Here is a 288,358-nt window from a genome sequence, read left to right as displayed (position 1 = left end):
CTGCCTTCTGTCGCCTCAAAAGGTCCACCATCAAGAAAAATAGGTCCACTGTCCATGCCCACCACCCTTTTCTGGAGAATACAATTTGGTAAAAAGATTATAAAATATTGCATGTGTGATCAAGTGAAGTGACTCCATTAAGAGGGCCACAGAGAGAAAGCTGTGTTTCCTGTGTGAACAGCAAGAGGCACCCATCTGTAAACTTAGATGCCATTTGTGAAGCCACGTGTCCAAGCCTAGAGCTTCGTAAGGCTTCGATGCAACTGGATTTTACAAAGTACAAAGCTTCATTTAGACTGAACATGTGCCATTTATGCCACTATTGTAGAATGTACATTTTCTATTATTATTCTCATGGAGGTGATGAATTAAAGTTGAGCTACAGGTGGACTTTTTCAGTCCCCCTTGGGATAGGCACTTTACAAAGATCTGTTTGCATAGTCTGGGGTAGAATCTGTGGCTATGGATTTCTTTTCCTCAACGGAAGCTGGTTTAAACAGGACTAGATTATGATGTTTAGAAATCCTAAGCATGGACACATTATGGTGCCCTTCCTTCTGTAATTAAAAACAAAACAATGTTTAGCTGAGAATACTAAATACTAAATTTGCTTGCATGCAGAAATCAGAGTAACTTCACTTGGGCTTTCTAAATGGCCAAATGCTGAATACAGTCAGTTAATTTGAATTCTTCTCTCCTCTCCCTCCCCACACCTCTCTTTTCATGTCCTTGCTTTGTCAGTGGAACTGTAAGTACATGCCTATTTTATCTTTCAAATAATCCAGACACAGGTCTAGAAGGGAATCAGATAGCTATCTTTGCCTAGGAAGGTTAGCTATTCTAACGTGCTGAGTGAACTTTTCCTGGCAAAAACAAAAACAAAAACAAACAAAAACAGGTAGAAGCCTTAGGGAAGCTTACTTAGATCTAGCAAAAGCAGTGTTAAGGTCACCAAAAGAATCCAGCCTCCCAGACACAGAACACTCCTTCTGCTGGTGTGGTGATCTCACGGAGAGAGAGGTACTTTTCTCTGACCAGGAGATATTAGAATTACTCAAGAGTCCATGTCCTTCACCCCACTGATGGATAGCTCTCTTATTCTGTGCTCTGTCCAAATCCAATCCTCACTCTTGTGGCACTTGACCCAATCCCTTTTAGCTACTCAAAAACAATGCTTCAGCAATTCTTCCCTTCCCACGTCCTTCGAACTTTCTCCTTTATACTGGATCGTTTCCATCAGCCAATGAATGTGCCATTATTTGTCTTACATTTGATAAAATTAATAACCTCCAAATCCCCCAAAGCCATACCCCATTTCTCTGCTCTCTTTGGCAAGAAAACTTCTAAGAACAGTGTTTCTTCTTGGAGACTAATTCCTCCGCTCCCACGAGGTCCTAAATCCAGTCCAGTGGATTTTCTCTGCTCCCTGACCCCACTGAAAGAGCTCTCTTCACAGTAACCAGTGACTTCCAATCACTAAAGCCAATGGCCAATCTTCAGTTCTGGCATTGGTTCATGGGACACCACTCTCTCTTGGTTTACTTCCTACTGCCCCAGGCTCTCCTCTTCAGATTCCTTTGCTTGTCCCTCACCTCTGAAAAGTCAGAATACCCTAGGGACTCCCTTCTGCTCCTTTTATGCTCCCTCCCTTGGTGATCTCATTCATCTCCTGACTTTAATCTTATGTTAACAACTCCAAGAATTCTATCTCTTTCTAAGGTAATTACTTACTTTCAGTGCCTATTGTTTATTGTCAGTCTCTGAGGAACCTATAGAATATAAGCCCTGGTCAGGGGCCAGAGGGGTGTGAAGTGTCTGTTTTATCCACTTTATTTCCCAGGTGCCTAGTACTTACTAGGTCCTTGATAAATTGTAATTGATTTCTATTCTATAATCAACTGTTTTCAGTTTATGCATAGTGACCATTTTCTGTGATTAATACTTTCTTTTATTAAGTTTTTTATTTAAATTCATGGTAGTCAACATACAGTGTAATAATATTAGTTTCAGGTATATGATATAGTGATTCAGCACTTCTATACATCACCCATTGTTCATCAAAACAACTACACTCCTTAATCCCCATCACCTATTTCACCTGTGTCCCCCTCAACCACCTCCCCTCTGGTTACCCTTATTCTGTAGTTAAGAATCTGTTTCTTGCTTTGTGTCTCTCTCTCTCTCTTTTTTTTAATTTGCTTGTTTTGTTTCTAAAATTCCACATAGGAGTGAAATCATATGCTATTTGTCTTTCTCTGGTTGATTTATTTCACTTAGTATAATACCCTCTAGCTCCATCCATGCTGTTGCAAATGGCAAGATTTCATTTTTTATGGCTGAGTAATATTCCATTGTATGTATGTGTATATATATGTATATATACATATATATGTGTGTGTGTGTATATATATATGTCACATTTTCTCACCCATTCATCTACTGATGGGTACTTAGACTGCTTCCATAATGTGGCTATTATAAATAATCTGCAATAAACATAGGGGTGCATGTATCCTTTCAAATTAGTGGGGTCTTTTAAGTTTTTATTTAAATTTCAGTAGTTAACATACCATGTTATATTAGTTTCAGGTGTACCATTTAGTGATTCAATAATTTCCTACATCATCTGGTGTTCATTACAAGTGTACTCCTTTTTCTTTTAAAGATTATATTTATTTAAAGAGAGAGAGAGCAGGGGGAGAAGCAGAGGAAGAAGGACAGCAGACTGCATTGAGCACAGAGCCTGACACAGAGCTCTATCTCACCACCCTGAGATCATGACCTGAGCCGAAATCAAGTCTGGCACTTAACCAGCTGAACCAGCCAGATACCCCAACAAGTGCACTCCTTAATCTAATTCACCTAGTTAGCGTTTTTTGTATTCTTTGGGTAAATATCCACTAGTATGATTACTAGATCCTAGGATGGATCTATTTTTTTAAATTTTTTATTTCTTTTCAGCGTAACAGTATTCATTGTTTTTGCACCACACCAAGTGCTCCATGCAATCTGTGCCCTCCCTAATACACACCACCTGGTTCCCCCAACCTCCAACCCCCCACCCCCCACCCCTTCAAAACCCTCAGATTGTTTTTCAGAGTCCATAGTCTCTCATGGTTCACCTCCCCTTCCAATTTTCTTCAACTCCCTTCTCCTCTCCTCTCCTCTCCTTCTCCTCTCCTCTCCATCTCCCCTTGTCCTCCATGTTATTTGTTATGCTCCACAATAACATATGCTCCACAAATAAGTGAAACCATATGATAATTGACTCTCTCTGCTTGACTTATTTCACTCAGCATAATCTCTTCCAGTCCTGTCCATGTTGCTACAAAAGTTGGGTATTCATCCTTTCTGATGGAGGAATAATACTCCATAGTGTATATGGACCACATCTTCCTTATCCATTCGTCCATTGAAGGGCATCTTGGTTCTTTCCACAGTTAGGCGACCGTGGCCATTTCTGCTATAAACATTGGAGTACAAATGGCCCTTCTTTTCACTACATCTGTATCTTTGGGGTAAATACCCAGTAGTGCAATTGCAGGGTCATAGGGAAGCTCTATTTTTAATTTCTTGAGGAATCTCCACACTGTTCTCCAAAGTGGCTGCACCAACTAGCATTCCCACCAACAGTGTAAGAGGGTTCCCCTTTCTTCACAACCTCTCCAACACATGTTGTTTCCTGTCTTGCTCAAGATATGTCTCCAAAGGCAAAGGAAACAAAAGCGAAAATGAACTTTTGGGACTTCATCAAGATCAAAAGCTTCTGCACAGCAAAGGAAACAGTCAACAAAACAAAGAGGCAACCCACGGAATGGGAGAAGATATTTGCAAATGACAGTACAGACAAAAGTTTGATATCCAGGATCTATAAAGAACGCCTCAAACTCAATACACACAAAACAGACAATCATATAAAAAAATGGGCAGAAGATATGAACAGACACTTCTCCAATGAAGACATACAAATGGCTATCAGACACATGAAAAAATGTTCATCATCACTAGCCATCAGAGAGATTCAAATTAAAACCACGTTGAGATACCACCTTACACCAGTTAGAATGGCCAAAATTAGCAAGACAGGATGGATCTATTTTTAAGGGAACCTCCATGAGGTTTTCCTGAGTGGCTGCTCCAGTTTGCATTCCCACCAACAGTGCATGAGCGTTCCTTTTTCTCCACATCCTCACCAAACGCTTGCCGTTTCTTGTGCTCTTCATTTTAGCCATTCTGACAGGTGTGAGATGGTATCTCATTGTGGTTTTGACTTGCATTTTCCTGATGATGAGTGATGTTGAGCAGATGGAGGAATATCTGTTCGTGTCTTCTACCTATTTTTTAACTGGATTATTTGGTTTTAGGGTGTTGAGTTGTGTAAGTTCTTTATATATTTTGGATAGTAACACTTTATTGGATATGTCATTTGCAACTCACTTCTCCCAGTCAGTAGGTGGCCTTTTAGTTTTATTGATTGTTTCCTTCACTGTACAGGAGATTTTTATTCTAATGTCGTCCCAATAGTTTATTTTTGCTTTTCTTTCCCTTGCCTCAGGAGACCTATCTAGAAAAATGTTGCTACGGCTGATGTCAGAGAAATTACTGCCTGTGTTCTTTTCTAGGATTTTAATGGCTTCCTGTCTCACATTTAGGTCTTTAATCCATTCTGAGTTTATTTCTGTGTATGGTGTAAGAAAGTGATCCAATTTCATTCTTTTGCATGTAGCTGTCCAGTTTTCCAACACCATTTGTTGAAGAGACTGGCTTTTTCCCATTGCATATTCTTGCATCTTTTATTGAAGATTAATCGACCATACAATCGTGGGTTTATTTCTGGGCTTTCTATCTTATTCCATTGATCTATGAGTCTGTTTTTGTGCCAGTACCATACTGTTTTGATTAGTATAGCTTTGCAGTAAAACTAGAAGTCTGGAATTGTTCTGCCTCTAGCTTTGTTTTCCTTTTACAAGATTGGTTTGACTATTCAGGGTTTCTTATGGATCCACACAAACTTTAGGGGTTTTTTTGTTGTTGTTGTTCTAGCTCTGTGAAAAATGCTGTTGCTAATTTGATAGGGATTGCATTAAATGTACAGATGGCTTTGGGTAGTATGGACATTTTAACAATATTTTTTCCTTCAATCCATGAACGTGGAATATCTTCCCATTTGTTTGTGTCCTCTTTAAATTCTTGCATCATTGTTTTGTATTTGTCAGAGTACAGGTCTTTCACTTTCTTGGTTAAGTTTATTCCTCAGTATTTTGTTATTTTTAGTACAATTGTAAATGGGGCTGTTTTCTTAATTTCTCTTTCTGTTGCTTCATTATTAGTGTGAAAAGCAACAAATTTCTGTACATTGATTTTATATCTTGTGACTTTACTGAATTGATTTACCAGCTCTGGTAGTTTTTTGGTGGAGTCTTTAGGGTTTTCTACATATAATATCTTGTCTTCTGCAAATAGTGAAAGTTTTACTTCTTCCTTACCAAGTTAGATAATTTTATTCCTTTCAGTTGCCTGATGGCTATGGCTTGGACTTCCAGTACTACATTGAATAAAAGTAGTGAAAGGGAAAATCCTAGTCTTATTCCTGATTTTAGGGAGAAAGCTTTCAGTTTTCCAGTGTTGAGTATGACATCAGTTGTGGGTTTTTCATATATGGCCATTATTATGTTGTGGTATGTTCCCTCTAAACTTACTTTGTTGAGGGTTTATATCATGAGTAGATATTGTATTTGTCAAATGCTTTTTCTGTGTCTATTAAAATGAGGATATCATTTTTATCCTTTTTCTCAGTAATATGATATATGATATTGATGGATTTATGAATATTGGACACTTCTAGCATTCCAGGAATAAATCCCACTTGATTGTGGTGAATCATTTTTTTAAATGTTTTGTTGGATTAGGTTTGCTAATATTTTGTTGAGGATTTTTACATCTATGTTCATCAGAGATATTGGCCTATAGTTCCCTCTCTCTCTCTCTTTTTTTTTTTTTTTTGTAATGTCTTTATCTGATTTTGGCATCAGGGTAATGCAGTCTCATAGAATGAATTTGGAAGCTTCCCTTGCTCCTCCATTTTTTGAAAGAGCTTGAGAAGAATAGGTATTAACTCTTCTTTATCTATTTATTTTTCTTTCAAGCTTTTATTTAACTTCAAGTTAGTTAACATATAGTGTAGTATTGATATCTGGAGTTGAATTTAGTGATTCATCACTTACATACAACAGCCAGTGCCTATCCCAACAAGTGTCTTCCTTAATGTCCATCACCCATCTAGCCCATCCCCCCACCCACAGCCCCTCCAGCAACCATCAGTTTGTTCTCTATATGTATGAGTCTCTTGTGGTTTGCCTCCCTTTCTGTTTTTTCCTACTTTATTTTTCCTTCCCTTCCCCTGTGTTCATCTGTTTCGTTTCTTAAATTCCACTTATACGTGAAATCATACTGTATTTGTGTTTCTCTGTCTTTATTTTGCTTAGCATAATACCTTTCATTCTAATCATGTTGTTACAAATGACAAGATTTCATTCTTTAATGGCTGAGTAATATTACATTATAATGTAATATTACAACCATATATAATGTAATATTACTATAATATTACATTATAACCACATATAATGTAATATTACTATATATATATTATAAATATATCTTCTTTATCTATTCATTAGTCAGTGGACATTTGCATTCTTTCCATAATTTGGCTATAGTGGACATAAGTGCTATAAACATTCAGGTGCACATTCCCCTTCAAATCAGTGTCGTCTTTTGAATAAATACCTAGTAGTACAATTGCTGGGTCATAGAGTAGTTCTATTTTTAACTTTTTGAGGAAACTTCATACCGTTTTCCAGAGTGTTTGCACCAGTCTGCATTCCCACCAACGGTATAAGAGGGTTCCCCTTTCCCTGCATTCTTGCCAACATCTGTCATTTCCTGAGTTGGTATCAACTCTTCTTTAAATGTTGTGTAAAATTCTGTGAAGCCATCTGCTCCTGGACTTTGGTTTGTTGGGAGTTTTTTGATTACTGATTCAATTTTATTGCTGGTAATCAGTCTCTTCAAATTTTCTGTTTGTTCTTGGTATATGATTAATCCTTTTATATTGATTCTGTATTCCATCCTACGTGTATAAGTGACATACATAAGACCCTAATCCCATGACTTTGTCACTGTTGGGTGAGTAAAAATATTCAGATTTCCTCTTTAAATGGAAAGGACTTTCAAGCCTCCATCTCTCCAGACCCATCCTGAAACCTCGCTTCTGTACTGGAATACCACAAGGAATTTAGCAAGAGATAATGAAAATCTGAACTAAAATAGCAATCTGTTGTCTGTCCAAATTGCAGAATGTGTAGTTCAAACACTTCAGCAGTGGCCTAGTGGTTAAGAACACAAGCTTTGGGGTCAGATTGCCTGATTTCTTTTCATGGGCCTAGGATTTACTAGGCATCCTGTTTGTTGATTGTAACAGATATTGTTCTTTTCATTACTGTTGTTCCCAAAGTAATTGAATGAAGGTGTGGTAGGCAGTATGATGGCTCCCAAAACATGTCCATATCTCCTCATCCTGGAAACTATGACTGTATTACTTTCCACAACAAACAGAAATATTGCAGATGGAATTAAGCCCTAGAGATTCTCTTAAATTATCTAAGTGGGTCCGGTGGTCTCACTATAGGCCCAAAAAAGCAGAAGATGAGGAAGAAGAATCAATTAGAAGAAGCAGGAAGAACATGAGGCATGGGAAAGGCTCAACCCACTGTTGCTGGCTTGAGAAATGAAGGGGCAATGAGCCAAGGAATACAGGCCACCTATGGAAGCTGGGGAAAAACCCCAGCCAGAAACCAGCCAGGAAAAAAGACCCCAACCCTATTGCTATGTGGACATGAACTCTGCCAAGCACCTGAATGAGTCTGAATGTGGATTTTCCCCCATATACATCCCATATATACTATACCACTTATTATATGCCATATACTGCTGCAGAACAACTTTCAAGTGGGATGGTGTGACTAGAAATGGATGTGCTTGCCCCGTGTTAGACACCATGCTAGAATCTTCTCATGTGTCATCTCATTTAAAAACAGTGACTGGAGCATGTATATAGCAAGACCTTTACAATCAGGGTAGAAGGTCAAGAGTTGGACAACGAAAGGGAAAAACTTGGACCAGAAATCATGGCTGAGTTTACTCGATTTCACAATTAGAGTAATCTTCATGAAAATATATTATTTTTATTATAAAAAGTTCAAAGATGTAGGACAAAGAATAATAAGACAAAAATCAATTTACCCTTCACCCAGATTTAGCAAATAATGCCATATTTGACTCAGATCTTTTATAATGAAAACAAAAATGTCCCCAATATGCTGTTGTCCCCATTGTGCCTGGCCTACTTTTGCCCCCTCCTTACTTCCCTGAGGTCACCACCTTCTTGAAGTGATGGGAATGCTCTGTCCAGATTTCCATACTTTTACTACCTATGCATGTACCCACATAACATTATCTGTTGTTCTGTCAGCCTTACGCAGATGGTGCTGTGCATTCTGTCACTTGCCTTTTCAACCCCAAATTGTTCTCAGTGTTTATCTACATTGATATCAGCAGGTTGAAGTTATTTGTTTTAATTGCTTGAAGAACATTCTATGGAATGAATTACCCACAGTTTACTTACTTGTTTCCATATTGATAGACATTTAGCCTGTTTGCACATTTTTGCCATTATGGGACCCGCTGTCATGAGCTCCCTTGTACACGTGTTGCTGCGCACGTGTGAAGACTCTCTCTAGTTTGCGTACCTGCAACTCACATCTGGGAGAGGGCTCCTGCCACAGAGGCCATCACATCTGTGCAGCTTCACCTTCTCTTGGCACTGAGAGTTGTTCTCAAAAATACTTGTCTCGATTGACACACCCACCAGCAGCATAGCAGAATTTCTCCACATCTTCGCAGCAATAGTTATTATCAGACTTTTAAAACATTCCCCTGGGACGCCTGAGTGGCTCAGTTGGTTAATCACCTTATTCTTGGTTTCAGCTCAGGTCATGACCTCAGGGTCATGAGATCGAGCCCCACATTGGACTCTGTGCTGAGCATGGGATGTGCCTGGGATTCTCTCTTTCCCTCTCCCTCTGCTCCTCCCACTCCCTACCTGCCCTCTCTAATAAAAAAATAAATATAATCTAAAAAACAAATAAACCATTTCCCTGATACTTGTGAAATTGTTCTTTTAATTACAACTTCCTAATTTCTAGTGCAATTGACCATCTTTCCATATCTTTTTTTTTTTTTTTTTTTTTAAGATTTCATTTATTCATTTGACAGACAGAGATCACAAGTGGGCAGAGAAGCAGGCAGAGAGAGAGAGGAGGAAGCAGGCTCCCCGCTGAGCAGAGAGCCCGATGCGGGGCTCGATCCCAGGACCCTGAGATCATGACCTGAGCCGAAGGCAGCGGCTCAACCCGCTGAGCCACCCAGGCGCCCCCATCTTTCCATATCTTAACTGGACAGTTTCTCTCTTCTAGAAATTGCTTATTTATATCTCTTGTCCATTTTTTTAATTGGAAGGTTTGTCTTTTTCTGGTTCCTTTGTTACTCATTATATAATCCCAAACACATTCCTTGCTCATTTAAGAATTAAAAATATCTTCTTCTTATCAATTTCTTACTCACTTTATTTTATTTTGGGTGCCTTTTTCTAAAATACAGAAACTAACTTGATATAGTCCTATGTATTGATCCTTTCCTTTGTGCTGTATGCTTTCTGGATCTTGATTGTGGAATCTTCTCTACCCCAAGAGAGATCTTAGAAGTTGACTTTGAGACCACCAAGAAAGGAGGGAGGTGAGAAGGGGCCAGATTCGTGAGCCATTCTGTCTTTGCTGCACTCAGAATAGTACTTCATATGTCTGTTTTATATTTGGACACCTGCATAGATTAGCACTGAAGATGTCTTGTTATTAAAAAAAAAAAAAACAGAACTTCGAATATGGTTGCATTTACTCAGAGTTTCCTGTCCACCAAGACAAAAACAGAAAGATGGTGAGCGACATGAACTCCTAAGAGAAAACAAAGAAAAAATATAATGTGCCATGTAAGTTTTGTGCACTGGGAAAAGGAGGACTGCCAATTTGCTTAGAGAGGGAAACTCTGAGCACTAAGTCTCAGGGGGATGTGCCTGTGGAGCCTGGTGTGAAGGAGGAACATAGAAATAGCATAGATACTAGTTTTCAGAAGGTTCAGAGAGAGTCTCATATGGCCTTGGTTATGGAACTAGCAGGAGACAAGGAGTTCATCTCAGAATACAGAATACAGGGTCCTTTCAGGGCTTTATTGAAACAAGATATTCTGGCCGTGGCCCAAGTCACAGAACAGCTATGAGCTTCACATAAGAGCACACATTGGTGCCTTTGCATCTGGTGAATCAAAGGGTCTGCCTGAGAGAGCAATTCTTCCCTCACCAGGCATCCACCCTGGTTTTCAGCCTCTGCTCTCCTCTCTCTCCTCTCTGGTAGGAGGGAGAGGGCTTACTAGTTAATGAACTCCAATCCTTTGTGTTTTGATTGATTTGTGTGTTCAGCAGTTACAGAGGTGAACTCAGCAAGCACGAATCACTGCAACCTTCCAGTTTGTAAAACTTTGCCCACCCCCAACTCTACAGTTGTGAATTTTGTTCCTGTGACCACATGGAGAAATCAAGTTCATTCTTTATTGTCGGTGATAATTGGAGAAGCTGGCGTAACTTATTTTCAAACATACGTGTCTTTAGAGATGTGTTTCTATCCCTGACAAAAGAATAAAACATTTTACTTTATTATTAACCTGGCTTCTTCTTTAACTCTCTTGCTCCTCTCCATGTATTTATATTTTTTCCTATTTTTTTTCTTTTTTCGGTTTATATTATGCTCTCATTTTACATTCTTTGTTCTACGGCTCTTTGATTATGCTTCACTTCATTGTTTTTTTGTTTGTTTGGGTTTTTTTTGTTTTTGTTTTTGTTTTTATGTAACCTGCTTAGGTTTAAAACGGTCTGTTTCCTCAAACAGAGTTAGCACACATGATAATATGTTTCCTGGCATTCTGCCACTGCCCCGTCACCCCACTCTGTGGATTTAAGGCTTGCTTCCTCAGGAATGTGCAGAACTGTTCTGGATAAAGATAAAGTAAAGAATTCAAAACTCTTCTCCCAGGAAAGGCACGTAGAGTGATTTTTCATACCTGTACAGTAAAGAGGTTGAGTCAAGCATTTCCTTTAAGCTGTCAGAACATTAGTATTAAGCAATACTCATCCAGATTTTTCTACCCTCTCCCTAAATATGTATCAGAGAAACTTGCAATGTGTGTTAATCTGTGGGCATTTCCCCCAAGAAATCTTTGTTCCATGGGTCTGGAAATTGAACCAAGTAAAAAGGACACAAAGATTTCTTGCCAGACTGTGAAAGACCTGAAGGCCCAGCTCTGAACAACTTTAAAACCCACACACACGCAGACTCCCATGTTTACTCGCCAAACACTATGGATCTCAACTTATACACGTTTCCAAGTGCAGAGGAACTGGATTCACTGGCTATTGTTAGGGTCTGGGCAGGCAGGAAATAGAATTCCATTCACAGGGTTTCATCAAAGTGTCTTTAATAAAGGAATTAGTTAGAGGGTAAATGGATCCAACAAAGGATGTTGAAGCTTCAGGGACTGCCAGTGAACAGCAAGGAGACATTTCCAGCCATAAAGCTGAAAAGGAAGGGAAGACAAGTGTGTTCTAGAGCTCAGTGAGAACTGGAGATAGGAGAAATAGAGCTGTCTCATAGGCACTGGGGTCACAGACCAGTGTGGCAATGGCAGCGAGGAGACAAAGAAGGAGCCGGTGCAGCATAGCCCTTCTCCCATTCTGCCTCTCCTCTCCTGGCCAAACCCGATCAGCAAAGCTGACATGCCAGAGACCCAGGATAGGAGGTCCATGGATCAGCCTCCTGGGACAGAAAAGGGTGGAGGAATGGCTGGCAGAAAAGGGACGGTTGGAAGTGGGCAGATGGAAAATAACCATCACTAGGGTTAAGAGTGAGAAGGTTTGAAATTTGCTCAAGACAGTCTTTTAAAGGACAATCTGACTTAGCTCATGAGACTTGGGATTGCAGATGGCTTAATTTATTGTGAAGAAGCACTCCAGTCTTCCAAATGACCTGGCCTTGGTAAGACACAGGAGCCAAGAACAGGCCATGAGAATTCTCCTGACCTGCCAGAGTGATATAGTGTTTGAGCTAGAAGGGTCCTTAGAGAAAGCCTCTAACTCAACCACTGATCTTTAGAAATAGGAAAAATGAAGTTTTTAATGTTCCTCCCTCATTTCTCCCTTCCTTCTTAATAAAACAAATATTTATTTGATTGCCTACTGGGTACCAGGTACTGTTCTTGTGATGAGAATTCAACAGTGAACAGAACAAAATCCCATTGTCCTGGAGCTTATGTTCTAACAGAGGGAGAGAGACAATAAACAACAATAATAAAAAATAAGTAGGATAGGTCAAAAGGGGATATGTGCTGTGAAGAAAAATCAGGCAAGATAAAGGGTGGGAGAGCCAAGAAGGACAAGAGATGGGGTTTCTCCTTTATGCCATAGATATGGAAGACCTCTGTGGTTGACATTTGAGCTGGGATCAGAAAAAGGTAGAGGCTGAACCACGTGGACTTCCAGGGCAAGAGCATGCCAGGCAGGCAGGAGGACTAGGAAGTGTCAGGACCCTGAGCTACGGTAGCACGCTTGGCACAGAGTTCAGTGAGAGAGGGAGAGGTGATAGGAGATGGAACTGGTGAGCCTGTGCCATGAGCCAGGGCTGAGGAGCCTTGCAGGCTGTGTGGAACTTGGTGTCATTCCCAGGGTGATGGGAAGCCATTGGAGGGTATCAAGCAGAGCAGTGACATGGCTTCTGTTTTAGTAAGCTCCCTCTGAATTTGAGAGGCAGGACAGGGAGTTTTGGGGGGTAGGGGAGGAAAAAAAGAAACAAGCTGGGATTGGGAGGGAGACAAACCATAAGAGACTCTTAATCTCACAAAACAAACTGAGGGTTGCTAGGGAGTGAGAGGTAGGGAGAGGGTGCTGGGGTATGGACGTTGGGGAGGGTATGTGCTATGGTGAGTACTGTGGAATATGTAAGCCTGATGACTCACACACCTGTATCCCCGGGGCAAATAATACCTTATATGTTAATAAAAAAATAAATAAATTTAAAAAAAAAAAGCTCCTTCTGGCCACGTGGAGAGTGATCCGAAGGGGGCAAGGACAGAAGCAGGGGCCAAGGCCAGTGAGGAGGCTGTAGCAGTCCTCTGGGGAAGAGGGAAGGATGGCAAGGAGCAGAGTAGACGTGGGTGGAGGTGGTGACAAGTGGTCGGATTCCAGATGTGTTGGAGCAGAGAGCCAATAGGATTTGCTGCTGGATAACCAGCAGGGTATGGAACACTGGAAGCAAGGATGACTCCAAGCATTCTGGCTTAAACATCAGGAAAGGTGGTGCTGACATTGCTGAGCTGGGAGAGGAGAAGGTTTAGTGGAGCCAGGGTAGAGATAGGAGTCAGGTGAGAGGCATGGAAGCCTTCAAAATGTTGTTTAGATGTCTATGCAAAGAAACCCATACACATGTATACTCATATAGTTGTGTATACGTGTGAGTGTGACTCTGACGCTCAGGACAGGGGTACGGCTTGCATAAATTTGGAGTCATGAGCAATTGAGGTCATCTACAGAGTAAGTGTAGCTATAAAATAGAATAAAACTTAGCACTGAAACTGGAACATGCTAAGAATATTAATATTTATTATTGTTGTTGTTGTTATCATTGCTAATGGTCACCACGAGGTGCCAGGCATGGTGTTCAACATTCCACATTATTTTATTTAATGCTCCTACAGACTCTGTAAGAAATTTACTCTCATCCCCATTTTCCCTAAAACTAAAGCGAGGCACTAGGAATCCATCAGTCCTCTGAAGTCACATGGCTAGAATGTGGCAAGGCTGGGAAGGGAGCCCAGACAGTCTGACTCCAGTGGAAGCCGCCAGCCCCAGCGTACAGAGCAAGTCTGCGGCAGACGATGTCTGATAAGCTTCTCTCTGTGCTACGCTGCCTCTGCTGACGAAGTTCTTTCGTTTCCATGCAGTTACTCACAATGCAGAATCACACTCGAGCCTCACAGCAGCCAGATGTCAATCATACTCCATGCCCAGCCCCAGTTTGCAGACTTGATGCCGTGTCTCCCTGAGGCATCATGTAGAGGTTTGACTCCGGTGACTTGGAATCACATACCTTTTGTGTCCCACTGGTGCTCAGCTCAGGACCTTACCCACAGCAGCTGCTCTGTCACTGCAAACCCACTGACCACGGGTGCGCTGTGACTTGTCTTGGTGATGAGGCAGAGAGGGCAAGAGGAAGTGCTAGCCTCATGGCTGGGAGTGTAAACTAGGGCCAAGAAGAAACTCACCTTTTGGGAGTCACACAAGACAGATGGCTTGTCTAGGAGAGTGAATCCCAGCTGAGGACATGAACTGGCAAGTGGTAAGCACCCTGGCCAGAGGCTCTGTTTGGTATCAGCCTTCCCTGGGGCGTGGCTCTCCTGGCCCCAGTCAGGGCTCCTCTCAAAGAAAGCTGTTTTACCATTTTCGGCAGCTAAGGGGGTAGTACAGAGAAGAACATCACTTTGATTCCCTACCACTAGCCTTCAGAAATGTAGTGGAACTGTAATTGGCACCTTTTAAAGAGATATTTGCGTGAATAGACTATCAGTTCTTGGTTGTAAATAAACTGCTGTGAACCATCTGAAAAAGACAAAATGATCAGCAGCGTAACAAAATACAAAGAGACACGGACCTCAAAATGCCACTCTGGTCGACCCCAACTGCATCATCTGTCACTTCCTCAACCTCCATTTCTGAAAGTTATCAGGAGCATGGGGTAAGGGGAAGAGCTCAGGCTTCAGAACCTGGCAGGCCTGGGCCTGAATCTAGCCCTGATGTTCCCTGGTGGAGACTTGGGGCTAGGTGTTTAATTCCTGGGCACCTTGTCATTCTCCCTCACAATGTAGGGCAAAAGGGAGAATAGTTCTTAGTGCTTAGAGTTGCTGTGAGAATATAGCAGAATAGACATGGAAAGCACCAATGGAGGAACGGGGCCATCATGGCGCTTAGTATATCATGGCTCTAGGGATGCTGAGGAGGAGGAGAATGGTGATATAGTCATGGTGATGATGGTGGTGATGGCAACAGTGGTGGTAGCAATTGTCATCATTGAGCATGAGAGGCCTGGATGGACCCACAACTCTGTGGGATATAGCCTGGAAGCCTGAGAGGGAATGTCTGCTTTAAAGAAGAATGTTTGGGGGCACCTGGGTGGCTCAGTGGGTTAAGCCTCTGCCTTTGGCTCAGGTCTGGTCTCAGGGTCCTGGGATCGAGCCCCGAATTGGGCTCCCTGCTCAGCGGGGAGCCTGCTTCCGCCCCTCTCTCTCTGCCTGTCTCTCTGCCTATGTGTGATATCTCTCTCTCTCTCTGTCAAATAAATAAATAAAATCTTAAAAAAAAAAAAGAAGGATGTTTAATGAGGTTTCACTAAAATGCTTGAAAACCCACCACTCAGTAAACTACTATTTATTATTAACAATGAGAATATGTCACATCTGTTCAATGTTCACTTATGGGCCAGTCATGGCCCCAAGTAGTTTATATGTATTTCATTTGCTGCTCTTGATAGCCCTTTGAAGAACAAAATATAATCAGCTCCATGTCAGAATAGAAATCCAAGGCTCCTAAATGTTAAGTGTCAGATCCAAGGTCACACAGAAGAGCTGAAAGTCTGGGGAGAGCTAAAGCAGGAAGTCAAGCCTAGGGCTATTGGATTCCAGAGCCACTGACCATATTGTACCATAACCCCTGTACCATATTGCCTGGGTTCTGAACAGATCTACCACAGCCATTCTAAGAGTTCAGGGCTCTCTGAGATAGTACAGGGTACATAGGGATGTTGCTGAGGTCTCTTATGAAAAGTTCACACACATCAATAGAAGTGTGTTTGAGAGACACATGAGGGTTTAACCTAGAGACTGCAAATAAGCAAATCAGAGAGATACCTTATTGGCCCTGCCTAGTATTTCTGCATTTAAGAGCAGGATGTTTCCCTTTGAAAATCCAGATATTTTGCTTTTCTTTGAAAGTGGGATGGTCTAGAAAAACTGGATCATATTCCAGAATGCCTTCAGTTAACTGGAGGGCTCCCACCTTTAGCTCAGGTGTATTTTCTTCAGTTGGCCCAGTGCCTAGAACTCCTTCTTTCTTTTGGCTGCCAAGTTTGTTTGTCCCTCTGGCCTGACCCTGTAGCTATTTGCAGAGCACCCTGTTGTTGAAGCTCACATGGGGACCAAAATACAGTTCAGGCTACAGTTAACAGAGCAGAGGTCCTTGCCCAGTAAATGCCAACCCTGAAGGAAGTGGTGAAGACCCAGACTTCCTGTGGATCACCTCCGTCAGGAAGCCATCTCCACTGGAGGAAGATCAGTCTGTTGCTGTGGCAATAGGAGTTTGCTCTGATCAGTCCTACCATCAGCCAAGGTCCCCCAGTGCCTGGTTTGCCTGCACTCTTTCCTGGCTGTTGACTATCACTTACTTTCTGTCCCTTTCACAATATTCTGGCTACTCTTTGTTTGTCCTGTGGGCTTCCTCCTAAAACTACTTGGGAAGGGCATTGTTTTCTTGTTTAAAAATATCTTGCTTTCAGTTTACCACAGTAAGTTTCCATGTTCATGAGTGAGCAGGACCCTAGCAAGCCAGTGAGATAATACAAAACCTCCTTTTGAATCTTTTGCTGAAAAGAGGCAGGTGTAAATAGAAGTAGAAATAAGAAACCATCTTGTCTATATTGCACTTTATGATTTTCAAGACACAGGGACATCTCCTCTCTTGTTTGATCCTCAGAATAGTCAAGTGGGTGAATAGAATGGGAGTAACATGTCCATTTTTCAGAGACTACAGCTCAGAAGAGACATGTTCTGAAAGGCTCAGTGGTCAGTAGGAGAGAGAATGTGGACTGGTGCCCAGGCCTGACCTGGAATGAATCTCCATGGCATAACTCAACTCTTGCCTCACCAATTAGTTGACCATCTTATCATGAACCTTTGCTCTGAGGGAACTGAGCTAAAATGCAAAGGCCAAGGACCTACTCATTCTACTGGACTTCCTCCTATCTTTCCTTCTCCTCCTTCCACAGATGGCTCTGGAGCACCCACTCTGTGCCAGGCCCTGTGCTCATCCAAGGCTGTGCAACTAAGTCCGTATGAATAATGGCAAGAGAAAATGGGCTCCACTGCTTAAGAACGCCCCTTTGTGGGGTTTTGGCTTTTTTTTTTTTTTTTTTTTTTTTGACAGAGAGATCACAAGCAGGCAGAGGCAGGCAGAGAGAGAGGAGGAAGCAGGCTCCCCGAGAGAGCAGAGAGCCGGATGCGGGGCTCGATCCCAGGACTCCGAGATCATGACCTGAGCCGAAGGCAGCGGCTTAACCCACTGAGCCACCCAGGCACCCGGGTTTTTGGCTTTTTAAAATTTTTTTATTTTTAAACCGTTGTGCAGCAACCCTATGTGCTGAGTGTGCCTATTTTGCAGATGGGATTTCGGCTCTGAAAAGCCACGTGACATACAGCTAGTGGAAGAGCAGAAACACGTACTCTGGCCTTGATACTTTGGGCTCAATGCTCTTTCCACGACTGATACTACTAACATTTAATAGTGCCTGGCACACAGTAGGTGTTTAAGCAATATTTGCAAACCATAAATTAACATCACAATACCTCTCAAAATGACTAAGAACTTCTAACGTTAATGTTTCTCCTTCAAGGCCAAGAAAACAAGGCCTCTCAGAAATCTTACAAACCTATTCCTTAGAAGAAGCCAACAATGCCTGAAATTAATCACCATTATTTTCACCTAAAGCAATGTATGAAGCTAAAGGGATAGGAAAACAAACACCTCAGCTGTGACAGATAACTGCAGATAAAGCTTTTTCTTAGGTTTGTTGACATTCTTCTTTGCCCAAGGACAATCTGTTAAGAAGAAAATATTTTTCCCTATCTACTTCAAACTACATTCCAGACTCGAAGTCCAATATTGGATAGTAAGTACTAAAGCAAATTGCTTAAACTTCTCAGGCTCCTTTTCCCTAGGTGACTTTCCTGATCTACCATGGGGAGGCTCCCAAGAATCTCCTCACTGGGTTTTATTCTCTTTTGCAACATGGTGGGAGATACCTAGGGAGCAGTTTGATAGGAAAGCTTAGGCTTGGATTGGTTCATACATCGGTACAGAAGCGTTAAGTAAGTTCAAGACCATTTCTGTGGTATGAACCTTTCCTCTTGGAGGCCTGGCTGTCCACACCCTTCACCTTGGGATGATCCCAGTGGCTCTATTGCCTGGCACCACTCTCTAAACTGGCCCACCCTTCCTTGCAGAAGGTGGGGCCAGAGTCAGTTTTCCTCTGAAAAGGACAGCCTAGATGCAGGCAGGTAACAGAGCTGCTGTCTCATTCCCCAAGCTAACAGCCTCCTCTCCCTCCTCCATCACTTGGACCATCTTACTCTTCTCCCCTTCAGCCCTCTCTCTACCACTCCCAGAATTAATAGCTACCACATTGGACCGGCCATGGAAATGATTGACAGCAAGAGTGTGGACCCTGGAAAATGAAGGATATGGAACTGTAGGGAATAAAACTCTTTTTTTTTAACATTGATATTTATTTATTTTTTTATTATGTTCAGTTAGCCACTGTATAGTACATCACTGGTTTTTGATGTAGTGTTCAATGATTCATTAATTGCATATAACACCCAGGGCTTATCACATGTGCCCTCCTTAATACCTATCGCCCAGCGAACCCATCCCTCCACCCCCTTCCCTCTGAAACCCTCAGATTGTTTACTGGAGTCCATAGTCTCTCATGGTTCATCTCCTCTGATTTCTCCCCCTACAGTTTTCCTCCCTTCCCCCATGGTTCTCTGTGCTATTCCTTATGTTCCACATATGAATGAAACAATATGATAACTGTCTTTCTCTGCTTGTCTTATTTCACTTAACATAATTCCCTCCAGTTCCATCCATGTTGATGCAAATGCTGGGTATTCATCTTTTCTGATAGCTGAGTAATATTCCATTGTATATATGAACCACATCTTCTTTATCCATTCATCTTTTGAAGGGCATTACTTATTTTATATTTAACCCTCTGGCCTAGTGTCTTTTCCATTCTCATATAAATCAGCCTGTGTTTCTCAAAGTGAAATCACTAGACCAGAGGCAGCAACATCACCTGTGGATTTGTCAGAAATGCAAATTCTCAGCCCCTCCCCCAGACCCCCTGAATCTCTCTGGGTGGGGCTTAGCAATTTATATTTTAGCCAGCCGTGCAGGTGAGTCTGAAGCACACTCAAGCCAGAGAACCACTGGTTTAAATCACTTCTTCTTCCCACTGAGTATCATCCTCCCACATGGTATCATTTCACCCTCAAAGCTTTGTCTTCTAATATTTATATAGATGAACAGAGATTTTGTGATCACACTAACTGATATGGTGTCTTCAGACAATAACCTTTGAGATGATTTCAGAAGAAATGTCAACCTCTGAAAACCCAGCTAAAAGTAGTCAGTAAGTTGTGGTGGAAAGAGCATGGACCATGATATCAGACAGCTGTAGGTTCAAGTCCACCAGATGTTCAAAGGCATCTGCTAGTCCTGGGGTTTTAGTGTAATTTTTCACACCTTCTATACATTATCCATAAAATGTGGATAATAGACTACAGTTATAGGATCATTTGGAAGAATAAGCACAGGTGAAGTGACTATAATACACACCAACCACTCTGGAAACATTCCTTTCTTCCTCTCCCTCCACTTCCAGTATAACCACCGTAGAAATGCACACACTTGCTCCTCGGTGTCCCTCCTTGCCTCTCCCAGAACTCTATCAGGAGGTCAAGGTATCTCCTAAGGCCAGGCAAAAACCAAAGTATGCCCCAGTCTGGCATCTAATTGAGATGCCAAGCCTATTTCCTTAGAGTTAGCCTATTTCATTTTCCAATAGAAAAGAGGTTATAACCTAGTCCTTTTATTTGATCTAATCATATGATTGCTGTCAGAGGAGAGTGGAAGTAAGGCATGAAATCTAGAGAAGGGAGATTCAGTGTTTAAGAATTTATCAGTATTGGGGCATCTTGGTGGCTCAGTTGGTTAAGTGTCTGACTCTTGATTTTGGCTCAGGTCATGATGTCAGGATTGTAAGACTGAGTCTGGCATTAGGCTCCCCACTCAGTGGGGAGTCTACTGGGATTTTCTCTCTCTCCCTTTGCCCTTTCTCCGCCAAAAAAAGAAGAAAAAGAAGAATTTATTGATATTAATCCAAAAGTACCCAATGAAAAGAAAGTGACAGATACTTTATCAGAGGAACCCTAATGATTTGGGCTCCTACCAAGGAGGAGGGGCTGTTCAAAACTCTTCCACAGTCTGGACAAAATGGTCCTTAAAAATATCCTTTTCTCTTTGTGCTGAGTCTGCAATAATTCATTGTGTATTGACTTTTTTCTATGTGACCAATCTTAAGCTATTAAATGATGCATGTGCATTGAACCCTCAGAAGTAATTACTCTAACTTCCCGCACCCCAGGTATCCAGATGAGAAAACAGATTTAGAAGCTAAACCCAGCTTTTCTGATATCACCAAGACCGGTATTCAAACTTGGGATTCTACCCCAGAATCTGAACTCTTAACCACTAAGCCTCCCAATTCCTAAAACACTTTTCCAGGTAGCTCAATATGAAGGAGTGAATCTGCCAAGTAAGAGAAAACAGCATTCTACCCACTGGAAAGTTTTGCACTCCCACTATGAATCAGTCAGCTGGCATTCTCATTTATAAATCTGTCTCTAGTTAGTATCCTCCTGAGTCAGTGCCTGGAAGCTTGATAAACTCAGGGACAGCTGATTGAATAAGGTTTCTAAAAATATGAAGGTGAGGGTTAGGGCCTGTCCTGAGATTACCTCTCCAAGGAACTGCCTACCTGAGCAGACGTGCCGGAGGTGGTGAGCAAGACAGCCAGTTATCTTCTTTCATCCCACCTTAAATGCAATGCAACTCAAACATAGCTATTTAATATTAGACAATTTAGAGAAAAATTTAGGATGATTATGTTGGAAGGAGTAAGTTTCTAGGAGCTTTAAGGATATAGGAGAATTAAATGTTGCCAGAGATTCTAAAGATGGCAAAAAGCTTTTATTTCAAGTAACAGAGCCAGTCAACTGGTGGTAGTAATTGCCTGGAACCCTGCATCAAGAAGGATTCTCAGACCCCTTCTGGACTAAATAGTGGAGAAGGTCATGATTGATTAGCAATGTCTGCCATGATCACAGATGATTGATGTGGGAGGCCATGTGTCTTATATTTTATCTTCCATTCCCTAAGTACTAGTATCTCAATAGATATTGACAATTATATTGAATTCAGTGTCCAATTATATTTAGGTAGAAAATAATATATCTTGATAAATATTTAAATTGTTGGAAATCATACAGGAGTACTTGCTGGTATAGATGCAGACTTGAATTAATTTTTCAGTACTTTTTTTTCTTTAAAGATTTTATTTATTTATTTGACAGAGAGATCACAAGTAGGCAGAGAGGCAGGCAGAGATAGGGGGAAGCAGGCTCCCTGCTGAACAGAGAGCCCAATGCGGGGCTTGATCCCAGGACCCTCGGATCACGACCTGAGCCGAAGGCAGAGGCTTTAACCCACTGAGCCACCCAGGTGCCCCAACTTTTCAGTACTTTTGTCCACAGAGATTACTTTCTACCTTAGCATGGTAAAATACAAAAGGAAAACTTTGTTTCCCTGTAAGAAATGTGGGGGTTCATTTGGGTGCTGAATTTTCTTGTGGACAGAAGTAGATGTTGTTTTTGAGGCATGAGTTTGTTTATCCCACACAATCACAAAAACGTAAGTTAAACATTTTAAGGGTATTAAAAAAAAACACAGTTAATGTTTTATTTTAAATGCTGTGATTGGAAATGTGTCTGTTCTGTAATTTGGAAATATAAGTAATTTAACTCCCCCCAAAATGCACTTCAGCTGTCATTATTTGCAGTTGATAAGATTGTGTACACAGAATTTTTTTAAATTTACAGATTCAAACTAATAATTTATAGATTTACAGATTCAAATTCAAATTAATAATTGAATTTAGCAAAATTGGTGAATATAGAGTCAAAAAAAATCATTTGTACTTCTATATATATGCCAGCAATGACTAGGAAAGGAAATTTTTAAAACAGCATATATAATAGCATCAAACAAGTATTATGTAAGTTAGGACAAATCTAGTGAAGATGTATAAGACTTCTATACTGAAAACAACACATTACTGAAACAAATTAAAGAAAACCTAAGTAAATGAAGGGCTCTTCCATATTCATTGATTAAAATATTCAATATTTTTATCCCCAAATTTGTTTATAGATTTAATGCAATCTGAATCAAAATCACAGATTTGTCTCTCAGTATGAGTGTGTGTGTGTGTGGTGCATGTACATGCAAAAAAAAAAAAAAATCCCCATGTTGTTTTAAGCTTTAAGAAGAAGAAAACAGGAAGACTTATATATATTACCAGATCTTAAGATTTAGTATAAAGCAAAATAATTAAGAAAGTGCAATAATAACATAAGAGCAGACAAATCAATGAAATAAAATCCAGAGACGATGTCTACCTATATAGTTACCAGATAACTGACAATAGTGTCTTTACACCACATTGAGGAAAGGATGGCCTTTAAAACATACGATGCTGAGTCACTTGAATTTCCATATTGGGGGGGGGGTGTGTGGTAAGTGAAAATGACCCCTTCTCACACTATTCAGAAAAATTACCTTCAGATGTAAAAGGAAAAACAATCATCTCCTAGAAGGTAACATAGGAAAATATTTTATCACATTAGGATGAGCAATGATTTTTTTGATTTTTTTTTTTTTTTTTTTTTTTTTTTTTTTTGAGAGAGAGAAGAGAGAACACAAGTACTGGGGAAGGAGCAGAGGAAGAGGGAGGGAGAAAATCTTAAGCAGACTCCACACCCAGCCTGTTGGACGATTAACTGACTGAGCCACCCAGGCATCCCAAGCATTGATTTCTTAAATAGGACATGAAAAGCATCAACTATGAGAAAATAATTGATAAATTGGACTAATGTAAATTTAAAACCTCTGCTCATCAAAAGACGTTGTCAAGAACATGAAAAGGTAAGCAGCACGGTGGGAACAGATATTTGTATAATTAACAAAAGACGTGTGTTTATGTTATTTTGTAAGCTCTCATACATCAGTAAGAAAAAGATAGGTAATACAATAGAAAAATGGATAAAAAGATTTAAGTAGGTATTTCACAAAAGAGGATAGGAAAACGGCCAATGTAAGAACTCCACATCTTATTTTTCAGGGAAGTGCAAATTACAATCTTAATGAGATAATACTATATACCTTCTTTTAGACAGCGCTAAAAGGAATGGTGTGGCCTACATTGCTGCTCCTCCTGAATCGCTAAATAAAAAAGAAAAAAAAAATCAAACAAACTTGTAATTACAAGTGTTGGTAAGAATGGAGAGCAACCAGAGCTTTCCTGTATTGCTGGCATGTAAATTGGTACAACATTGAAAATTGCTTGGCATTGTCTACTAAAAACACATTAGCACCCTACAATGTTGCCAATTTCCTTCTTACATATATGAAAAATAAAAATGTGTATATAAGAGCACTGAAAAACACGTACAAGAGTGTTCACAGCAGCATTATTTGTAACAGCAAAAAACTGGGACCCACACAAATATTCATCAACATAAAATGGACAAATATATTGTGGAATATTCCTTTAGTGCAATACTATATAACAATGAGAAGAAATGAACCTCTGCTTATGCAGCACCATGGACAAAACTCACAAGGAAACATACTGTTGAGCAAAAGAAACCAGACAGAGAATAGCACATACTGTTCTGTATACATTATACATGATCTGTATAAATCCATCCATATAAAACCAAAACAAAATTTATTGGAATAGAAATCAAAACAGTCGTTCTCTTTGGGTAGGATGGGGATCCATTTGGCTTGCTGAAAATGTTCTGTATTTTTATCTGGGTGGTGCTTAGGACAATGATTTCACTTTAAAAACTAATCTCTAGTGGCAGAAGTCAGAAGAGTGGGAATAGTGACTTTGAAGGGGCACACGGAAGATTCCGGGAGCTAGTGATGATATAAGAAGCTACGTATTTTGATAGGTGGTGCTTACATGGAACTTCATTTTGCAAACACACATCAAGCTAATCATGGTTTCTGCCTTTTGCATTATGGATTTTTTACCTCAGTAAATCTTACCTTTAAAAAAAAAGTTATGTATTATGTATTTGCGGGGGAGAGGACAGTAAAAGCCCTAAATGATATGGACTGACCATCCTCCTTGGTGGTAACAATAAGAGAAAACATTTAGGGGCACCTGGGTGGCTCAGGCAGTTAAGCATTTGCCTTCAGCTCAGGTCATGATCCCAGGGTCCTGGGGTTGAGCCTGGCATTGGGCTCCCTGCTCAGCCCATATTTGTTTTAAATAAATAAATTCTTTAAAAAAGAGAGAGAGAGAGAGAGAGAAAACATTTACTGAGCAGGTAATACACGCCAGGCCCTGTGCTCAGTACTTTGCGGACACTTGCTTTTTCTTCTCACAGGTCCCATGAGGATTGGTTCTGTTAGTATCCTCACCATTTTACAGATGAAGAATCTGAGGGTTAGCAAGATCATGGGACTTGTCCGAGGTCTTACAGTTAGTAAGCTGCAGCAGAGCTGGGATTCCAGCCCTGGTAGTCTGCAAATGGAAAAACAGAATTCAAATAATATTTCTTAAAAAAGAAAAGCAAAAAAGACAAGGTTGTTGTCACAGATACCCAGTCGTATGTGCCCTCAGGAAGCTGCCCACTGTCCACCTGCACAGTGAATTTACCCTCTGCTCTCAGGCCCAACAGAAGGATGTTGTGAATTGGCTTTTCCTTCACACATCGTCAGTCTCCAGGGCTGAGGAGAGGCGGTGTATTTGAGTTGGATCTCAGGGAACTGCTGTGGCAGGCACTTGCGGGATTTCCTGGAACGGCAGGAGTGATGTAATGGTTATGGACCAGGCTGGAAAACAGGCCTTACCATGAGCAGTGTGTAAACCACCCTGTGTCATGCCTGGCCTCAGGCCGTCAGCCCACCCTACCGTCCATCTCCGGCACACATACCCTTCACACCTCCTCTCCTAGCCCCCTCTCTGTCTTCTCAATGCACTATGACTGAAAATACTAACGTGTAGGCCATTCCCAAGCCCTGCCTTTCACGAGAACTTGGAGTTGTTCATCATCTACAAGGTTTCCCTGGTCTGCGTTAGAAGGTTAAGATGGGGTACTGCGCTTGGAGAAATTCTGTAGAAGTTTTCCACAGACCAAGGGGTGAGTGACCAATTTCTGTCATTTCTTCAAGACTATGAAGAAGCCCAAGGAGCAGGAGACAATGAGGTGCCTGGGGTTTGGAGAGGGTTCTAGAGTTTGCAGATCAGAAGCCAGACTCAGGTATGGAGAACTTCAGCTCCCCTCAGAGCCATGAGTGTGATGTTTGAGCCACAGGAGGTCCCAATATCCACTCGAGGTTACCATCCTGGCTGAACAATTCTCTCTTCCTCCCACTGTGTTCCAGGGTGATTCCATGAGATTTTACTTTTCCCAAGAAAGCTTTAAGTGCCTAATATAAGTTTTATCAATATTTCTAGAAAAATCACCAGTATCCAAAGGTTCTCCTAGCCAGTAATTCATTCACCCTGACTCATTCTGAGTTTATCCACCCATATTTCTTCTAATGTTTCAATTCATTGCAATTCTTTTTATTTTTTTATATGTGAGTATAGTTGACACACAATGTTGCATTATTATTTTTGAGTGTATCCACTCATATATTTTTTTATTAACTGATTAACTGGCTTAATCCATCATTCATTTAACAAATGTTTATTGACTACCTACTATGTGCTCTGGAGTATCAGCTATAAGGAACATTGTCCTTCTCTTTCCCAAGTTATATAGTTACACATTCCCAATTCAATTTTATATGTCATTATACATCTAAATAGCATTTAATGAGCACCTACTATGTGCTAGGCACTCTTCTAACTATTTTTACATTTATGATCTCACTCATCCTCACAGTACCCCAGGAGAAATTTCTCTTCTGTAGATGGGGAAACTGAGACAGAAGAGCTAAAAGTAATTGCGCTGAAGCCCCATGCTAATAACAGACACAGCTGGGGTGTAAGCCGGGCTGTCTTAGGCCATAATCTATGCACTTACCCACTGAATATGTATATAGAGATGAATAGAGAACAAATCTGGAGGGCTACAACCAAATGTCAGTCAAAGTCATTTGTTCTTTGGAGAGAGGGAGAGGGTACAATGGTGATTTGTATTTTATTCTCGCTCTATTATTCTCTGTTATCTTGTGTGCGCGTGCTTGCTCTTGCTCTTTCTTGCTCTCTTTCTCTCTCTCCTGATTCTCTTTTACTTGTACAATGAGAAACATCCAATAAGGGTAGAAAAGCATCTGAAAGCAGGTCTGTAGGAGTGAAGCGGTAGAATAGGCAAAACAGGGCAGGAGCTTGCCTTGGGGTCAAGGTCCAGCTCATGAAGATGCCCTTCTCTCCCGCAGTGGCACGCAAGAAGGAGATGCGTGTTCCCTTCGGATTCTTTCGGCTCCCCTGCCTAGGCTGTAAGCTTTTTTTAGTGACATTGCCTGGGATTTGCAAATAGGAATATTTTGAAGTAGGTAGGATTTTTAGTGGCCATGCCAGCCACTTGAGAACAATGTGTACTCAGGGTACAAACATGTTGCATCATCATTGGCCCAGAGAAGGTTAACTGCACAAAAATACCTGTTCCAGAGTAAGGCTTGGTGTCAGCTCAGTCACTGTGACAAGACAATGGTGACCCAGGCTGCAGATGCTCCTTGCCCCAGCCACTCCCCTGCTGGAAGTAAACAATGACATCATCCTTATTTCAGAGACATTCCCTTATCCCCTATCAGTTTGTCTATTTGCCACAGCAAAGGGTGAGTGCTGCTTCCTTTGCTCATGGGCAGAAAGACAGACTGCAGTGTTCATGCGCTGACAGGTATTTTCCCCTTGAGGTCACTTGATCTCCTTGCAAATTTATAGAGTAGAAAATTGAACATCCCCATTTGATAGATGAGGAAACTGAAATTTGGAGAAGCTAAATGCTTATCATATAGCAGTTTTCCTGGAGATGATCTGATCATCAAAGGAAGACCAATCTTTAAAAAAAGAAAAAGAAGAAGAAACCTAAGAAAAATGTTGGTACAAAACAAAAGGCACTGTCAGCTCATTCACATGGATGTTGAAAATGAATAGATTGGAGAGGAGAACCATTCTTCTGAGACTTCATTTGCTTTTTGTAAAGTAGACCTGAAACCCTATTTGCTCCCTTAATGATATATTCAGACCAAAATGCTATCTTTTGTGGCTTAACATAGTCAGGTTATGTTGGGAATTTCCGTTTTATTCTAAGTGCCACAGAAAACCACAGAAAGGCTTTTGTGAGGGAACTGACCTGGTCTGATTTGTGTTTATAGATAGGCTGGCTGCCGAGGGGATAATGGCCTGAATATCTGTCTTCCCAACTGGACAGGAAGCACTATTCTTACATGCTTTTTATTCACTTAGACCTGTCTGTGTCCACTCGAGAGTCAGCTCCATGAAGAGAAGAGACCGTGTCTTTTTTTTCACTACTATGTCACTAGTGGCTGGAACAGTATCTGATCCAGATTAGGCTCCTGATGAATAAATGCTGGTTGAATGAGTGAATGAATTTATACAAAAATAAGAAAATGAATCAAGTGCCACAGGAATGAACGTAAAGTATGTTGAGCCCTACGAAAGAAAGGATAGGGTGGCAGGAAAGCATATAAAAGGGGAATTAGGAAGGTGATGAGATAGCCCTTGACTCAATTAGCTTGGAGACAAAAATGAAGAGAAGCAGATTCAAGGCATATTGGTGACATAAAATGAATAGGACTTACTTGATATGGAGGCTGGGGGAACACCCTAGGTATGAAGATGAGCGTCATTTGCTCAGCCCTCCAAACTGGACATCCAGTTCAATTTGAGTGAGTATTTTTTAAGTTGTTTATTAGCTATTTGTACAGAAAAGCTGCAGACTTACAAGCCTGATTTTCCCAATAGTGAGAGTCTGTCACTGAAAATAGGATGATAAGAGTGGTTATTTTTATAGTATTTACAGGAATCAGTTGGTAGCAGTCTCTCTATGATGCTTTCTTCAATACTCCCTCCCTTAATCTCCTGATATTTCTATAAGGTTTCCATGGCTAGGTTTCCATGACACCACAACAGTCATTTTCATCCATTCTGTCAAAAATAAATAAATAAATAAATAACCAGTCAAGATAAAAAAGGAAAAAAAGCTTTTTCCTGCACCTGAATGAAAGTACCTTCTCTCCAACCCACAAAGCACATCATACACACACACACACACACACACACACACACACACACACACACACACACACACACACAAACACACACCAGTGTTCCTAGCACAGAGCTAGGTACACAGATATTTACAACAATAATTGCCTTGCCTACTTGGGTTAAAACAGCCTTCGTATCTTAAAGACTTTTGTAAACCATCTGATTAATATTTATAAAGAGTGATTTCCAAGTTAAGTGTTCTTCCACTCTGGACTCTGAAAGTGATTCTCTTGAGATTAGTTGTTAAAGGCAGATGCTATTGTTTTACAAATTACAAATGAAATTCCTCTCATCTTATCATCCTCAAAGACTTGCTATTATTTTATTATCTTGATTTCAAAAGCTAGTAGCAGAGGAGATGATTTTCACAGATGATTTTCATAGATTTTCATAGCATAGATTTTCCTTTTCCCCTCAACTTTCTTATTCAGAATTTGTTGGCTGGACAGCCCTGTGCTGTGATGGGTTTTATCTGAAATTTCCATTAAAATAAAATGTTAACCTTTGACTCCCTTCACCCATTTCTCGCAACCCCCTATCTCCACCCCTCCCACCACCCTTGGCAACCTACCAGTCTTTTCTCTGTACCTCTGAGCCTGTTTTTGTTTTAGAGTTCACAAAGAAATACGGTACTTGACTTATTTCGCTTAGCATAATGCCCTTTAGATTGATCTGTGTTGTCACAAATGGCAAAATTTCCTTCTTTTATGACTGAATAATATTCCACTGTGGGTGTGTGTGTTTGTGTGTGTGTGTGTGTGTGTGTGTGTATGTGTGTGTGTGTGTGTGCATATATCCAGCAATTTCTTTATCCATTCATCCATTGGTCTATTTCTCTGACATGAATATTTTGGCTGAGCTTACAGAGAGTTCATTCACGAGTTTCAGATCTACTCTCCAGATCCAAGGTGTGTCCTTCTATAACACAGTGGGTTTTTGAATCCCTGCCATGGTGAGTGTGGATATTTCCAAGTCACCAATCTTGGATGACTAAACAGCCTATGGACTCAATCACTTCCTCCTTCCTCCTTTGACTATAGCATGTTAGTTTTTCTTGGGTGGGTTGCACCTGTAGATGGTGCACAATTCTTTTGAAAACAGCTGGGAGGCTGTGCTATCTTCTCAGGCTAAATGCTCTGCAAGGCAGTAGCCACATAAACCACCTATGAGCCATCTCACTTCTGGGGGATTTAAATAACAGAGCAAGAGTACAGCAGTCTCTCTGACACCAAAGGTGTTGTTCAGAAGTCTCAGAAATACCACACTCATTGTCATTGTTCTCAGTTTGCAGCAGAGCCAATTTCTATTGATTTTCTCTTTTGTTTTCTTAAGTGTAAAGTCCTATTTACTCTGTAAACACAATGAAAGCCCAAACCAGGCACTTCACTAGGAGAGCCTTATGGGCCCAGCCGGGAATTTTGTACCTTCTTGATGTCTGCAGAGTGGCTATATACTGTGACTTGTCTCAGCTTCATAACGGGCTCGATGGAGGAGCTCTGTGATGGACAGATCACAGAAGTAAATGAACGTGTCATTTTAAAATCTCTCTGGGAGTTGTTCTGCCTTGGTTCTGCTCAGATCCCTGAACAAGAATTTGAGACAATTTCCATAGACAGGTGTGTACAATGTAGCATAATGCCGTGGTGGCTTTTGGATATAGGTTTCCTCTTTGTTTTTCTTGTGTCTAATGTGTATTGGGTAAAGGGAGCATATTTGATCTTGCTTAGAATCTTCAAAATTTGCCCATTGCATCTTTCTCTTGCCACAGCTTATAAGGCCGTGTATATTATGGGCCCTGCTTTTTCTCATTTCAGGCTCAATTATTTGACCCTGTTTCTCTGTGGTTCAGAGAACCTGTCATCTTTACATCTTCCTCAATACCTTTGTCCACCCTGCCCCTCTCTGCCCAGAGCCTTTATACATTCAGTTCCAGTGCTGGACAACTCACCCCACAAACACAGGCACACACACACACACACAGACGCTCACCAATAACCCTCACTCATCCACCACACACCCTCTTCTACCCAGTTAACACCTAGTCATCCTTCCTATCTTAATTCAAGCAGCACTTTTGCAGGAAAGTCTACCCTGCCCTCCCAGGTTAGATTAAGTTCTTATCTTATATATTGTCATAGAACCATTTTTTTTCCTTCAGAGCACTTGACTCAGCTGGCAATTATATAACCATTTGGGTACTTCATTATCAATGGCATTCTCCACCCTCGATTTTGTAAATCCTGCGCAAACAAAGCGTGGATCTATTTTTGGTTCACCTTTGTATCCTCAGCCTTGTGCACTGAGCCTGGCATAGAGTTGAATTACAGTGAATGTCGGACAGATGGATGGATGGATGGATGGATGGACGGACGGACATGTGTGAGTGCATGTGTGTATCTGTTAGGTAATGAGGCTATTGCTATAGTAACTTACCAGGTATATTTTCAGTTTTCTTTAATTTAAACTGTTCTGATAAACAGAAACTAGAAGTGACACTATTCTTCATGTGAATCGACTTCTTCGCTAATTCTACTTACAAAATGAGCGTTGATTCAGTCACATAAACACCATGAATGATTTTTTTTAAGATTTTCATTCATTTATTTGACAGACAGAGATCACAAGTAGGCAGAAAGGCAGGCAGAGAAAGAAGGAGAGAAAGCAGGCTCCCTGCTGAGCAGAGAGCCTAATGCAGGGCTCGATCTTAGGACCCTGAGACCATGACCTGAGCCAAAGGAAGAGGCTTAACCCACTGAGCCACCCAGGTGCCTCACCATGAATGATTCTTGAGGCAAGCATTCAAGGAAGAAAAATTTATTTGTAGGACTTATGAAAATCCTAGGGATACCATGTCTTGTTAACCATGCACCTTTGTTCATTTCAACTTAATCACAAAATAGAAATCGCTCCTCTTTAACACCATTAACAAATCGTAATGTGCCAGAGATAAATTACTCAATAAACACATGTTTAAGTACGTTAGCAGTGACCAACTGAGTGTTCTGTTACACACACTGAACACTCAGCAGCAGCCGCCTTCCCTACTACACCTCCCTGGTGGAACAGCCTATGGAATTTGGGACAGTTCCAAACAGATAGGATGAAGAGTACGAATAAGTATGCTGATGCTTACGGAGAAATGATATGGGAAGGTCCCATCACCCACTACTGACTGGTACAATACAGCTGGGAATGCATTTTTGATTGTGTACCAGATAATTCAAATAGTTGGAGAATGGAGAAAGGTTGATAAAAAGCACACAGGGAATCAGAGAGCTTAAAATAGTCAAGATTGCATACCAAGGCCGGGTTGAATTCTGGCTACTAACTGCTGGTGCCCATCCAAAAGCTGGCTTAGGGAGAAATGGTCATGGTAGCATTCTGCTGGTAAAATTACATTTAAATATAGAAACTAAGGCATTTTAGAGTACCTTGTACTTTGGTTTCCAAGTATGCCGTCTAGTCTTGCCTCAAGGCCGCAGCAATCAGTGGAATCATGAAAAATTCGCTCTGTGCTTCATGAAAAATGCCCTCTATAGGACCTATTCTGTGAAGACTGTAGTGGTGAACTCTAGAGCAACAGGCATCAAGTGCCCATAATGCAAGTCTGAGTTATAGTTTCCATTTCTTTTAAAAATTTCAAACTTAGAAAAACTAATATTTTAAAGCTCAAAGTCATCGACATGGATTTGCCATCATAGAAATGATTCACCTAAATGTATTGTTTTGGGTGTTTTTAAAAATAAAAGCTATACATGCTCATTGAAATATGTTTCTATTTTTATATACAGATATAGGGACATCTAAAGGGATATATAGATATAGGTATCTGCATTAAGTAGTACAGATAGTCACAAATTAAAAAGTGCATTTCATTCACTCCTTTTCCTGCTGCATCTCATGACCTGTTCCCCAGTGAAACCTGTGCTTACAATCTGACACATTTACTTTTATTTTTACACAAATAGGACCCTACCCTGTGTGCGATTCTACAACATACTTTGTTTACCTTCAGGATGTATTTTAATGTCCTATTGAAGGAAGACAAAGGAAAGGTACACAAGACTTTTCGTGCCCATTGTACTATTTTTGTAACTTCTTTCTTGCAAGTCCATTAATATGTCAGAATCAAATGGTTTTTTAAAAAGTAGAAACCTTTCATTTTTTTCCCATTTTATTTTCAGTGTTCCAGAATTCATTGTTTATGCACCACACCCAGTGCTCTATGCAATACGTGCCCTCCTTAATACCTACCACCAGGCTCACCCAACCCCCCTCCCCTCCAAAATCCTCAGTCTGTTTCTCAGTCCACAGTCTCTCATGGTTTGTCTCCCCTTCCGATTTCCCCCAAATCACTTCTCCTCTCCATCTCCCCATGTCCTCCATTTTTTTTAAAGATTTTATTTATTTATTTGACAGACAGAGATCACAAGTAGGCAGAGAGGCAAGCAGAGAGAGAGAGAGAGAGGAGGAAGCAGGCTCCCCGCTGAGCAGAGAGCCCGATGCGGGGCTCGATCCCAGGACCCTGGGATCATGACCTGAGCCGAAGGCAGAGGCCTTAACCCGCTGAGCCACCCAGGCGCCCCCCCATGTCCTCCATTTTATTCCTTATGCTCCACAAGAAACCTTTCATTTTTTAAAAAATGTGTCTTAGTTATGGTGTCACCTTGGTACATTATAAATACCTCACTCTGTTCACTGGGCTACTAATATTTTATTGTTTGGATATATAATAATTCTTTTAATTAGTCTCCTCTTGATGGGTATTCGTGTTGTTTTTCAGTCCTCTGGTGTTACACTAACAGTGCAGTGGACAACCTTGTACTTCTACCTCTAGGGGTCATACACTTTCACCGGCGAGCACCTCACATCTTTCAACTGTTCTGTATAAGGCATGTATCTAAACTTTATGGTCTGGGGTAATTGCGTCTAGGAAGGTTTGGTACTAGCAGATTCACATTTTTATAAGAAACGTCTTGGCAGAGCAGACATAATTACTGAAAGATTTGTGTCTGCTACCCGGAAATCGGCTTTGTTTTCCAGCCGGGGTTTCTCCTGAAGGGGGGCATGTGCACACCAGATCTTTCCCGAGTGTCCGGAGGACAGTCTGTAGGAGGCCTGCGTGACTGAGCAGACTTCAACCTTGACACAACCAAACAAACAAAGCCATCTGCAAGTTCAACAGAGAAGTGAGAAGGAGTTTCCCCAAGTTGGTTGAAAACACAGGCAAAGAAATAATGAACTTCTCAAAACCAGCAGCTTAAAACTGTGCATTTGTCAGGTCTTCTAAACTTGGAACCAGTTCCTGTTTGCCAACCAATGACAGACTTCATCACAATTCAATACTTCATCCCTAGCATGAAGTCAGTCTTGTTTTGAATGTTAATATTTGCCACCATAACATGGACTCCAATTTTGTAGGTATTAATGCAAACAAATTTAGGAACCTGTCCTATTGCTGGGCACTGTAACACAGGAATTGGAATACAAAAGATAACTAAGGAGACCTCTGCACCTCCCAAAAAAGCACTCTATCCAGACCAGCAGTTCTTAACCATTTTTGTGGCCGTGGTCCCCTTTGAAGACCTGATAAAACCATGGAGACAGTGTGCATGCACATATATACCTAGAAGTCTAGAGATGATCTCAGCTAGTACTCCAAGCTGAGGAGCTAACCATTAATGCAGGGACCTAAGTTAAGCTCTCTTGGTCTACTGGAAGTACAAGATGGGCAACTAGGAAAATTAGAAATCATCCAGCTGGAAAAGTCCTGTAGTGAAGAATATAGTCACCACCACATCATACTTGTCATTTGCAAAGTGCTTTCCCCTGTCAGTGTTCTCCTGTAGAAAGTGGACTCCATTCCCATCAAATAAGGCAGTATGCTCAGAGAAATTATGTGACTAACCCCAAGGGCGCTCAGCTATAAGCTGCCAGAACTCCAACCAGAAGCCAGGTCTACAACATACACCCTGTTTTGCCAAATGGAATAGATTACTAATATAAAACACTGTGAGAGTAATTTTAAAAAAAGAATCCTAGTGTCAATCATAACAAGTTGACAAGTTCCCATTAGTCATCAGGATTACCTGCACGTATGGGCATTATTAATTTTATTATTAATTTTCTTAATAAAATTAATTAAATTAATTAATAAAATTATATACTATATAAATAAAATTAATAAAATTTATTATTAAATCATTAAATTTTATAAATTATATGTGATTTTATATATAACATAAATATATATTATTTATATTATATATAATATAATATTTTATTTATAATATACATTTATATATAGTTATATATAAATTTTATAAATTTAATAATATAAATCATTGAATTTATTAAATTCTGAATAATATTTCTCCCACATACCCTCAATCTCTCTCAATCTCTTTCTCTTTCTCACTTAGTGCTTCTTTGTTCTACTATTAGTTCCCCCTATTAAGTTATGTGTTCCTTGAAGACAGGGGCTATAGTTGGTTTGTTTCCATTTCCTCAGTGCCTTGCGAAGTACCTGGCATAGTCAGGACTCATTGTTGAGTTAAGGAAAGTTCATTACACAGAGATTAAAGAGACTAGATTCTGCCAAGTGTGTCCCTCAGTTCATGTCGCGCCTTCAAAGATTATCTCTAGGAAATGAAATTTGTCATCAGTTCGTTGACACATTACACTGTTTTTCTAGCATTTTTTGTTCTCCTTCCTCCCCCATACCTTATTAGCTATCTGTGATATTTGATAAGTGGAACCAAGGTGGGTTGAGTCTAATTTAAACATTCAACACTAAGCGGTCTTTCAGTTGACATAATCAAAATTTTTTTTTCCATTTTCTATGCCAAAATACAAGAAACCTTAAGCAATAATTTAATTATTTAAATTAGTTGCAGGACTTGGATATTTTTTCACTGAGAGCTTATTGGAAAGAAAAAAAAAAGGAAAAAGCCAACTGTGACTTACAACCCATCCCAAGCCAAATGACAACTTTGGAAGCACTGTGGTTGCTGGAACAGTAAGTGAATGGTTTAACCCCTCTTGGGTCTTAGAAACTATAGCCAGCCTTGCCAAGAAGGAGGGAGAGATAAGTCTATGTGATTTAATCACACTGAACTCCTTGAGGGCAGAATCTATTTTTGACCCATCTTTGTGTTATTAAAAAAAAAATTGTCTGGCACATAGGAAGCACTCAGTAATTTTTTCGCTAAATTGAATTTTTGCAAAATCTATACATATCTGTAATACATGTTTATATGTGTCTCCACATTGTGTAAATATCCTATGTGGCTGGATATCCTAAAAAGGCAGGCTATGCCCCATACCTTCCCATACACAAATATATATACATACACAAATATATATACATACACAAATATATATACATACACAAATATATATACATACACATATCCCATACACAAATATATAAAGCCCATAAAACTATATAAAGCCTTCTGGCCCATAAAGCCACTTATCTGTATGATCACAGCTGAAGTCAGTTTCGTTATAGAATTCTACATAGTATGCACATACTCTGGTTAAAACCACCCTGTATAGAACCAACTCTTTATAATAATGTCTCTGAAACATTTTCCTAAGTAGATAAGATGAAATGACCCTTTACAGTCTATAGTTCATGTATTCTTTTAAACACAAGCCAAGAATGGAGATAGTACAGCCCCGCCTCAGCCACTAAGGTACGCTTTACCCCACAGACCTTGCACTCACACAGGAGGCTCCACTGCACCATCTTGAGCTGATTGTGGGTCAACAGAGTGGGTTGTTACCCTGCAAGACTGGCCTCTTTCTGCTGTTCATTTTAGCTTCGCTGGACATTCCTGATCCACAGTGGCTGGAAAAGGGCGGCTGGTGGTGGAGCTGGACTCACAGCCAAGAAGCTAAGGAAGGATTTTTTTTAAATGATGCAAAAATGGCAGTTTTATGAAGCCTCAATGCATTTTTTTAGGAAATAGTTGACAAAATCTGACTAAAATCAACAGGTAACTGGGGATATGTGAAGTTATGCAATAGTATCAAGAGTCTGGGAAACACACCACTGTAGATGATGAGAGTCACCCACAGCCTGAAGCAAGTAGGGCCTTGGTTAAGTCAGGACTCAGAGGAATTGAAGGAACCAGGAAAGCAATTGTTAAAGCACCGTCCCAGGAACACACTGAGACAAGTCCCCTTTTCAGAAATGCATCGTGCTCATGCCATAACATTCTGGAGTTTCCTGCTTCTTAGAAGCACCTACACATTCCAGGAACAACAAGGTGGCCCAGGAGAAGGTTCCAACCTACTTTCCTGTCCAAGTGACTTTCGCAATAAGAAATGCCGAACTGGGGGGAGACATTTGGGGTTACTAACACTCAACACACAATAATTCCAGTTTCTCTACAACTACCTCTCCCCATCCAGGGAGTGAAACCGAGGGCTCTGAGGAAGGGGGCCAGGCCAACTCCACACCTCTCTTCCTTGCGCTCTCTGGACCCACACTGGCCGGACTGAAATGTGGTCACTCTCTACCGTCACCTAATTTAACACCCTGGCACTTAATGAATATTTAACACTATCAAATGTGCTTGCAGGAAACAACTTGGAAATGAATTACCTTGTTTTTAAGCGCTGCCTGGGAATTGTGTGTTTTACAAAAACTGAATTGACTTGTTAATAAAAACAAATGAATCCATGTGTTACATGATTTTTTTTTTTTTTTAGTGTTACTTTCCAAGCCACATGTCCCAGAAAATAGCTCCCTTACTAAGAAGGAATGACTCAATTTTTTTATTAAAATGATGGTGTTATTCATCTGTTCATTCAGCAAATATTTGCGCACCTATTATGTGTTCAGTTCTATTCTAGACCCTGAGAATGCTATGGTGAACAAGGCAGACAAGCTTTCAGGGTGATTACATTCTAAAAAGCAAAAGTAAATACACAAACAGATAGCTACATGATGTCATGTACTGTGAGGAAAAAGAAAGTAGGGAAAGGGAATAAAGAGTGATAAGAGATGCCATTTTACAGAATAGAAGGCATCTCAGAAGAGGGGACACTCAAGGAGGAGACCAAAATGGAATGAGAGTACAAGGCATATGAATATCTGGAGAGAGTTTCAGGGAGATGGAAGAACAAAGGCAAAGGCCACATGCTAAGGATGTCCTTGGCAATACTCAAGGAACAGTAAGAAAGCTAGGGTGGGGACACCTGGGTGGCTCAGTGGGTTAAGAGTCTGCCTTTGGCTCAGGTCATGATCTCAGGGTCCTGGGATTGAGTCCCACATCGAGCTCCCTGCTCAGCAGGGAATGAGTCCGCTTCTCCCTTTGCCCTCCCCCTGTTTATTCTCTCTCTTTCTCTCTCTGACAAATGAATAAATAAAATCTAAAAAAAAAAAGAAAAAAAGAAAGCCAGAATGTTTGGATGAGTGAGGAGGAAATAGAAGATGAAGAGGTAGCAGGAAGTCACATTTTGCCAGGGTTTCCAGGCCATGCTGAGGACTCCAGCTATCATTCCAAGTGTGATAGAAAGTCACTGGAAGCCTTTGAGCAAGGTGTAATCAGATGGAACTCTAGATAAACATCCCAAACAAATTTCAGACCATCCAAGTGAAAGCTTCTGTTTCCAGTCGAAGATGGACTGCATGTTTATGGAAGGCCTCCTGTAATAGCCCATCACAAAGTGATGGATGTACACTCCAAATGTACGTTAAGCTGCCCTACATGGAAAGCAATTCCTTGGAAGACAAAAATATAACTGAAGAAGGTTAAGTAAGCACCAGAGTTGGCATTGCCACGGGCTTATCGGCTAATCCCTGGTGACTTAAAATCTGTATTTTAAAAGGCTTTTCATCTAGAGAGTGAAAGCAAATCCTGAGAGACAAGCAGGGCAGTATACTAGATCATGAGACTCATAGTTGACACCTCAGTGGTTAAAAAAAAAAGAAGAACCATTCTACAGTAGGAGATGGTGGTGATAGATGTCTGTCTGAGTTAAGGTCTTAGGTAGTGGCATGTTAAAAAAAAAATTAAATGCCACTGAAAATTCCTAAATATAATACTCTAGTCATGTATATTTGGGAGCATAATTTATAAAACTTCTGTGGCAAAAAAAAAAAAAGAAAAGAAAAGAGAGAGAGGATAAAAAGAGGAAAGAAAAAGGAAAAGAGAAAGAAAAAGAAAATTAAATTGATATGAGGTTAGGAGTTTCCCCAGAAACCTGCTTCTACCAACACAAATCCTTTTGGGAATAAGACACACCTCACAGATAAAGTTTGCAAAAAAATACAAGATCACTATAAAAAATTTTAAAAAAAGCATGAGGAACTAAGCCGTGATGAGTGAGAGATGATAGAACTATAAAGCACAGAATCAGACAAACCAAAAAGTCTGGTTATATACAAAATATCAGCTACAGAACATAAGAAAGTTTGAATAAATGTCTAAATGGTACTGAAGTTGTAACAAAGAAATAAGACACTATCAAATTGACCAGGCAGATATGAAAAAAAACCTACATAACTCCCAGAAATGAAAATATAAAAATTAAAAATAAAAATTCAGTGGAGTGGGGCACCTGGGTGCCCCACCTCTTCATATCAGCTCTCATTCCGCAATCAGTGGGGAGTCTGTTTGAAGATTCTCTCCCTGTGACCCTCCCCCTCAGTTGTGCAAGTATGTAGGTACACTCTCTCTCTCAAGTAAATAACTAAATCTTAAAAAAAAAAAATTCAGTGGAGTGATTAAAAGCAAATTAGACATAACTAAGGAGAAAATTAATTAAAAATTAATGGGGAGATAGAAGAAAATCTCTAGAAAAAAACACAAAAAGAAAAATAGATCAAAAAAATTAAAAAGGAAAAAAATAAGAGAACATGAGTGACAAAAAAATAGTGAGAAAGTCTAGATATAAATTCTTTACAGTTATGGAAGAAAATCATGGGATAGAAATATTTTAAGAGGAAAGTGACTTAGAATTTTCCAGAATTGATGAAGTAAATATTCAAGTTTAAAGATCCCAAGCATGTTTTAGAAAGAGGAAGAGGAAGGTGGTGGGGGAGGAGAAAACAATGAACAAAGGAAAGAACACATGCTTAGATATATAATGGATACCACCACATAACTGAAAGTGAAGGGAAAAGTCTGATTGTGTAGTTTTTAAAAGTCAGGATGAAACTAAAATCTTTTATACTAATAATGAAAGTGCTGCCACTTCTAAAGCAACAGTTGAAGGGAAATCTAATGCATATATTAGAAAATATGGAAGGCTATAAGTTAGTTCAGTCATTATCTACTTTGAGTGCTAGGGAAGTTTTTTAAAGGATAGTAGAAGGAAATAAATAATAAAATATAGAGTAGAAGTTAATAAAAATACATTCACTAGAAATGATCAGCAAAATGAAAAGTTTGCTCTTTGAAAGGACTAATAAAATTTGCAATACAATCAGTAATTGACAAGATTGATTAAGGTAATAATGAAAGAAAACACAAATAATTTTATAAATGCAAACCAGAACATAAATAACGTATGGCATAGACATTAAAAAGGTAAGAGAATCTGACAAAGAATTTGTATCTGAAATACATAAAAAACTCTTACAATTCAATAATAAAAAAAACACATACAGCCCAATAAAAACTAAAATGGAAATATGCATAAAATATAGAAAAATGATTCTAAAAACACTTTGCCAAAGAACAAATATAGGAAATTATATCCAGCGTCATTCGTCATGAAAACCACGGTAAGACACACATGTACCAGAATGGCTAAGATTCTTTAAATTGGGAATGGAAGGAAGGAAAGAAGAGACAAAGGAAGAAAGAAAGGAAGAAAAAAGAAATCTGATGTTATCAAGTGAGACAAGTATGTGTAGCAACTGGAATTTCATATATCACTAATGGGGATACAAATGGTACAGCTTCTTTGAAGAACACTTTAGTGATTTCTCAACACAGTTAAGCATATATTTCCTATGTGACCTAGGAGTTTCACTCCTCACTATCTACCCAAGAAAAATGAAAACATATGTTCACGTGAAGATTTGTATACAGTGTTCAGAATAGCCATGGTGCAAAATAACCAAAAAGTGGAAATAATCCAAATGTGGCTCAGCAAGAAAATGATTTTAACACAATGTGGTATAGACATGCCATGGAATATTACTCAACAATAAAGAGAAAGAAAGTACTAACAAATAGCATGAATTAATTTCAAAAATATCAAGCCAAATAAAGCAGTGTACAAGAGACTAAATACCACATGATTCCATTTATATTAAATTCTGGAAAAGGTAAAACCATAGAGGCAGGAAAAAAAATATATCATTGCCTAGGGGTAAGAATTGAACAAAAAGGGGCATAAGAATTATTTTTGAGGCGACCAATGTATTCTAAAGCACACTTAGTTTTATTTGCATGACTGAACACACTTATCAAAACTCAATGGAATATATACTTAAAATGGATGAATTTATGGCATTTCAATTACACAAAAAAACTGGAAAAATACTAAAAATAAAACAAGATGAGAGAATATTAGAAACAACACTATGTCAACAAATTTGAAAACACCTATTAAATGGACAGTGAAAATTGCTAAAAACTAGAAAACAAAAAGAATACTTACCTGGTACTATGACCTTTAATAAAAATCAAACAGCAGTTACAAATATTCTTTGAATATTACATAGGCTCCAGACAGTTTTACAGATTGAGTTTTATCAAATAATCAAGAAACAGATCATTTTAATATTAAACTATCCAGAAAACAGGAAAAAAAAAAGGTGGGAGGGGAAACACTTTCTAGTTACTTTTAAAAACATGTGTAACCTTGATAGAGAAACTGACAAGAAAAACTGGAGAAAGTTGAATTACCCTCCAATCTCATTTATGACTATAGATACAAAAAAATCCTAAGCAATATGTTAGCAAAACAAATTAAGCAATGTATAAAAAACATAACTCATAACTTAGGCTTTGAGCTTATTCTCAAAACACAAATGTAATCAAATTTACAAAAACCTATTATGTAGCTCACCATATCATCCAGTGAAAGGGGAAAAAAACGTGATCATTACAATAGATCAGAAAACAGAATCAATAAAAAAAAAATTTAAGATTTATTTATTTGACAGAGAGAGAGAGAGAGAGAGAGACAGGGAGAGAGGGAACACAAGCAGGGGGAGTGAGAAGAGGGAGAAGGAGAAGAGGGAGAGGGAGAAGCAGGCTTCCTACCAAGCAGGGAGCCCGATGTGGGGCTCAGTCCCAGGACCCTGGGATCATGACCCAAGCCTAAGGCAGACACTTAACGACTGAGCCACCCAGGCACCTGGGAATCAATAAAAATTAACAACCATCATGACAAAACCTCTCAGCAAACTAGGAATGGGAAGAAACAGTCTTAACCTGATAAATGGTATCTCCAGAGGATTTGGAGTCACCCTAATATTCAGTGGAAAAATATTGCAAGCATCCCTATTAAAATCAACATTAAGAAAATAATGCCCTCCCATCACCACTTGTATTCGATGATGTATTGGAGATCCTAGGGAGAATAGCAAGCAGAGAAAAAAGAAATATATAAGCCTTGAAAAAGAAATAAAACTCACTATTGTCATAATTATCTGCATAGCCCCAAAATATCTACAGACAGGGGTGCCTGAGTGGCTTAGTCAGATGAGCATCCAACTCTTGATTTCGACTCAGATCACAATCCCAGGGTCATGGGGTGAAGCCCCATGTCAGGCTCCATGCTCACCCAGGAGTCTGAGATTCTCTCTCTCCCTCTGCCTCTGTTCCTCCCCCCACTCTCTCTCTTTCTCTCTCAGATAAATAAAACCTTTTAAAAAAAACTACAGACAAATTCTTAAAATTAACAAGCAGTTTTAGCAATATTACTGGATATAAGATCAACATGTCAGAATCGGTTGCAAATCTAGTTACCAGCCATAAGCAGGTAGAAAATTTATATTTTTAAAAAGGTACCACTATAATAGCTACCAAAATACAAGGTATTGAAGAACAAATCCTCCAAACAGATGTGTAAAGCTTTCTGTAGGGGATTATAAGCCTATTTAAAAAGATCTTTATTAAGTCCTGGCAGTGTGCCAGGCACTCTGCTAGCTAGTAGAAATGCAAAGTAAGATGTATGGTCCCCACTCTCCAGTGCCAACAGGCTGGACAGAGAAACTGTGCCTGAGCAAATGGATACCACGCCTAGGATCAAACACAATGGATGTGTGTTTGGATATGATAACAGGGATGTGTCATGTTAAAGAGGGTGAGAAAAGGGGCATTCAAAGTCGGACACACTTAGGCTTACTCTTGCAGATGAGTGGGGATTTTCCAGGAGAGCAAGGGGAGAAAAGGAGTAAGCAGTGCTTGTAAAGCAGAGGAAACAGGATGGGAACAGGAAAAGGTCGGGGACAATATTTCTCCAAAGCCATACCCAGCTCAACAGGGATTCGCTGAAAATGTCACCCGTTGCCCCACCTCTGACCTCTCAGACTGTCGTATCCACCCCATCCTCCTGTCTCTTCCCTCCATCTCTGTCTCTTAAACCATTTCCTGGGCCCAAAGACCCGATTCATATCGCTTTCCCTACTCTCTCACCCCACCCCAATGTGAGCCATCTCCTCCTCTGTTCTGATAGTATCTTGTACCTCCAGTTTTAATGGGAATGCCAGCTGCATTCTTCTGTTTACCAAAAAACAACTGAAGTAATTCTACTACCTTTGCAAAATATCAAGGGGATAATTGAATGGGCACTCAACATGCATGTTTCAAATGGACCGTCATTGCTCCCTTCTATAGAATTGCTCTTTGCAGAAGTTTGTGATCTGAAAGAGATCTTTGTTGGTGGTGGTTTTCTTTTATTGCATGACATCACAGTGAATGAACTTTGTCTAACCCCCAGGGAGTCCAAAAGACAAAATATGAAACAGTTGGCCTCTCAGATAAACTTCACCTCTGTCCTTTAAAACGGTATGGATTTGAGAGAGAATGAGAGCGAGCGAGCAAGAGAGAAGACACCAATTACCGATATCGAGAATGAAAAATAGAGATCTCAGGGAAGATCCTATATGTATGTATTAATGGATAATAAAGTCTTTATGAATAAAAAATAAAAGTATGGATTTCCTACCTTCTCACTGCTCTCTCCTCTCTCACCAAAATCCCCTGTGTGAGAATGCAGACAAGTTATTGACTATTGAGCTGCATTCTGCTGGTTAAAATGGTAATTTGCTTATTAGCTTGCTCATACCTGTGCAAGCTCATGTAGACATGCACAGAAGTCATTTGCTATTTCCTGCTGCTGTACAGTCACTACATCATCTTTTAAATTCATAATTTTTCACAATTCAGTGCAAGTGATGCTGTCCCTTTTTAGGTTCCAAGGATGTAGGGAAGTATGGAAAAGTAGGAAGAGCATTGGATTTGCAGCTCCAGGAAAACACTGCTGTGAACTTGGGGAAGTCTCTTAAAATCTCTTAATCTCTTAAATCTTAAATCTCTTAAATTTTTAGGGCTTCAGTGTCTTCATCGTCAAAGAGGTGATAATGTCATTCCCTGACCTACCTCATCTGGCCACTGCAAGGATCAAAGGGGCCAGGCAACTGGACTGGCAGTTTGAGAGGTGTAAAACTCCTTCCCAATATCATGAGTTAGCACTATTTTGAAGAGTAACCAGCACAAGCTGATAAACATTTCCCTTCTCATGAACTTAAATCCTTTGAAGCTAGTGTTATTACTTGAGAAGAATCAACTCTGATGAGGCATGCCCAGAAAGTTCATTGGGGACATCGTCATTTTTAAGATTGCTAAAATTAATACACAATGAGTGAAATTTATCATCGCGCTCAGCATCTTTCAGCATCTTTTTTCAAAATTGAAATATAACAGCATATAATGTCATATAAGTTTGGGTATAACATATTGATTTGATATTTATCTTGCAACATGATTAACACAGTAGGATTAGCTAATACCTGCATCACTTCGCATAGTTATCATTTCTTTTTTGAAATGGAAACATTTAATATCGAGTCTCTTAGCAACTTTGAAGTATATAATACAGGATTGTAAACTAGAATCACAATGTTGTGCATTATACCTTCAGAACTTATTCATCTTCTGTGAGTTTATACCCTTTGACTGACATTTCCCAATTCCCCCACCCCTGAGTCTCTGGTAACCACCCTCCTTCTGCTCTGTCATTGTGACTTCAGCTTTTTTAGATTCCAAATATAAGTGATACCATACAGTATTTGTCTTTCTCTGTCTGACTTCTCTCACTTAGCATAATGCTCTCAAGTTCCCTCTATGTCGTTATAAGTGGCAGGATTTCCTTCTTTCTTGTGATTGAATAATATTCCACCGTGTGTGTGTGTGTGTGTGTGTGTGTCTACATATACACCACATCTTCTTTGTCCATTTATCCACTGATGCACATTTGGGTAGTTTTTACATCTTAGCTACTATGAATAATGCTGCACTAGACAATAGGAGTGCAGGTATCTTTTCCATACCCTATTTTCATTTCATTTGAATGTATAGTCAGAATTGGAATTGCTGGATCATATGGTAATTCTATTTTTTTAATTTGTTGAGGCATCTCCATACTATTTTCCATAGTAGCTACATCAGCTTACATTCCCTCCAACAGTATACAAGTGTTCCCCTTTCTCTACACCTTCACCAGCACTTGTCATCTCTTGTCTTTCTGATGACAGTCATTCTAACAGGTATGAGGTGATATCTCATTGTGGTTTTGATTTTCATTTCCCTGGGGATGAGTGATGTTGAGCACTTTTTCATGTACCTATTGGCCATCTATATATCTTCTCTGGAACAGTCTTTTCAGATACTCTGCCAGTTTTTTTAATCAAGTTGTTCATTTTTCTGTTACTGAATTGTGTGAGCTCTTTCTATATTTTGCATATTAATCCTTCATCAGATAAATGTTTTGTGAGCATTTTCTTCCATCCCATAGGTTGCCTATTCATTTTGCTGATTGTTTCTTTTGCTGTGCAGTAGCTTTTTAGTTTGATGTAGTCCCTCTTGTTGATTTTTACTTTTGTTGCCTGTGCTTTCTGTATCATAAGCAAAAAAATCATTGCCAAAATCAATGTCAAGGAGCTTTTACCCTATGTTGACTTCAAGGAATTTTTACAGCTTCTAGTCTTATGTTTAAGACTTTAATCCATTTTAAGTTAATTTTTGTGAGTGAGTAGGATTTTGCATGTAATTATCCAGTTTCCTATCATCATTTATTGAAAAGACTATCCTTTCCCCATTGAGTATTCTTGGCTTCACAGTAGACCACATATGTAAGGATTTATTTCTGGGCTCTCTGTTCTGTTCTTTTGGTCTGTACATCTATTTTTCTGCCAGTGCCATACTGTTTTGATTACTACAGATTTGTAGCATGGTTTGATATCAGGAAGTGTGATGCATCCAGCTCTGTTCTCTTCCACAAATTTGGCATAGGAGGAACACATCTCAACATCACAAAGGCTTTATATCACAAACCCATAGTTAACATGATACTCAATGATGAAAGTTGAAAGCTTTTCCTCTAACATCAGGAATGAGATGAGGGTACCTACTGTCACCACTCTTATTCAACATATTACTGGAAGTCCTGCTAGAGTAATAAGTCAAGAAAAAAGAAATAAAAAGCACTCAAACCAGAAAAGAAGTAAATGTGTCTTTATTTGCAGATGATATGATCTTAAACATAGAAAATTCTAAAGACTCAACCAAAAAAAAAAAAAAAAGAGCTGTTGTAACTATAAACAAATTCAGTAAAGTTGTGGGACATAAAACCAACATACGGAAATCAGTTGCATTGTTGTGCACAAACAATGAAATACCTGAAAAAGAAATAAAGAGAATAATACCACTCACAGTAGCATCAAAATCAATAAAAGACTTAGGAATAAATTTAACTAAGGAAGTGAAAGACTGTACAATGAAAACTATAAGATTTTAATGAAAGCAGTTGAAGAAGACAGAGACAAATGGAAAAATATTCCATGTACATGTATCAGAAGAACTAATATTGTTAAAATGCCCATACTACCCAAAGTCATTTATAGATTCAATGCAATCCCTACCTAAATTCCAATAACATTTTCCATGGAAAGAGAAAAAAACAATCCTAAAACTGGAACCATAAAAGACCCCCAAATGGCCAACCAATCCCGAGAAAGAAGAAATAAAATCTATTTTTTAAAAGATAATCATTGCCTTAAATTTTTAAAAAATTCTATTACTATTAGTTTCATTATCTGGTGGCACTGTTTCCAGTGTAACAAACCACCACAATTACATCATCTTCATATTTCCAGGGTTCAGTTAGACTGAAAGAATACATGATAGCTCTAGGTTCCCTATCTGCTAATTGTTGTCAAAAATCCCTCAGTTGACACATCTCTCACATGTGGAATCTTTCTTTCATTGCCTGTTATATATCTAGCATTTGGAGCTAGAAGCCATCCCTCCTCTCCCTACTATTACATTCCTCCATCACGCATTCAGAGAGTGAAATACTATGAAGCTTTTTAAAATGAGATTTAAGATTATATTTACTTCACTGAGGAGATACGTTATATGGTTAAATAGTAAATGGGGGAAAATAGCATGTTATGAAGCAAGCAGCCTTATAGTATGATCACATTCCTGTAACAGAAGATGTGAACTTATATTATCACATACCTAAAGATGTGGATGTAAGCAAACTCAGGTAATGATTAAGTACTTGGACTTGAGAATCAGATCAACAAGAGTTCAAATCCATTCTCTGCTTGACTGGATGACCTTGGGCAGGTTGTTTTAGTTTTCTCAGTCTCCTTTTCTTTTTTCCTTCTTTAAACAAAATGCAATGAAATTTGCTTCCTGAGCTTATTAGGAAGACTAAGTGCATGATGTGTGCAAAACATTTCCCACAGTGTCTACCCCACAGTAAGTAGTCTATGAATGATAACCATGATGGTAATGATAGGTGAAAAGATACAAAAATGTCAACAGCTGTTATCTCTGGATATAGACTTGAGAATGGTTTTTACATACTTCTGTAGGCCCCGTCCTTACTTTAGTCAGCCATCCTACTGTGTTAACATATACCTTTTGTATATGCATATTACAAAATAGGGATTATTTTGTAATGTGATTTTTAATTCTGTGAAGCTACCATCATCTTATTGATAGTATTTTGTCACTACGCACTATGTCTTTAAGATGCATCCATGCTACTCCAACTACCTCTAATCCATTCCTTCTCAATGCTATTTAGTACTTCAGAGCAGGTTCCCCAACATTTTACCCAACAGCTCTCTCAGCAGTTGGTCTCAGTTTGCTTCTGACACTCCCCTGCTACAAATAACATTGCAATAAATCTCCTCGAGCACAGCCTCTTAAGGATCCATGCAAGATCTCCTTTTACATACATGCTAGGGGTAGAATTGCAGGGTTTGGCGTATGCATATTCTTAATTCAATGGAATGGTCCCAGAGATGCTGCAGTAGTCTTTCCGTAACGATGACCTTCCTTGTATCCCCACTTCCCCGTCAACACTCGGCCTTATCCGTCTTTATAACTCTTACCAGTCTAATAAATATAAGGAGTTAACTCATTGTTTTAATTTATTTTTCTCAGATTACTAATGATTTGAGGCTTTATTTCTCTTTATATGCTTCATTTGTCACTGAGGTTTGCTCTCTTGTAAAGTGCCTATTTGTATCCTTCACCTGTTTCTCCATTGGTGTCACTCCCTTTCTCTTGTCAACTTATAGAAATTACTTGTGTGATTCATTTAGTGAGGTCTGGACATTTTAAATATTCTTCCAATAATGCCCTCTGTGTAATGAATGGGTGCAGGGCGTCATAGAACAGAAAGGTGTAACGTTGACAGACTCATAATCATCAGTATTTTGCTTTATGATCTGTGGTTTTGAAATCTTGTTTGAAAAGGTTTTCCTTGCCCTTAGGTCACCAAGTTATTTTCTTGCATTATGCTCTATTAACTTTATGGTGGCACCTTTCCCCCTTAGGCCTCTAATCTATGTGGAGTCCACATTTGTGGGGTATGTGAGGCAAGGATCCGGTTTCATTTGTCTCTATAGTGAGTCAGTTTTCCCAGTGTAAGCTGCTAGGTAGTGACTGCGGGTATCATTTGCATCATATTTAAATTTCCACATATACATATGGGTTAGTGCCTGAGCTCTCTGTCCTATTTTATTGGCCTATTCATCTGCTTTTTGTACCAGTGCACCACCATTTCTGTTGCCATGGCTTTGTTGTGTGTTTTCATAGAGATATCAAGCTCCCTCTCTAGTCATGCTTTGAAAGCTTGACTTAGCCATTCACAAACTTTGTGAACTTGTCTTTGTCAGTCTGTTAATACAGTAACAGATTTATCCAAATAAATTTTAAAGTAAGATGTTACCATGTTCCTCAAAAACATCTAAGTAGAGTTTTTGTTGGGGTTGTACTGAATATATAAAGTAAATAAAAGAATTGATGCCTTTATAGTATAATATTGTGTCATGAAAAGCATAAGATTTTCTTCATTTATTCAGATCATCTGTTTTATCCCTTATTGATATCTTAAAGTTTTCTGTTCTCCCTGTAGATATATTATTTTATTACTATAATTAACCTAGATATATAATACATTTCTTGGGGACACCTGGGTGGCTCAGTTGGTTGAGATATATAATACATTTCTTGAGAGTGGGAATGATGTAGTATTATTTATTCTATTTTCTGATTGGCTGTTGCTAATGCTAAAAAAAAAAAAAGATCGACCTCACATTCAGTGATCTTAGTTCTCTCTCACTGGTTCTAATAGTCTGTCTCTGGAATCTGTTGTCTTTTCTAGATAAAAGATTATATCATATGTAAATAAATACAGTGTTATCTCTTTCCATCTCTGTTAGTCAGTTCTCACTCAGTTATGCTGCAATAACAAACAATCCCCAAATCCCAGTGATTTAAAACAACAAAAATTTATTTCTCATTCATGTAACATACCAAATAAGTGCTGACTACAGCTCTACTCTGTATGATTTCTTATTCTGGGATCCAAGCTGAAGAAGCAGCTCTCTTTAGGACCATATCATTCTTGTAGCAGAGGAAAAGCTCAAGGGTGTCAGCTAATCCACAAAACGTTGTGAAGCATATGCTTGGAACCGGCACGTTGTCAAATCCGTTCATATTCACTGGACAAAACAAATCCCATGGTCAAACCTGATGAAAATAGAATTAAAAGTTTCCTTCTCCCAGAAGAGAGCCCTATAAATGACACAGGATTGGGCAGCAAGTGTAGGGAAGGGGATAGTGAATAACTGTGGCCAAGAATATAATCTACCACCCTGCCAACTCTCATTCTCATTATTTCTTTGTCTTTTCTTTAGCTTCAGCCAAGACCTCTAGTGGTAATAGTGAGCATCCTTGTCTTACTTTCACCTTGAAGAGAAAGAATTTTAAGTTTCTCCATCAAGAGTAATACTTAATATAAGGAATCTTTGTCAAGTTAAGGAAATTTCCTGCTATTCCTCATGCTAGGAGTTTTGATAATAAATTTGTGCTGAATCTTATCAAATGTATTTTTATCTTGATTGATTTCATCACACATTTTTTTCCTCATGAGTTTGTTAATACACTAGCATATGTAATAAATTCTCTGTTGAGCCATCCTCTAGGTGAGATAAGCTCTAAATCTTGATGTATTATTTTTAAATCTACAGTTAAGTTAGCTAATGTATTATTTATAACTTCTGAATCCATGTGAATAAGCAAAAATAGTCAATTATTTTCTTTAATGTGTTGTCCTCACCTACCTTTGAATAAGGTGATGCTAGCCTTACAAATGATATGTATAGATTTTGCCCTTTTTCTATTTTCAAAAAAAAAAAAAAATCATGTAGGGTAGAGATTAATTATTCCTTAAAACTTTTGTAGAACTTTCCAAAAAATCACCAGGGTCTGGAACTTTTTGAGAAACATAGATTTTTATCACTTCAGGTTATTTAATACACACTGACAGTCAAATTCTATATTTTTTCTCTGTATCAGGGTGGCATTTCACCTTTTTTTCCCTAGGAATTTATCCATTTTAACTAAGTCTTCAAATTTATTGGCTATAGCTGATCATAAAACTCTCTGTTATGATAGAAATATGCCAAAATGTTAGAAATTATCACCAAGAGTAAGATTAAAGACAGTTTCTATGTTTTAATATGTTCTATGTTCTTTTTGTTAGAGTCTGAATGGTTTACACTGAGATTTTGCTTTTCTGTAATCAGAACTCAGGTTGTTTCTCTTTTGAGTTTGAAATTAATCCATAAAACTTACCTAATTTTAGGAGTTATTTTTCAAATACCCGTACCCCATCACAAGGAGGTATTTGATGAATCCTTGGGCAGACTTGATTTCTCAGGCACTGAATTCATCTCTAAACAAGGAGAAAGGATTTCCAGGTGGAAATCATAACCTGTACATGGCCCTGAATCTCCCTGTACACATCCAACGTTTTCTAAGTAATAAAAATTAAGAGGCACTATCTGGCCCTCTTGGGTTTATACCAATTTGCTTCATATAAAAGGACATTTTAACATAGCCAGCCACGGGTACAGTTTTTTCCTGTTTGCAATTGACCTCTTGGAACATCAGTTGTTTGTTCTGCTTGCCTTTTTACTGCCTTTACTCTCCACTAAAGTATGGGTTTTATTAGGCAGTGTATATTTCACTTAAGGCCTCGAAAATGTACTTTTTGAGGAAAAAGCTTTTCTTGGTATTTTGCGGTGAGTGATGACTTATTTCTGTTTGGTCTTTAATATGCATTGTGTGTGGGTCCTGAGGATTCAATGAAGCTATTTTCTTTTGAAAAGCTGTCAGAAAACACAAATTAAATCCAGTAATTGAACAGATACAGCCAAACAGGTTCGGCTAGTTCACATACATTTTAAAATAAATGAAAAAGAGGTAGAGAGAGTACGTGTAGGGAGGGATTTTTACTGTCCTCCCCTTTCAATTAAATGTCTTCAGTTCTCTAGGGAAATTTCTGCAGTTTATACGTACATCCCAGAGCAATGGATTCTTCACCCCATCTTTGTCTTTCGGTCATACTGAAATAATTCTAGGAGTGTCTGTATGTTTTCTTGACAACAATAAGGGAGACCACAGGATCCTGCAGTGAATTAGTTTGGGAGGGACTAGAAATCACAAAAAAATAAAATAAAATTTCTCATTCACACAATTCTCTGCCTTCATCTTCAAAAAGAGGAGAACATGGTTTGAGAACATGGCACATGGCAGATATGTCCTCCCTGTCATTAGATGGATGGACAAGAGTATTAAGGGAGAAAGAGACTGAAGGCATAGGCCCTGGCTCTGCCAACTTCAAGCTGGGTGACCTTGGGCAAGATGCTCAACCTCTGCAGCTTGGGTTTCCTAATATAAAAAAAAATGGGGCCGATAATGGCACTTAATACTTGTGTGGGCCATAAGGATTAAGGGAGATAACAAAGTAAACCATAAATTTTAAATAGTTATGTACATAACTTTTGTTTGTTTCCCCAATAAGCTGTTTGCTTCATCCGGGCAAGGAGTTTTGTTGGCTTTGTTTACAATACTATTCCAGCAGCTAAAATAGTGCCAAAACTATAGCAGATCCTCAACAAAAGCTACATTTGTCGATTGGGTGTTGAATAAAAAGAAAAAGCATTTATTTTAGCAATTCAAGCTAGATATGTTCTAGTTATGTTCTAGTAGGTGTTTAACGGATAGTACTATGATGATGGTAATTATGGCCAGTAGAAAAGGCAGTGGTGATGTGGCTGGTAGAGGTGATGATAGAAGACTGTAGTGGTTAATTCCAGAGGCTCTGGGAAACAGGCTGCATGCATTTACTTCTGGAGCATTAGTATGGACTCTGGCCCGGATCTCACTTCCCTCATCTGTAAGATGGGTACAATAATAGTATCTATTCTGTAGGGCTCTTGGAGGATGAAATTTGTTAGTATTTTAATATATTAGAACATATTTATTTAATATATTTAGAACAGTGCTAGCTATTACTCTCATATCGACTGTTTGCGTGATTAGTCAGTAACTGCTGTTAGGGACTTAATTTAAGGGAAGGCATTTAGGGAAACTGTCTCATCAGTAAGGTACTATATGAAGCAAAGAAAAATCATCAAAAGAATAGAAGATACACTTTTAAATAGCCAGTAAGTAAATATAAGAAATTATCTATCTGACAAGTAAACAAAGAATGGTGGTAAAAAAAATAATGAAAAACACATTTGACCCATTAGATTGGCAAAGATGAACACACCAATAACACCCAATGTTACCAAGGCATTGAAGCAACAGGCACTTTTGTACATAACTAATAAGAGTAGAAATTGGGACATTCATGGGGTCAATTTAACAATATAGGTCAGTATTCTTAAAAGCCCCTTATGCAAGAAATACCAGTTTCAATAATTTAGACAACAGGAATAATCAGACTAGTGTTTTATAATACATGTACTTGAATTATAATCATATGTTGTATGTACTATTAAGCGTTAGAATTTGCATCATAATGGCAACAATGTAAATGTAATAGTTTTTCATCCATGCGCTGGAGGATTCTTGCAATCTTCACAAATGAGTCGTGTTTGTTGGCATGGAAAGATGATTGTGTTGTGTTGCTATGTGAAAAGAAATCCTATTATAGGACAATGCGTGATTACATTTTATTTTAAAAGTGTGTGTGTGTACACATTGATCAAAGCCTCTGAAGATATATCTCAAAAGTTTAACACTTTTATCAGCGGTTTCCTCGAGATTATAGAATTACAGATGACTTTCATTTTCTTCTTTATATTGTATCTTCTGAAATTTTTACAGTAAACATCTATTACTTCTATAATGGGAGGGAGAAGGCGGTCAAAAGCCTGAATCCACAAGGAAGAAAAAAGAAACTGATAAAGTGTCTGATTAATTTGATCACTGAAGTCAACCATATTTAAATATTCTAACTCCAGAGTCAGTTCTATGATCTAGAACAGTAGCAGCTAACAACTGGTTAGCACTTAGTTACATTTTGTGACCATTAGTCTTTACTTGGACCCAGATGGGGGGTGGTGGAATGTCCCAGTTCATTAGGTGCCAGGACTCACCTAACATAATGGTGGACCCAGGCACAGTCAGAGATCGGACTGAGCCAAAATGATCTGAGCATCTTCAGAGAGGGCCAAAAAAATCAAATACATTCTTCTAAGGGGATAAACTAGCAAAAAGGTGCACTGTCTTTTCTTCATGCTCCACCTTCATTAACATCTCATCTCCCTTGGAAAGTTTGCTTATTTATTTAATCCCATGGTTTCCAAACTTGGGTGCATCAGATCACCTGGAAGACTTGCTAAAACACAGATGGCTGGGCCCTCCCTGAAGTTTCTGATAGATCTGGGGTGAATTTGCATTTCTAACAAGTTTCCAGTTGATGCTGGTGGTCCAGAGACCACTCGAGAACAATGGGAATGACCAGCCTGCATATCACTCATACAGACATATGGATTATTCCCTTTTATTTATTTATTTATTTATTTATTTATTTATTTATTTATTAACAAAGAGAGGCACAGCCAGAGAGGGAACACAAGCAGGGGGAATGGGAGAGGGAGAAGCAGGTTTCCCACTGAACAGGGAGCCCAATGTGGGGCTCGAACCCAGGACCCTGGGACCATGACCTGAGCCGAAGGCAGACGCTTAACAACTGAGCCACCCAGGCACCCCTGGATTATTTCCTTTTAAAAATCACTTTATTGCTAGAAGATAACTAAAATCATAAATGAAATTCAAGGTTTTTATTGCCCAGAGTGCCCAGAGTCTCATTTCCTCTCAAGTCAAAGTGTTCATTTTTTTTTCCATTCCATTCTAAACTTTGTCCATCTTCACATTCATTTTTTGTATTGCAGTAATAATAGATAAATGTATGGAAAATCATAAACTTTTCCCATATTACTGGAGGATATGTTCTTCTTATCTCCTCCAGCTAACCACTGAGAACCAGGTTCTAATATAAATCTTTCCATAGTTCTCTCTGTGCTTATACAACCATATATGAGAAGTTGTCAAGAGCTCTGGCCATGATCCAGATTAAAATTGTGGCTCAACTCTTAGCAACTCAGTGTCCCCATGCATCTCCAGGTCTAAGAATTTTTCTTCTGTAGGATCAGAATAATAACACCTCCACTCTAGTTATGTGAGATTCAAATTAGTTCACCTAGGAGAAACACTGAGCACGGTTCCTGGCATATAATCACTAACAAACGTAAGCCACAATTGGGCACATACTGACTTTATTTTTACATGCATTTCTCTGGACCTTGTTGTCTTCACATTCACATTCATTCTGACCTGAATTCCTCCAGGTCAGATAGAGCTCTAGCTCTCTAAAAGTTGGGTAATTTTTATGACAGCGTGGAAGCATCCCTACTTAGTGAGCCATTCCCCTTAGTGATGGGCATTCTGGTTGGTTCCAGAGTTTTACAACTACAAATGCTGTAGCAACAGCAAGGACAAGCACTTCCTCTCCCCATCAGCACTTCAGAGCATCCTGTTCTGCTCTTCCCCTTTGTGCAGAAACTGCCTCTTGCCCCTGATCCCTCCTCAGACAGGGATTTCCTCCATGGGCCACCTCCACTGTCTACTCTCTGCCCCAGTTCTTCCCTTGTCAGTCTGGCCAAGCTGGAGTAGAAGCCCCTCGGAAACCCAAAGAGGACTGGCCAGACGCTGAGATGCTGAAGCCAGAGCACCTGAGGCGCCGATGTCCCAAAGTCCTGCTGCAGCCATGATTCCCATGGTGGGAATTAAGACAAGACCAGCAGAAGCATGCCAGGAAGCCATTTGGACTGTGAGGTAGGAACAAAGACCCCCCCAGGCCGTTAGTTTGTGGATATAGGCTAGATGGTTTAATGCATGGCCTTAAGGATAATTCTGGCCGCCACAGGTTTAACCTGTGCTAGGAATTAGCCACCAATAATGACACCTTACATTGGCAGAGGAACTTAAACATTCTCAGAATGTTTGGCTTTGTGATGTCGTTAAGGGCGTTTCTGCTGAGTTAAGTGTCCCCCAGGGCTCAGATCAGCTTGGCTGTGATTTAGCTTTGCTATTGATGTTTGCTGAAATACTAGATCCAGCCACCTGTGAGCCAGGTGTTTTGTGTTGTGAGGCAGTTTAAAATGCTCTCTTGTAATACAGGTGAGCTCATCCAGTAGCGCCCCCCCCCCAGCCCCACCCACGGAAACTAACAGCTCTCCAGCCTATATGCGCCTGGCACTGTCCAAATGTTATCCAACACTCAGTCCTCCCTGGAGCCCAGGAGCGGTTATCCCCATTTTGCAGATAAGGCCAACAAGACTCAGAGAGGTAGAGCATGTTGCCTGATCACTTACCTGGTCAGTACAGCCGGACTTCAAGTCCGAGTCCATATCCACACACGCAACGAAACCGTTTACTAAGGCCCAATCTTACCAAAAAACAAAAAAAAAAATCTATTTCTGAAACTTAATAAGGAAAAAGCCACTTTCCCATAGTTGACGAGGATCGAATAGACTTGAGTATAAAACCTATTTAACTGTCCTCTCAGATCAGAAGCCAAATCTTGTTTTACACTCCCGTCAAGCAGTTAGTTGTCAGTGAGACCATGACACAAGGGTGTTGGCGGTGCTGGTGAGGTCTTTGATTTGTTGAGTGCTCAGCGTGCGCCCAGCACTCGGTATGCTCAGCACGCCACATTCTCAAGCTCACTTTTCCTGTCCTTACAAGCCAGATGTGCTATGTTTTAAGGCACGAAAGTATCTGGCCCGGTGTATACAGCTAGGATGCAGCAGACCTGAGATTTGGCCTTGGGCCCCCGACTCTGGGCCCTGTGCTTGCAATCACGTCCCTGCACTTTGTCTAATATGGGGCACGGGTACAAGAAAACAGACCCTGCCAATACTCCGCAAGCCTCCCCCGCGCTGATGGCCATTCTTAGATTTGCGTGTGCTGTTCTGCGAGGCTCAGACGTATTTAGACACTGTAAGTTAATCATTACCTGTCACCATTTATCTGGGCTGTTCATTGTCAGCAAGCACCTGCAGACGTCAGGACCCATCGCCCTCTGCTCTACACCACTTTTTCTTCTTTACGGCCATAATGTTAATAGATGAGCTCTCTTGCCAGCCGAAGGCCATTTCTGTGGACTCGAAGATAATATAGGCAGGTGCTCGACCTAAATTAACGGGATAATTGCCTCAAGTCTTTTTAGTCATTTGTCATCACGGGCTTCCACACAATTCAGACAAAAGTCAGTCGTGGCTAAGATGACACTGTGTCCTCCAAGAAATTGAAACAGAGCAGAACTGAACGCTGCCCAAGGCTCACAGATTCCCAGAATCTGAAGTGTAGATGCCCGCCCCCTGCAGCACCTCCCTGTGATCCGAGCAGAGCTGTCCCCTTGGTTCCCCGACTCCTCACCTCACTCTCAAAGGTTGTCTTCATAGCGATGTGTGCCTGCCGCACGCCAGCCAAGTTGGCGGTGGCCGTACATACCAACGGCATGGTATTTCTGCTTGACTTGACAGCAGGCTTTTATGCAAGTGGATTGGGAGCTCTTATTAGCAAAGTTACACACAGGCTCAACTCTTGTCCTGCTAGAATCAGTGTGAGCGCCAGCTATCGAGTCTTGTAAAGCATCACTTTCATTTGGCAGTTTTTGAACCATAATTTCACCAACGTGAGATAGTTCTTCCTAATTCTGCCTTTTACCAACCTGTGCTCTGGAGGTGCTGTCTGTGCCAGGGGTAGGCAAGGTGAGGGGAGAAAAAAGTCAAGTACATGTGGAAACTCACTGCATTTGCTCCACCCCTCTTGGAGAGTCATGGTGGGGATTAGCGTTATTAAAGGCTCTGATGAGTCCTGCTATATAGGCACAGATGGACTTCCTTTTACCCAGTGCTTCCTAGTGTATTTGAGTACTCACTTCTTTGAGGATGGGAGTTCATATGGCTATAAAACCACATTCTCCCAAGTGGCTGTGGCCCCTGGATTCTGGGGCAATGAAAATGAAGAAGAGAGCAGGCAGAGACCAGTGGAATCATAGGAATTCCATTGAGTTCATGGCGCCTCACCCCTTGTTGAGAGTCATAGGACATCCTGACCTTGAAAAGTTTTCACAAAGCTCGAAAATGAAAACTTCCCCAAATCTCTTCCACCAGTTCCAACCTATTGCTAACATACACCATGGCTTCCTACATCATGATAAAGTTGGGAAGAAGGAAGAAGAGCTTATCAAGAAAAAACGGCAACTGCTGGCCTTTTAGGTCTCAGCTCTTTTGTTAACATTGCACGTGGGCCTGGTGAGACTCCTTTGGATCTTCACTAGCTTTCAGAATCCTGGATTTACATAGAGATGGAAGCATACATTCTTTACCTCCCTCACTCTTACAGGAACCTAAAACAAAGTCCTCAAGTCTAAAGACATATATGTGTGACAGAACTAGTCTAACACAACTAAAAGAGAAGAAACAGATGGGACCATTCACAGCCATCTTGGCAGGGATTAAAGATGGGAAGAAAGGCTCAGAGTTGTCTGCTTCTTCTGAGTTCACTACTACTATTCTTTCTCCATCTCTGTCCTCTGTATGATTAATAACATTAGAACTCAACAAATATCCATTGACACCTGACAGAGCACTAGAGTTCCACAAAACCCAGTTTGGGGAATGTCATCTTACCTTATCCAGGCCTTCTTTAGAGACAGAATGCTAAGAAGTCTTTCCACTTTGAAACTTATTTTTAGTTTCACAAGTAATACATGTGACTTGATTCTTCTCTTAGAAAATTAAGACATTGGAAATAAAGCTAAGGTCCCCTTCAACCATTATCCTCAATTCCAGTCTCTTCTCCTTGTTCTCAGAGGTAATGAGAGTGTTTTGCCCCCTATTTGTATATATAACACACCTCTGCACATGTGTAAGCACACACATATTCATAATTTATATAAAATATATAATATGGGTTTTTTTTTATAATAATGGTATACTGTTTACAAATAGTTGTTTTTTTTTTTTTTTTCATTGCAAAATGTGTTTGGGAAATCTACCATATTGATATATATCTAGTCAGTTCTTTCAAGAGCTGTATGGCATCTCATCTTATGATTCCACCATAATTTAATTATTTCCATTCTGTTGGACCTACGGAGGTCATTTCCACTGTGGGGTTATTCTAAACCATACCATGCTAAACATCGCTGTCAATGGTCCCTTGAGCACAAGCAAGGGATCTCTATGGTTGATACCTAGTGATGTTACTGCTGCTTCCCAGGGCTCGTTTTCATTTTCAAAAGTGCTGCCAGTCCATGACCAAAGAACACTCATCCACAAGAGAGTGTAGGGAGAGTATCTCCACAATGATTCAATCAAATCAAAAAGGAGAGGAAGAAGGTGAATGCATTAACTGCTTTTGAAAAACCTCCAATATTTGTGTACATGCTAACAGCCCCCAAATCCCATCCACTGTCAAGATTAAAGCTATGGTGACTTTTTCTCAATCCAAAGGCTGCCTTCTGCCTTCCTGAGCTTTCTTTTTCTCTTCTACACTGTCCTTGGTATTCTGCTTAAGCTAGTATTCTGATCTTAACTGCCCTAGAGTGTGAGTGTACATACACATGTGGGTGAGGAATACAGACATATCATCATTGAATGTTTACCATTGAATGTTTTATCACTGAGTTCTCTTTAATAGGAAAACTAAAGAACACTTTTATTTAATGAGGAAGACGTAGGTAAATGACAGCCAGATCGTATACTGTAAAATAGAATATACACATCAAAATGATGAATTTTCCCAGAAGATGATAGATTTGCACTTAAGAGCAATAGGATATTTATAAGCAAGACAAAGACTGATTTGCATCCAATTTGTATTTCAAAAGCTCAAGAACATTTGAAAACCCGGATTTAAATGTAGACATAAAAATTGTAAGCACACTACTTTAGATGCGTGTTTCCTTCAAAATCTAGGCTCAGGGGTTTTGTGATGGTGTGTTACATGGTGAAACTTTAAAGAATGGGGAGGTAAAAGATAAACCCCTACAAGTGTTGAAGACCCAAGTAGACCCAAAAAGACTGTCTTCATGAATAATATGGTGTTTTCAGTCCACCCCATACAGCCCTTAATGCTTCCAACATCCACATGTCTCTGATATCAAACTAAAATGAGACAGTAGAATAGAGGGGTAAAAGTCCACCACTGAAATTAGAAGGGGACTTTTGCAGTTGCGCCCAGGAGTATAATTTCCTTGAGGGTGGAAACTTTTAAGATTTGGTAATAGCAGTCAAAGAGACAGGAACAATGCTTTATGACTCACACCCAGCCAACAAGGATGGCAAACATTATAATTTGAGGGGCACCAAAGAGCCTAAAATATGACAACATATCAGCTCCTGAAATGCCCACCATTAGCTTCACTACCTTAGGGCCTCATAGACACACTCATGATGTTTTCAGTATTACTCTTTAATTTTAAAATTAATGCATGCACAAGATTTTAAAGAAAACTGAAATTACAGAAAGCATACAATGAAAATTAAATTCTTTCCACTTCCTTGAGCCTAGAATTCCATACTTCAAAAACTACTATTAAGGTTTCATAAGCTGTATATCATTTCAGAAATTGAGTAATGTATATTAGATAGATAGATAGACGGACAGACAGATATGTTTAGATGATTGTGCATAGTTCTTCAAACAAATAAATCATCTTATTCATACTTCTTTACCTTACATTTTTACTTAATACATTTTGGGTATCTTTCTAAATTAGCATTTTTTTATCTTCTAAATTCCTCTAAATAGCTGTATGGTATTTCAAAGGTCTCACCTCCTCTAAATGTGCTATAGTTTATAAATATGGTCCCTAAATGATGAGCATCAGAAAATTTTAAATTTTTGCTGTTATAAATAATACAGAATTCAACATCCTCATACATCTCATTGCATATAGGAGTAAGTATTTCCATAAGATTGTTTTCAAACAGTGGAATTGCTAAAGCAAAGAAAATAAACATTGTAAATTCTGAAAGCATTGCCAAATTACTACTGAAAAAGTTTATGCCGATGGTGTACAAGAACACCACTAATCTCCTACATCCTCATCAGCACTGAATTTTATCAAACTTGTAGCAATTTCATTTAAAAATGGTTTATTTTTATAGTATTTTTGTCATTTTTAATAACATATCACTTTGCTTTGTGTTCCTTGTATTATGACGTAATTGAACATCTTTTCATGATTATTAGTCACTTGTATTTTTTTCCATGAGCCTCCTCTTCATAATCTTTGCTTATTTCTTTATTTTTCTCTTTTGTGCAGTGAATGGTGCAGCCTCTAAAGATAGCCTTCGTCACATATACAGCATATATTTTTTCCCAGTTTATCATTTATCCTTTTACTTTGCCTGTGGCATTGCTTACAATATAGAAGTATTTTATATATGTAGATAAATGTACAATGATTAATAGCTGCTGGAATATATTCACTCTAGTTTGATGTTTGATGATCTCTTCTTTTTCTGACGTCTGGAACATCTATAGTTCTTACCATATATTTGACACTTAACTTTTACTGAGTCATTTGTTAGCTAATGTGTGCGTGGGGTGTGTGTGTATGTTTAGTAATCCCTCCAACTAGATTAAAAGCATCTTGAAAGCCTGGAGGAATGAAAGGTTCTTTTTCATTCCCCAGCCCACAGTATCCAGTATCTAGAAAGGAGAAATTTAGACCTGGGGGGAGGGGAATTTCACATTAGAGCACCGCTAAGAAGCATACTATAAGAAGTTAGAGAGATGGAGGGCCAACTTGACACAATGACCCAAAGAAGGAGTAACAGACTTCCCAAAGAAGGTATGAATGAGTTCCAAAACCAACCCAGTCTTCTTCCACCCTCTGCCTGGAATGGTTCTTAGTTTTTAGTGAGGAGGGGTCTTAGTTTTTCATGATCTTGGCTCCACCCATCTTCCCATATTTATCTTGCACCACTCTCCTCCCTGTTCTCTGTACCCTGCACACTGGCTTTCTTTCTGTGATTTAAATATGTGCCAAGTTAGCTTCTATCTAGGGTCTTTGCCTGGAATGTTCTTCCCCTTGATATTCACATTCCAAACTTCTCTTGTCATTCAGACCTATGGCAGACTGGATTTTCCAAAGTTGGCTGCATCAATATATATCCTACAATATGAGATTGGTTCTCTGTTGAAACTAGGCAAGTCTTTGTAATTTCTTAATCAACAGAATACAGCAGAAATGACACTATGTGACTTTGAAGGCTAGGTCCCTTAAAAATAATACTGCTTCCACTTGGCTCATTCTTACTTAGAACACCTGCCCTGAGAACCCAACCACCACACTGTGAGACCAAGATACCTGGAGAGACCCCAAGTAGGTATGCTTGGAGGAGTTCCACTTAAGTACTCATCTGACCATGAGCATCAACTACCAGACTTGTGCTTGAACAAACCCCAAAATTCTTCCAAGCCCACCTTCTGGATCTTCCAGCTAAGCTCCACTCCAGACATTGTGACGCAGGGACAAGCTGTCTCCACTATGCCTTCTCAGAATTCCCAACCCAGAGAATCCCAGGAGCATAATAAATTGTTGTTTTAAGCCACTGAGTTCATGGGTGATTCATTATGCGGCCATAGTAACTGGAATAAGACATAAGCTTTAATGACCTCAAAGAGGTCTTCCCTAACCTTCCAACCTAAAGCTGTGATCTGCTAATTGCATCACCTTTTTTAATTTTAGTCCTCCATACAGCACCCCATGCTGGTTTCCTTATTTGCTTGGTTGGTTTGCTTAGTGTCTGCCTTCCCTCACTCAAAGTAAGCTCCATGTGCACAAAGGCCTTAACTCTCCTGTCTACCTTAAAGTCTTCAGCACCTACAACAGTGCCTGGCACAGACTAGGTGATCAACAATATTTGCTAAACTAATAAATAAAATAACCAAGGGTTCCTGGTCAGATTCTTTCATTAGACCTTATATTTGCTATACAATTTAACAAACTCTTACTGAGAACTTCCTCTATTCTTAGAGCATGTGTTGTAGTTTCTTTTCCTGTGGCTTTATGTGTATTTCAAAGAGTGGTTTAAGGCAAACAAAAATAAAAGTAAGTAATAACCATGAGATACATATACAACATTTTTTTTTTTTAAAGATTTTATTTATTTATTTTACAGAGAGAGATCACAAGCAGGCAGAGAGGCAGGCAGAGAGACAGGAGGAAGCAGGCTCCCTGCTGAGCAGAGAGCCCGATGCGGGCCTCAATCCCAGGACTCCGAGATCATGACCTGAGCCAAAGGCAGCGGCTTAACCCACTGAGCCACCCAGGCGCCCCCATATACAACATTTTTTAATTGGTCTTATAAAAGACAGAGAGGGAAAAAATAAAATAAAGGGAAGTACGGCAAACTCTTTGAAAATTAAAATAGAAAAAGGAAGAAAAAGAGCTTGCCAAAGAAAGTGATGGTTATCAGCCACATACACAACTGAATTCTACCATGTGATATAGTGGTAATTTCTTAATAACTGTATAATCCTCTTTGTGTACTCAAAGAATACCAGCATGTGGGTCAGAGAATACATTAGATGATGTGAGAAAATTCAGCTCTCTGAAATCTGATTTTTTTGTGGCTGGATAGAATGTTAAACCAAAAACCTTTCCCTTTCCCCTACTTATTTACCACTCTTTTACCCAAAAGGGGTAGAAATCAGTGACCAAACTGATGGAAGTATGGAAGAACCCATAGTCTTTAAATAGAATTCAGGCTTTTTTAAAAGCTTGAGTCTAATTGCTCTTAGCAATTGTTCATGAAGTCAGTCTTGTTTAGCCAGTTACTTGGAAAGTTTCTTCCTGAGACAGTGAGTTCTATGGCATCTAAAAATGTCTTGTTTCCTCCCCTGTACAGCACATTTATACTTTTATTTTCAAAATCAAAACCACCCTTGCTATTTTATAAAATGCTAGAGCCAATTTAACAGTTCCATTGGCCCTTAAAGAAAGTATTGGAATCTCAGAAAGGAGCACAGAACTGGAATATTATAAAGAGTTGCTAGGGTGATATGTATTTTTTATGACATCCTTGGGAAAATGAACACCTTAACAGCCATGAACTTGCAACTTGCTTGTGCCTATTATAACTTACAGCTTACAGTAATGACTTCTTGCCACTAAAAAATGTTCAAAGTTTCTTGGCTAAAAAAAAAAGCATAGGAGATGAGGTATGGCCTGTTTGAAGCTAACTATTCCTCTGGAATAATAATATAATATATAATAAATAAGTCTTTCCAGAGGATGCAGAATTAAAATGAAAGATGTTAAATCCTCTCCTCTTCCCTGCCATCCAATACTTAAATATTACTCCATGGCCCTTCCTTATGTACCCACTTAAAATACCCAAATTGTTATTATTTGCAACTGCCTACACCTTTCCTTCTTATTTGGCAACTATTCTGTAATTTTTATTATGAATCTCAATTTAGCTGAGATTCTTCATGGCCCTCTCCTTAAATATAGGTTGAAAGAAGTGAATTCAAAGATTACAAAATAAAATTACTTACACCTCTCAAACATCACCTATTGAGTCGAAAGACAGCTGGGACACTGATCTGAAAACAGGACTCGACCGATCATTAGAGCATGTCTTAATAAGACCCAAATAGTAGATTCAAGTCTACCCATAAGTTAATCTTACTTAACTAAGAAGGATGCTTCAGAATACTCCTCTAGCCTTTCTTAATGCCCTTGATGGGAAGACAATTAGATGAGGAGAATATGAAAATTAGTAAAAAAAAAAAAAAAAAAAAAAGCAATATCCATTACATAGCCATTGGGAAGTTCTGCTCTGACCTGCATTTATTATGTTAGGTTCGGCCATGTCTCCATGTCATCTTGTGAGTTGGATGTCAAACAGATGGCCGCTGGGTAGGAGCTACCAAACCAACTGTTTGTTTCCCAGCCCTGGAACTTGTCTCTACAAGGAGACAACGTGGGAGCTAATTAGATGTCTTTTACTAGAAAGTCTGGTCACAAACTAATTTTTCTGCCTTCAAAGTTAATGTTCTTTAAATGTTCCAGTGCTTTTAGCCCAAGTATCCCTGATTATGTTCTAACTTTCCCTTCCAGTTCTTGGCCTGCTCTATTTTTATACAACAATCATTAGGAAAAAGTTTGTTCCAGGAACAATCAGAAAATAACCCAAACCCAATCAGCCAAATAACCACAATCATCATCATCATCATTATCATTATCATCATCATCATCTTTATAAAAGGGTGGCAAAGGCCGGCCCGGTTTTAAAAGAACAGATTCCAACAAGCTTAAGATTCTTGAGAGTCCTCTCTGTGTTAAATTGAGACTAAAAAATGCACACTCTCCTTATTCCTTCTACCAAATTCCATATCCTAACTCAAGAAAATAAGCTTTCAGGAGCTTTTTGGAACAACTTAAATGGCAAGTTGAAAATTAAATAGTTTTGACACAACAGTGACCTTGACCTTCTTCATGAAGTGCATCTGGGTGTGTTTAAGGGTAGAGCACTTGGGACAAAACACATTTCAAAAACCCACATTTTCAAAAACCCATAAATTTGCAAAATTCATTTGATGTACTTTTTTAAAAAACTGATTCCAAATCTGGCCTATTTCAAAGGCAAAGAGTTCCTGGTCTTTCTAAACCCCTTCCCTCTTTGTTTCTATATAAACATATTCCTTCCTATTCTCAGAGGGAGAAAATGTCCAAGTCCAAAAACCAGGACTGTGTCCACACTCTCAACTCTACAAGCAAAGCAGCAGGCTAGAAAAAAGAGATGCTGACATTCGGTCCCAGTGAAGTGGCTAATGACAGGCTCCCCTGTTCAACTCTAGCAGCCCATCATTGCCCTAGGATGTTCTGTAGCCACACCATCTTGTGATGCATGTGGAGACTAGGGTCCGGCCTTCTTTCATGGACTGCCATTAAGCCAAGTTTGCCAAGTCCCAAAATGTAACCCATCACTGAATTCTGAATTTAAGTGCAAGAGTATATAGTTATCTTCATGAGCCTTCATCTTTTGACTTTAATTTATGCTTTAGTATTTTAAGATTATTCTGAACCCTAACTCAGTCAAACACTCCAATGGAATTACATTATATGAGGGGATTTGGGTCTAACGTCAGTGGATTCAGTGTTTAGTCTGCTATCAGTGGTATTCTAGATAAGGCTCAGAATCCTTCTCAAATAGTGTTCCAACTCCTGCTACCAATCAATCTAGTTGGCATTTGAGATTAAATCTATTCACTGTGCCTGCTTTAGATGTTCCCTTTTCTCTTCATTAGAATTATTCACAGTGGGCAGTCAGAATTACAGTCTTTAATATCTACATGTCTCTTGAGCCAAATCTATTTTAGAATTTCTGCCTATGAGAAACCTACCCAAGTCATTTGAAAGCTATTTCTCAAACCCTGGGACACACACTCACTTACATGAGTGCCTAGAATCTCCTTGCTTAATGGCAGGGTCACCTTTGCCAGGTTCTCATCCTTTCCACAACACCACTCAGTGGCCTGTTGCTCATTAAAAAAAACAAAAAACCAAAACAAAACAAAAAAAAACACCACAATGGTAGCCTCTTGTGGTCTTTTTTCCATATTTTGACTTGAAAAATAAATCAATAATTTATCAAGATATATGGGGGGGGTGGGAATAGAACAGTAACTATGGTTGATCTTGATACCAAACCAAATGGAAAATGTGGAAAACACTTTCCTAATGACAGATTACATAGACCAAAGTCAAGAGAGTACTCCTTCTACTGTTTTGCATTCTAGCTAAGAGTCTTATCTAACCATGTGTCAATAATACCTGTGAAATGGTTCAGGCTTTTTTGTGTTCGGACATCAAACTGATTTCATTCATCACCTCTAAGTATTTGTATATGGATCCTAAATTTAGCAAAGCCAGGGTTTTTGACTTATTCACCTCTGTAACCCTAGTGCTGAGCATGGTACCTGGCATATAGTAGATACTCAATAAGTATTTGAAGAACACATGAATCTGAGATTTAAACAATTATTCCCTATTGTTTGCTGCTGAAAAGTAGTAAGTTCTTCCTCTATCATAGTTTTTACATGAGAGCAATTTGAGTAAGAATGAACAAGTTGCTGTATTTATTAGACTTAATTTTCTGAATTTGATAAATCAAAAGAGTTGACTTTGAAAGCAAAAGTAGGAGTTACTGATTTCCTATCTCCCTCACATCTCTCCCTAGTCTTAATCTTAAAACACAGTACACACACACACACACGTGTGCACACAGACACAGGAATAACAGATGCAGTATAGAGAACATAACAGCACATTTTCTTCAGTAATAGAAGTGGATTTGTATCCCTTGTATCCAAGAATACTGTCTGCTAACTGGCTCATGTTGTTAGGTCTGCCAGTCAGCTCTGGAATCAAAGAGGAGCAAAGTGGCTCCCATAAAAACACAATCATCAGATTAATCTTGCTTGGCTGGGTACCAGTTGAGCAACCATCCATTGACAATCTCATAACCTTCTGCATTCATCCAAAACAAACAAAACAGTGCCTGATTCTGAAAGGAAGAAGAGGGGAAAATGAAATATGCCTGTCCCATTTACTTTTCAAACAAAAGACAAAATGTAAGCGACGGTGTAATATGAAAAGCATGGGTTTGGTAAGATCACAGTAGCTAAGTCACTTTGGGTACAAAGTGTATATTTTTGAGTGTACCTGGTGCTTTCAAATCAGGACATCATAATAACTGAAAATTATAGGGCAGTGATGGAGCTTTGCGGCTAAGAGCACAGCCTTTGAAGTTATGCAGACCTGAGTTTCACTTCCTGTTTGGTCACTTTCTTTCTGTGTGCCTTGAACACATTATTTAAACTCTCTGTGCCTCAATTTCCTCAGCCACAAAGGGGATGCTCACAGTTTCAATTTCACGGGGTTGCTGTAAAAATGAAATGAGATAACCCACGCAAGGCACTCACAAAGTGCCTGGCACAGAGGAACACTTAATAAATGTATATTATTATAGCCATGATTCTTACATTAATCCAAGAGGAATTCATTTGGCAGGAAGGTTGATGGATGGGATAGCAATAGCACAGAAGTGTCTTATCATGAGAACATAGCCTTTCTGAGAAATAAGCTACCCAGCAGGCCCAGTTACTAATTACAATTCATTTGGGATGAAATGGAGACAAATATGCCATTGTAAGAACCAGGATAGAGAACTGCTAATGAAGACTGAGACAGTGGTTTGGGGAAGAGAAAAGGCAAAATCAGTCTAGTGTGCTGTGGACAGAGCCTCTGGCCGGTGCTCCCAGACAAGAACATACTGTGAAAATCTTCACCACTCCACCCAAAAGCTGAATCAAAGTCCTGAGAAGGCATATCAGTCCTAGCATACACGTGCCTGCCCTTTGGTAGCCAACAATGTGGCGCGAGGGGAGGCAGACATTTTACTTGCCAACTGACTAAAACCCTTTCCTGGACATGCTGTGAGGGAGGGTCATGAGGTATGCTGTACTAGGGGTTCTCCATGGTGCCTGAGGTCCCGTGTCCACACTGGAGGTGCTGGTCGTGGGAGCTCACGCCACATACAAGTCTACGTTTCATTGATGTCTTTCACTTGAGATCCTCCAGAGAGCAGGTAGCCAGGTCCGGAGCTCCTGGAGCTCACAGCTTAGTGAGAGAGTGACCGGCCTGCGTGACAGGACGGGGTGATGGGTGCCCTGGCAGGGAAACATGCAGGGTATTTGTAGAGCTCGAGAAAGAAACAAGTAATTAGCCTCGGGCTGAAGAGTCTGCTTAGAGAAAATATCTAGAATGGGGAGTGAAGAAAATAGGGTTAGAAAGGCAGTAGGAGCCAGGGTGGGAGAGGAGGAAAGGAGGGGCAAGCATGGGCAGAGGTCCCGTGGAAGAGCGAGAACGTGGCATAGTTGAAGGATGAAAAAATGGTCTGTGCAGCTGCAGGCAGGGAGCATGGAGCACATTCATTTTTGTGATGGATATCCAACATTAATTTGCACTTACTCTGTGCCAGGCCCTGTGACAAGCGGACCCATTATGAGTATTAGCTCATTAAATCTGCCCAGCAACCCTATGAGCTAGGGACTGTGGTTCATCTCATTGTACTAATGGGGTAATTGCAAATGAGAGAGGTTAGGACTCAGATATTAAGACCTGAGTCCAAGGCCTCACATCCTGTAAGTGAGCTGGGTGTTCTCCCCGGCTTGAGCATTCCCAGGCTTCTGCCACTCCTTCCCTGGGCACGAGGTCCTGCCACTGCTGGGCAGCCCATCACATAGGTTTTAAGACATGGCAGATTGAGAGTGCTTTTGTGTAGAAGTGTGTGTTCTGCCTCAAGTTAAATCAAAATAACGTGTTTCCCCCTGCAAAAAACAAAAAACAAAACCCAGAAAACTCCAAATACATTTCTCAGTGACAGAAAGTATGACCTAGGTTTTTACTTCTACATGACTTTCAACAGGTTTGACTCTACAGACTCTCAGTTCTTGCAGTCTCTTCTAGAATTCCTTGGGTAGGAAAGCGGCCTCACCTAAGAAGGCTGGTCAGTCTGGGACTTGGGCAAATTTTCTGAGTGTACCTGAGGCTGGATCCTATCCAAATACAAGGACAATCTCCAAGGTAATCTTTTGAGAAAGAATAAAAGTCACTGTAACTTTTCTACACACAACAGCCAAATGGAATATTGGTCTCTGTCAAAGTCCAACAGCATCTAGCCTAAAGCCTTACACGTGGTCAATGGCTGGAGAAATATTGGGTATTAGTTAATAGATAAGAGCATGGATAAACAAACAAAAGAAGTTGCTGTCGCTTATGGGTTTCTTGGCCTTCTCCTTAACATGGGGTGTGATAGTGTAAAGAGAAATATTTCTGACTAGTGCCAGAATGTGTAAGAACAGATAAACTCTAGGACCACAGAAGTAATAGCATCTCAAAGAGATTTTTGCACACCCACATCCACAGAAGCGTAACTCACAATGATCGAAAGTGGAAGCCTCCCAAATGTCCATCCACATGTAAATGTAAAAGCAAGATGTGGTGTGTACATAAAATAAGATACTGTATGTAAAAAGGAAGGAAGTTCTGACTCCTGCTACAACATGGATGAAGTTTGAGGACATGATGCTGAATGACATGTGCAGTCACCAAAAGACAAATACTCCAGGACTCCATTTATAGGAGGTACCTGCCGTAGAAACATTCATAAACACAGGAAGTACAATGGTGATTGCCAAGCATTGGGGAAAGGAGAGAATGTGGAGTTATTGTGTAAAGGATACAGAGTTTGGGGGCACCTGGGTGGCTTAGTCAGTTAAGGGAATGACTCTTGGTTTTGGTTCAGGTCATAATCTCGGGGTCGTGAGATCGAGCCCTGCCTTGGGCTATGCACAGAGTCTGCTTGAGATTCTCTCTTTCCCTCTCCCGTTGTCTCTCCCCTGCTCGTGTGAGCATGCTCTCTCTCCCGCTCTCTCTCTCTGTCAAATAAATAAATCTTTAAAATAAATTTTTTAAATAAAAATTTAAAATGAAATATACAGAGTTTCAGTTTTGTAAGAGGAAAAGGGTCACGGAGGTGGATGGCACAATGTGAATGTACTCAGCACCACTGAACTGTACCCTTAGAAATGGCGATAATGCTAAATTTTATGCTGTGTGCATCTTACCACAGTTCTTAAATGAAATTTCAAAGACAAAATAAAGGCATTTCAGACAAAAAAATAATGCAAACTATTACAGCATAATTACCAGCTTTAGCATATGGTATTAATTATTATATGACATATTTCATATAATATATAATGGCATTATAATACAGTAATTATCATAGCTGCTGCCTCCTTTACACACCGTATTGTAATGTAATGATAACTGAAGTTATAATAATTGCTATTATAACTAATATCTATTGAACACTTACCATGTGCCAAACTTTGTTTTAACTATTCTTTGCCTTGTATGCTCACTATAATTCAATGAGGAAGCTGCTATTATTTTCCTCTTCTTATAGATTAGGAAACTGAGGTCCACAGATGGTAAGTAATTCTTCAAAGGCACACAGCTGATAAACGCTGCTGTATTATTCCAGAGGAGTAGAGGATGGGAGGGAGTTGCTTTGACACTTTATGGCTGGTCAAAGATTCTTGATGCACGTGACCAACTGTTTGGATTAACCAGGCCAGAGGTTCCCCTAACTCACAACCTTGCCCCAAAATTCTTCAGCTGCAGGTGGTTAATAATACTAATTATAACATGAAAGTTGCTCCCAGATGCCTGGTACCCAAGTGAAGAGTCTGGATGTATTATGTTGGGCGGTCTTCCCAGCAACCATAGGAGGCAGGTGTCACTATTATGCCCATTTCACAGAAGAGTAAACTGTGGCCCATAGAAGTTAGGAAGCTTTCCCAAGTTCATATGACTAATAAGCGGTAGAGCCAAGATGCGAACACATGCAGGTCATGCTGGATTCTGTCCGTTGGCCATAACATCAAATGAAATGTCAGTTTTCTGGCTTAAGAAACAATGTCAGTTTCTTGAACTGTGATCTGTGATTTAATTTCTTGGTATTATTCATCACAAGTATAAGAGGAGTTCATCTTAACTGAGCACTCACCATTAACTGGGTCAAATGCTTCCCATGTGTGACCTCCTAGGTATTCCAAAAGGACTCTCTGAAGAAGGTCCTCTTACTGGCCCTGTTTCATAGGAAAAGAGAACAGCCTAGGTCTACCTACTAGCAAGGGGTGGAACAAGGATTCAAATTCAGGTGGTCTGATCCCAATTGCCCTCAGAGACTCTACCCCTCTACCCTGCTCCTCAAAGTGGCAACCTCCAGACTGGCCTGGAGACAGTTAAACATGCAGACTGTTGGACCGGCTCCAGAGTAGACATTTTAACAAGCTCAGGTGACTGGTGTGCATGTTGAAGCATGAGAGATGCTGGACCAAGTTCACCCCTTTTCTGGAAGGCAGACCACAAAGATACAGCAGTAAGCAATATAGACAGGTCTTGCCTTCCAACAGCCTCCACACTGCTGAGGGGAGACCAACCGGACCACAAAAAGGAAAGGGTCACAGAAGTGCTCAACTTGAGGGGCTTGGCCAGGAGGCAGTTTCTTGGTCTCCCCTTGGATGTACTGAGTCTGAGGCTCGGGGGGAAGGTCTTAGAAATGTGTATCTAAGAAGACAGTTCATATGCTCTCTGTAGTTTAAGGGCCACTGTTTTCTCTGGTGAGGCTCGGGGCTGGAATCAGAAAAGGCAACACCAGCATCTGTCCTGCTTTTCCTATCACCCTAGTCCTTTGGGTCAAAGAGGCAGACTGCAAAAAACCTTTCCAGTAGGCTGCACAACTGGCTGAGAGGAATTGAATTTGCCCTTCCCTGTGCATTAATTTAGAACATTGACCCTCAGAGAACCACGTGATGCTAGTTAATGTGGTGCACAAAGCTGCAGCACTGGCAATTGACCCTGGGGTTATTGACCGTCCCTATGGAAACACTTCTTGCTTCTGAGCCTGCCTTTGCCTGTCTGCAGCTCAGTGAAGACCATTGCTGCAGCGCCCTTGGGACAATTCTAACATGACGGGGGGCAGCCAGGCCCTTGGCAGACACTAACCAATGCCATGAGCACATCCCAACTGGGGACTGATTACCATCCAAGATGCTCTCCCAATGCCTGGCTTCTAAGGAGTTCATACACAAATCATTTACTAGCAATTCGCTGCCATTACGGAAAGCTGCTAGCCACCCCTCATTGGAAAGACCTAGGGGAAGAAATACAGGCAAGTTGTTCCCAAGACATGGAGTTTGAAAAACAAAACCAGAAGAATCAAGAGGAAAGGAATGAGATAGGTAACTTGCTTTTTTTTTTTTTTCAAATAGTGATGAGAATCCTAAGTCATATGTAGAGATGTTTTTATATGCTGCACTAAGGAATATGCTGTATTCCCCCGACAGCCCTGTGAGGTCTATGTCGTTTCAGTTATCATCATTTGACACTGAGAGTAATGCTTTCACTTCATGGGAAGTAAGAGAGAGGAGGAAGAAAAAGGGGGAAGAGAAGGAAGGAGGGAAAGACAAGGTCAGCAGGCAGAGCTTTTAGCTTCCTTCTGGGATAGAAAGAAAACTGACTGTGGAAGGCCTAATGCCCAAGAAGTTTCTCTGAGGATCACAAATAGTATAAATGGAAACTGACTTTTTATCTTAATCTGGAACAATTGAAATCCTCCAGAGATTGACTTGTTTCATGTTCAGTAAACTCAGACAAAAATAAGTTGGCTGAATTTAATCACCCCAAGTAACACACACACACACACACACACACACACAGAGTATTTGTTTTCCTAATTATGACTTCTTGGGAATGAATGGAAAATTTGGCAATCCGATTAACTATAGCTTACAATAAAATAGCACTAAATGGGTGTTTTATATGCTGTTTGTTTCTCATTCTCCTTGGAAGATTGTCAAGAGTTTAATGAAACTAATACTTTGGGATTTAGATCTCTCATAACCCGAAACTAGAGCCTTTCCAACACTAACAACTGGAAGGAACTCAAGTTCTATGAATCTGTGGGTCCAGGCACAGAGCTAAGGACACTGTCCTACTGAATCCACTCAACAACTCTACAATCAAGATATGATTAATGATTCCATTTTACAGATAAGGTAACTGAGGTTCAGTGGGGTTGTATAATTTGCCTAAATGCTAAGTGTAGGAGTTAGAGTGGGTACCCAGGCAATTGGACTCTAGAGCCTTCCTTCCTAAGAAATGTGTTGAATACTAAGCTACAATAATGTTGGCACACACACACACGCACACAAAATCTTTCTTCAGATTAGCCAAATTGGTTGCTTGGTGTTCTGTGGAAATACAAAAATATAGTTTGTCTAATTGTTTTTAATGGTTCTACAGACAATGCCTCTGAAAGACATCACACCTTTCTTTTTATTATTGTTTTTTTTTTTTATTTCTTTTCAGCGTAACAGTATTCATTGTTTTTGCACCACACCCAGTGCTCCATGCAATACGTGCCCCCCCCAACACCCACCTTTCTTATCAGAGTGCTTTGACCTCTACCCAGGACACTGAGGGAATGTGTGATATTCCAGAGTATTACTAAGGAGTCATTGTGCCACTCAGTCATTCAGCCTTCTCTCCTCAGTCTCCATGAGAAGTGCCCATTTCCCACCTGGGTCCATTGGGTATGGCAGATTGCCCCACAGGGCCGATAGAGTCCTTGATTCAAATAGATTCCAAGCAACTGACTGCCAATGTGCCAAGCACCATGCTGGGGGCTCCATGAGCGATTAATTAATTCTCCCAAAGGCCCTGTGAGGTAGATGCCATTATTATTCCTATTTTATAGGTGGGGAAATAAAGATTCATAGTGTTTAACTACAGCTGGGCTTCTCACCATGTCTGTCTGTTGACTCTGGAGCTTGTTCTCTCAAGCTCCATATAATAAGGAGCATGAAAAGATAGACACAGTACCCACCCTGAATAAGCTGTTACAACAGTAGAGGAGATTTACATGAAGGCACTAATTACCCAAGTAATTATTTCATCACCAGTATGGAAAGTACTACACAGTTGGAAGTAGAGGGCCCTGTGCTTGTGTTGAACAGGAGCAACTGACCTGGAGAATCAGGAAATATTCCCTGAGAAAATGATGGTTCCTTTTAGAACTGAAGTGAGTAGTTGCTAACTAGAAAAGGAGAAAAGGGAAAAGCATTTCAGATAGAGTGGAATAGCATATTTGAAGACCCTGATTTATTAAGAAATCTTAGCAAGAATCTAGTCCTTTGAAGTCTTTGTCCTTTCTCTCATACCACCCTATGTCATTCTCTCTACCAAAAGAGGAACTAGCCTCAGGTTAAATCCACCCACTATCAAATTCTGGTGTTGCCCAACAGACATTCAACAGGTGATTGATAAATGAATAAAACAGGTGGACCAATGCATGAAAACTGGTCTAAAATCAAATAATGTACTAGGGAGGAAAAAAACTGATAAAACCAATTTTTCTTACCAGATATAATGTGTATAGATAGATTTTATAGCTGATTTTTCTAATATTTAGCTATAATTTTTTAAAGTGTATGACCTAATGAGAAAAGACTAGTCCTTTCAACAAATGATGCTAGAAAAACTGCATACCCACATGCAAAAGGATGAAGTTGGGCCCCTCCTTTGCGTTATATGTAAAATTAACTCAAAATGGATCCTAGACTTAAAAATACATTATATGTTAATAAAAAATTTAAAAAAAAAAATGGATCCTAGACTTAAATGTAAGAGCTAAAACCATAAAACTCTTAGAAGAAAACCTAAGTGTAAGTCTTTGTGACATTAGAATAGACAACAGTTTCTTACAATTGGCACCTAAAGCACAAGCAATCAAGAAAATAAACAAATGAAACTTCATTAAATTTAAAAATGATTATTAAAGGGGCGCCTGGGTGGCTCGGTGGGTTAAAACCTCTATCTTCAGCTCAGGTCATGATCCCAGAGTCCTGGGATCGAGCCCCGCATTGGGGGTGGGGGAGGTCTCTGCTCAGCGGGGAGCCTGCTTCCTCCTCTCTCTCTCTGCCAGCTTCTCTGCCTACTTGTGTTCTCTATCTGTCAAATAAATAAATAAAATCTTAAAAAAAGTTCTCTTTCCAAAAAAAAAAGATTATTAAAAACAGTTTATTAAAAATGCTTTGAGTTATCTCAAAGGATACTTTTGAGAAATTGAAAAACCAACCCTCAGAATGGAAGAAAATATTGACAAATCATATATATCTGACAAGGGATATCCAGAATATAAAAAGAGTTCTAACAACTCAGTGATAAACAAGCAGCCCAGTTTTTAAATGGGAAAAGATTTTTTTTAACTCTTATTTTTTTAAGATTTATTTATTTTGGAGAGAGAGAGCATGAGCGGGAGAAGTAGAGGGAGAGGGAGAGAGAATCTCAAGCAGACACCCTGCTGAGCATGGAGTCTGACTTGGGGCTCAATTTCAAGACCCTGAGATCACGGCCTAAGCCAAGACCAAAAGTCAGACGCTTAACCAACTGGGCCACCCAGGTGCCCTGGGAAAAGGATTTAAATAGACATATCTCCAAAGAAGACACACAAATGGCCAATAAGCACAAGAAAAAATGCTCGTCAACATCATTAGTCACTAGGGACAAGAAAATAAAAAACTCCATGAGATACCACTTCCCTCTCACTGGTGGCCATTAATAAAAAAGATACAGTAACAAATGCTGGGCAAAGATGTGGAGATTGAAACACACATTGGTGGTGGGAATGCAAAATTGTGCAGGCACTTTGAAAAATGGTTTGGCAGCTCCTCAAAATGGCAAACAAAGAGCTACCATGTGACCCAGCAATTCAGCTGGGTGTAGATTCTAAGGTATCTACCTAAGAGAAATAAAAACATATGTCTACATAAAAACTCATAAACAAATGTTCATATAAGCATTATCTGTAATAGCCAAGGAATGGAAACCTAAATGTTCATCAACTAATGAACTGATCAACAAAATGTTTTATATCTATATAAAGGCATATTATACATCAGCAGAAGAAGTGAAGTACCAGCATATCCTTTAACATTTGTGACTCCTAAAAACATTATGCTAAATGAAAGAGGCAGATCACTAACGACCACATTTTGTATGATTCTATTTATGTGAACAGTCCAGAAGAGGCAAAACTAGAGAGATAGAAAGTGGATTAGTGGTTGCCTAAGCTTGGGACAGGGATGGAGTACAGGGATGGGAAATGGCTGCTAAAGAGTATGGGGTTTCTATCTGGAGTGATGAAAATGTTCTAAAATTGACTGTGGTGAATATTGTGTGAATATATTAAAAACCATTGAATTGTATACTTTAAATGGGTGAATTTATAGTATGTAAGTTTTATTTCATATATATTTTTAAAAATTCAGGGGTGCCTGGGTGGCTCAGTTGGATAAGCATCAGTCTCTTGATTTCAGCTCAGGTCATGATATCAGGGCCCTGGGATCCAGCCCCGCAGGTGGGTTCTGCGCTTAGCCGGAAGTCTGCTTAGGATTTGCTCTCTCCCTCTGCCCCTCCCCCGCATCTCTCTACCCTCTCTTAAAAAAAAAAATCATGTAAACCAAAAGTAGTGTCACAATCTTCAGGATTACTGTAACAGCATTTTTTCTTTTTCTGTTTTACTCTCCTTTCCAGAGGAAAGGCTTTGGATAATCGTCTTTCCACCCCTCCCCCTTCCATAAAAAGCACTACTTCCAAAATGACGGCGGAATCCGAATGATGGTTGTCAGGTCTTCTCAACTCTCTGTGTCTACGGGCCTGCCCCATGGTAATCATCTTCCTTCCAAGGAGGTCTGAAGCCCTGTACGGTCCAGCATTCTACAAAGACGGTTAAGATATCTTCCCCTCTACTGTTTTTCCAAGGCTTCCTCCCACCCCCCAGAAGTCTGTAAACAGAGAGCTTGAAATAAATTTTCTTTGTAGGCCAAGCTAAGCAAAACAGCAAAAACAGCAACAATAAACCCAACCCATTCTGAAGAATTCTAGTTATGTGGCGGGTTTTTTCCTATAGTCGCAACAACTTTTAGGCAGACTTCGGCCTGCCCGTGTGAGGAATTCAGGTTACACAAAAGTCATTTTCTTAGAAGCATTTCTGAACAATGGGCTATTGAGCAAACCTATCAATTCTCCATCTATAGCCATCCTTTGTTTGTTTGTTTCTCTGAAGATTGCTGTCTGTGAACTCCAGGCTACCATAGGGTTGGTTTGTCTTTCCGTGAAGAAAGCGGGAGAACGGGATTTCTGATAATCCCCCTTCATCCCCTATCACCTGCATTTAATGGTTTCCCTTCAACTCTCTCAGGGTCTCGATCCGTCCTCTGTTTTACTGTTGTTCATATTTAGCTTAATAACTACCTTATTCCATGCATCATCTCTCTGAAATTTTCGGGGAATAACCATGTAAGAGAAATGCGCTTTTTGAATTTAGAACAGTACATTATGTGTATACTTTTATATTATGTTCCATTTGTGCTGATCCAATGGCATTGGCCGAACTCAGTGGTAAAATGGAATGACTGATGTTTTCCATTTGGAAAGGATGGCTTATTTAGCAAATACATAATAGCATTTATTTTCTTTACCATTAAACATAGTTTGGTGTCTGCCTCCCAGACCACTTCTAGGCTTCAGCCTTCCAAGTTTGAGCTGTTTGTCATGGCCAAGAAGATTATAACCTCGGTGCTTTTGTTTTATTTAAAAAAAAAAAAAAAAAGGAAAAAGAAAAACAAAAGCCTCTTCTTGACCCTGAAGAACTGATGAGCTCATCAGAAAAGCTCTGTCTTTAAGTTTTAGGGGATGATTATTTTTAATATCAATACAGTCTCTAGCAGAGAGTAACAATAGCAGGTAATGTTTATTGAACCCTTGCAATGGCCCAGCTACCACTTAAAGATATAGAGATAGATACAGAGAAAATTAATTTATTTAACCCCAATAGTGACTCTATGAGACAAGTACTATTATTATTCCTCTGCTGAGATGAGGGAATTGAGAGACAGAGAAGTTCAAACTTTGCCCTAGATCACACACCCAGTCAGTGGCAAAACTGGGATTTAAACCCAGGAGTCTGGCTCCCTAACCCCTATGCCTGGTAGCAGGAGCTTAATAAACCTCTTTGAGCCAACAAATGAAGGATATAGAGCAACAAAAGCGATCTCTGACAGCAAAGTTCCATCAACTCACTCCACCCATCTTTTCCAGGCATATGCCCTCCAGGAAGCCTCCCCAGATTACTAGAATAGAAAGGACATTGTTCTATCCTCCCTCCTCCCTGCTCTTTCACCTCCTCCTTATTCACAGAGAGACCTTTACAGGAGATGTGTTTATAGAGAGAAAAGCGTGCTTGCAAAGCAACCCAGTTCCCAGGAACCCAGACATCAGTGTGTGATGCACAAAGTAAATCTGTTCTTTGATTCATTATGACCATAAGAATAAAACAGAAGGATTCTGGTGAAGCAGATGTGGAAAGCAAAAATTCTGTAGGAACCCAGAGTTCTGATACTGGATTTTAATTTTATCTGTTCCTAACATTTGCAGGAGACTAACATTGCATGACTAAAATTAGTCTTTATTAACTCATGTGAAACCCTCTCTTTGGTGCCTTGCTAATGAATTGGACACACAAACAAGGCTGCTCTTTCTCAGTTTCATAAACATTCAGCACCTGTAAAACCTGTGGTAGTGGTGGCATTTGCTTTTCTGAACAAATGTTGGTCATTTTAGGGAAAGTGTCAGTAGACATAGGAGAGCTGATGGTCTGAAATTCTGCACGAATACTTGCAAAAAAAAAAAAAAGAAGAAGAAGAAGGGGAGTTAAACTGAGGTAACTAAGATCACATGAGTGGAACGAAAGCCCTGCAACCTTGCCTCACCCATTGGGAAATTTCCACAGAGCCTGGTTTTGAGCCACGCACTGACAGGCTGAGTATGCTGCTTTACATACAAGAGCTCATTTCTTCTCCCCTGCAGTCCTACAAGATGAGGTTCTGTCCACCTGAAGAAAAGTAGAGCCAAGATTTGAACCCATGGCTTTTGCATTCTAAACCCTTGTTTTAACCATTCCACCTCTGTTACCTTGGCATACATCTAAGTATGAAGACATAACCTTTGCAACAAATATCTTTCTGGAACTACCTTAATGCAGTAGGATGTTACAGGCAGTGGATTCAAACAGATTTCTCTCAGGGGTCTGATTTTCCCCAGTCTGTTCCCTGGGAATAAGGTATTATTTCTAGAATACCCCAGTTAATGTAGACGGGGATAATAAATTGTAGAGGGTAACAAAGTTCACAATAGGGAGTGATAAATTATTGTATATGATTGTTGTAATGTTTTAACTCTTTAGCCATATTATACTGGGTAATGAAATTTGGTTTTTGATATTCCAAAGTCACATAGTATTTCAGGCTTCCAAAATCTTTTCAGCAACATGATTTCATTTGATCACTGTAACAACCTTATGAGATAGGTAGATGGGAGACTCATTCCATTTCTACAAAATGAAAAGTGAGGCTTTGTATTCCCATGCAGCCCAGCTGCTAACCAGGTGAGTGGGTAGTGGACTCCACCTCAGTTTGACTCTCGTATCAGTGTTCTTGTCACTATTCCACATGGCTTCCCAGAGTTCCATTGATAGACATTTCACACAAACACAAACTGGGTTATCCTGTGACCTGTGTCTTTGTATGGCTTTCGGAGACGAAGTACAGGTCAGTTTCAACAGGTGAAAAACAAAAAGCTCCATTGTATTGGATACCACAGTGTTATCTAAGAGAAGAAAAACACTGCAAGTAAAAGGACATTTGTGGCATTTTGTAATTTAGAAAATACTCCACCAACAGGTAAACAGATTAATAGGATAGTCGTGCAATGGAAGAGTACACAACAGTGAAAATAAATGACCTCTAGCCAAACATGAGGGTAGGAATGAATCCCAAGAAGTTTAAAAAAAAAAAACATGCCATTTCCAGAAGGATATATAGACCATGACCCCTAAAGTACAAAAATGCAAAATAATGTAAGTTTGTATATGTGTCTAGGGAAAGTATTAAGAAATGTATGGAAATAGTAGTCACTAAATTCACATTACATGTTGCCTATAGAGAGCAGAGTATGCTCAGGGAGTAGTAAGCGGGTTCTTCAACTTGTATCTGTAGTCAATACCTGGGCATCGTGATATATTCTTTATGCATTGATGCAGGTCTTAAATATCTTATAATATCTTTTTCAAAATGAAAATGAAGAAAGCGACCACTCACCCTGCAAGCCTTGAGTGAGGGCAGGTGGCCTGCCAGGCGTCGTGCTCGAGGCTGGAATACAGTGGGGACAGGGTGCACACCAGACCTGCCCTCAGACCCTCCCATTCTGCGGAGGAGACTGAAGCGTGTTCAGTGCTGGGAGACACAGCTGCTATGGGAGCTCCAATGAAGATAGTTCAGATGACCTCAGAAGGCTTCCCAGAGAAAACAGAGCTTAATCTGAAAATGAAGAATAAAAAGTTTAGGGTATTAGGGAAGGGATAAACAGCTCAGATTAATTCTACTCACAGTGTCCGTCCATGTCTAAAGCTAAGCGTCAGATCAAGCAAAGGAGAAAGAGGCACGAGCTAAGGCTGAACAATGAGCCAGACCAGACAGGACCTCACCTTCACTCCTTGCTAACGTTTTCTTCTTATTATTATTTTATTACGTGCTAAATATCTTATGAATTCAGGAGTCTTTTATAGTGCTGCCCAAGAAGGTTTTTTTTAAATGTAGTTGACACACAGTGACACACCATGACACACATACATTAGTTGCAGACATACAACATCGTGATTCAACAACTCCAGATTATGCTGTGCTCACCTCCAGCATAGGTCCCATCTGTCACCATACAATGCTATTACACTACCAATGACCGTATTCCCTACACTGTGCCTTTTATTCCTGTGACTTATTCATTCTAACTGGAAGCCTGTATCTCCCACTCCCCTTCACCCATTTTGCCCAACCCCCCACCCTCCTGTCTGGCAACCATCAGTTTGTTTTCTGTATATATAGGTCGGTCCTTGTTAACATTGTCACTTGTTGGAGGAGTCCCAGCGATGTGCCTGGTATGGGGCTACATGTAAGCAAGTACAAAGTGGGGGTGGGGAAGAGAGGACAGGGAAGCAGGGCATTCTAAAATGTTTCAGTGACTTCACTCTGGCTAGATCCAGAACTCTTCCCATAGTCTAGCCTAAAATACAGAAGCAATATCAGCAAGTGAGGACCAGGAGCAAGAGACATAGAGGCAGCAAGTTCCCCGTGACCTGGCTAGGGCTTCCCCTCCCCTTCTTACAGAGGAATTGTTCTGGCAGATTTCCACATTGTAGGTATGTTACCGTTTTGTCATAGGCAAGTTACACAACTTGGTTAGTGATTAAATGACCAGCAGAGCTGCTATTTGAGTAAGGGAGGTTCAAGGTTGCTTCTTGCTCCTGTGCTTTGCTTCAAAAGGAATTGAATTAATTCTTTCTTAATCTCCTTAGTTAGAAGAAGGAACCATAAAAATCAGGTCCAGTCTGCAGTAGAAAGTACAAAAAGCAGTACCCAAGCTCATTCATCAACCAGTAGGGTCTCTGTGTCTAACCTTGGTCCCATGTTTAGATTTATAAAGTGTGAGATCATTGTCAGTTTCATTTATCTCTCTTATTAAATTTACTGGGCCTCCTTTAAATGACACTATATCTTCTTATCTAATTCAAATAAATGTCTTACTCATGGCTAGAATGCAGATGGTGAAATCTCATTGTTAACTCAGTATTTGAGATAATCTCATTGTTTTGCTTTCCTAATGGAATCTTGAATTCATTGCTCATGCCTGGGATTCCACTCATTTTCACCGATCTTTTCTTAAAACGGCTGCTCTTAAGCATTCTCTGTGTCTCTATGTTTCTACAAGGAAGGAACGTTCCTGCTCTCTTCTCTAGCATTTATCTTGATCTGTTTACCTTACAGAAAATAGTCACTCAATTTGACATTTGTGTTTGTTTTCATTAATTATGATTATATATGCTGGTTACAGTATAGCACCGGCTTTAGGATAAATCCTAGGTTTGAATCCATAGCTCTGTGACTTTATGGCAGTTCAACCTTGGTTTCCTCATCTGTAAAATGGGGATAATAATAGCTGTCTCCTAAGAGTGTTGTGGAAATTAGATGAGATTATTTTCATTGCATTACCTAGACTGTGTGGCTTATAGTAACCATTTAGATTTTAGCCAAACAGAATATGAAAGATACTGTACTCTGCATTTACCACAACTAGAAATGCAGTTTATCATTTAAAGGTTTGAACCAAACTTCTGAATTCTGACTTATGAAAGGAATTTTCTTTCTGCTTTATACCACCCTGCATGTAGAGCATTTGTATCTGAATTATTGGGGTTTGCTGTATCATGTATACAACCACTATCTAAGCTCATTTTTTTTATCTGATTCCATTTTCCTGGTGAATTCTTCAGCTGCCACAGGTGGGCCTCTCCATGTGGAGGAGGCAGCAGACTGCCCTAGTGTGACTATCTCAAAATAGAGCATCTGAAGTTCCCACCACAGCTGCCTGGGCTGCATGGTAACCAAGAGCAACAGCCTAAGGGGTTGGGGACTGCCAAGCCATGGACTGGGATTACCTCCCACAATCCACCTGAAACAACCACCGCTGCCATCCCACGCCCCATGCACTGTCTTACACTCGAGGCTTTACACATACTCTCACCTCTGCCTGGAACAATCTTCCCTATACCCTTCCTTCATCAAACTAACTCCTGTTGATTTATCAAGTCTCAGCTTGCACAGCACCTTCTTCAGGAAACCTCTGATTCCATAGACTGGGTGGGAATCTCTGTGATGTTCTCTTGTTCTCTCTATGGTGTGTGGGCAGTCCTTATTTTGCATAGTTCCGGGAAACGTGAACTTTGCTTACCACGATTCAGTTAGATAACATCAGCCCTCCAACGACATGGTTCCAACTTTAGTTACCACAGTAGGTAAACTGTAATTGCATAAGGTATACATTTCATTGCTTGCTTTTGGTCTATCCAATCACTTTGTAAAAATCAGATTTCATATCATGACCAGTGACATTTTTTGTCACTCCTTCCAAGTGGAGTGGTGCCAGGTCACTGCATGTTTGCTACTCAGTTCGCACACAGACAGCAAAGGCTATAGTTGTGTTGCCTCCTTGTCCCCCCATGATGAACTCGTGTGACATTTTATTTTTTTTTTTTAAGATTTTATTTATTTATTTGACAGAGAGATCACAAGCAGGCAGAGAGGCAGGCAGAGAGAGAGGAGGAAGCAGGCTTCCTGCTGAGCAGAGAGCCCGATGCGGGGCTCGATCCCAGGACCCTGAGATCATGACCTGAGCCGAAGGCAGCGGCTTAACCCACTGAGCCACCCAGGCGCCCCTCGTGTGACATTTTACAAGTATGGACTATCAAAAGGGAGAATTAGCTGGAAAAGATGAAAGTGCAGCAAAGAACAGAAAAGTGGTTACATGGAAGGTCAAATTCAAATCAAATATCAACAGAGTTACAGGAGAAATAGCTGGCCATGGAATGTTAACAGTCATTCCCATTGGATATAACCTACAGATGCAACCAGAGGAACTTAGTGAAGGCAAATTTTGCACATAAATGAGCACAGTGGTGATGACCAAAAAGAGGCCGATGTACCAGAAGAAGTGGTACTGGCAGACCAATTCACCTGAAAGGAACTTTCTGCAATACTTCTCATTGAATTACAAAGAACAAAGGATAAAATGGTAGAAACTGAGCCAAATTTACAAAGGAGTTTGATACTTTGCCCCCAGACACAGAAAAGACGGCTGCTCTTTATTGTTACATGATGAGAAGGCAAGCCCTTGACTCTTGATAAGTTTTTTGCATTAATTCTCAATGTTTCTACTGTTTTACATTTCAATGTACAAGATCAATAACAGCTTTACTGTCTTTTTCATTTCCCTGTATGTTTATAACTGACAGAGATTTCTTAAAGGTCATGGAACAACCATAATTTTTCCCCTCAGTAATGATGATCACTTTGCACCCTTTTAGCTCACATGATAATTTTCGTGGCCCTGTGATACTGTGCCAAGTGAGAAGTGCTACATGGCAGTGAGTTACCACACATACTCACACAGAAACAGTTTTGACTTGGGATGAATGAGTGAGTGAATGAGTCAATGAATGAATGAATGAATGAATTCTAATTGGGCTTCACTTATATCAAACACCACCATGAAAGAGGATATTCCTTTCCTCCCTGGCCAGTGTGACTTGCCATCGCTTCTCCCCCATCTGAATGCTTGGCCCATATTCCAAGGAATAGATTTTCTTTCTGTGCTCAAATTAATTCTGTAGCCCTAATAATATCCCTGAAGCTTAGGGTAAGCTCCCCAAAGAGCAGGTCAGTGAAGCAACTTGCAACTGACTCCACCAGATCCAGGCCTAATCCCAGCCAATCACAGCTACAACCACCACTGAGTCAATCTGGAGTTCAGCTTTCCGATTCAGATACTCTATGATTGTGGGGCAAAGGGATATCTTAAATAAATGAAATTTACTGTTCTAATATAAACCTCAGTCTGGCCAATAACTTTTTTTTTATTGAGGTAAAATTGGTATGTAACATTGGCCAATAATTTTTACAACCTCTCCTCCCACATCTTTATTAGAACGGTTAATAAATATCCAGATTTTATATTCTTTTTATTTCTCATGCTGAGAAGTAGCAAAGTGGCCAAGATGTCAACATTAGCCATGACAGTCCTTTCAAAGCCATAAATGTAATTTCAAGATGATTGGAAACCAGACTCTTCTGATATTTTAGTACTTCTGTCATTATAATCCTGTTGGGAATGCAACTGGGAAGAGACAGCGTATGAAGGATGCAGCATTCCCACAGCTCTTGGATGTCAGATGGACACTCTCATTAAGACTTTTCCAGGAAATTCCACAAACCAACTTATTTATGTTTCTTTTCCCCTGGGATTCTTCTACAGGAATGTTTTAAAACTTGAATTAACCTCTCTCCAAAGACTTTTAATAATTCTTTGCTCCATAGATATATTGAAATTTTCTTCCAAATCTGTTGCCCATGGGGTGGCTGGGCATTTCAGTCCTTCCTTCATTTCTGGCAAACATTCATTGAACACCTACTCTGTTCTCAGTTCTGTTCTTGGCCCTGGAACCAATGCTTGAACGGTCAGACATGCCCTTCTGGAATTTACAGACTGATGGCAGAAGCAGGCACCAAACAGATGAACAAATCACAAGAGCTGGAATTAAACTCACATCATGCATATGAAGGGAACAAATGGAGTGAAGGGGGATACTGGAAAAGACCTTCCTCAGCCAAGGTGGTCAGGGAAAAGCTCTGGGGAGGTGAAGCCTAAAATAGGGGTTGAGGGAAGAAATTTCCTTACAGGGGAACCAATAGGTCATGAATTCTGACACAGGAAGCTTTGGAGGTGTGCTCGAGGAAATGTAAGAGAGGAACTGGAAATGATGTACAAAGCTTTATATGATGGAAGCCATTTCAGGCCAGAGTAACTAGTGTCATACTGAGCCAGCCTGGCGCCCCTTCTGCAGCCTGGTCCTCTCAAGCTGAAAAGGGGTGCACAAGGGAGATTTCTTTAGGGAGCCTTAGCTTCATCCTTCTGTTTCCTATTTGTGGCAGGGCTGTCCTGTTATAAGAGTCCCACTCAACTCAAGGCTCTGTCCACCCCCTCTCTGAAACTTGCTGACCTTAACTTGGGGATCCCACTCAGCTTCTTTGTATCAAGCCCATCTTCCCCCAAATTTCTCTCTCTTAACTTGGACAAAGGCGTTTTCCTCATCATCACCCACTGCCCAAAGCAGGAGACGAGGGCAAGGGAACCTTCCAGAAGGAGTCTTCCTTAGGTTGTAGGAAAGGAGAATGGCCTTGGGCCAACTCCACTGGGGAAGGAAACTTCTTGGTAGGGGCCCAGGAAGTCAGGAAATCTATTTTCCCCATCCTTTCTCCTCAGCATTTCAAAATAAGCATGGCCTTACATTTTTAAAGCTCATTATAGAACATAATTGAGAAAGTCTGTGATTCGAACAAAGCCAGGAAAGTACTTACCACATGTCATCATGTCATACAATAAAAGTGTATGTACAGTGACTTTTTAAATAATCCATTACAGAAGTGTTTGGGCTGTTTAGTGCAGCTATTCACAGGGACTTCACAATATTTATACCTCTTATTAACAAAGTTTTGGGGCATGGGGGTAACAGAGAAGGTGATAAATCCAACAAGTCCCTTCTCTCTGACACTCTTAGCTTCTTTTTTAATGAAAAGGAGATAAATACCACTGTAGACCTCACAGGACTGTTGTAAGGACTGACGCCGATGTGTGTCAGCCTCATGGCCCAGGCTAAGTCACAGTTAGAACTTATCAACAGTGACTATTATCATTATTTTATGATGAAAGACCATTTCTCTTAAAAAAAAAAAAAATCTGTACCTAACTTTTTACCACTAAGACGAGTTCTTCCATCGATTAGGACCAGACAAGGGTTTATCCTTTCTGCTAGGGTAATTATTTTTGTGAATTTTCCTTAGATTTCTCAGTTTTGTTCATAATTGACAGATTACAGTTGGGTCCTGACTCCATGGATGGCACAGTTCAGTCCCACAGAGGGCAAGTATGAAGTCACATGGAGTCTGGCAAGTTTCTGGTAAAAATAACCCATAACAGTAGTCTTGGCTTCATTAGAACTCTTGACATATGGTCTACACTGTTTATTCCACTTCCTAAGCAAGATACACTTTGATGCTTAGTATTGTATGGAATAGTTACAATCTAGATATAAAAGGCCTAATTTTAAACATTGTGATTTTTGACAGTAGCAAAATAATAATAGTAATAAATCTGTATTTCCTGAGTCCTTGAAATTTTTTAAATTCCAGTATAATTAGCATACAATGTTATATTAGTTTCAGGTGTACAAGAGAGTGAGTCAACAATTCTATATATGACTCAATGTTCATCTCCTAATTCTTAATGTATTTCTTGAGTGCTAACCATGTGCTCAGTATGAATTGCCTCATCTACTCCACCATCTGTAAGTGAGAACACAGAGATTTGGAGTGACCAAGTATGGTGCCTGGGGTCACTTACCTAGTTAGTGGCAGACACAGGACACAAACCGTGATCACTGCCATCTTGACTGTGCTCTCTGTGGTAGGAATTTCAACATCCTCTTCAAGCTAACTGTGAGAGATAAAAGCACAGACTCCTAGGGAAGTCACATCACCCCTTTGTGCCTCAGCTTTTTCTTTGGTCAAATAAAAACAATGCTCCTGCTTACCTTAGACAGCTACTATGAGGTTTAAATGAGATGATGCATGAAAAGCACTTAACCAGGAACAATGGGCCTGACCCTCTAAGAACCCCACCAAACCCTCTGTACTATCACAGTTTACTTGATCGGAAAAACTTTTCCCAAATGGTCTGGCCTCATAGCATTGTTCCTTACTGGGGTCACGTTCCTAACAAACTCCATCCCCCTATTTTGGCTTGTGCAGATGAAAGGTTCATTTTTCACAGTTATTGCAACTTTCTTAATCAGTACCAGTTGACTCCCAGTCTAAGAAATATACATATTCGCATGATTATGTTGATTTCTGGGCGAAAAGCTTTAACTCCAGGGGCACCTGGGTGGCTCAGTAGGGTAAGCCTCTGCCTTCCGCTCAGGTCATGGTCTCAGGGTCCTGGGATGGAGCCCCGCTTCAGGAATCTCTGCTCAGCGGGAAGCCTGCTTCCCCCTCCCCCCCTCTGCCTGCCTTTCTGCCTACTTGTGATCGCTCTCTCTCTCTCTCTCTTTCTCTCTCTCTCTCTCTCTGTTAAATAAATAAATAAAATCTTTAAAAAATAAAATAAAATAAAAGCTTTAACTCCAAAGGTTCTCCAGAATGACATGCTTCTCGGTTCCCAGTCTTCCTCTTCATAGAAATGAAATCTTAAAGAAATCCTTCAGGCCAGCTTTGAGGATTCTTTGAGGATGTGCCTTGCAGGAGGAATGACTGGCATTGTATTTCTGCTGTAGCCAAGCTATGTCAATCCACTGAAGGCCACATACCACACAAATCCTCTCTCTCTCTCCTTCGCTCCCTCTCTCTCCATTGTCTATCCACCTACCTACATATCTACCCGTCTTTTCATCATCAGTTCTCATTCACCCTGTGGAAGTCCCTTAGGAAAAAGTGTTTAAAACACGGGCTCTACAGCCAAACTTCCCGGGAATAAAACCTGGCCCCACGACTTACTAGCTGTGTGACCTTGAGCAAAGTATGTAACCTCTCTGTGCCTCGTTTCCTCATCTCTAAAAGAGATACACGAATAGTATCTGCGTTTTAAGATTGTTTGAAAAGTAAATGAGTCTAGTGCTTAAAACACTACTTGGTGCATAGGTGCTTTAATATGTCACCATTTATTGTTCATTTCACAGGTGGCAAACTCTGGTTTTGAAAGGTTAAGTAACTCACCCAAGGTCACCCAAGCTCTAAGCTGCAGAGCTGTGATTGGCTAATTGCAGAGCTGGTGCTCCAGCCCTGATGCTATACTGTCTCTCCTTTCACTCCTACCACGTGCTCATTATGCCGTGAGCATGGCTGGGCACTGTGGGATACACCAAAGGGACAAAACACCCTTTGACAATAGTATCACTTCTAAGACCTTGGCCAAAATAGAAGGATGTTCTTTGCAGCATTATTCGTGATGGCATAAGACCAAGACAATGTTTTAGTGAAAAAAAAAAAAATATATATATATATGTGTGTGTGTGTGTGTGTGTGTGTGTGTGTGTAAAGACTGTGACATTTGATGGGAAATAAGTAAATGAGTGTTTCTCCATATATGATCTTTTGAGCACAGATTTGCACGGAAAATGTCAAATAGACTTTTGAAGTATTGTTGGGGAACAAGCAGGCTGTGGGGAAAGTGGCAGGCTGGGGGAGGCAGAATTGGGTCTCCTGTATTCTGTGGCGCTCACTTTCTCGAATTCTGTGCCTCTCTCTGGAAAGCTTTCCAACTCAAATCACAGAAATTTCACTCTGGTCAGGGTCCACCAGATCTCGAAACTCAACACTGTTTCCAAAAGGACAGAGTTTTTCATTCCTAGGCTCGGGCTGCAAAGTCTCAGGGCCACGTGGTCCCTGGCCCCATGAGGGAAGGTGGGGTGATGAATGTGGAGCCCGGTAGCATGCCCATGACTTAGGGAAGTAATCGCTGCACTTCAGGCTCTCACCCCAATTTGAATCCACCAAATGGAAAACAAGTCCCTGGATAGTCAGGCAATGGTTTAGCCCCTTTTTTTTTCTTTAATTAAAAAAAAAATTGTTGTACTTCTTAAATTAACACAGCGCACTGTGCACTTCCCTTCACATGTATGGACAAAACCTTTTTTAATCTGTATTAAAAAATAGAATTGGCAGTGGCTTTTGCTCCCACTCGAGCTTGCCAAAGAGGTTGGAAATGAACATGCTTCTTCCTGCCTCTCTTGGCTGGGCTCCCTTTCAGAGACGGGATCCTTCTCTTCCTCGACTTTCCCTTGAGCAGTGAGTAGACTAAGGGGTGGGGTCCAGGCAAAGGGCCCCCTGCCTTTCACAATCAAGGAGGAGGTGATATAAAAATATCAGATGCTGGCAACAGGATTTTGGAGCTTCTGATCGAGTTCCCATGTTGTTATTTAATCCTTAATCATCCCTCTTGGCATACTTCCCATTGCTACTGCTTGCATAAAATTGGAAAGGACTAATTGCCTCAATCTGTATTTTCTATAAAGCTATGCTTCATGCAGATCCCACAGGGACTCCCTGTATGATCATTTTGACCTAATAGGCTGTTTTATTTGCTTCCAAGTAGTCTCTTGTATCTTCCCCTCACATTCTAAAATTTTCTTAGTCCCAAGCAACATTCAGCAGTATGGTAGATATTTAAACATGTCCTGCCGAGAAACAAGACGTTAGTTGAATTTCATACCCATCTCTCTGAATGGGTTCAGTTACCAATGGGGTTTGCTACCCTGAACAGGGGTCTTTATGGAAATTACCTTAACTATTTTGTTCTTCCTGAAGACTATTCTTCAGGAGTAATCATTATTCTTCAAAGCTTCTACCTTGAAAGAAAAAAGAAAAAAAAATGAAGCGAGGATGGAAGGAGGGAAGAACGGAAAGAAGGAAGGAAGGGTTGAAGGAAGAAAGTGGGGGAGGAAAAAACAGATTGTTTCACCTAATTGAAGTTGAACTTTGAGGGTTCTTGGGATCTAAAACACATCACTCAACTGTAGATTTTCTCAGAAGAAAAGGCTCACCGTACTCTTCGGGAATAAAATACAAGATCCACCCAAGTTATTGCATAAACCAAAAATGCTCAAGGACAATCCATCCTATGCACATGAAGAAGGCCAACCCTGGGTGCTGTTCTTTGATGCTAAAGAGGCCCTCACACGAAAACCACTTTCCTTCTAATGTTAGAATTTTGCCTTTCATGACAATGGCCTTAAAACCCTCAATAACCACAGGAGGAAAAATAGCATCCATTCCTAATAGCTTGTAGTCTATTTGTTCATTAAATCTTTCTCTATCTTGGAATGAACAGTGTTTTCTTTCTGTTGCTTTCTTTTTGTAGATCTTACTATAGATAGATACCTAGACAGAATGAATGTACATTACTATAAGAAAATGTTCACTTCTCAGTCCATGACAAGAGATGAGATAGCACATAATTCTTTCAAGGGAAGAAGGAAGAAGAACATTACAGGAAGAAGGAAGAAGAAGGTTACACAAGGAGAGAGAAACAAGGGTCTAAGTACCTAACCCACAATAGTGGTGGGCCAGGATGCCAGTGCTTACCAGGGCTGAGTCATGGAAGGTGTGAGCACAGTGTCAGGGGGCACACCAATCTCTGCAGGAGGCATTTCCCACCCCCTTGTCTCTGATAACCTGTGCATGCCCACTCTGTCAGATGAACAGTTTCCTAAAATAACATTTGGGCTTTGAGTCCCTCATCCCATGGCACTGAAGTCAGAAATGAGAGCAATTTCCAATCTGGGAAATATCCCAAAGAGGTAGTTCAGTTGGTGCAACTTCAAGCAGGTATCTACCTGCTTGGACCAAGAATGCGAGTTTGCATGCATGGGGATCTACTGGAGCAGGCTGAAGAGAAGTTCTCAGAGGAAGGAAGAATCAAGGGAATTCTGGGGTTGTGTGGCCTTGGGGAAAATAACTGGGCCTCTGTAAGCCTCTGCTCATGAGTGAAATGAATTCTACCTTCTACTGTAAGGATCGCTGCTCTGTAAACCTTAAACTACTAGTTAAGGATGCTGGACCTGTGTAACTAGAAGGTTAGGATGAATCTCCAGGGTTATAAAGCTACCAAAAAGTGTGTACTTGATCTTGGATCATAATAACATAAACATATGCATTAAAATGAGACAGTTGACAGCCTTTCTTTATTGGAAAAAAGATGTCACTCCCTTGGAGGATAGACTTCAGTTTGAGGTGCCTCACTAAAAGACATATTAGGAAAGTGGAACAGGATATGGTAGGACTTAATAATGCTTCTTCATAGCATGCCATCATAACAATTAGAAGGATTTAAAACACACCAGTCTACAGGGGTTTTTATTTTATTTTATTTTTTCACTGTTCCAAGATTCATTGTTTATGTACCACACCCATGCTCCATGAAATCTGTGCCCTCCTTAATACCCACCACCAGGCTCACCCAACCCCGCACCCCTTCCTCCTCCAAAACCCTCAGCTTGTTTCTCAGAGTCCGCAGTCTCTCGTGGTTCATCTCCCCCTCCAATTTCCCCCAACTCACTTCTCTACTTCTCCCTATGTTCTCCGTGTTATTTACTTATGCTCCACAAGTAAGTGAAACCATATGATAACTGAATCTCTCTGCTTGACTTATTTCACTCAGCATAATTTCTTCCAGTCCCAACCTTATTGATACAAAAGTTGGGTATTTATCCTTTCTGATGGAGGCACAATATTCCACTGTGTATATGGACCATACCTTCTTTATCCATTTGTCTATTGAAGGGCATCTTGGTTCTTTCCACAGTTTAGCGACTGTGACCATTGCTGCTATGAACAATGGGGTAGAGATGGCCCTTCTTTTCACTGCATCTGTATCTTTGGGGTAAATGACCAGTAGTGCAATTGCAGGGTCATAGGGTAGCTCTATTTTTAATTTCTTAAGGAATCTCCACACTGTTTTCCAAAGTGGCTACACCAACTTGCATTCCCACCAACAGTGTAAGAGGGTTCCCCTTTCTCCACATCCTCTCCAATACTTGTAGTCTACAGGGTTTTAAACAGTCTTTGTTGGTTTATTGGTTTGTTTTTACATAGCAAGTTGCCTAGAGACCTTGGCATTGTGTTAGTGGTTCACTGATGTTAATCCTAATGTCTCTGTGGTTCTCTTGACCTTTCCTCATGGTTGCAAGATGGTATCTATCACTCCCACACGTATTTTCAACATATATGATTATTTTTATAATACTGCTTCATATGTTTTAAAATTTTGTGCAGGGGCACCTGGCTGGCTCTGTTGGTTGAGCGTCAGACTCTTGATTTCATCTCAAGGCATGATTTCAGGGTCATGAGATGGAGCCTTGCATCGGGGCGGGGGGGGTCTGTGCTCAGCAGGGAATCTGCTTATGATTCTCTCTCTGCCTCTGTCTATCCTGCTCATGCTCTCTCTCTTTCTCTCTCTCTCTCTCTCCCTTAAATAAATAAATAAATAAATTTTAAAAATTTAGAAAATAAAAATAAATAAAATAAAATAAATATATATTATATATAAGTAGATATAAATAATATAAACATATATAATATAGATAAAATAAAAATAAATGTAATAAAATAAAACTTTGTGCAAATACAGTAACTAAGCCCTCTTCAACTTGCTTTTTTAGCTGATTGCAATACTTGAAAATTATTCATGTTTATACATGCAATCTAGTTTGTTCACATTTTCTGCTATCTGGTAAGTAGTGCTTTGGTAGATATAGAACAATCTGTTTATCCATTCTGTCTCTGATGGACGTTTAGTTGATTTATAGTTCTCTGCTACTACAACAAGGCTACAATGAACTTCTTACGCATACCTCCTTCTGATTACATGAAATCATTTCTCTAAGCATATGCCCAGAGATGAAATTTCTAGCTCAAAATTCTGTACTTTTAACTTTACAAACTAGTCCCAACTGGCTCTACAAGCTGGTTTATAAATTACACAGCCAGTGTAAGGTATTATTGTCCTAATTGCTATGCATTCTCACCAACACTTGGTGTTGTCAGACTTTTCAGTTTGTGCCAATCTCATGTGTATTAAATGGTATCTTGTCACTTCAATTTACATTTCCCTGATTACTAGTGAGATTATTATGTCAGGTGATTATTGGCCATGTGGCTTTCATCTCCCATCCATTTCCTGTTGAAATCATTTGCCCATCTTCTCATGGATTTATTGTTTTTCCCTTCCTCATCCATGTCTGTGACTGTGAGCAGTTCAAACTAGGCTGTGAACAACTCTAGTTAAGAATTACAGCGTCAACCATTCATTCACTTAATATCCATTGAATGCCCAGCATGTGCCGGACACTGCAGAAGCACTAGCGATACAGCACCTGGCCTTGGAGATAGTACCATGTCTTTACAGTTTTTCAAATAGGTGTGGAACATAAAGACATTTGTTGAATGAATGAATGACAAATAAGCACAAGTGTGAGGAATCTGGGAGCTGTCCTCAGCTTCATGTAAACAAGTCTTCGAATTTACTCTGCAGAGCTCCAAAGGGAAGACTGAGTAGAAACAGTTTTGCTCAAACATAACAAAAACTTTCTAATAATCAGATGTATTCAAAGATAGGGTAGTGAGCCCACCATCGCTGGAGGCACTCAAGTACAGCCTGATTACCTTGCAAACCAGTTGTATAAGGAGTAGAGCATTAGATAAGGGGTTGGACTAAGTGGGTCCTTCTCTAGTCCTTGAAATTTTTAAAAATGCAATGAAACACTTTAAGATCCCACTTAAAAAAAATCCCTCATAATTATGTGTAAAATTCACATCTATCCATCTAATGATTTTCGTATTAAAATGCCTGCAGTTGCGGTATCTGGGTGACTCCATCAGTTAAGTGTCTGTCTTGGGCTCTGGACATGATCCCAGGGTCTTGGGATTGAGCCCTGTGTTGGGCTCCACTCTCAGTGCAGAGTCTGTTTGTCCTCCCCTTCTATCCTACCCCCTGCTTGTGCTCGCTCTCTCGTGTTCTCTCTAAATAAAATCTTTTTTAAAAAATGAAATAATAGTAATGCCTGTAATCACAACATGCCATAAATCTGGCCCTTTCTTATGTCTTTGGTGAGTTTCATAAAGCACTTCCCTTCTAGCCTTTTCCCCTTACATAACCCTTCACATTATGACAGAATCGCCTCAACCTTCTATTTCATGCTGATGACCTGATGCGTTGCACCATAAGACTTGAAAAAACAAAGAAGAAATGCTTGCTTCCCATCCCAACTCTGCTCTGTAAGGAACAAAACTGTTGATCTGAATGAAGCCCTTCCATTGCCTTGTGTGCATCTGAAAACTTAGAAGCTTCATGCTTGGAATCAGGCTCTCCATCAGTTGAAAAACACACACTCAAATGTTAACTAACTTGAATTCAAATAAAAACTCAGAACACACACACACACACATAGTCCCCCGGAATCACAGATTTAAAAGCACAAAGAGACCCTAAAATACTTTACATTTTCTCAAATCAGACATCTGGTATTAGGAGGTACTAAAGAATCACTGAAAAGTCCTCTTTTAGGCTCCGCTTGTCTATCTTGGTTGTGCATCATGGATTGCTCTATGACTGCTCAGACAGTCAGTAAACATTTACTGAGTGCCTGCTAGGAATGTAGCAGTATGCTAAAGTTAGGGCCTGGCATGATGCATCAGAGATAGAATCTCTTCTCTCCAGGAACATGCAGTCTTCACGCAGAGAGTTCCCGTGTATACAGAGAATGAAGACAGTGTGACGCACCATAAGTGAAAACCAGAGTCTGGCACATAGTAGGCATGACTAAGTGTGTATGTAACAAGAGGGCCCAGGATGACTCTGGAGCTCTGGCTTATGTGCCTGGATGGATGGTGATGCTGCTCACTGAGAAAAGGAACCCTAGAAAGGGGAAGGTTGAAGGCAGAGCAAGTGGGGAGCAGATCATGAGTTTATCCTGGGCACGCTAGAGGTGAGGTGATGTTGAGAATCTAAGAGTTGGATCTAAGCATTTAGAACCTAGAGGAAATATCTAAGATGGATATAGAAACTTGTGAGTCAGTTGCCTGTAGGTGGGAAATGAGGGGAGAGTATCTGGAGCCACAGTTGGAGACATGCCACCTGTAATGTCTAGGTCAAAAAGGATGTAACCACAGTAAAGGCAGACAAGGACAGGAGGGTATCACAGAGACAAAGGGGACAAGAGAGGTCGGCAGCAGAGATGAATGCTGCCAAGAGCCAAGTGAATGAGGACACAGGGGGCTCCTGGCTTTGGTTCAAGGTAGCTGGGAAAGACTTGGGTGGAAGAGAGGGCAGGGTTTGTGCTGATCCTGAAGGAACTGTGGTGGGACTGGCAGTCAGACATGGGCAGGAAGAGGGCAGACATTCCAGACAGGGAGGCACAGCACTACTTGAAACCCCAACAACACAGTAGTAGTTGGGGAACCACAAGTGTTCAAGCAGACCTTGCCTACACAGCAACTCCAAGAAGGGGACACAGGCAGAGGAAACCTGGATCAGAAGGCCCCTGCATATCTGGCAAAGAATTTTGATTTTCCTGTCAAACCAAAAAGAGTCATTGGTGCCTTCTGAGCCTAGAAGTGATGTGTATGGTCACGATAGAGGCTCGGCAGTTGTGGTTGTGGGAGATGCTGTCCTTCTTGGTAACTGGATGAGGACACACTTCAGAAATACAAATTCCAGCTGAGATTCAGCAACAAAGGACAAAAACACACATTTAAGTGGGCAGATGTGTGGCACTGTCCTGTGAGCTCTTAGATGGGAAGGGTGTGATTATCACAACAGTGGTCATCACCTCTCCAAAGAGAAGCATTGGAAAGCAGAGCTCCAGACCAAAAACAGGAAAACAGTAACTATTTTCCCCTCTAGTTTCTGACTTGCTGAATTATGTAAGGATGGACTGTGCTGGGTTCAAGGCACTGAGATGACTTGGTTCCCACAGCAGAGCCTTCATCAATTCTGCCTCACGGCCTTGGTTCATTTTGGCAAGTACGAGGCCTCAACTTGCTCCAGTGCATTCAGAGTCCTCGGGACAGTGTTTTAAACAAAATCCTGTGATCCCAACCCCTCTTCCTCCTTATTCCTGTTTCTGGCAGGCAAATGGAGAAGGAAAGCAAGATCGAGAGGTTCAGAGTCCTTTCTGGGGGGTTGCAGGGGAAAAAAGGATGTGGAAAAATCACTGGAGTTAATGACAGGTAAAGAAAGGTGAGAAGAAAGAGGGGCAGCAATGAAGCCCATCCCTGTCTGTATGCCTCCCTACCTTCTCTCCCACTCAGACTGTTAGAAGTTAGTTGGACAGTTAGGTAGTCAGGGCCAGGACTCCCAGGGTCCCCAACAAGGAAATATGGAGTCAGGAAGCTAAAATAAAATAGCACTGACATCCGGTTTTGCAGCTTAGACAGGACCGCACTGACATTCTGCTTTGCAGCCTTTGCAGAAATGACTTCTGCAAAATGTCCTAAAATAAGACAATTAACCACAAAAGCATTTGTCAATATCACAGGCAAGGGGCAGTGAAGACTAAGCCCCCAGATGTCAGCAAAAAAAAAAAAAAAAAAAAAAAAAAGAAGAAGAAGAAGACCATCAGCATGTGGACATTAAACTAATAGGTAGATAGATACGTGACCAAAGCCCTGATGGGCACGACTCAGCACATCCTGACTGCTGAAGAAAGTTCCACAAAAAGAGCTCATAAATCCCCTAAACTTAGAAACTCCAGGGGCAACCCACTCAGGTTCTCTCCCTCTCCAGGAACTTTGTATTTTGCTCTGCTGCCCACCACTCTTCGTCTGGTCTACCTCTTCATTCTTTGAAGCAGCATGACCAAGAATCGCCGGCACTAAGGGGACATAAAATCCTGTAACAAAATGGCGATAATGACATTATTCTCCCTACCCTGATTTCTTGAGAACTTACTACTTACTTACTTACACTGTATGCTCAGTGCTGACCCAGGCACTGAGGATTACCTGGGGAGCAGTTCAGACACCATCTCTGCCCTTATAAAATTTGCAGTCCGGCAGGAGACACAGGGATTCAAGCAAGCAGTCACACGGGGGATAGGCATTGCAAATCCCAGCTCAGTGAGTCCAGTGAAGGGCAGATACACAGAACCAAACCAGTGCACTGATCCTAAGGGCACCTTCCCTGAAGAAATGTTGCCAGAGCTAGGGCTGAAGGATAAGTGGGACTTTAAATAGTCACCCAGTTCTTTAAGGTGTAAAGAGAACTGGTGTATTCTAGATTTTTCAGTTTTTTTGAGTGAGGCTTAGATGGCTATGTATTTCCTCCTTAGGACCACCTTTGCCGTATCCCAAAGCTTTTGGACCAATGTGTCTTTATTCTCATTGGTTTCCATGAATTGTTTAAGTTCTTTTTTGATTTCCTGGTTGATCCAAACATTCTTAAGCAGGATGGTCTTTAGCTTCCAAGTGTTTGAATTCCTTCCAAACCTTTTCTTGTGGTTGAGTTCCAGTTTCAAAGCATTGTGGTCTGAGAATATGCAGGGAATAATCTCGGTCTTTTGGTATCAGTTGAACCCTGATTTGTGACTCAGTATGTGGTCTATTCTGGAGAAAGTTCCATGTGTGCTTGGGAAGAATGAGTATTCTGTTGTTTTAGGGTAGAGTGTTCTGTATATATCTATGAGGTCCATCTGGTCCAATGTGTCATTCAATACTCTTGTGTGTTTATTGATTTTCTGCTTGGATGATCTGTCTGTTACTGAGAGTGGCATGTTAAGATCCCCTACTATTAATGTATCCATATCAATATGACTCTTTATCTTGATTAACAGTTGTCTTATGTAGTTGGCTGCTCCCGTATTGAGGGCAAAAGTTTTTACAGTTGTTAGATCTTCTTGGTGGATAGACCCTTTAAGAATGATGTAGTGTCCTTCTTTGTCTCTGACTACAGACTTTACTTTAAAAATCTAATTTATCTGATATGATAATCGCTACCCCAGCTCTCTTTTGAAGCTGATTGGCATGGAAGATGCTTCTCATCCCTTCACTTTCAGTCTGGATGTATCTTTAAGTTCCAAATGGTCTCTTGTAGACAGCATATGGATGGGTCTTGTCATTTTATCCAATTTGCAACCCTGTGCCACACAAGAAGGGATATAATCAAGATTAGAGCAGAGATCAATGAGATAGAAACTAGAGATACAGTAGAACACATCAATGAAACTAGAAGCTGGTTTTTTGAAAGAATAAGATCAATAAACCACCTAATCCAAAAGGAAAGAGAGAGGACCCAAATTAATAAAATTATGAATGAAAAGGGAGAAATCATTACTAACACCAAGGAAATAGAAACAATCATCAGAAATCATTATCAACAGTTATATGTCAATAAATTAAGCAACCTAGATGAAATGGATGCCTTCCTGGAAACCTATAAACTTCTGAAACTAAATCAGGAAGAAATTGACAACCTGAATAGACCAATATCTAGTAATGAGATTGAAGCAGTGATCCCAAAAAACAAGAACCCAGGACCTGATGGATTCCCTGGAGAATTCTACCAAACATTCAAAGAATAAATAATACCTATTCTCCTGAAGCTGTTTCAAAAAATAGAAACAGAAGAAAAATGTCCAGACTCTTTGTATGAAGCCAGCATTACCCTGATCCCCAAACCAGGCAAAGACCCCACCAAAAAGGAGAATTTCAGACCAATATCTCTGATGAATATGAATGCCAAGATTCTCAACAATATCCTAGCTAATAGGATCCAACAGTACATTAAAAAGATTATTGGGGCACCTGGGTGGCTCATTGGGTTAAAGCCTCTGCCTTCGGCTCAGGTCATGATCGTAGGGTCCTGGGATCGAGCCCCGCATTGGGCTCTCTGCTCAGCAGGGAGCTTGCTTCCCTTCCTCTCTCTCTCTCTGTCTCTATGCCTACTTATGATCTCTGTCTGTCAAATAAATAAATAAAATCTTAAAAAAAAAAAAAAAGACCAGGTGGGATTTATCCATGGGATGCAAGGATGGTTCAACATTCGCAAATCAATCAATGTGATAGAACAAATCAATAAGAGAAGAGAGAACCACATGGTCCTCTCAATTGATGCAGAAAAGCATTTCACAAGATATGGCATCTGTTCCTGATTAAAACATTTCAAAGTATAGGGATAGAGGGAACATTCCTCAACTTCATAAAATCTATCAATGAAAAAACCACAGCGAATATCGTCCTCAATGGGAAAAGCTGACAGCCTTCCCTTTGAGATCAGGAACATGACAAGGATGTCCACTCTCACCACTGTTGTTCAACATAGTACTAGAAGTCCTAGCAACAGCAATCAGACAACAAAAAGAAATAAAAGATATTCAAATTGGCAAAAAAGAAGTCAAACTCTCTCTCTCTTCACTGATGACATGATACTTTATATAGAAAACCCAAAAGACTCCACCCCCAAACTACTGGAATTCTTAAGCAATTCAGTAATGTAGCAGGATACAAAATCAATGTACAAAAATCAGTTGCTTTCTTATGCACTAACAATGAAAATATAGAAAGGGAAATTAAAGAATCAATTCCATTTACCATAGCACCAAGGGCCATAAGATACCTGGGAATAAACCTTAGTAACCAAAGAGGTAAAAAAAAGATCTGTACTCGAAGAACTACAGAACACTCATGAAAGAAATTGAAGAAGACACAAAAAGATGGAAGAGCATTCCATGCTCATGGATCGTAAGAATAAACATTGTTAAAATGTCTATACTGCCTAGAGAAATCTATACTTTCAATGCCATCCTGATCAAAATTCCACTGTCATCTTTCAAAGAGCTGGAACAAACAATCCTAAAATTTGTATGGAACCAGAAGAGACCTCGAATTGCTAAGGAAATGTTGAAAAAGAAAAACAAAACTGGGGGCATCACATTGCCTGATTTCAAGCTTTACTACAAAGCTGTGATCACCAAGACAGCATGGTACTGACACAAAAACAGACACATAGACCAGTGGAACAGAGAAGAGAGCCCAGATATGGACCCTCAGCTCTATGGTCAATCTTTGACAAAGCAGGAAAAAATATACAGTAGAAAAAAAAAACAGTCTTTTCAATAAATGGTGCTGGGAAAGTTGGATAGCTATGTGTAGAAGGATGAAGCTAGACCATTCTCTTACACCATACACAAAGATAAACTCTAAATGGATAAAAGACCTCAATGTGAGGTAGGAATCTATCAAAATCCTGAGGAGAACATAGGCGGTAACCTCTTTGACATCAGCCACAGCAACTTCTTTCAAGATAAATCCCCAAAGGCAAAGGAAACAAGTGAAAATGAACTTTTGGGACTTCATCAAGATCAAAAATTTCTGCACAGCAAAAGAAACAGTCAACAAAACAAAGAGGCAACCCACGGAATGAGAGAAGATATTCACAAATGACACTACAGACAAAGGACTGATATCCAAGGTCTATAAAGAATTCCTCAAACTCAACACACACAAAACAGATAATCACATCAAAAAATGGGCAGAAACCATGAACAGATACTCCTCAAAGAAGAATACACATGGCTAATAGACACCTGAAAAAAAAAATGTTCATTATCATAAGCCATCAGGGAGATTCAAATCAAAACCACATTGAGATACCACCTTACACCAGTTAGAATGGCCAAAATCAACAAGACAGTAAACAACAAGTGTTGGAGAGGATATGGAGAAAGGGGAACCCTCTTACATTGTTGGTGGGAATGCAAGTTGGTGCAGCCACTTTGGAAAACAGTGTGGAGACTCCTTAAGAAATTAAAAATAGAGCTACCCTATGACCCTGCAATTGCACTACTGGTCATTTACCCCAAAGATACAGATGCAGTGAAAAGAAGGGCCATCTGTACCCCAATGATCATAGCAGCAATGGTCACAGTCGCCAAACTGTGGAAAAAAACAAGATGCCCTTCAACAGATGAATGAATAAAGAATATATGGTTCATATATAAAATGGAGTATTATGCCTCCATCAGAAAGGATGAATACTCAACTTTTGTATCAACATGGATGGGACTGGAAGAAATTATGCTGAGTGAGTCAGTTATCATATGGTTTCACTTACTTGTGGAGCATAAGGAATAACACAGAAGACATAAGAGATGGAGAGGAGAAGTGAATTTGGGGAAATCGGAGGGGGAGACAAACCATGAGAGACTGTGGACTTTGAGAAACAAACTGAGGGTTTTAGAGGGGAGGGGAGTGGGGGTAGGGTGAGCCTGGTGGTGGGCATTAAAGAGGGCACGGATTGAATACAGCACTGGTTGTGGTGCATTACAATGAATTTTGGAGCACTGAAAAAATTAAAAAAAAATAAAAAAATAGTCATCCAAGATTAGGAAAGTCAGAAGAGGCAGAGAAGAGACTCTTGGGCCTGAAAGAAACTAACCATACTTGGAATGAGAAAGAAAGTCCAGGCCACAAGGGCAGGCAGAGGAAAGGGTGCCAGGGAGGACCCCAGGGGCCAAACCACTCAGAGTCCCCCAGTGATAAGGATTTAGGTAGCCATCCTAAAAACAATGGACAGCCACTGAGCATGTTGAAGTAGGGGATGGATGCTGAGATCAGATCTGCGTTTGAGTCATCATCAGCAAGGCTATGAACAGTACTGCTCCTACCTTCCCATACCTGTCTGGAATTAGCAAGGCACTTCCCCATCCTCCTGTCCCTAGGGCTGGTCCCTGATCCTGGCCCTGGGCTTTTTCTTGGGGTCAATAAATTGCTTGGCTGTTGCAGAAGAAGGAGAAAGAGGCAGCCAGCAGACATTTTCCTGAAATAGTGGCCAAGAGAAAACTGCTTTCAGGCAGCTGGCACAGACTTAGAAATGTGGGAGTCAGATAAGGGCATCTTGGAACTGTTTGGAGGTTAATCCAGCAGGCTTAAGAATACTTGCATAGGAGGGAAATGCCCAGGATACACTGTGCAGTAGAAAAACCAGGGATGAAGCAACAGAAGCTGTTCCCTGGGCCCTGGGTGTCTATGTGTGTTCACACACTTAGAGGTTTGCGGGAATATATTTGTGTGGAAAAGAAGCCTAGGAGGAGTCCATACACACAAAACTGTTAACAGAAGTTAGCTTTGCAGAGTGGGACCCTAGCGACATTTCCATTCCTCCTTATGCCTTCCCAGGTTTTCCAAATGTTTCTTTAGTGGCAGTCAGGGAATGGCCAGGAACACAGCTTCCCCAGCCTTCCTGGGGGTCTTGGTTGGTGCTGGGTCCTACCCCCCTCCCCAGTCATCACATCCCCAAACCCCCTTACTCAGCATCACTGCTGCCTGGGGTAACCTGAGAGGGAAAACTCAGCCTTTGCTGCCCCATTCTCTCTCAGGACAACACTCTGCTCCTTAAGAACTCAAACAACAGTGTAGAGGGACCCAGGGCAGGGCTCACTCAGTCCTTCTTCCCTCAACCAGTAATCATAGCATTCTCAGTACCAAAGCCTGTGATTCTGATAAGAAGAGAGAAATGGGTCACCACCCACAGGAGACCAAGCCACTGAGGTCCCTAGCCTCACCCTGCTATGTTTCACCACCCATCCCACCTGACAAGGAAGCCAGAAATTTCATAAGACTAATCTTTTAATAAGTTTATGTTGCCATGGTCAGTTGGATCTAGAGGTCAGGGCTGGCTTTCAGGATTGGCCAGAGTAGAAAATAGCCATCCATGAAATCCGAGCTCCCAAATGTCCTGATCTATGCCCATGCCATAGCATTTTGGAATCTCCATGTAAATTCTCTCCTAAAACAATGCCTGTGACATAGAATGCTTTCAGAAATGTTTCTTGATGTCCATGTTAGGAACCTTCCAATAGCTGCTGAAGGAATTTCAAGCTAAAACAGGGATTCACATAAAGGAAAACAAAACCGTGGTAGAACTGAGTGTCCTTGGCCTGTTCTGATTCATATGTACATTGCTGCACTAGTCACTTTTCTAGGACGACAGAATATGTTGATTAGCTAGATCCATATCAGCTGCGAACCCCTGAAGCTTGGGCATGGGTCAGCCTTCTTTGAAATCTCAGATGGAGCATGGGATAGGGATGGTTCCCCAAAAAAGAAATTAAAGTGTTGTTATCATTGGAAATGGATGCCCATCAGGAAAAATAGCAGATGTGCATTAAATTAAGGAAATCGCTTAGGACCTTCTCCAGGCATTTGCTTCCCGTGAGCCCATGGAGGTAGTCTGGGATGGTTGGTAGAACGCTAGGCTCACAAGGAAGAGACCAGTGTTCTAGACTCACACACACCATGCTGAATCTGTTCATGGCTTTGCTCATGCCTTTCCCTGCAGTGTCTCTTTGCCTCTCCTCACCCAGACTTTACCTTGCCAATCCTATCTCATCCTTTACAACTTGGCTTACACATCACACACAAGAAGCCCCTGCCCCCTTCCTCTCCATGAGCACCATAGTACCCTAAACATACCATCCTCTTTGCACTTAAAGTATTCCAGTTACCTATTTGTAATTGTATTCCAACAAAATAATCATGGTAGGAATCTCATCTTACTCTGGTGCACAGACCCAGGTGCCAGCACATTCACTGACCCCAAGCAGATACTTCCCAAATATTTGTTGAACCTAACACTTCAGGACTCCATTTCCCCATGTCTAAAATGAGAATGCTGGACTGTGTGAGCTATATGATTCCTTACAGCTCTGGAAGACCATGAATCAAACTAGCTCTTGTCACTAGAGAACAAAATCAGGAGAGAATGAGACCTAGGGAAGGTCAGTTTTTATTTAAGGACAGAAATTCAGAATAAGTCCTGACCAAGAGAGATATGCCTGCCCCTATTGGGCAGCCCATGAATTTTGTGTACCTAAGAGGAAACAAGGTTAGTGTGTGTCAAAAAGAAAGAAAGAAACAAAGAAAAGCAATATGAAATAGAGTCATTTGATATCCAGATTTTAAGCTCACCACATAGAACATGTGGGCTCTCATAGACACAGCATCTAGCATGGCTGGTCACTGAGTAAGCACTCAACATTTTTATTGAATTGGATACCAGAAATCTATCTATCTGCTTCTCCACCCAGAGAATGGACTGGTATTTACCTGGTTAAGGAAGAACCACGGAAATGTCTGTCTGTATGGTAACAACAACCACAGACTCTCCTGACTGATCCCACCATGCCAGCAATTCAGCCAAAAAATTCTAGAAAGGTTTCTGCTAATCAAGAGGGAAGGAGGAATATGTAAAGCATTAAAAACTAAAGTCCCTTCAAATGCCAAAATCTTAATAGCAATGAAATGGTCCCACCAGACTGTGAGCTTCTTGAATATCTCTCAGGGAAGACTCCTGTGAGTGTTATCACCAACTTCCTCAGATTCCTTACTCTTCTGTCAACATCTGGTAGAGACTGAATTAGATAAATTCAATCAGATTGAATTTATGGTTAGTAGAAAACCCACTCTGAAAATAAGAAAAAAGTTAGTATTTCATCATTGTTAGTCAGAATGATGTTCCCAAGAGCTTTCCTATTTTTCAAAAATTGTATGTCAGTTACTTGAGAAGGGGGAATAGAAGCTAATTTTTTATGAAAATCTCATATTTTAGGATGAAGTTTAATTAAAAGCTTTAAGGATACATTTGCATCAAAATAAAAATTAATCCTGTTTGATCTAGTACTGATCTTCTAACACTCAAGAGAGTTTATTTTCAGGGGCATTACCTCATCATTTGTGTTGATGGGTTTTTTATTTTTTATTATTTATTTATTTATTATTTATTTATTTATTTATTTTGATGGTTTGTTTTTTAAACCCCCAGGAACTTGTGCCAAAAGATGTGTTTTGTCTCATGAGTCTCAGAGTTTTGGTAATATAAATGTACTTTTCTTCATTTAATTTATTCATTTAATTTCTGCTTGGGTGATAGTCATCTTTCTTTTCCCCTCTTCTAACTCAGACTTTCTGACAATTTTATGTAGAAAATTAAAGTAATATTCTTTCTGAACCTGAATTGATTTTGCCCAGGTCTTGTTTCAGAAATAATAGCAAAGAGAAATAATAGGACTCAAGGACCTTGAATTTCACAGATTCCTTCTTTGCAGTCTGTCCCAAAGCCATAATATGAAGTCAGAGCTTTTTATTTTTTCCTTTCCCTCTCCTCTTCAACTCTCACATTTAAACAGTAATCACTTGACTCGTGTCACTGGTTTGTACGACTTTGCCGTTGCTGCCGAAAATAAATTGGTTCAAGGGTTGGTAATTAAATCATCTACTTATAGTTTTTTCCCTTTAAAAATTGCTCAGAACCTGAAACCTTCCCTTCTGCCCTGAGTTCTGGGAGGCAGTATCAAACAGATCTCAGACTCTTGGGTTCTTGAGGTTAAAGGAAACCCTTAAGGTTGTGAAGTCCAACAAAATGAGGTGGGTAGAAAGGGCAGCCCAGCCCTCATGGGACAGTTTTATTTGGCCTCTTTTACCCAAAGATTTGCCCTTATTCCTTCTTTTACTTTCTCTGTGTATCTCTTTTTTTTTCCCCCTCTATAGTGTAGAAAGAAGTAACTGTTACTTGGATAAATTAACCAGGATTTTTAAAAAGCACATTCAGGTGCCCTGGTGGCACAGTTGGTTAAACGTCTGCCTTTGGCTCAGGTCAAGATTCTGGAGTCCCAAGATCAAGTCCTGCATCAGGCTTCCCGCTCAGCAGGGAGTCTGCTTCTCACTCTGACCCTGCCCCCTTTCATGCTCTCTCTATCTCTCTCACTCCCTCTCAAATAAAAAAAATTTTTTTTAAATTAAAAAATTAAATAAGCACGTTTGAGGATGGAAACCAATACCTACCTTCACCTCACCCTCCAAGAAAAAAAAAATTATGGTAAGAATTTGTTTGTACCCATAGATGAGGTTAGCCATGTGACACCTAGGTCTCCACACATGCTATGCAGTTGTAACCTTAAAATTAGTTTTATATTCCTCCAGTGTTGTTGCATTCCTCATGTTGTGTCCCTGCATGACAGAGAGCCAAGGGGGTCATTATTAGGGTTTGGATTTGGGAGAACCAGGTCTTACACTTGGCATTGCCTCTATCCAGCTGCTGGCTGGTAAAGCCCCTTAAATTCTGTGGGTCTTAGTTTCCAAACATGTAAACATGGCCTCAAAATTTTATCCGGTCCTGATATTCTGGAGTCTGCTGAATTTCTTCTGAAATCTTTTCTGATTTCAGAAGAATTCTGTGCCAGGATTCTGTTCATAGGACTCGTGATTTCCATTGAAATTGAAAGAATGCATTGAAAAAAAGCTTTTCATTTTGATCTTAGACTTTTCCTCTACAGTGCTCATAGGCAACGTGTGATAATATTTATTAGCTCACAGACATTCCCACTTTGTCAAGGGCAGTTCCTGCTGCTTGAGGCATGCTCTGTGTAGGAGCCAGCCTGAGAGTGGGCTTTCTCCAGTCTCTCCCTGATTCAGCTGCTTCTAGCACTTAAGGGGTTTGGCCACCAAAGGAAGAAAAGTATTTCCGGGTCGTGAGATAAAATCTAGAACCAGGCTGTCCAACACAGCAGCTGCTGTGCCCACGTGGCTCTTAAACATTTGACATGCACAAAATGAGATGTGTTTTAAGTATAAAAAATGCACACCATTTTTAAAGACTGAGTATGAAAATATGAATGTAAAATATCTTACTAATGTTTTAATAGTGATTCTGTTGTAGAATGATAATATTTTGGATATTTTGGGTTAAGTAAAATGTATTATTAAAGTTAATTTCCCCTGTCCCTTTTTACTTCTTTAATGTGTATACTGGAAAATTTTGAATTGCTTGAGACTCACATTCAGACACAAGCAGCCCAGAGGTTTCCGTTACTACGATAGGTAATGGCTGCCAAGATCCTTCTAGCAGCTTATCTGGATACATTGAGTAAGAGTCCCATGAGCAGTGAGAAAAATCTACTGTGGGGGGAGGAGCCAGGAATAAGGTGTGAGGCCCATTCTGGGCTAGATTCAGATGGGCACATTTCTTTGGACAGAGAGGAGAGGTCTAACACCCCCCAAAAGGAAAAAAGCCAAGTTACAGAATTTCTGATGTTTTTACATTACTTTGCAAAAAGTTCAACAAATTCACACCAATTTCAGCACCAGCAAAGCTGCCAGTTTGGCAGCCCCATACTGAATTTTTTTTCTCTGATCTGAGGTACAAAGTGGTTGGCCTCTGTAAGTTTTCCTTCCTGCTATAGTACTTCTGACCTGCTTGGAGAGGTTACAGTCAGGAACATAAAATGATAGCAGCGAGATTGCATTATGTTGTAGGAGAAAGTCTGTCCAAGTGCAAGCAAAGTAGAACTCAAACAGCATGATACTAAGGCAAAGAGAAAAAAAAATCAATTTACTTTCACAGACTTCCTCCTCTCAGAGCAGTCTCTTAGACGACGGATTGCAAAACTCTTTAATCAGATATGTGCTGTAGGGGCCTCTGGATTTGCTAACCATCAGGAGTTCTATCTTACTTGTGTTGCATTCCTCTCTGTCTACCGTCCCTACTAATCTCCCCTCATCCATGCTAAGCGAAGCCGCTCTGTTTCTCAAGCATACCCTGCTGTTTTCTCTGTCTAAAATGCTTGTCCTCGATCCCCCTCCCTCCACTTGGGGAAAAAAAAAAAAAAATCTACCGATCTTTCAAAACTCAGTTACAACCTGGTTTTCCTTCCGAGGTCTGGCCCAAACCTCAGGGCCCTGACCCATCTTCAGGGTCCCTGACCCCTAGGAGGCCCTCTCCCCCTGCTTATAAATTTGTCTCCCTATCCGGGCTTCAAGACGCTTCAAGCTGTAAACTAAATATCATTTGTGTTTCTGCCAGCCATGCCTGCACCATTTCTGGCCCATTGTAGGCAGGTTAAAAGTGCTTATGGAAAGGAGAAGCAAATGAATGAATGGACAAATGAGTCTTCAGTTCTTTTGTTTCAGTATGAAAGACTGGAATTCTTTTAACAGCCAAATTAAAATGTTAGGTTTTCGCCAGTGCTAAAGTAGAGGGTCTTCCCTTTTTAACTTTGAAGCCTCTGCATGAGCCTTGTTTGATTCAGAAGATGTACAGAGATTATCTGTCTGTCCACGTTTCATTTACACTTAATTCTGTTTCAGGAGGCACATGAAGAAAATTCATGTGCCTTTGAGGATAGATAGATAAGCCGTCTGATCCATTATCACTCAGACCATAGGACATGCCCTTTCACTTCTTGGCATAGAATTAGGATAACTGCCGATTCATCCATCTACATACCATTATGCAGGTCCTTTGTGATCAATAAAATGTATTTTGCAAAAGATCTGGTAGGTGAACGATCTATTTCCATGACCGTGGAGAAATAGTAAAATCAGCTAGCCCAAACTGAAATGGGCGGGGAAAGATCTAGCCTTTCTTTTTCACCAAACAGGGACCGCTGCCATAAGGAACTACTCCACAAATATTGTTGCTCACCTGGAGGAAAGAATGGCAGTTAGCTGCTGGTGAGGCAGAAAAGGCGATGTTATCATAACCCATAACCACTTGATGTTGAGAACAGCATGGTTTTGGTGAAATTGTTCTCTCTTCTGTAAAAAGAAGGTTTATGCGATGATATTGTCAGATTAAAGCCTTTTCCCCACATCATTCTTAAATGTGAAATTGAGAGAGACATGCTTTAATGTCAAGAGGCAGCCAAAGGAATGACAGAAACTGTTTTCATTCCAGAAGTGGTAACAAAACATGGAAAAACACGTTTCTGCAAAGTGACCCCAGAGAGTCTTCAACGAGTCCATTAGATGAGAAAGGAGATGGTACCAGTTGGGTGACAGCAACCCGTGGGTGCATGTATGGGACTGGTTTCCTCTCTCTTCTCAAGGAGTCAACACGGACTGGGAAAACACTGGGCTAAGTGTTCTGAGTTTCTGAGTTACTTGAACCTTTCAAAAGCAAGTTGAAAGCAGTACTTGGAGGGAGGGGGGTATGTTTCACAGAATGCAAAGTTATAATCTTAAAGGAACTTGGTGCCAGAGTTATGAGGTAAAAATAGTGGGTTTGCAACGAGTAGTAGTTTTTATCAAAATTAACTATACCTTGACTGGTGTTACCCTACAGTTAGCTTAGTATGGAAGAAAAAAAATAGGAGAAATACATTTTACTTAAGTATGACTCCCCAAACTAAGGGCTTTTTAAATTCCGTAAGGTAGCATTGAAAGTCTGAAGAAAACTTTTTTTAAAGTATACACAGTGATGTCTTGACAAACATATGCATTGTAAAATGTTTACCAGTATCAAACTAATTAACATACTCATCACCTCACAGTTACCATTTGTGTGTGTGTGTGTGTGTGTGTGTGTGTGTGTGTGTGTGTGCAAGTGCATGGCTAGAACGTATTAGATCCACTCCGTTGGCAAATTTCAAGGATACAATATATTATTATTAACTCTATTAACTACGTCACCATGCTGTGCATTAGGTCTCTTGAACTTACCCAATTTATAACTGCAAGTTTATATCCCCTGGCCAACATCTCCCCATCTCTCCCACTCCCCAGTCCTTGCTAACCACCAATCCACTCCATTTCTACGACTTTGACATTTGTAGATTCCATATACACGTGAGATCATGAGTATTTGTCTTCCTGTTTTTGACTTGCCACTTAGCCTATTCTCCTCCAGGTTCATCCACATTGTTGCGAATGGCATGATTGACCATATTTGACTGAATTATAAATACTCCATTGTGTATGTATGTATATATATTTTAAATATACCTGTATATATAAATATAAAAACATAAACATAAATATATTTATATTATATATATTTATATACAATATATATACACACAGAATATTCTATAAGATTCCTTTTTTATATTATAAAATATAAAATACATAAATAATAAAATATATACATATAATATGTATAAAATAATACATAAAGATGTAGAATATATAAATCATATATTTGTATATATGTATATCTCATATTTTCTTTCTCCATTCATCCATCAACAGACACAGATTACTTCCATATCTTCGTAAATGTGAATAATGCTGGGGTTTCGGGTATCTCTTCAAGGTGGTGATTTTGTTTCTCTTGGATATATACCTAGATGTGAGCAGGATGGATGGTAGTTTTTATTTTATTTTATTTTGAGGAAACTCTATAGTGTTTTTCTTCATAGCCATTCCGATTTCACTCCCATCATGGTGCATAAACGTTCCTCTTTCTTCATATCTTCTCTAACAGTCACATTTGATATCTTTTGACTTTTTGATAACAGCCATTCTAATAAGTGTAAGGTGATAGCTCATTGTGGTTTTGATCTGCACTTCCCTTATTGTTGACCATTTGTATATCTTCTCTGGAAAAATGCCTATTCAAGTCCTCTGCCCATTTTATAATTAGGTTAGTTGGTTTTTTTTTCTTTTTGCTATTGAGTTGTATGAGTTCCTTAGATATTTCAGATATTAACCTCTTATCAGATGTATGATTTGCAAATATTCTCTCCCTTTCCACAGATAGCCTTTTCATTGTTGATTATTTCCTTCGCTGTGCAGAAAGTTTTTGGTTTGATTATAACCCCACATCTTTTTGCATTTTGACGTCTTATTTTGTTCCATTGCTTTTGCTGCCTTTGCTTTTGGTGTCAACTTCAAAAAATTGCCAAGACCAATGATGACAAGGGGACTCCCCTTTTTTTTCCCTAGGCAGTGTCCTAAGATGCTCAAGTTGGCGTGCCTTCCCCCAGTCCTACAGTGTTGAGCTGGCTTTCTGCATGTGCTCGCAAGCTGTCTGTAGAAGCTGGCACTCACTGACCGTGGGAAGCCTGCAGGGAGCCAGCCATTGTGCAGAAGAGGCCCCAGAGAATTGGAATTGTATGTATGAGCCACTTGTGTGTATGGGCCACTTAGGGGGCCCATTAGCAAGACATCCCCAGCACTGGCCTCCTGATGGAGTCTGTGAAGCAGTTAATAGGATCCACATCCCCTTGTTGGATTCTGAATCCTGGTTACTGTGAGTTCCACCTCTCTTCCCTGCTCCCAGCTCCTCAGACTCACCCATACTGATCCACTCAGCGTTCTGGGTGAGAGAGAAGGAAGTGGGCCTCGTGGGCTGCATCTTGGGAAGCTAGGTACTTACTCCCTACGCTTTTGCTTTCCCCTGTGAAAGAAATCGGGGCGCTGAAATCTTTTCTGGCATTTGGCTTTGAGCTCTGCCACCTCAAAAGAGGGGTTATGTGTGTAATGTGAAACTACTGTTCTTACCCTCTTCGATGTGTCCGTCCTTGGAGATTTTGCTGCAGTGATGTGCTGGAACTTTTCCACTGGACCCCTGAATGCCCACTTTCATCCTTGGGGTTGTCAAATCTGTTCAGTGGGGAGATGACAGCTGGAAGTTCCTGAATAGGAATCACCATCCATCTTGATGATGTTACTCTTCAGTGCAGGCTTGAGAAACTTTAGACATTTTGTGTATAGGATGCTTCTCCTACCTTCCAGAATATAAATATGTTTCTACCATCAGCATGGCTGTCATCACATCTGTATGTATAACTCTGGCACCTGTGCGGCATCGGAGATGTTATAGATAATGGTTAACTCAGTCTGTCGTGCTATATAGTCAAGCTAAACCTTTCCTTTCTTAGTCTGATTGTAGGCAAGTTGTTTGACCTCTCTGGCTCCTTGCTCAGCAGGGAGCCTGCTTCTCCCGCTGCCTCCCACTCCTCCTGCTTATGCTCTCTCTCTTTCTCTGACAAATAAACAAATAAAACCTCAAAAAAGCCGGGGGGGGGGGGGAGATGAAGAAAGGAAAAAGATCCTCAGAAACTCAAGATGTAAGAAAAACATGAGAAAAACCCCAATTGAGCGACATTCTACAAAATACCTCACCAGTACTCATCAAAACTGTAAAGGTCATAAGAAACAAGGAAAAGTCTGAAAACCTGTCACAGCCAAGAGAAGCCTAACAAGATGTGACAACTAAATGTGATGAGCCTTCCTGGAACAGAAGAAGGACAAAAGTGGGTAAAAACTAGGGAGTTCAGGAGAAACTATGGACTTCAGCAAATGTTAATATATATCAATCCTGGTTCATAAAGGTGTGAAATGCCTCGTACTAATGTAGAATATAAGTAATGGAGGGAAACTGCATGTGGCATTTTGGGAACTCGCTGTTTTATCTTTGAACATTTCAGTATATCTAAATCTATTCTAAAGTCTAAAGTGTGTTTTAAAAACAAGGGATGCTCTCACCTACTTACCTGCCTGGTATGGCTGTTCAGAATAGCAAGTGACCTGAAGAAGGTGAACATACTTTCTAAACTCTGATGCACACCCTGAATATAAATATTTCAGCATTATCTTATTTAAATGAAATTATTTCTTATTTTTTAAATTCTTTCTCATTGAAATTATGACTTTATTTTTCAATATTTAAAATTACTCTTGGCCAGAGGTTGATGACGTAGGCTGGGACCAGACTAGAAGAGCCCCCAGAAGCTGCCTGGAGGAATTTGGATTTAATTCTGAAGACGCTGAACTGTGAAAGGTTTCTTAGCTGAAAAGGAGTGTGATTAGATCTGAATGTCAGAACTGGAGATGGAAGGAGGCAGGACTTGTGTGGGCAGAGATATTGAAGAGGGCACAGAGCCCATACTAGGAGGAATCAATTGACAGGCTCTGACCCCTGAGTTAGGGATTGTTTACCCCTCTGACACCCCAAACCAATAATCCTCCAAAACAAACTTTCTCCAAGGATGGTGTTGATGTGATATCATTTTTGTATTTTCAGTAAAAGGGATTTGTTATTGGATAAGCATGTGTGAATTTTTATATCTTGATAAAACTCTTAATAATGCATAAATCCCACAGAACTCTTTTGTCATCCTGCATCTGACCAGGGTTTGAGATGATTTTAGCACAATCCTGGCAGCCTAGCCCATGTTAGTGCTTAATTACAGCCTCAGTTTCCTTCTCTACAATATGGAGAGACAACCATTGTCATAGCCCGTAGTCCATCGCCTGGCACCTAGCAGGCACGTGGCAAGTGGTAGCTAACTTTTAATAGGGTAACACAAGAAGTAACTGGCCTCCCTGACATGCCCAGGAGAATTAGTAAATGTAGTGAAATAAATAAATTCCTGCTGCTCTTCATCCTGGAGTGGTGTTTGTCCCGGTGAGAAGCAATCAGATAGTTGCTACTGAGAGTTGACAATTGGAAGCATCTGCCCTCAGTGATGTCCATCTGGAGGCTCATATATAAACCCACTGTTTTGTTCTCTGTCCATTTCATCCAAATATATAGTAAGCACTCAACAAATATTAGCTATTCTTTATAGGGTTTTTATGTCATGCATTATCCTCCCAGTTGCAGTCCTATTCAGTTTCAGGCATACTAGAGGGCAGTTGCTCCTCTGTTGGAAATGCCTTCTTTGGGCTCCTTAAAGTTAATTTTTGTGCACTCTGTAGAGCCTACTTTTTGCATCAGACTATCTCAAACACACCCTCCAGATTTCATAAAAATTCGTCTTGCTGTTTCCTGTGATGTGATAAGGGCAGACTGACAGAAACTTAATTTTGTGAGCGTGAATTGTGAAGGCTTTCTGTGCTCTGCTGTTACCTGTTGCTAAGCTGTCAGCAGCTTGAGGGCAGGACCCTGTCCTACCCACCCACTTGTAGGGCTTGGACTCTGGCCTGTCCTCACTAAAAGGTGGTGATACGCACTGCCAGGAGCAACCTCTAGGAAGTACGATCTCTCTTCCTAAGAGTGCCTGGGCAGAGAGGCAGAGCACCACCAAAGCCAACTTTCTGACAACACAGTCTTACCTGAGGTAACTCTCTCTGTGAAACTTGAATGCATTGCCACCTCTAACAGTCCTACTTATTTTGTTTTAAATCAGGCTATTTTCTTCCCTATGCCACCATTCCAGGAATCTATCTGCATATTTTTAAGACAAGAACTATCTAATAATGAGTAATTTCACTGGTCTATACTTAGCAGCAGGGAAGGGTTGGTTTTTTTTTAGGTCATTGCAGGGAACTTCTCAGAAATTGTGCAAGTTGGGAAGAGCCACAGAAGGTAAAAGTCATAAATTCTTTTTCCCTTTCAGAATAGAGGGATTCACTACCAGGAAACAAGTCTCAGAGGGTAGACCATAGGGACCCAGTTTCCTCATCAACAAAATGGGCATTGTAGTACTAACCCTTCAGGGCCTTGGGGAGCGGTAAATGAGATACACTTCTCAGACATTATTGGTCCATCTCCATCCACTCACCACTGAGCCACCACCCTAATGCCCTCTCCACCTCGAGACAGCCTCTGACTGGTTTTCTCCTGTTAGGCTCCTTCCTCTTATCCCCCAGTTTGCCCTTGCCTTTCCAAAAGCCTAAAATCTCTCTAGACGTCCTTCAGCCTTGGACTGGTATTCTCGCCTCCATGATTCCAATACATCCCATGGTTCTGGAGTTCATTCCCACTGTTTGCCTGGGCAGTATTCCAAGTTTCCCAGTCATGCTGTGTGCCATCCAATAGGTAACTAGTACATAGATTGAATGAGTTATTTTATGTAAAGTCATTAGTTGAGAACCTGGGACATGGTGAATAGTATTGTATCAATAGGTAGCATTGTTATTCTTTTGAAATATTTTAATCATGCAGATAATTTAGTGTATGAATTAATGAATACCCATGCCCCTACCCCTCAACCTTATCAAATATAATATGATACCATACTTTTTTTGTATCTTGTTTTAAGAAGGAAAACATTACAGATATGACAGAGTTGAAACCCCCTCTCTACTCTTCCCACCTCCAATTCCCATCCCTCCCTTCAAGCAATGGCTGCAGTCCCAAAATGGGGTGAATCATGCTTTTATATTTTTATCTTTTGTTCTCAAATTTAATTTACTTCTATAATACTGGACATAACCTTTTTTAAGTTATACTTTTGGCCAACCTTGTTTTTGAAATTTATCCATATTGAAATATGTAACTTTAGTTGATTCATTTTTGCTACTGTATTTCATTATATGAGTATTCTTTAATTTATTCATTCCAATTTTGAAGAACAGATATATCAATTCTAATGTTAACATAGAAGAAACCTCAGAGATCATTGTGCAGATGAGAAAATGTAACTAAAGAAGGGAAGCGAGTTGGCTAAGGTCATACAGAAAATCATGGAGACAGGACTTTAAAAGACATTCTAGTAACCCACAGTGGACAGGCCAACGGACTTTCCTACTTGTTTTCTCCAGATTCCTTTCAGTATCTGATCCCTCCTTCTGTCAGACCCTGTTGGGAATATCACTTATTCCCTGACCAACTACCAACAGAATCCCTGACTCGGCCTTAGTCAATACAATATCACATTCCTTGGTATATAATGATTGGTTCAGGGCTGATCATGTGACTTAAGCTGAGCCAATAAAAACCTTGTAAATTTGCTGAGCTGAAAAAATACAGGCCTGGGGTTCCCAGAAATTATCTGCCCTGCTGTGTGGGGAGAGTCTAACTCCAACAGAGACAGAAACAAAACAAAACAAAACAAAACAAAACAAAAAAAACAGCACGACAAAGAGAAACAGAGGCAAACAGAGGTCAGAAAGCACAGAGAGAGAGAGAGATTTAGAGAGGCTGAAGGACATTTTTTGCGCCTCTGGATGCAGCATTCCTAAACTCAATTTTGAAAGCTGATAAGTACTTGTTCTTGTTTTGTCTTTTTAGCTTGGACACTTCGACTTGGGCTCCTATAACTTGAAACAAAGAGCTCTGACTCTAAATATATCGTTCTTTCTACTCTTACAACTGTACCCCCCCTAAATATTCAGTAAGCAATTAACTGAGAACTCATTAACTGACCTCAGTGAATCCATAAAAATACCCCCAATCTTGGACTTTGGAAACACAGGAAGACTAACTGTAGTCAGTTACAATGCAACACTTCCCTTCTCTTAGATGTTTTATCCTAACCTGCCATCCACACATTCAGTGCATATTTATCAGGTTCCTACTAGGTGCTGGATGAAGACATATAATGAAAATAGCACAAAGGACATAGAGATCATGGAATAGTTTTCCAAGTATTTTATATAAAGGGATATAAAGGGAGACTGCCTACTGTAATTCCTAGAAAAAAGAAAAGTCAATAAAGGAATTAAGTGGAAATTTAAAAAAATATATATTTGATTAGCCTAACAGGAAATAGGAAAGAACAAAGAGAGGAATGAGGGGAAATACAAATACAAATAGAAAACAAATAGCAAGATAATAGACTTCAAACCAATCTTATCAACAACTATGTTAGAAACAAATAGACTAAACCTGCAACTAAGAGGCAGAGAATTTTACACTGAATACAAAAGCAAGACCAAACCATTTGTTGTCTGTAAGACACACACTTTAAATATGAAGTTAGGGGGCACCTGGGTGGCTCAGTCGTTAAGCATCTGCCTTCTGCTCAGGTCATGATCCCAGGGTCCCCGGATAGAGCCCCCGCATTGGGCTCCCTGCTCAGTGGGACGGCTGCTTCTCCCTCTCCCACCACTCCCCCCGCACCTGACCCCGCTTCTGTTCCCTCTCTCATGGTGTGTCTCTCTCTCTCTCTCTGTAAAATAAATAAATAAATAAGAAGTTAGGTTTAAAACAAAAGATGGAAAGAGACCCTGCAAACCGTGAGCCTAAGAAATCTATATAGTATCAAGGATGACTTAATAAGGAATAATATCAGAGATAAAGACAAACATTTCATAATGACAAAAGGGCCATTTCATCAGGAAAACATAGCAGTTATAAATGTGTATTAATTTAGAAACAGAAATTCCAGATATACAAAGCCAAAGCTGACAAAACTAAAGAGGAGATTAGGTTTACAATTATAGCTGATCTTAACCTCCCCTCCCAGTAATTGATAGGACAAGTAAACAAGTAGACAAGTAGCAAATGCTGTGTACAGAATATCTAAACACTACTGGTCACCTTGACCTACATGATATTTATAAACCATGTGAAATCACTGCAGAATATACATTATTTGTAAATGCACAGGGAACATTCACCAGGATACACCATTATCTGGAGCTCTAAAAAAAAGTCTCAATTTTTAAAGATTGAAATGGAAGTATATTCTCTAACCACAATGAAATTAAGTTAGAACTTAATAGCAACAAGATCTCTAGAAAATCCCCAAATATTTTAGAGCTAAACAATACATTTCTAAATAATGTGTGCAACAGGAAATTACAAGGGAAATTAGAAAATATTTCAAAGTGGTGTTAAGAAAATACAGCTTGTCAAAATGTGTGTGATGTAGCTAAAGCAGCATGTAGAAGGAAATTTATAAAATTACATGCTTATATTAAAAAAGAAAAAAGGGCAAAAAACAGTAATCTGTTTCTATTTTAAGAAACTAGAAAAAGAAAGCCAAATTCAATGAAGAGCAAATTTCAATGAAACAAAATTAAAAGCAATCAATAGAAAAATGTAACAAATCAAAAAACTTATTCTTTAAAAATATTAATAAGATTGATAACCCCCTAGCAAGACTGATTAAGAAAGAAAGAATGAGAGCACAAATTATGAATGAAAGAGGGCATGTCCTTACAGATCCCACAGACATTAAAAGGGCAATAAGGAAATATTATGAACAACTTTAAGCCACTAAAACTTGACAACTTAGATTAATTGGACAAATTCCTTGGAAGTCATCTGTCTTTCCTTGAAAGGCACTCAAAACATTTCTAATAAGAAAAAGTAGGTTTTTTGAGGAAAGTGATATGGTGATTATAAAATATATATATATATATGGATGCAAAGAACCTGGAAGAGGCAAAACAATTTGGTACTAGAAATGCAAATTGGGAAGACTCACACTACCTGATTGCAAGACTTACCATGAAGCTACAGGAATCAAGACAGAGTGACCATGGCAGGCAGTTAGACAAATGGATCCTTGACTCCAAATGCAGAGTCCAGACACAGACCTATTGATACTTTTCAATTGATTTATAATAACAAATCCAAGGCAGTGTATTGGGGCAAATAAGATCTTTTCAATGACTTGCCCTGAAAAAATGCATAAGCATATAGGAAAAAAGAAAGAACCTTACTATTTAGCTCATACCATATGCAGAAATTAATTTTAAATGGTTCCTAGGATTAAACACAAAAGCCTAAACTATAGAAGTAAATACAGAAACTTGGAGGGAAAAAAAAAGATACTATATTCATGAGCTTGGGATAAACCAAGATTTCTTATAAGACACAGAAGAGAATGAATCATAAATGATAAAATAAACTTCATGAAAATTTGAGACGTCTGATCATCAAAAGCTAGGGATAAAATATTTGTAATGCATATGTAATAAAAAATTTGTATCCAAATATATAAAGAACTCTTGCAAATCAATAACAACAAAGAACCAATAAAAGTCAGCAAAATACTTGAATGGATACTTTACAGTGAAGTTGTCTCAGTGGCTAATAGCACATGAAAAAGTACTTAGTAACTTTCATTGAGACCATGAGATACCATTTTATATCCCCTAGAGTAGCTAATATCAAAAAGATAATGCCAGATTTTGGTGAGCACATGGAACAGATGGAATTCTCACACAGTTCTGATGGGATTGACAATGAAATAGTCGTGTTTTAAATCTGGCAATTTCTTATGGTTAAAGAGATACTTCTATAACCCAGCAATTCTACTCCTGAGTGCTTACTCAAGAGACATAAAAACATTCATCCACACAAAGACCTGTACAAGACTATTCCTACCAGCTATATTCCTAATACCCAAATGCGGCCACAACTCAACTCTCCATCAGCAGAAGCAGATAAGCAAGTTGTGGAATGTCATATAGCAGAATATATGGAATACTTAGCAATAAAAATGAGCACAGTACCGATATGTTCAACAACATAGACAAAACTAATCTACCGTGATAAAAACCAGAGGAGTGGCTTTCTACAGCAGTTCAAAGATTGACTGAAAGGAGGCATGGTAGAACTTTCTAGGGTGATGAAAGTGTTCTGTGTCTTGATTGGAGTACCCGGTTACAAAAGTATGCGTGTATATCAGAGCTCACCAAATGGACACACATTTGGGATCTTTGCACTACATGTAAATTTTACCTCCATAAAAACAATATGCTCTTTTTTTTAAAGGGCGTGCACAGTTGAAGGAAAACGTGGCTCTGAATCCCATCTAAGCGACCCAATGTCTGGATGTCTGTAACTCACATTTCCCATCAAGCGATGGAGATGATAAGAACCTGGATCTCATGGTGGTTGTGGGGAAAATTAAAGACCGTGGACCCCTGGAAAGGACTTAGCACAGCTCCTGGCTTGACCTTTGCTTTCCCAAACCAGCTGGGTCTTAAAGACCTCGTTCCATTCTCTTCCCTGAATTCAGCCTCTGAAACCAGCCCTCCTGGCTTTGCTGTTAGTTTCTCTCTGGCTCAGCACTCAGTTTCTTCACCTCACATATGAATAGTCATTATCTTTCCGGTCCTCTCTCCTTTGTCCTGGGTTTCAATGTGATCTCCACTGTAGACTGCAAGTTCTTTGGGCCAAGAGCTATCTTTGCTCTCTCTAGCGCTGGCAGTGTGAAGTGCTTCTCTGTGTTATTATTTTATTTGTGATAGGTAGTACCAATGTTTAACAAGGAATATTCAGGGGTAAGTCTTACAAGGCTCAAAAATTAAAAATAATAAAAGAAATTCAGGGACAAGTCCCCTCCCAATTTCTCTTCTACCTACTTCTCACCACCCCTCACCACCACCAAATTAATGGGGGGGGGACACCTGTTATTTCCATATTTCTCTAAGAAAATTGGTATATATTCTTATTTCTCCTTCTGTGTTACATAAAAGGTAGCTACTATAACACTTGTGTATTTTGTGGGGGTTTTTTTTCACCCAACAACACGCCTTCGACCTCTATTGCAGATCACTACTTAGAAATCAGTCATAAAATGTCCCATTGATTGATGTGCTCTAGGTGACTTCTAATCTTTTGCTGTTATAAACATTGCTGTAATGGGAACTTTTTACCTAGCCCCTTCACATAGGTACCAGTACAACTATGGGATAAATTGTTAAAAGTGGAATTTCTGGGATGACAAATGTGTGCATTGCTAATTGATATTGTCAAATCAGCCTCCCTAGGAGGGAGTTTATTATGGGTGTGTAAATTGGTAATTTACATTCCTTGGGTGTGTAAATGGGTAAATTACCGTCATTCCTTGCTGATGGGTGTGTAAATTACCAATTTAAATTACCAATTTACACACCCATCAGCAAGGAATGTCGGTGACTGCTTCCCAATGCCCTTGCCAATGAATCAGCAATCAAACACTTGGGAGTTTTGCTGATGTCCTAAGTAGAAAATGGTGTCTCAGTGTGCTTTCTCTCATAGTGAAACACAATCTTATTACATGCTTAGATGCCATTTGTTTTGTTTTCTTTGTGAATTATCTGTACCTATCCTTTGCCCATTCTTCTATACAGTTGCTGGTCTTTTTCTTATCAGTTTCAGGTCCTTCCTTATATAGCTGAGGGATAAATATTTTCTAATGTGAATTACAGTTACGTTTTATCAGTGTGGCATTTGTATTGGTCTCTGCTTTATGGGCTTCCTGCCATGCAAAATGGTTTTAATGTTGATATGCTTTATTAATCTTTTATTTTGTGGCTTCTAGATGTTGAGTCATAGTCTAAAGGGCCTTCATATATTCTTTGTTTTTAAGTTGGCTGTTTCACTATACCTCAGATCAAATTCCAAAAAGACTGACAATTACAATATGAACATGGAAACCTTGCGAACATTGAAAGAAAGGACTGCACTTCTTGACCTGAATTGAGTCTCATTGCGTCAGCACACCGGGCATGTTTGGGGACACACTTCAGTACACACTGGACACAGAGAAGGAATTCCGGTCCCCTCTCCTGAAGTGATAATGTTCTCACTATCCCATTGGCTAAAACACTCACCAGTAAGCCTCAGTGGACTGCCACTTGGACCAGGAACATGTGCTGCTCATTCTGGATGTGCTCCAGAGACTTTCTGTTTTAAGTCGCTGCTTTTGTTTCTCTTGTTGTTATTGCTTTGTTTTGTTTTATTTTGTTTTGTTTTCTCATGAGTGGAAAAAACAAGCTGTTGTCAGCCACAATGACTCACTGGCCCCTGTTACTGCCTTTTTCCACCTATCATGCAGGAACAAGAGGACTGAATTAAATCGTTCCATCATTCACTCATCCAACAAGCAGTGTAGGAAGCATCTGTTGAGCGTGAGACAGTCTGCTCAGTACTAAGCAGACAACATCACCACCGTCCCAAAGTTTATATTCCAGCAGGAAAGATTGTTCTCAAACACATGATAAATGCTAAGTGCTGGGAAAAAGTACAGGGTGTTGTAGGAATTTATAAGTGGGACCCCTGCCCTGGTCCGATGGATTGGGGATGAATTCCCTAAGGATGTCTTTTGAACTGAACTATGAAGGGCAAAGAATAGAGAGAAATTTCCAGATGGAGGAACAAACACGAAGAGCCATGCTGTTGAGACAGGAAAGAGGGTGGTGCAGCACAGGCGATAGAGGAGATGGGAGGTGACTGGGTTGGCGGGGGCCATGACATGCAAGTTACACAGGGGCTGTGGTTTTTACCTGAAATGCAAGGCAAAATCCTTCTCCTCCTTCAGTGTGCAGGCCCAGTGCTATCTGTAAAGCTTTCCTTGATCAGTAAGATGCAAGTGTATGTAGAGACCCTGATATTTTATAATCGGGAAACCAGAAACTAGGGAAATGAACTGACTTTGCTCATGACTGTACCAGACGCTAATAGAGCTCTCTGATTCAGTCTCTGATTCAAGTCTCCTGATTCAGTGGCTAAACGCTACATTAAAACAAAGGAAGACAGAGTCAACGAGAGTGAGCTGAGTGAACACCAGATCAGTTAAGAATTTATTATGGAAGGCAAGAGTTGGTGGTAGCAAAGCCTAGGATGGGAATAGGGAGAAGTGAGCACAGCTAAGAGATTTCTAGGAAGTAAAATGGTCAGGACTTGGTGTTGGTTTGGGATAGAGGGAGTGAGGGAGAGGGAGCTGTCAAGGCTCACTCCTTGGATAACCTGATGTCATTCACTAAGCCTGAGTGCACTGGGAGAAGACACAGTTTGGGAGAACAGATCATGACTTAGGTTTTCATTTCAGTTCAGACCTCTGAGGGGGTCTGTATTCCTTGAACTCCTACCTCTGAAGTTAGGGGCTTGGCCCTGGGACCTCTTGGTGGGTTCACCATCTGAAGCTGTCAGGGGACACTGCAAGACTCATGCTCAAATGGATGTTTGTCGCTGATAACCTGCAATTCTAGCAGGAAACAGTGGGCTTGGAGCTGCATACTGCACTCTTCTCCTGCCTCCCGCCTTCCTTCCCATTTTCCATTGCTGCTTCCCATTAACAGAACCTAATTTGAAGCTCAGGTATCTGGGAAATGCAGCAGCACAGAGCAGAGCATGGCGCGATGGGTCTGAAAGACATTAGGGGATAATCAGAAAAGCAGGTTTAGGGAATGTGCTCTGGGTTAGGAATCAGAAAACTGGGTTTTATTTCCAGCCCTGCCATCAGCCAGCAGTGAGACATTGGACATGTCACTTCCTGTCTCTGAGTCTCTTCCCCTCCTTCAAATGTGTAAACATCACCTTCCTGTTGCACATACTTGGGTGCCTTTAAGAAGCCTTCCCTGACTCCTATTGCTCCCTAGGCATTGTTGCCCACACACCCTGTTGCTCATATAAACTCCTCTCCTACCTGTTTTTCTGTCTGACCTTATTTAATAATTGGGAAATAACTAACATACCACTAAAGGCACAGATATTACATGTTGAGTTTGATGAGTTTTAACAATTGTATACACTCACGTAATCACCAACCCAAACAACGTAAAAAAAGTTTTCTTCTTCCCAAAAAGTTTACCATTACCCCTTTCCAATACAGGTCCCACATCTCAAGCCCACACTCTGATTTCCAGGACTAGAGGTTTTAGTTTGCCAGTCATCGGACTACATGTAAGTTTAGTATGCAACATGTGCTTTTAAATATTTTTTTTTATTTTGGTAAAATGTATATAACAATTAAAATTAGCCATTTTAATCATTACTAAGTATATAATTCGGTGGCATTAATTACATTCACAATGTGTGCAATCGTCCCCACTTACCTACCTCTTTTATCACACTGCATTTTATTTGTATATCAGTGGGGAATCAACCCTCAAGGGCTATCCCAGTGATTGGCATGTAGTAAATACTGGTATTTGTTGGTTGGTTGAATGAGTGAGTGAATGAATCAATGAATGTCTAAAGTCTCACTGAGTGTGTCTTCCTATCTAGTAAGAATAGTTGAGTCACCTAACTCCTCCTTTATTTTTCCTCCAAGTCTTAGACATTTATTAAGTATCAATAGGACATCTGCACTAGGCTATAGAAATTAGCAGATGACTTAGACAAAATTCTCACCTGTAAGTCCACAGCCAGGTTAGCTGTGGTTAGACAAGCAAGTAACATGTAATAAAACAATTAAATCCTTAGGAAAAGAATGAATAGGATAGGAGTTTGGGGTGCAGAAATGAGGTCATGCCTTATTCTCCCTTGGGACATCAAAGAGAGCTTCACAGAGAAGCAAAAACAGGTTTAGTACTGTTGAGTGGTGGGGTGGGAGAGAGGAGAGTCTAAGGGAACTGCAAGACATTTTTTTAGGCTAAAGTCATGGTCCCTTGTCCTTCTGGATTCCCATTTGCTGCCTCCATGTCTGAGACTCTGCTTGCAGAGAAGTAAGAGAGCTAACCCTAATTTCTTAAAGCATGATGGATGGACTTGACCCCCTTCTCACTCCACTTCCTCTTCATTAAGATTCTTCCTTATTTCTCAGTGCTTCCCTATTTGTCAATGTTTCCCTTGAGTTAGTCTCCCCTCTCTCTTTAAAAAGAGTTGCTTTTATTATTTGTGGCTTCTCATAAAAGGTCTTTGTTTAAAACTTTGGTCCTTTCCCGGGGAAAGCTATATAAATCTCCAAAATAGTTTTTTTTTTTTTTTAAGATTTTATTTATTTGTCAGAGAGGGAGAGAGAGCGAGTGCAGGCAGACAGAATGGCAGGCAGAGGCAGAGGGAGAAGCAGGCTCCCTGCTGAGCAAGGAGCCCGATGCGGGACTCGATCCCAGGACGCTGGGATCATGACCTGAGCCGAAGGCAGCTGCTTAACCAACTGAGCCACCCAGGCGTCCCTCCAAAATAGTTTTAACATATTTATTGGTCTCTTATTTCAAAAGTAGTTGCCAAATGAATCTATACTATGTTTACTCATTATTCATGCTTACCCAAACAACATACAGATTCTCTCACCTATTCTCCACTCTACCTTCTTCAATTGTATATAGCTTAAGAACTCAGACCACTAAGAAGTGGTTGTCTGTGGTCAAAAATGTGCTATTGAACTATCAATAACTTGGGGGTCATGACTCTCTCATTTAGAGGGCTGGATGTTTGGATGGACTGAGAGACATTTGGATTAATGGATGGAAAATGGATGCATGAATGTTTGGATGAATAGAGAGATGGATGGGTAGACAAATGGGTGGATAGGCAGATAAATGACCAAGACAGTCAAGCTTCTAAAAGCCAGCCAAGGCCATCCTTGGTAACAACCATTAGTAGGCAACTCAAAATGAATGTTGGAAATGATGATGAAAGTACTTGTAATTTGATAATGTAATATAATCAGCATTACAACAGAAGAACGGAAAAAAAAAAAAAAAAATCCCAGGCAGGGTGGTGATGAGATTCCAACAAGTTAGGCAAGGCTAAGACTTCATGCTTTCCCTCCTTCACTGATTAAACAAACTTTTATAAAGTTATCTTACTCGGTATCATTCTCTGTTCACCTCTGCTGTATACTGTGGTAAACGCGAAAGAAGTGTCAGGTGGCATCCCTCCCTGCTCTGGGGTAGTTCAGGGCCTAAACTGAAGGATTGCCTTCCTGGGGTGCTTGGGAGGCTTGGCTGGTTAAGCATCTGCCTTTGGCTCAAGTCATGATCTCAGGGTCCTAGGATGGAGCCTCGGGTTGGACTCTCTGCTCAGTGGGGAGTCAGCTTCTCCCTCTCCTTTGAGGTGTCTGGGTGGCGTGGTCAGTTAAGTATCTTCCTTTGGCTCAAGTCATGATCTCAGGGTCCTGCAAACAAGACCTGCATCGGGCTTTCTGCTCAGTGGGAAGTCTGCTTTTCCCTCTCCCTCTGTGCTCTCCCTCTCTCAAATAAGTAAATAAAATCTTAAAAAAAAAAATAAGGATTCCCTTCTCTTTGTTAATCATAAATTATGTAATTAATAATTAATTAAAAGTAATTTAAGTAATCCTTTTAAAAGACATGGGGAAAAATTCTGAACTACTCGAGATAATATTAAATAACAATAAGATATTATCCATATTATTTACCAGTCTTCTGCTTAGAAGGTTTCTTTCTCCAATTGTTTGAGAAGTCCAAACAAAACCATGCCCTATTTTAGAAAGCACAGACAGAGAAATCCATTTCCAGCCATGCTCAGTTCTGTAGAAATGGCAGGCTGGAGGAATAAAGGTAGGAGACAGGAAACATGTATCTCTCTTTTGTACCCCCAATTTTTAAAATATTTTATTTTTAAGTAATCTTTACACCCCACATGGGGCTTGAACCCACAACCCCAAGATCAAAAGTCACAGGCTCTACTGCCTGAGACAGCCAGGTGCCCCAGACCCAAAATGTTCATATCAAGAAAAATATAAAGATGTCAAAGAATAGCTTGTGCTTTCCTTCTTGCCTTTCACTGTAACTCAAGTAAATTATACAAGACCGTGGAACAGGCCAAATGTGACATTGTCACGTGGTCCAAAACCCCATCTTTGTCCATATGATAGACGACTGCCATGTGGCAACAGCCAGAAGACTTCCCCAGCATGCAAAGCAAGGTTGTCTGAGCACCCTGGCTTCTGCCCCATACAAGCCAGGGGTAAAAAGATGAACTGATGTAACCCACTCCCCTCCCTTGTGAACGTAAAGGCAGAACTATCAGAGAATCCAGCCATAGGAAGAAGTAGCAGGAGCTGAAAAGTCACAGACCCATGTGCTTACGAAATTTACCTTTGAACCTGAAGTATAAGCAAGTGGAGGCTGTGAGGCAGCCAATGTGCCTGGAACCCATTTTTCCCAGGCCACTCATTAACCCTGTGGATCTCCGTTCGAACATCACCTCCTTCCTGAAACCCACATAACCAGCCAGGTCCTCACCCGGCACCCCACCCCTACCCCAGACTCAGAGACTTGACAAATCCTATGTGATTTTGTCAGTCACATTGACAACAGTTATTATTTTTCTGTTTTTTTTTTTTTTTTTTAATTCAAGTACAAATTAACAAACAGTATTTACCCCAGTTGCAATTAAACAGTCCTTTATAAGATGATCAGGGATCTCCCTTTCTCCCCTGCTGGACTATAACCTCCATGAAGACAGAGACCATGTCCCTCCTTCTGTCACTTTTTCTGTCCGTTTTCACACTGGTGCCTGGTTTGCATCAAAAAATAAGTAAATGTTCCTTGAGAGATTTAAGGAGAAGAAGCCTTTACTCTGCGGAGGACACAGCCTGGAGAAGACTCAAGTGAGGAGTCCAGCTGCCAAAGGCAGGTTGGGTTGCAGGGCCTGGAGAGGTACAGCCCAGCCTCTAAGTGGAGCGCCCTCAGCCCCGTTGCCCCCCAGCCGCCAGCAAAGACAGTTCGCTGGTGCCCCAGTTCCTGTTGTAGGAGGCTTCATGGTGAATTCTTGGTTACCCACATATGTCCCCAAAACAGACAGCAGAGGCGCAGAGGCTTATGTGCCACGTAAGCGGAATCATTTCTAAATGGAAAGCTTCTCAAAGCTTCGAAAAGGAGTCAGTGAATCAAAGGTTTATATTCACTCACAAATTCCTATTTCTTTTTGTTTACAGAAAGCTGGTTTAATTTTCCGTGTCCATCTGTTTGATGTTTACTTCACTGACTCTATTAGGGCTTAGCTTCATCCTCCTCTTTTCTTCTAGCTATTCAGGAAGAAAAAGGACCTCAATTGATATTTCATTCATTTTTGTATAATAACTTGGGTTCAAAATACTGGATTTTTTTTTTATTGAGTGTACCCTATGTGTCTTTTGGGAGTAAGAGAAATACTTTTTAAGAAAATTATGTTCAAATAAGTAAGTAAAATATCTCTCTTCTCCTCAGTGGTCCTACACATCATACTTTATATGGCTACATTGGATAACCTTGTTGTTGAACTCTTATCAGTCTATACTTTTTGGGAGAGTAAGGATTTCTTTTTGGGGCCCAGGCAGAACATTACTTCAAAAGCAGGAATTTGGGGACTAAAGAAGTCCATTGTTGTTTGTCCTGTGTGTTGTAGGATGTGAGGCAATCTCTGGCTTCTGCCCACTAGATGCTAGGAGCACCCAGCCAGCCGCGGTTATAACAAACAAAACTGTCTCCAGGGGTGCCCAGGTGGAACAGTCAGTTAAGAGTATGACTCCCAGTTTCTGCTCAGGTCATGGGCTCAGGGTCCTGAGATCGAGCCTCACCTCAGGATCCCACACTCAACATAATGTCTTGTTGTCCCTCTGCCTCTGCTCTTTCCCCCATTCTCTCTCACTCTCTCACTCTCATAAATATATAAATAAAAATTTTTTTTAAAAAATTGTCTCTGGACATTTCCAAATACTGTGAGGGGCAAAATCACCCCCTTTGGGAACCACTGGTTTACGGCATGGTGGCAACTAGCAGGCAGAGACCATTTTCTTAGACTTCAAGAAAGGCAGACAGAGATAGGGCAAGACCATTATTGGCCTTTTTGCTCATATATTTTTCCAATCACCACTTTGTGTCAGGTGCAAAAATGCTTCATGATGTCCCATCCGTTGGTGAAAATACAGACCAGAAAATGCTTCTCTGAAATCCCTGGAGCCCTCCTTCCCCATCCAGGTTGGAGAGTGAAGAGAACACTCTATGGTGATCTAATCAGACCAGCAGTCTGCTGCTTGTTACCTGTGTGCTCTCTGGAGAGCCCCAAGTTCCGTATTTGTACAGTACCAATACGGTACTTGGCCTCTAGATCAGAGAAGTTTGGAAGAATCAAATCGGAAGCTACCCCATTTTGTTTTGCATTAGTGATGGTCAGACCAAGCAATGCCTTTCAATATATTGCCCTTTCTTGATAAAATGACTCTATCCTTAATGAAGGAGTGGGAGGCAGAACAGAGCGTGGTGATGGGTCTGGTCTTTGAAATCTGGCAAGCCACGGCTGAAAGCAACCATGTGCCCTTACCAGCCGTTAGGTGGTTCACCAACTTGGACACATAAGCTCTCTGAATTTGTCTTCTGTCATCAATAAAATGATCTTAACACCCACTGTGTAAGAGGGATCGTCAGAATTGTAGAAATTATGCAAGGTACGTCATTCAAGTGTCCAATATAGAGTAAGCGCCCATCAATTATGCTTGCCATTGCTGTTGTCATTAATAATAAATACAGAAAACACCATGTGCTCTGTGGCTAATGCATTGGAGAAACATTTGGGAGCAGAGTTTCCTTTAGGATCCCTGAACCAGAGCTTTCATGGCAACTTCCATATAAATTGCTTCACTTAAAGCCAAAGGCATTGAAAGGCATGCTGGAGGGGTGAATCCTTTCTCAGGCTGAGGTGACCACAACAGTATTTTACTCCCATCTATATTCAAAGTACCTAGCACAGTGCATGGCCAGAGTAAGTACATTCATAACTACGCTTAGCAAGTTCTTGAGCATCTACAAGTTTCCAGAAACCATTCTAGGGTCTAAGAGAAGGAACAGGGATGAGCGCAAACAGACACAGACCCTCAGAGGGATTATAGTCCTATTGCCAAGACTGCAAATAAAAAAATAAAAAAATAAAAACCTCACAGGAATTGGCCGATGGCAAAAAAGCCACACAATCCTTTTGGTCTCTTTCATTTTTTCACTTATGTTAGATGCTCAGTTACAGAGAAATCGTTCTCTACTTTAAGAAAACCAGCATCGTGTGCTATGGTGAGTGCTGTGAAGTGTGTAAACCTGGTGATTCACAGACCTGTATCCCTGGGGCTAATAATACATTATATATTAATAAAAAAAAATTAAAAATTTTAAAAAAAGAAAGAAAACCAGCATCATGAGAATAGTTGTAAACAGAAGATACAAAACCTGCCAAAGTCTTGGGGGGAGACCATTGGGAGTGGTGGAAGTATGGTAAGGAACGTACAGAGGAGGGTGTCACTCCGAATGACAAAGACGGTGAAAGATGGCGTATTCTCTACATGGTTTTGAGATTTTGGACTCTGAGGAGAATGGCTTTTAACAGTGGGGTGTTTATCATGGGCAGAGGATGGGGCGCCGTTGCAAGCGATACAGGCAAGGTACAGCATCATCCTTAGGAGCCTGGGTTACAGGAGACACATTCCCTTCCCTGAGCCCCCAAGGCTCAGCCAGGTACCTGGCAGCACAGGTGAGGTCACATGACTAGGACATAAATAATGAGTAGTCTAGCTCTTTATAAAGACTTTTTTAAAAAAATAGCTACCCAAATTCTACGGACTGGGTTGGGGTGGGGGTACGTTTTCATTTGATCAACTTGAAAAGGCTTTCAGAAAATCCCCCTCTGGGTGATTTCAAGCATCTTATTCCTACCAGAAGCAGCCAATGGGATTAATCCTCACTCTGCCTAGGTGAGATCCTAATCCTTTTAGAACAGTTAGTTGTCTGTAGGATTTGTTACATGGCTGGGGATGGTCTTAACTTTCTGGGTGTCTACGTTTAGAGTCTTGACAGTGTCACATGGGATGCTCCAAGCCAGATGAGAACCAGGCTGCACCCAACTTTTTTCTTTTTTTTTTATTTCATTATTTTGCTTTTTTAGATGGAATAGTCTACAAAGCTCTGGAAAAGGAACAAAATGAAGTAGAATTACAGGGAAAGGCCAAAGGAGCTGAAGGACACTAAGAAGGGAGAAAAGAGTTTGGGCCTGTCATAGTCTTAAAATACAAGCAAAACAGAAGTCCAAAACGTGCTTTATTTACTCCTACACAGGACAACAGCTGGGACATTTTCGAGAAAAGGTCTGCAACATTTTTCACCTAAGCAAAGGTGCACGGGTACGGTGTGTTTATCCTACAGGCTTCAGAGTTGTCTGGTTTTTTCTTGGTGCACTTATAAAAGCCAGTACAGTTGAATGCTCTTTTAATAACCCTTCCACTGCTGTGTTATATATGAGATACGATCCATTGTGTCCTACCCCATATTTATTTCCCAGAGCATACCACTGCTTTTGCATTAGACACTCTACCCTATAGGGAGAAAATTGGGTCTAAACTATAAAGCTAGCCCTTTCTTTTCACAGACATCCTGTAATTAGCTCAAGTTTTCATCTTTCATCAAGATCCTCCTGCACAACACAGAAAAGTTTCTCTTCTCGACATGTTTTTGCCAGATGTTTCCACAAAAGAAGTGTAAAGGCAAAGTTTTTTGTGTGCACTGGGGCATATGACTTCATCCTTAATGACCGCTTCAAAAGGCTCCTCCTCCTTAATTAAGCGAATTAGTTATCCTCGGTTCCTTTGTAAAGAACACCTATTGTCTCTGTGTCCACCGTCCCTCTGCATCCCAGCCACCACCCCATCATTGTTCTGCAAGCCCTCGGGAGGGGTCAGATGGCAACTCCAGCCTCACTTGGTCCATAGGTTCCGCACCCCAAACCCAAAGTAAATACTTCACACTTGACAAAAGAAAATTCAGTCGCTGTACGTGAACGCGCGAAACAGCTGCTCTCTCTCCAATTAAACTTCCATTTTCCTCTGCTCAAGGGATGATTCTATGTGGAAATAATATCTTGAACTTGCCTTGGGATCAGCAGTGAGGCACTGCCTCTTTAGTTTGTCTCAGATACTAGTGTTTTCAGCTTTGCCAGAGAATATTTTTATGTTTCCTTTAAATATTTTTTCCTTCCTTATGCGCTTATTCATCTCTACCGTCCACCCAGAATTTTGGAAGGTCAGTACTGGAGGTGGCTTCCAGGGATCTGATTCCAGCCCCTGTATTGGAGAGGTGGCAAAACTGAGAGGAAGCTAATTGCCCTAATTTGCATCTGATTAGATTAGTCAAGACCTTCAATGTCTTATTCCGTGTCTTACATCTGCTGCTAGCTGACGGATGGCGCTGACTTTTCCTGCGGAAACCCAAAACAAAACAACAAAATACCATCACTTCTCATCAATGCCATAAGCTTGAAACCATTGAGGGTGATGCCTGTATATACCTCCCAATGGTTGCAAGTCAGTATTTTTGTTCCAGCGATCTGGTGGGGTAGGCTGATCTAGCCACACTCCCAGTTAATAAATTTGGAATGCAAAATGAGTGTGAGTTCTCATGAGAATGGGTGGTACATAGTTAAGTCTGGGTAGCTAGATAGGAATCCAAACCTCAACTTTACCTCTTATAAACAATGACCTGGGGCGTGCTTTTCAATTTCTCTAAGCCTCAGTTCGCTCATTTAAAACCTGGATTAATGGGGCGCCTGGGTGGCTCAGTCAGTTAAGGGTTCCGACTCTTGGTTTCCACTCAGGTCAAGATCTTGTGGTCGTGGGATTGAGCCCGACATTGGGGCTCTGTTCTCAGTGTGGAAACTGCTTCAGATTCTCTCTCTCCATCCCGCGCTCTCTTTCTCAAATAAGTAAATAAAATTAAGAATAAAAAACTGGATTAGTAATAGGAACTTCTTCACAGAACTGCTGTGAGTGAGGAATAAATGAACTGATGAGAATAAGCACGCGTAGTACAATGTGTGACACATAGCAAGCCACTGACATGTTAGCCCTTTGCTCCGTCTGGTTAAAGTCTAAGGGTTGGTGACTGCCTAGATCAGAAGGTGTGGGAAGAGGAACAGTGGCAGGGTCACAGTGAGGCTGAGATTTCAAGCCCAGGTAACTAGACATTCCTAGTGCTCTCCAATGTCCTCCCTACCACTCCCTCCTAAACATGAGAGGCACTACATTCCCTAGCCCCCTTTCAGTCAGGAAGGGCCAGGGCCTGAACTAGGGTGAGTGAGACAAGCAAGTTATATAAGGAGAAAAATCTGAGGAGCCACTGGCCCCCAGGGCCACACAAGTCCCAACCCTGATCTTGCATGACGCTGAGAGCCAGAGTCTTTCCAGATGTCTCACCAGGCACGTCCCTCTGCTCACCTAGTCCCAGCCCCAGGTAAGGCCAAGCAATGAGGTCTGGCCCGTGAGTTGCCCCTGGAAGTGACCCTGAAGAGCCAGCACGCAGTGATCCTCTCCCTCTGCAGCTGAGAAGGCTGCTCGTTGCAGGTGGTGGAGTTCGATGTCCAGCGAAGCAGGGACCCCTGCCGTCCTGTAGCAGGATCAAGAAAACACTGTTGTTGTGATGAGCCACTGAAATTTGGAGATGTTTTGCTACTACAGCAAAACCTAGCCTGTTCTTCTCCTCCCTCTCATTCGTGTAATCCTCATCAGCATCAATCACTCCATTTTCGTCGCTGTCAGCATGAGTAATGAGCCCAGGCAGAGTGAGGTTTAAATATTAGCCATGACCCTTTCCAGTTGTATTTTCTCTGAGCCTCCGTTTCCTCAGCCAAGAAAACGGCACCAATAAGGCAAAGCTCGCAGGGTTATTGTGTGGGGTTATGTTGCATCCTAATTGGCTATAAAGGGGAATGTCCTTCCAGAGGTGTTTCCTGTGGGCAGGGAAAACCGATGGCCCCAAAGCCCAACCCATTGTCTTTGCATATGACACATGTTGCATCGAGTTTTGCTGATTAAGTCAAAGAAGACTTTGGTGTATGAGTTACAGCAGATGTTTTTTTCCAAAGCAAAAGCTATGAGCCATCAGTGCACCATGAAAATGGCCCAGATTTTCTCCTGTGTCTCTCTGCGGATCTCTTATTCTCTCAGTGCTGCATCTGCTGAGTTGTCAAGGTTACCTCTCACCATCTTTGCAATATTATTAGATGTTGACCCATATTGTGTCAAAATTATACAGAGACCTGGATGTGTGTTTGCCTTCCCCACTGTTTCAACGATTATCACTCTTTTCTGATCTGCTTCCCTCATTCGACTGCTTTTAGATATGCGAGAGGTTTTACAGCTCCGCTGTTCACCAGAATGACATATCCTTTTGTATTCCACTGACTCAGTGAGATTTCAAGGGACTTAGACTGAAACCATGAACAAGTGGCAAAATTCTTTCCTTCAGAAAGAGATTCAGCCTCTTCCTTCTAAATGTGTAGATTTGTGGGGATTCTGCTAAGCACTTTTGATGCATCCTATCACTTACTGCAACCTTATGAAAGAGGTGCTAGCGGTAGTCCCATTTTACAGATGAGAAAGTTGAGGCTCAAGAGAGTAAGTTACTTACCCAAGGACATGCAGTCCTAAATATCAGAGCTAAGATTAACCCCAGGTTTGGTTTGACTCCAAGTCCTATGATCTTAGCTTTCTGCTGTACTAAGGAAGAGATAAAAGTAAAGGGGCTCTCAAAGGTGCCCCAGTTTCTTTCCAACATGTGTTTGAAAAATGGCCATGATAACTAAAATTCTGAGTATTTTAGTAAGAAATGGGACGTGGAGAAAAATAACTTGGTAATCCAGTGTGAAGAATGGGGCTTAAATAAAGCATCACTCAGAAAATTACCTTCTGCCCGTGGGGTGCCTGGGTGACTCAGTCAGTTAAGTGTCTGCCTTTGGCTCAGGTCATGATCCCAGGGTCCTGGATTGAGCCCCCCGAGTGGGGCTCTCTGCTCAGTGGGGAGTCTGTTTCTCCCTTTCCTTCTCCCTCTGTGCTTGCTCTGTCTCTCAAATAAATAAATACAATCTTAAAAAAGAAAAGAAAAGAAAAGAAAAATACCCCTCAGTGTCTTTACAAGCTAGACATTTAAGAGACTAGTAAAGGAATGTTACTTGGCAAAATTATTTATTGGGAGAAGGTATTGTTAGAGTCACTTCTAAAGGTGTGCATGGTGAGATTAAAAGGTAAGGAAGAGGGGCGCCTGGGTGGCTCAGTGGGTTGGGCCGCTCCCTTCGGCTCTGGTCATGATCTCAGGGTCCTGGGATCGAGTCCCGCGTCGGGCTCTCTGCTCGGCAGGGACCTCTCTCCCTCTCTCTCTGCCTGCCTCTCCGTCTACTTGCTATCTCTCTCTGTCAAATAAATAGATAAAATCTTTAAAAAAAAAAAAAAAAGGTAAGGAAGAGAAAAGTTATTGGTATATTAGCTTTCAGGCCAGTGTAAAGCATTTCTTTCAGAAAATTACCTTTTATTTATTTAAAAAAAAATGTCAGGTCCCCCTTCAAAAATTACCTTTTAAAACTGAATTTCTTTAATTGTTGAGGTTGAGCATCCTATGTTTGTTGGCCATTTTTATCTTCATCTCTGCGAATTAGCTACTCCTAAAATGTGCCATTTCCTATGGAAATCTCTGTGTATATATGAATAATTTGCAAGAATGTTTTATATATTGTGGAAATTAGGCCTTTTGGTTGTCATTATATTGTAAATATTTCCCAAGTTTGTTGTTTATACTTCCTTTGTTTATGGCATTTTCTCTTTAAATTTACTTTTAATTTAAAAAGGTAGTTTTGAGGCTTCCAGTGACAAGGAAAGAATTTGGATGTCAAACCCAGTTTCACAAATCAATTTCATGCCAGTAACGAGAAGGCAGGGAGCCACTGTATAATTTGTGAGGCAATTTGCAGAAAGCTTCCTGTTAGTCTCTGGGCATCATTAAATAATAGCCATGTGCTGATTTGGCTACTTTCCACAAAACGCCTTACAGCCACTCTATCAGCACTCCCATCAGTTTGCAATGCCTGGCTGGTCATAATAGGTGTTAACACCAGCCCATAAAACTACTGCTACTTTATGGATTGTTGAAATGTCAAGTGATTTGCTGCGAGAGAAAGAATGAAAGAAAGAGGATGAAAGAAGGCTGGAAAGGAGGCAGGGCACAAAGAAAAAAGGAAAGAATGCAAGAGAAGGAAGGAAACAACAGGTAAAAAGATGAAGAAAGAAGTAGGAAAGAAAGTTATTGAAAAGAAAAGGAAAGGTTTAAAAAAGAAGAAAGAGTAGAAGAAAAGAAAGTAGAGAATCCAAATATAAATAAAGATGGATGGATGGATGGGAGGAATGGAGGAGGAATGGAGGGGGAGAAGGAGAAAGGAGAGGAAGAGGCGAATACACAGTTTCTTTTTATCTGGAGCTCTCATTTTAATAGAAGAAAAACTCAAACCCAGAAAGGCTGAGTAACTTGTCTCACTCACACAGCAGATTCATACCAGAATGAGAGCCAGATTCCAACCAGGTCTTCCAATTCCCAGTCTAGCCTGCCTTCTCTCTCATGCTCTTTTATTTCTCTGGAAGCTTGCTATTGACTTAAACCAACTTAAAGCAATATCTAACGTAAATAAGACTTATAGCTCAAAACGGGCCTTCTGCTAGACCAGAAAGTCTTACCCCTGTGATTTTTTTTTTAACTGCAGCACATTGCCATAACAGAATTTGACCTTTAATGTGTAAACTTTAAAAAGACAGTTGAACTAGCAGTTCCTTCCTATTTAAATAAATAAATAAATAAATAAAAAGAAATGTTGTTGATAATCTATAACAGAAAAATTTATTTCAGAGAAAATTACTGAAGTAAATGTGGGAAAAGGCTACAGTCTTCAATACTGTTTGGAAGAATTTTTATTTTTTGATTGATACCTGAGGAACATTGTACTTTTTTCTATTGCTGCTTGAGGTCAGATAGTCAAAGATAAAGAAAAGCAGGAGGTTAATGTCATCACACTTGACTTTTCATTCAATGAGTGGGATTTAAAATAGATATGTGAGTTTCCTAAGAAGGCAAGTGGAGAGTGAGTGTTTGAGCATCAAAAGAAGAAAATGTGAATGACTGGAAAACCAAAGTATTTCTCCAAATGCACTCACGTACAGAGATTATTCCTTTCAACATGCTATAAATGTCCCTCTCCTTGTTTTAGTCAGGAGGCAGGCCTAAGAGAGAGCTCACGTTACCTTTTAGTCCCATGATTTTATATGATCCTATAATACACACAATCCCTGTGCCCTAATTAACTGGTTATTGCTTTAATTTCCTATTTTACTTTGGCAATGGGGAACTTGCTTCATTCTATTAATTCATTATGGATGGCGTTCTGCTATATTAGCTTAGCTGAGTAGAATTTGTGCCAATGAGGTCAGAGTATTTACTTTCATTCAGTCATTCAACAAATATTTGCTGCACTACTTACCCACCTGACACTGTTTTGGTTATTGGGAAAACATCATAAACAATGCAGATTAAAATACAACAACACCTGCCCTGACAAAGTTTGTATTCTAATGCATGGTTGAGGATAGACAATAAATAAACTGTTAAAATTATACATGGTATGTTAGGTAGAAATAAGTGCTATGGAAAAAAATAAAACAAAGGGATAGAGAGGGCAGGAGTAGTACATAGGGTGATAAGGAATTCAGATAAGACGTCTCTCTGATGAGTAAGGACCTGAAAGAGGTGAGGAGTGAATCTTTGCAGGCCACAGGAACATGCCAGAGGACAGCCATTCAGGATGCATGGCGAAGTGCCAGGAGGGAGGGGGAATGCTCAGAGAGGTGGAGGTATGGGGGGGGTCCAGATCTTGTAGAGTCAACTAGCCATGCAAAGGACTTTGGCTCTAACTCTGAGTGAGATGAAAAGGGAAGCCACTGGTGATGCTTGAGCAGAGGGACATAATCCATATTTTCACATGATCCCATTGGCTGCTGGGTGGAGAAGAGTGTGTTCAAGGGCAAGGGCAGGGGCAGAGTGAACACTCAAGAGATGATGACCACCAGCATGGCCCAGTAGCAGTGGAGGAAAAAAGATATGGCAGATGCCCCTTCATATACGAAGACATGCACATGCATCTTGAGACCAGGAGTAACAGAACTTGTTAATGGATTGGATGTGAGGTGTGGAAGGAAGAGAGGACTCAGGGTGATTCCAAAATGGGCCTGGTTATCATCATTCCATTATCTATTCAAATAAATCTCCAATGTCCCCCACAGCCCTCTTCTTCTCTACCTCCATCCAGCCCAGTTCCAGCTGTGCTGACAGCCAATATGTTAATATAAGTTGCGTGCCCCTAGGACTTATAGAATCCATTCTGATTTTCTCCTTGATGTGGATTAGCAGAGTCCACACTGAGTTTAAGACCGCAGTCATAACTCATTTTTTTGCCTGAGTTGCTGCTTCTTCCTTTTCTGTGGTTTCTAGACTTTAATTTCCGTTTTAATGGCCTGATTATATATGAGCCTTTGCTGTTACTCGGAAACTTCTGGGCGGGAGGGCAGAATGGATGGATGGACAGCAGAAAGAGATAAAGGGAAAGAAAGACATAAAGGGAAAGAGACAGAGGAAGAAGGGGTTGAGAGAGAGAGAGAACACGAAATGGCCAAATAAAAATTGGTAAGACTATAGCTCCGTTTGAAAGTGAAGAAACAGCTGCGAGAACACAGTTACTGGGAAGACAGAATGAAAAAACCTGATGGATCAGAATAGAGCCATCACCCCCCCCCCCCGCAACCATCAAAAAAAGAGAAGATCCTCATGGAAGTGCAGCTGCAGCGTCTTCCCCAAGCTGATGACTAATAGAACCTACAGTCACAGCTCACAGTACTTTACCGAGGCAAAGGATAAAAAACAAAGAACAAGATTTAAGACTAGAAAGAAAACCTAAGTTTGGTATATGCTAACTCAAAGAAAGAAACTTTCTGTAACCTCAAGGGGGATAACATTCTAAATTTCTAGTTCTAAAAAGAGGGGGAGGTAAGATGAACAGTAGCACCAGGATGATGATTTTGGATGTGTCAAGTTTATCGCCTTAAGACCAGATTTATTTATATGTTCATGCTCCATCTCCTTGCATGACAGCTTTTAAGAAATGTAGATAATAGATGGGGCACCTGGGTGGCCCAGTCAGTTAAGCCTCAGAGTAGGATTTCCACTCGGGTTTTGATCTCAGTGTCCTGAGTCTGAGCCCCACAGCAGGCTCTGCGCTTAGCATGGAGTCTGCTTGTCCCTCTCCCTTCCTCTCTGCTCCTCCTCTCTCTCTCTCTAAAAAATGAATAAATAAAATCTTTAAAAAAGAAGAATCCACTATCTAGGTGTTTTTTTAAAGAATGTATATAATAGAAAAGGAGAAAAGAAAAAAGTTGCCAAAATTTGAGTGAAGAGAAGATATTGGTAATAAAATAGAGGCGAGGATAAAATTAATGCATTCCCACTCATGCTCCAGAAAAGGAAGAAAACAATACACACACATAAAGTTCTATGGAGTCACTAGAGATAGTCTGTAAATTTGGTTTTGAGCCTCCTACCAACCAAAGCAAGGAGAAAAATATGATCCTTATTTATATTTAATCAAAATGTACTGTTTCTATAAGACTAAAACAAACCAGCAGTATTGTGGAAGCTAAGACTAAAATCTAAAGAAACTGTGTTCTGTGGAACCACCACATATAGATAAAGACCTTGACAATATTCTTTCAGCAAATGCAATAACAGTGCATGAGGGTTTCCTCTTCCCCATACCTTTCCAAAACTGGTTACTTCTTGTCTTTTTTTTTTTTTTTTAAGATTTTATTTATTTATTTGAGAGAGAGACAGTGAGAGAGAGCATGAGCGAGGAGAAGGTCAGAGGGAGAAGCAGACTCCCCATGGAGCTGGGAGCCCGATGTGGGACTCGATCCTGGAACCCCGGGATCATGACCTGAGCTGAAGACAGTCGTCCAACCAACTGAGCCACCCAGGCGTCCCACTTCTTGTCTTTTTTATATTAGCCTTTCTGACTGGTGCAAGGTGGTATCCCACTGTGCTTTGGGTTTGCATTTCTCTGATGATTTGTGATGTTGAGCATCTTTTTATGTGTCTGTTGGCCATCTGGATATCTTCTTTGGAAAAATGTCTATTTGCTCCTCTGCCCATTTTTTAATTAGATTATTCGGTTTTTTGGGGGTAGAGTTGTATATGTTTTTGTATTTTGGATATTAACCCCTTATTGGATCTATCATTTGCAAATATCTTCTCCCATTCAGTAGGTTGCCTTTTTGTTTTGTTGATGGTTTCCTTTGCTGTGCAAATTTTTTTTTTATTTTATTTTGGTGTAGTCCAAGTAATTTATATTTACTTTTATTTCTCTTGCCTGAGGAGACACATTCATAATGATGTCGCTAAGGCCAATGGCCAAGAGATTACTGCCCATTTTTTCTTTTAGCAGTTTTATGGTTTCAGGTCTCACTTTTAGATCTTCTAGTGTTCTTAAGAAATGAACAATTTCTTAAATTCATCTTTTCCACTTCTTTTTTTTTTTTAAGATTTTATTTATTTATTTGACAGAGACAGAAAGCACACAAGCAGGGGGAGTGGCAGGCAGAGAGAGGGAGAAGGAGAAGCAGACCTCCCACTGAGCAAGGAGTCCGATGTGGGGCTCGATCCCAGGACCCTGGGACCGTGACCTGAGCCAAAAGCAGATGCTCAATGACTGAGCCACCCAGGCACCCCATCTTTTCCACTTCTTAAGCGAAATGTCACCAGTTAATTCTGGTAACTTTTATTTCAGATCAATATGTTTTAGAACTATTACAAATGTACCATAAAATGATCCTTGCTACCATGGTAACAATTTGACCTAGCTGTCACTTTCTTTATGCCAGCTAATAGGATTAAAAAGGCAAGAGCTTCTAGGTGTAATTTCCACAGATATTTTATGTTAAAAAATGGCATCCTTTGTCACTTCTGTCATTTGACCTGCGTCAAACATGCTTTCTGGAAACAAAGCTATTTGAAAGATTCTGCTGCGATTAGAGCTGAATGCACTAGATGAAAACCTTCTGATTGGGGCCAAAGAAGCCAAGAGTATTGGTTCTGCTGTGGGTGTGTTTGGGGTTAGCAGAGTTCTGAAGGTCACCATCATTAGTATCAGTGTGGCCACAGAATGAATCTCTCAACTTTCTCAACTGTAACAAATGTGCTCAAAACTGAGCTAATTTATAATCTAAATGCATGTGTAGGATAGTAAGCAAGATACTGTGCTGAATGAGCTGTTATGCCTTAGAGGAAACAAAAGGTACGTTAATATTTTATTCATCTTCAAATTAACTATAAGTTGCACATCCTTGTATAGCTCAGGCAAATGAGTGTTCAAATTAATGTATAAAAATAAAAAATGACATTTTTTTTCCCATGGCACCTGTTTGATGACAGAGAATTATAATCAATGGCAAAATTGTCCTTGAATGCAAGTTTTCATTTCCTCCCACGGGGTGGTCAGAACGCCTGGGAGGGCTCGCCCTCCACCCCTTCAGAAGTCCCCTCTTTCTCCTCTCTGGTGGCCTCTCCCACTCATTCTCCTGCCTCTGCAGATACTGGCACAGATGCAGATCACTTTCACTTCTGCTGGGGAAATTACAACACACTTTTTTAAACGGCGGAGACCAGGAGGAAACTTAGATCTTCAGACCCCCAAACTGAAGCCCAACAAGCCCAACAGCATCGGAAACGCCGGCATGTCTGAGTGAGAAGCACAGGGGCAGGAAGGAGAAGGAATAAAAAGGAGTTAGAAAGGGAATGAGGGAAGAAAGCAAAAGGGAAGATGGAAGCAAAGTGTTTAGTGTGACTACGCATGCACTCATCTGTGGAACAAATCCTCGTTGGGCATGTGGAGCCCAGCACCAGATTGCACATGTTAGTTTTCACTAGGGTCGGACAGGGGAGTATCTGCTGACTCAGTAGTTCTCAGCTGAACCAGGAAGTGCACCAAAATTAGGAGAGTCCCCGTATTAATCAGGGGGCACTTTGAAGCTAGTTAGACCAAAGAGAAAAAAATCCTCTGATGCGAATTTTTCTCTTCTTGTGAAATTCCCCGCTTCACATTCAAAGCAGAGAACACACCAGCGGTAGCTTTTGTCCTCCAAGTGCCGTGCAGTTGGCTTCTTCTACAAAAAAGGAATCTGCGTCACTTCGAAGTTAGATTTCTGTCCTGTTGCCTTCAGAGAGTTGGCCCAGAAAGGGAGCCTGTTTCTGAGACAACTGCTCCAAGAGCAGGTGCAGTTTGCATCCCACAGATATTAACTTTGATAAGCACTTACGGAATGCCCCCTCCAGGGGGGAATGGAGAGAAACAAAGCAGAGCTCCTACCCTCCTGGGGCTTTAATTGTAACTTCATAATGAGAATTTTCATCTGTGTGGCTCCTTCTCAAAAACACAAAGAAGGCTTTCAGAGGCTGCTTCATTGAAGTGTCAGGGAAGGAAAGTAGGTGGTATTTTTATTCCCATTCTCCAGTTGGGTAAAGTGAGTTCTAATGAAGTCAAGTTACTTGCTAAAAGTCACCCAGAGGTCAGAGCACCAGAAAAAAAAAAAAAAAGGAAAGAAAGAAATGATCACAGGACTGTCTCACACGCTCAGTAGTTTAAACTGAAAAGAAAGAAAACATTTTTTTGTGTGTGTGGACTTATCTAAAAAGAAATGTGTTGCTCTGTTTCTCGGTTTCATTTATTCAGCAAGTAAGAGCTGGCGCTATTCTAGGCAAGGAGGATCTAGCAGTGAACAGAACAAAACTCACATGGGGCTTGCATCTAGACAGGCGAGCCAGACAATGCATTTTTAAAATATGTAATGTGCTATGACGAAAATACCCTGTTGAGGGGCGCCTGGGTGGCTCAGTGGGTTAAGCCTCTGCCTTCCGCTCAGGTCATAATCTTGGGGTGCTGGGATTGAGTCCCGCATTGGGCTCTCTGCTTGGCAGGGAGCCTGCTTCCGGCTCTCTCTCTCTCTGCCTGCCTCTCTGCCTGCTTGTGACCTCTCTCTCTCTCTGTCAAATAAATAAATAAAATCTTTAAAGAAAAAAAGAAAGAAAGAAAATGCCCTGGTGAGAGGGTAGTGAGTGGGGGTGCTGTTTTGGATGGAGTGTTGTGGGGGCTTCTCTGAGGAGGTGATATTTGAACAGGGATCTGAACGAAGGGAAGGAGAATGTCATGTGGACATCTGAGGGACTCCAGGTGGGGGATCAGCAAGGGGGAAGGCCATCATGGAGGAAAGTAGTTGGCAAGTTCAAGAAACAGCAAAAAGACCATGTGGCCAGAGTGAACCTGGGGCAGAGGCACGGAGATTTAGCCAGCAAGACAGCAGGGGGCCAGGGTGGCAATGTGGGCTTTGACACAGTGGGGCAGGGAGATCTTGAGGGTTAGAGCTAAGGACTTCCAGGACATGGCTTAAATTTCATAGGATCCCTTTGACTGGTGTGAGAAGAACAGACTTTAGAGGGGCAAGTGTGGAAGCAGGGAGAGCAGTCAGGAAATTGTTGCGATCTTCTCCGGGAGGCAGGCGGCAGTGGAAGGGGAAAGGGGGACATGGTCATTTGCAGAATGTCTTCTGAACGTGAAGTCAATGGGATTTGCTGAAGAATTAGAAAGGAGGAAAGAGAGAAAGCGAGGTTTACAGATCAGGTAATCTAGCTGGCCTATAAGTCCTTTGCAATTTAGCTTTTCAGGATACCCATCAGAACCCAGGAAAACATTCCTGTCTTGGGCACTCAGTCTCTTGACCCAAATAAGACGGATGACACTGTGTGTTCAGTCCTGGTTCCACCTATTACCAGCTGAAAGGGTGAGTGAATAGCCCTCTCTACTCCCCAGAGTCTTAGGGGTGAATTAAGGATGATCATTTCTGCTGTTCCTACTTCAAAAGGATGTTGAATAAAACTCTGTAAAGATGAGGCAGCACCAGCTTAGGGCTTATTAGTTAAGTCATCATCACCATCAGAGTTAACTTGATGAGTCAATTGAGTTGCCTTTGGTGTATCATTAATAGATTCTAGGCAGTTCCGCTGCCCCAAATTCTCTCTCCAACGGCTTGTCATGGTGAAAGAATTTCATAATAAGCCTGATTCCTTTCTGTTAAGGCACTGTGGACCTCAGACATCCTCCTTTAAAATAGAAACTTTAACCTGACCTGCTGTTAGTCGTTTGTCATTTTGGGTGAATATACACATCAGATTGCTTTTCTGCCATCATGGCTAACTTAAGTTGCAATGGGAGAAAGAACAGAATAAATTATGGGGCAGAGAAGGCAACAGTTGTGGGGCTGCTGAGTATACCGTGGACAGATTGAGAAGATTCCCTGGAGGAGGATCCTCCAAAAAGAAACGGTGTCTACGGTGAAATGTTGTCCAGATTTGCCTGACATCATGGTGTTTCTCTCATCTCATAAAAATGATGTTACAGAAGCACACCTCCTTGAAATAATTTTAACAAGTAGCTACAGAAGCCAAATTGCTCTAGAAAAACATTGAATTCATGGAGAGTCATATGTTCTCATGGCCCCCTTGGCTTCCTTTGTTTAAACACACTGGTCTCCACAGCATACTTCTTCAATTATGGGTGTCCCTGCTTTGCCTTTAAATGCCCAGCTGAGCATTTAAAGAGTCCCTTTCCCCTAAATATCTTTGAAAATGCCCAGGGGTGTGGACATGTAATCAGAAATCATTCCTTCGAGTGTCCCCATCATGACAGGAATCCAGGGTCTCCGATGCTTCCACAAAGATGTCCCTCAGGACTAGAGGTCTGTCCCCATCACCATTGCTATCATAATGACCAGCACCTAGAAATCTTATAGGCCCAATGTTGGTAAATTTGGAATACCTGCTAGTCAAGCTGGTAATGCAGTAAAGTGACAGCTGAAGGCTTGTTGAGTATTCCCACAGCAAATTTGTTCAACCTCGGTTGTGATGGTGGTTTGGGGCAGGGCCTTCTCCCTGGAGGTGTGGCAGCCGTGCACGGAAGTCATCACCCCACCCCCTTAAAACTTCCCCAGATGCGGTGCCCCTCCAAGGTATAAACTCTGCTCCTGTCATCTTTGTAGCTAGCAACCCCACCTCAGGGACAGTCAACTCCATGCCCAAGCCAATATCACTGTGACTCAAGCCAGTGTCATGGCAATAGGACAGTCAGGGTGGGGGGCACCCCGCTGCAAAGCTCTATGAGCCCCATCGTGTTACTACCCTTAAAGAGTTATCATTCTTTCACATCACAACCACTGTGCCTTTCTCCAAGGCTGCTGACAAGCCCATGGAGTGTCTGGGTGAGGGCAAGATTCTGGTGTCAGCTGAGATACCATCTGTAACTCCACTCTTCACTAATGGCAACCTTTATTGTGGGAAGGCGTTTAGTACTTCCCTGGAGACACATGTCCCTCTCTGTAACTGTCCTCCATTGGGGAGCAAGTGCCCTTCTTTCTGCACATTGGTGGGCAAGATTTTGATCTTTCTCAGGACGCTCCTAAGCCCTGTTGAAAATCAGTAGATAGAAATGAATGGGCCGGGGATGGGCGTGGCCTGCCTCCACTCCTAGGAGCTCCAGACTCACAGGTCCTGCCCAGTCCTGGCACTCTGCAGTCCTCCATCATGTCTGCACCTTTTCCCTCTTTGCTCTGAAAGGACCCCAAACAGGACATCCCACAAAACCACAAGATTCAAACCTCTCCCTCCTCCCCGTATTTTTGCACAAGCAACAGTACAGATGATTAAATTCACAACAGTCTTAGCTGGTACTGATGGTTACCTGGGAGTTTCTGAGTGCGATTCAGAGTTGGTTCCAAACAGGGATACCTTTTTAATGGTTGCATATAAGTGCTTAGTGCTCCCGAATAGTAGGACAGGCCCTTGCTGGGGACGCAGCCTGTGAGACACAGGGAACAAGCATCATTCCTTAACATCACACGCATCGTGAAACTTTTCTCCTCATCAAAGTGAAATATATTCATGGCATAAAGTTAGAAAAGTACGGAAAAGTATGTTGAAGAAAATAGTAATCAACTATCATCTACTTCCCACAGATAGCCATGGTTAATATTTTAATGCATTTCCTGTTATATTATTTAGCATAAATTTGTATCTTTTAGGAAACATCTAATATAAAGCATATAATACATAAAGACCTATCAGAAAAAGAGATAGTCTAATACACATACAATTTATACACACGTGTATGGGTATATAAAATAGTAATTATATTAAGGATAAGTAGATATGAAATAAGTATAAATAAATATGTATATGTATATGCATATATAAATATATATGTATTTATATATACACATATAAATTAAAATGTATATGTATATGCATATTTTATTGTGAACATTTTCCCAGATAATTAAAAAAACATGATCTTCGTGGGCAGCATTCTGTCTTACGGATGCAACAAATTTAAACATCGTCCCATTGGTTGGTATTGAGGTAGTTTCCAATTTTTTATTGGAAACTGTGTGCCTCTCTTATCAGTGAGGGAGAACATTCTTAGGAGCAGAGCTTCTTTCTCAAGAGATCTACGTATTTGGCATCTACTAATATAAATGGCTGAAATGCTTCCAGAGAGTGGGTTCTGACTCAGTGCCAGGCAGGTTCCACCTGTGAGACGGGGCCAAAAAGGAGGCAGTGGCCTGCGGGGCACCTTCAAGCTTTTGCTTCTGGTGGGAAGACTCTTGACCACAGTTTCTAATATTCCTCTACCTGAAAGTAGACACAGAACCTTGTCAAGTCATGGAACTTTTGTTCTGCCTCTGTGTGTACCTACCTGGACAAAGAGAAGCTCATCGACTCTGTGAACTGTAAGCCAGTCTTCAAAGTTGAGGTACTAGTTTCACCATATCATTATTTATAGAGCAGAAGTGAATGAACTGGGGCCCTGGCGTCAGACTGTGGGTTTTGAGCCCTGACTCCATCATTTGTTCTGTATTCTCATGTAACTTGGCTGAGTCAGTTAACTTCCCTTTTCCTCAACTTTAAAATGGAGGATCATAGCACTCACCCCACAGGTAAGGACTAGGTAAAATCAGGCATTTAATGCATGCATCTTGTGTTAGTAACTATTATTGTTGTTACTTATTATTTTAGTCTCAATGTGAAACTGCCATTTGCTTCCTATTAAATGTTCTTAAAGCCGGGGTAGTGGGAGTACTTAAAATTTAACCAAAATACCGAAGTAACTTTTTCCAAAGTGTCAAATCAAATCAGTAAAGTCAGTGTTTTTCAAAATATGTGCCCTGAATTTTAAGTTCTGTCAAATGTGCCCCAGGGACCTCTGGTGGGGGATGGGCGGTAATCAGAATGATAAGGGCAGCCAGGTCTTCAGGAACCCCAAGCACATAGATTTGTTTTTACGGCAAGAATTGTTAGCCGACGAACAAAACCATTTCTTCATCTTGAATGAACAACTAGACCTCCTGTCCCATGTCCCAGGCAAGTAGGTGTTACCATGTGACATTGTGGGCCATATGGCCTCTGTCTCAACTACCCCCAACTCTACCACTGCAGCATGAAAGCAGCCTTAGACAATAGGTAAACAAATGGGTATGCTGCGTCCCAGTAAAACTTCACCAAAATTGCTGTCATTTTCCAACCAGTGGACTAGAGTCTGGCAATCAAGGGAGAGTTACATGGGGTCAGTTGGAAGGGCAGAACTTGCCAGATAGGAAGGACCTCATGGACCCTAAGGTGAAGTTTAGCTTTTACCCTCAGTGCAGGAGGGAAGGCTTCAGAGGATTTTAGAAAGGGGAATGGCCTGATATATATAAACCCAGTCCTCAATAGATCAGTGTTTGAGCTTGCAATCACCATGTGAACCACTGGCCCCATTTAAGTATCCCTCTGTGAATTTCCTAAGGAAATTCTAAGCAAGCTCCTGACCAAGATGGTATCTTCAAAGATCAAGGAGCTTCACAAGATGGCATTCATAACCTAGATGAAGTTGCCATGGCTTTAGCACTGATTCTCAGGAGACATCAGAACCCTGAATCTCAGTCCCCCATCACTCTCTTCCTGTCGCTAAATTCAGATGATTAGCATAGGAAGTCAGAAGCACAGCAAAGTAAGTGTCCATGAAAAACACAATTGCCCTGTCTAAAAAGCCTATTCACTCCCCACAGACAGAACTACATTTGAACAAAGTAAGAGTAATCCTAGTGGTTACCATTTATTAACAATGTGCTGGGCATGGTAGAAAGCACCTTATATGATTACCTAATCTAATCTAATCCTCACAACAAGCCTATTTGGCAGAAACTGTGGTTAAGCCCCCTTCACAGAGAAAGTCAGAGGTTCTCTAACTTGTAAGATGATGAAGCGAGTGAGTGTTAGAGATGGGAGCTGAACCCACGTAGTGTGAACCAGAGTCTGGGCACTTAACCACTATAACGTGGTACCCAGGGGCAGGCAAACCTGTTCAGAAAGTTGCTAGTGAACATCTAATCAGCTGGGGGAAAAGAAGGCAGGGAAATCTAACTTTATGGTCCTCAGGCTAATGTAGCCTGAGGCATTCACCTCACTTAAGAACAGCGTTCCCAGCAGGTGGGTCCTCAGCTCACAGTCCTGCAGTTCCAATACTCTCTCCACCTCCACCCCAGGCTGTGGCCTTCCTGCTGGGAAAGGAAGTACTGGATCAAGTAGCTCCTGGATGGGGCTGGAGGAAGTACAGCTGAGGTTTGTTTTACCAACTCTCCTTTCCCTCTGTGTCTCATCTGATCTGTCTTTCTGTGCCTTTGGATGACTTTGCACTGATTCTATGTGAGTTTCATAATTAAACACTGAGGGTAATTCCCTCAGCCCCACCCCACCATCAGAGAGTCCCCAACATGATTAATCTCCCCACCTAGTAAGACTGCAAAATACTCCAGAATCCTTATTTATATCTTCACGGGGGCGGAGGGGGGGAGTGGGGAGCCATATCTGGAGTCAGTAAGAACAGTTTGCCACATTAAGTAATGAAAATCCTAACCTCCTACTGTGTAGATCAGGATCCCTTCTCAAGGATTAGAAGTATTACACTTGCCTGGGTGTGGTCAGGAGTTCACTGAGGAGAGTGAATTAACATTTGAACTCTTTTTTCTTTTTTAAAGATTTATTAATTTATTTAGGAGAGAAAGAGTGAGAGAGAGAGAGAGAGAGAGAGAGTGTGTGTGTGTGTGTGTGTGTGTACAAGAGTGGGCGGAAGGGCAAAGGGAGAGGGGAAGCTGACTCCCCACTGTGTACAGAGCCCCACATGGGGCTCAATCCCATGACCCTGAGATCATGACCAGAGCTGAAACCAAGAGCTGGATGCTTAACTGACTGAGCCACCCAGGCACCCCCGAACTCTTAAAAGAGAGGAGAAACGAATGAAAAGATCTGTTTGAATGGACAAGACTAAGTCCATGCGATCTGTGAATTACATTCCCAAGAACATATCAAATTCTGCCCACAGACTAAGGGAAGTAAAAGCACATGTAAGAAACAGAACAGATGCTATTGCCGTGGTCTTATAGAGAGACAAGCTGAGAGGAAGCAGCAGTTCACCAGGGCCCACGGGTTAGCCCCAGATTCACAGCTATTTGGTGGGCCACAAGAGCATATACATGTCCCAAAATGACTCAGTGGTACCTATGAGACAAGGTTTGACTCACTAATTAGTGTACCATGAAGTTTTAATAAAAAACTGTTTTTTCCAAATGCTGTTTTGATGAACATACGAGTTAGTACATGAGGGTTTAGAAGTTAGTCAAAGGAGTCTCAACAATCAGATCCTTTCAGCGTGGCCTTCCCTTGGCCCCTGTCTACTCTTGATCATAATCTCAATCAACTTGAACTTGTCACCTCAAATGAAACATATATTTTTATAAAACAAATAGTAATGGTATCCCTCATGTGCTATATTATTTCAGCTGATTTGTGTCGATGTATCAACATTCCGAAGAAAACAGAAAGTGTATGCTGGTTTTAATACCTTTTTTTTTCCATTTTATTATTGTCATCAATGTAGAATTCATATGATATAAACTTCACCATTTTAAAAAATACAGTTCGCTGGGTTTTAATATCCTCTTAATTTTGTATATCCTCACTACCTACTCCCAGAGCTTTGTCCTCACTCCAGCAATGAACTCTGTACCGGCTAGCAGTCACTCCCCATTCCCTTCTTCCCAAACTCCCTGGCAACCACCAACCAACTTTCCGTTTTCGTGGATTAGACTATTCTGGTCTAACATATATCGATCAGTACTTCATTCCTTTTTATGGCTGAATTGTTCTTTTGTATGGATATACGTTTGTTTATTCATTCATTCATCAAGTGATGAACATTTAGGTCGTTTCTACTTTTTGGCTATTAAGAACAATGATATTGAGATGCTTGGGTGGCTCAGTGGGTTAAGCATCTGCCTTCGGCTCAGGTAATGAGCCCAGGGTCCTGGGATGGAGTCCTGCATCTGGCTCCTTGCTCAGCGGGGAGTCTGCTTCTTCCTCTGCCTGCCCCTCCCACTGCTTGTGCTTACTCTCTCTCTCTGACAAATAAAAAAATAAAATCTAAAAAAAAAAAAAAAAGAACCATGGTGTTACGGACTTTCACGTATTAGTTTTTCTGTGAATATATGTCTTTGTTTCTCCTGGGTAGCTACTTAGGAGTGGATTTTCTGGGTCAGATGGTAGCTATGTGTTTAGCTTTTTGAGGTGCTTTTCATGGTGGCTGCATCATGTTACATCTCATCAGCAATATATGAGAGCTGCAATTTCTCCACATTCTTAGCAACACTTATTTTTCCATTTTTTAAAAAGATTTTATTTATTTATTTGACAGCAAGAAGGAGATCACAAGTAGACAGACCAGCAGTCAGAGAGACAGAGGGGGAAACAGCCTCCCCGCTGAGCAGAGAGCCCGATGTGGGGCTCGATCCCAGGACCCTGAGATCATGACCTGGGCTGAAGGCGGAGGCTTAACCCATTGGGCCACCTAGGCGCCCCTCCATTTTTTTTATTATAGCTACCTGAGTAGGTATGAAGTGATACCTCATATGTTTTTTATCTTCATCTCCCTAGTGACTAATGATGTTGAGCATCTTTTCATGAGCTTATTGGTCATTTGTACATCTTCTTTAGAAAACTATTCAAGTCATTTGCCTATTTCTTAAAACATAAGTTTGTCTTTTATTATTGAGTAGTGAAAGTTTATTATATCTATTAGATCTAGATCTTTATGATTTGTGAATATTTCTTCCATTCTGTGGGTTGTCTTTTCATTTTCTTCATAATGTCCTTTGAAGCAGAAAACCTTTTGATTTTGAAGGAGTCCACGTTGTCAATTTTTTCCTTGTTTTGTGTATGTGCGTGTGTGTGTGTGTGCGTGTGTGTGCACGCATGTGTTTTTAGTGTCATGTCTAAGAAACTATTGTCTAATCCAAGTTTATGGAGATTTACACCCGTGTTTTCTTCTTAGTGTGTTACTGTTTTAGCTCTTGCAGTTAAGTCTTTGATCCATTTTGAGTTAATTTTTGCATATGGTATGAGGTAAGGGTCCCACTTCATTTTTCTGCATGTGGCTATTCAGTTGTCCCAGCACCATTTGTTGAAAAGATTAGTCTCTCTTCATTGAATAGTCTTGACATTCTTGACAAAAATCAGTTGACAACAGACATGTGGGTTTCTGGACTCTCACTTCTTTCCCACTGATCTGTATTTCTCTCCTTATGATAGGACCACACGATCCTGATAACTGTAGCTTTGTAGTAAGATTTGAAGTAAGGAATCGTGAGTCCTCCAAACTTACTCTTCTTTTTAAAAATTATTTGGCTACTCTGGGTTAATAACTTTTTAAAACATCAAGTTAAAAATGAAGCTGCAATTTTCTAAAGGAAGACAATTTCAAGAAGACACGGTAACCTCTGCTTTGTATGTAGTAGGTACTTTTGAAAATGCTTGTTGCATGGAACACATTAATTTCATCTCTGTTCAAACTCTGAAGGCAAAAGTCACTTCTTTGGAGCCGCTCCTCAAATCCATCTCCATTCTAAGAAAATAACTCTTTCATTCCTTGTCTGTAAAAACATTGTATTGGAGCACCTGGAAAACTTTATTCTATTTCTTTGTCTATGTGTCCATTTCCCCCATTAGACTATACCCCCATCAAGGACCTAAATCACATTGAACGCATCGCTGGGTCACCAAAGTCATGCCCCGAGTGGATGACGAGTATGTGTTTGTTAGAAGGAGAGGAGGCAATAATGAAGGAAGAGGGGATGGGTGAGAAGGTAAGAGGGAAGGGAAAGTAAAAGAGAAAGAGAAAAGAAACAGCTAACATTTACTAAATGTTTATAATGTTCTACATATTGTTTTAAGAGACATCATCTCTTTCATTCTTACAAGTACCTTACGAGTTCATAGCAACCTTATGAGTACTCTTATAATGCCCATTTTACAGATGAGGGCAAGAAAGACAAAAAGTTAAATAATTTGCCAAAAGTCATTCAACTAGCAAGTTGCCTAGAAAGCCTGGCTCCTCGGTTGTGGTCTTCCATAAAACACCATGCTACCCATCAAATGAGGACTTAACTAGAGATCCCTGGGCTCTACTCTTACAGATTGGCTCAGCAGATTTGAGGTGGTGCCAGGTATCATTACTTCAAACAAATTACCCAATGATTTGATGGACAACTCTGTTGGCAACCAACACTGCAAGGGATGGCCAAATAAAACACAGGGAGGGTCAAAGCAGAGACTTTGGTGAGATGTTATCCTAGGAAGGAAAAGCCAGGAATGGTAAGAGGCACCTGGATGCTAGTAAAGATAAGAAAAAAAGAAGAAGAAAGGAGCTATTTGTAGTCTAACCCAGAAGGAAAGCAGACCAAGCAGTGAACACCCATTCAGCCACGGGCCCCCAGCTGGCCCTGTGTGTGCCTGGGCCACATACCCTGGGTGCATGTACCTTCCACCAAGTCCATATCACAACCTTCAGTCTACCTCAGAGTATCCTAGGGGCAAATGAATGAACCACAAAAGCATGAGAAACAGCTGGCATGCATTTATTGCTTGTCACTGCCAGGCTATGTTCTAAGTGCTTTCTACGTCAGAACTTACTCAGTCTTCACAACATACCTGAGGTGGGTACTGTTGTCTTCCCTCGGGTTACAGGTAAGGACTTGGAGGCACACAGAGAGTTAAGAAGCTTATCGAGGTCCTACAGGTAACAAGTGGTGGAGCCAGATTCAATCCCAGGTGGTTTTGCCCCAGAGCTGATCCCCTGAACCACTATGCTGCTTCTAGAAGGAAGATAAAAGACAGAATGAAGGATGAGGCCTATTAATTTTGCAATCTGAAAAAGCTACTTGAAGCAAATTCTCGCTGGGGCAAAATGAATGTATGAACCCTTCTGAACCCCCTTTTGCTGGCCCAGCTCCGGCCGGAGTGTGAGTTAGGGAAAATAGGAGAACTCCAAGGGCACTTAGCTCCCTTCTCCTAGAGGCTGCTGGAGCCAGCCTCAGGGGGCTAGCCATCTGCATCCCTGGTAGGTAGTGGGGGTATGGAGCAGGAAAGGGTCCCACAGCCCAAACCAAAACCCACTCATCTGTTGCCTCACTCATTACTGTCGACTGTGTTACACAAATTTCGGTGGTAAAGTGAAAGGGGTTTTTGAAGGCGTGGACATAAGTAAACAAATGAATTTGCAGGTTGACACATTGCCAGCAATAAATTCATGGAAGGTAAATATTGACATCTGAAGATTGTATATCACTGTGTTTAGTGTAGAGAGAACTCAACCAGGAGCTGGGAAAGCTTGCATGTTCACGTTGGTTCCTTGGCAAATCGGTGAGACTACAGACAAGTCATTCCTTTTCTTTGTGCTTTTCTTTCTTTTGGCTATAGAATTTTGCTGGTTAAAGAGCCTGAGATCAAGTTCTTAGCTTTTAAATGTCTTTCTCTATTTGAGCATGCTCAACTGGAAGTGGGAAATCTCTGGTTCTTTTGGGTTTCATAACAATTAGATCCCATTAGGTTATGTTATAACCATGGCTTATAGAATTATAGGACCCCAAAACCATGGGGAGTCTGATAAATCGTACAGTGAAAAGGTCCAACTAGTGGCTGAACTTCTTTCATAGAATCCCCAGCAGGTGCTCAGTGAGGCTCACTTTGCAATCCATCATATAAGGAGGCAAGTGCTTAGTTTAAAGGAACCTAGTGGTGTGTGTGTGTGTGTGTCCTTTCTGATTGGGGTGTACCTACAGTCCCTCTGACTTTCTGCAGAGACTGTAATTTGTTGGCTTATTTTCCTTGCTAGTCCCTAGCAAAGGGTTTAGTGACAATAATCATGTAACATAACAGCACTTATGAAATATCAGAGGTTATGGTTTATTTAGAATAGCTTATTTAATCTATATTGATTGTTACGAAGCAAATACTATTGTTATCTTTATTTTTCAGATAAAGAAATTAAGATTCAGAGAGGTTAAGTAACTTGCCTGAAGACACAAGTCTACTAAAAGGTAGTCTCAGGTCTATCTCACATGGAGCTGGAGCTATTAATAGCTAAATAAATGTTTACCGAATCCAACTAATGATATCCCTATCCACCACCACCACGTTTTATTTCCCTACAAGGGATGAAAGAGAAGTATAAAGCTTACATATGTAAAACATTAGCAATATTGGTGTAAGAATTGCCAGTTTAATTCACCTAAGGGATTGATTTTTAATTAGCAGAGTTTTTTCTTCACTATCTGCTTTGGATTTGAAAAACAAATAATAAGATATTAAAATATTTTAGTACGTACTTCACTAGACCATAGTTATAGATACTGTATTTAAGGCAATATATTTTCAAGTCTACAATAAACAAAGCAATAAAATATAAGGCTGGATTGATACGGAAAGCAGAGTAATATGTACTAATTAAAAATGGAAATTTGAGGCAGAATGAACTGAGGTGGCTATTCTCATTTGCGTGCCTATATTTTAAAGAAACAGTTTGACCCGCTCACCTGGTTAATCATTAAAAGGAAACTCTAGCCAAACTCTTGAAACAGGTAAAGTTTATTTTTAGGCATCCACTGGCTTCTCTCTCTGGTTTCTCTTGTCTTTTAGGACCACCCTAGATGCCTAGTAACATTAGCCTGTGTCTCACTTCCAGAAGAAGCAGCACCCATGTTTTAGGTCCTGACTTTTTTTGTCAGGATCAGATGTTACAGAGCTAACTCCAGCTGGCTGAGGTCAAGAAGATGGGGGGTGGGGAAGAAGGAGAAGAGAAAAGAAATGAGAAGAAGGGGGAGGAGGAGCTTATCAGAGTCTGTAATAATGAAGTCTAGGGGTAGCCCTAGCCTCAGGATCTAGATATTCAAATTACATAATTGGGAATCTGTTTATCTCCAGCTCTCTATGTTTTTTCTTATTTATTTTTTAAGTAGGCTTCACAACCAGCGTGGAGCCCAATGCAGGGCTTGAACTCTCCACCCTGAGATCAAAACCTGAGCTGAGATCAAGAGTCAGATGCTTAACTGAGTCACCCAGGTGCCCTTGTTTTTCTTATTTTTTAATCAGCTTTGTAGCACTGGGAGGTTATAAGTCATAGAATACAGCTCCTCCAAGCTTGCATTTTATCAGCTTGAAAAGGGCAATTTTCTGAATAGTCCCGGCCTAAAATAAAAGTTCATTTGTGCCTGTTGTGTGCCCATCTCTAATAGGACAGACGTGACCCATCCATAGAGTTTGGGATGAGGTTAATCCCACCACAAATACATGGATTGAAGTTGGGAAAAGGATAGTTTTCCAAAGGAAAATTGAAGTTCTGGTACCACATGTCCAGAGTGGACTCGCGGCAGACCAAAAAAAAAAAAAAAAAAAGAAAAAAATATCTATCCACCATCTGGTCATGGTAGAGGACACAGATGGCCACAAAGAATGGAGGTTGGTCCCCGCAATCATTGTAGTATCCCTAAATGATCCCTTGATGGTGACTCTTCCCAGTTCATATGTAAACTGATCCTCTTGAATTTAAAATACAGGTAACATGTATTCAGCAAAACTGGGTCCATAAGCAACACATGAGGGAGCTTTAGGAAGAAGCCTCTTCTGCACAGCCACCCACGACTCTTGGTCTAATTGAATTTTTCTAGAATGCCTAAAGGAAGACGGAAGTAGAAAATAAACTGGTAATGGGCAAGCATATCTTTAAAAAGCCCATAAATGTGGCAGATTTAGGTGCTTAATGATTGTTAGGAATTACATTTGCCTGAAGGATTCTAATTCTATACTACAGAAATACTTTCAGAATGGTACAAAGATACAGATATAAGGATACTCATTGTAGCATGACTTCCAATACTGAAAAATTGGAAACAAATATTTCATAACCAAGGGAAATGTTAAATTTATTATAATATAGCTGAACAATGGAAAACTGCTACTATTATCTGAATATATTGACAGGGAAAGATGTCCAAGAACATTTGATAAATAAAGATGAAAATACGCATAGTAAAATCCCATTTAAAAAAATTAAGTGTGTGTGGGACACCTGGCTGGCTCAATCAGTGGAACATGGGACTCTCAATCTTAGGATGGTGAGTTGAAGCCCCATGTTGGGTGTAGAGATGACTTAAAAAAATAAAATCTTTAAAAATATTATGCAGGGGAGCCTGGGTGGCTCAGTGGGTTGAGCCTCTGCCTTCAGCTCAGGTCATGATCTCAGGGTCCTGGGATCTAACCCCGCATCGGGCTCTCTGCTCAGCAGGGAGCCTGCTTCCCCTTCTCTCTCTGCCTGCTGCTCTGCCTACTTGTGATCTCTCTCTGTCAAATTAAAAAAAAAAAAAATCTGCAAAATGGGATTTGGGGGGGGGGCACCTGGGTGGTTCAGTGGGTTAAAGCCTCTGCCTTCAGCTCAGGTCATGATCCCAGAGTCCTGGGATCCAGCCCCCCATTAGGCTCCCTGCTCTGCAGGGAGCCTGCTTTCTCCTCTCTCTGCCTGCCTCTGCTTACTCGTGATCTATGTCAAATAAATAAATAAAATATTTTTTAAAAAATGGGATTGTGTGGGGAGAGAGTTTTCACTTTTACTTTATGCATTTCTGTCTTTTTTATGCTTGGATTTTTAAAATAAGTATGGATTTTTTAGCATGTACTATTTTAAAGGTTTTTGTAAGACAGAAGTAATATCTAAAAATATGTTTCAGGGGCACCTGGGTGGCTCAGTGGGTTGAACCTCTGCCTTCGGCTCAGGTCATGATCTCAGGGTCCTGGGATTGAGCCCCGCATCGGGCTCTCTGCTCAGCGGGGAGCCTGCTTCCCCCTTTCTCTCTGCCTGCTTATGATCTCTCTCTCTGTCAAATAAATGAATGAAATCTTTAAAAAAATTTAAAATTTTTAAGAAATTAAAAATAAAAATACGTTTCATTCTAATGCTATCTACACACAGATAACCATTCTTGGAAACCCAGTCTTCCTTCTGTAATATCTTTCCCTCAGTCCTCACTACTCTCATTTTGCTCTATTGAGTGACCTAAGCAGAACATACAGCCTTATCAGGCATTATTTCTAATATAAAAACCTGACTTATAAGACACATGTGAAATGTACTACCAGAATATCCATTTAGTGACCCATTTTTTTTTTCACAGTTTATCGCCTCACTACTGTCAGAGAGGACTTTGACTATTTATAATAAAAATAAATTTAGACAGATAGGTAAAGATATCTCATAGATGGAATACAATTAAGCAAGTAGAGACTGATCAAGGAGGCTCTGTTGGTGTGATGAACAGAAACACATGGGATGAAATCACAGAGAGGTAAAATAGAAAATGAAAATCAGGACCAAGGAAAGAGGAATAAAAATATGCTGGACATCATTCAACAACTATTTGCTGATGGTAATTATAGGGATGGAAAACCCATCAGGCCTATGGAGCTAAAATTAATCAGCAAGTATTCACAGAGTGCCTCTTGCTTCTATTACTGGTTCTGGCTTCCTGCCTGCCCAGTGCCCAGGCTGGAGACATTTGCGTGACATTCAGCTTGTCAAGACAGAAGGAGCAAAAAAAGCAGGCAGAGGCTCACAGCAGCCATCTCTCTCTATCCCATCATATTTGTTAGAATCATAGTCAAGTAAGACAAATTCCTTCTGTGAAAGACTATGAAACTAGCTTAAAAGTTGTAAACATCTCTGTTTCGCCTGGAAAGGCCCAATTAGGTAGAGGTACTATTTCTGCAAAGCAATAGTCAATCCATGTGTGTACTATTTAAAAATTTATAGTACAAATCCACATTCTTTTTCTACTGAAGTCAGAAAGGGAAATCAGTAAGACCTCTAACAGCTATGCTTAATTTTCAGGGTTCTTTCCATTGCTGACAAACATTTTAGGTCATGAGTAATTCCCTTAAAATGTAAAATCACTGGTAAAATTTTGGTAAATAGCTAAAGTAGTGAGCATCTCTTCTCACTCTCTCTCTTTCATTTTACCCCAGTCTTAGATGTCAGCAATGAGAACTGAACCTAGGCTTTGCCAGTCAGGCTATATTTCCCTTTACATCCCTTGGTCATTGTCATTGGTTCAGGCATGAGGATGTGACTTAACTACACCAATGAAGCTCCTCCCAGGGATATGGACTGAAATCAGTAGAAAAGAACTCTCTTTCCATTGGCATTACTAAGCTGGTAGAATATTTTAATCCCAGATGCTGTAGGCCACGAGGTGGAGATAGCCTTCTCTGGAGAAAAGCCAAAACAGAGGAAAGTAAAGCTAACAGATAGTCCAAACACTTTTAACATCACTGAGCCCCTGGATGCAGCCATGCCTGAAACTAACATCCTCTGGATTTTAAATAAATTAATAAACTTTCTTTTTGCATTAACAGTTGGGGTTTTTTTATTAATTATTTTTATTAACATATAATGTATTATTTGCCCCAGGGGTACAGGTCTGTGAACCATCAGGCTTACACATTTCACAGCACTCACCATATTGCATACCCTCCCCAATGTCCATAACCCAACCACTCTCTCCATACGCCCCTCCCCCCAGCACCCCTCAGTTTATTTTGTGAAATTAAGAGTCTTTTATGGTTTGTCTCCCTCCTGATTCCATCTTGTTTCATTTTTCCCTTCCCTACCCCCTAAATCTCCCACCTTGCCTCTCAAATTCCTCATATCAGGGAGATCATATGATAATTGTCTTTCTCTGATTGACTTATTACACTCACCATAATACCCTCTAGTTCCATCCATGTCATTGCAAATGGCAAGATTTCATTTCTTTGGATGGCTGCATAGTATTCCATTGTATATATATACCACATCTTCTTTACCCATTCATCTGTTGATGGACATCTAGGTTCTTTCCATAGTTTGGCTATTGTGGACATTGCTGCTATAAACATTTGGGTGCACATGCCCCTTCGGATCACTACATTTGTATCTTTAGGGTAAATAACAGTTGGGTTTCTTTTAAATGCACCAAAACCCCATCCTGCTAGAATATTAAAGACAAGCTTTCTTTATAAATACTGTGTCTGTCAGAAATAATCAAATTACCTGAAGGAGAACCTTCATAATTCAAATCAGTCATGTTTGCCTCCTAAAAGCACTCCCTGATTATATTACCATCTCCATACCCACACCTACCTTGCCACCCTTGACATCCAGATGACTTCTTGATGCAAATACAGTACCCTAATGAATCTGTCACACAGTTCTCCATTGTTCACATGAGTCTGCATCATTTGATAATGACTTGTTACTGTAACTTTCTCCATTTCCTCCAAGGTAAGTATTGTATCTTAATCATTTTTATATCCTTACTGCCTTACACTGGGGCCCAACATATAGTAGTTGCTATTTTGTTGAAGGAATTGTATTTTGCTGAAGAAATGAATGAATGGGAGAGAAAATTAGTTCATAAAGCACCTTCTATTAATAATGATTCCATGATTAACTGAAACCATCAATAAAACAACTAATATCAGAAGACCCAAAGTAAACCGAATGGCTATATCCAAACCAAACCGTCAAAGTAGCAGTCATTGGTAGCTCTTTGGTTGGGAATTTTTCCTTTTTCTGGCCAATATGGTTGATGAATGGGGGCAGATGGTTCCTTCTTTTGCAAAACATTTACTATTTTAAAAATTCCATAAAATATAATAACCTCCCCCCCTCTCTTTTTAAAAATATTTTATTTATTTATTTGACAGAGAGATCACAAGTAGGCAGAAGCAGGCAGAGAGAGAGGAAGAAGCAGGCTCCCCGGGCGAGCAGAGAGCCTGATGCAGGGCTTGATCCCAGGACCCTGAGATCATGACCTGAGCCAGAGGCAGAGGCTTAACCTACTGAGCCACCCAAGCAACCCCATCCTTCTCTCCTTTTAAAGATTTTATTTATTATTTGGCAGAGGAGAGCTGCAGGCAGAGGGAGAAGGAAAAGCAGGCCCCCCGCAGAGCAGGGAGCCTGACTCAGGGCTTGATTCCAGGACCTGGGATCATGACCTGACCTGAAGGCAGATGCTTAACCAACTGAGCCACCCAGGCGCCCCTGTAATAACCTCTCTTATAAAATATTAGAAATCTAATATGTGATATGATGTAAAACCAAAGCAATATGTAAGATGATGTAAAACCAAAACATACAACCTGTAATGGGGAGTATAGGTCATAGGTTGCAAGGGAGGAAGCAGGAGGAACTATGGTAGCCAGAAACTTACTGTTGCCTAGTAGGCAATATAGTAGGGTTGCTTCTGGTAGTGTCCTTATTGATGACATAGCAAAAAAAAACTGGGAACAAGGTCATGAGAAGCATAAGAGGCAGCACTGTCTGTGTAGCACAGGGTAACTGAGTGAGAGGTTTGTAATTAAAATGGACAAATGCTGAAAAAAACAAACAAACAAACAAACAAACAAACAAAAAATTACCAGACATGGGCATAGGATCAAGGCTTTGAGATGAAAAACTAATCCCTCTGTGTTGGCAAAAATCTTTGTATAATTTCTATATGAGTAAGAAAACTTCTGAGTGAGTTCCAGTTATGAGACATTACTGGTATTTGGGGTTTCCCCTCTCCACTCCCACTGTAAGTCAATCAAGCCTAACTTTCTCTATGTGCTTCAGAGATATTTACTTAAACTCTAGAACTGCCTCTCTTTCCTTTCGTCGCTCTTCATGTGGCTCCTGACTCCTTTTCTCAGGTCCAGCCTCCTATGCCCTTGCTTCATTCAACCACTGAGCCTTCTTGGTATTTACCAGATGGCCTTCTTTTAGCATAGATAGTTCCCTTTCTTCCATAAAACCACTGAATGACTGGTTTGCTTTCCTTTGGCCTCCAAAATGCTCCCCCTGTCCAATCATAGCTTCTCACCACCACTCAGTACAAATCACCATCTTTCCCTGGACCTATGCTCCTGCCTCCTCACTTCTCTCCCTTCTTCCTCTCTTAGCTCCTACCACTCAGGCTCCACATTACAGGTGGAACAATCTTTTCAAATTGCAAATTAAGATATGGCCATTACCATCTTGGTAAATGTTCTACCACTGCTGTCCAGGGAAGGAGGGGAGGGAGTATCCATGTGTCTATTACACATTTTGCTGATATAAAAGATGTGTAGCACAAAATTTGCAAAACAAACAAACAAACAAACAAAAAGAACACTATAGTAAATTCTGTACAGCCAACTGATTTTCACAGAATGGTTTCAGCAAACTTAAAGCCATTGTCAACATATAGTTGGAATTCAACCATATTTGGCAAAAGCAAGACTATGAGTATTTTATTAAAATACAGTTCAGAGGGGCGCCTGGGTGGCTCAGCTGGTTGAGCGACTGCCTTTGGCTCAGGTCATGATCCTGGAGTCCCGGGATTGAGTCCTGCATCGAGCTCCCTACTGGAAGGGAAGTCTGCTTCTCCCTCTGCCCCTCCCCCTTCTCATGCGCGCGCTCTCTCTCTTTCTCTCTCTCTCTCAAATAAATAAATAAAATATTTTGAAAAAAAATACAGTTCAGAAAAAAAATAAAATTCAGTTCAGGGGGGGGAAAATCCAGTTCAGCAAAGAAGCCATTCATGCTACTGAAGTTCAAACACGAATGTTAGCTAATGTTTTTTACATTAACAAACAAGACGAAAGTGAAACAACAAAGATGTGTATTAGGACGACATTTGATTGTCAATGATGTGAACAACTTCTTTGCTGATCTGGTAATAGTTTTCAACAAAGAGAAAAATATTTCCTCGAATTTTTGCATTATTCATAAACTAACACAGCTTTAAATTTAACTTTTGTTACTAAAATTTTTTCTATCATTTTCTTAAGTTTAGACAATCAACAAAATAAATCAAGCTCTGATTTGTTTTCTAATTTCTGTATGTACTCCACCAGTTGATTTCAAACTATCAAAATAACATTTCTGAATGCAGAGTTGGAAGAGATAGACTATATCATATCGCTATATAGTACATGCATTATAAAGAACAGATGCGGATAACTTTAAATCCTAGATTCTAATAAAACGTAGCAAAATAATTATGAAGTGACATTTTGAGCAATTATTATCTTTGTTTTTAGAATGTTTTATTTAATTGGAAGTCTGTAAATAGTTTAGTTTTTAGTATTGGCTGTGATTAACAAGTGAGGAACAAAATTCCTGAAAATTTACCAGTCATCTCTGGCAAACTGATACAGCTGGCTCCAACTGTCTACTGAGTTGTCACTCCTTTACTTAAACTTTAAAGCTGCTCATTGCACAGATTATCCGGGGAATGGGCAAAGAGAGATCATAACACTTTTCAATAAAATTAGTAATCATTTTTGTTGCTATAAACTGATGATGCAAAAATTCTATGAGTCCTCCCTGTTTTCTTAACTTCTTTGGCATGTATCGTCCCATTTGAGCCTTACAGACTTCCTGTGAGATGATAGGTGGGATAGATACCATGATTCTTCCTTTACAGACAGAAAACAAGCTATGAAGGAGTAAATGACAGGCCCCAACTCATTCAGTTAAACAGCACAACAGGATTTCAAAACTAGGGCTTATACTGAAAAGTGAACAGGAGGCTAGAGACAATTTAACTAATACTGAAATCACATTTTTAAAAAATGTAACAAATGTCCTTTATAACACTCCAGAGTCTGATATCAAGTATATTTATATCTTGTGAAGGGATCCTTATATCAAGGATGTTTGTTTTTTTAAACCCCACTATTTCTGACTTACCTTAGAAACAAAATACAACCCAGTGTGACCTAATAAATAAATAAAGTGTAAGCACCAAAATGGAAATGTATGTTTTCAAAAATTTGCTGACGGATTCCACCTAGAAATGGAGATTGAAACAATCTCTACCAAAAGAACATGGGACAGAAAAAGGAGATTAAATCAGAAGAGGAAGAAAGATAATGACATAATGGCCAGCCACAAGTGCCACAAATGCAAAACAAAGTACATAATATTTGTTACAATTATTTAGTGTACTTGCTCTAATGTCTCCAAACTCTAAAAACATGAGGTTCTTGGCTTATTTCAACATCTCCCTCATTTATTTGCTCATATTTACTGTATCCTTGGGTCGGGTACTGCTTAAACCAAGTTCTGCCAGCATAAAGAATATAGATTTAACAGGACACCCATAAAGCATTTCATGCCTATGAGCACAAATTGTGATATTTTAGGTGGCATATGATGAAATCATTGAAAGCATTATGAGAAGCAGTAAAACACCAGGGATGCTGGTAACAATTTAGCATTTCCCAGTTCATGTGGAAATGTTAATTCCAATTACAAAGAGAGGTACCAAAGTGGAATTCATTATGATTAAGAACTTGCTGTACTAAGTGCGAATTGTTTATTTATAACAGGCATGTCTGGTATAAAATGCAAATACTGAAGCAGAAAGAGGTGGGACATTTAAAGCTTAGCTGGGTTCTCTTGAACCTCTTACCTTACAAAGTTAAACAAGAATAGTACTGTTTCCCAAGGTCGAGTTATTATTGTAAAGAGTCATCTAATAGCTATGATAGCTGCAGAAATAATCTATTTAAGTAAGTTCTGACATTCTATGTAAACTGTTTGGATTGGCTTACTATAAAATTAGCATATGCAATGAACCATCATATTAAAAATTATTAATATGTAAAAATGTGGTAGGTATTTATTTGATTCCAATTTACATTTGCTATCACAGATTTTAAACTGTGTGTGCTGGAGGTAGGAGTGAGTCATAGAAAATAGAACCATGACAAAGAATTATGGGCTATAGGAAACTAAGTCACAAAGAGATATCCTTATGTATAAGGAAATATATATAATAAACAATGGTAGAGGTGGGAATGGATGTTGTATATGCTGTGCCCTTTCTTCAGCAGGATGGACTCAAATTAAATGATACTACTCAATTCATTTATCTCAACTAATTCAAGTTCTCCATCCTCCCTGGGAAACATAACCAATTGATACTTAGGGAATAATGAACACCGGAGCCAAGATTAATTCTTGTACTCCACACATTTCTGTTCCCACCATTTAAACTATAGGTTTACTAACAGTCCTTTAGGTTTTTCTCCCCCCCCAAAACATGTTTATTCCATTTGTGTTAGTTATTCTAATTATTTAACTTAAATAATTAAATGATGAAATAGGATTTAAAAAGTAATAATAGTTCTATAAAATCTAACTGGAAAGATACCATACAAACAATCACTGTCAAATTAGGTAGATGCAAGACAATTTTAACAGATTGGGGCGAGGTCAGGAGGTATAAATCATACAAATTCAGAAACTGACACTCATTTATATTTGTAAGTATTTTTAATTTTTTGTTCCAATTAAAAAACGGGAAATAGTAATACTACATATATTAATAATAATTGATGCTGGTAATTAAACACTTAATATGTCCCGGGAATTAGTCTAAGCACTTCGCATATATGAAACTTATTTGATCTTTCTAGTAACTTGGGTTAATACTATTATCATCCCCATCTTATAGATGATGGAAACTAGGGCAAAGAATTAGGTTACCCAAGGTTATAGTCTTCAGAGTGGTGGAGATCAGCCAGTCAGTCTTGCTCTTAACTGCTGTGATGTAATAAGATAGTTAGTACACAAATGAAGACATGAGCTCTAGTCAGTGGGCTCACAAAAGCTTTCACCAAAGAAGTAGGACATACATTGTTCAGTTTTACGTTTAAAACTTCACATTTCCAAGTGTGATTTAAAAAAAAAAAATTCCTTCCTTTTAACTGACTTTTTAGTTTAATTAAATACTAGTCCAATTCCATCAGCTAAAAGGCTTTGCCTTCAAGACATGAGCAGGTGAAAGATGATGGTCTTAAATAACAGAATGGAAGCTGGGATCTCTCTACAATGGAAGGGAATTATTGTAGATGCTTGAACAGGAGTACAACATATTTTAATTAATGTTTTGGAGGAATAATGTAGCAGTGAGCTTGGATTATTTCAATGGAAATGATAAAAGAGACTAACAGAATGGTCAATAAATGTTAGCCATAAAGCCTAACAATTCTAACTCTGAAAAATAGACTGGATTAATCTATGTGTGCTTTCAGATGAATGTGACAGACTAAAGAAGGAGGTTTTTTTTCTATCAAATTAAAAAATTAACAGATGTAAACCACTGAAAATAACAGCCTTCTGCCCAATGAAAGTGTTTTCAACAGCAATTAATTGAAAACCAAGGTGAGTCTTTTTCCTTTTCAAGAAGATCTGCTGGACTTGCCGACAAAATGAGTGTCAATAAAGTTAATGGGGAACTCTTGTAAAACCAGGTATTATTTAAAAACGGAATATGCAACCTAAATTTAAAGAGGTAAGAGATGAGGTGGATTCTTTTCTTACAGTAGAGGTTCAATTATGAAATAGGTTTATGGTATGGGGAGAAGCACTCTATTAGACAACTGTTACTGTCCCTTTACATACAAATTATACAAACATACAAACATACACAAATTACATTTTTATAGGGTATTCATACATATAATAATTCCTAGTATTACTTTTAAGCAGACATAGAAGGATAATCATATTGGCATGAGTTACTTCATGCACTTCTGAAAGACATACTATATTAAGTTTGGTTCTCGATTCTTTTCCCCCCATGAAACTATTGGTGGTTTGCGGACCCAATCCACGCAAGATATCTGATTTTAGTAATTGAGGCTTCTAAGGTGGAAAAAATGTCTAGCAGGCAAAGTGGTGCTCTTTGAAGTAAACCGTCAGTGTCTGCTATGAGCACCCACGGCAAGGGTCTCCCTCTAGTTGACTAGCGCCAAGGGAAAGGAAAAGGGGAACCACCTCTTCTGGATCCAGAAAGAGGTTGCGTTAACAACTGGGTTGCTCAGCGCCTTTCACAAAAATCTGTGGACTGAGGGGTCTACTTAGCAGAGCTTTTGGTTCCCTTTTAGAAGGCGGAGAGCCGCTCTTCCTTTGCCAAGATGGCGGCCCTAGAATCGTATGGACACGGCCTGAGCAGATCGCCTCCCAACATGTGGGTAACTAAAATGCTTAGTTCTCTCCTTTCACATCAGACAGCACAGGGGGGCAGCGTCCACCCTTCCGAATCGAAGAAGGGCTACTTCGGCTCCCCATGTGATGGAGAACCTTTAGCAAGATGGTGGACGCGAGACCCGGCTGGCGTCACGCTCCTTTACCAACATGGCGGCAGGTGGCTTCCGGCATGCGCTTCCCCAATCCACTTCAAGATGTCAGAGCAGAGGCGGCCGCTGCTAGCGTCTGAGTACTGCCTGAGGAGTGAGTGGCTGCCGCTGAGCGCCCGGGCAGGGACTAGGTGGAGCTGCGGCAGCCTCCGCCCCCGTCATGAGCTGGCATGCGCTGTCACCTGTGGGGGCGCAAAAGTTACCGCCCCAAACCCTAAAGCAACACAGCACAACCTTTCCCCGAGTCACAAAAATCATACTAAGTGTCGCACAAGGTAGGAGGCTCGTTCCAGGCAAAGTCCAAGCCCTCTGGACGGCAAGCTGGGTTTAGGGGGCTGGGGCGGGCGTCTCCCGCGCGGACTCCCCCGGTCCCACGCCCCTCTCCTTGGGGACAGGCCACGTGTTTCCCTCGGACTGAGGGGGAGGCGCGTAACGGGAACAGCTGGAGGGAGTTAAAGGCTGACATTTTAAAGCTGCGTGTGTTTTGTTTCGTTTGGAGGGACAAGGGTCCCGCATACACGAAAGGGTGGGCGACCCATTGAGTGGAGTGCAGCAAATGTCAAGATCGGTGAGGGCCCTCCACGGGAAACTTGGACGCGGGCCCTGGAGGGGGTGGAAGGAGAGGTCAGGAGTTTGCGGGGGAAGGAGGGCGTACTTTGCAAGCAACTTACTGTTTCGCCTGCAACTTGATTTTCGGCCTGCCACCCCCTGCTTTCCTTAAAAATAATAATAAAAAAGTGCACAGAAATTCAGCTCGCCGGAGGTTTTGCATTTGGCATGCAACTTCCTTCAAGTGTGAGCGCGCTAGCGGGGAGGGAGGGTGGGGGTTGAACTTGGCAGGCGGCGCCTCCTTCTGCCGCCGCCGCCGCCTCGCAGACTCGGGGAGAAGGGTGGGGGACGGTCGGAGCGCGGGGGAGGGTGGGTTTGCTTTGCAACTTCTCTCCGGGTGGGAGAGCGCGGCGGTGGCCGCGGACGCGGCCGCCCAGACGATGCGGTGGTGGGGGACCTGTGGGCAAGGGACTCCCCCAGGGCCAGGAGTACGTATGCGTCGACCCCCTCTTCTGCCCTCCCCTCCATAAGCCTCCCCAGAGGGCGTGTCTGGCGGTCCGGCCCCAAGAGCGGCGGACACGCTGCGGCACCGTTTCCGTGCAACCCTAGTAGCCCCGCGCTAAGTGACACACTTCGTGCAACTCGGCTCCGGGGCGGCGACACGGACCACCCCCGCGGCGCTGCTGCGGGCCGCGCCTCGCCCCCTCCACCCGCCGGACAGCCCGCTGTCACCCGCAGGGGCGCTGACGGCGGTCGCCGCCGAGGGACCGAGCCAGCTCCAGAGTGGGTCGGGAGTCGCGGAGCTGGGCGGGGGCGGGAAGGAGGCAGCAAGAAGACAAACTAGAGAAACTCGGCTTCGCTCCCAAGCCCGCCCTAGAGAGACCAGGTCGGCCCCCAACTGCCGCCGCCTCTCTTTGCCCGGGGGGGGGGGGGGGGGGGGGGGCTGGAAGTCCCGCGCGCTCGGGGGGCGGCGGCCGGCAGCCACTTCCCGGGCCATGCTGGGGGCCGGGGGCGTGCAGGCGCCGTCGGGACCCGGGTGGCGGGGCCCCCACGGAGGGCGTGGGGGCGGGGGCTGTGGCCGCCCCTGCAGTTGCCGAGCGTCGCCAACAGGTTGCACCGTTCCCCGCCGCCGCGCGGCCCCTCGGGCGGGGAGCGGCCGGGGGTGGAGTGGGAGCGCGTGTGTGTGCGAGTGTGTGCGAGCCGAGGCGCCGCCTCCGCCCACCCCACCCCCTCCCCATCGGTCCCGCTCGCTTGGCGCGGTCGGGCGGCCCTTTCGCGTGTCCGCGCTCCCTCCCCTCCTCCTCCTCTTCCTCCTCCTCCATTTTGCGAGCTCGAGTCTGTGACTGGAGCCCGAGTCACCGCCCGCCCGTCGGGGACGGATTCTGGTGGGTGGAAGGAGACGCCGCACCCGGAGCGGCCGAAGCGGCGGGGCGCCGGGACAGAGGACGCGCGCCTGAGAGCCCGGGCTCGCGGGGATCTGCGCGGAGCTGGAGGGCTGGCTTGTCAGCTGGGGAATGGGAGACTTTCTCAAATAGGGGCTCTCCCCTCCCCACCCCCATGGCGAAGGGGGCGGCTGTTTACTTCCTTTTTTTAGAAAAAAAAAAAAAATCTCTCCCTTCTGCTCCTCCTGTTTTCACACGTTAAGTTGTTTATCTCGGCTGCGGTGGGAGCTGCGGACGGTGGCGGGTGATCGGCGCCCCTGCCAGAGGTAAGAGGTGGGGAGGGCCGGGGGCCGGGGCCCGCGGGGGCGCACGCTCTCCCGAGGTGCGGGTGGGGGACGCCGGACCGCCCCAGGAGCCTGCAAACTTTTATTAGCCTCCGGGAATGGGGGTGGGGGCTGGTGGGGCCGGGGTGATAGTGACGAAAGGGCAGCGCGCGAGTGACAGCGCAGGCTTCTTCCTCTCCCTCGGCGGCGGTCCCCGGGTCGGGCTGAGGGGGGAGGAACCTGAGCTCTCTGTGAGTGGAGGTTCTTTGAGCTGTCCCGGCTTTCCGTCCTCTGGTTCCCTGGCGCGGAATTCGGGCTTCTGCAGCCCCCCCAAATACCCTGTTCTGTGCCCTCCCGGAAGGCCGCCCAAACACCCGTTTTATGGTGAACGCCGAGCCGCGTTTGAATTCTACTGGGCCGAATATTTCCACTCCACCCTAGTGCTCCCAAGGGCGATCAGGGTTTCTGTCGAGGCTCCAGCGCGTCTCCTTTCTGGCAGGCGCGCAGGGAGTGTGTATTGGTGAGAGTGAGTGAGTGTACGCACGCAGGGGCTGACAGCCCGCAACTTGGAGACTTCGGCCAGGGCTGGCGTTATCTGGTAGAAGTGGGCGTGTCGGAGAAAGAACTCAACAGGTCTGGACACATTTCTCTTTTTACCCTTGCACTTTTTTCTCCCCGGGGAGAGGGTTTGTTCTTCAGCGCTTGGCATCGTTGCGCGCCTGACGCTCCTGAGTGGCCCCTTGTAGAAAAAGACCTTCCCTCGCCACAATAGTTCTGTGGTGCGTTTTTTTCTCCGGCGCTAGTTTGACGTTTCGGGCAGCAAGCTGGGTTAACTGCCGCCTTGTAATACCGCTTAAGACCCCTTGGCAGGGTTCATTAATGCCCATTAATGTGACAGTTATTTGCAATTTAAACTGGGGGCTAAAGTCGTTGGAGGGATCGTTTCGTTTTATGAAATACTGTTTTGGTTTCGAGTTTGAGGGCAGCTGTCAAAGCGGCGTGGAAATTCATTAGACTCCATTTGATACCTTGTGTTTAGAGATCGTTATCAGATAAACACGGCGGACGGCGGAGCGGCGGGGAGATGAGCAGTTTACCCTCAAGAGTGTAGAAGCAGGTCGTCAGCCTTCTCTCTTCCTTAATCGCACTCCACGTTCCGTGAGGGCCAGTGAAGTTTATGCCTCGGAAGGTCTCCGTGCGCAGAAGTTTCCTTTAATTGGATAGGGTTTGACGATGATGTCCCAAATGTGCTTATCAAAGCTTTCTCTTACCTCTTAGAGCATCCTGATTATAAACCGTATACTACCAACCTTATACTCTCAAGAACAGCCTCGAGTGGGGATTGGTGAAAGTTTACAATACAGAGAAAATTATTCTGAGCAATTTTATTGGCTCTTCTTTTACCTGGGTGTATATGAACTTGATTTTACAGTTGTGGGGTTTTCCTGTTTCTAGTACCTCGTTATTTGGAAAAGAAAAAATCTTAATTTAAAGGTATAATAGTATCTCATACTGAGGGTCTTAAGCGATTTTAAAAATGTAGCTTCATTTAGGTCTTACTATGTTGTAAGGTTCGAGAGAACTGTATTTGTTGTATTTAAATAAGCTGAAATTGTAGTGAGAAGCTACTGCACATTCTACTTGATAAAATCCAAATTTTAGTTGGCCTATATACAACGCATTTCATTTGCTATGTCCAAAATTTGAAGGCAGACACTTTGAAACTGACACATTGAGTAAGAAACGGGGGTTAAAAATAAGAGTCTTTCTCAGTTTATTGGAAAATCATCATTGCTTATTTTTCAAGTAAAATGTGCATGGTTTACCAATAGATTGTACCAAAGGTTTGGTTGTGTGACTAGCAGGTAGGAGGGCAGTTTGTGAGCAGTTTGAGAGCAAATTCTATCATAGTATTTATCAGATTTTATGTGTATGGGTTCTCAGAAAAGCAAACAGCCTTGACTGTTTGAAAGGAAGTAGGAATTTTAATGATCATGCTCTTTTTAAATGAAATACTTTGACATCAATTTGAACCTTTAGAATAATCAGATGTAATGAATTATAATGTCTGTGATTAACAAAGTTACAGTTCTGTGAGTGGCAAGATGAATAGCCAAGCTTAGTTTGATACAATTTTGCCCTCGGCTGTACAATTGAACTGCATTGTTCTTTTAAATGTGGCACACTGAATGAGAGCAGGGGACTTGAGTTTTTTATTCTGGAAGAGAAACTACTTTTCTGATAACAAGGAATTAGATTCAGGGTTAACTAAAAGGTTCATTTAACAGGCTCTTACTAATCAGATCACTGAGATAATGTGACTTTATAGTTTATATTTTTCCCCTTTTTTTTTCTTTTCTTCCCCCCCCCCCCCAACCTGGTAGCTGATGATAATCTCTGATGGACTCCAAGGAATCACTAAGTCCCCCCAGTAAAGAAGAAATCTCTAGCAGTGTTCTTGGTCGGGAGAGGGGAAATGTGATGGACTTCTATAAAACCCTAAGGGGAGGAGCTACTGTGAAGGTGTCTGCATCTTCACCCTCACTGGCTGCTGCTTCTCAGCCAGACTCCAAGCAGCAAAGACTTTTGGTTGATTTTCCAAAAGGCCCAGGAAGCAATGCACAGCAGCCAGATCTGTCCAAGGCAGTTTCACTTTCAATGGGATTGTATATGGGAGAGACAGAAACAAAAGTGATGGGAAATGACCTGGGATTCCCACAGCAGGGCCAAATCAGCCTTTCCTCTGGGGAAACAGACTTTCGGCTTCTGGAAGAAAGCATCGCAAACCTCAACAGGTCCACCAGTGTTCCAGAGAACCCCAAGAGCTCAGCGTCCGCTGCTGTTTCCGCTGCCCCCATGGAGAGGGAGTTTTCAAAAACTCTCTCTGATGTGTCTTCAGAACAGCAAAATTTGAAAGGCCAGACTGGCTCCAATGGGGGCAATGTGAAGTTGTGTACCACAGACCAAAGCACCTTTGACATTTGGAGGAAAAAAATACAGGATTTGGAGTTCTCTTCTGGGTCCCCAGAGAATGAGGCGAGTGAGAGCCCTTGGAAATCAGACCTCTTGATAGATGAAAACTGTTTGCTTTCTCCTTTGGCAGGAGAGGATGATCCATTCCTTTTGGAAGGAAACTCGAATGAGGACTGCAAGCCTCTTGTTTTACCGGACACTAAACCTAAAATTAAGGATAATGGAGAACTGATCTTATCAAGCCCCAACAGTGTGCCACTGCCCCAAGTGAAAACAGAAAAAGAAGATTTCATTGAACTCTGCACCCCTGGGGTAATTAAGCAGGAGAAACTGGGCCCAGTTTACTGTCAGGGAAGCTTTTCTGGGGCAAATATAATTGGTAATAAAATGTCTGCCATTTCTGTTCATGGTGTGAGTACCTCTGGGGGACAGATGTACCACTATGACATGAATACAGCATCCGTTTCTCAACAACAGGATCAGAAACCTATTTTTAATGTCATTCCACCAATTCCTGTTGGTTCAGAAAATTGGAATAGGTGCCAAGGATCTGGAGATGACAACTTGGCTTCCTTGGGGACTTTGAACTTCCCGGGTCGATCAGTTTTTTCTAATGGCTATTCAAGGTAAGAAGAATGATTTTCTATTTCTTAAGAATGGATATGAAATGGCTTGATAGACTTAAATATTCAGTGGTTTGTATGTGCCTTTTTCGTGTTACTAAGTTTACTAAGTCCTTTGAAAGTAGGCATGGTTGAAAGATAGCCCAAGTGATTTATCTGTACATAAGCATTTCAAGTTTTCTCTGAAAGAATGGCATTCAGTATCCTGTTGGCCTGTAGTTGCACATTTTATTTAAAAATTCAAAATAATGTTGCTCGTTAACAGGTATTTTGAGTAAAAATTATATAAATTCAAGGGAGTTTCATATCTAATAATTAATTGTGTGTGTCCATTACTGTGTTTTTAAAATACGCTTTTATGTTAAAGTGAAAAGTACCGTTCATACTTAATGTTAGCAAAAGTGTGTGCTGTATTCGTACACTTGTGAGATGTTAGCTTGAGGAGGTCAAAGGGTTAAAAATGGACGATGTGACAATGAGCCTTTTCTTTTATTTATTTATTTACTTATTTTTTTAAGATTTTATTTATTTATTTGACAGAGAGAGATCACAAGTAATCGGAGAGGCAGGCAGAGAGAGAGAGAGAGGGAAGCAGGCTTCTTGCTAAGCAGAGAGCCCGATGTGGGACTCGATCCCAGGACCCTGAGATCATGACCTGAGCCGAAGGCTTAACCCACTGAGCCACCCAGGCGCCCCCAATGAGCCCCCAATGAGCCTTTTCTTCACACTGAACCATCTATGGCAGACTTTGAGTTTTGAGATTGCTAAAGCAATGCAGTGAGCAGTGGACCTGACCATAGCCTTACACATGGAACTTGCCCGCTGTGTTTCCAACCTAAAGTACATGGTTGTGTCTGCTCTTCAGTCTTGTTAAGAAAGGAACTGGTGGCAACATGGTACAAAACAAAATCTAACTTTGAAAAGTTCCTACAAGTTCTCAAATCGATATGTGGTGGCCAACATTGTGAAGCTTTGATTCTCAACTGTCATTTGGTTTCTCTTCTTTTTTCTCAGTCATTTATAAGTATACTGACATTTCCACTTGATCTGAAAACAGTCTGTTAAAATGGAATTACCAGGAAAAGATGCTAAATTTAGGTGTATCTGTTGATAGAGGTTAAGTTTTCTACCTTCTACCCCTGCCCCCCTGTCCCCAAGTCAGATAATACTGGGTTTTGTATCACATTTTCAGTGATGTGAAGGAAATACAAAAAAAGTGATTGCAGAGACACAAGATTGCTTAATCAGTTGTCGTGGGTGTTTTGTTGTTGTTTTTGGGGTTTTGTTTTTTGTTTTTTGTTTTGAAAAGGCTTAGTAGTACACAGTGATTTATCTGTACATGAGCTTTTCTGTGGGGGGGTTGGTTTGTTTTTTTAATGTTAGTGGTATTCATTTTTCCTAATAATTAGTCAGTGAAGATTTTATTTAAAACTCTTTTTAAGATCCTTTTTCTTCTAAAGATAGATCCTAACACTGATGTGTCTCTTTTCTATCCTCGTTAAGGAGGAAGGTTTTCCTGTGGAGAAAACATTCAGACTTAGGTTTAGGCTATGTTCTATTCCTTTAAAAGGCTCATTTCTTACCAAAAGAAAAGACCTTGGTTCTTGTGTGTCTTCATGTAAACTATCTAGTAATCTATTTAAATAATAATATTTTATTTAGAACACTACTTCAACTTTTCATTGTTGTCATTCTGAATGGAAGACTTAAAATGTTTTCAGTAATGAGATTTGAGGTGTTTCTTACCCTGTAGTGTTTAAATGTTAAAAGACATGCTGTGTTTTAAATTTTAAATCCCAAAATTTTGGCAGTGGAATTAATGATTCGGTGTGCTTGTCCTGAAGAGTAAGTGCAGTTGATTTTACCGAGCTATCTGTAGGAAACTATTACACTAATTTATAAAACATGTAATTGTACAAAACATAATACATCCTAGGAAACTCTTTGGGGATTATTAATGCATTTTGTTCTAATAATCACCATAGTACTGTTTTCATTTTTCTTACTGTAGAAAAAGAAAAAAGGTGTAGAACAAGACTTAACCATTTTTCATTCATGGTGAACTTTGATTAAGCCTTGTAAAATCTGGGATCTGGGGCATAAGTCTTAGATGAACATAGATACCCTTAAATCATTAAAGATAAGCTCAATGCCTTTCATAGGAATTTATTACATATAAAGTGTCTTCACTTTTAATTTGAGCCTTATAACAACCTTATGGTGATAGGCAAAGCAGTGATGATGTGGCTCTTCAGAGATTATTTAATATCCAATGAAATGATTAATTTAATGCTGATGTGTGATTTTAATTATAACCAGTAGTTTGTGTGCTAATGAAAAGGTGTAATATCTTATACAGGATAAGTGCCAGTGTTTGAAAATTTCATACCTTATGGCATTAACTTAACATGGGGAACTGTGATTACCCAGAACAAAGCTCCTTCCAAGTAAATTGAAACAATGTTTCTTTTCTAACCAGCATTGAATCAGTCTATTGTTTCCACACAAGGGCCCTGATATAACTAAAATTGGTTGCTTTCTCTTCTCTATATGTTCCATGGTTCTCCTCAGACAATAGCTATGAGCAGTGACCCAAATGATCAACATGTTCAGACCACAACACATAGTGAATACTGACTTTCTGACTTGAGAATACTCTGTGCCACTAATAACTTCACTTGTGTTCCTTGTTTAATTAAAAATAAATTGTAATTTGACTTTTTAAGCTGTCACCTAAAATTGCTTTTTCTCAAAATGCTAAAAAACCAAAACACTTTACACTCTGTTTTGCCAGGGAAGGCAACCCCTATGGATTTGTCAACGTACATTAGCATCCAGTACACATTTATTTGTAAAATTGTGACTGTCATGGTCGAGTATAGTCAGATATTTTCTTTGTAAGGATTAAGTTCATTGATATGAAAACAAGAGAAAGCATGGGGATAGTCACATACATTCTTAAAGTAAAATAAACTAGCCCTACTAACTGAATATGATTTTTAAATACTAAAATTCAACAAATTAGCAAAGACCTACAACCTCCGTGAAAACACATTTTTGCCCTGAAGCATTAATGGTGAAGTTGCTGAAGGGAGGCAGAGGAGTAAGTGGTTTTAGGTAGAATTAGAGCTTTTATTTGGATTATGTTGAAATTTGAGTGTTAAAAGGTTGACCATCTTGTGAAGGGTAAGATTGTTGAAGAGAAGGAATGGTACAAGATGACTTTGTAAACTCAGTCCTATGGAGAGCAGAGGGCTTTGATTTATAAAGCTCTGAACATTTATGTAAATTTTAAACATCTGTCAGTATTAATTGCATCCGTGTCCAATTTTATTAACGTAATGAAATTGAAGACCTGTACAAATACAGGATGAGCGAAGCAAATTCTATCCACCCCCCCCCTTTATTTTTCCCTATTAATGCTGTGCTAAATGTTTTCTCCAAAAAGAGGCATAAGGAAGAGATTTTGTTTTGGCTGTGATTATCCCCCTTTTTAAAGGATAGTTGATTAACTTCCTACCTTTTGTTTTTCCTCTCCTTCCAAAGCTTCTGGCAGTGAGTGTTTCATTATCTTTTTGGCTTTCATGTTAAAAGAGATTTGCTTTAGGTTATTTTACATACTTATTTTTAGCTTTATGATAAGTATCTTTTTCATTTTTAACACTTGTACTTTATTACGGCTGTTTTAGTAAAAAAAAAAGTACTGTGTGTATTCAGGTGTGTCAATTAAGTGTGGAACGACTGGGATCTAGAAATAATTGATTGGCGTGTGGTCATATTTTATTGAAATTACTTCTTGAAGTGTTTCTTGGGTCATTATATTGGTATAATTGATACAGTACATAATGTGTACTGTGATGCTGTTAGGGTTTTGTCTCTTGGTATTACAGATACTTTAGTTGGACCACTTTTTAGTTTTAATTATCATGGAATGTATAAATTTTGTGAAAGACTTACTCTGTAACATACCTTGCATAAATGTAGGTTAAGTGCAAATTGTATTAATAATGAAATTCATATGTGGGTGGAGATCACTGTAGGGGCCTTTAGAGATTTTAGTGAAGGAGAGATTGGATCAAAAGAGTTTATTTTCGTATGAGTACCTAATATGAAAGAGCATCTGTATTAATTGGTTGGTTATATAAGTCTAAATCCACTCTGGCCTGCAGGTGATTGAAATAGCCTAGTTGTTAGGAAATCTTAATTTGTATTTGGTTTTAAAAAGTCTGGGGCATAGTTCTTAAAACATATTTTTTCTTGCTTAAAAAGATCACACCTAGTTTTAATTAGCAGTGAGTTCTTTTTATGTACTGTCACTTACGTGAGCAAATTAAATAGGCATTCCGGTAATTGCATATGGTAGTATTTACAGGTATTTGCCATATTAACAGGCACCTGCTTCCATGTTTAAGTCAGGCAGAGTACATGTTAGTGAATTGTGTTGCACAAGAGTTTTCAAGAAATATTATTGTTGAATTAAGCTATAGCTGAAAAAGAAAAAATCAATTCCTGATTATTGACCCTTCAGAAGGGTTTCAAAGCCCATGCTCTTATTTCTGTAGTTTCAAAGAGCCAACTGCTCTCATTTTCTTCTGGTTCATTCTGCTTATGTTTTGCATTTTTCAAGTAAATAAAAATATTCCTATTGAGAATTTCTATTTAAAGAAAAAAATCCATTGGGTGTTCTTTTCCCTTTGAATTGATCATTTCTATGCCGAACTGGGTTAGAATGTGACTGTTAACGGAGACTTTAGCTTCATTTTGTTCATTAAAGTATATATTTTAGAAAATAAACAATTTTATAGTAGTTCAAAGTTAGTTGTAGACCGTGATTTCAACCTCCAAAGACCTAATTTTGACAGGCTGTCGTCTTTATTTTACTGCCATCGCATGTGTCCCTTAAATGCAAGATTTCCCAGGGAGTTTGTGAATTAAGGGGTTTTGGATGCAAAGCGGTGGGAGAGGGAGGAGCACTAGAAGTGTGAAATAGTTAGGGTTAGAAGTACCCAAGAACGCTTCCGAAAACCAGCAGTCTGGATCAACTGTCAAGAAATTCAGAGGACTGAAGAGAAACGTGGGGATGTGTTTATGGTATGAGGTTGTGCACTAAGCAGAATTAAAATTGAGCTGCTTCCATTTGAGGTGGAAACCTCAAGCTCCTCGGTGGCAGTATAGCCCTAACTGTGTGTAGAGTTCCGCTGTTGTCTTTTGCTGTGCTTCCTTACCAAAACAAGTATGCAGTGGACATTTTAATTCTGTTTACATAATTCCAGCTAAGATCAAGTTCATATTTGTCCCTTTTTACTTTATCTGCTCTTTAATCAATGAAAATCTGGTTACTGCAATGAAGTTGAAATAGTCATCATCTTACATTGATAGAACCACTTTGTATTTACTGTTCCACTTTCCCATACGCACTGTCATGTGACTGTAGAAGGCAGCCGTTTTCTTTAGTAACATATTTCCAGAGGCTGTGTATTTTTCTGCTGGAATATTGAGGTAATTAAATTTTTATTCAGTGGTAGGTAGATAGAATAAATCAGGGGGTTCTATACAACTATTGTATTACAGTACAGTCATGACAACTATTTGTATTGCAGTCTAGTCCTTCATGCCAGTTATTCTGAGTGCGAGTGTGTGATCTGTGATCCCCTAATTTTATTTCTGGGCCAATTTTAAATATTAATCTGTTATCTTGATAAGAGCTGTATGCTTAAGCATACTTATTCAGAGTCATTCAAATATTAATTTTGAGTGCTTTAAAACACTTTTGAGCCAGTATCAAGATACGTAAGATAGTGTCTAATCAATAAATTTAGTGAAAGTACCTCTTATTTTAGAATTTTTTAAATTCATTCTGTAAGGCACTAAAATACATACATACGTGTGTGTGTGTGTGTGTGTGTGTGTGTGTATGGAGAGAAAGGTTTAATGATAGGATTAGTTGCAGATGTTTAGCACACGGTCTTACATGAATTTTTATTTTTGTAACTAACATTTTGAGCGTTCCACTTGAATATGCTGAATGACACATAGTGGGCTGCAATAAATGTTAACTTTTACTCCTTTTTATAATAAAAAAAGAGCCTTTCTTCTAGTTTTCATAATTATCCTTAATATTTAACAGTGGCTATTATGAAAGTGTGTTTGATAGCCAATTTTTTAAAGCTATTTTGAAATGACATCCAATTCAGTTCCTGATTTATTATTTCATGCTGTTGGGGCAGTGCAGTGACTTGTGACCTTATGATCATCACATGTCAAACATTAAAGCTCTATCAGTTTGTTATGGACAGACTTTGTTATTGTTGTTTTAATGTTGTTTTGCTTTGTAGTTATAAAGGATATAAAAGATAAAAGCTTCTTTAATTTTATTTTATTTTATTTTTTTTTTAAAGATTTTATTTATTTATTTGTCAGAGAGAGAGAGAGAGCGAGCACAGGCAGACAGAGTGGCAGACAGAGGCAGAGGGAGAAGCAGGCTCCCCACAGAACAAGGAGCCTGATGTGGGACTCGATCCCAGGACGCTGGGATCATGACCTGAGCCGAAGGCAGCTGCTTAACCAACTGAGCCACCCAGGCGTCCCAGCTTCTTTAATTTTAAAATGATTTAAATAACAGTTATGTTACCTTTTTAAAGGATATCTCAATCTATTGTAAATTCTTACATTTTAAAATATTATTCTAATTTAACGACGGATTCTATATTATCACCATCACTAAACTTTATAAAAAAAAAAAACCTTCAAATTCCTTCCAATTTGATTTAGTTAAATAAGAAAGAACTAGACTTAAAATCAGACAACTTAAGTTCTAAGGCTGAGCAGAGCCAGTCTTTGACCTCGAGTGATTAGATACTGTGGAGTCAAAGTACTTTCTTGACAATTATAGATGAATTACTTTCTTAACGCATGTGTGTTTCTCTTTTTCTAAAAATCTATAATCCTCTTCAATCTATCACTAGTGAAGGAGGCAGTGAGTGGGGTAGGAAATGGCACACTTAGGTTGGTTATTTTGATTTTTTTGTTCATTATCATGTACAAGACAAAAGTGAACAGGGATTTGGTATTTTTATAAGAATTAGTGTAATTGGTGGTACATAGAATATGATAGGTAAACACTGTTGTTGGTAGAGCTGGAGAGGTGGGGCTGCCCGGTTCTCTGAGCTTGTTTTATGTGCTGGGTACAATGATTTCAGATTAGAGCCTAAAGGCTCTTGAGAGCTCATCTGCTCCCACATTCTCATTTTCCCAGATGAGGAAATGAGACCCATAGAAAATGTCTAAAGAAACATTGCAGAATTAGTTTGTGGTGTTGCTGAGTTGGATTATCCGCATTCTCTGTTGTCTAAACTTCCCTAGCAGGCTTCTCTTAACATCTGGTTTCTAGAGACTTGAAAAATAATACAGATTACCAGGTGTTCTATAAAAGTTGCTATGAAATCAACTAGTTTGGATTTAAAAAATGTACAGTATCTATATCCTTTCCTATATAGAGAGGTAGATATATAGATATAGATATATATAGATATATGTATATATACACTTATAAATATATATATTTTTTGTTTTGTTTTTTTAACCCTTTTCTCCCCCACTAATGTTGAGTGTGTAAGTGGCAGCCCCATGCTAAGTGCTTTCTTTGTATGCATTCATCCCATTTAAACTTCTTTGCAGCCAGTGAGGGTTTGTAATTGTAGTTTCTGCATCAGGTTATTGATTCTGTCATTATCTATGTGGTACAGAAGACAGCTGTTATTAATTTTACAAGTGAGAAAGCAGGACCTTTCAAGAGAAAAGAATAGTCAGAAAAACTTAATTCTGATCTGAAGGGGAATATTTAACACTGTCTTGGAAATTTCCCATGGGTCTTTACAAGTTTTTGTTTGTCATCAGTGAATATTTAAACAATATATATAGGGGAAACAGAATGAACCCTCTGCTGCCCCGTGTATGTTTGGAGAGTCACTTAAAGTTTTCTGTGACAGTTTCAGCTTCTGTAAGATACAGAGTGCCCAGCATTTTTGCTTGACAGAATTTGTGCATGGATGTTTACTTTGAAAATTAAAAAGCACTATAAAAATTCAAGGTAGAATTTTTAAAAGCTCTGCCAAGTCTCCTGGCTCAAACCAGCATGACCCTCATTGGCTAAGTACGTGAGGACATCTGTGCCTGTGTCAGGCATATCCTGTTCCTCAGTCTCTAAGATTTTTCCGGGGTCTACTATATGTGATCCTTGAAGGCTGATGGATTCCAGTTCCATAAGGACTATATTTAAAGCTTTCAAGCATCAAGGTAATTGTATTTATATTATTTTTTTTTCAGTTTTGGTTTTTTGTTAGCTTTTCAGTGCATTCTGTTGTTCATTAGATATGGCATCTAAATTTAATAGCATGTTGATAACAGCAGCTACGTTGTTAGGTTTTTATTAATAAATGCTAGAAGGTTCCCTTGATGTTTTATTGTCTGGTATTCTTACAGAATGATTTATGCAGAGATTCAGTAAGTTTCACCAAGAAATTTGAATTTGTCTGAATATTAGAATGCAGTTAATAGCTTCAAATATTTTTCATGTTTATTATATTTAGCAAAGCTGTGTGAAAGGAGTTTCTGACTATATTGAATACCAAAATTTGTCCTAAGTGCATACATTGGGGAGGATTAGGTAACTTACTTGACAACATTTAATAACTTTTTCTTTATTGATCAAGTGATAAAACAAAAAAAAATTTGATGGATGAAACCAAAGTTATAAATCTTTTTTTATATCACAAAGAATCAGGTGCAGAAAACAGTTAAGTGGCAGTTTAAAATGGTAAACATGCCCATGTAAAATATAACTTAAGTTTGTAGGCAGCTTTTTTAAAAGGAAATATTAAAAAATTTAATTAGAACTTTATGTGAAATTTGTCATCTGGAATTCAGCTGAGTTTATTAAGGACAAAGTGTGACTATAAAATACATTGTTTTTTGTGGGTTTTGTTTTTGTTTTTGTTTTTGTTTGTTTGTTGTTTTTAAACAAACCCAGGGGCGCCTGAAATGAGCCTGGGTGGCTCAATGGGTTAAGCCTCTGCCTTCAGCGCAGGTCATGATCTCAGGGTCCTGGGATCGAGCCCTGCATCTGGCACTCTGCTCAGCAGGGAGCCCGCTTCCCCCCTCTCTGCCTGTCTCTCTGCCTACTTGTGATCTCTCTCTCTGTCAAATAAATAAGTAAAATCTTAAACAGGAACCCAAAGTGAATGTTATATTTCTAAGCCTCTACCTTGGAAGGGTTTACATATTATCCCTCTTTTAAAATTGCCTTCAGATCTACTTTGTAAGCCATAAAAGAAACTGGATTCATTACACTGTAGTAACACTTGAATGTTCTTGCTTCATCAGAAAACGTCCTTAGCCTCATGGTTTACCTTTTACCTTTTTTATCTGGTTCTAAGTGATTTCAGTATTTCCAGAAATTTAGAAATTTAATCCTTTCACACATTATAACATTTATTTTCGTTGAGGTTATTTAAAAGAATGCAGGTAGGTATTTCTATAGATGTTTAAAACTGTGTTAAATTTCCCTGGAATAAATGCCTAGCTTCCCAGGTGAACATTTTGAAATGGATGGTGCTCCGTGGTTAAGGTTTGATTTATGTTCTTTAAGCTATCCAGGAGCTTTATGTTAATAGCTTATGTGTTCTCTTTTCTTACCATACTATAGAAAAAATAGATAGTATTCACCCCTAAGCCTGTTTTTTTTTTTTTTCGCGTTTATATTCAAATAAGGTGCCTGTCTTTCCCTTGGACTTAAAGGAAATACAACAATAGGTAATAAAAAGTAAGTTCCTACATGTAATTCCTCATCTCCTCTTAATTTCCTATTTCAATCCTCAGTGTATCAAGGAATTAACTACCTGACAATCAATGTAGCAAGAACTCAAAGTACACTCAAATTATTTATACCCATAAAGTAGTTAAATAGAGAGCTAAAGCTACAATATAAAGTTCACATGTTAATTCACACATTTTCCTTTATTCCTTATAACCTGAATAGAAATGTCCTGCTCATAGTGAAAGTACTTTAAAAAAATTAAGAGAATTTTAGTTGTCACTATTTTCTAAATTTAGTCAGGTTTATTATTTACAAAATGCTAAGATTCCAACCTTGGAATTCATAAAGATATATGCATTGGCATGCTTAATGGGATATAACTTTTTTTTTTTTTTAAGAATTTATTTATTTATGTGACAGAGAGAGCACAAGCAGGCAGAGAGGCAGGCAGAGAGAGAGGAGGAAGCAGGCTCCCTGCTGAGCAGAGAGCCTGATGTGGGGCTCGATCCCAGGACTCCGAGATCATGACCTGAGCTGAAGGCAGCGGCTTAACCCACTGAGCCACCCAGGCGCCCCGGGATATAACTTTTGTAACCATTCTTTTACATTCTGTTTTCCTATTAGGTAGAAAATGTTTCTCATTGCTAAGCACTTAACAATGGTCTGGTGTTGGTGCAGTCTATACGGGTTCTAGATTTTAAATATAAGAAAAAAATAAGGAGAAAGTAAGAAAAATTGGTGAAACAATCTCTAATTCACTGTATTTTAGACATTAATTCATAATGTCATTTATCAGAGTAGCACAGTGCTTTGCAACTACCACAGACATATTTGAAAGAGAAAACAGTAAACGGAGCCGGAGGGGTATGCTAGAACTCAGAAATCCATGGAAAAGGAAAATGAAAGTTCTAAATTCTAATTCCAGCTTCCGGTTAAATTTGATATTTCTGTGCCCAAGTATTTCTGTATGAGCACTTGGAAATACATAAGCAGCCTAGCTACACCGTGTTAATAGGAGGAAGAATTACAAAGGCATGTTCTGGGAATGGAATTCTTGAGACAGGTGGACTGGGAAGTTAGCTTACACCGTCTAGATCAAAGGTTCTCCCAACTGCACTAGCAGCCGCAGATGTTGATGGAGCTAGGCAGTGGGCCTACAGAGATGAAGAAGATGAAGATCCCTAACCTCACGCTGCAGTCTAGTGATGTTCTGTCTATCACCAGATCTCTGTATCTCTTCCACTCTCCCTCCCCTTGCCCCTGTGTAATTGGCTTTTTGAAATGTGCACCTGAAGGAGGTTAAACTCTTCCTCAGGAAGGCATGACTGAGACTTCAAAGAGGAAAGTGTGTGGATGAATGGGAAACAGAAGTTGAGTCTGCTATTTTGGGGGAAAAAAAAAAGCATGGAGGGGTGCGCAGGGATGCTAACGAGGAATCTGAGACAGAGGAAGGAAAAGATGAAACGAATGAGCTCATCAGATGAGGACTGTGTAGTTAGGAATGAGCCAGCAGGAGCTTTCAATCACTTAGGAAGGAAATTGCTGTACATATATTGTCATTGTATACATTATGTGATATAAGACAGGGAGAAAACATGATTTTCACTCTTAATGCATAGCCTAAGGTTACACACTCTTGGCCTTAAATGCCTTCTTTCTAGTTACTCCTAATAGCTCCTTATGCTCTAGAAGCATAGTCCTCTTTCTGCGTCTCCCATGCTTGAGCTCATACTTGAGGAATTTTTGCCTGGAATTTTCTTTCCCCAGATACCCACATTCATTCTCTCATTTATCGCATTAATTCTCTCACTTTATGTAGGTCTCCACTTAAATGTCAACTCCATAAGAAAGACCTTCTCAGACTGCTCTGTGTGAAGCAGTACGTTTCACACACTGTTCCCTTGCCTTCCATGTTAGGCTGATTGTGTGTGTGTCTTACGGGTTCACCTGCTAGACCACAAGCTCCATGGGGGCAGGGATACTGTCTGCCAGTGTCCTGTACTTCTGTACCCCAGCAAGTAGAAGAGTGCCTGTCTAGCACATAGTAAGACCTCTGCAAATCCATGGTGAAGATACCAGTAAACAAAATTGACATATATACCAAGAAGATGTGTAGGCATGGATCACACTTCCGTCTTTGCAGAGAAGTAGAAATGTCAGCAGACCGCGAGCCTAACTAAGAGGAATTAGAGCACAGGTTTTCTTCAGATTTTTGGCTTCAAGATTTGTGAGTGTTTCTGTATACATAGAAGACATAAAGCAAATGTGTTTTTAATTGTTGTCATTCTTGAAATTTGCTTTATGACTTTGAAATGGACCACTTTTCATAGTTTCTGACTTAGAACAACTCTGGTACATTTACCATTGAACAAATTGGGGTAACCAAAGCTTGTAAATGAAGTTTGAGGTTTAGCTTTCTTTTATTTATCTTGTTCAAGATAGTAACCTTTCATAATAGAAGCTGACGTCTTTGTGTTTTTCCACTGTTTAAGATTTGGGATGATGCTAGCAGGTATCTAATATATGCATTTGTGTTGACTTAGAAAGTCAGGCAAGAATTCAGTGTGCCCATTTTTCATGTAAGTGTGTATGTAATTACTGAATATTCCAAGAGGTAGCTTATTTTTGCCTGAATTCTAAATTACCTTTCTCTAACTTAGTTACATTTTAAGATTTGCCTTCTTCTACGTATAGTTCTGTCTTACTGCGCCTGTGGTATATAGCAGCAACTCAAAAGATTAGTAAGATAAGCTGTCTCTTTTACTAAGAGTTGTAGGAGAGTTAAGCCTAATTTGGTCAAGACAGTCATAGAAAAAAAGAAAACGCAAGGTAAGTAGGTATTAGCTAAAGCCAGGAAATCAGATGAGGTCATTTAAGAATGAACTGCTTTAGTGTTTAGGAAAAAAAGAGGGGAGGACCAAGGACAGGGCTCTGGAAAGCATCCAAAGAGAGCAGCCACAAAAGATACTGAATGAATAGCTAGAGAATTAGGAGGCAGCAGGTTTAAACAGGGCGGAGACAGAGTAGTTCATGCTGTCCAGTCAGCTGGGGTGGAAGAGACAGAACAGAGTATCCTAAAAAGAAGAAATCATTGTTGAAGCCGGTCCTTCAAGTATGTAAACATTGTCAGAAGTCAAAGTCAAGAGAAATCAGTGAATCCCTAAATAAAACAACAAAACTAGTGATTCATTTATAATTTTCTTTCTTTTTTTTTTTTTAAAGAAGAAACCCTAAATTTAAGAGCATGGTCAGTCTCTGAAATTTAGATTAAAATATTGAAGTGAATAATAAAAAACCCACTCCTGAGACCGCTGAGACCCTGAGGTTGGGCTTGGAGTAAGAGACAAAGGCTGGAAACCAGGAAGAAATTAAGTTTCTTTTCCCTAAGAAGTCAGCACACCAGGAAAAACTCTGGCCATCCCTTAGTTAGAATTCTTAGCACTTCAGTAGTCTCTTGTTTTCTTAGGTTCCACCTCTCCTTTCTCCATCCATTCTGCACTATACTCCCAAATTAATCTTCCTGTGATACCCATTTCACTTTTATTTACCTCATCAAAAAATGACTGTGGTTCTGTTGCTCATGGGCCAATGGTTCTTCATGTTCCTTCCACTATGACCCATAGGACAACTGTGGCACATGGCAGGGAGCCCCATGAATACTCGGAACCCTTGGAGAGTTTGGTTTTTGCACAGTTTCGTACAACTCCGTGCTCTTCTGTCTTGTCCAGGAAAGAAGCTCTGTGTGTAAGTGAATTTATAGGGATAGTCTGTGAACTAGTTCTTTTTAAATTGTTTTTATTTATTATTGTTTTTCCAAATGCCTTTTCAAAGTTGGCAAAAAAACTGGCAGAATTCCCTTCAGTAAAATTACACCAAGAAAACATTAATCACTAAATTTATTCACATTGCCTCTCTTTCCCTCTTTCTTCCTCCCATTCCTCCTGTCTCCCCCCTTATCCTACACCTGTCTGTATCACCATATCAGCATAAACACAGATATGTAAGGCCTTGTGGGTGGTTTGCTTGTAAATAAGAACAGAACTGCTCTGCAGCTTGCTTTTCTCACCCAGCAGTACATCCTGAACGTCCTTCCAGATCAACATCTGTGGATCCCATTCTTTTTAACAGCTGTAGAGTATTCCATTCCAGTTGTTGAAAGAGTTTTGCCACTACAAACAAGGCTCCCGTACACATCCTTTTCTATGAATACTTAACATGCAGCAACTTGGTTTCTAAGGATAGATTCCTCCCAAAGTCGGTTGCTGAGTTAGTGGTATGTGTATTTACATCTTTAATGTGTACTTCCAAATTACTTTTCACAGGGATTACAGCAAACCACAGTCTAATCTGGCAGTGTTTGCTTTTTTTCTTTACAAAGAAAATACAAAAGTGATTACTACTAACATTTTTGCCACAAATCCTAAAATTGATGATGGCGTACCACGGTGCCATATGCTGGAACTGAGGATTGTGGTGGTCCACAATTCAAGCTCCTTCTCTCGGCTTTTAACATTGTGGAGTCTTCTAGACCACTTCAATGCCCACTTACTTTCCACACTTTCCTTTATATAGCCCTGCGCATCCCCCCTCACTTTTTGTATCCCCCCTGATGGCATCTTGTGGCAGCTGCCCACTCAGTGATTAGCACATAGTAGGTACCCGATAAATAGTTGTTGAATTAATACTGGTTTCTCTGTGTATTTCGTGGCTGGCTGTTTGAACAAAGAATCATACAGAAGAGGAAGCAAATACTGCCTTTAAGCATATGTTTTACCCATTTTGGGGCACTTTGGAATTGTAGGAAGCCAGTGACAACAATCCAGTGACAAACAGCTCTTGAGTTAAGTTGTTAGAATATGTGAGGCACGATTCAAAGTACAAAGGATGGGCAGGAAGTAAGGCCTGTAGTCTCTTGTCCTTGTGGAGCTTATGGTCTTTGGGTGTACATTTAGAAGATTTGTAGGAAGCATTAAAACCGTGGTAGCCAATTTCAGGCTCTTTCCAGCCAAGGCTGTGGAGTTTTTATCCATTCATTTAATGCCTGCCCTGCTAGGCACTTCACGGAAAGCCCAGGGGCAACCAGACCTTTGCAGAGAGGTGGCTAGCGGACCGGGGTGAACAGCTCATGGGCAGTAGACTTGTTTCCCAAACCAGCTTCACCATTTCTGTATCTGAGTGTAGAAGCAAAGGAGTAGATAGAGTGGCCAATATTAGCATATACCTTAAGCAGAAGGTGCCAATCCCCATCCCTATCCAAAACACATTCCATAAGGAGGTGGCTCCTCTTGCTGTCACAGAATCCTAAATTTCCAATGGGAACCAGTCTTGATATCCAGTCCTTATTTTTCACCTAGGAAACCAAAGCCTAGTACAATTACGACAGTATTGTGGGTCAGAATTAGGACTGCAGTCACACTCTCTGGGTATGAGTCTTCATAAGAATTCTGTGACCTCGAGCAAGTTCATAACCCTGTGAACCCGCCTTACCCTCACCTTTAAGACAAGCACAGTGAGGTAATGCATGCTAAGTGCCTGGCACAGTGTCTGACACTTCACCAGCGCTCACAAAATGTCACCATTACTTTGGGTGGGGTGGCTGAGATTAGACCGCTCCTTAATGCCAAAGGTTCATGCTTGACGACCCTGTCCCTTATGCCATACCACCCTATTCTTAAGCTTTTTTTTTTTTTTTTCTTCCATAAATTGGTAGTTTGTAAACTAGCTTCATCATGATCTTACCTTTGAGACTAAGTAATTATAGTTATGTCTTGAGACTTGAACCTCTGGGACCTTTATAAGATTTTTTTTTTTTTTTTGACCATAAGATAGAAGAGGAACTGAAAAATACATGTGTGATGTTTTGTTAAAATGAGTGCTGAGTGCTTCCTGTCTTGCTTTCTCCCACTCCTGCCCCCCCGGCCCCATCCTCATCAGTGTTCTCTGGAGTCACTCTTCTACTATTTGAACCTCTTAGGAACTTGATTAAGGTAAATTAGAAACACTGTCTGAGGAAGAGTAACTTCTCATTTCTTGACAAATTCTTGGGGTATTATAAATAAGTTATTGCTTATTTGATCTCTTTGTGTATCTTTACTTCTTTCTTAAAGAGAATATTAACTCTCTCAGAGTCCTAATACAATGCCAAAGTTCTTCCTCTTCAAAAGAGGACTTAAAAATTAGTTTTTTATGATTGAGAATGAATTAAATCCCACAGTGAAAAGGACTTCACTTTCTGGGTGTCGATTTTCACACACACACTTGTTCGTGTCCATATCTCCAGTTCTTACCTCTATTGAAGCACCATGCAAGTTCTTGAATTGATTGAGTCACATGTTTCGTCCTTACTTTGCAAATTTAAGTCATGTAATGAAGGGCTCATTGAACATCTCACATTTTTATATCAACAACAGTTTCCATGTTGAGCGCATCTTTTAGTAACAATTTTTTGTTTAATTTTCTCTCTCCAGAAAGGATTTGTTTGAGAATTATGCCAGGTGGGATTTGGTCTGTAACAAACCACCCTGAAATTCAGGAGCTTTAAATAAGAACCATTTATTTATTCCTCGTGAGTTGACAGGTCAGCCGGGCAGTTCTGAACTGGCCAGGCTCAACTGATGTCAGCGAGGCCAGTGCGTCTGTGGCCGCTGGCTGGGTGATCGTGGCGGTGAAGGCTGACGGCCACGTGTCCTTATCCAACAGGCTCGCCAGAGCCTGCCCGCAGCATAGCAGCAGGGATCCAGAAGAGCCAGCAGAGAAGCATGCCACGCTTCTTAAGACCCAGGCTTAGAAAGAGCTCTGACTTCCACCACGTTGCAATTGGTCAAACCAAGTCGCAAGACCAGTCTGAATTCAGGAGATGGAGGAGCTGCCAAGTTAGAGTGCATAGGCTTGACTATTGGGAGGGGTGGGGGGAGTCAGGTTTTCTGGCCATCTGTCACAGTAGTTAGAGGAATTGAGTGCATTTGGTATTTCTGATATTTCAGATGGTGATACTCTAATTGCTTATGAAACTTGCCCAGGGTGGAAAAGCAGTCATTGTGACCAAAAGGATAAAAGTGTGGGATTTAGAGACTAACTGGGGTTCAAATTCCAGTAGCACTTCCTTCTGAAACCCTGCATAAGCCACCTAACCTCTCTGTTAGGCACTCAGTAGTGGTTGATGCCCCTGAACTTCAGATTCTTCATGTGTAATCTGTTTAAAAGAAAGGGCTAGGTATCTCCTAAGTACTTAAATAATTGCTTTATTCATGCAAAATTGAATTGCTTTTATTGTATTCCCCACACTTCAGTCAGGGTGCAAGTCTTAGTCACTTCCTTGGAATAAAAAGAAAGGGAAAGTATGTAAGAAAAGAGGAGTAATTGACTACTTGTGTCCTTAAAATGAAGCGACTACTCACTGGGGTATTTTCCTATAAGAAAAGAATGGCTGAGGCCCATAATTAAGATGAAAAACCCTGAGTGTCCTTGGGTAGGAGTCACTGTGGTTCGTGGGATGAGAGTTGTAAGATAAGATACAATTCAAATCTAGATTTTATTTTTTAAGAATTCTGGTCCCTCTTAGACATACCAGGTGCCTTAACACTGGATTGGGGATTTGTCACACCTAGAAATGACTTCATTTTCTCCATCCTACCAATAGGAAATGGAAAAGGTCACACACACAACTCCCGCAAAGAGCCAGATATTTCAGAATCCAGATAATCAGAAATGTTGCTGCTATTTGCACCGTAGCTACCTTTCAGGTTTCTGATCATGCTTTACTGTAAGAATGGTTGGGTCAACTTTTTTGACTCATGATAGAGAAAATATTTCAGTGTGGACAGTAAAAGTCCTTGGTTTAGAAGTCCTTAGTTGTTTGTTCATTTGTTCATTTTTAAGACTAAACCATTGGGCTGTATGGATTTCGGTCTTTGCTTTTCCTTTTGATCAACATTTCCCTATTTCCTTCCTTACAAAGACTGCTTTGAACCATAAACGGAGGTGAATTTCATCTTCTCCAAACATATTTGAGATGCAGGGATATTTTCCCAAAATGTTCAGTGTTGATTTCATGTTCATACATGTTTGCAAGAACCAACAGAAATGGACTATGCTGAGGAAGGAACTTCAGTTGAGAAGGATAGTTAATTGGAAAGAAGGAGAAATTAACTGGCAAGTAAAGTTCAGCTCTCAGAGGTGGGGGTCACAGACGGCAGGAGAAGAGTGCTACTCCCCAGTGTCACCCGCTGGTTCTGTGGTCAGTGACTGTATTGCTGGGGACCTCCCACTGCTCAGTGTGGCACTCTGCAACTCCTAAGTTCTTCCTGATCTCAGAGGAGCTTGCATCTGGCTGGGGAGACATGGTGCCAGATACGTGCAGTAATTAGACGATTAGCTGTAACAGGTGCTGGAGCGTGTTGAGGTCAGAGAAGGGTCAAGCAAGTGTGGGAGAAGGGACAGCTCGTAACACATCCTCAGGTGGTTCTTCCTCACGCAGATTCACATTTCCTGTGGGTCGAGGCTTGTCCCCGGCGCGCAGCTGCTCCCTAGATATGGCCCTAAAGCCAGCTCGCGCAGCTGCTCCCTAGATATGGCCCTAAAGCCAGCCTGAGGCAAGTGACAAAATCTACCCTTCTGAGTCCCGGCCTTTGGGGGAGACACCTCTTCTTTCCCCTCCAGGACGAGGGATACATGCCACCCCCTCCTGCCCCTGCTACAAATGTGCTTTGTTTTAGTGGCTTCTTAAAAAAAAGAAGCAAATGAACTTTAGCTGCATTGGTGAGAAGTAACAGTTTAATACTGAAGGCTGTTTTTGTTTTAACATATGATACAACTTTTTTTTTTTTTTTTTTTAAGATTTTATTTATTTATTTGAGAGAGAGACAGTGAGAGAGAGCATGAGCTAGGAGAAGGTCAGAGAGAGAAGCAGACTCCCCGTGGAGCTGGGAGCCCGATGCGGGACTCGATCCCGGGACTCCAGGATCATGACCTGAGCTGAAGGCAGTCGTCCAACCAACTGAGCCACCCAGGCGTCCCAACATATGATACAACTTTAAGGAAGGAGTGAAGTCATAACGGTAGAATTTCAGATATTTTCCTTTTTTTAGTAAAAAACTGGTGAGATAATTTGAGGCAAAAGAGCCTTTCCAGCTTGCCTGAGTCCCATGTTCGTGAAGCTCCCCCCACCCCCTGTCCCTTTCCAGTGGAGCAGGCTGTGCCTTGTTGTTGCTCATCTTTGTCCCCTGGTTATTCTTCATGCACCACTTCTAAACCCTGGTATCCTCAAGTCCGAGAGTGTGAATCCATCAAGACTGGTGTTAAGAACAAGTAATACCAAGCTCTTACCTGGATACTGGAAGAAAACAACTGATTTCTGTAGCATGCCTCTCAGGTAGAGCCCAGGAATCTGAATGTTTTCAGATATTCTGCAGAACTGGGGAGATTGGAGCCACTGATCTAAGGACACCAAAGATGTCAGTAAACTCTTGGCATGGAGGTGATCATGGGCCTCGGGCCTCTGCTGACATGAGGGGAAACCCACCACAGCCCAAGCGTCCGCATCCCCAGTTACATAAGAGTAAAGCCAGAAGCAGCGGGGCCTGTGGGCTCTGGCCGCTCGTGCCCACCATGTCCGGCCCGACATTTCTGCCAAGATGTCACGGCCTGTGGGGGAACATGGGCATAGCTACAGAGGCAGCTGTCCATGGACGAGGTGCGATGGAGAGAATCCTGTGCCAGGAGGAAGAAGGCTCCCCCCGAGCCCTGGCTCTGAGAGGGTGTCCATGTCCTTGTGTGAGGACTTGCCTGAGGTTCCTGGCCTCGCTCCCACAGTCCGTTGTCACCCGCATGTGCCAGACGGGAGCTGGGCGGTGCTCTACCCCTCCTCTGTTCATTAACATTTCACTTTATTTTCTCCCATGGCCCTTGTGTGTCAAATACGAGAACCTTTTCAGCTTCCTGTAATTATCTGCATTTACTCTGGCTTTGTTTTTTCCCCACACCTTTCAAATGGGTAATGATTTTTCCTGTTTTGCCTTAGAAAAATTCTAATTGGCGCAGACCTCATTTCAGGGAGCCTCCCATGAAAGCCAAGTAACAGTGAGGGTTTATGAAAATAGAGTAGAGCACTGTGCCTACTTTAAGAAGGAAGAAATAGCAAAAAGTTGCAAAATACCAAACTGTGCCCTGTGTTTCACATTCTCCCAAATACTCATCCAGACGCTATTGAGAAATTAACAGGATTATTTTGAAATAAGGACTTTTTTCTTAGTTTTTTAAAGCACTTTTACACTTGCCTCTTTCATTAACCAATTCAATACACAGTGCCAACTGATATGGTAGTCAGTTCTCAGAGACATAGATTGCTGTCAGAAATCATCAAGTGGAGTATGTTCTTAGGATGGTTGCTAATCTTTTCATTACCTTTGATATTTTTTAGTCTCCCGAAGTTGGCAATCTACTTGTAAATAAAAGTGCCCAATTTTTAATTCTTTGAAATGTTTAAAAATTTTGAGTAATGCCATTTATAAAATATGTGTATGTTTGTGTTTTTGTATATAAACTAAATCTGTATCCTGTTTCCCTGCAAAGCCACTTCCTTCTTTTAATACCTAGGTGGATATGCTGTTATTATGTTTAACTAGATCTCCATTGAAGGAAATTTAGAATAACTTTTTTTTTTTGCTATTACAAACAGTGTTGTAGTGTACATGTGTGTACATAGGTACACAACGTATATTTTCCCCCTTCTTTGAGGTATTTCTTTAGGTTGAAGTCTTAAAAAGGTCAAGTTTGAATTTGCCTTAAGTAACATCAGAAGTGTTAAATAGCTTTCTTATGTTTTTCTTTTAAAATAACGTGTCATCCATATGACTGGCTTTCACTAGTTTGTTTTGCATACAGTTCTTGAAGTCTTCGATGGAAGCGTAGGTGGGATGACTGGGCTTTCTTACCTGAAAGACTGAGGGCCTGGGAAGGATTTGGGAGGGGTGCAAATACAGCTGCTGACACGCTGATGCCGGCCTGCAGCCTGGCAGGCTGGTGTGTTGAATCTGACGACCGTGGGCATGCCAGCCTCCCTGTAGCTGAGATTTGTGGTTTTCCTCAGTTCCTGCTAACCAGCGCAAGTTATAAGGCGGCACTTCGGAAAATGGGTAGAATATGAAGGCCCAAGGGGCTTGGGAGAAGAAGCATAATGTAGATACTTGGTAAAACGTTACTTGAGAATTCAAGTCTCAGGCCCTAAGTTCAGCTCCCTTCTTCTCGTTCTTTGTGATTCCCGCTACGGGTTTCATCTTTTGGTTTCATTTACTGCTTTGCAAAAGAGTCCCCAAGCTGGTGTGAGGCTCAGGCCCATTATTAACCATTTAGAATATGGGAGGTTAAATGTAAATACCAAATAGGGAACATCCTCCAAAGGCAGTGGTATGTCTGGTATGTTACTAGAGGGACAGAATGAGAGCGTTGCGGGAGCTGAAAGGACAGAGAAACTAAATTTATGAACTTTCCTGAAAACATGTTTTCTTGTTTTATTATAGGCACTGTATGTCTTTGTGAACTATTTCATACCTATAGAAAATATCTATAATGTTCATGTATGATTTACAGAATAACAGAGCAAATAGTTTTTTGTGCTCACCACCACAGGTAATGGAGAGATGGTTAGCATCATGTTGGCTAGCTAGAATGATGCTAGACCATCTCCTCCCTGCCCAACTGTGGGAACTCTAATAAATTTTGTTTTTATCTTTACTTTGTTTTGTTTTATGACTTTACCACCTACTTATATATCCCTAAATAATGCATCACTTAGTTTTAGATGTTTTGTAACTTCATGTAATGGTTCATGTTGAATGTAGTCTTTTACAACCTTTTTTTTTTTTTTTGCCTCGACCTTGTAAGATTCATCCATGGAAGCTGAAGTTATTAATGCAGATACATGTTATACCTCTGAATGAATATAGAGGTACACACATTTATTTCTTCTGCAAGGGGACATTTGGGTTGTTTCCAGGTTTTTTGGCTATTTTGAACAGTGTTGCTCTGAAAACGTCTCTTGGACATACTGTGAGAGTGTTCTAGGGAATTATATCCAGAAGTGGAATAACTAGGTCATAAGGTGTATGCATCTACAATTGCTAGATAATGTGAAATTGTTTCCAAGCGATGTTCTGAGTGTCCTTTTTCCCCCTCATCCTCACCAACATGTGGTAGTGCTACTCTTACTTTTGTGCCAGTGTGGTGGGTGTGAAGTATTTACATTTTGGTTTTTCATAGTATCATCTAAGTAGATTTTTAAAAAAATACTTAAAAATCAAAGCAGGGGTTTTTTTGTTTGTTTGTTTGTTTGTTTTGTTTGTTTGTTTTATTTTAATGCAGAATTTGAGATTAGGACTTGGAATACACATTGGTTACAAAAGTGCCTGAAAGAAAAAACTTTCTGGAGCTACTCTGCCTCATCAAATACAACTAGTATGTTAAATTATGCATGTGTGGTTTCAAAGCCAGCCCAGTGATCGTGCTTGCTTGTTGAACAGATTGGCAGGAAGTGGCTTCTGAACGATTGTACGATGGATGCTTGTGGGTCAGTTTCAGTCTCCCCAACTTTAGTATGCCAATAGTGGTGCCAAAGTTTAAAGACTCGTGTTAGAGGGACGCAATGCTGACCAGCTGTGATAGGACATAAGGAATTTGTGTGAGAAATGTTGAGATTTACTGCTAAGTGCTAAGTGAAGGCTGAGGAAGAGAGGTGAGAGAAGTGTTGGAGATGATCAGTTCACCACTTGAGGGGTAGGGAAACAATTGTTTGGGAAAGGACAAAAAAGTGGGGTTGATAGTTCACCTTAGGAACAGTGGCACAGGTATTAGAGAGTTATAGTCACCTAGAACTCTTAACATTTACAGAACATTTCCATTTGTGATCTCATTTAATGATAACGCTAAAAGAAGGGTATCATTTACCACTGCGTTATTGGCAAAGAGACAAAAGGTAAGAGAGGTGAAACAGGTGGACCAAAGACACCCATTTGGTAAGTGACACAGATGGAATGTGTCCTCAGGGCTGCTCTTGCCGAGCCCACAGCTCTGTTGCTTCATACCTTTCTGCCTCCTCAGCACCGCAGCTGCAGTGTCTGCCGTGATTAATGTCCATCAACAAGACAGATCTTGGCCTATGGAGCTCTCGCAGGTCTCTCTGGGGACTAAAAGAGAAAGCGAGATTTCGGCCTGGGAGCTTACAGTCTTATGGGACAACGAAAAAGACTGATACGAAGTAAGACAAGATCAAAATGGTTTCTAGGGAATGCTAGACCAATGTCATAAAAATCTGCTTTCGTTGTCTGTCGAAAGCAAGGGCACTTCTAATAATGGAATAAAAAGGCTGGGATTGAAATCACACAAGTAATTTTTAAAATTCTAATTGAGTTTTCTTTAAAAAAATAAAAACAACACTTACCTTTTCATTGTGGTATTGAAAGTATTACTAACTTCTCTGGTCACTTGAGGTAGCCACCTCATGTAATGTTGGGTGTCCACGTAATGAACAAAAAACCCAAACATTTTATTTTTAAAGACGACTACAAAATCTCAAGTTTTCCTCTTTTTTTGGCCTTTGGTCAATTAGAGACTTCTTTGGTTATCAGAGTAGAACTCATAGAAAAATTTAGTACCTTCTATTTCTCTGTTTTTGTTAATAGCCTTCCATGCCTTGGACTAGACTTTTCACTTGGCGGTGGTCTAAAGAATCTGCGGACGAACTTTAGTAGACTGCTTCTGAATTGTTACTCCTCTAGCGTCACAATGCCTTTACTATCAGATTCTAAGTTTCCCAGCATTTCTAGGTTCCTGATGATTTGCTTTTGTATAGACCTAATTTCACCTTCCTTAAACTTCAGGTTTTCTTTTCTTTAATTACTCTCTTATTGAATTCTTGAGACTCAGTAAGAACTTCCAAGTGGGAATTTTGGACCATCTGCATCTGTCATGGAACTGTGGAGAGAATCAGGTGGTTGAGTAGGGGTAGGCCCAGTAATAGCCTGAAGCCAGATCCGTACCACCTCAGCGAAATGCCAGTCATTGCTAAAGCCTGGGACGACTAGTGTCTTGCAATACACAGATCTGTAGCCGGTGCTCTTAATATATTGGCTTCATGTCTCAAGACTCCCTTCTGTAAATATACAGGCAGAGAAATTCATGTTACCACTCTGTCCCAGAAAGAGGGATTCTCAAAAGTGATTTATCTCCTCATTTTAAGTAAAGTTGGCTAAGTGATAATGGCATATTTATAATTAATGGATTTTGAGAAGATGATAATGTACATTTTTCCTCAGAGTTAAGATTTTCAGGTCTTTAAAAAACAAAAATTCAGTCGGCTCCCTCTGCCTGGTGGCTGTATAAGGCGGGTACCATCTTCTCTTTGAGACCCAGCTGCCAGCCCAGGATGACATTAGGTCAGCTAAAAAGAGGAAGCTTAGTAAGTTGACAGCATTCTTAACGTGTGTGTGGGAGCTATTTGGGAATCTTATTTTTTTAAGAGATAACAGAAACCATCTTCTTCAGGGTTGGAAGAGGATTCAAGGGACTACGGTTAGGAAGATCCATTGAGCCGCTTCAGTGTCATAATCTACTAAAGAGCTGGGTTCCATCTCTGTGTTCTCTTCCATGAATTTTTAATTTTGTTCATTTAAAAAAAAAAACAACTCTACATTGAAATGCATTCTTTATTAGGTAAATACAAGTCCTATTTCAAATTATTGTTTGATCCTCTAATCTGGTGAAATACTTAGAGCAAATATAAAATTATTCCTATATTTTGGAACGAGGGAACAAGTCCAGAGAGATGCAGTGACTTGGATGTTAATTCAGCAGAGACAGGATTTGAAACTAGGTCATGACTTCTGAGTCTGTGCCTTTTCCTCACTAAACTTAGGTGCTTTCTGCTTTACAGAATTATACGCAGGAACGTTTACTTCTGCTTTGCAGAATTGCATCTGTTTTGTGAATTAACATGTTTCTGGCCATGTTCATGGTTTCCAAACACCTTCATTGGTGAGGAGCTCCCTTTGAAAGCTTTTTGTGAAAACCTTTTATCTCCTCTTTCAAGGAAGAATAAAAGAACTAGTGATTGGTCAGGTTCCGGTTCCAGGGAAAAGATTAGCAAGCAGCACACCTGGCCTTATGTTTCCAAGCCACTTTTTGAAATCCTGGATCCCAGTCTCAAAAGCTATAATCTCATATTCTCCAGTGACTAGATGTAAATGTACGACTAGAAGGAGTTATCTACAGAAGAAACATCCTTAAAACATGTTCTAAAACACATTGTGATGACATTTGGATTTCCCGAAATCCTCATATCCAACATAGTTGAAATCTTTTCAGAAAAGAAATTTAATTTGAATTGCAGGATCTTAAAGATGTCTTAAAATTGGCAATATTTAAGGTATACTCTAAACTTGAGACTGATTCTTAAATACTCCTTCAACATCCTATATCCTGTTGTCAAAATGTGTATTTATGATTTTACATGATTTTTTCCCCCATTTAATAGATAAACTTCACCTTAGAACAGAGTTTTTCAACCTCAGCACTATTGACGTTCTGAACAGAGTAATTCTGGGATGTTCTGTTCATTGTGGGATATTTAGCAACATCCTTGGCAATCATTAATCTTTCTGTCTCTATGGATTTGTTTATTCTGGACATTTCATATAAGCAGTATACAATTTGTGGCCTTTATGTCTGACTTCTTTCAGTTAACGTGTTTTCAGGGTTCATCTGTGTTGTTGCACTTAACAGAACCTCATTCCTTTTTATGACTCACTGATAGTCCCTTATATGAATATACCACATTTTTTAATCCACTCACCAGCCAATGGATGTTTAGATTGTTTCCACTTCCTGGCTATTATGAATAATGCTGTTATGACATTTGTGTACCATTGTTTATGCGAATACACCTAGGAGGGAAACTGCTGGGTCATATGGTAAACCCTACATTTAACCCTTTAAGAAACTGCCAAACTGTATTAGGTGGTGGTTGTACTATTTCTCAGTCCCATCAGCAATGTGTGAGAATTTCAGTTTCTCCATGTCCTTGCCAATACTTGCTGTTGTCTGTCTTTTTTATAATAGCCATCAAGTGAGTGTAGGTATCTTGTGGTTTTGATTTGCATTTCCCAAATGACTAATAATGAGAATCTTTTCTTTGTCTTCTTGGCCATTGATATATGTTTGGAGAAATGTCTTTTCAAATCCTTTGCTCATTTTTATATGGGGCTTTTTTTTTTTTTTCATTATTGTTTGTAAGAGGTTTGAGGGTTTTTTTGTTTTTGTTTTTGTTTTTTTTATTCTGGATACTAGACCCTTGCTAGGGAAGACTTATAGATGCTTTGTCCCATTCTGTTGCCTTCTCACTTTCTTGATAGTGTCATTTGACTCACAAAGGTTTTTAATTTTAACGAAGTCCAGTTTATCTTTTTCTTCTTTGATTGCTTATGGTTTTGGTGTCATAGCTTTAAAAAAGAAAAAAAGCTGCCTAATCCATTGTCACTGATTTTCACCTATTTTTCCATCTAATAATTTTTTTTTTAAGATCTATTTATTTTAGAGAGAGAGAAGGTGTGTGCATGCAGGTGGGGAGAGGGGCAGGGAGACTGAAGAGAGAGAGAGACAAGCAGACTCTGCACTGAGTGTAGAGCCTGACACAGGTCTCCTTTCCAGGACGCTGAGATCATGATCTGAGCGGAAACCAAGAGTCAGACTCTTTAACCAGCTAATCACTGAGGAGCCCCATGCATTGATGAATTTTTAGCTTTTAGTTCTTAGATTTAAGTTTTTGATCCATTTTGAGTTGATTTTTGTATGTAGTGAGAGGCAAGGGTCAAACTTTGTTCTTTTGCTTATGTATAGCTCATTGTCTCGGCCCCATTTGTTCAAAAGACTTTTCTGTCTCCATTAAATGATTCCATTACCTTCATTGAAATGAATTAACCATAATGTTTGAGTTTGTTTCTGGACTCTCATTTCAGTTGCTTTGGTATATACATCTAATCTTAGGCCAGTACCACACTGTTTTGATTACTTTATATTTGTACTGTATTTTGAAATTGGGAAATGTTAGTTCCCCCAACTTTGTTCTTTTTTCAGAATTATTTCGGCTATTCTGTATTTCTTGCAAATCCATATGAATGCTGGGGTTCGCTCCTCTGTTTCTGGAAAATGGCAGTTGCAGTTTTGATAGGGATTGGATTGAATCGTTCAATCATTTGGGGAGTATTGCAGCCTTAACAACATTAAGTCTTCCAGTCTATGAAGACAGGATTTCTTTCCATTTGTGTATACTTTTAATTTCATTCGTCAGTGTTAGGTAGTTTTCAGTATGCAAGTTTTATACTTCTTCAGTTAAATTTATTTTATATTAGTAAATTTTATTTTGTTATTTTTGAAGCCATGAAGAATTTATTTTCTTAATTTCATTTTCAGTTTGTTCACTGCTACTGCACAGTAATACAACTGATATTTTTTTTTAACTGATTTTTGTGTTTCTTTTCTATCCTTCAACTGCTGGACTCATTTATTAGCCTGGATAGGGCTTTTTTAGTAGATGCCTTAGGATTTTCCATATATAATGATCTTCTTATCTGCAAATAGAGAGTTTTGCTTTTTTTCCTTTTCACTCTGGATTTTTTTTGTTTGTTTGTTTCCTGTCTAATTGTCCTGGCTAGAATTTCCAGTATAAAGCTGAATAGCAGTGATGAGCATGAGCATACTTGTATTGGTCCTGTTCTGAGGGGGAAAACTTTCAGTTCAAATATGTTGTTGTTTTCATAGATGTCCTTTATGAGATTGAAAAAGTTCCCTTTTCCTTGTTAGTAGTGCTTTTATCATGAAAGGATGTTGGATTTGTCAAGTACTTTTTCTCCATCTATTGACACGATCATGTCATTTTTGTCTTTTAGTCTGTTGATGCAGTTTATTACAATAATTTATTTTCCTACCTTGAACAAACCTTATATTCCTGGGATTAGTCTCTCTTGCTCATGGTTTATAATCATTTGTGTATGCTTCTGAGATTCAGTTTCCCAGTATTTTGTTGAAGATTTTTGCATTTATCTTCCTCAGTAGTTTTATTGTTATACCTTTGTCTGGCTTTGATGTCAGAATAAAACTGGCCTCAGACTGACTTAGAAAGTCTTAAAAGTGTTTCCTCCTCTCCTACTTTTTGGAAGAATTAGTAAAGGATTATTGTTAATTCTTCTTAAATATTTGGTAGAATTCACCAACTAAGACATCTGGGCTTTGTTGGAATGTTTTTGATTATTAAATTAATATCTTTCCTTGTTATAGATCTCTCAATTTTTTTACTATTTTGAGACCATTTTGATAGTTCATGTGTTTTCTAGAAATGCGTCCATTTCATCAGTGTTATCTAATTGGTACATATTTGTTGATTGTTTTTCTTTGTAATCCTTTTTATTCCTACAGGGTCAGTAGTAATGTTCACTCTTTCATTTCTGATTCTGGAAATTTAAGTCGCCTTTCTGTTTTTGGTTTCTCTAACTAAAGTTGTGTTGATATCTGATGAAGCAACTTTGGATTTTCTTGATCTTCTCTTTTGTTTTTCTATTATCTATTTCATTTATTTCCATTCTCGTCTTTTTTATTTCCTTCCCTATTCTTGTTTTGGATTTCGCTTGCTCTTCTGGTTTTTTAAGGTGGAGGATAAAGTTATTGATTTGAGTTCTTTTTCTCCTTAGAAGGTTGACATCTACTGCTGTAAATTTTCCTCTTAACCCTGCTTTTACTGCATCCCATAACTTTTGGTGTGTGGTAATTTTGTTTTCATTTGTCTTATGGCATTTGCTAATTTACTTGTGATTTTTTTTCCTTTAATCCATTGGTTAATTAGGAGTGTTAGTTTCAATGTGTTTATAAATTTTCCAAGTTTTCTTTGGTATTTCTAACTTCATTTCATTGTGTCAGAGGATGTACTTTGTATGATTTTAGCTTTTACAAATTTTTTTTATTTGTTTTGTGGCCTAACATGTTGTCTGTCCTAGAGAATGTGCCATGTGCACTTGAGAAGAATGAGTATTCTTATTTTCTTAGGCAGAGTGTTTGACAAATATGTCTTAGATCCAGTGAATACATGGTGGTGGTGAAGTTTTCTGTTTCCTTGCTGATTTTCTATCTAGTTCTATTATTGAAAATGGGGTATTAAAGTCTCCAACTAATATTACTGGGTTATATATCTCTCTCGTTAATTCTCTTAGTTTTTGCTTTATATATTTTGGGGTTATATTATTAAGTGCATATATGTTTATATCTGTTATTCACATGTTTATCATTCTATGGTGTCCTTTTTTGTCTCTGGGAGCAATTTTTGTGTTGTCAGTTTTATCTGTTATTAGTATAGCTACTCTAACTCTCTTTTGTATACTGTTTGCATGGAATATCTTTTTCCATCATTTTACTCTCAGTCTATGTGTCTCAACCAAGGGTAAATCTCTGTAGATAGCATGTAGTTGGATCACGTTTTCTTTAATCTATTCTGCCAATCTCTGCCTTTTTTTTTTTAAAGATTTATTTATTTGAGAGAAAGAGAGTGCACATGTGTGAGTGGGGAGAGGAACAGAAGGAGACGGAGATGGAGAATGTCAAGTAGACTCCTCGCTGAGCACAGAGCCTGATACGAGGCTCAATCCCAGAACTCTAGATGATAATCTGAGCTGAAACCTAGAGTTGGAGAGTCAACCAAGTCACCCAGGCACCTCCTGCTTGAGTTTTTGTTATCTGACAATGCATTAGTTTTTCCTTCATCTTTTAAGGATTGTGTTGTCAGGTAAAGAGGTCTTAGTTGACATTTAATTCTTTAGGCACTCTGAATGTGTCATTCTACTGTGTTCTGGCCTGCCCCTGTGTAGTTTCAGATGAGGAGTCCCTTTGTCTTATTAAGAATCATCTCTACATAAGGTGTTGCTTCTCTCTTACTTATTTTAAGATTCCCTCTCTTCATCTTTCAGTAGTTGGATTGTGGTAGATCTATGCTTGGAATTTTTTGAATCTCTCTCATTGGGGTTTGTTGGGTTTCTTGGATGTTTTTCATTAAATTCTTGACCATTATTTGTTGACCTATTTTTACTTCTCTCCTCTCCTCCTTCTGTGACTACCATGATGTACATATTGGTACATATCTCAGTTGACCTGTTTTCAAATTTGCTGATTCTTCTGTCTGCTTACCTCTCATGTTGAACCTCTCAACTGAAACTTTTCATTTCATTTATTGTACTTTTCCATCTTTGTGGTTCAGTTTTAGAATATTTCTATTAATCTCAATGAGACTGTATTTTTTTTAACTCTGCTTTAATTCTTTAGGCATAGTTTACTTTATATCACTGAACACATTTAAACTACCTGATTCGAAGTCTGTCTAGAAAGTCCAACATCTGGGCTTCCCCCAGGAGCTTCTGTTCTTTTATGCCATACTTTTTTTTATTTTTTGCATATATTTTATGTTCTTTGTTGAAAACTGGACATTTGGAATATTAAAATATGGCAACTCTGGAAATAGATTTTCTCTCCTCCTTGAAGTGTTTGTTGTGTGTTGTTTGTTTTGTGACTTTCCTGATCTAATTCTGTAGTTTGTATTCTTTGTCCATGTGGACCCTGAAGGCTCTATTCCATTGGCTTAGTGGTAAGCTTATAATTACACAGAGATTTTACTAAATATCTGGAAGTCAAAAAATCATCCAGTCTTTTCTCAGGGGCTCTGTGTACATTAGGGCAGGTCTTTAGCTCTCATCCTGGTATTTGGCAGCTCTGCCTAAGCCTTTACTTTCAACTTGAATCAGAACTTCAGTGACAACAGGAGGTAAAAACCTGGTGGTGCCTTCTTAAATCTTTCCAGAGCATATGCACTTTGGCCTTCTAGATTCCCAGGAATGTGTGAGACTTTTTCAAACCTCCAGCTGTTTTGATTAGTCTGTTGTTTGACCCCAACTGTACCATTACCCATCACCTCAGGCTGCAGCGAAGACATTTTCGTGAAGGTTTTCAACTTGAAAATTACTTCCCCCAACCCCCAACCCAAAAGTATAACATTTTTAAGCACTAGGCCAGTTCTGAGTTAGGCAAAATAAAGGCAGTCTTTCTGAGGTGCTCTTCCAGGGACACATAGTTAATTACAATTGTTTGCAAGTGAGTTTCATTCTGCTAGCTCTGATACCTAGAATGTGAGCTTTTATTTTCATAGCCACTGCTGAGCCTGGGGAGCAGGGGTTCGCACTGGGAAAGTTAAAACACTACAAAGTTCACTATTCTTACCAAGAATCAATACATGTGTGCGGGGCGGGTGGGGGGCAGGAGATGAATACACACTCTCTGGGTTAATTTTCAGAGTTCAGAAAAAGTTGATTCTGACAGTTTTTACCTTTTTCTTTGCTCTTATGGAGTGATGGAATCTGGAGTTCCTTACTCCAACATTTTTGCTGACTCTACTGTCTTATATTAAAAGCACTTTTTGTGAAACCCAAATGTCTTCTTTTTAGTCTCTCCAATTCTGAATAATGAAAAATACCATTATGGCCCTTTGGTTTGGAAAATGAATTCATATTGGCCAAAACCCAGCACTAGAGCTCTGGGGCACACTGTTTTACTATTTGTCTTAATTTCAGAATCCGTTGAATCTTACATATTGTCTAATTACAGGTGGTCTTGAAGTGTCATATGTTCAACTTTGGAACAAATGAGGTTTGTTTTTTTTTTTTTTTTGTAGAGAAGTTGTGCTTGTTTGAAAAGTATATATTGATGCCCTATGTACAAAAGTGCTTTTTATAGAAAATGCAGAAGTTTCTTAAAGGAGCATACAGCCATTTCATATCACTGTATGGCAGTCCTTAACCTCCAGCCAACTATGGTGTTGCTGTGGTTATTCATCCTTGTGTGGATGGATCCTGGAGCAACTGATAATTTTATTACAGTGTATTTCACATGACTGTGAAGAGCCATCAGGAACTTCTGTGGTAACCTGGGGAGGTGGAGTCAAGCACAGAGAAATCTACCCGGGTCTTGGTACCTACCATATTTCCAGCAATGCTTTTCTATGAAGAAGGAGCCCTAGGGTTTAAAGAAGTACTTCATATGCCACTTCTTATATGGTATTGCCTTTTTAAGGGGGGGGGGTTGAGAAATTAATTGAAAATGGGAAAATTATGGTACTGATCTGGAGATAACAATCTTGGTTTTCTATATTTAGTAAAATTAGGACATCAATAGAAACTGTGAGTATGCACCAATCAATCAGTCTTTAGCTTCACCTATATGCTCCCATACACTTAGTCAGGTGGACTGTTTGTTCAGTAATAAAATGGGAAAAAAGTCATAGAACATCTGTGAAATACAGAAATACATCACTAAATATTGAGTCTTTAGGATTCCATAATACATCTTAACTCTCCTGGAATAGAATATTCCATTACTCCCCTTGTAAAATGTACGTCTTCTCACTTACCACAAATTATTTTAAGAATGTGTCCCCTATAGCAGGAGAGAATGCCTGTATTTATCGCTGAATCCAGACTCTCCATTATCTAGGAGATAATTTTTTTAAAAAGTTCTGCTAATTAACCTATCTTGCATTTCCTTTCCTTTCATAATGCTATTAAAATTTAGCACTTTTTAGTTATGCTGTAATCCAGAGCAAGGCTTTAATCCAGTCAAGTTAATTCCTGGATTGCTGCTCTGTGTTTGGTCTTCAGTCATTCAGCCGTACTTCCTACTTATATTAATTAAAACTAGCTTAACCTAATGATCAAAAAGGAAATTGCCTAAGTTTAGAAAAACAGCCTTGAATTATTTTCAGACTAATATCCAGTAGACGCTCCGTGGCTGTGATTCTGCTCAGTGCAGAAGCATTGTGCAACATGAGGATTTTTTCCTCATCTCTCTTTCTGTGGAATATTTGTATTCCATTTAATTGTGTTCAGTATGTTGTTACTTTTGTGTGCTCTGTTTACTTCCCCCCCCCCCCCCCCCCGCAATGGATAGACTCAAGACAAAACTTTTAAGGGTTCCTTACAACAGTAGCTATCAGTTCATAGTGGAGACAACTTAGAACAGAGCTAGGCCTTCCCTACCGAGTCGCTAACTCGCTAACTCAGCTGCTTACTGTTTATCAGTTGCTTTACAGGAGTCCCTTAATGAGATAACAGAAACCATAGAAACGTCAGTAGGTGGAGCAGTGTCATTAATGTTTCATTAAATGTTATAGGTAAGACAAAGCCTCATACCAATATTGGCATCTGTGTGATGAAACATCCATATTCTTTTTTCTTATTTTGATGTTGTTCCATGTATGTGGCAGTAGGCTTAAGTTAATCAGTAAAGAAAGATAAAAGTCTGAGGATGTCCCAAATATTTTGTGTTTCTAAATAATTTAACAGTTGTTTAGTAATGTGTTCCTATAGTAATGTAGTTGATAAGCTTGAAAATTTCTTTCTTTTAAATTACCATCATGAATTTTATACATCTTTTAAAGCTGACTCAAGTCCTTTCTGAAACATTACAGGCATCATTTATGAATTTTTTTTTAAGATTTATTTATTTAGGGGCGCCTGGGTGGCTCAGTGGGTTAAGCCTCTGCCTTCGGCTCAGGTCATGATCCTGGGGTCCTGGGATCGAGCCCCGCTGAGCAGAGAGCCTGCTTCCTCCTCTCTATCTGCCTGCCTCTGCCTACTTATGATCTCTGTCTGTCAAATAAATAAATAAAATCTTTTAAAAAAATTTATTTATTTCTTTGAGAAAGAGAGAAAGCTCAGGCTTGCGTCTCTGCGGCGGGGAGGGGTAGAGGCAGAAGGAGAGAGAAACCCAAGCTGACTCTGCACTGAACTCTGAGCCTGAGGAGGGACTCCATCTCAGGACCCTGAGATAACGACCTGAGCCAAAACCAAGAGTCTGAAGCTTAAATGACTGAGCCATCTAGGCACCCCATGAACTTACTTTCTTTTCTTTTCTTTTTTTTTTTTTTAAAGCTCAGTAGTACATAAAGTTGCAAAGAAAGAACTTAAACATCTCTCAAAACTGAATCATATACAAGACATTAGAAGCAGTTTTACTAAGTTTATAGATAGTGGTGGTGATTAGAACTCATGCATTTAGTATTTCTTAAAACTCTGGTCAAATACTGTGCTGTGAAAAACAATTTAGATGAATATTCTTTAATCATGTGTATGAAAAATGTGCCTTTCTCCCCCCGCAACATAGGAGCTTTTCTGTGTGCCAAACTGTGACTTTTAAATTTTTAATTATTAAACAGGGTAATATAAGTTAAACTGTATGTGTTCATTTATACTTTTCCTATAAAATCCTATAAATTCCTATAAGATCCTCAGATCTTCAGTTTTGAAAGTCAGATATGGGTTTGTTTTCTTCAAAAGAAATAAAAGTTTGAATTTTTAAAAGTCCAAACTGAGGAAAGCAATCGTGTATTTTAGTGCATTTCCCCTTTAGCAGTCTTGATTATATACTGTGTGGCCCATTCCTCATAAAAGGATTTAGGATTTCTGTGTGGCAGGAGTTATTGAGAACTTTGGGAAATTAAGAGGGGAAAGCTTTTGTTGAGGATGGTTGAAGAAAATTCTAAGGCAGTAGTGGGCAAAGTAAAAATCTAGAGGCCCATTATAGGTACATAGAACGTACTTGTTAATGAGTGAATGAATTTGGCATATTGAGGGACACTGAGAAAACAGACTAACAGGAAGACAGTTCCTGCAAGAAATTGGTGAGAGCTAATGTTATAGTCCAGACTTAGCTGGGCCTTTTTAAAGTTTGGGCTTTATTTTTGTGAGATTTGACAGACATTTGGAAATGAGGCTGGGGGCTGATAATGGGGATAAGGTGAGGTTTTAGAGCAATGGTTTCCAAACTCTATTTAAAATACAAAGTTTGGTGTTAAGCCTGACATTTCCGATTTAAGTTTTACTGGTTTCATCAAAACTTTACTAATCTCACTGATTGTTTCCTAAAAGATTAATATTGTAAATATGAATTTATAAGACATGCTTTCTCAGTACAATATCACTTTTACCTATTTTATGTATTGGAGGAGGGGGCTTCTGCATACGCTTCAGTCCTTTAAAAGAAAGGATTTTGCTGCTAAGGGCTTGAAAACACCTAGAAGGAATGCATTAGAGCAGACTAAAACTTGAGGCAAAGAGAACTGTTCAGGGACTCTTGTGTTCAGAACTCTTTACCAACATTTAACAATAGAATTCCTTACGTAAATATTTAATGGTATCAGATATTTGATGGTTATAATGGCTGAAGTGTTCAAAGGATGGTATCATATTCATGACTCATGATCAAGAAGACATTAAGGCTTTTCCTCTTCAGAATTAAAATATTTACTTCTGTGGAATACTTGCTGTTAATGTTGATGTCCCCAAACCTTTGTTTCTTTCTTGTATCCTCTTGGGTCCTTTTCACTGCTGAGCTAACCTGGGTCTCGCTGAATATGATTAAAAAAAAATCTTTGTGGGGAATTCTCTATATAGTCAGTGTTAAATAATGATGGGTTTGGAAAATGGCTGCAAAAGTTTTGAGAGGATGTAAAAAGAAAAACAACAGTTATGTACGTGTTTTGTTTATTGGGGTGGGGAGTGGAAAGTGCTGATGGTAAAAGAGAATGTGAAGAGGAGAGACGCCTACCTTTGTTTCCTTGTAGCCCCATGTAGCCAAATCCTAACATACTTTACTGAAAATAAATGTTCTTCATTAGCATGCAGTAACCAAAAGATCAAGACATCTTTTAACTGGGATATTTTCCAATGAAAGAACTGTTCATTTGTCTTGAATACATACTTACTCAAGAAAGTTTATCTGCTCCGGGCACCTGGGTGGCTCTGTAGGTTACGCATCCCACTCTTGAATTTCAGCTCAGGTCATGGTCTCACAAGCCCGGTATTGAGCTCCATGCTGGGCATGGAGTCTGCTTAAGACTCTCTCTCCTTCTCCGTTTCTTCCCACATTTGCTTGCATGCTCTCCTGCTCTCTCTTTAAAAAAAGAAAGAAAATATCTGCTTAAGTTTTTTTTCTTGTTTATCTCAGGTTTTTCCATTAACTATTAACCAGAATTTTAGAGCTAGTTTTAGTTCTAGAAATCTAACAACTATGTAAGGGATGGTCAGGAATGGGGGAAAGATGAAAGGATTCTTAGGAATAGAAGTACCAAATTAAAATAAGACAGTGAAATTATAATGATGTGTATTTTTCAGTGAGGGCAACTCATGTATTACCATAGCATTTTCTTTTTTATTGAGTGTTAAAAATGCCATTTTGAAGTTATTACTCTGAAAACTTAAAAAAAAAAAATACTGGGGGAAGTGGAAAAAATGGGGGAAAGAGACCCTGGCATTTCCCTATATGTAGTTCATGATATCTGCCTACATTGCCCTTCCTCAGTTCAGCTACAAGCTGAGGATTACAGATTGCTTTAAAAATTTTTTTCTTTCTTCTTCTTCTTCTTGTTCTTCTTCTTCTTCCTCTTCCTCCTCCTCATCCTCCTCTTTTCCTCCTCCTCTCCCTCCTTTTCCTCTTCTTCTTCTTCTTGGAGGTATAGTTGACAAAGAATATCCTGTTAGTTTTAGGTGTATATCATACTGACTCAGTATTCTTAGGCATTATAAAATGATCCATATAATAAGTCTAGTTACTGTCTGTCACCACATAAAATTATATTATTGACTATATTCCTTTTGCTCTATCTTTCATCCCTGTGATTTATTCATTCCATAACTGCAAACCTGTATTTTCCACTACCTTCATGCATTTTGCCCATCCCCTGTCCCATCCCTTTTGGCAGCCATCAGTTGTCAATATTTAAGCATCTTTTCCAGCTTTTTGTTTTGTTTTTTAGATTCCCCATATAAGTGAAATCATATAGTATTGTCTTTCTCTGTTTGACTTATGTCACTTAGCATGATAACCTCTAGATCCATCACCGTTGTCACAAACGGCAAGATTTCATTTGTTTTTATGGTTGAATAATATTCTGTGGTTGAATAATTGTGTGTGAACACACACACATACCACATTGTCTTAATCCATCCATTCTGTCATTGGACAATTTGTTTCCACTTCTTAACTATTGTAAATAGTGTTGCGTCTGGGTGGCTCAGTGGGTTAAGCCTGTGCCTTCCGCTCAAGTCATGATCCCGGTCCTAGGATTGAGCTCCACGTCTGGCTCTCTGCTCAGTGAGGAGTTTGCTTCCCCCTCTCTATCTGCCTGCCTCTCTGCCTACTTGTGATCTCTCTGTCAAATAAATAAATAAAATCTTTAAAAAATAATAATGTTGCACTGAAATAGGGGTGAATATATCTCCTTGAACTGGTGTTTTTGTTTCTTTCAGATAAATATGAGAGGTGAAGTTACTAGATCATAAACTAGTTTTGTGTTCATTTCTTTTTTAAGATTTATTTATTTATTTATGTTAGAGAGAGAGAGAGTGTGCATACTCACGTAAGTGCGGGGAGGGGCAGAGCAAGACAGTCTTCAGGCAGACTTCCCACTGAGCACAGTGCCCAGTGCAGGGCTCCATCTCACAACCCATGAGATCATGACCTGGGCCAAAACCAAGAGTAAGTCACTTGACCGACTGAGCCACCCAGGTGCCCTTATGTTCAATTTTTTGAGGAAACTTTATACTGCTTTCCATAGTGGTTCCATCAGTTTACATTCCCAACACCAGTGTGCTATGGTTCCATTTTCTGTACATCCTTGTTATTTTTGGTGGTTTTGATGATAGCCAATCTAATGGGTGTGACGTGATGTTTCACTATGCTTTGATTTGAATTTCCCTGCTGATTAGTGATGTTGCACATCTTTTCATCTGCCTGTTGGCCATCTATAGATCTTCTTTACAAAAATGTCTTTTCAACTCTTCTGCCCATTTTTAAGTCAGGTCTTTTTATATTAAGTGTGTATATTCTTTATATAGTTTAGATATTAACCTCTTGTTAGATGTATGATTTGCAAATTCTCGTATTCAGTAGGTTGCCTTTTTGTTTTGTTAATAGTTTCCTTTGCTGTGCAAAAGCTTTTGAGTCTGATGTAATACCTTTTGTGGTTCTTGTCTGAAGAGACTGGCCCCCAAAATACTGCCACGACCAGTGTCAAAGAGCTTACTGCCAATGTTTTCTTATAGGGTTTTTATGGTTTCAGCTGCTTCGTTTTTTTCATATACCTGTCTAGTTTTCCCAGTACCATTTATTGACAAAACTATCTTTTCTTCACTGTATATTCTTGCTTCCTTTGTTATAAATTAATTGACTATTTGTGTGAATGTATTTCTGGGCTCTTTATTCTGTTTTATAAATTTATGTGTCTGTTTTTATACCAGTACCATACTGTTTTGATTACTATAGCTTTGTAGTATAGTTTGAAATTGGGAGCATTATACCAGCACATTGTTCTTCCTTTTTTTAAACATTTATTTATTTATTTTAGCGAGAGAGTGGATGGAGGTAGGAGGGACAGAGGCAAAGGGACAGAGAGAATGTCAAGCAGACTCCTGATGAGCGCAGAGCCTGATCCAGGGCTTGATCTCATGATGCTGAGATCATGACCTGAGCCAAAATCAAGAGTCGGACGCATAACTGACTGAGCTACCCAGGTACCCCTCCAACTTGTTCTTAAAATTGCTTACACTATTATGATTCTTTGTGGGAGTTACATGAAAAATGCCATTGGTGTTTTGATGGTGATTACATTGAATCTTTAGATTGCTTTGGGTAGCAGCGACATTTTAACAATATTAATTCTTCCAGTCCATGAGTGCAGTATATTGTTTTATTTATTTGTGTCATTTTTTTTTTATCACTCTCTTAGAGTTTTCAGTGTATCGATCTTTCACCTTCTTGGTTAAATTTATTCCTAGGCATTTTATTCTTTAATTAATTAATGTAATTATAAATGTAATTATAAATAGTGTTTTCTTAATCTCTTTTTCTGAAAGCTTCTCATTAGTGTTTAGAAACACAACCAATTTCTGTTTAATTTTGTATCCTGAGACTTTATTGAATTCATTTATTAGTTCCGGTGGTTCTTTCATGGCGTATTTAGAGTTGTCTAGATATAATATCATGTCATCTGCAAATGCTGACTGTTTTACTTCCTTTCCAATTTAGATGCCTTTTCTTTTTCTTGCCTAATTTCTATAACTAGGACTTCCATTAGTATACTGAATAAAAGTAGGGGGAGGATGGGCATCCTTGTCTTACTCCTGTTCTTAGAGGGAAAACTTCAGCTTTTCAGCTGTTGAGTAAGATGTTAGCTGATTGTCAAATATGACCTTTATGACATTGAGGTATGTTCCTTCTATATCCACTTTTTTGTTTTTATCATAAATGGATGTTGAATTTTGCCAAATGCATCTTGTCCATCTATCGAGGTGATCATATGTTTCTCTATAGTCGTCTCAGTGTGATGGAGCACACTGAGTGATGTGCACGTGTTGAATGTGTATCCCTGGAGTAAATCCCACTGCATTATGGTGTATGAGCCCTTTACTTTATTGTTGAATTTGGTTTGTAATATTGTATTGACCATTTAAGTATTTTTGAAGAATTTTCATTTAATAAGAAAAGTGAGCATCTTTTGATTTTCTTCAGGTTTACATTCCTTAGGCTTTGACACTCAATTTCGCATAGAAGAGTTTTGTTAAATTGACAAAATGGTGGTTTTTTTATTTTGTATTTTTCATTGGTTAAAATCAAAAGGAAAAGTGAATGTTAGGAATTTGAGAAATGGAACTATTCCTACAATAATTATTAAAGAGTAACAGTTATTATAATTTATGGCAATTGCTATCACCCTATTAAATCTGAATTCTTTGTCAGTACTATGCATAATCTTACTCTCAAGCTATTTGTCATTGTGTTGACAAATCATCCTGCTTTCCCATTGCAAATGCTCTCAGAATACATGACACATATCAAACAAAACTTTCAACTTATTTAGTGAATAGTTGATTATTTTTTCCCTTTGGATTCAGATTGTCTGAGGAAGTGAGGAAGTACTGCTGCTTCAGCATTATTTGAAAATCCTGTTTACAAACTCTGTAATTTCCAAGGCCACAAGTGTGGCACCTCTCCAGCTATTAACTATTCTATCAAAGATAGGATTTTGTTTTTGTTATTTACTTACCAATAAAGTCTAATTTAAGCCTCACACCCTAGTAAGACCTTAGAAATAACATGCCCTTTTACCTGTAACTACTCAGTACTAGCACTTTCTGTGTATATTCTTTTTTGTTTGGGGTCCTGAAAAAGAAAATTAAACTGAGTAGGGACGCCTGCGTGGCTCAGTCAGTTGAGTTTCTGCCTTCCGCAAAGGTCATGTCCTGGGATGGAGCCCTGCATGGCGCTCCCTGCTCAGCAGAGAGCCCGCTTCTCCCTCTGTCCCTCCCCCTGCTCCTGCTTGCGCTCACTCTCTCTCTCTCTTTCTGACAAACAGATAAATAAAATCTAAAAAAGAAAAGAAAATTAAACCTAGTATGATGATCACTAACACTGATCTTATATGCCCCCCAAAAAACTTAGAATGTAATGTATGACAGTTTATTTTATTTGATAGAATTTGCATATGACCTTTTTTGAAGAAATAGGAATTATGAGAAATACACAGAAGTAGAAGACATAACGGAAGAAATAGTGTTACAGAACCATACATTGCAGCAACTAAAAATCCAAAATTACCAGACATAACTTAAAACAGAGGAGTGATAGGGAACAACCCAGATATGTGTCTTAAACAGTAGTTGCCATTCCTTAGAGCCCTTTCAGCTGAGATCTGTTAAAAATTCATGTTAGCAAAGGAAGCTAGATTCATTTTAAAAAGTAAAAAATAGGGCTGATTTCATTTTGGGGACTTGTTACCAGGTGGTTTGCAAGCAGTCCCCCTCCCTCAGCTGCAGAGCCATGCCACACCAGTGGGCACTCTGCTGAGCTAGTCTAGGGCTCGAGGTGTCTGCCCACATCATACCTTACGATTTCTTTCTTAACTCTTTTGTAATGCTGTACATTTTTAGAAGGTTAGATTATTTGCTTGAAAACATCTGTTTACATTTCAACTTCCAATAAGATCGGTTTAAAAAAAAGTGCTTCTTAACTTGATTCTAGGATCAAGTTGATGTTGATGAGAAAGCCTGAGATATTCCCTTTTTATGTCTTTTACTCACTTGGACACCCCTTGAGCACACTGAGTGGGAAACAGGTTCTGAGCTTTCCAAAACAACTAATACCAGTGATGGCATGTCACTTAGAAAATCATGGAGGGAACAGCTATAGAAAACAAGTTTGGTCCACAAGAAAAAGTTTTCTTACCTTATTTTCCCTGAGCTGCCCAGTGTGGGTGGGAAGAGGCTCTCCGAGGGCAAAGCAGCAAACATGAATTCTTGGGGCAGTCCGGGAATCACTTACTTGAATCATTGTGTTTCTCTTAACCTATTTCTCTCATGATCACTTTTTCTGTTTTCTATTTCTCTGGACATCCTGTTTCTTTTACTGGTCTTAGTTTTTATGCTGAATATTGCTCATTTAAAGGTTTGTCTAATTAAGTTAAAATCCATTTTAAGGTAGACCTGGTGGCCTTTAAAAGTTACATTAAGAAGGCGCTTAAAATGAGCAGAAGGCACTACCCATTCCACTGTTGAACTGTGAGTTTTCAGATTGGCTGCTGAGAGACAATTGTGTGAGTTGAAAATGCTGAGGTTGTGGAAACTGGATTAGAATATTTGGGAGCAGCGTGAAAAATAATACCTCTAAGAATTTAATAAAGCTTCTAAACTTCTCTGTCTCTGTTGTGCTATCTTGAAAAGACACCCTGACTATGGCTGGAGGCACTTTTTCTCTGTGGTATGATTGGTGGACAGGGAGTAAACAACTTACTGTAAATGGGCGCGGTGCCAGCTGGCGTCCAGTGACATCAGGCTTGTGATTTGCAGTCACGGTTAGGAAAATGCCTTTTAACTTGTTCATTTCCGTTTCTTTTAAACATGGCAAAAAGGCACAACTGTACTCATTTATTAAGTCCTGCGCAAGATGTTTTAGGGCTTACAAAATCTTTTTTTTTTTTTTTAAGCAATTCTTTTTTTTTTTAAGATTTTATTTATTTGTCAGAGAGAGAGGGAGAGAGAGCGAGCACAGGCAGACAGAATGGCAGGCAGAGGCAGAGGGAGAAGCAGGCTCCCTGCTGAGCAAGGAGCCCGATGCGGGACTCGATCCCAGGACGCTGGGATCATGACCTGAGCCGAAGGCAGCTGCTTAACCAACTGAGCCACCCAGGCGTCCCAGGGCTTACAAAATCTTTTAGCAATCCCCAAAAGTTACTGTTTCAATGGCTCTGCTCTCCCTTTCCTGTAATAATGACCGGTTTTAAAAGACAGTTTTAATATTAAAAGGAATTTTTCAAAGTGGCTTGCCCTCACCTTGTCTGATTTGTTTGGGATTATATTTGGGAGTTCCTCTGACGTGCTTTCAAAGTATTTACCATCCAACAATATTTGGGGGGAAAATGGTATATGATATAAAAACTGAATTATTTTGATTTTTGTTTTTCCATTTACATAGGATAAATGAAAAAAAATCTTAGAAAATATCTTGTCTCTAAAAGTGTCTTATGCCTGAAGCATTTGTTTGGAGCTGGTGAATCACTGAACCACCCAAGCCAGCTGAGTGTCATCCCTGCCTCAAAAGTAGAGGCTGCTAGGGCACCTGGTGGCTCAGTGGGTTGGGCCTCTGCCTTCGGCTCAGGTCATGATCTCAGGGTCCTGGGGATCCTGCATCGGGCTCTCTGCTTGGCAGGGAGCCTGCTTTCCCCTCTCTCTCTGCCTGCCTCTCTGTCTACTTGTGATTTCTCTCCCTGTCAAATAAATAAATAAAATCTTTAAAAAAAAAAAAAAAAAAGTAGAGGCTGCTGAATTCTGTACAATTTTTTATTGAAAAACTGGCCAAGACCTAATAGTCTTCTTGAGTATTCTAGTTTATTCACAACTCAAATGCCTGTGCTTAGTTTTTTATTAAGATTAGAGCAGTTATGGGGAATCCGATTACTCATTAGAAGGTTTCTAAAAGATTTTTATTTACTTGTAGGTTGTATGAAGAAGGAAATTTGCCCAAATTAAAATTCATTTTAAAAATTGAAACCCTAGGGGTGCCTTGGTGGCTCAGTCGGTAAGCAACCCAATCTTGATTTCAGCTCAGGTCATGATCTCAGGGTCGTGAGGTTTAGCCCACTTGGGCTCCATGCTGCACTGGGCATGGATCCTGCTTCAGATTCTCCAACCCCCCACCCCTTCCTTCTGCTTCTCCCTGCCATGTACGTAAATGCTTGTGCACATTCTCTCTCTAAAAAACCAAAACACTAAAAGGTTAGAAAATATTTTTATTTCTTAATAATTAAACTTTGTAAACTGTCACTTTAGAATATAGTAATATACTAGTTTGTATATTTGACCGTTAAAATGCTTTTCCATATCTGAAAGTCTTTCAGGGCAGGGTTTACCTGCATGATGTAAAATCTGATTTTTATTAAGACAAAGTGGTAAGTGTCCTTTAGGTGAAAAAGACATTTATTGAGTTGACTTATGTTTCCCTTTATAAGATCACTTAAATCCCTGTCTGTCCTTTCAGTGAATTCAAAACTAATAGCAAGCCAAAACCAGGATGTTTGATTTTCGATAGCCCATGCTTCTTTTGTTGTTAAAGCATGAAAATAGTTTTTTGAGTGTACAGTATATTTTTGTGGCCCTTTAAGTGTTGGTCCCTGAATCAGTGTTGTTAAGCTTTCTTGGGCCATGAAAGTAGTTGAATTCTATGCCCCACCAAAAAATTCACGATACACACATACTTGCAGTATTTTAATGTTATAATTGAGGAACTCCTTGGATCTAGTTCAAGTTAATACATCCTATGGTTCTGTCTACATTGCAGCAGAATAAAACCTAGGAAGTTTAGCTTTGAACATCTCTATTTTTACCAGTGCTTAAGGAACTCAAATAATGTGAAACTCCTTTTTTTTTCTTGAAAACTAGAAAAACAAGTCAAAGCTGGGATTAGCATTTGCCATGTCAGACAATGATGCTTCACTTAATTTAAATTATAGCAACGGGCTAAAAATGAGGACAGATGATGATGTAAACAATACTAAGAAATTGGCTTTTATCTCTAAAAAGGATCCATGGCAGTTTACCAAAAAAATTTAAGCTAACACATTCATCTTTGAATTAAACTAAACAATTAGAAATGACAAAGGTTCCAAATGGAAATACCCCAAGTATGTAACCTATAAATTACATGTTCTGTCCACTTGGATTGCTGTAAAGACTATGATGAGCAGAAAATGGATCCTGTAAGCTAATTAACAAATCGGAATCATCTGGGAAATTCTCAGCCTTCTCCCAGACTTACTAAATCAGAATTGGGAGGCTTGGAATTGGTTATCTGTGTTTTGATAAAGACCTCCAAATACTTCCATGTCTTCTGAGAACCACTGGTAACATTCTAGCTGTGGACATTATAGGAGTACTGTGTCATATTTAGATATTAATAATGTTTTGTGGCTGAAAAATAGACATACAATATAAAAAAGATTAAGTACATAATATAGGGACGCCTGGGTGGCTCATTTGGTTTGGCATCCAACTCTTGGTTTCAGCTGGGTCATGATCCTCGGGCCCTTGATCTCAAGGCCCATATTAGTCCTCACTCAGTGGGAAGCCTGCAGAGAGTCTGCCTCCCCCTCTCCCCTTACCCCTCCCCCAGCTTGTGCACTTGTACATGTGTGCGCTCTCTGTCCAAAAATGAATAAATAAATCCTTAAAAAAATACATATTATAGAAGATGTTGAGACTTCAGCAATACGAATGAAAATGGTTTTATTTTAATTGAGAAAATGTGGGGTGCTTTTTGGTAATTTAAGTATAGTTGATACAGTGTTACATTAATTTCAGGTATACAACACATACTATGCTCACCCCAAGTGTAGCTATCAGCTGTCACCACATAATGCTAGTACAATACCATCGACTACATTCCTTGTACTATACCTTTCATCCCCATGGTCTATTCATTCCATAATTGGAAACCTCTACCTCCTGCTCCCCTTCACCTGTTGTGTCCACCCCCCACCCATTCTTCATCTGTTTCTTCTCTGTATTTAGGGGTCTATTTCTGTTTTTTGTTTACTGTTTTTTAGATGCCACACATAAGAAAAATCATATGATATTTGTCCTCTGATGTTAGTTCACTTAGGATAATATTCTCTAGCTCTTTCCATGTTGTTGCAGATGGCAAGACCTCATTCTTTTCCATGGCTGAGTAATATTCCAGGGGGCATGTGTGTGTACTTGCATGTGTATACACATCTTTAGTCCTCTATTGATGGGCACATGGTTTGCTTCCATATTTGGCTATTGTAAATAATGCTGTAGTAAACATAGAGATGCATCTACCTTATCAAATTAGTGTGTTTATTTTCTTTGGATAAATATCCCCTAGTAGAATTACTGGTCCATATGGTAATTCTATTTTTAATTTTTTGAGGAAAGTGGTTACACCAATTTACATTTCCACCAACAGTGCAAAAGTGTCTCCTTTCTTTACGTCTTCACCAATACTTGTTTCTTTTCTTTTTGATACTAGCCATTCTCACCGGTGTAAGCTACTGCCTCATTGTGATTGGGATATGTATTTCCCTGATGATTAGTGATGTTGAATACTTTTCATGTTTCGTTTGGCAGTCTGTACATCTTCTTTGGAAGAATGTCTATTTGGTGCCTCTGCCCATTTTAAAAAATGTTTTAATTTTAATTTTTTTTAAGTAGGCTCCACACCCAGTGTTCGTCTTGAACTCGATATCCTGAGATCAAGAGTTAACATGCTCTGCTGACTGAGCCAGCTGTTCGGTTTTGGTCTGTGTGCATGTGTGTATGTTAGGTTGCATGAGTTATTTATATACTTTGGCTATAAACCCCTATGAGCTGTATCATTTGCAAATATCTTCTCCCATTCAATAGGTTGCCTTTTCCTTTTGTTGATGGTTTCCTTCACTGTGCAAAACCAATTTATTTTGGCATAGTCCTAATAGTTTGTTTTTGCTTTTATTCCCCTTGCCTGTGGAGATACACGTAGAAAAATCTTGCTAAGGCTTATGTCAAAGAGACTGTTGCCTGTGTTTTCTTCTGGGAATTTTATGGTTTCAGGTCTTACATTTAGGTCTTTAATCCATTTTGAGTTTATTTTTGTCTATGGCGTGAGAAAGTGGTCCAGCTTCACTCTTTTGCATGTAGCTGTGCAGTTTTCCCAGCACCATTTCTTGTTGAGACGGTTTTTTCCCCATTGTACATTCTTGTGTCACTTGTCACAGATTAACCATGTAAGCATGGGTTTGTTTCTGGGCTCTTTATTCTGTTCCATTGAGCCCACTGATTTTTAAAGTACCCAGAGTTAAGTCTTAATGATTTTAAAAATTCCTGAAGTCCCGTCCCACCGGTTTTCAAAGCCAAATGTTACGGGGCTTTGTTGTGTTCTGTATAACATACCGAATATGTATTAATTGACTTTGTTCTTGGTAAGGCTTCTGGTCAACAGTAAGCCATTAGTTTTGAGGGAGTCAGAAGTTATACAAGGATTTACTATAATTGAAATTTTAGATTGAAAATGGTAAATTTTTCTTTATCAATCTAAGATTCTTCATAAATATTCTCTTGAGGTGCAGGGTTTATAAAGTGTACAGTAATCTTTTGATGATTGATCTTAGGATCATTGCATTTATATATCATTTATATATCCTTATATAATAAACACACATGTTTTATATATTTCTTTCATTCACAATGTATTAAAATGGAGTCCCAAGGCAAGCATAGTAAATTATAAAAGGGCAACATCTTTGGTAAGCATATTTTATCATCACTGCCCTGCCTTAAGTGTTTGGGTGTTTGTCCACATGTGTGTGCAAAATCTTCGGATGGTACCAAAAAAGTTGAGGGAATGGGAATGTTGCGAGAAATGACAAAACCTGCTCGATGTGTTAGGTCATGTTCCATACATCGTTCAGATGTGTCTCAGTTCTTTCTGATCTGTGTGGATTAAAATTGACCTGAGAGTCTTAAATGGCTTTTGACCCATATAATTATTTCTAATAAACGTGTGTATGACTGGAAAGCTGTGCCACCTGCTGATTTAGTGCAGCCCAGTAGGCCCCCTTCTCCCCAGTGTATATGTTTTCAGACTCCCCGTGAACGCCTGAAACTGTGGATAGTGCCCAACCCTAAATAAACTTTTTTCTCTAAGATACATACCTATGATAAAGTCTAATTTGTAAATGAGGCACAGTAAGAAATGAACAATACAACTAATAATAAGATAGAACAATTATGACACTAAATTGTAGTAAAAGTCATGTGTATGTGGTCTCTCTCTGTCCCCAAATATCTTACTGTACTTTATACACCCTCCTTGTGATCATGTGAGATGATAAAATGCCTGTGTGAGGAGATGAAGTGAGGTGATGACATGTCATGATGACATGACGTAGCATTAGGCCTCTTTGACCTTCTGATGACACATCAGAAGGCAGGTCATCTGCTTATGGAGCGAGGTTGACCACAGGTGACTGAAACAGTGGATAAGGCAGGGGGACTATATGTACAACCTGCCCTTTCCAGTTAGAAATCACTAGACAGCTCTGCAAGGTTGGTAAGGGGAATCCTTTAAAAAAAAAAAAAAAAAAAAAGGCCATTATTTCTTCTGTTCTTTTTCCTTATCATTTTAGTTAGCTGAGAATCTGGTAGAAGGAGTGAGCTGGTAAGCTAATAGGGTGGATATGTTTTCTATAACTGATTAGTATTTATAAAACACATTATTGAATGTTAAAACTCCATTTTGCCCTCATGAAGCCACCTGTTTCATGCCATAACACAACAGGGAGTTTCTGTGTTATATGACAACTCTTGGGCAGATGTTTTTAGTTCATTATGGTAGAATAAATAAATTAGAGTCCTGGACCTTTCCTTTTTTTTTTTTTTAATTAAAGAAATTACTTCCACCTGCATGCCCATAATTAAAATGTTGTCTTTTTAATTGTTAAAACTTTTTTTAAAAAAAATCTTAGCATTTTCTATAAAGTCATTTGTATGGAGTATGGGCTGTTTGGAGAGTGGGCAAAATGGCTGGACATACAGATTGGGACAGAATAACAGAAGTTTCGTCATGCTAAGAAGTCAGATTTTATCCTAAAGACAGTGGAGAACCATTATGTTTTCGAGCCAGGATTGCTTTGCTTTAAGCTGTATCTTAGAAAAATTACTCTGGCAGTCATGTGTAGAACATGTCAAATATTGCTTTGTTTTATTTAAGGAAGGGGGAGTTGCAGAAAAAGACCACATAGAAAGGTGGTTATATGAACCGCTGACAAAGGTGAAGGCAAGTAGTAGTGAAAGCATGAACTGGAATGGTGGCAGTGGGGAAGGCAGAACAGGGACAGATGTGAGAGCCACTGGAAGATACGATGAGGCAGCTGTTTCACCTTGCAGAATCACTGGCTTCTGTCTGCGTTCACGGACATCTTTCCAAGGTGACAAGTTACCTTCTTGTTAAATTCAGTGGACACTTCCACTGACCTGTGTGGCAGCGTTGTGCTAGACACCAGGATCCTGTTTGTAATGGCTTCTAACAATGGCTTTGGTGACTTAGTACTCTTTTTTTTTTTTTTTTTTTAAGATTTATTTGTTTATTGAGAGAGAGCACGAGCCTGTGACGGGGGGATATGTGGGGAGGAGCAGAGGGAGAGAGTCTTAAGCAGACTTGCGCTGAGTTGGAGCCTGACACAGGGCTCGATCCCAGGACCCCAAGATCATGACATGAGCCAAAACCGAGAGTCAGAAGCTTAACCGACTGTCCTGTAACATAGTACTCTTGAGATTTCTTCCAACAAGCTCTCTGGCCTCTTCTTTGCAAGTTCCTCTTCCTTTTATAGTTTCTCAGAGCTCTATCTGAGGATAGAACCCTCTTCTCACTTTCTCCCTTTCCCTGAGTAATATTGTCCTCTTCTGATGCTTCGGTCACAATTACATATGCAGTGGACACCCATAATTTCTGTATCTTCAGGTCAGACATTGTTTTGACCTCCTGATCCTTGGTTCCAGCCAACTACTGAATATCTTCCAAAATCTTCCATGTCCAAAATGATTCATCAGCTTATTATGGCCATGCTTCCTGAGTACCATACCTCATCAGTCCCATTTCCCAGTGTAGAAGTTTGGACATAACCTCACTTACCCCTTTTTTCTTCTAACCCCTTATTTCAGTTATCAAACCTCATAGGCTTGACTAAGCAATACCTCACAAACCCATCTACTTATTTCCTTCTCTTCTCTTACCTGTAGCTCAGGCTATGGTAACCTTGAGATGGCTAACTAAGTACAATGTCATCTTGATGTCTGTCTTGTTGTCACCTTCCATCTATACTCTCTCATGCAAACTAGAGCTTTTGTACACACAGATAATGACCAGATCAGCCCTCTGGGCATAACACCTCAGAGTCCTCACTGCCTCTGGACAGTCTCACAGCTTACTATGTCTTATATGAGGACTTGATAAGCTTTTTATTGTGTTGCTTCTCCAAACTGCTTTTCCTTCCCTCTTTCTCATCTCTGTGCCTTTGCATGATGCTTTCCCTATATTTTACCTCACCTTTTCCTTATATTTGACCTCACCTTTACCCCCAGGGCCTGTCCACCAGTAGAGCCAGCTCCTCTTCCTGGGTAGCCAAGACTCAGCCAAAACATATCCCCATGCAAGCCCATCCTTGATGCCCCCACCACCACCACCACTGCATTTGCGTGAGAGGCCCCTCCTCAGCACCAGGCACTTCCCCTATCCTAGCATTTATCTCATTGTATCCCAACTCCCTGTTTACTTGTCTCTGGTCTAGTCTGAAAGTTCTAGGCTAGTCTAAAAGTTCTATGAGAGTAGAGGACCATGGTTATCTTTCTCACTGAGGTAAACCCAGAACCTCATACTTGTCAGACACTCCATAAAAATTGGCTAAAGGTAGGATGGAAAGGAATGGTGAGCGATGAAGTTTGGAGGCAAGGAAATAAGACTGTGCAGTAAAGGAACAGGCTAGGAGGTAGAAAAGAAGTTGAGTCTGTTTTAGGAAATAATGTGTTTTTAGACCATGATACCTGAAACAAAAAACGGAGGCCTGGGTGTGAGTGGAGTCATGAGAGAATGGATAGTCATGGGTGACAGGAAGGAGTTGGAGACAGCCCGGTTCCAGAGTTCTTTGAAGTGATGTGTGGCAGTGGGAAGGACGTGGGGATAGAAAGATGATAAGCCTACTGCTTGCACAGATTCCCACACCTACAGGGCGACGGAGCCACAGGAAGAGAGTGACAGCAGTGGTATCGTACGGGAGGAGATTCCTGATCCCTATTCTTGGCTTTGAGTTTCAGACAGAAACAGAGGAAGAGCAGCCATCATCAGATATGGTTGCAAGGAAAACAGTTTCGGTGGAGAAATGGGTTTTTGTAAAGTGAAGCAGCTGAAGAAAACTGTGCTACCATTTTTGAGCCACTACCACAAAAAGATAGTATGATCATCCTCAACTCTCCTTTTTCAAGGACTTGGAGAGCTAGGAAGAGCAAAACCTATGTAGGAACCTTCTTCCCTGACCAACCCCCCACTTACTCAGCAATCATTGAGAATTTGTATAAAATTTCACTAGGATGGCATATATGGAGAGAAAAGTAATTACTTGGATATTTGCCAAGGAGCATTTGTGTAAAAATATTTACAAATATAGGAAAATACAGTCTTTCTATATTTATATAAAAATTTTAAATTGAGCACTTAGATTTTTTTTAAACAAAAAGCAATTAATATTCTGATAAGAAATATTTATATGTAATATTTATGAATAGATGCACTGATATACATAATGGATATTGATAATGGATGGATATGGATAATGCATCTAGATATATATCAGGGGTTGGCCAGCAATAGCCTACAAGCCAAACCCAGCCCTTCAAAAGCCATGAGCTAAGAATGGCTTTTATACTTTTAAATGGTGGTAAAAACAAACAAACAAATATAAGTAACACAGTCTGCAAGACCTTAAATATTACCTAGCCCTTTACAAAAGAAATTTGACTCCTGATCTACATCCTTTTTAATGAGTGTATACTGTTCATAATATGGACAGTCAGTTTTCATAGTCACTCTGATTATGCTGTAAAATAGGCTCAGTGAATGCTGAACTAGTAAATACTAAGCTTTTGTTCATAGGGGAAATAGGAAGTCAGGTACCTGTGAGCCTCTGGTCATAATATTTTTGCCAACCCATCATTATATAATCTTGTTTTATGTGTTTCTGTTTAATGACACCTTATTTGATGAATATCCTTGATCTACTGACATTCAACATACAGCCAATGGCTCTGTATCTCATGCCTGATCAAACCTTGTCTGATACACTTCCCCTCCGTAAGGTACACAGCAGCCTCCTCGTGCTTATGAATACCAAGGGCTTCAGCATTATGCTTGGGGCCACTTTAAATAAGGAGATCACCAACAAAAAGCACACAACTGCAAAATAACAGGGCACTAAATATACCACAGAAAGGAAACTGTTTGCAGCATAAAAGCTGAAACAAGGAGGCATAATGTCACTTTGCTTGACCTCTGCTAAGAACGTGTGCAGCAGGTGCCTCAAATGTTTCTGTCACTCCATGCTTACCCACAAATGGCCAGGGAAGTGCTGTGTTACTTTTGGAGCTACAAATAAACTTTAAACCTTCATGGAGACCCTGAGATTAGAGATGAACCCCAAAGAACTGTGTGCAAGATATGTATATTCTGAGGGTTCAGGCCTCAGACCAAAAGACCTGTTGTCAGAGGAATTCAGACACCCTGGTTGGAGGACAGAGATGGAACGCTGACCCTGGAGAAAGCACTCAACCTGGAAAGGCGGACTGGGTACAGACCATGGGGAGCTGTATTTGCTAAGTGAAGAAATTCAGACTTTATCCTCTACAAATTAAGTTCTTGATTTTTCAGGGGTTGCAAAAAAAAAAAAGCTATACTTTAGTTCCAAATGGTATTCTTCCTTGTCTAGTTAGGCTCAAGTCTCTACAGTGGGAATGTTTTACACATTCTTTTTTTTTTTTTTTTAAGATGTATTTATTTTCGAGGAGAGCATAAATGAGAGAGGCAGAGGGAGAGAGAATCTCAAGCAGACTCCCTGCTGAGCCCAGAGCCTGACAAAGGGCTCAGTCCCAGAACCCCAAGATCACGACCTGGGCCAAAACCAAGAGCAGGCCCTCAACTGACTGCACCCCAACCAACTGTTCTTGATTAGAAGGAACAGGTGGCCTTTTTAGACCGAAATTCTTAGGTAGGAAAAGTTCGTATCTAAGAAAGCTCTTGGCAGTTTCTAGCCCTGTATATAGTAAAATGGATTTCCCAAAAATCCAGTGTCTGTGCCTTCTCATGTCTAGAATAGATACAGGAAAAATCACGTGATTTAGATGAGATTTACACTAAGGGAGAAGCCTTTAATTCTTTAACAAAGTGATAACCCTGTAAAAAATAATTGATAGAAGAGCAGGGGCCACAGATGCCTTGGAACTGTAGGCTTATTGTAAGGGGAAGGGGAAAGGAGACAACAAAGCAGTGACCCTGACCCAGCCCCTTGGTTGAACACAGCCTGTAGGTTATTTAACCAAATGGATAAGCTCAGTCCCTTACCATTTATCTCTAGCTTTGCAGTGACTTACTGTGATAACCTAGACTTGGGACTCTGACGTTATGTAGTGCGTGCATCTTTTTCTTTCTTTTTTTTTTTTTAAGATTTTATTTATTTATTTGACAGACAGAGATCACAAGTAGGCAGAGAGGCAGGCAGAGAGAGAGGGGGAAGCAGGCCCTGCTGAGCAGACAGCCTGAATGTGGGGCTGGATTCCAGGACTCTGAAATCATGACCTGAGCTGAAGACAGAGGCTTAACCCACTGAGCCACCCAGGTGCCCCTAGTGTGTGCATCTTAATAATGTTAATAATCCACTCTTTTATTAAAGGCCTAAGCCTGTATGTTTAGCATAGCAGTTAGAAGCTTTGCATCAGACTGGTCTACCTAATCTGGGATCCAGAGATAGCTGTTGCCTACTTGTGTGACTTTTCTTCTCTAAGATTACCTGACCTTTCTGAGCCTAAATATCTTCCTCCATAAGAAATAAGAATGCTAACTCTAGGGGCACCTGGTATAGGTTAAGCATCTGCCTTCAGCTCTGGTCATAATCCCATGGTCCTGAGATCAAGCCCCACATTGGGCTGAGTCTGCTTTTCCCTCTTTCCCTGCCCCTCTTCTCTCCCTCTCAAATAAGCAAATAAAAAAAATTTTTTTAAGTATACTAACTCTACTAATTGTTAGTTATTTGACCTTGGTTAGATAATTTCTCTGAGTTTGCAGTTTCCATGATTATTTGGGGATAATAATAACATCTGCTTCAAATGGTTGTGGTGAGGATTGAATAAGATAGGTTTTGGGGTTTTTTTTTAAGATTTTATTTATTTATTTGACAGAGATCACAAGTAGGCAGAGAGGCAGGCAGAGAGAGAGGAAGCAGACTCCCTGCTGGGCAGAGAGTCTGATGTGGGGCTTGATCCCACAACCCTGGGATCATGACCTGAGCCGAAGGCAGAGGCTTTAACCCACTGAGCCACCCAGGTGCCCCCATAGGTTTTGTTTTGTTTTTTGTTTTGTTTTTTTAAGGATTAGAATGAGCTAATATTCACAAAGTACTTAATGTATAACACATAGTAAGTACTTAGTATTAATTGTTGTCATTGCTAGTATTTTGATGTGATTTTTGTTTGGTTTGTGCACTAACAGGAAGTATTGGAATGAAGTTTAAGAACTGATTTAATATTAGAGAAAAGCAAACTTGTATACATGTACAGAAAACTGTATCAGGTGTCTGTTTTTCACTCTCATGAGTAGTTTATCTTAGTCTGTTTAAAGCCTAGATTCCCCAAACTAGAAGAAGCAAAATATATTTAAATGCTAAGTATTATAATTAGTAATTATAATCATTACTAAAGTAAAGTAATATAAAGTTTGCTCCGTGTTTACCTTCTAAGAGTTTAATTAATAAAACTATAATGCAGAAAAAATGCTAGCCCAAAATTACTGATGGATTACAGGCAAATAAAATATTTTATTAGTCATCCTTTTATAAGTTAATTAAATACAAAGTTGAATGAAAACATTTGCAACTTCTCTGTCCGCGATGTTGGCATTTTTAAATCTGTGTAAAGTGCTATATTTGAAAGAGTACAGAAAGCGAGGTCGGGGAACCTGGATTCTAGTCGCAGTGTCATTCCTGAATCCCTGCAGGACCTTTGAGAACTTTGGCTATTTCATTTCTAAGTCGGGATGATAATACTCAGTCTGCCTTCCAAGAATATTATGAAAAGAAGGTAAGTTACTACTGTGAAAACACTTTGAAAAGCTAAATACTGTCCGTGTGCCCAGGCTAACAGGTCTGCTCTTGCTGCTAACCGTGCACAAGACAGACGCAGCGGAGAGCGCGCACCGCCGGTTACGGGCTTGGAGCGCCTTGAAGAGAAATACGGCTTCATCGATTGCTAGTTGTATGACCTCGGAGGGGTAACTTCTCTGAGTCTGCATTTTCCTTGCCTGTTTAGGAATAATAATAGTTCCTACTTCATACGGTTGTGGTGCAGATTGAGTAAGGTAAGGGACGTCAAGCGGCAGCACACTGCTTGTCTTGAATACGCAGTAGGGCTGGCCCTTGAACAACACGCGGTGAGGGGCACCGACTCCCCACATGGTCAGAACTCCATGGATAACTTCTGACGCCTCAAAAACTTAACTGTGTTAAGGAGGAGGAGAAAGAAGACGGGTGGGTCTTGCCATCTCGGGGCGGGGAGGTAAGAGGAGGCAGGAGAGGCACTCAGTAACTTGATGGAAATACCTCGTAATTTTTGCCTTTTTGCTTTTTCCTTTCTCCAGAAGTGACTCTTTGTAATACCAGTCCATCTTCCATCATTTGCTTTCGTTTCCGTGCTTATGTATCACACAGAAAGGTCCGTGTCCTAAAAGAGGTCAGAAGCCGTCTCCAGCAATCAGAAGGCTCTGCCAGCTTGGCTGCTGCGGGTTGTTCTCGGGCGATGTGCGTCTGCGTCTCCTCCCTCGCTGTCTGGCACTGACGCGGAAGCACTCGTCTCCAGCAGGTCGTCGTCTGCTAGTTCCTCTGCTGCGGTGGCTCTGAGCTCTTGAACTTGCACAGGAGCCATGCCGTGAAACCCTTCATCCCTACTTTTTTTTTTTTTTTTTCTTTTCCCTGTCGACCATGTGTCTCGCGACTTTGTTCTCGATGGGCTCTCTGTGAAGTCCTGCTGTGAAGTCCTGCACGACAGTGTCCAGAGCCCATGTGCTCCCACAGGAATATATTGTTCCGCGCTGCATGTAAACCCGTGCGGTCTTCAGTGGGCACTTCCAGACCTGCATGGTGCTGTCAGGGTTCTCTTCCCTAGTGCTGATGGTTCTTTGCAGAGAGCACCTGTGTAATGAGTCTCAGCAGTCCTCCTGACCCCCGATCTGGAGGCTGCACTAGAGCCACTGTGTCGGGGGTGGGTACAGCACTTGGGCCTCTTTGGGGCTGTGGGTGAGCAGGGGCGTCCTCAAAGGCTGTTCCTCACTAGCAAGGTCCTTTCTGAGCTAAGCATCAGTGGAGCCAGTCCAGGAAAAGGGTTCTTGTCCAGGCCTTCTTCTTTCTTGTACAACCAGAAGTCTAGTGGCTTGTGTTTATCTTCTCTTCGAAGGCTTGGGGCTTTGTAGCTTTCCAGATAACAGCAGCTCTCATCATAAACCCCACTGCATTTGTACCAAACAGTAGAGCTGGCCTGGCCCTTCCTTCCTTAAATCCTGTACTCCCTTCTCTTCTTCACTAATAAATTTCCTTTTTGACATTTTTTTCCAAAATAGGATACTTTTGTCTGCAATAAAAACCTATTCAGGCAAGTACCCTTTCTCCTCATTGATTTTCTTAATGGCATCTGGGAATGTGTCCGCTGTCTGTTGGTCGGCAGAGGCTGCCTCTCCGTTCTCTTGACATTTTTAAGCCAAACCTCTTTCTAAAATTATCAAACCATCCTTTGCTGGCATTAAATTCTCTAGTTTTAAACCCTTCACTTTCCTTTTGCTTTAAGTTGTCATATAATGACGTGACTTTTTTGGAACCCTGTCAGGGTCTCTAGGTATGCCTTTCCTGTAGCAGTCCTGAAGCCACCTAAAAGCTGCATTTCGACATGAAATGGAAAGGTATTTCACAGAAAGTACAAGGAAGCCTGCTGAAGTAGCTGCACCGGCAGCGTCAGGACTTCGCTTTTTTTTTTTTTTCTTCGCGTTTGTTTATTATTTATTTTTTTGCTGTGGTCCTCAACGCTGAACTCCTCCTGTATACTGGAATGGCAGGGACCCACAGCTGTGGCCCTCCACCAACAGAACCTGTCAAGCAGTTCAGCTTTTTCTTAGAATGTCATGACTACTCTCTGCTTCCTAGGAGCACTTCCTACAGCACTAGGGGTACTTTGAGTTCCATGATGTGATTCAAGCTTTACAGTATTGCACAAAACACGGTGAAAAACAGGTGAGACCCACAAGACATCACTTTGTACCATGATACGCAGAGTACTGGAGAGATGGGCTACTCGCACAGAGATGATGAGCGTCACGCGGTGTGGTAGGCAGATAATAGCAACAGGAGGTGACTGCGAAATTATTACAAGAGTACAGTGTGGACTACAGTTAATTTTGTGCAGTTCTGCTTTGACACTGTATTTTTACATGTGTTTCCATTTCTCTTGGCTAGAAATGCGAACACATGTAAAGCCCAAGTATTAACTAATTGAATGCGAACTCATGTAAATGGCACCATGTTTGGTCTGTAAGTCCATGTGTGCATAAGTTTTGTAAGTTTGAACTTTGTAAAATTTGTGTGCATCTGGTGGTAGTAAATGATAAAATAGACTGGTATGTACATATATTTTATGCATTCAGAACATGCATTTTTCTTAATTGCTTTAATATTTGTTAAGATAAGCAGTTCATCTCCAAGTATCTTCACACATTGTTCCAAATCTCCAACAACTTTTCCACATACTTACTGAAAAAAACTCGCATATAAATAGCCTTGGGCAGTTCAAGCCCTTGTTGATGGTGGTGTATTCACCACTAGGACTGGTTCTCTTTAAGATCGTGTTGTTGCTGTCCTCCCTGGTCATTTGCCATCATGTATCTGACAGAATCATGGATGTTAGAACTTAAAGAATCCTGAGGAAATTACCAGGTCGAGCATGTTGCCCCCTGCAATTTAAGTGTCTTTATCTGTGAATAACAGAAGAGGGAGCTTGAAGTCCAGGGACACAAAATGGGTTGTTGATGCTTAGTTACCCAGTGAGTTGGTGGTAGGCGGTAGGACATGTGAAATCTTGGTTGCCCATTTCTAGGTGGGGCTGAGGGGTGGTCTGCTTGGTACTAGAATGCTGTGCTGCTCTGAAAAGCACAAGGACCACTGTGTTATTAAAATCTCTATCTTACGAGATAGCATCAAGGGAAGGGAAGATGGTATCTGTACTTTATGAAATTTAACGTATGATTTAGAGGTCACTTTGGAACTTTGGTTGGATATAATTTTCCAATGTTCTGTAATATTTCTGTTAGTCATGTATTGGTTTTACTTTGAGTTTCCCAGAAGAGCTTACTCTGTGTACCAAGAGACCTCTGTACATGTTATCATGTTTCTTTCAACCCCCCTCTCATGCTTACCTTTCCAGCTCTTAGCATTGATGCCATCTCCTCCAGGTAGACTTCCCTGATTCCTCTCTCTAGGCCCTTTCATTCGATATTCTCCCATGGTAGCATGAATCACAGTGTATTATTATTACCCGTTTCCTTGTATGTCTCCTACAATGGACCATAGAAGCCTTATGAAAACATAATGTGTGTCTGTCTTATAATTATAATCCTAAGTACACCACACAGTGTTTACTTAGGTCCTGGTTAAGAACTCCATCTTCCTTCCTTGCTCAGGACTTTCAGAATCCATCTGCAAACATTTGGAACATCTCCTTCTCATGGTTTTTGCTACCACTTTCTGCTTCTAAAAGTTGATTCTTCAAATGTGTATCCATAGGAAATGTTACCCATATGTCATCAAAGTGAAGAGCAGCAATAGGATCCAGTGAAGAAACTCTGCAGTAAGAGGTCTGAGAATCTGGACTGTCATTCTCACAGAGCTGCCACTCTGGAGGAGGCCTTGGACAGCTGACACTCTGAGCCTATTTGCTTGTCCTTAAAGTGGGGAAAGTAACAGAAGCCAATCTCAAAGATGTCACGAAGATGAAAATAACCAAAACAATTCCAACACAGCCTTTGGTTCAGTGTCTGATACATATTAAGTGAAAGTCAGCAACAATTAATAGTAAATTAAATTAGGTACATTAATTAACTGATTAAGTGAGGTAATGAAAAGGAAAGAATTTCTGTTACTTTTGAAACATAATATGTTTCAGAATTTCTCTTTTTCCCCCGTGAAACACCTGTATGGCACCTTTTTGTTATTCATACTGTTTTGACTGTGGCTGTTCTGGATTCCTGTTGAGGGCCTGAGAGATCAGTTTGTCATTTTGAACACGGCGTCAGTGGAACAGCGTCTGACTCAACAATCGCGTCATCCTGGACAGGCCTCAGATGGGTGTGAGCCAGGACACGGTGTAATGAAAGGCATTCGGTTCTCCCCTCTTCCTGCTCTGTATTTTCTTTGCCACAAACTCTATTCACGTCAAGCCCACAGAAGTAACATTTCAGTTCAGGTCATAATAAAAATTGAGGGCATTTGCATATATTATCTGTTGTACGCACTGAATAATTCTGTATTCATCTCAGGGTACTTGAAATGGATCTTTTCTTTCTGCTTTAATAATGAAAGAAGAATAATTGTCTCAGAATATTTAAGAACAGGCTTATATTAAATATTTAATGTCCTTTTACTCTGAACATTCTGATGGTAAAACCAGATAACTACAGGCAAAAACTAAGGGATATGATACCTGTGTTCATTTAAAAGAGTTTTGGCTATTAGAAGACTTGTCCTCTCACAGTGGGAAGGCATGATCCTTAGGGCAGTTGTGGGCAGTGTATACATACAGAAGACTCTGAAAAGACCAATGGTGGATGCAGTTCTTTCTGCTTTGGTCTTTTTTCCCTGGCATTCTGACTGCTGAGTGATTTAGTCTCGGTCTCACTGATTTAGTCTCAGACTCACTGTTGTTCTAATGACTTGGCTTAAGTAAAGCATCTCCTTTTGCTGTAAGCCATCAGGATATTTACTTTTCATTTTTAAAAGTACCCAAATAAGAACCTCATAAATCAAAGAACACCTATAATTCTGAGTCAGCATATCCAAGCAAGCCTCTGGCAAAAAGAAGTATCCTTTAAGTTGTTAGGCTTTCCTTTAACATTCCATTATTCATTTGCTGATTCTTTGTTTGGAGCAGTGACTTGTTTAATAGATTTCAGGGTTTTGGGACACCTGGGTAGCTCAGCTGGTTAAGATTCAGCTCTTGGTTTTGGCTCAGGTCATGATCTCGGGGTCCTGGGATTGAGCCCCACATCCGGCTTTGTGCTCTGTGTGGAGTCTGCTGGAGATTCCCTCTCTCAAATAAATAAACTATTGTATATATATCCATGTGTTTGTATATATGCATGGGTGTATATTTCAGGCTTTTGACTAAACCAAGTAATACGGGTTATTATTTTGAAACTGCGAGAGCTTCTGAAAACATCTGAACGGAGAGATTGTGTATGCCCACAGACTGAAGAATTGTTCCAGTTTTAATGGATGAGTTGCCTTCATTATATATATTTAATGCCTGGTACTCAAACATATATGGTAAAGGAGTGATAGCATCTTTCAAGATGTTTAGCCTTCCCCCAGAGGGCAGAGCCAAAGTTTAGGATCTTCTCTTTGTAACTTTGTGTAAATTTTTAGAATCAGCTTGTCAATTTCTGTACACAGAAAAAAGCCTGGTGGAATTTTGATTCATAGTGTGTAGAATCTGCAGACCAATCAGTCAGATAATACTGTCCATCTCTTCATTTAGTTCGATCTTCTTTACTTAGTTTCAGCAGTGTTGTCTGGTTTTCCCTTAGAGCTCTTGCATGCCTTACCCCCACACCCCTGCACCGTTTATTCCTGTTTTGTTTTGAGAGAGAGCATGAGGAGAGGGGCAGAGGGAGAAGCAGGCTCCACGCTGAGCAGGGAGATTGACACCGGGGCTCCATCCCAGGACCCCAGGATCATGACCTGAGCCGAAGGCCAACGTTTAACTGACTGAGCCACCCAGGAGCCCCATTCCTGTTTTGTTTGTAAATGTGTTTGTGTTTTACTGCTATGACGAATGACATTAATTTCATTTTTGAAATGTTTGTTGCAGTATATAGAAAGAAGGTAGATTTTTGACTGTTGTGCCCTATGACCATGCTAAATTAATTGATCCTATTTTTTAGATTTTTTTTGTTGTTGGTTTTTGTGTTTTTGTAGTATCTGTCTGATCCTTTCTCGGTCTTCTCATTCTTGGACTTGATTTACGTGTATGTTAGGCCACTTGATACTTGTAGGTGCGCAAAGCACTCTCAGTGTTCCTTCAGTCTTTCCTTCTCTCTGTTCTTCAGACCGCATGAATTCCACTGATACTGGATATGTAACAGCTGACTTAATCTTCCTGGGGTTTTGTTGTTGTTGTTGTTGTTGTTTTTTAAGACCTCTCTATCCTCAACTCTGTCTGGAATCCTTGTCCAGAGCCCTTCTGTTTTGGCCTTCACAGGGAAAGGTCTCTAGTCTTCTGCCTTGAAGAAGGGGATGGATAGGCTGAAAGGAAGGACTGCTTCTAGTTTCAAAAACAGAGATCAAAACAAACAACAGAAGAATCCACCTTAGAGGAAATAGAAAATATGCAGAGAAAAGGAACTTCCTGAAAACCTACTGTTTATATGCTTGAAGATAAAAATACTGCATTCATCAAATAAGAGTAAAGTGTTTAAAAAGGGGAATTTTCAGGGAATAAAATGAAACTTAAAAAGGTTTCAGCATGAATGAAGAGCTCAGTAGAAGGGTTGGGAGGTAAAAGTAAGAAAATAAGCCAGAAATTAGAGCAGAAAGACAAAGAGCTAGAAAAATAGGAGAGAAAGTAAGAAAGAGGACCAGCCTAGGAGTTTGAGAAAAAAATACTGACAAGAAACCATCAGTCACTGGAGTGGGGGAGGTAACACAGGGATTAAATTATCTGCTGCTTTACCTGTTGGTTTCTTTAGAATGAACAGGGGTTTTGGTTGGTTTTTTGGTTTTTTTTACTATGAAACAAAGCACACATAATAAACACACACGCGCATTCACGTAGACACTTTAATGAATAATTATAAAATGAGCACTCGGGTAACCAGACCAGGGCCTACACCTCGGGCACCTCCAGTGGGACCTTCCAAGATCACACTTCCACTTGGCTCCCCCTCCTCAGAAGTGACCACTATCCTGGCCGGTAGAATAATTATATTCCAGATTCTCTTACCACGTGTATATATACATCCTTCCACACTGTAGCTTAGTTCACATGCTTTGAACTTAAACAGTATGTATGGTTTTGCGTCATGTTGCTTCCCCTCTGCAGGATACAACTTGTCCATGTTAGGGTACGTAACTGCAGTTCCTGCTGTATACAGCTGTACCCCTGTGGCTGTGTCCTTCCCATTCTTTTGAGCACTTGACCCGTTTCTGGTTGTGGTATTCTACAAACCGCCGTCATCATTCCTACACATTTCATTGTGTACACACATGAATCTCTTTATGAGTATAAATTTCTGGAAGTAGATGTCAAGTGGTGGTGGAGTTGCTGGATCACAGGATATTCCTAACCCTGGGGCGCTGAGTGGCTCAGTGGTTAAGCATCTGCCTTCAAGCTCAGGTCATGATCCCAGGGTCCTGGGATCAAGCCCCCTGTCAGGCTGCCTGCTCAGTGGGAAGCCTGCTTCTCCCTCTCCCACTGCCCCTGCTCGTGTTCCCTCTCTCATGATGTCCCTGTCAAATAAATAAAATCTTAAAAAAAAAAAAAAATATTCCTGCCTCCCCTTTTACCTCATGATGCCACACTGTCTTCCCAAGTGATGTGCTCTCTGAACTCAGACCCTTCATGGTGTCACGTGGTTAATGTTTGCTGGTCTGGTGGGTGCATGTGTAATGGTGTTTTTAATGTGCATGTCCCTAAATACTAATGAAGCTGGATAACTTTTCCTATGTGTATTGGCCATTTGGAGTTCCTAGTTTGTAAAGTATCTGTGTATTTTTTTGGTCCGTTTTGCTAGTGGGTTTTCTGTCCTTTTTATTTGAATCCTACATTTAGGAGCACCTGGGTGGCTCAGTGGGTTAAACCTCTGCCTTCGGCTCAGGTCATGATCTCAGGATCCTGGGATTGAGCCCTGCATCGGGCTCTCTGCTTGGCGGGAAGCCTGCTCTCTCTGCCTGCCTCTCTGTCCACTTGTGATCTCTGTCAAATAAGTTAATAAAATTTTTTTTAAAAAAATGAAACCTACATTCGTCTAAATGTATAAATATCACTAGAGCACAGGTAGCAATGGTGCTTTCCCTTAGATTTTAGCCTAAATCCTTATTTTGTCAGTGCATTGGTGCTTTTAGGATTTTTTCAATTCCATTTTTTAGCTAACATTTTCATTTTGACAGTCATGTTGGCCCCCGTAACCTGGCCTGTCATTTCTATAAAAAGAAACCTGTATATGTTCTTAAGCGAATGTCGAACTAGTCTACTTGATTTTTTTTTTTAAGATTTTATTTATTTATCTGACAGAGAGCACAAGTAGGCAGAGCGGCAGGCAGAGGGAAAGGGAGAAGCAGGCTCTCCTCTGAGCAGGGAGCCCGATGGAGGGCTCAATCCCAGGATCATGACCCGAGCTAAAGGCAGCCGCTCAACCAACTGAGCCACCCAGGCACGTCAAGTCTCCCTGATTCTGACCCCTACCTTTTCCCCAGTTTCTGACCCTTTTGAAAATTGTCATATAAAGCTTACTTCTTAGTACCCCCGTCCCCGTAACTTAACAGACCCCAGAATGTCCATTCTGGTGTAAAATGTTGCTGGTATCCTCTCTTTTTTTCCCATTATTGCCATATAATTGACAAAATATCAGTCCTGTTGTTGTCTTTACTCTCAGAGGTTTATGCCATTCAAAACAAATGCCATTACTCTCATTTTACTGAGTCCCAGAGGAAGCTGAAATTAAAGCATATCTTAGAGATAACATCTTTAACCAGAACTATATGTGGCTGGTCATTCATTTTCAAGCGCACACAGCACTTGAAGCGGTAACATGGCTAAAAGAAGTATCATGTGAGCAATAATAAGGACTCCTAATGGGCTATTCCGTCAGACTTCGAATACTTCTATTTTCCTTATGCTGTACTCCTCCATATTTATTTTTTATTACGTTAGTCACTATACAGTACATCATTAGTTTTTGATTTGAATATTTTAAAGTTTTATTTAAAATTTAGGGCTTTGGGGGCACCTGGGAGGCTCAGTGGGTTGAGCCTCTGCCTTTGGCTCAGGTCATGATCTCAGGGTCTCAGGATTGAGCCCCGCATCGGGTTCTCTGCTCAGCAGGAAGCCTGCTCTCTCTGCCTGCCTCTGTCCACTTGTGATCTCTCTCTCTCTCTCTCTCTCTCTCTCTCTCTGTCAAATAAATAAATAAATAATCTTTGAAAAAAAATTAGGGCTTTGGTGGTATGTCCTCAGTGGACTAAATGTTGAAATACTTATTGTCCAAAGCAGTCCTCTAAATCAAGAGAAGACCAACACCCCAGTAGGAAAATAGCCAGTGTTCATCAATTGATAGTTGACCAGATAGGTTTTTCTCTTAGGAGCAAATGTGGGGAAATGCATGTGTCTGCTTTCCTAAAACTGGGGGCGGGGGGTGAAGTTTAACAGCATGCATGAAAATGCCTGTATGTAAAGTTGCCCATTGGCTTTCCTTGACCTTGTGAGATTTTAACTTAAGTATGAGGTCAAAGATATTGGCAAAGGTCTGTGCATTGGTATTTATTATAGAAAAACAGAAACAAAAAATGGCCAGTAATGAGGGAATAGTTCAGTTACTGCTGAGTACTTTCCAACCATCAAAGAGTCATGTGATAAGAGATAACCTATTGACATTTCCTCAAAATGTTGTTAAGAAATGAACAAAGAAGGAACAGTGCCTCACATATATAAAAAGCTGGATACAAGCAGTCATCTATAATACTATCCCCAAAATAAATATGTACTTTTTTTTTGTAAGATAAGTGTTTGTTGGTTTTCTCTGGCAAACATATGATGCCTTTATTTTCTCATTTAAACTTCCTGGTGCTTTCTAAATTTTCTAATTTATTTTATAATTTAAAAAATACCTTGTAATTCAGTTTTATTTGCCAAATTACTTTATTATATCTAGTGTATTTCTAGATGACAGTAAAGCAGTAATCTTGGAGTTGATGAATTCAATGTAAAGAAGTGAACTAGGACAAAAATAGGTGGGGTTTTATGGACACTGCTTTTCGGTGTGAAAAGCAGTTATATTGAGCAGTTATATTGAGTTTCTTCAAGTATCTTTTCCCCGTGACTGAAAAGTGGGGTGGCCCACAGCTAGAGCTGCCGTAGCCTAGAGCATCCTAGCAGGGAGAGAAGCACACGACTTCCTATCCCAAATGAGAGCCTCAGGACCCCAAATACAGCCCATGAGTGTCAGCTCCCCACTCCAGCAGCAGCAGAGTGTGAGCCCTTGTTCTCTGTCTTGTAAGTTTCCCTTAGTCACTGTTTCTCATTCTTTTGAGGTTTAGGGTTTAAAACACATTTTAGAAATCACAAAAAGGTTTTACTGTATTTTATTTTGCTCTTTTGGAGCATTGTGAGAAAAACTAAAATTTTAAACAGGGAGATGCCTGGGTGGCTCGGGCAGTTAAGTGGCTGACTCTGGACTTCGGCTCAGGTCTTGATCTTGGGATCCTGGGTGCCAGACCTGCATAGGGCCCTATGCTCGGTGGGGAGTCTGCTTTAGGATTCTTTCTCTCTCTCCACCTCTCTCATTCTCTCTCTAATAAGGAAGTCTTAAAACAATTTCAAACAGGGATGTGTTCAGGTAGTATTTGTGAGTGTGCATTTGTCCCCCTTTTTTGGGAAGTGCGCACATTTCTTCCTCCACCTAATTAGGCAGACTTTTGCCAGCCACTTCCATTTAATTTTGAGTGAGTGGCTCTAACATCTTGCTCTCAGTACTTTTATTTCTTACCATTCAGGTGTGATGGTTCAGCCTGTGGTTCTTATAGAAAGTACAGAAACCAGAATGAACACTCAGGATGTCTAAAGTGTCTTAAAACAAGCCTGGAACAGCTCAGCTCATGCACTGGTTATCCCTAACAGTTAACAGTCCATATTACAGTGTGCTACTTACTGCTCTGACGTACTTGTCATTTCAGTATTAACGTGGGAGAATCATTTATTGCCAGTGAAACACTTAGTCTGGAGTTGCCATATATTTATGTTAAAAATTAATGACCTCTCCTTACAGTATCCATTTTGTGATGGATGTTTTGTGTTTTGTTTTAAACAATGGATGAAGATTTTGTCAAAGTCATCGTTGCATTAGTTCTCCTCCTCCCCTGTCATTCTCAAAAGCCTGAAACAACTTTGTTGCTTTATTTTTTGAACTGTGTTGAATTGTGAAGTTGTCTGAAGTGATGGTTTTGTTGAAAATAACAAGTCTGAAAACTACCTTGATATTTTAAAATGAGGACTGTGTATTCAGAAGTTCCATTTCTCTTCTACTTTGGAGCTATCCTGTGACAGGAATGTCAAATCTGGTATTTACCAGATCGTGTTTCCTGCATACACAACCAACTGCTTACGTAAGAATTCAATTTTAAAATGTTTTCTTAATGGATGACTATTCACATTCTTATTCTTTTAAGTTAGGGATTTAGTTTAATTAGAAGAAGGATTTTTGTAGCACTTCTGTGAAAACAAACTTTGACAAAGCATTTAAGACAGGTTTGAGAGAATACAATATTGGTTTCATTTTTCAGTCTGAAAATTATTTTATAAATGGAATTAGTATTATTTGATCATTAATGCTTATCAGTCTCAAAGCTTCCAGCTTGCAAATTTCCCACCCACAACGAGAGTTACTCATTTATCCCTATTTGAAAAAGTGCTGCTTATGCCCTTGAAATTTTTACATTCCTAATATCCCCAAAACTTTAAAACAAAAATCACCCCATCAGTTGCTTTCAGAGTTTCTTCTCCATTCCCACATAGTTTCTAAAATGCTAGCAGATAGCATTTTAGAAAAAAAAAAAAAGTTACTTTTCTAATGAATACTCTAGAATGAACTAGTTATCTACACTTAGATGGACTATGAAAAACCAAAGCTCACTTGTTTTTTATTGCTAAATTTAACAAAAGTGGAACTATATGATAGCTTATGTTGCTTATAACTGTTTTTATAAAAAATTTTTGACAGTATGTGGACAAATATTTTAATATTAAATATTTAAATCAGTATACATATATATTACATACAATACCACAGTACATTATTTTCTTCCAGTGTGTTTTGACTGATTTAATTATATAATTTCCCAAGGGATCCTCCCAAAGTAAGGAAAGTACTGAACTTAAACAGTTCACATTTATTGTTTTAAATGTGGTTATAGTCTTTTTATCTGTTTCTGGAGAATAGCAAAATAAATAGGTAATAAATGGCTGTTGGTGAAAAGTACTAATTCTAGATCAAGGATAACTATTATTTTGGACCTCACTGGACCTTCCTTTCTGTGAAATAGGAGCTCTTACACTTTCATATTCTAACTTAATCTCTCATATAGTTAGCCAAAAGTTTATTATTGGTATTGCTAAAAAATTTTTAAAGTAGTAGACTTGGAATCTTGAATTCAAACCTAGACTTTGCCTTTCAGTAGTATTTTATAGGACCCTGGGACTAGTTCTCTACATTTCTGAGTCTTAATTTCTGCATCTGTAAAATGGGATTAGTGAGATCTTACAGGATAGTGAAGTCCAGTTGAATATATAATTACAGTACCTTAGCACTCTTAAATTGAGTAACAACAATTTTTTTTTTGCTTAATCAGTCTTTTTGACATCAGTTGCCCTGTTAATTTACGCCCATAATTTTTTCTAGTCAATAGATATGTCTTCCATCTGTAAAACTAGTAGTATCTCAAAAAAGCCTAAGGTCTGTTAAACATAATTTCTTCAAAACTCCTCTAACGGTAAGAAAAGTTGTATAGTATTATAAATATACAAAACACTGCTATTTGTTTTTATTTTTGGTGCATGGTTGCCATGTAATTTAGTGTTCATTGGCTACTGTGACATCATCTTAATAATTATAATGTGAGTATATGAATTTAAAATTTAAGTCAACACAACTAGAATCTAAAAAAAAAAAGGAGGTGACATGGATACTTTTATACCTTTTTAAAAAATTGAATTATAGTTAGAATACAATATTACATTAGTTTCAGGTACGCAACATAGTGATTTAATGTTTATATACATTATGAAATGATCACCACGATAAATCTAGCTACCATCTGTTACCACACAGAGTTGTTACAGTATTATTAAGTATATTGCCTATGATGTACATCTTATTTATAACTTGAATTTTGTGTCTTCTAATTGCTTTCCTGTATTTTGCCCACTCACCCATTTTCCTCCCCTCTGGCAACCATCAGATTGTTCTCCATATGTATGAGTCTGTTTCTGTTTTGTTCGTTCATTCTGGTTTTTAGATTCCATATATAAGTGAAATCATAAATATTTGTCTTTCTTTGTCTTTCTTTTCTTTTTTCATTTAGGATAATACCCTCTGGGTTCATCCATGCTGTCACCAATGGCAAGATTCCCTTCTTTGTTACAGCTGAGTAATATTCCATCATATGTACATACACCACAGCTTCGTTCTCCATTCATCTATCACTGGATACTTAGGTTGCTCCTGTATCTTGGCTATTGGGAATAATACTGCAGTGAACATAGGGGTGTATTATAAATCTTTTTGAATTAGTGTTTTCATTTTTTTTCTAGATAAGTAAAAGGGAAATGGCTTGATTGTGTGGCAGTTTTATTTTTAAGTTTTGAGGAACCTCCATACTATTTTCCACAGTGGATGTACCGGTTTGCATTCCTGCCAACAGTACACAATGGTTCTGTTTTCTCTATATCCTCACCAACACTTCTTATTTCTTGTCTATTTATTTATTTAATCACAATGGGAATCTAGTTATTTAATGCAACCACTAATCTAATAGCACAAAATCTAAGCAGTTATATCACAAAACCAGGGTTATATACAGTGGACATGCATTAATGATCTATACAACTTAACATTACACCAGAAAAGGAATTGAATACAAAATTCCCCTGACTTTTGGTGGTCTTCAAATTTCATGGCACAGATTACCAATAGAACTATACACACTGGAGTGCCTGGGTGGCTCAGTGCGTTAAGCCTCTGCCTTTGGCTCAGGTCATGATCTCAGGGTCCTGGGATCAAGCCCCGCATCGGGCTCTCTGCCTGGCAGGGAGCCTGCTTCCCCCTCGCTCTCTGCCTGCCTCTCTGCCTACCTGTGATCTCTCTCTGTCAAATAAATAAAATCTTTTAAAAAAAAAAAAACTATAAAAACAGATTTTAAATATTTTCAATAAGACGGTAAAAAATTTAATGAGCCTTTAAGTTTTCATATTGGACTGAAGACTGACAGGTGTAAGGCAATATCTCATTGTAGTTTTGACATGTTTGCCTGTTGATGAGTGGTGAGCATCTTTTTATGTGTCTGTTGGCCTTCTGGATTTCTTCTTTGGAAAAATGCCTACTCACATCCTCTGAATCCATTTCAAATTGGATCATTTGTGGGATTTTGCTTTTGGTTTGTTTTTTGTTTTGTTTTGTTTTGTTTTAGTCGTGTCAGTTCCTTATCTATTTTGGATATTAGCCTCATATCAGGGGTATCATTTACAAATACCATCTCTCATTCAGTAGGTTGTCTTTTTGTTTTATCTTTTTGTTTCCTTCACTGTGCAAAAGCCTTTTAACTTTATGTATTCCCATTTGTTTATATTTGCGTTGGCTCTGCATGCCTGGGGGGACAAATCCAAAGAAATATTACTCAGACTGATGCCTAAAACTTACTGCTTATGTTTTCTTCTATGAATTTGATAGTTTCTGGTGTTATAGTTAAGTCTTTAATCATTTTAAGTTTATTTTTGTGTATAATGTAAGAAAGTGATCCAGTTTCATTATTTTGCCTGCCCAGTACCATTTATTCAAGAGATTATCTTTTCTCCCTTGCCTTTGTCATTAATGAATTGACTGTATAAGCATGGGTTTATTTCTGAGCTTTCTATTCTGTTCATTTAATCTGTGTTTTGTCTTTTGGGGCAGGACCAAACTGTTTTAATTACTACAGCCTTATAGTATACTTCAAAATCAGGCAGCAGGGTGCCTCCAGCTTTGCTCTTTCTGAGTTGCTTTAGTTATTCGGGGTCTTCTGTGGTTCCATACAAATGTTAGGATTACTTGGTTCTAGTTCTATGAAAAATGCTCTTGGTATTTTGATAGGGACTGAACTACATCTGTAGATTGCCTTGTGTAAGATGGACATTTTAACAATACTCATTCTTTTATTCCAGAAGCATGATATATCTTCCCATTTATTTGTTCCATTTTCAGTTTCTTTCATCAGCATTGTACAGTTTTTAACATACAAGTCTTTTACCTTCTTGGCTAAATTTATTCCTAGGTAATTTACTCATATTGATGCAGTTATCAATGGGATTGTTTTCTTAAGAGAAGTGTATAGAAATGCAACAGGTTTACATATATTAACTCTGTATCCTGCAATGTTACTGAATTCAGTTATTTTAAGTTCTAATTAGCTTTTTGGTGTACCCTCTAGGATTTTCTATATATAGTATCATGTCTGCAAATAGTTGTACAGTTTCACTCTTCTTCCAGTTTGGATCCCTTTTAGTTACCTTTTTCACATCTGATTCCTGTGCTGCTGGGATCTCCAGTACTGCACTGAATACAAGTGGTGACAATGGGCATCCTCGTCTTGTTTCAGCTTGTAGAAGAGAAGCTTTCGGCTTTTCACCATTGAGTATGATGTCAGCTATGGGTTTGTCATGTGTGGTCTTTTATGTTGAGATATGTTTTCTCTCTACCCACTTTTTTGAGAGTTTTTATCATAAATGGTTGCATTTTATCAAATAGTCTTTTGGCAGCTGTTGAGATAATCAAATGGTGTCTACGTTTTTGTTACTGTTGGTGGGCGTACCCCATGGTTTACAGATGCTTCGACCATCTCTGCATGTCTGCAGTAAATCCCACGGGGTCGTGATGTAAGATCCTTTTAAGGTATTGTTGAATTTGGTTTGCTAATATTTTGCTGGAGATGTCTGCATCAGTGTTCACCTGGGAAACCAGTCTGTACTTTTCTCTTTTTGTGGTCTCTAGTTTTGGTATCAGCATAATGCTGGCCTCAGAGTGAATTTGGAAGCATTTCTTCTTTTCAGTTTTCTCTATGAGTTCGAGAATAAGTACTACAATAATAAGTATTAACTCTACTTCAAATATTTGGTAGAATTCACTTGGGTAGCCATCTCTCCCTAGACTTTTGTTGGAATCGGTAATCCAAAAACTCCCAACAATTGAGTTACTAATAATTCGTCCATTTAGGCGTTTTAGTTCTTCTTCATTCAGTCTTAGAAGATATTCCTAGGAACTTACCATTTCTTTTCTTTTTTTTTTTTTTTTTAAGATTTTATTTGTTTGTCGGAGAGAGAGAACACAGGCAGGCAGAGTGGCAGGCAGAGGCAGAGGAAGAAGCAGGCTCCCTGCCAAGCAAGGAGCCCGATGTGGGACTCAATCCCAGGACGCTGGGATCATGACCGGAGCCAAAGGCAGATGCTTAACCAACTGAGCCACCCAGGCGTCCCTCACTGATCTTTTCTATTGCTTTTTTTGTCCCTTTTTCATTTATTTCCATTCTGATCATTATTATTTTCTTCCTCTTACTTACTTTGGACCTCATTTGTTTTGTTGTTGTTTTTAGTTCTTTTGTGTGTAAAGTTAGATTGTTCATTTGAGATTTTTCTTATTTCTTGAGGTAGGCCTACTTTGCTATAAACTTTTTAGATCTGCTTTTCCTGTGACCATAGATTTTGGATTGTTCTTTTCCATTGTCATGTGTCTCAAGTTATTTTTTTTTAAGATTTTATTTATTTATTTGACAAACAGATATCACAAGTAGGCAGAGAGGCAGGCACAGAGAGAGGAGGAAGCAGGCTCCCCGCTGAGCGGAGAGCCCGATGCGGGGCTCAATCCCAGGACCCTGGGATCATGACCTGAGCCAAAGGCAGAGGCTTTAACCCACTGAGCCACCCAGGCGTCCCTCAAGCTATTTTTTATTTCCGCTTGGATTTCTTTGTTGACCCATTGGTTGTTGAGTAGTATATTTTCAGCCTCCATAGGTTTGTGTTTTTTTTCCAATTTTCATCTTATAATTGATTTCTACTGTCATACCACTATGAAAAGGTCCTTGTTTTGATTTAATCTTTTCAGATTTATTGAGACTTGTTTTGTAGCCTAACAGATGATCTATCCTGGAGGATATTCCACGTGAAGTTGGAAATAATGTGTATTCTTCTGGTTTGGGATAAAGTTCTGTATGTATCTATTAAATCCATCCGGTTTCATGTGTCATTTAAGGCCAATGTTTCCTTATTAATTTTCCGTCTGGGTAACCTATTCATTGATGTGACTGAGGTGTTAAACTCCCTTACTATTACTGGTTTACTGTCAGCTTCTCCCTTTATGTCTTTTAATAATTGCCTTCTAAGTCTTTAGGTGCTCCTCTGTTGGTTGCACAGATCCTTATAAGTGTTCTATCTGCTTGTTGAACTGATCCCTTTATCATTATGTGATCTCCTTCTCTGTCTCTTGTTACACCCTTTCTTTGTGTCTGATAAAAGAATTGCTTCCATGGCCTTTTTTTTTTATGTTTGCACAGAATTTCTTCCCCCGTCCCTTCCAGTCTGTATGTGTCTTTATATCCGAAGTGAGTCTCTTGTAGGCAGCATACAGATGGATCTTCTTAGAAATCCATTCAGCTACCATATGTCTTCTGATTGGAGCATTTAGTCCATTTAAGGTAGTTATTGCTAGATCTGAATTTATTGCCACTTTTTTCATTGTTTCTAGTTGTTTTGGTAGTTCTGTTCCTTTCTTCTCTTCCTCTTTCCCTTGTGATTTGGTGACTTCATGTTATGTCTGATTTCCTGCCTCTGTTTGTTGTGCATCCCTGTATAAGCACTCTCTGTTAGGTTGATGGTCATTTAAGTTCAAGCGTGCTTGAAAAGCACTACCTTTTTATTCCCCTTTTACATTTTACGTTTCTGACAAACTATTTAGATCTTACTATTTTGTGTATCCCTTGACTAAGTACCATAGATCTAGATGAGTTTACTGTTCTTGCCTTTTAACCTTTATACCAGCTAAGTAGGTGGCTGTTCCACCACCTTTACCCTAAGTTTATCTTTACCAGTCAGAGGTGGTTTTTTTTCCCCGCCCATAATTTCCTAATTTCTAGTTATGGCTTTTTCTTTTTCATTTAAGAAAGTCCCTTTAACGTTTTTTGTAAGTCCAGTTTGGTGCTGATGAATGTCTTTAGTTTTTGTCTGGAAAACTCCTTATTTCCTTTTCAATTTGGAATGATAATCTTGCCCAAAAGAAAAGAGTACTCTTGGTTGTGTTTTCAGTACCACTCCCTTCCAGGCTGTAAAGTTGCTGCTGAAAAATCTGCTAATAGACTTATAGGGGTTCCTGTTTATGGAACAAGAAATGTTAGTATGCTTGGAGTTGTCCCAGAGGATAGTCTTCAACTTTGCTCAGGTTTTTTAAGTTTTTTTTTTCTATGCTGTTTCGATTGGGTGATTTCCCCTAACCTTTCTTCCAGGATCACTGATCCCTTCTTTTTTTTTTTTTTTTTTTTTTTTTTTTGACAGAGAGAAATCACAAGTAAGCAGAGAGGCAGGCAGAGAGAGAGGAGGAAGCAGGCAGCGAACCCAGGACTTGGGATCATGACCTGAGCCGAAGGCAGCGGCCTAACCCACTGAGCCACCCAGGCGCCCCTCACTGATCCCTTCTTATGCATCGTCTCATCTGCTGTTGATTCCTTCTAGTATATTTTTCACTTCAGTTACTGTATTCTTCAGCTCTGGTTCTTTTTTTATATTTTCTACCTCTTTGTTGAATTCTCACTATGTTTATCCATTTATCTCCTGAGTTCAGTTACCATTTTCATAAACATTACTTAGAATTCCTTATCTGGTAGGTTACTTATCTCTGTTTCATTTAGGTTTTTTCCCCCTGAGTTTCTGCCTTGTTCTTTCATTTGCAACATCCTTCTGTCTCCTCATTTTGCCTGTTTCTCTGCGGTAGTAGATCAGTTACAGCTATTAGTCTTGAAGGAGTGGTTTTATGTAGAAGGTGTCCTGTGAGTTCCAGTAGCCTAAAATGCCCTGGTCACCTGACCCAGGTGCCCAAGAAGTCACACCTGGGTGGGCTGTGTATCACCCCTCTGTTGCAGTGGATCCTGATTCATGTGGACTCATTGCTGTTGGTGGTGGGGGGTGGGGGGAGTGGCTGGCTGCAGGAGCTGGCTGCAGTGCCCGGCTGCAACAGTGTGGCCAGCTGGTGGGCAGGGCAGGCCTCCTGCATAGCCGGCTGCCGCTGCTGCAGTTGTTTGCATTTGCTGGGCTGGCACCCCAGGGTAGAGCGCTTGGCAGGGGCTGTGATGTCTGCAGGAGAGGTGGGGTGGTAAGCCCCTTGGGAGGGGCTCCAGGTGGGCTGGATGGGGTGAGTTCACAGGGAAACACTGGGGCCAGGTATGGTGCCAGCACAATAGAGAGAAAGTGTTAGAAATGGTGCCCATCGGTGCTAGTCCAGCTAGGTAGAAGCAGTGAATACAAAATGGTGCCCACTGAAGCCACTGTCCCCAGGGAGTGCTCCAAGTGATCCCTGCCCCTCTGGCACACACCCCAACATCAGTGAATGTACTTCCTTCACCTGTAAGCCAGGTGTTTTTCAGACTGCTGCCTGTGCCCTGGGCCTCCACACAAGTGAGAATGTGTGCATACCTTTTAAGAGTGTGGTCCCCATTTCCTGGTGCCCTCTGGTTCCCCTGCCTATAAGCCCCGTTGCTCTGTAAAGCTTTTCATTATTGGTGCCATTCACCTGGGCAGTGGAACCTGATGTGGGGCTCAGACCCCTCCTTCAGGGAGGGCCTCTGTGATTGTGCTAGGCCTCCCATTTGTGGCCCTCCCCAGCAGGCATGTGGGACCTGACCAAACTGTGTCTCTGCCCTTCCTGCACATCTCAGTTGGGCTAACAACCTTAGTTGCTTATGAACTTTCCTGCTCATCTTTGGTTCCTTCTGAGAGAGTTGTTCTGCTTGTAGCTGCAGATATTTGTGCGTCCATGGGAGGAAGTGAGCCCAGGATCCCCCTCCTCCTCCACCTCTCAAATCTCTTAATTATAGGCAGTTTCTATTCTATTGTGATACTAATGATAGAAGAGAGAAAAAAACATTATTTTTAATGTTTAACTTTCCCTCAAGACTATCTACTTGGTGTTTCACACAAGGTTTAAAAACTGCTGAGTTTGAGGGCACCTGGGTGGCTCAGTGGGTTAAGCCTCTGCCTTTGGCTCAGGTCATGATCTCAGGGTCCTGGGATTGAGTCCTGCATCGGGCTCTCTGCTCAGCAGAGAGCCTGCTTCCCCCCACCCCCTGCCTGCCTCTCTGCCTACTTGTGATCTCTCTCGAAAAACAGAAACAAAAACAAAAAAAAAACTGCTGAGCTTGAATGGATATTACCCCGCGGGTTCCTGTCAGGCAACATGGTTACCAAGGTAAGGAACAAGGATTCTGGAATAAGGCAGTGCTGAATTCAGATCCAGGTTGTGCTCATGTGACTTGGGCAAACAAATGGCTTAAATGTCATCAGTAAAATGGACTAGTAGGAACGATTATTTGAGGTAATATACTTATTAAGGTAACCTAGCCTTGTGGAGCTTGGCATATAGAATTAAAATATCTGTCATCTGGCTTAAAATATGAGTATTACTATGATGGGAGTATTTTGTTTCACCTCCTAAAAACCATTTGTCTTATCTGCTGGCCTTCATCTGCTGGCCTGTATTGCAGACGTCTACTTAAGTAACTGTTAAGTGGTTTTAAAGACTTCTTGCTTCTTTCTTTGGTCCTCTTCAAGGGACAAGTTGCCCATTCTTTTCACTGTTTATTCAGTCTTTAGAATTCTTCCTTTAAATTGTTCCAGTGGATATTTAGAAGCCAGGATGTGAAGTAAGAACATCATCACCAAAACCGGAGGGAAATGTATATAGCAAAAACAAAAACACCATACAACAAAACAAAACAAACAAAAAAACTCTCATCTGGTAGATTGGCATGCTAGAGAAACCAAGAAATTTTCACACTAATATAAAAATCTGAGAAATGTAGAATCAATCCTTGCGTTTGGACTGAAGTAAGAAAGGAAGCATGTGGCCATAGATCAAGTTGGGGTTGGTTCTAAGGGTTTCATTCCTTCCTTCATACTAATATAAATATGAATAAGGACACAGCTGCTATGAATTTATTTGATTTTACAAATGTCTTTGTAGAGATTTGGGAATTGTGCTAATTGTGCAGAATGAGAGAAGCATTAAGTGTGTAGTCATTTGAAAGTTTAGTCCAACTGTACAGACTACTGGACAGTTTTAAGGCAATAATTTGTATCTGTTTGACCTGTTTGGGGCAACCATTACTTGGGCAAAAATCTTGATTTGCAGATCCTGGTTCGAAAGGAACTTGCTGCCTTTTATTGTGTATGACTGAGAAGTCAGACCTCAGCCTGCATCTACCTCAGCTTCTTAGTTTTGCCACTTTATCTTTGTGAGAGAGGTGGAGTATCTGTTAAGAACACTGTTTGTGTTGGCAGAAAGACCTGGGTGTAAATCCTGGCTTTGCTAGTTAGTATATCACCTTAGGCAAACCACCTTCTCTAAATGTCGAAAACAGAACTCACCTCATATGTTTGTGGAACACATTAAAGGAGATATGTATCTTAAGAAAGAGCTTCCGTGGGAGCTCCTAGTAGTAGTGAAGTGATACCTGTTATTCTGGCTATAATCTTAAATATACACCATGTTAGCTGTCTTCATTCTTTTGCAGAACAGATAAAGATGTATAAACAAACAAAATACAATAACCTCTAATGGATACTGTACAAGATGCTGGTAATTAAACAGGCCAAAGCCATGGCCCTTACCTAAGAGGAATTACTGATAGAAATCTCCATCTGCAGGCATCCTAGGATCCGCTAGGTACAGTGCTGCATGTCCGTGTTTAAGGGAGTCTAGAGGTTGTCATGGAACCGAAAAGCCATGGTGGACACTCCAGGCTGGGGCTACAGTTCTTAGCACAATACTCCCAGGAAACATGTAGCACATAGTAGTCACTTCATAAATACTTATAGAATCCAGGATCCCTAGGTGATAAACCAAATGGTTTGTGTAGAGGGGTGGGAAGACCTATAGTTGGAGAAAGAAACAGGAGCCAGAATGTGGACCCTTTTGAGCTTAAACTATATATACTGGAAGAGTCCCAGAGAACTTATTAAAAGACCCATCATGGACAAATGCAGTTTTAGCAATGCGAGGAAGGAATGGAAGGAGAAGCAGTGAGAGTCAGGAGGACTTCTTGGTATAAACCATCATCATGGTTAAAGCAGTAGAGGGAAGGCATGCACATGGTTACAGTCACAGTGGACAAGAAGGAAAAGCTACATGACCATGCCACAGGGAGCAATAAAAAAAGACTGGAAAGGGGGTTGAAATTGGCAAAATTTCTGCATTTAAGCCCGAGTTACTAAGCATAATGAAATGAATTCAAGTCCTTCTAAGTATGGAATAAGATACTTAGAAATCAGTTCCTTTTGTAGTTGGGGTAGAGATGAGTGGTGGTTGGTTTTCTTAGCATCTTTATTTAGGTGGTTTTTGTTTTCATTTTTTTTTTATTGTGTTATGTTAGCCACCATACAGTACATCATTAGTTTTTGATGTAGTGTTCCATGATTCATTGTTTGCGTATAATACCCAGTGCTCCATGCAATCCATGCTCTCCTGAATACCCGTCACTGGGCTCACCCATCCCCCCTCCCATCCTCTCTGCTCTGAAACCCTCCATTTGTTTCCCAGAGTCCACAGTCTCCCATGGTTCGTCTCCCACTCCGATTTCTCACAGCAGTTATATTACAAAACTACAATAAATGTTCAAAATTCCAGAATTCAAACATAGTTCACTTCAAACTAATGTAAAATGAAGCCAAACACAAACCATCATTTTAACACAATTCTAAATTAAACTACAAACCCGAAATACACCACAGCTGATAAAGTCTGCTTTATCTTGCAAAGTGGACATTTATGAGTAAAACCCAAGATGACTCCCCCAGGTGCTGGGACCATCCTAAACTCAAGCTATAATTGATTGCAGATAATTATAACAACATTGGCCTTCAGCTATGGACCGGATAATGAAGATACCTACTGAATAGCAGGTAGCTTAACCAACTTGATTGGCACCTGACTCCCTAAAAATAAAATCCAGTCAAACTACATATCATGTAGTTTGCCAAATCATGCAGAGATGGTGAAAAACACCACAGGTGTAGAGATGTGAGGTCAGAAACACAGCTCCACGGCCATCAGTTTCAACCTTCGATACATACATAGTGTGACAGACATTAGGAGAAAGTAGTCAGCATCCCATTGTGTCACATCTGTTCTTGAATTCTTTGAAGAGCTCACATTCCTCATTACATAGGTACCAGGCCATCATTATCCCCATGTAAGCGAGGAACACACGTCCTCACTCCACAGCATTCTTACTGCTTAAAATTCATGTCCGCTGATGCAGGGAACAGAGCCGAGAACATGCAGCCTATGGTTTCAAGTTACCTAACACAGTGACCAGACTGAGAACTGATCTTTCCAAAGAGAAAGAAATACATTTCTTCTGTGAAACATGTTAGATCAGACTTTAAGAAACGTAGATAAGGTGACCATATTCTCTCTTCATATAAATAAATCTACAGGACCAAAGATGCTTTTGCAGACCCAGATGTATTCTTCCCTACCTATACCCCCACCCCCACCTTGGGAAATATGGGCAAGCTCTTAGAGTTTACTGCTGGAAGACGTTCATTTTACAGTGAGCAACTAAGCCCAGAGATGTTAAGTAACAGACCATTAGTGTCTCAAAGGTGTGAAAAAGACATCACCTTCTTCATGCATCCTTTACCAAAAACTATCCTGGCTTACTACAGCATAGTGTTTGGTGCTCTAACCTTCTCCCCAAGATGAGTGCACATAAATGATGCACAGTTTGGGGGAACGGTCTTAATACACACCGGAACTTAAAACCAGTAGAACCCTCTCTCAGTAAATGCAAAGCTAAGAGAATCATCAGTGTTTCTTGTCGCTAAACAACAAAATGTGTGCTGGCTAAAACCGTTTAACAGAAATACCATGAAAGCCTTCCAGCAGACTGTTTTTCTGTTTGATTTGAAAACTAGTCCATAGCTTATCATCAAACAGACCAGTAATCCCTTAGCTGATGCAGGGATGAATGGGCAGTGAGAAAATGGAATCACCTGGTGTGTGCCGCAGAGTATTTAGTCTTCCTAATGAAAAAAGATAAGGAAAATGCAAGGAACTTTGGTGTGTAAAAAACACCTTTTAGGGCTAGCGCTAGAGAGACAAATAAACTAATCACTAGACCTGTGTAGTCCCCGATGTCAGCTCTGTTTTCAATCTCTTTGTGGACTGACCTTGAATCAGAATATTTAAGGCTGCCTCAGCAGGGCACTTGCTCTACTTAACGATAGTTAAGAGGTTTTAAAATATGTTTCTGGTCCTTGCTGAAATTTTTTTCCCTCTGTGTTGTTGAAAGCTTTATGGCAAAGGGTTCTTAACCTCAGCATTACTGACATTGGAAGCTGGGTGATTCTTTGTTGCGGAGGGTTGCCCTGTGCGCTGTGGGTTGCTGAGCAGCACTCTGATCTTTTCTCACTACTCGTCAGTTGCAGTTCCCCAGTTCTGACGATCAGAGATGTCTCCACCCATTTCCAGGTGTCCCCCACCCCTTCCTCAGGGAGCAAAACTGCTCCCAAATGAGAACCACTGGTTTATAGTACTTGGACAAAAACTAATAAGCCTGTGAGAGCATGACACCTGTTCCATGTGTAGTAGGTAAAAATTAACCCAGTTGTAGTAGCTTTATTTTCAGGATTTTCCCCTATGGTAATTAACACTGGTTTTCTGACGTCATATTGTTTTTGCTCCCCCCCAATGAAAAATGCTGATTTAATTCCTTTAACTTGAAGGCTAAACCAACACCACCACTTGGGTTTATAATGTTTATCATCCCTGTTCCTCTGTCTTTGGAGAGAAAGCCTCCAACTTAGTAAGCAAGCCTGCATCATTCTGCCGGGTACATGATAGTCCCCATTTAGAAACAGGGCAGTTGAGATTGAGAGAGATTAAAAAGTCACCAAGATACTACATTGCAGTTAGGTTGTAAATTCTAGTCTGCCTGACTTAGAGTCCCCACTATTCTCTGTAACAACAGTTCTCCCTGTGTAGTCCATGGACGCCTGGGATTCCCCAGGTCTTTTCAGAAATACATTCAAGATAATACCCAGTCTGTTTGCCTTTTCCACTGTGTTGACATTTGCATTGGCCGAACAGAAGTAATGATGAGTAACACCGCTGGCATCCTAGGGTACAGTAGTCATTGTATGCACTCACAGTTCAAGAATATCCTGGAGGAAGCAAAATATTACTGATTCTCTTAAATCCCCACATTTGACAATGTCCTTTTACTGTCCATCTGTGTGACAGAATGGAAGATGCGTAAGCCGTGTTACGCATTTAGGCTGCACATGGCATTAGGCTTGTGTCAAAGAGGAGTGGGTATAAGATCATTTGTGTGGTGTGGTGAACAGCCACCTTTTTCATGACATACTACGAGTAAACTACGGTGTTTAGCCTTGGATGCTTGGCAGAGGTTTTCTCAAAAAATGATTGAAGTGAGGTTATCACTTGATGGAAGACAACTGACAGTATTTGTTGCCGGTCTATAAAAATTTGAGCTGTCAAACAGAATTTAGAACTTTTTAAGACTTCTGTCTGCCACCGTGAGCTTGACAGATGTGACTCTTACATTGTTTAATGAACTGTGTCAACATTTGGAAAATCTGCCTAACTCAGTGAAACAATATTTTCCAACTGACTAATGCATGACAGTACGAAATCATGCATGGGTAAAAGATCCATTCAACGTGCAAGACAGACCAGTGGATGTTAATATAACAGCGTTACACAAAGTTCACTGATAGGGTTTCGCAGTGCACACTGCAGTACTAACCTTTCAAAAACCAAAATGTCGTGTTTGGGGCTAGAGTCACAAGGAGTATCTACAACTACCTGAACTTCATAAGCTTCTGAAGGACCATTAACCCTCCCCTGGTACACAGGGAAGGATGTTGATCGTGCTTCTTTTTACCGGACGCCCTCCAGGCAGTCCCATGTCACAGGAGGCAGATAAAAATTCCCCAAGTTTCAGGGTTCATTATTTCAGTGATGCATTTCACCCACAGTACCACTTACATATGTGATAGGGCCTTTGTATTGTCACAGTGCCTGCTATTTAGGGATCGTGACCCTGGGCTAGATGAAAGGATGTGACTTACCCACACATTCTACGTGCTCCTTAAGGTGTGATTACTTCTCACAATCCGTCCATGAGCCTCCTCTCATCACTTGTTTTTCTGGCAGGAGAACTCAAGAGAAAAACCCAGCTTTGCGTGTGTTGTGTGTGTGTGGTTTTTTCTTCCTCTCTCAACTCTAATGTAAACCCCATGGCCTGAGGACTAAGCTGAGCACACGCTCCACTGTAAATGGGCAACAGCATTTGAGTATCCACCTAGAACAAGGCATTTTGTTCCTAGGAGTTTTCACTTAAAAGAAAGCACTGTGGATCGAGTCAGTCCACAAGAGAAGCTCCTAGCATCTTCAGAACATTTGGCAGAGCTGGTGATCTGTGATGATGACCCCCTGAAAACTCAGACGATGGTTAGCATTTTTTAGCAATGAAGTATTTTTTTTAATTTATTTTAATAAACCTATAACGTATTTTTATCCCCAGGGGTATAGGTCTGTGAATCGCCAGGTCTACACATTTCACAGCACTCATCATAGCACATACCCTCCCCAATGTCCATATCCCCACCACCCTCTCCCGTCCCCCCTCCCCCCAGCAACCCTCAGTCTGTTTTTTGAGATTGAGTCTTTTATGGTTTGTCTCCCTCCCAATCCCACCTTCTTTCATTTTTTCTTTTCCTACCCCTCAACGCCCCCCTACATTGCATCTCCACTTCCTCATATCAGGGAGATCATATGATAGTTGTCCTTCTTCAATTGACTTATTTCACTAAGCATAATACCCTTTAGTTCCATCCACATCGTCGCAAATGGCAAGATTTCATTTCTTTTGATGGCTGCACAGTATTCCATTGTATATATATACCACATCTTCTTTATCCATTCATCTGTTGATGGACATCTAGGTTCTTTCCATAGTTTGACTATTGTGGACATTGCTGCTATAAACATTCGGGTGCACATGCCCCTTCAGAGCACCATGTTTGTATCTTTAGGATATATACCCAGTAGTGCAATTGCTGGGTCATAGGAATGAAGTATTTTTAAATTAAGTATATACATTGTTTTTGTGGACCTAAAGCTCTTGCACACCTTAATAGACTACAAAATGGTATAAATTGACACACACTGATCAAAGACACAGGGCATGTTAGCTTTTCCATTCAAAGGGGTGTGAGACACACTTGCATTCTTACGTGTTTTTGATTTCTTTCTGTCATGCATTTGCCATGTACCCCTATTAAATGATGGTGCTTCCACGTGGTTTGCTTGTCATGCTAGTCCTTTGGTTGGACTGGAGCCCTTCAGCGGTATCGCAGGGTCACACTTAGAGTTGCGCACCATGTCGTCCTCATCCTTGTTTCCCAATGGTGTTCGTTTCGGGCCCTCCTCATCTTCATTTCTGTGTGACAAAAACGGGACTTCTTCCCATGATGTCTGTGGTACACTTGGCAGTTTTCCACATGCCCTGTGCTTATGGGAGGTAGCGTGGAAGGATCGATGGGAGGCCAGGAGGCTGCCTGGGTTTAGAGATCGCTAGCTATACATGCATCGGTGCACTTGCTCATTTCCTTTGCCCTTTCCCTGTTGCTGTCGGTCATTCGTGGCTCGATGGCCCATTTTGCATACGCTCTAATTTATAAGCTAGAATTAGGGAACACCGTCCTGGGTTTCAGGCTTCACACTACTTTCCACTTACATAATACTTACATAATGCTTTTTCATAAAATCTTCAGTTTTTCTGAAACAGAGAAGAAGGACCATCTATGGAATATTTGCTTGATGCAGGGACAGTGTGCTAGATTTTGTGTGTATTCTCCTGTTTTCACAGATACACACACAGGTGATGTCCTTCCCAGTCCATTCATGGAAACCAACTCAGAGCAGTAGCCACCAACCCAAGGTCACACAGGCTTTCCAGTGGGAGGGCAGGGATGTGAAGCATGTCGGTCTGACTGCAAACAGGCCCCCTGCTCACTCTCCTCCTCCTGCGTGGCCTCATCTCGAGGTGACGTCTTCCTTCCACAGGGTTGCTGGGAGGCTCAACGAGGTTGTATTACTGAAGTGTTTTACAAAGAACAGGCACACCTCATTGTAGAGCACTCCGCCTTACTGCATTTAGGGTTTGCCAGAAGCTTCAGTTTTTAAAAAATGCAAAGTCAAGCAAGCCTTTCAGTGCCATTTTCCCAACAGCATTTGCTCATTATCTATTTGTGTATCACATTTTGGTAATTCTCTTTCAGATTTTTCTTTATTATAGTTGTTATGGTGATCTGTGATGATGACTTGCGGAAAACTCAGATGATGGTTAGAATTTTTTTAGCAATGAGTATTTTTAAATTAAGTATATACATTGTTTTTGTAGACATAAAGCTCTTGCATACCTTAATAGACTACAGAAAAGTAAAAATGTAACTTCTGTGTGCACTGGAAAACCAAAAAAGTCGTTTGACTTGCTTTCTTGAGATACTCCCTTCACTGCTGTCTGTGGTCTGGAACTGAGCCTGCAGTGTCACTGAGCTATGCCTTTACTACAAAGCACTATTTAAAAAAAAAAAAATTTTAAGTACATATACATATGTGTTTGTATATAATGTATACAAATACATATACTTGGTTGAGGAAACATTACAGAAACAACCTTTCAAATCTTTAAATATTACACTCCTTTTCCATAAACAACTGGTTGGTCCCTAAAAATAGCTGTCAGATGACAGAGATGGGCTGAGCAGGAATAGGAGCATCTTCAGGACTTCAGCCAAGGAAGTTTTTGCTTCCCTAACACATTGCTCTGTTCACTTACTCTAAGACCTTCCTACTTCTCTGTCGAAGTCTGGCCCAGAGCAGCCACTCCGCATTAGTCCCAAGTTTCCATTCATCCAGGGCGGCTCACACGGGACCTACAGCAGAGTCCATTCGTGTTATGCTCTCCCACTGCAGGCCGTCAGCATGTGCTCCGTGCACTCTCCCAAACCCAGCAGGGAAATCAGTACCCTGTGATGGAGAAGTCTCCAGAAACTCCTGACAGTGTTCAGAGCACATCATGGAACCCCGAGGCCTGTTCCCAGAAGCGGGGTGGCGGGAACCCTGTCCATTTCACAGAAGCCTCTTCCACAGACAGAGGATCAGCCAGGCACATGGGCTTCATTTGTGGAGAGAATTAAGGGGAGTTTTGGGCTCGTAGAAAATCTCCAAAACATGAGGAATAAAGGATATTCAAATACTAGAACAGCACTCAGTGTGGTGAGAAGTTTACAAAAGGAAAAAAGAGAGCGGTGGGAGAAGCAGATTCCCCCTCTCCTTTTTCTCGAGGCTGCACCTTCAGTGAGTGGGGAGGGCAGAACAAGGGTCTCCCTGTGAAAGCCCCCCATTCCTTCTCTCGCCGCGAGCCAGACGCAAGGCTGGAGTCACACTTCTGCATCCTCATAAGCTGTAGGGTCAGCCCAGATGACCCGGGAATGAGATGGCAGCCCAGACTCAGGCACTGTAAAAAGCTCTGGCTCATGGAGGACAGGGGTAGAGCTGTCCTGAGACGTGACTGAATTTAGAAAGATGCCTGTACGAGATCTTAAAAATCAAAAATTAGATGAATGTCCTAAGCAGTTAAAGGGGTAGGAAGCGTCTTTCTGAAGGGACGGATGCATCCTGTGTCTTGATCCCGGTGGTAGATGCAAGCGGTCCAGGGAGCCAGACTCATCAGCTGCACACTTGAAAAGGGTGAGTGACACCGTACACACAGGACACCGTCCTCAAGGGGATGATGAATACTAAGAAGCCCTCAGTGACTAACAAGTACAGTTTCTAAGTGAAGCTTGTTGTCACCATTCTTTTTTGGGGAATACTTAAAAGAAATGACCTCGCTCTAAATTTTGTCTGAAAGAAGAATTCAGCATTTTTTAATATATTTAGATGGGCAATTACAATGCCTGCTAGTCCATGACACCAGAGTTCAGTGTGGACATGCTCACTGGGGAGTGAGGAGTTAAGAGGAATGGATTTTGATATTTAACAGCCGTGACAGTTAAATCATAACCCCTGCTTTCTTCCTTCTTTAGCCCCGGAATGAGACCAGATGTCAGCTCTCCTCCATCCAGCTCGTCTGCGGCCACGGGACCACCTCCCAAACTCTGCCTTGTGTGCTCTGACGAAGCCTCGGGGTGTCATTATGGGGTCTTGACTTGCGGAAGCTGCAAAGTATTCTTCAAAAGAGCAGTGGAAGGTAGTGTGTGTTTTGAAGAGTTTTATTTTTCCTCTATCGGGTTCTTGTCTCTCAAGGTGGATTTTGCAGTTTCTGTTATATGTGAACCCCATTCAGGCTGGACGTCAGGAGAGGCAGATGGGGTGGGGGTGGCTCTTAGGTCTTCCAGCGGGAAAGAGATTTTAAAAAGCAACACAAACAGAACTAGAATAAAATAGAACAGTATAAATTCAGGGGCGGGAGTTTGGTCAGAGAACAGAAGGTAAATGTGAGAAAGGGCTGTCGTGTGAAATGGCAGTGTCAGGTTCCGGCGGTAACATCATGCTCATTGTATGAGAATCATAGGCTTTAACTCCCAGCAAGTAGTTGGTTCTAAAACCAGCAACTATTCCAGTATGACAGAAATGAGTGACAGTAAGAACTATGAGGGAGAAATTCTCTGGATGGGATTTTTTTTTTCTACTGAGCCACAAATCTTACTTCACCTAAGAGCTGGTCCCTGTCCTCTGGGTGGTCATGGTCTACTTGAAGTGAAGGATGAGTGAACAGTTTCCAGGTACAGAGGTTAAAATACAGAGAAGCAAGTGATAAACTGCTTGAGGAGTTCAAGAAAGTAGGTATTTCCGAAGAGCTGATTTCACTATATGAATATTATATTAATATGAACTTTACCCTTGTTATGGATTCAGCCAACTGCCAAGGGCAATAACAGCAGCTCCTTCAAGAAAGAGAAATTCATTCCCAGTGAGTTGTCTTGGGAAAAAGTCATGTACTCTAGTTACCTGTAAAGCAGGTTGAAGGTAGTTGTGGCCTGAATGCATTACCTAAAGCTCTGATTATATTAATTGTTAAAGAAGTGTAATTATCTATCCACTCACAATATAAAAAGGATATTATTATTTGCCTAGAGTTCTGTTTGCATAACCCTAAGAGTCAGATGAGTCATTTTCTTTTGTTTGGATTAGTTTGTAATACATGAGCCAACTATAAAATTACTCCCGTTACCCCACACAGAGCACAGGGATGCAGGCTTTGCCCAGGTCAGGGGTGGCCTGGTCCTACGGAGGGGGTCACACGGAGCACCGAGCACTCCTGTTACAGTTACCCAGTACAGACCCAAGAGAGTGAAGCCTGTTCCTGTCACTGTACCTACTTCAGTACTTCAAATTATGAGTTATTTCCATGATGTACGTGCAGTGATAGCAGTAATAATATTACAGTAGTATTGACTAGTTGATTTCTGAAAGTGAAATTCAGAATGAGACTATGGAACCTTAGAAGAAGAAAAAAATGGATATTTCAAAAAATATTTTAGTTAAAATGGAGGAGAATGAAAAATTCTTTAAAATATACATTGCTTATAGGGACCAAGTATGTCTCATTCTGGCAAAGAGAAGGCAGGCAAGGAAGGCAGGCATTGATGTTAGAGAGGGCAAGCTTACCTAAAAGCTTCCAGTGCCCTTTAAAAAGTGTAAAAAAACAGGGGCGCCTGGGTGGCTCGGTGGGTTAAGCCTCTGCCTTCGGCTTAGGTCATGATCTCGGGGTCCTGGGATCGAGTCCCGCATCGGGCTCTCTGCTTTTCAGGGAGCCTGCTTTCTCCTCTCTCTCTCTCTGCTTGCCTCTCTGCCTACTTGTGATCTCTCTCTGTCAAATAAATAAATAAAATCTTTTAAAAAAAAATGTAAAAAAAACAAACGAAAAAAGCACTAAATATTCGTCCCCAGTAAAATACCACTGCAGGTCATATGCCCTCTGGGCTTCACCCCTGCTCTAAAATTAAATTCTTATACTTGCTTTTACGTACAAATTTCATAGAATATTAGCTGTACCATTTCAAAATGTATAGGTAGTGCTTAAGTCTGACGGCTCGATTACGTAATTAGTAGGCAAAGGTTTAACTGTGGACTCTGTTAAGTAAATCCTATTTGGATTTTCATTTTCCCGCACGTCCCTTCCAGTTCTAAAATTCTGTAATCTTTTGATAACTCTTAGCAGTTTTACTTTTTCTTTATAGAATTGATAGAAATGTTTTAAAGCCCAGATACATATTTTGGAGCACTTTCTTAGAGAACTACAGAGAGGAAGTAAGATCTGCAACATACTTGGCACTCCATTTTCCGAACCTGCTGGAAATAGCAGTTACCCCGCCCTCAGAATGGCAGAATGTAAATACCCAAACATTCAGGTGTTTTTAAGAAATCTGCACAAGTTTAACTTACTTATTACTTATCTAAATCCTTAATCTAGGTTGAATGGCTATTTTGAAGTTTTTAACCCAGAATTCCGGGAGTCGCTTTTCTGCATACAGAATAAAACTCCGGGTAGCTTCCCTTCTTCCTATGTGTGCTAGTTGAGTGATTACTGCCCCCCACCAAGTCCGTTTGTCCTACGTCCCCTTTGCACAGAAGTACGTGTAAGCTTCGTCAGTGGGTCATAATGGCGATAGGCATTCACTACCATCAGTGTACCATGAACCCAGCACTGTTTTACTGTCACACCATTGAATTAAGGGCTCTGTGAACTCTTAGAGGCCTCAGTGATCCTATTTGACAGTCCAGGAAAGTGAGGCTGAGAGTGGAAGCGGCAGCGCTGGTATCCTAGCACAATACCCTCCGAGCTACACTGACCCTCTGAGAGTTTATATAATCAGGTTAGATACAGAGATGAAAGCAGTCACAAGGGAGTGATTTCCCAGCTGGCATTGATTGAGTGCTCACAAGGTGCAGGTGCTGTTTGTAAGAGCCTTCTCCACAACTGCCTTCAACCCTTGCAGAAGCCCAGCAAGATAGCTTTGCAGATAGGGAAATAGGGGCTCAGAAAATGTAATGAAGTTTACAGAGATCACAGAGCCGGGAAACACAGCTGCAGTTCAGATGAAGGGCTTCTCGGCCCTCACGAGGGCACATTCTACCACACCACACAGTTTTTGAGAGCAGGTAAAGAAACAGACTCACGCTTACAGAGTTCACATTTAAGACCTGGATGTTTCAAACAGAGTAAACCAAGTGTAGACACCCCCAGAATATGCCCTTCTTCTCGGACCACTGGTTTTTTTAAACTGAAAAACAAGTAGTTTACTATCCTTACTGTGTTAGTGATCTACGGCTGTGTAACAAACGAGGCCAAGAAGTATTGGCTTCAAACAGCAGGCACTGACTGTCCTGCAGTTTGAGTCACGAATTTGGAAGGAGGTAAGTAGCAGGGCAGTTCTGGCCCCTCATAAAGTCATATTCAGACTGTAGGTTGGGGGTGCAGTCATCCAGCCTGGAGCCCGAGCACCCGTTTCTAAGCCTGTTAACGCTGCTTTTGGCAGGGAGCTTCAGTCCTTGGTGTGTGGCAGTTGGCTAGGGCTGCTCTCAGCAGAGCAGGTGGCCTCTCCCAGAACAACCGATCCATAGGAGAGCTGAATATGGAGGCAATCATGCCCTTAGGACTGGTTCTCAGATGTGACTTCCTGTGACTTTGGCCATATTTTATTGGTCACACAAGAGTGTGAACACAAGGAGGCAGAGACTGTTGGGGGCCCTCTTGGGGGCTGGCTACCACACCAACCATAAATAGAAACCAGAATCACTTGCCAAAACTAGGTATTAACCATAAAAGTAAATAGAGTGCAAACAGAACAATGTTAAAAAAAAAAAAATTCCAGCTGTCTTGAACTCTTTTCTCCTCACATCTCCTATCAGGCAGAAGAGGAATTTACAAAGTGGTAGAAGACATAGGAACTCCAAACTAAGATGACTCACTGTCTTATCAGACAGACTGACCAGGAGTGACAATTAGTGATGCATGCCCATGTCTTATAAAATAGTGCCCACTAGGTAAAACTCCTCCTTTTATAGCTAAAACACAGACAGATGTGCCCAGCCTCACACTAATGACCAGAAAGGACTAATTTTAACTTTTGTGGGCACAGGGTCCCTGTGATCAAATAGCTCAGATTCTGTAGGACAGTGATAAGGGGAGATGCTTATGGGGTGGAACCTTATATTTTAACTGCCCCAACCATGGATGCATCCGTTGTTCCTCCTTTTGCTTTAAAGAGGTTAGAATTGCTGGATTAGTGCTTCCATTTCATGTCACCCAGAGAAGCCACGTAACGTACATGACGTGGAAAGGAATGGAAAGAGCCGGTACAGACGTTTGGCCTTGGAAGGCAGCTCTGGAACAAAGCTCAACTGTACGCCACTGGTCACCTTGGTGGCCTACTCCTCACACAAGTGGGAACTGTGTCCCCAAAACACATGCTTAATAGCATTGTGAGTTATCCTATCCTAAAGATGTGAAAAGACTATGTTTCCATCCAAGTCTTAGACTGCCCTATGAAGGAAGGATCCTTACCCAGAAACCTGAATGAGGTATAGCCACCCTAGTGAGTTGGTAATGGCAATTTTTCTCTTTCCTCTGAAGGTGATTTCTTCTTGAGAACTCTGAATCCCATCCCCTCTAGGGTGAAGTTTGCGGACTCTCAGTTGTCCAGGGTTCATGTAGCTGCATGGGTCTTGTGCAGGAGGCTCCTTTCAGAGCTTCTGGCAGGCCTGCAGATCCTCAGAGTTTCCTTCAACATTCCATTACCAGATTAAAAGAAAACTACAAGAATGTGCACGGTACAATGTACAAGGATACAGAGACTTTGTCTTTTCCTGGCATTTTATTTGCCAGGTGAAAACTGTACTTCTGCCTCTTAGCACATTATTAAATTCTAGGTGCTGGAAGATTTTAGACAGCAACAGTTGTAATATTTGGGGCAGTGGTCAATTCAAACATTCTCACACTGTACAAAGCATGTGAACGAATGAACAGGTATCCATGAGATCCATGTACTAGTTAGCTGGTCAGCAGTGAGATTTCCCTAACTAGTTGCTGGCAGCTTCCCCTTCGAGAAGGAGTGTGGCTCCAGTCACAGAGCTGAAGGGCAAGCACACTGGATTTGCACATGGTGGCCTAATGCTGCATGAGAGTCATTTTCCATGTGCAACTCAGAGTATTTGGAAAGCAGTTTCCTCTTTAACCCTCCTTAGCATTAAGTGAGAAGTCATAATGAAGGAGTGCTCACAGACTTCCTCCATGGCTGTTAAACTGTGCTTGAGAAGGTTTCCGCTTGTATGTGGAACAAGGTGGCTTTGGAGGGCGGTGCCTAGGAAGGGCCAAGAGGGCGGTGGGTGGCCAAGTGTTCTGCTTCTCCATCATGGAGGTGTTCAGTTTGGGAAAATATATCGGAGGCTACACTGAGCATTGGTGCCCTTTTCTCTACGTATATGCTGCAGTGTCTTTCATGAACTACAATTATTTGTTGGACAGAATAAGAAGGAGACTTTTTTAAGCTGAACTCACAGCTCTGTAAGGTCCGTGTAAGTGAGGACACTGTACTTTTCTTAATCACTGCCTGGGTCCTAGGCTGTGTTCCACCTAAAAGGGAAATGCAGCAAGTCCCTCCGTAAAAATACCTTTTAAAACCTGGGAAATTTTGACAGCACCTTTGTTTTCCCTCTAGGACAGCACAACTATCTTTGTGCTGGAAGAAATGATTGTATCATTGATAAGATTCGAAGAAAAAACTGTCCAGCATGCCGCTATCGAAAATGTCTTCAAGCTGGAATGAACTTGGAAGGTAATGTAAATGCCTGAAAGGAATGGCCTCTGCATGCATATAAAAAATGTATTATTTTCCTTTTTAAAATAGAAGTAAGCAAAAGTAATAATTTAGTCATTACAATATATGTGCTTGACTAGCATAACTTTATATGACTGCTTTATAAACTAGGAGTTTTTTAGTGAGTATTTCATAGTATGCTTAAGTTTTTTCACCAGTTCTTATGGCACCCACAGCCTTCATTAGAGGCAGATCGTATACTAAGAAAGTCAACTAGCTAACAGTGAGTTCACAACAAGCTTTTCCTCCTCCCTTTCTGCAGCCTCAAAAGTCTTCCCTAGAGTTGAAAACGTTCCTCTGTCGGTTGTATTTATCTGTCCGTTTTCCTCTCATTCACCTTGTACTTGGCTCTACAGCTGGAGAGATGCAGATGGATGATAAATCTGCCCGGGGAAGTAACTCCTCAAGGAGGTGCTGGGATAGGTTTGGGTTTGCTTTCCGTGTAGAGAAGAAGCCTGAAAGTAGTTAGGACTCTTGGGTTTCATATCCCTGTTTCTGTAACAAGTTGTATAATTAACATTGCTATGAAAGGAGTTTGGAATTCTGCTGTAGTTGAGAATGCGAGGTCCAGGATGATAGCAGTGGTGCTGAAGGGACTCACAGCCTTCGTACTTGGGGTAGTAGCACTTTCCTTCCCCAGAAGCCCCAAGGAGGCAGGCCAGGGATGGGCACTGAGTCGACAGTGCCTGCAGGGAAGGAGGATATGGTCTACCGGGGTTGCAGAGTCTGTCCCCAAAAGGCATGGCACACTGCAGAAGGGGCCAGAGCCCCAGGAGCACAAGGAGGGGCACCTCATTCTGTCCTGGAAAGCTGGGAAGGCTCCCTTGGCAGAAGCAACATTGAGTTTGAAATCTAAGAGAACTGAGGAGGAGTTAGGTAAAAATGACTAAGTAATGGCAGAGACATCATCAGATTTAAACTTTAGAAAGATTCATCTTGCCTAGAGAAACTGGCAGGACAACCCTAGAGGTCCTCCAGACCTCAGTATCAGAAGTGGTATATTTTGATGCTGTTGCCCCCATACCAAGTAATTCTCCAGATTTATTTTAAGGCAGCCTTTCTCAATGTTTCACATACCTGGCAACTAAGTACAGATATGTTTTAAGGGTAATCCTCAATGTTTTACTTCATTTTAGGGTGTAGTGTAATCTTTTCCAAATTACAGCTTTTTTTTTGCTATAAAGAGTCATGTGGAACTTAAATGTAGGGAGGTTTTTGACATATATCATAATATATTTTTTTAAGATTTTATTTATTTATTTGACACAGAGAGACACAGCGAGAGAGGGAACACAAGCAGGGGCAGTGGGAGAGGGAGAAGCAGACTCCCCACTGAGCAGGGAGCCCGATGCGGGGCTTGATCCCAGAACCCTGGGATCATGGCCTGAGCTGAAGGCAGATGCCTAATGACTGAGCCACCCAGGTACCACATACCTAATATTTTTAAGCTAAGTTTTGAAACTAAATAAGATTTCTTTTTATTAAGAATGGAAGGGAACTATCATAGACTCAACACTTCTATAGAAATCAGATGCTGACAATCTCTACGCTCCAAGGAGTCAGGAACTTGATATCAAGTAAAAATCTTAGTCAAGTGCTTAAAAATAGTGATTGCTGGGGCTCCTGGGTGGCACAGATGGTTAATCATCTGCCTTCAGCTCAGGTCATGAGGATCCTGGGATCAAGCCCGCATCGAGCTCCCTCTCCCTCTACTGCTCCCCCTGCCTGTGCTCTCTCACTTTCTCTGTCAAATAAATAAATAAAATCTTAAAAACAAAACAAACAAAAAAATTGGTTGCTCAACTAATTCAGTTAACAACTTCTTAAGTTCTGTGAAAATTTATTAGTACACATTCTGGCTCTAGTAAGTATTTTGATCTTAGGGCTAAAGATAAATTGTGTAAGAAATTAATTCTATACTAAATACAGATTTTTGAAAATCCACTGGCCTGTCACTATCCTTTCCCCTGTTCTCATGTGGAATGTAAGTGTTAAGGTGCGGTGAACTGAGGTCTTTCTAGTACTGTTTCAGGGCACTGATTTGGGACATGCCTGTTCTTTTACCTTCTTAACAAAACACTTGCCATGATTTTGAAATGTACCTTTAGTGTTCAAAGTGCTGCCTGATGTTAGGTGTAGCAGCACCTCCTATTCTAAAGTTGATCACCCCTACCTCCCGCTGTGCTGCCTACCTTCAAGATACTCTAAAGCCGTATTCTGCCACCACTGGAGGTGATGATAGGTCTGTAGCACTTAATGGGAGCCACCAACTGTCCTGAGCCTTGTACATATTTTAGTTGATCTAATTCTCAGCCACCCTCTGAGTGAAGTACCAGTATTACCTTCACTGGACAGAAGAGGGAAATTAAGGCCCAGGCAATAACTAGGGGATCCCACCAATTGCATGACAGAGCCAGGATTTAAATTCAGATATGTTGGCTTCAGAGTTATGCTTGTTACTACCACACCATACTGTGTTTTCAGTAGAGCATGATAAAATAAAAATAGCTCTGTCATGATCCTTTTTTGTGTTTTGAAATGTTACATGAGAATTCTTCACTATCTCACTATCCTAGTCAACATAGTACAAAATAATGGGACCATTCTGTCATTTTAAGGACAAAGACTCTAAAAATTATTTTTAAAAGTGATGAGTATTTACTTTTGTCCTACCAAAATGGGTTGTATCCCTGATAAGTGATGTGGATACATTTCTTCTTTCCTATAAATTCTGTTCATTGCCCTTCCTTGGACCTCTGAGCGCTTATTTAAAAGTTCTTTGTGTTGCCTTCAGCATCATATGGAGTTAAAAAGAAACATTCTCATTTGTAACTTTAAGAGTATGAATCTGGGGACGCCTGGGTGGCTCAGTTGGTTAAGCAGCTGCCTTCGGCTCAGGTCATGATCCCAGCATCCTGGGATCGAGTCCCACGTCGGGCTCCTTGCTCAGCAGGGAGCCTGCTTCTCCCTCTGCCTCTGCCTGCCATTCTGTCTGCCTGTGCTCGCTCTCTCTCCCTCTCTCTGACAAATAAATAAATAAAATCTTTAAAAAAAAAAAAAAAGAGTATGAATCTGTATTGCAATTTGATTATGCTGTATTGCAATTTGCTTATGCCGTTCCATACTAAGAGTTAGAAGATAGCTTTACTTTGTACGTAATATGAAAAAGGATGCTAATTTAGGTTTATGGAATCATCAATATAAATCTCTTTAAACAGAAATTTCCCACTAATAATTTATGAAGGAATATAAAGTTTTTCTTTATCTCCCCAAATGTTTCTAGACCCAAGTACTATCCCTCATGTAAACATAAAAACTGGACATTTCTGCTATTGAAGTTGCTGCTTCGGGCATGGGATCTGCTAAATCATTGTAATACTTCCTTGAGAAGAAGGGGACTCTGTGCAAGGTTATCAGTAGTATAGCTCTCTTCCTTATTACCTCAGGTTAGGTTAAGCCTAAGCCCCAGTTTCTAGTCTGCTATTACAAGCTTGGATTCTTTCTTTCAAATGCTAGTGAAAGTACTGCCTTATTAAACCAGTGAAAATTCCAACTTTGGAGGGAAAGTGAGACAAATTAATTCTTGCTAGAATCTCTAGCAGTGCTTTGTTTTACATTGCTTTAATGTAATATTGGAAGACACTTAATTTTATATAAAGGATAATCAATGAAGAATTACCTGGATTTATATACACATGGCTCCTCTTGACTTTTTGCCTTCTCTTCTTCTGTGTCACTTTATCATTGCTAAATAGTTTTCAGAAATTAAAATACTTCCTGAAGAAACTCTGCCACTCAGACCTTCTGATTAGAACTCACTTCTGTGTCTGTGTGTGTATGTGTATGTATGTATGTGTGTGTGTGTATATATATATATATATATATATATATATATATATATATACATTTTTTTTTTTTTTTAAACACCCACAGCTCGAAAAACAAAGAAAAAGATAAAAGGAATTCAGCAGGCCACTCCAGGAGCATCACAAGAAACTTCGGAAAATCCTGCTAACAAAACAATAGTTCCTGCAACATTACCACAGCTCACCCCTACCCTGGTGTCCCTGCTGGAGGTCATCGAACCTGAGGTGTTATACGCAGGATATGACAGCTCTATCCCAGATACGACATGGCGGATCATGACCACACTCAACATGTTAGGTGGGCGGCAAGTGATTGCAGCAGTGAAATGGGCCAAGGCGATACCAGGTAAGAGGCGGAAGGGGACTCATCAAAGGTACAGAACTGTGCCTTGTCCTTAGCCGAGGCACTCTGGCTCTGTCCTCCGAGTCGCACGACCTGCCCTGTTTTTTCCTCCTCAGTTCTGGGGCCCGACCGGGGCAGAGCCCAGAAAGCATGGGAGTGGAGAGTTTATAATAAAATGTGAACGTTGCTTCCTGCTTTTCAAATTGTTGCTCAGAGTGGAGTGATTTGAGGCTGGACAAGGTCCTGTCAGAACTAGAGTCTCGGGACTTAAGAATTCCTTTTATACCCAAATCTAGGGCAGGAGCACACGTAGATACTTCTCAGAACCCCCATTTGTTTTCCTTCGGTGTATCACTTTTAAAACTCGGGGTAAAACTGGCAAAAATCAGGTGTGGTGACACTGTCAGGATGTACTAACCTCGTAATTAGATAAAGCGATACAGGTTGAACTAAATCTGAACTAATCTCATTTTTAAGATCATATGAAAGTGAAGTCCCCCTGTTGGAACTTGATGTGGAACAGCAGGGGTCCACGTCATTATCAGCCCAGACTTGATGGCTGCAGGAGCTTTGACAAGCTTATGTTCATTTTGATAGAAGAGGCAGAGCAAGAATGAAGTACTCCGACCTCCTATCATCCTACTCTGTTAAGAGGGAAAGAGGTGTAACTCTCAGGGGACATTTTTGAAACTAAATTCATTAACTGAGTAATGTACCAAGTGAGGACTCTATTTGCTTAAATAGGGGGAAAGTGACAGTAAGTTTTATTACATTACATGCTATTAAAAAGTATTTGCAGGTGCTTGGATCTGAACGTATCAGATGACAGAGGAGACCTATGTCCCTCGGTGCTTCACTTCCTCTGTCTGTCAGGGGTCCCCCCCAAACAAGGCTAAAGCCCGATCTGGTCTGTGGTAGTTTCCAGAGAGCTGATACTCTCTTTGGAGACTAGAGTGTTTCCTCATCCCTTTACTTCTCTTAATTCAGGATTCAGGAACTTACACCTGGATGACCAAATGACCCTACTGCAGTATTCATGGATGTTCCTCATGGCATTTGCCCTTGGCTGGAGATCATATAGACAATCAAGTGGAAACATGCTGTGTTTTGCTCCTGATCTGATTATTAATGAGTAAGTTATTTGTCATTTTCCGTGTGTTTTTAACCAGCTGACGGATGTGGTCATTCAGGACTGAATCAATTCTGTCAGGGCTCCTGAAGCTGGGCAAGCTTGAAATAGTTGTCAATGTTTAATGGCAGGCCAGGTGGACATGGGGCATTATTATGTACTGTCCCAGGATAGATTGAAGGGTATTTTTTTTTTTTTAAGATTTATTTACCCATTTTAGAGGTTAGTGAGCAAGGGGAGGGTCAGGAAGAGGGGGAGAGAGCATCTCAAGCAGACTCCCTGCCTAGCGCAGAGCCCACCGCAGGACTCCATCCAAGGACCCTGGGATCATGAGAGATAATGACCTGAGCCAATATCAAGAGTCAGATGCTTAACATACTGAACCACCAGCTACCCCTGGAGGGTACTTTTTAATGCAGTTGGGGTCAACTCTGGGGTCAGTTGATACCACCTTGAACAGGAACAACTACAGATGAGGATATCTTGGCTGACAAGATAGGAGGGACAGACACAGAGACAAAAGGATCCTCACTGCACGGCAAGCCCTACTCAGTGTTTATGACTTGGACGGTTTTTTTAATTGGGAGAGAACCAATCCAATTTTCAGGTTTTCTAAATGAGCTCTTCTTGTGTCTGCACAGCCTCTGCTTCCATCTGTGAAGTGTTTGAGGCGTCCCTTCCCCTCACCTCACTGCAGTTGTTTCCTGACTAGTTTTCTGCCTCCAATGTGCCCTCCATCATGCTGACAATTTTTTTTCTTCCAAAAATACAGTTTGATCCCATCACATACCTCCCCAACACACAGATGTCCTTGCTGTCTCCGCCCTGCTCACCGGGTGCATACTCAGCATGGGTTCTGGCTTCCCAGAACCTGGCCTCTTTTTCTCCCTCACTGTTCTCTTTCATGGATGCAGCATTCCCACTCAGATGATCTGTTTGTCAAGCCTCTCAACTCAGCACCTTAAAAGACCTCTCTGCTTTATATCCCTAGCTCTTATCAGGTTTCTTTCTTATTTTCTGTGCCTACAACTTACCTCCTTTACGAGAATGAAACCAAGGAGTTCTCACCCTCTCACACACATACCCATGGTCAGAGCAGAGTAAGAAACGAAGATTTAATTGGGAGCACCAGGGTGCTTTTGACCAGAGGTCCAAAGAACCAATGAAACCTTAAATCCCGTTATTAGAATAGTCCCACTGCAGCCTATTTGAGTCCATCCATTCTGAACAGTTTGTGTTTAGACCTGGATGCGCTATTAAAATTAGGAGTGACAACCTTAATAACATCCAGAATGGCAAAGAGCATGGAAATTTATATCAGTCAACAAACGGGATGTTTGGAGGAAAGAGAAAGGCATAGCAGGGAACAAGGAGGACAGCCTACAGAGATACTCTTTTGAGTGTGCTAGGCCCCAAAACAATGGGTAGAAGTTCTAGAAAAGCATCTGTTGGAGCAGTGTTAAATGGAAGGGTCTGCCTTCCCCTGCGGCAAGCTCACATTATGTTAGGTGTTTTAGTAGAGATTGGAGGATACTAGCCCAGAGAGTGTTACAGACGTTCTTAGGCATTATGAAAGAAGTGGCGAGCACTGGGGGAATTCTAGATTCAGAGCACAGCTTTTACTGCTACTAGGTCAAGCTAAGGCCGCCTACCTGGCAGGATCGGTACAAACTACCCACAGCAGAAATCTCACCGTTCTGCTGTCAGGCAAGCCAGCTGCCCTGGCTGAACTGAATCCCGAGTTAAAGGTGCTGTTCTTTCTCTGCTGGTGATACTTCTTTTCCAGCACAGTATCCTCTCATGTTCTCTCGGTGATACCTGAGTCCTTACCAAGTGCCAGACACTATTTTAGGAGCTTGCGCTGGAATGGTGAGCACAATAGATGAGGGCCCTGCTAACATTCCAAAGGGGAAATGGAATAAATAACCGAAATTATTTTGGAGAGCCGTGATTACGATAGTGTGACTGGGGGGGAGTGTGGGAGGATGGGGTGCAGGCTAGTTTAGATTTGGGGACCACAGAAGAACTCTCTAGGGACCTGAGAACCAAACAGTACAGAAGGACAAGCCGTGGGGAAGGTGGGAGGCTGCAGGCAGATGAAACCAGAGCAAAGGTACGAGCTGAGAGAAGTGGATCAAGCAGAAGCTTGTAGGCCAGGAAACAGAATTGAGATTGTGTTCCAGGAGCAAGAAGCAGCCAGTGGAGGATTTCAAACAGGATAACACGATGGAGAATGCATTAGAGGGAACAGCACGTACTCCTCACATTCCTAGTAAGCCTGGTACAGAGTAGCAGGGATCGAGCCAGACAAGCTTCCTGGGCCATCTGGCTTACACTGGACCAGACAACGACCAGATTCAAAGGCTGTCATCAAACCTTGGTTTAAATGAGCAACTGGTGAGAAGTGTTTAGAATTTATTCCTGCAGAAATGAAGTAAATAAAGTAAGTAAAGTAAAGTAAGTAAAACGTAAGTAAAGTAAGTAAGTAAGTAAAACGATGTATGGCATGTACAGCGGAAAACTAATTTCTCCAGCGTAAACTTAGATCCTGTGGATCCAGGAACAAGTTTACTTTTCCAGTTCTCACCTATAGGGAATTAGCATTAATAGCATAAGTTAGATTTTCCTTTGGAAGTTCATAGTTGTGTAAAATAAAACAAACAAGTGTACTTTTCGGGGGTGACTAACTCAAACACTGGTGTTTCTCTTTCACAGGCAGAGAATGAGCCTCCCCTGCATGTATGACCAATGTAAACACATGCTGTTTGTTTCCTCCGAGTTACAGAGGCTGCAGGTCTCTTACGAAGAGTATCTCTGTATGAAGACCTTACTGCTTCTCTCTTCAGGTTGGTAGAACACCTCTTTGCTTCTAAGTATGTTGAAAGTATGAAATAGAAATGTGTAGACGCAAAAGTGTGTTTGTATACATCGCACCCAGTCTACCATTATTTCCTGCTAGTCAGATAACAGAGTTTTCATAAATGTCGAATTTTAAAGGCACAGCCAGTGATACCAAGATTAGTAAGACCGCTAGGCGCCGCGGCGAAACAGAAAAGTATGTCAGTTCCGCCAGAGCTACCGTTCAGAGTGATTCAGAGTAACACCACTAGGTCGAAAATTAGTTACACGAGGAATAGGACTGAGTCTAGGAAATAATGGGAGAAAAACAGGGCGTACAGAAGGTGTACTTAACGACTGTTAGAGGACTGGCTGATGCAGCGTTGCTGCCGCACTGGGGGCAGAGGTATTCATTCCATCTAAAAACAGCAGCAAGCATTTATCGAACAATCTCCGAAGTTTAGATAAAGGGACTGGTATATAAACTTGAGTGAGGCTAGGTGTGGCTGGCAGAGGCATTACTTAGTAAACCTAGAAAGCTTTTGAAAAATACAAAGTCTCTTGTTAGTAAAACGATGGAATTTTCAACAACCAGTAAAAGAAAATGTGTGAACAGTTGATGTTTTACACTTACAGGTTATTCCAATAAAACTTAACGTATCAGGTTCGTGTTTATGAGATAGACTTGATGACTGAATACTCCTTTATGTACAAATAAATTTGCAAGGTTTCAAAAAGTCTTTCCATGAGTAACTCTGGTTTCAAAGCTGCCAAATAACTGGAAGGGATGGATATCTATTTCAGCTTTTCCAAGATAGATGTATCACCAATGCTTTCATAGTACCTTTGTTCTCAGAAAACCTAAAGGGAAAGATCATTGCTAGAGACTTTAAGGTTACCTAATGCAGCACACTTGTTAAAGGGAGCTTGACGTTATTTGAGTCAAACAGTTAAAATTCTGAACATCATCTCCAAGTACAGATCAGTGCCAAATATGATTATTTGTTTAAAAAAAAAAGGTGATTTATATTTTATACATACCACACTCACAGAACTATATGTACTTCTATCATTGCAGAGGATGGGAGAAAGCAAACCAAACTAATATGTATCACTGCTTCCTTTAAAAAAAGGCATGGCATCGACAGGGACTAAAATACAAAAATACATACCATAAGATAGAATCAGACTTCTAGTCTGACGGAATACTAGAATAGGTACCCTAACCTCCCACTAAAAAATGCTAGACTAACAGCAGGCAAGAATCCCAGGAGGTTATTAGCTGTATTTGGAAGGTATATTTCATAAGTTTAAAGACAGAGGACAAAGAACGGCTGAAAACTTTCCAGAATTGTTGAAAGACACCAACCCCCTGCCCTGTCCAGGCAGCTCAATGAATTTCACATAATATACAAGTAAAATCCAACTGACTGAAAAAAAAAATCTTCAAAGGAGAAACAATTTAATTACCATGTAGTAGCAGAGAAAATGGAATGATTTTTTTTTTCGTAAGCCTAAGGAAAAAAGTATTAGAAAATGAAGGTGGACTTCCAGCTTCAGCTCTGAGAGGTAAACAGCCTGGACACAGCCATTCCCATCCTGAACAAGAAGAAGGTGAAGTGAAAATCAGTAACTTGGATCTGTCCGAGAATTGAGGTCACCAGGCACATGATCACATCAAAATCTTGAGAGTCAGGCAAACACAGAGAAACATAGCCATGATCCCCTTATTGCGGACCAAAGCATCTAGAGCTGGGAACTGGTGGAACACTCACGGTTATTATGATGAATTGCTGGAGAGGGAGGACGAGCTTGAGAAAAACTAAGGGCATTGTTTTCCCACACTTTCTTGGGGTTTACCTGCAGAAGGCACATGAGGTTCTCACCATGAAGATCACAGAAAGAGCCCCCTGTTTTTGCCCTCCGAGGGAAACTGCTATAAGACAGCTTTATCTAATCTGAAGGAAAGGGCAGAAAGATCAATGCAGCCCTCTCTCCCTTCCTGTCTCCTGTAAGGGAAGCAGGAGTATGAGGTGGGAGAGGAGATTCAGAAACTCTCCTGAAGGTCATGCCAACACAGATGTCATCCTAAAAGGATAGGATACCCAACACCTAACCACACTGTCAGTAGGGCCCCAGGATAGTAACTGGATTACAGCTGCAGAACACAGCCCTTTGAGAAGGAGTACTCAGGAAAACCCAAAACAACAGGGGAAAAGCAATAAAAACAGGAAAATAGGTTTCAGTTTCTGTTAAACACCTCTAGGACTAACATGAAATATAGCCCAGCTCTTAGCCAGAGTAACATAAAAGCTCACACTAAAAGTGTTATTACGTCCACTCTGACCTAACACTATCCAGGTTTGAGGGGGGAATAAAAAAGGTATGCAAGCTAAAAGGCAACAAGAAACAGTCTGAAGAGACACACAAGCATCGGACCCAGCTCAGCTATGACACAGACGTTGTAAATATCAGATAGGGAGTTTAACAAATCCATGATTACTGTGTTAAGGGCTCTAATGGAAAAAGTGAACAACATGCAAGAACACAACGGGTAATGTGAACAGAGAGGTGGAAACTCTAAGAAAGTGCTAGAGACTAGAAATACTGTAATGGAAATGAAGAATGCTCATCAGTAGACCGGATGTGGCAGAATTGCAAATTCAAATGCAAAGAGAAGGATAAAAACAACACGGGATGGAGAATTCAAGAGCTGGGATGGGGGGAGGGCCATTACACAACGTGTCACATACAAGTAATGGGGACGTAAGAAGTAAAAGAAAGGAATGGAAGAAATACATGAATAATGGCTGAGAATTTTCCAAAATAACAGATGCCAAAACATAGACCCAGGAAGCTTTAAAAACTCCAAGAAATGTACAAATTGCAGAAAACCAAAGACAAAGAAGAAATCTTGAAAAAAGCCAGAGTGGGAAAAAAACAGCTTACCCATAGTGGGACGAGGATAAAAATGACATCAGAATTCGCATCAGCAACTATGCACATAGGAGAGGAGCAGAGTGAAATATTTAGTGTTAAAAAAAAAACCTATAATTATGTATACAGTAAAATTATCCTTCAAAAGTGAGGGTGAAATAATGAGTCTCAGAAACAGAGAATTAGTCACTAGAAGATCTGCCCTGCAAAAAATGTTTAAGGAACTTCTTCAGAAGAAATGAAAATAATGCAGTTCAGAAACATGGATCTACAGAAAGGAGAGCATGAGAGGAGGAAACGATGACAGTTTGTTTTTCTTCTGACGTGATCTGATGCTCAGCTGTGGAAGTAATTATAGCAACAGTGCACAAGACGATCATAACACGCGGATGAAGGAAATGTCCAACAGGAGAGAGGACCCGTGCATACTGTTGGCAGGTACCTGCAGTACAGATCAGGTAGAGCGGTCTTATTTAAAGGAGCTGTAGACCAGTTGTCTTTGTATATGGGGAACTCTAGGGCAAGCCCTGAACACAGATTTAAAAATAAGTAATAATTGATAGACTGAAAGGAGAGAATCTAGAATCATACTAAATGCTCAGCAAAACCCAGAGAAGGTAAGAAAGAAGCAAGGATTACAAAAGAAAGAACCAGGGCAATGAGGAGAAAACAGTTTTAAAAGGGTAGCTCTTAACCCAGATCGATCAATAGTCTGACATGTGAATAGTCCTAATGAGCCAGTCATCTTTTTTTTGTTTTAAATGAAGTTTAAAGGAAAGTTTGCCACCACAGATCCTCAATAAAGTAAGATTAAAGGGTATGCATAGACTAAGGGAAAGGAATCCCATCTCTCTCTAAAAAGGAAAAAAGAACAAGAGTATAGTAAGTAAATACATAGATATGTTTAATATTTATTGTATAAAACAACAGAAGTAGTGTCTTGGAGGATCTACAAAACAGAACTGAAATACGTAAGACCTACACATAAGAAGGGTAGTGTGATAAGAATGCATGTTTAAATTTCAGGGGCACCTGGGTGGCTCACCTGGTTAAGTGTCTACCTTGGGCTCACTCAGGTCATGACGGGATGGAGCCCAGCGTCAGACTCCCTGCTTAGCGGAAGCCTGCTTCTCCCTCTACCTGCAGCTCCCCCTGCTTGTGCTCACACACTCTCTAATAAAATCTTTTAAAAAAAAATTTTCGGGGCGCCTGGGTGGCTCAGTGGGTTAAGCCTCTGCCTTCGGCTCAGGTCATGATCTCAGGGTCCTGGGATCGAGCCCCGCATCGGGCTCTCTGCTTAGCGGGGCTCTCTGCTTAGCAGGGAGCCTGCTTCCTCCTCTCTCTCTGCCTGCTTGTGATCTCTCTCTGTCAACTAAATAAATAAAATCTTAAAAAAAAATTTTTTTTTCACTAATGATGGCTAAAGATAGGAAGAGTACAGAAAGTACCAAGCCACCAAGTTGGGAGGTGGCAGCTGAGACGAACAGGGTAAAGAAAAGCAACCCAAACAAATGAAATGAGGGGGATGAGCATAAACAAATGCACAGTCAAGGAAAGTAACAAATGGCGTACCAATAAATTTGTCAGCAATTACATTAAATAAAGAGGAGATAAAAGCCCCAAGGAAAAAGACCCACAAAAAAATTCAAGACTGTATTTCCAAAAAAAAAAAAAAGAAAAAAAAGAAAAAAAAACAACTTTATGCTATTGACATGAGAGTATCTAAATAAAGCTACTGAATGACTGAAGAAAAAGGCCATACAGTAACCCAGTGATGGCAGACTTGCACAATAGGGTGTGAAATGGTAAATGTTTTCAGTTTTGTATACACTCTGTCATAGCTGCTCAACTCTGCTGCTTGCAGAATGAGCATAGTTGCCAACAACACAAAAAGAATAGGCATAGTTATGTCCCAACAGAACTTAGTTTACAATCACAGGCTGTTAGTGAGACTAGGTCACTGGTCATGGTGCTGACCACTGTTTTAAAGCTGTGGCAGCTACATTTATTATCAGCACAGACTTTAATGTGGGGAAAAAAAAAAAAAACAGCTCTACATAAAGCATTCTACTTAGCAGGAAAGCAATTCCAAGTATATGGCTTAACCACATGAAGCAACAATCCATGGAGCTACAAGGATAATTAGGGGTAATTTGGGATAGATGAAATTCTTTTAAACATTAGCAATGAAAAGGGCTTCTCCTGTCGCTATTTTTATTTTTTTTCCTGTCACTATTTTTAAAATTCAGGTAACAAGCAGGAAAAAAATTATCGATAAACAATTAGTGAAAACATCATTGCTACTGTCTTAAATATTAAAACGTAATTAGGTTATCTGTAATATATTAACCCATTTTTAACATGGTAGGCCACTCTTGATTAAGTAGCCTTTGTTTTCACAGTAATACTGCCATCTTCACTAGTGCCAAGTATTGCTTCATAGAATCAGAACGTTTTCATATGTGCTTCTTGGCCTAACCCTAGTCAAAATCCAGGGAGAGTGATATACCACATTAACAAAATGAAAAGAAAATTCGTATAATCACCTCAACAGATGCAGAAAAAGCATCTAATAAAATTCAACATCTATTTATGATAAAAACTTTCAACAAAATGAGTATAGAGGGAACCTACCTCAGCATAATACAGGCCATATATGACTAACATATATAGCTAACATCATACTCAGTGGTGAAAAGCTGAAAGCTTTCCCTGTAAGATCAGGAATAAGACTAGGATATCTACTGTCATCACTTTTATTCAACACAGTATTAAGGGTCTAGCCAGAGCAATTACACAAAAAATAAAAGGCATTCAAATCTAAAAGGACTAAATGAAACTGTCTCAGCAGATTCTTAAAGACTCCACAAAAAGACAATTGGAATAAACAAATATAGTAAAGATACAGGATACAAAATCATATGCAAAAATCTATTGCAGTTCTATACACTAATAATGAACTACCAGAAAGAGAAATTAACTCCATTTACATTTGCATCAAAAATGATAAAATATCTAGGAATAAAATGTATCCAAGGATGTGAAAGAACTATACACTGAAAACTCTAAGACACTGACGAGAGAAATTAAACATGACGGAAACAAATGGAAAGATATTCCACATTCATGGATTGGAAGAATATGGTCAAAATGTCCATATTTCCAAAAGCAATCTACAGATTCAACGCAGTCCCTCTTAAAATTCCAAGGACATTTTTCAAAGACTAACTCTAAATTCTGTATGGAACTATATAAATTAGACCCAGAATAGCCAAAGAAACCTAGAGAATGAAAAACAAAGCTAGAGGCATCACATGTCTTGGCTTCAAACTATATTACAAAGTTGACATCCTAAAAACAATACAGTGCCAGCATAAAAACAGACACACAGTTCAATGGAGAGATTAGACACCACAGACAAAAACCCAGACGCAGACAGTCAATTAATTTACAGCAAAGTAGCCAAGAGTGTACAACGGGGAAAGAACAGTCTCTTCAGTAAATGGTGCTGGGAAAAATGGACAGCCATATTCAAAAGACTGAAAGTGGACCATTACCTTATACCATACACAAAAATTAACCCAAAAATGAATCAAAGACTTGAACGTAAGACCTGAAATTATAAAAACTCCTTGAAGAAAACAGAGGCAGTAAGCTCCTTAACATCAGTCTTGGCAATCCCTTTTTTTAAGATTTTATTTATTTATTGGGCAGACAGAGATCACAAGTAGGCAGAGAGGCAGGCAGAGAGAGAGGAGGAAGCAGGCTCCCTGCTGAGCAGAGAGCCCGATGCGGGGCTCCATCCCAGGACCCTGGGATCATGACCTGAGCCGAAGGCAGAGGCTTAACCCACTGAGCCACCCAGGCAGCCCGGCAATCACTTTCTTAATCCAGCACCAAAAGCAAAGGCCAGAAAAGTTAAAAAAAAAAAAAAAAAAAAAAAAAAAAAAAAAAAACCAGCCTGGTACCACCTCTAACTATAAAGCTTCCTCACAGCAAAGAAAATGATCAACAAAATGAAAAAGCAGTCTACAATATGGGAGAAAATACTTGCAAATCCTGACTGGCCAACAGGCACATGAAAAGGTGCTCATCATTAATAGTGATTAACAGGGAAATGCAAATCAAAGCCACATCTCATCTCCCATCTATTAGAATGTCTGTTACCAAAAAGGCAAGAAATCAGGGTTAACAGGGGTGTGGAGAAGAGGGAACTCTGCACACTGCTGGTAGGAATGCAAACTGGTGCAGCCACTGTGGAAAACAGTATAGATGTTCCTCAAGAAGTTAAAAATAGGACTACGGCATGACCCCATAATTCTACTTCTGGGTATTTGCCCACAGAAAATGAAAACACTAACTCAAAAAATATATGTAGCCTCATATTCATGGCATAACTATTTACAATAACCAAGACTCGGAGACAGCCAAAGTGACCATTTACGGATGAATGGATAAAGATGGGATATATACGGTGTATACGGTGGCTATACACAGTCCCTTGAGTATTACCCCACCACTGAAAGGAGTACCATCTTGCCACTCGCAACAACACGGAGGGACCTTGAGGGCATTAGGCTAAGTGAAGTAAGCCGTTCAGAGGAAGACAAGTACAAGTAAGTGTAGAATCCCACGTACACATGGACTCTAAAAACAAACAAGGAGACAGGCTCATTTGCACAGAGAACAGACTGGTGGTCTCCAGAGGAGGGTGGATTGGAAGGTGGGAGAAAGGGGATTAAAAAGGGCAGACTTCCAGGCGTAAAATAAGTAGGTCATGTGGATGTCATATGCAGCATGGTGATTGTAGTTATTAGTACTATAATGTTATATGTGTGAAAGTTGCTGAGAGTGAATTTCAAACATTTTCATTGCAAGAAAAATTATGTTTAATATGGGGGGATGGGTGTTAACTATAGATGTATTGTGACCATTTTGCAATATATACAAATATAAAAACAATTCAGTGAGAAAGGGTAGGAGACACAGCTCAGGCAGGTTATACTCAAATCCACAGGGAAGTAAGAATTAAAACTTCTTGCTCCTAAAGCCAGTGCTTTTCCTAAATTCTAGCATTTTCTAAGATGTCAGCAACAAGGAAGTAAAGTTTGGGAGACAACATGCTCCCCTCCCTAGAAAGTACCTCATTTGGGCTCTGACAAATCCTAAAAACCAGTAATCTGCCTAACTTTGTATTAGCCTTTAGCTTTGCTTACATTTTGACCAAATCCTTTTTTCCTTAACCATTAACACAGAACCAGCGTTCTAGGAGCACATTTTGAAAAATTTGGCCATGTACAAAAGTCAGTCTTTGCAGGATTCACAGACAACATCATTAATCTTCGGTTCATAGTCCTTCTCACTAGTACCAGTTTTTGAAGAGTAGTGTAAAACAACGGACTTGATACTAGATTTACAATCTAGAATCCATAAGGTACTTTCTGAGTACATCAGGGAAGGCAGAATCATGCTCCCCCTGGCAAGGCATGACTCCAGGTAAAATCCTCCAGTTTTCTATTATCCCCTAATCTCCCTTGCCTATACCGTCCTGATCTTGTAAAATGCTTGTATTTTCATGGAATGTATTCAGAGTGTAAATACAACGTACGTCAGGAAGTGTAGTATTATAATAAATGCCCTACGGGCACACAGGCAGAGTTACCGTGAGAAAATACTTGACAACATCTTAACCTTTTAGTTCCTAAGGAAGGTTTGAAGAGCCAAGAGCTATTTGATGAAATTCGAATGACCTACATCAAAGAGCTAGGAAAAGCCATTGTGAAGAGGGAAGGGAACTCCAGCCAGAACTGGCAGCGCTTTTACCAACTGACAAAACTCTTGGACTCCATGCATGATGTAAGTGTCAGACCTAAGTCCCAATGTCCGGAACATTGTCTAGAACGCTGGGTTAATTGTGATTACATACAATTTGATTGATTGATTATATGTAATGATACATCAATAGTTTCAGTTTTGTTTTGATTTTTTTCCTGTTGGCGGATTTTGGTGATGGTTGGAGTTCACCTTGTCAGCCTCAGTTTGGCACATGTTTCTCCTAGGGGCAGTTATGAAATATCGTTTCATCTAGTCATGTGCATAGACTATCATGATGCCAGTACAGAATTTAATAGCAATGTCAATGTCAAATTCCCTGGTTTTATAGGACTAATCAATTAAATTAGCATATGTCCTTCATTTATTATTATATTAGAGTTCACCGTGATGCACTGACGGCCGTGTAATTCTATATACAATTCTAAAGAATCCAAAATGTGCCTGGTACCCGAATGTCCACTTTGTTTAACCAAACTTTTTTATCTGGTGGATTCCAGCAAAGATTGGTATATTTTAGATCAAATGTATTTTCTGAATTAGCGGCCAAAAAGCACAAGATGTTCCTACTAGTAAGTTTTTAAGAATAATCGTTTGTATTTTTTTTTTCTCTTGCAGGTGGTTGAAAATCTCCTTAACTTTTGCTTCCAAACATTTTTGGATAAGAACATGAGTATTGAATTCCCAGAGATGTTGGCTGAAATCATCACCAATCAGATACCAAAATATTCAAGTGGAAATATCAAAAAACTTCTATTTCATCAAAAGTGACTGCCTTAACAAGAAAGGTTGCCTTAAAGAAAGTTGAATTTATAGCTTTTATTGTACAAACTATCAATTTGTCCTGTAGCGGTTTTGCTGTTTCATTTTTTTCCTTTCTGTTTTTGTCTGGTCTTTGTTTTCGTTTCGTTTCGTTTTAAATACGCACTACATGTGGTTTATAGAGGGCCAGGGCTTAGCAACAGAAGCAGGTGAGCCACCGCTTGTAAGTGGTGGGAAGAGTAGAGAGTGATAGATAGTTGGTGGATCCCAGGAATTGGCCACTGTCAGGGAAGGATGGCACCTAAACCGCCAGTGCCCGAAGTCTGTGTGACAGACTTTCTGCTCATACTTTTCACGGTTGGCTGGACAAAATTTTCTAGACTTTTTGTTGGTGTATTTTCCCCTGTATAGTTAGGATAGCATTTTTTGATTTATGCATGGAAACCTGAAAAAAAGTTTACAAGTGTATATCAGAAAAGGGAAGTTGTGCCTTTTATAGCTATTACTGTCTGGTTTTAACAATTTCCTTTATATTCAGTGAACTACGCTTGCTCATTTTTTCTTACATAATTTTTGTATTCAAGTTATTGTACAGGTGTTTAAGATGGGCAGCTAGTTCATAGCTTTCCTAAACAAACTCTAAACATTAATCTTCTGTGTGAAAATGGGTTGGTGCTTCTAACCTGATGGCACTTAGCTATCAGAAGACCACGAAAATTGACTCATATCTCCAGTATTCTTGTCAAAAAAGCTTATATTTTGTATATATCTGCTTCAGTGGAGAATTCTCTAGGTTGTGCAAATTAACCGTCCTAACTGGAGGAGAGCGCCTAGTCCAGTGACCTGCTCGGTAAAATGATGGTTGCAAATGACTAATTTAAAAACAAAAAACCAACCAAACAAAAAACTACCAAGAGGCCCTGTTTGCACTTAATGCCCTATCTCTGCTATGGCTAGATGGCAAGAAAGTCAGCCAACGATCGTTCAGGACCTTTTGTTGTAGTTTGTATAAGTTCTTAAAAAAGTCAGGATTCCAGATAACCAGCTGAGACACAGCTGAGAGATTTGAATCAGACCAAGTATTTCCTCTCACTCAACTTGACCCCCCCTCCAAATAAATTTCCAATTAGCAAGCGTAGCCAGATACCCATTTTCACATTCCCATCCATCACCAATTGGTCTCTCTTTCCTGGCAGTGCAGGAAAGCTCAGCTACTGATTTATGTGATTTCGAACTGTCAGACTTCCATGTTTGTATGACTACACATGCCTCTTATCCCTCCGTGTGCCATAGAGTTTAACAAAAGTCTTGTGAACTCCTCCTCACTGTTGAGAATGATCATTTTAAACAAAATAGAAGCTGTAGTAGCCCTTTTTGTGTGCACCTTACCAACTTTCTGTAAACTCAAAACTTGTATTTACTAAGCCACAAGAAATCTGATTTCTATTCAAGGTGGCCAAATTATTTGTGTAATAGAAAACTGAAAATCTAATATTAAAAATATGAAACTTCTAATATATTTTTATATTTAGTTATAGTTTCAGATATATATCATATTGGTATTCACTAATCTGGGAAGGGAAGGGCTACTGCAGCTTTACATGCAATTTATTAAAATGATTGTAAAATAGCTTGTATAGTGTAAAATAAGAATGATTTTTAGATGAGATTGTTTTATCACGACATGTTATATATTTTTTGTAGGGGTCAAAGAAATGTCGATGGATAACCAATATGATTTATAGTGCGTGCAAGCATTCATACAGGCAGCAGTGGTCTCAGAAACGCCACAGGTTTGCTCTAGGGGAAGGGGGACATGGAGACCGGCCCCTGTGTGCCACGAAGGCTGCCGAGGCTCCGTCCCATTCAGATCACAGAGCAAGTCATCCTCTGCCTCCCACAGTGGGCGATTGCCCTCCTCATTCCCACAGTCAGTCTGTCCAGTCTGTCCACCCAGGTGTGTGGGTGGAGTCTCCCCTGGCTCAAGTGTGCAACTGGGGGGGAGGGGGCAGAGAGGTGGTGCCCGCCGGCCCACCCCCTCCCAGAGCTCCCTCATAGCAGGGCTACTTTCCCGCAGAGCACAGAACCCCTCCAGCAGTGAGGTCCACAAAGGGGTTTCAGGACTTTGGCAATAAGACGCGTAGAGGTACCAGCAGTCTGTAAATAGTGCAAAATCCCATAGGTCGCCAAGTAATACACTAATTCCTTTCTATCCTGCTAGAAGTGATTTCCAAGCAAATGAGTACATGTTTGTTTTCTTTGGATGCTTTTTTGAATGTTATTTGTTATTTTTCAGTATTTGGAAAAATTATTTAATAAAAAATGTAATCCTTTGCTTTTTGAATGCTCTCTAAAAGGGAATGTTCCTTTTGTAATGGTTTAAATTGATCTCAAAGTATTTTAAGATGGTTTGTAACCCAGAAGGATGTGAAATTTTTGGTGCCTAAGAAATACCGCTTGGATATTATTATCAATGACAGTGTTAAGTTCCAAAAAGAGTTTCTGGAAGGCAAATTATTCTTCATTTATGGAATGGTAAATGGTTAAAACCAGAAAGCACATCACATGTTACTCTTATTTTAGTCCCAGCTTCAGTTCTCAAAAAAATAGAGCTCAGTGAAAAAAAGAGACGTGTACTTGGTCAAAAGTAAATCAACTGACATTTGTAAAACTAGGAGGCTGTATCCTACATGGAAAAGAAGTTGTGCCCTTGTGAAGTAAGTGGGAAAGAAGAAGGTTATCTTAGCTGTGTTTGAGTAGAGTTACAATTTAAGTGAGAAAAGATCCGGTGCTACTGGAAAGCAGCTTCGTTTTCTATGTAGGTGGTGTCTTGCCATCCCAAACGAAGTTTGTAGCAACTTCAGGGAGACTTGGCAACATGCCAAGGTGACTTACAGCAAATCCTGAAAAGCATTTTTAATTACTGGTGGAAAAATGTGTCCTTCTCAGTGTTTTTAGGCCTTGCTGGGGGACACCATAGAAGTGCTTGTCTAAAACTCTGGCAGGGGAACCTGAAAGGGCATCTACCTTCTGGAGAAGGGGGGTAAAAAAGGACACCCTAAAAGGAATGCTAACACGACTTGTGTGTGAAGAGCTTGAAAGCGTCAGGTGAGCTCCGGGTGTGCGTGCAAAGGAAAGCCGACCTTGCTTCAGAACTCCGGGGTGGGGGTTGGGGGGGGATGTGCAGTTTTACCCACCTAAACCATCTCTTCTCCATTAGTCTTAGCTTAGTTTTGTGTTTAATACCATAAACGACATCACTGTGGAATGAACAGTAAGATTAGACCGTGGTCTGTCAAAACTCAAGAACCCCGGCAGCCCTCAGCGAGATTTCCAGGGTTGACCGGTCATCCTCAAGACTGTAGCTGTAAATGAATGTGTTTTCATGTGCCTGGTTTGAGAGTTGGATGGGAGAAGAGTGTAAGGAGGACACTTTAACCACTTTGAATGGAAGTTGCATCATTTTCCAGACTGTGATCAGTCAGCCTGGTCCACCAGGGATTAGTGACCAGGTTTTCAGGAAAGGATTAGCTTCTCTCTAGAAAATGCCTGAAAGAAGGATTTTATTTTCTGATGAAAAGCTGTATGAAAATACCCTCCTCAAATAACTTGCTTAACTACATATAGACTCAAGTGTGTCAATATTCTATTTTGTATATTAAACAAATGCTATATAATGGGGACAAATCTATATTATACTGTGTATGGCATTATTAAGAAGCTTTTTCATTATTTTTTATCACAGTAATTTTAAAAATGTGTAAAAATTAAAACCAGTGACTCCTGTTTAAAAATAAAAGTTGTAGTTTTTTATTCATGCTGAATAATAATCTGTAGTTTAAAAAAAAATGTCTTTTTACCTACACAGTGAAATGTCAGACTGTAAAATCTTGTGTGGAAATGTTTAACTTTTATTTTTCATTTAAATTTGCTGTTCTGGTAATACCAAACCACACATTTGTATTGAATTGGCAGTAAATGTTAGTTAGCCATTTATAGCAATGCCAAATATGGAGAAACATCATAATAAAAAAAATCTGCTTTTTCATTATGTGACTCCAACATGCTTTTGTAGAACTCAATGCAGTTCCAATTTTCCTACCTTTTTTTCTCCTTCTTCTATTGAAGGCAGAGTTATCACTTCAGGCAACTTTTAAGACACTGAAATGGACACTGACATGTCAATGGCTAAAGGGGCCAATTCCTGCAAAGGGTTTGAAGGCAAGGAAGAACCCACTCCCGAGGTTCTCCTACTCTATCAGTCTTTATCATGAAAAGTGACATTTTATGTTAACAGATGTTATCTAGCCAAAATTCTTGCCTCAACTTAAATTCTTCCTCCCAGAGAAGAGCATACTTAGTACTTGCGGCAGTACAGAGGCACAGTATAAACCCTAAAGACAGAAGGCGCTCACGTGGTAAACCAGCTCTTCTATACAACCTCTTGAGTATTTCCCCAAAGTACCTCTGTGTTCAGGTTAGATCCACGGACTGGATGATATCACAGACAAACTTTCCTATGAATACTCTTTTCTCCACCACTGACTTCCTTTACCAAGAAAAAAGGCATTATGATTTAAAAACCAGATTTGCCTTAGTCATCATAAGTATACCAAGCGTTTGCTACATACCTGGTTCACTAGGTGATAAATACTGAAGAAACAGTAGATAGAGTAAAATACTATCTCTACCCTCAGTTAGAACATGTGATTGGAAAAGTGTGTCTAGCAAACCATCCTAGCACTTGGCGCTGCAGAGGCCCCGGTCCAGCAGCAGCGTGCGCAGACGGCACTGCCTCAGTGTCCCCGGCAAGTAGCAGAGCTAAAGAACACCCTCACGCACATCACACCAGCAAGTCCTCACCCAGAGCACGCATGAAATGAGAACACATGTGGAGGAAGATACTAACTCCATTTATAAAAAAGGAAATGGGCTCAGAGTTTAAGCAACTGGTTCAGAGCCACTAACACTCATTTTTCTGAAGTTTGAAGGGGAAGTCTCTATAATGAAGCCATGTATCCCATGTCTGAGAACATGCCTCTTGGCCACAAGCCTCCCAGGGAACTGATTTTGTTTTTCTATTCTTAATGTTTTACATTTACTGAGCATTCACCCAAGTGCAGGGCATCATATTTCAATACATTATCTCATTTAACTTAGCAAAGCTACAAATCAGCAATGTGAAACGCTCCTCACAAGTGCTGTCAACTACCATGATTACCTTCATTGCGTTTATATAAGGAAATGGGGGCTTACAGAACTGAGTTCCTTGCCTAGGGTCACAAAGCTTTGAAATAGTTAAACAGAACCTTAAAAAAAACACAAAACAAAAAACACTGGGCATCTGGCTCCAGAGTTCATGTTCTTAAGCACTACTGAGAAATTATTAATATGAATCTCCTAACTAGATTAGAAGGACCCATACGGAGCATTCTGTGTCAGGCCTTGTGACATGATCTCGTTTTAATCTAATCCTTTCTGCTACCATGTCAATTTTGAGTTAGACATTGAACAATGATATTTCCTTCTCCTGAACGCATGTGTCCTAGCCCCTGGGGATGTTGCTGGTCAAAACCAGTGACTGCCCAGAGATGATAATATACTTGACTTTGTCAAATATCCAAAAAGGAACCTGTCTCATCAACAGCCACAGGAAAATCAACCAACATTTCTTCAAGGGATGGGGTGGGGGCATATGGGCTACATTCACACTGAAGAACAAAGTTGCTTACAAAGGAAAACTGAGGCAGGTCAACAGAGGAATCATGTATGCACACTGCAAATTAGCCATAAGCTTTTCTAGGATTCTTCAAGTGTCACTGTCTCAAGTCCTGTCTCAGTACAAATGCGGCTGTGCCAGAAATAAGAATCAGGGCCATCGAAGACTATTAGGATTGTTGGCTAGAATTATAAGGAACTGAGATGAGAATAAAACTCTTGAGAATAAAACTCTCCAAAACAGAGAAATGGGGAGAGTGTGCATAAAAATCAAATAATGGTTCACACAAGATGAGGCTGTGCTGTAATTCTCTCCTGATGAATTTCATGGCCCACTATGTGGCGGGCATGCTAGATAAATGAATTTAAAGACCACAAAGGCAATACTAAAACTTCAAGGTGAAGTTTCTGCCCCTAAGGAATCAAAGATGGCAGCCACATGGCTCATCAATTCTACTCCTTTGTATCTACTCAAAAGCAATGAAAATGTGCACATATGACGTGCATGCAAATAGTCACAGCAGCACTATTCATAACAGCCCTGAAGTGCAAACACCCCAGTGATGAAGACATAAACAAAATGTGATATATCCATACCAGAGAACACAGCCATAAGAAAGTGACATAATGCATGCTCTAACATGGGTGAACCTCAAAACCAGTATGCTGAGTAAAAAGTCAAACACAAAAGACCCCATGTGACTTGATTTCACGCATACAGGATACAGAAGCAGATCAAAGGTTACATGGTGCTTGGGGATGGCGACAGGGCATGGGTGACAGTAGGCATGAGGGAACTTTATAGGGAGATGGAAGTGTTCTAAAACTGGATTATACTGATGGTTGCACAACCCAGTAAACTTAATAAAAATTTTATGCGATTGTACACTTACAGTGAGAAAACTCTGTGGCATGTATGTTATCTCTATGTTTAAATAATTTTTTTAATATATAATAGGCCGACAAGCAAATGTATAGCTTCCATTTGCATTAGAAGCCAGTATGAAGTACTTTGAATACATAAAGACATGCAGCTGTTTTTCTGAGAAGCCTACAGAAGAGGTTTTCATTGTGCTGGGTGTTCAAGGATCAATTAAAGTTCATAGCACAAACAAGGGCTTACTCGGTAGTAATAGATTTTCCCAATATTTTTTTCAGAATATATAATTTTACTTATGATCAAGAATGTATCCCCCTAAGATTTCACTGATACTGTGTTGTACTAACCCTGAGACAGCCACCGGGTGCAAAGCAAACACAAACATGACAAGTAAAACTAGCACACGTGCTCATTTTAAATACAAAAGGATGTGTGGCTCAAATACTAGGTGTTAATAACTAAGACCTTAGTACTTACAACTTTACAATGAGAAAAATCTGGGACCAAGTCTTCTGTCTTTTAACTAAATCTGTAACCTTGAGAAAGTTCTATAACCACTCCAGTTTCACATGAAAAATGGAGTAACATCATCTTAAAGGAATGAGAGAAGTAAATGAGATACAGTATTTAATCTCTTAGCTCAATGTCCACCACAAAAGAAGTGCTCAAGACATGTTAGCTGTTTTTTAACTACTCCTCAAGGAAATCTAAAAGGGGAATTTTTTTTTCATGCTCTCCCCAGAAATACACAGAAAAAGTGAATGATGAAGAATGATGTGAACACCAGGACTATATATAAACTTTCAACCTCACATACCCTAATAAAGTAAGGTCACACACAGGATTAGGGGAGACTGTTAGGATACTGGCCTGCATTTTCATTATGTCATACATTCCCAACTATCAGACCTTGGCAAGGGTCATCCAGAAGTGACTGTTCTTTCAGAAAGGCTCTTCCTTTTCCAACGAGTATCTCATAGCACAAGAAGAGCAGTGCCAAGGCAATTAAAAGATAAGTGGCAAAGTTACAGAATTTTATACAGCATTCTTCCTGGTCAATAAGGAGACTGCCAAAAAAAAAAAAAAAAAAAGCAACCACCCTGTTCCTCTTTTATCCCACATGCAGAGTTCCCCCAGGCTCTCCCTCTAGCTGAAGCATATAACTATGAACTAAATTGCCTCAATTGGCATTGAGAGGGAGAACAACCAAACTCAAAATCACTACTATAAATATCTT

General features: G+C 40.3%; 1 protein-coding gene and 1 long non-coding RNA gene across 11 annotated transcripts; both read left to right on the top strand.

The window, feature by feature from the left end:
- The first annotated feature begins 166,683 nt into the window (after positions 1-166,683).
- On the top strand, positions 166,684-284,571 carry NR3C1 (nuclear receptor subfamily 3 group C member 1). Of its 10 annotated transcripts, none has more exons than XM_047729172.1 (11): positions 167,379-167,711; positions 168,471-168,533; positions 169,030-169,163; positions 170,915-172,129; positions 257,021-257,187; positions 262,658-262,774; positions 266,750-267,028; positions 268,013-268,157; positions 270,870-271,000; positions 279,628-279,785; positions 280,380-284,571. In XM_047729172.1, the coding sequence occupies exons 4-11, from the start codon at positions 170,931-170,933 to the stop codon at positions 280,530-280,532; spliced, it is 2,349 nt and encodes a 782-aa protein (XP_047585128.1). In that variant the 5' UTR covers positions 167,379-167,711; positions 168,471-168,533; positions 169,030-169,163; positions 170,915-170,930; the 3' UTR covers positions 280,533-284,571. The 10 variants fall into 10 exon arrangements, with proteins under 10 accessions (XP_047585131.1, XP_047585129.1, XP_047585128.1 ...); XM_047729169.1 differs by lacking the exon at positions 167,379-167,711 and adding an exon at positions 169,570-169,647 and having other exon boundaries at positions 167,878-168,533; XM_047729167.1 differs by lacking the exon at positions 169,030-169,163 and having other exon boundaries at positions 167,380-167,711.
- Positions 271,012-273,810, top strand: LOC125099773 (uncharacterized). Its single transcript, XR_007127344.1, has 2 exons — positions 271,012-272,266; positions 272,315-273,810. It is a non-coding gene; the product is annotated as an uncharacterized LOC125099773 (long non-coding RNA).
- Positions 284,572-288,358: the final 3,787 nt, after the last annotated feature.

The sequence above is a fragment of the Lutra lutra genome, chromosome 5, assembly GCF_902655055.1.
Source record: "Lutra lutra chromosome 5, mLutLut1.2, whole genome shotgun sequence".
NCBI classification, from domain to species: domain Eukaryota; kingdom Metazoa; phylum Chordata; class Mammalia; order Carnivora; family Mustelidae; genus Lutra; species Lutra lutra.
Note: the sequence above shows the minus strand (reverse complement) of the source record. Positions and strands in the feature narration are given on the sequence as shown.

Coding starts and splice junctions, on each gene's coding strand:
- NR3C1 (XM_047729175.1), top strand. CDS start 170,931: ATGGACTCCAAGGAATCACTAAGTCCCCCCAGTAAAGAAGAAATCTCT. Junction 257,188..262,657: donor CAAAAGAGCAGTGGAAGGTA/GTGTGTGTTTTG, acceptor TTTTCCCTCTAG/GACAGCACAACTATCTTTGT. Junction 271,001..279,627: donor CTTACTGCTTCTCTCTTCAG/GTTGGTAGAACA, acceptor TTAACCTTTTAG/TTCCTAAGGAAGGTTTGAAG.